The following is a 288358-nucleotide window of genomic DNA, read 5'->3' as shown; positions in this document are numbered from 1 at the left end:
CACAGAGCTCAGCGACCTCTCTCGGCAACTCCAAAAAAGAGAGATGACACTGCCTACAGCAGATAGGCTCTTAACTCGAGAAATACGAGTTTTTGAATCCATGGTCACCATGCCTGGCCCACACATGACTACAGTTCATACAGCTCTAGCTGAGAAGTCCTTCAAGGGTGTTGCCCTGCGTGAGAATGGCAGGCTTGTACAGATTCATGCAGGTCAGTTTTTCCGCAGTATGGTAGAGAATCTGAGACACAGAATGACTTCCACAACCTCCTCTCATGTCAGCACAAGAGAAATCCCATTACATGGCCGGGAGGCCCGGGACAATCAGCTAATCCAGGACATGAAAGTTATCCATCCTGGAAGTTGGCCTGAAGAGGAGTTAGACGTACAGTATGGGGACGTAGAGGTGCTACGTTTGTGCGAAGTACTGAAAGTGGACAGAAGAGAGACTGTTCAGGGCTTTCGCGAATACAAGGAAACCAGGGCATCCCGTACACCTGCTGCCATGGAGCCTCTACTGAAAGCAGTCCGAACCATCGCTGTCTCCACTAGTGAGTGTGAGCGGGCATTCAGCTGCATGAACGATATCCTTACTGCAAAAAGGAATGCTCTCTCTGTCAGCCGACTGTCCAGCCTGGTTTTCATTAAATGTAATGGACCATCACTAGGACAGTTCAATCCGGAACAGTATGTGAGGTCCTGGCTGGCAAAGGGAAGGAGAAGTGCTGATGAAAGAGCCTGTCCAGCTCCAGCCCCTGATACTGATGTCCCCAAGGCCTTCTGGAGCCTTTTCTAACAATGTGAAGTATATTGCAAAGCAGTTCACCCAGTGAGAAGACTTTTGGCATAATGTGCCGATTTGTACAGATCCTGGAGATAGAAGGACTTCAGACCAACCAGGGAGTTATCTGATCAGCTTGGTGTTCAATGTAACTCTTTACCATGGCTCAGACTTTGTTACTTGCAGTTACAGTTTCTCATTTTAGATTGTGCACATTTTGCATTTGTTTTTACATGTTCTTTGTTCATGCTCTTTATCATTTTTCTGAGTTGGAAAGTTAGATTGCATCATAGTTTACTTTATACATATTTGTATTCTTCAGTGGTGAAGTATATTGCAAAGCAGCTCAGCCATGTGAGAAGACTTTTGGCACTTTTTCGTTTTTCGTTTTCTGAGTTGGAAAGTTAGATTGCATTCAAAATGTACAGAAATACTTAATTTTGTTAAAGCTTTTTATAAAAAATGCTTCTGACCAGAGCTTTGTTTCCTTGTCATTAATGTTGAACACCACCAGAGGGGCTCTCACCTGAAAGGTCTCTGCTTCATGTGTCTTCAGCAGAAGATCTAGACTTTGATTGCTATATTTTCAGTTAATATTGACCTTACTGAGCTTTAGCCATATCCGCTGCCTATCATAAACAATGTTAAGTACAGTGAACCTTTCTAAAATATACAGTAGTAAAGAGACAAACCCACCAGCATTATAGTAGCCAAATTCTTGTTTGTGGGCTGTATATATAAAATTGACTTGAAAAAGTTGCTGATTTTAGAGTACTGGCACCTTTTTCATTCCAATTCAAGCACTGCCTGTCGGGGAGAAACATGCCTTGAGCATGTGCAGCATCTACATGAGCTCTCCTTGGTCTCCTGCGGTCTCGCGAGCAATTCCTGCTCTCGCGCGCGGAGAAATTTTAGGAAGTGGGCGTACCGTGTCCCACTAAAGCCAAATCTAATTGGTTACACCCCTCCTCTTTTATGATTGGCCGTTTTCAAATGAATATCGGAGTGGGAAAGCCCCGCAGAAGAAGAATGGCTGACGACAAGGAGGTACGTACAAAAAAACTACCCGTTTAACATAACTATCATTTTATCTGCTTGACGGGCATTTAAGATATTGACATTGCATTATTTACAAGCCACGGTATAAGAAGAAAGTGACACAGCTGTCTGCTTGCAATAATAAAAGTTAGCTAAAGTTAACTGTTAGCAGATCTGGATAAACAAGACGACATGTCTTTGCACTGTGATTGTGAGAATCAATTTGACTATTTCTTGTTTGTGTCTGTTTTAACAGATAGAGTTACAAAATGCTGCCAGGCGTGTTGTTGACTTGCTGAGAAGTGCCTTGGCTGAACCAACTTCTCAAAATCGTAAGTGAAACTAGGGGGAGATCACTTGTCTTCACAGATTCATCTAATGGTCAGTCGTTTACAAAGAATTGCAGCTGCAGTCTTGGCCAGCGGAAGCACGCCGAGGTGTTTCAGTGACAGTTTTACCAACCCATATTAAAACCAGAGTGAAAAACTGAATTTCCCCATGGGGGATAATTAAAGGTTCATCTTCTTGTTCTTCTTCTATTTATTTTCAGGGCTTGTGACTATCTGGGTAATTTTTAATTAATGAAGCCTTTATATATTCTAACTACTTTATGTATTTAGGACTCAGTTTATTTAGATTCTAGGGAATCATAGACATCTTTAAATTGTGTTCACAGATGAAGTACAGGTTCAGGGACAGCAGCAGTCTGCTCTTGGCAACAGGCAGCAGGCAACGTTAGGCAGTCCAGGGGCAGCAGCAACAAAGGACCCCTGGCTTTCCTTCTACAGCAGGAAATACAGTGGATCAAAAATATGGCCAGGTTTGGATCCGTTAGGAAATAAAGATTGTTCTGAACTGAATTGTCATTGTAATAACTCGACAATTGACTATAATTCAGGGTATTTTTTAATAGAAATTAACGCTCTTCAGATTGTTTAGAATGAATATATTGTATAACAGCTTCTTAAATGCCTCTCTTACACATTGTTTTCAACTCCTCAGGGCTTTCCCCGGCCTATTCAAATCCGGTAAAAGCTATACCCCATCTCCCAAAAGAAGGGCTCTTAGGTCAACCCCAATCCAGTTCTTTCTGCTCAATAAGTGCACAGAAAGAACACCAAAGTCATCGGAGGAAATGGTCCTTCTCCAGGCTGGACTTGGCAGGAGGACTCTCAATATCCCCGAAATTGCTGACCACTCCCAGGTAAGATAGAAAAAATAATAAGGAAAGGAGTCAAGATAATATAAGAAGACCTTTATTGATCCCAATTTGGGGCCATTTTGTATGTATTACTGTAGTTTCCCAATCCACTGAAGTACTACTGGTCACAAATCAGCTTCAACAGAGGTGACATGTGTGGAGGGTTATAGTTCTAACTGCACACTTGTTTTGCTCTTCCCACATAGATATCATATATACTTATGGAATCATATTCAAAAATGGTACCATTGGAAGGGGCCTGGATGCTACATAAAGCTGCTGGTAAGATAAAATCTCCCTTATTAAATTCAACTGTGGTCTAGTATTTCTGCAATTAAATCCTAGTTATACTCTCTATCTTCTCCTACAATAGCTGCTCTTATAATAGCTCATCAATGCCCTTGATGGTTAGCATATTTACCTACCCTCTTGTTTTTAGCAATCCATGAGAAAGCCTAACACTGCAAGTGTGCATCTTGTTAAAATCAACTGCCTCCCCTAGAACATTCTGTGCATTAAATAACATCCACTTGTTTGTACACATTCCCACATAGGAGGATCAGGCCAGCGGAAATTAAGTGTTTTGGTACCTGAGGCAGAGGGTTACATGGGGGCCTACCTTGCCAAAGCTTTAGGTGGAAAAGGCTGTCTCTATATAATGCCCATCCAGGACACTTTAGACACCTCCCCCTTGCCCTACTCATCGAAGGAGTTCGAAAATATGCCAAAAGCCAGATGTGCCACGTGTCATCTAAGCATGCCTGTCCAGCTGTTGGCTTTACACACAAGAGAGTGAACCAAGCAGCTGTTCTGACCGCATGGATCTGGAACCGGTAATGTTATTCCACAAATAACTATGCAGGATCATTGTCATACTGAATCGACAGCTTTTTTAACTGGTTACGATTTTCAGGATCTGGACCCAGATTTAGATGAGTCTCCAGCTACAAGCAATCCTGGGAATGTAAGCTCACTAATATTGTAGGTGTTTGTTTCTAAACAATCTTCATTGTATGTGTCATTAATTGGCAGTCTTTCTACATTTTATTATAGGCTTCTCCAAGTGTGCTCCCGTGTAGGACCTCCTGTTCTAAAATCGATATTAAGGTAAAATCAGTGCATTATTTATCAATTACATTATTGCAGATGATGAAGGTTTCTGCGTCTCAGTAATTCACTTGAATATTTGCTCTGCTTTTCTGTATTTTTAAAGGTGGCCTGTCCATTGTGCTCAGAGTTATTTCCAGAGTATTTTGTTGAAATACATGCCAGCACTTGTAGAGAAAAGTTTTTTTTCTCCTATTATGCACATTCTTTATATACTTTTTTCTTGCAGTGTTAGAAATTGTAAACCAGGATTAAGGCATGCCCCATTGAAATATTTTTCCCCTCATCAGTACATTGCAGTCAACACAAATTATCGATTTGGAAGAACATGCCAGTGAAGAACTGACAGGGCCAGAGAAAAGGTAATATGCTTAAAATGTACCTGTAATTGCTTATTTTAAACAAAAACGTCCTGCAGTTATTGTGTTCACTATTTGTGTTAATTGTACCGTTCATCAGTTGCTCTGCATTGTTATTGTTATGCCTTTAATATCATTTAAAAGAGGCCACTTTACATCAGTCAGGGGTCGTCAGTTTACTCAATTATACAAAAGGGGTCTCTTAAGGGAAAACGTTTTGGATCCAGTTGTCTAATCAACTTCTAATTGTTTCCTTCAAGTCTTGCTGAAGCCATCGAAACACTTAGTGGACGAGTGGACACAACGACACTCTTTAATGTTAGTGTCACTAGGGAGGACATCTTTGAAAGGGGTTTAGGGCAGTGGAGACGTCAGAAGAGGTCTTCTCCCAAAAAAACCCTCCGAGTGTCTTTCATTGGAGAGTCTGGAATTGACCATGGGGCTCTCAGGAAAGAATTCCTAACAGGTATATTTTTACCTCCTTATAATAAATGAAAATATTCCTCAGTGTGTGGGGGTTCTCTGGTTACATGCCGTTTCTGTGCTTGCACAGGTTAAGGGCTTTGCATGACGCGTGCTGTTCTTTAACATATACAGTGGTCTAATTGAGATTATCAATGTATTGATCCACTTTTCCTTTCAATTATAGAAATGATGGCAGGTGTTGAAAGGAAGTTTGAAAACCCCCAAGTACTCAATTACTGACTACCACAAAGAGCATTTCAAGTATGTAGAATTGTGTTCTGCAATGTCTTTTCCATGTTTATTTTATTTATTAATAATGTCTATGCATTGATTAAACTTTGTTAATGCAGGACAGCTGGAGAGATTATGGCAGTCAGTATAGTGCAAGGTGGTCCTCCACCTAACTTTTTCAGAGAGTGGTGCTATGGATACATATCCACTGGGGAGATGGATCGAGATTCCATTTCCAAGGAAGATGTGACTGATCCAGAGCTCAGCCAGCTTATGGAAGAGGTCATCTTTTTCTTCTCCTCAGATACTCCTTCATATAACATGTTTGTTTCAGTATGGTTGACACACACACCTCTTTGTAGTGTGAATATTTTCTAATTCTTAAAATAAGCTAAGGCTCCCATGACTTACTGTGTGATACTGTTTTTCCAATTGCAAAGGTTGAGATAGCTGAACCTGAAGCTATGTACGACCTTCTGGATCGGATAACAGCATGCGGGTACAGTGGTCCTGCCACGTGGGAGAGGAAGGAAGAAATAATAAAGTATGTGCATATGCTAAGTGATTTAACCCATAACAACCCATGTTTAAAACCAATCAATTATTATTTTACACTCATACTTCATATTGAGTGTGCAGTCACTCTTTCCCTTTTTTATGTATGGTTTTATATTATATCTGTTACTGAATTATAGGGCAATTATCTTGCACTCATCGGTCCGCATCCTACCAATGCTGCAGCAGATATGCTCAGGCATGAAGCTGTATGGCTTGTGCGAGATGATTGTACAACAACCACACAATTTCAGGGATCTGTTCGTCCCTGGCCTTCATCAAAAGGTCAGTATTATGTCTCTAGCTGATTTTACCACTGAATTTCAACCTTAACCCTTTAACAGCCAGCGCCACCATTTGGTAGAGCACATTTTGTGTCTTGATATCTTGTTGAAAAAAAATGTAAAAGTTTAACTCCAACTGATTCAGCCATCTCTACCATTTGAATGACATGTTATGCACAAAACAACCTCCAGATGTCACTATGGTTTGAACAGAAAGCCCTTCAGCTAGCTTCAACTGAGAAAGTTGGCATGCTAAATATCACTGCTGACGAAATCACTCTTTTTGGTCAACTTTTGTAAGGTAACCATGTCATTTGACATATTTTAATGTCAGAGCACTTACTGAACAGAATTATATAACTTGATGCACAAAAAAAGTTTTAACAAGGGTGTAATAATTTTTGGGAAAATATGCTCAACCAACCGGTCGAATTGGCCTTTTATGGTAAACTAGCAATATGACTTTTTCAGAGTTTCAGAGATGTTTTCCAATAAAATATGGTAAATAAATGGCTAGATTCATGGTAATATTACTACATCTAGTACTGCCTTATGAGTCTCAGAGTGAAAGAGTGATAATCATTTATATAGCCCCTTTCATGCATGGCATTCAGCCCAAAGTTGCACACAGATGAGCAAGTTAGGCCAACACAGGATATAGACATTTGCTGTTAGGCCAGTGGTTTATTCTTAGGCCAATTCAGCATATACAGTAAGATGAGCAAGTCTTTTTTTTTATTGTGAAAAACACTTGACATTACTTTTTATATCAATATTGATACCTTTTAAAAAAAATGTGTTTGGTTATGTGTGGCCCATTTGATAAAAAAATGCAAACAAATAATTTTTCCATAGTTTTTGTCTTGGTCTGGTAATTAAAGGGTTAAGCTCATCCAACTTTGAGCATACATCATTTTGTTTTTTCTTCTCTCCAAGCCGGATGCTGAATTCCTGATGGGAGCCATATCTCCAGTCTTCAGTGAGCTGGGCTCGCTGCGACGCCAGAGGGAATCGAGGATTATAAACTTTTTGCAAGACTTCATCCAAAACATTGAAGATGAAGGTGATACTACTGCCCTGACATTTTATAAACGTATTTGTTCTTGAATTGTACCCCCGATTACGACAGGCAACTCAATGACAGCTTTGTATACCTGTTTTATTCATGTTTACATGTCTCAGTTTAAACACAACTTTGCATCATGATAGTTGCGATGAAACAATGATAACTCAAACAGGACTGGCTAATGAGGTTTTCTTCTTCAAAATATCCACATAAAAAACAATTTAAAAACAATAGCCATATTTATTGACATTGCTTAGGTGAAAATATGCATTTCTTTGTATTCATTTTCAACTTGTTTTAAGAGGAAGAAAAGAGCTTCGTGTTTGAAGAGAGGGGGACCTCTGTGAAGATAACAGAGAGTGATCTTGATGATGGAGACTCAAGAGAGATAGAGTCTACAGGTGAACCGGCGAGAGATGAAGGAAAAATACAAGATCACTGTTAGTTGCTTCCTTCAATGGCTTACGGGGCAGGCACATGTCCCCATCACCTCAACAGAGAGAGAGAGAGAGAGAGAGAGAGATTTAAAATCCTAATTGAATTCGACCACGATTGCAGTGTGCGCTATGGTACACACACTGTATGCTTTCCAGTAGTTAATGCATGCTCCAACTCCATTACCTTTCCGACAAGGCACCTCGGCTCATATCCGGAGTTCCTGAGCATTATAACACAGGCTGTTATGAGTAGCAGGGAATTTAGTCGTTCATAAGATTCATAGAATCAATGTTTTCTGTTTAAACAGTCTTTATTGCACTTTATTTGACAAGGTTTTCATTTGTTCAAGATGAGAATGTTACTGTACAGTCAAACGTTCAAGTGACATCACATACTGTTCCAGTCAAAATGTTTTTTGAAACAAATGGTGAAGTTGGGGAACCATTATACTTTTGAGCTGTATTTTGTGTCTGTTGTTTCAATTTAATGGAATAAAAACATGAATCTCGCTATCTGTACGTTTTCTACACCTTGGTCTCCTCTGACCCTGAAATGTACACAGTTGACCAAAGGACTGTCAAAGAAAATACTCGTCCAAAAGTGTCACAGTATTGATCTAGTTCTCCAAAGAGTGTGCTTTTTTTTCTGTGAATTCACCTTAAAGGCACTCCATGTCTTTGTGTTGCCTCTAGGAAGAAGCCATAGGCTGTTGACGCACGGTTGTTGGTCGAAGCACCCAAGTACATTACCTGCAGAAAAGCAGAGAATATTTAAGAATAGGGCAATTACACACAATAACTAGGCAATATTCTGTTAAACTGTGAATTAAAGAATTCCTGTTGCAATAGAAATAAGCAAACACTACTGACATACAGTATACTGACTCATAATTGTGCAGCAAAAATAGGCAATGCACAAAATCTCCTTTATATCTACTTTGACTTTGCTGCTTCCTTTTTAGTCCATACACTTTCTCCATTTGGACCAAATTCCTTAAGCAAAGTCAGGACACAGCGTTGGGACCTCTTTTGTGGTTTTAAGTAGCTAGCAGTAAACCCGTACAAAAAATACATGTTTGTTTAATGTGTGTCTACTGAAGTAAAATGCAGTCTTACCTTTCTCGAATACCCGTCCACTCCACCAAATAAGACAATGTTGTAACTGGAAAACCAAAGAACAAACTGTTATAGCACTCTGGAATTGAAACACTGATTCTCCAAAACTGGGACATTACAATGAGATTGTTTCTTAATCACTTAGCAAAATATAAATACCACAACCGTATCAATTTGTGGTTGGTATCCACGTGCACAAGTGAGAGAGGCCCTCGCAATGAATATGTTCTCCTCACAACACAGCCCAGACTAGCCAGTCTGGAGAGGATGCCTATGGAATCCACTCTATGCATTGAGGCAGCCATTATTGTCCATTGTACACGTAGACCAATCGATAACAACCGTCCTTTGACCATTCGGTATCCAGCAGTGGGCATGTCATTCTTGATAGATATGACCACGTTATCCAACTCCTCATCACTGATGGAGCTATAAAGTTCTGAAACAGATAAGCCAAACTCTCATCCTTCTAAAGATTGTACTGGAAGAAACACCTAGCAGTTTTGCAATGCAAGGCACCGATAGGTTTGTCCCCAACATCTCAACCAACTGCTGCCTCTCAATTTCAAACTTAGGACGTCCTCTTAGACCAATAACTGATCCCACTGCTGTATTTGGGGCTTCTGAATCTAAATATTGCCTAAGTAGTCCAAACAGCTCTTGAAGAGCTTGGATTATTCCTTGCGGTATGTCAACATGTCTTGAAAGTGCTTGCAGTAGGTACAGCTCCTGGCGACATGCAAACTCCAGGAAATCCAGGTCAAGTGGTGCTCGAATGAGTGCAAGCTCAAACTTCGACAGGAGTCTCTCCAGGATCTGCCTTTTCAGAATATGCTGTGAAGAAAAATAAAGTACACTTTAATTAACTAAACTAATACTTGAGGAAGATTCCTTGAATATATGTGTTTGTAAACCCTAACTAAGGTGTAACAGTCCTTTTTTCAGGTGGAGCTAATATTTCCTTCTGGTCAGTTTGTTAATTCAGTTATGACGCTATACCACCATTATCTATTCACTATTTTATTTGTATTTAATTATATTTTTAAGAAATGTGGTAAATCTTTATTGAAACAATTATGTCAAATACAGAATAAGGCACATAAACATCAATGTTCATCAGAAACATTCCAAAAAATAAGCTGAGGGTATTTGAACATTAAAAAAAAGTGGTCATTCAGAAATTAAAGTGCCAAGAAACTTGCAAAATTCTTGTTTTTTTTACATTTGCATCATTTTATCCTTTTTTTGTATAGTATTATTTATTTGAGAAAGGCAATAAAAACTGGGGACATTTTGAAAAAGCGACATTTGTGAATAAAATATTTTGCTAAAGTAATCAAAATTATTAATTCCAAATTCAGTTTTTGAAAGCTACATTTTATATTATCATATGTCAAGACCGAAAAGGTAATTGGTTCTTATCTTTATAATAGAATAGTTTGAATACTTTTGAAAAATATGTATAAAAATGTATTATCTAAAAAACTCAATCCATTTATAAGTAAGGACGGCTCTTGTGGAATAACCACAGAATACAAAACCATGCCTTTAAAACAATCATTAGTAAAGTAACATACGTGAGACGTTTCCACAGCCATATTTCATCACGTTTGGAGAGGGACAAACAGTACTTCTTGGTTTGAATCCAGACAACGGCCAATCATAAAAGAGGAGGGGTGTAACCAATTAGATTTGGCGTTAGTGGGACACGGTACGCCCACTTCCTAAAATGTCTCCGCGCGCGAGAGCAGGCCAGAGTTTCACGAGCAGAAGAGCAGGAATTGCTCGCGAGAGCGCAGGAGACCAAGGAGAGCTCATGTAGATGCTGCACATGCTCAAGGCATGTTTCTCCCCTGCAGGCTTCAATATTGCTCTCGCGCGAGTGCCGTTTTAGTGCTCGCGAAAATAATATACGTCCGCTGCTGCTTGACTTGTGCTCGCGTGGATCTCATATGCCCTCGCGATTTATGACAGAGATTTGCCGCCATATATATGTCTGAACTCGATCCTGAGAGTAATGTGTTACGGACCCTTCTCTTCAATATTGTTTCCACATAACGAGCATTTTGCGCTGCTCTTTTCCAATGTGGAAGCAGAATGTGTGAAAGCATACAGCACGATGCGGGGTGTGTCTCTAGACATCTTTAGACTGGAATAGCGGGGCCCAGTTCGTGAACTCGCCTCGCAGGTGCACATGCCAGGATAGAGGACATCAGACTCCAGAGAAAATTTGCTCGAGTCCGATTCCAAGTCAGAGCGTCAATGTACAAGTCGAGTCTGAGTCATCGTGGGGGGGGGAAATTCACGAGTCCGAGTCCAAGTCGGCGTACGCGATAATTCACGAATCCGAGTCCAAGTCATCGTGCGGGAGAATTCACGAGTCCAAGTCTGAGTCGCGTCAATCAATGCGCGAGTCGAGTCACGAGTCCCGGAAATCGGCACTCGAGTCCGAGTCCAGGACTCGAGTACTCCATCTCTGCGTCACGTGTTAATGTATCATTGGTGCTCGAGTGAACTAGCCTGAACTAGCTCGCAGGCTTCGCCCCATTAAATAGAGTGGTGCAGTGACGCGTCCTAAAACCCGGAAGTAAGCTGCGCATGGGTTCCCTCGACAAAAAAGCTATGGGATTTCTCCATAGGATTTTGGAAAATAGCTCGAAATAAGGTCTGTGGAGAACGCACCTGTTAGATAAATGCATGTTTTGTTCAGCCGGATAATATCCACATGTCTACCCTGTGATGTAAAAACTTCTTTGCAGCAATGTTGAGCCAATCATGAAATGAGGGAAACTGGATTCGCCTGTCAATACACTGATATTTATTGAGAGACAAACGGCCGGAGGATTAACAAAGCAACTCGCACTGTTTAATGCAAGCTGCCAAAATTAACTCTAAACACAAAAGACAGAAACATCTCTATATATCTTTTAAAGGAGGGGTCTAAACAGCCTGCCTTTTCCCCTAATCGATTACAGATGAACAGACAAAGAAACTCTGTCTGAGCGGGCAGTAAACCCCTCCCCCACGCAGAGAAAGAGTAGTCACTCGTGTGAAGTTTCTCAGGTCAGCTAAGCATCAGACTAAAATATTCCTTTACAGATCCACCCTTTTATCAATTTATGATAATCAATTAACATTAGTCTAAAGAATATTTCAATCAATACTTAAATCAATAAGCGTCTTCAGAGTTGTGTGGGCTCACTCACATTAATTACATCAAAAGTAGAACAAGATTGAAAACACTTCAATCACCATGATCGAACACAGTCAATCATAATAAAAATCATCTCTCTTCAGTGCTTGGCATCATTTGTCAAAAAGCACAATAATAAACACGTGAAATACAACAATATTATAGCAAAATATATGTTTAAAAAATAAGATCTTTTATCATTTACCACTCAGTTAATCTCATTCATCAAACACAAATTCTAAATCAGCTTACATCTCAAAGATTTACTTCAAGGCAATTACTTATTAAAACACAATTAGAATTTAGGATTATAATAAATCCAATTGAAGTATAAATCAGAATCATGAGATATCCAGCTAAGGTTCCTAGTTAAGGTATAAATTCACAGTGATGAATCGATCAATCTGTAATCTGTAAAGTTACAGTGTCCTCAATCTATAACATTACTTTACGTTTACTTCATTACGCTTTATTCAAGAGTAAGGCATGATATTTAATTAATTACATTACTTCAACTATCAATCATTATGTCATTTCAAAATCTGAAGGGAAAACTAAACAATTCTCAAAATGTTTAACAATCGGAAGAATCAGACATTTTATTGTATAACAACCTGAAAAGGAACAAATCAAAACATCTGTTCTTTATTCAGAGTGTCAACTGTAATCAATATCAAAACATCTGTTCTTTATTCAGAGTATCAACTGTAATCAATATTAGAAATATCGTATTGTTCAATACCTTATAAATCTGAAAATATCAATTAATTAATTAGTTTAGTGTGAAAGTGTAATCTGATCTGACAGATATATATTGTAATATATTTACCACCACTATTTAACACATATCTGTTCATTGGGAATACAAAAACAATCATTAATTGTACATCTGTAATCATCTGGTCATTCAATTCAAATGTTATCTTTGTATCAGAGCTAGAAGAACATGTCCTCCTCTCTTTATGTCACAGAATGTCTGGTGTGTAAAGGCATCCTGATACTGTAGATTAGCACTGAGGTGCTGATTGGCTCAAAACTCTTCTTCATCAGAGCGCCATATCTCAATTATCTGTAGATTAGCACTGAGGTGCTGATTGGCTCAAAACTCTTCTTCATCAGAGCGCCATATCTCAATCCCCCCCAATTGCTCTGCTTTTGTGGCTCAATTCAGTGAGCACTTTATGATCTCCCAGTGAAACAGAGGCTCATCTGCCTGTATTCCTTCTGCTATCTGCTTGAGAGCAGTGCACCTGCCTATTCCAAGTGGCACATCCAGATGCCTCTGAAACCATCGCTCGTCCTGTAGAGTTGTCTGCCTGAGCCCACAGAGCAGAAAGATGAAGAAGCATCCCATCTCATCAGAAAGTTGAAGATTAGAATCCTCTCATCTCGAACGACCTCCTTGCCCGTGGATAAGTTGCTCTCTGCAGCTGCAGAGTGTGATTCTCTCTCTGACCCTTGGCCTTCAGAGCTGTTTAACACTTGATAGGGATGTTTTCCTGAGTGCAGATAACTCAAAGTAATGGATTAGCACATTATCATTCAATTACAAAAATAGGATAGGCCCCCTCAGAATGATTTGGGAGCCTTCCTGACACATGCACATTATAAATGTAAGGTTTGTGTTAGTCATTTAACATGCAAGAATCATATACTCATCAGTCCAAAGCAGAGAAATATTATTTTAAGTTAAATGTGAGCTAGTCCCTGTGGAATAACCCTTTCTCAATGATTCTAAATGTTATATTAATTCACCATTTACCGTTTGATCAAGGATTAGTTTATCAGAAGTACATTTCCTCTTCCATAAAACATAGGTTTGAGAAATGAATGTTCCAATATGAAATCAATTGCTCAATTTCTCAATATAATTTGACTCTTCCCTCTCTTTTCTTACATATTGTCACATATGAAATAATAACTTAGGAGTCTATTTAAGCATGGTATTGTCTATATAAGCTATTAATCGAGAAAACTCAGAGTCAGTATGCAACTCGCAAATATCTCTCCTCCTTCCTATCCCTCTCTTCCACATCTCCCTCTCATCTCCCTCTTTACTCACTTCCCCATCTCTTTCTATTGTCTTTCTCATCCCTCTCTCTTCTTCATCTCCCTATTTACTCACTTCCCCATCTCTTTCTCTCTTACTTCTGTTAGATATTGTAAGAGAATATTTTCATCTGATCTGTTTATAGAGTTTCTTATTGTTTTATAGAATCTGTGATACTGCAAACATCTGCTTGTAGTCAGTCAAAGACCCCTGTGTAGGTTGAGGCTTGTCTGGATCTCTTTGAGACAAGTAGACTATTGTCTCAACATCTGCTACTAATTAGGTATACGCGGGCTTTCTGGGAGCCCGCCTCTCCTCGTGTTGGTTAGATGTTTTGTGTCTTTTGGTTCAGAGATTACCTTGGTGGAGCACAAGGACAGTGTGAAACTAGGATGATCTCCCCGGCCGTATGTAATTGTCTGTCTCTCAATAAATATCAGTGGATTGACAGGTGAATCCAGTTTCCCTCATTTGATGATGCGCTCAACATTGCTGCAAAGAAGTTTTTACTTCACAATTGGCGTCGCGAACGGTTACCAACAAATCGTCGAGCTGGTGAGTGTAATTTCAAATCTATATTTTGACATTGCCTCGCCAGACTCTGTGATTGACGGTATAAAATTACCTGTGGAACAGATAGATGCAATATTTTTGGTTTCCTCTGTGTGTGTGCACGGCAAATATTCGGAGAGACCTTAAAGAGGGCATCAGTAATGTGGAACTTCGGTTTAAAAGCAATGTAAAGATTTGTACTGAAACGAATCGCCGAATTCTGGAGAATTCCCCTCCCCCCCCCCCCCCCCCCCCCCTGTGGGGAGCAGCACACGAAACAGAGCACAGTGTCGTATTATTTTTAAATCGCACCATTATGAGTTTTGGAACTAAACAGAACTCTTATTAACGGGAAACGTGATACGAAATATTACGTCACGCTGTGTTTCATAAACTGAGGGGTTGTTGAATTTGGCTGTTGTTAAAATAAAGGGTACTGAATTCATTAAAAGTCTCTGCCTCTCCGGATCGGGGAGGGCAGAGCACCACTAAATTAGCATAGTGGTTGCTGATTGAGAATAATGTGGTTATTACTCTTCAGCAGATTCCGTTCTTAGAATTAATTAAATTAATTAATATCTCTGCTCTCGGTCGGTTGAGCAGTTTTACCACTACATTTGCATAGTGGTTTTGATTGAGAATAAGGTCGTTTATTGCTCATCAACAGAATTAATGTTTAACAACACAGACTTGTATTTTCTGTTAATCACACCATAAGCTCAAGAACTAAATTGAGCTATTAAATGGGAAGGGTGGTGGCAGAATATTACATTCACACTGTGTTTAGTAAACTTACGGATTATTGAATTGGATTTTGTTAAAAAAATAAAAAAATAAATAAATAACAAAAAAACAATAAGTAAAAATAAGTACTGATATTTCCCTACCCCCGCTGAAGTTTCCCTAATTCGGATTAAAATTAAACTGGATGAGTTTAGCTGTCACCTGATATTTGTTGCGGGTTCATGTTTGTTTGTATAATTGTTTCGTGTTTGTTTGTATATGCCGTCTTGTGCATGTTTTTGTAACAACTAATAAAATGAATCAGTCCACAGCCAAGGTAAAATGAATCTAAATTTCCGCAAAAGGAAAATAAATAGCAAAAAAGCCTCTGTTTTACACCCGGGAACCTCAGAGGCATAACTGCGGGTCATCTGTCTGCTCAAATAGGTCAATGTTGTATTATTTGTTTCATTTATTCTTAATCTATGTATTGTATGGTAATAATGAAAATAAAATAACCTAATGTATTGAACACATTCCGAAACAAAGCAGATAAGACAAGACTTAGACACAATGGTGATTGAACCTTTTTGCACGATTGATGCAAAATGAAAACTTTGTCATTATCTGTTTCCAACTGGCCACTGGAATCAGATAATGGATATGAGTTGAAGTTCAATTACAGTTTTAAATATAGTTCAACATCCTTTTCTATACTCTGCTTGGTGCTGCAGAAGAAGAAAATAAAATAAAACGCAAGACACGGGGTCAGAGACAGGCGTGACCTCTGGAAGGAGAAGATAATCTGAAGCAGACCACGGCGCGACCCATTTGGGGTTTTATGACCACAGCACAAAGGAAGATCTAATTTCAGCAGTCAGTTTTTTTGGCAGAACTTTTGAGCATTTTTAAAATGTCTTTTCTTGCCTCTGTGCAAGGCTTAGTCTTTCTATCTGTATAGCCACTGGTGTAAAGTAACTAAGTTCATAAACTTAACAAGTCCTATACTTGGGCACAATTTTGAGATACTGGTACTTTATTTGAGTATCTAAAATGTTTTGCTGCTTTATTTTTCTACTCCACTACAGTTCAGTGGTAAATGGTGTACTTTTACTCCACTACATGTATTTAATACCTTTAGTTACTTTCAGATGTGGATGAATGATGTGAAATATAACCAAGTGTTGAATCAGATTTTAGTTCCACCTGGAGTAAATCCACCAGCTACCCTGCAGTATACAAAGTCATTCAAACTAGCTGCACCTTTACCAGCTTTGAGAACACTTTCATGATCAATCATTATAAAACATATCATATATATTATTCTGAAATAAACCAATCTGCACAACGACTACTTTTACTGTCGCTATTTTCACTATATTTTGATGACAATACTTTTATACTTTTACTTGAGTAACATTTTGAATGCAGTACTTTTACTGTAACTTAGTATTCCTACACTCTGGTACTTCTACTTTTACTCAAGAACAAGATCTGAGTACCTAAGCTAACGTTAGCCAGAAACCTTCCATTTTGACACAAAGAACAATGGGGTAATTTCAAAGTAATTCGAAGTAATTCACACAGCCTCTTCCCTATGGGAGGAGCAGCAGTTTCAGCTTCATTTAAATATGTCGTGCAGTAATAGATGGATTTATTTTTTTCATCTCAAGAGAGAATGTGTATTTTATGTTAGTATTTCAAAAATCTCCTGGGGGAGAATCCCCCCAGACCCCCTGCGGGTGTTGGGTTTTCAGCATGTCAACTCTTTCACTTGTGAGGAAATGGCAGGATTGGCTCCAGGTCGCCTTTTTTTTTATTTACTACAAGACAAATGTTTTTATTTTATTTTAATTTCACACAGTTCAATTTGGATTGAGACAGGGAAATATTCTAAACCTCACGCGTGGCGTTTCACTGACAAGGGGGCGATATAGCGTGTATGTAATTACATTTCAAATACTGATTTGAGCCCCACCACTGTATGGGTTAGCCCTACCATAGATTATCTAACACAAATACTCGGGAGCCGATAAATCAATAAGTTGCTTTTCGCGACAGGCACACAATAAAACAGTGGAAACAAACATGTGTTTGACTTTCATTATTTAATGAAACTGTGTGCCCTTTATAGTCTGTGTCCAATATTGTGTATTTGTATATATATATTATATATATATATCCTAAGTATATGCTAAGGTCCCGCTACGGACACGATAGCAGTCGCTTCGTGCGCATGTGTGTAATTAAACCCATGATATCAAAATCTCACTCCAGCCAGGTACCCAAAGTTAGCAACCCTGTCCATACCCCAATAATATTTTATTGATGACAAGTTTGCATCCCTGCCTGTTATCGTTTTCATCAAGGAGCTAAACAAAAAATGGTGTATTGATTACTGATCTGTGCAAGTCAAATTTGTTAACTGACTTTGGTTCTAATGTTAATGTTAATTTGATTTCAACCCATAAGTAATTATTTAAATTAACTCAACATTCCACATGATGGATTAGTGTTCCACATTTTTCCCACTAATTTGTTTATGATTAGGCCAATGGTAAAGAGAGACATTGATGACCCTGTGTTTTTTTTGTTAGCACGTGGTTCCATTTTGTCTAATGGCGTTGGACAGCTTCACTAAGAGTCACCCAGTTCTACCCTGCTACAGTCCAGCTGAGTGCAGTCACAGAGATGCTATGGCTGCTCTACATGACATTAATGGTTTGGTCCGAGAATGGACACCATTTCCTGCTCCCAGAGAGAATGACGCTCCTCACACTGAACAATACAGCCATTGACACTGTCTCACGTGGGTCTGCTCCCCCCCACCGAGCCATGAACCGGAAGCTGGAATTCTGCTCTCGGAACTGTCACACCAGCACCAACCCTTGGGTCAGTTAGATGAGACTAACGGCTTCACTTAGGGCATATGGGTCAGAAATATGACTCTCGTTACCACGGAGTGGGTTGTTTGTTTTTTTAAGGCTATTCATACTGCTATGCAGAGTGAAGAGCCCCTACTATTTTAACAAATAGACCTGATGTCAGGGGCCTCTTACTGTCTACTTCTGCATGTATTCACATTATATGGACCATGTTTACACCTGTTGAAACTAGGGCTGCACGGAACTCAGGCTACAATACAACCATTTTGTTCTGCTCTAACGATTCAATTTATAAATTCTACATCAAAATAGTTCGTTTTTATTGTTTCCAATGATAACGTCACCTTAAGTGGAGGAATGCAAACCTGTTTTAAAATGTAAGGTTTTGAATTTCTTTGACATTTCTCAGTAATGACACCCTCAGACGCCCACTATCATTTATGCCAGTGGTTCCCAAACTTTGTTGTGCCCAAGGCACACCAAAGGACAAGTAAAAAAAATCTCAAGGCACACCTATTGTGAAAAGATAGCCCTTATAACACGTGTTATCACTCATATTATGTAAAGTATCTGTAAATGTGCATAATTATTTACTAATGCCAAATAAAATGTGACAAAGACAACTATATTACGAAATATTTCCGAAATTAATTTGAAACGTTATCAAATTAGGCTTCATCAAAGCAGCAACACACTCATTTACACCAGACAGGTCACAAAATAGAAAATGAGGCAAAGGAAACTCAGCAGAAATTCAACACAGACAACTGTCAATGCAAGGAAGCTGCATTGTCCATGGTCCTGAACTACAAATTATAAATGTATTACTTTAAAAAAATGTAATATATTACACTACTTCGTTACTATCTACATAAAGTAACTCGGTACTTTACTCGTTACTTTCCTCGCCGAGCACGTACAAACTGCGCATGCGTGAGTGGCAATAACTTTCCTTACCAGCAGGCGGCGGTAGTCAAGCCCCCAGGTAGTGCGCCGGACTCAGATGAAAATATTCGTGCTGGCCAAACGGCGGTACTACACTTCCGGTTTGGTTGCCAGGCCCGAAAACACTTTTCCCATTGACTTACATGGGGAAAGAGTGGTCTGTAACTCGTTGGATAATTTTTTTAACTAAATAAACTACCCAGTATGAACACTTGTATAGCCCTTATTAAAAAACATTCGTTCCTCAAGTTGTAAAAATGTGCTAATAACGTTATTCTGAGAGTTATTTCCCTCTGCATTATGAACGCGCATCTAATCCATGGGACCGCGCAGCCCGGCACGTTCATGTTACGTGTCCCGACCAATCAGAGCACACTGTGCTCACAGGGAGGGTGCTGGAGCCAGGCTCTGGCTGGAGCTTTTGGAGCTACAACGAGCGTTAAAGGCAGAGAGTGAAATTCAGTGAATACACGTAGTTTACAGAGATGCTGTATGAGGAACCAATGTGAGTTGCGTTTATCTTTACCCATGGATGCACAATGGGAACGGATCCATATCGTCTTACTGCCATCACACGGAGCTGTAATAATGGATATATTGCACATGTTTGCTGTAATTCATTGTCATACTACATGGGCTGTATGATTGAATCTTGTACCGTAAATGTTGTATTAAATGGAGTTAATATTATATATAGTATATAGTAAACGTAAAGTAATGTTAAAGATTGAGGACACTGTAACTTTACAGATTACAGATTGATCGATTCATCACTGTGAATTTATACCTTAACTAGGAACCTTAGCTGGATCTCTCATGATTCTGATTTATACCTCAATTGGATTTCTTATAAATCCTAAATTCTAATTGTGTTTTAATAAGTAATTGCCTTGAAGTAAATCTTTGAGATGTAAGCTGATTTAGAATTTGTGTTTGATGAAGGAGATTAACTGAGTGATAAATGATAAAATATCTTATTTTTGAAACATATATTTTGCTATAATATTTTGTATCCCATGTGTTTATTATTGTACCTTTTGACAAAAGATGCCAAGCACTGAAGAGAGATGATTTTTATTATGATTGACTGTGTTCAATCATGGTGATTGAAATGTTTTTCAATCTTGTTCTATTTTTAATGTAATGAATGTATCTGAGCCCACCCAACTCTGAGGACGCTTATTGATTTTAAGTATTGACTGAAATATTCTTAGACTAATGTTAATTGGTTATCAATAGATTGATAAAAAGAGTGAATCTGTAAGAGAATATTTTCATCTGATCTGTTTATAGAGTTTCTTATTGTTTTATAGAATCTGTGATACTGCAAACATCTGCTTGTAGTCAGTCAAAGACCCCTGTGTAGGTTGAGGCTTGTCTGGATCTCTTTGAGACAAGTAGACTATTGTCTCAACATCTGCTACTAATTAGGTATACGCGGGCTTTCTGGGAGCCCGCCTCTCCTCGTGTTGGTTAGATGTTTTGTGTCTTTTGGTTCAGAGATTACCTTGGTGGAGCACAAGGACAGTGTGAAACTAGGATGATCTCCCCGGCCGTATGTAATTGTCTGTCTCTCAATAAATATCAGTGGATTGACAGGTGAATCCAGTTTCCCTCATTTGATGATGCGCTCAACATTGCTGCAAAGAAGTTTTTACTTCACAGATATGAAGTAAAAACATACAAGTCCATGCAGGGCCGTATCCAGGATTTCCTAAATACCGAGGTCCAAATATGCTAGGGGAATTCGGGGGATACCCCCCGAGATTTTTGGGATTTTCATGATCTAGTTATGGTGCTTTTTAAGTCCTATGGGGGGTCACAAATTGGATAATATATCGATTTCAAACCATGTCAGTGGGCTGACAATGTCAGGATCAATTATTTTGAAAGTGTAATACATAATAAGAATCAGTTGATTGTTACTATTAATGATCTGGACATGCAGAAGAGGCTAAAATGATCACAAAACATTGTCAACATCAGTGGCGAGCCGTGACTTTTATACCTAGGCCCTCTGATCCCCACCCCTTCCCTCGAGTTATTACGTCACAGCGTATACGTATACTTCAGCGGAATATCAAAACAACGGCCCAGGGTGCAAAACGCATCAATGAAAGCGACCCTCTACCACACAAAACAACACCTGTAAATAACCCTATTTGTATTCTTTGAAATTGAAAAGGATATTGCATTGTGTTTGTTACTTTCGTTGCAGTTGTATGTCTTAAGTGTAATTTGGCATGCTTTTATTTTGAAGGCGAGTTAACGCTGTTGACAGGAAGTTGTTGTTGCTATGGAAACAAGAAACGTTTCACAGCGGGCAGAACTTGTCATAAAGTCCGCGATAATAACACCCACCCATTTAGCGGGAAGATATGATTGGTCAATTGTACTGTCATTTGACATTACTCTCTCGTTCAGTTACTATAGCGGGGCCCTCTGTGAATTCATAGCTGGACCGCCTGGACGTCCAACAGCTCTTCTCTTCACAGTAACTTGCAGAGACGAGCTTCTTTCATTTAACTCTTCACATTCCAACATAAACTGAATAGGCAGATTCGAAGGATTTATTTCTTTGGAAATGTTATTTTAAATACAATTAAATCAAGTTATTTTGGTAAAACTAATGAAAAATATAACTAAAAAAATATATATAATTTGTTTTAATGTTTTTAAATATTATTTTGTAGAATATTTTAGGCCCTCACAGAGGGCCCTGACGGCTAACCTACAGCCTATCTTCCATCTTCTTGAGTCTCTCTGTCTTCTTCCTGTTCATTACTCTCTCTGTCCTCTACGCTTTCTCTTTGTTCAATCTCTCCCTCGTTGTTCACTTTTTGCTCCTCTTCACTTGTCACTCCTGCCAGTGAATCAAAAGCAATTCAGCAATTTAGTTCATTTCACTTGTTTGTTTGCATTCTTTTTTTATTTAAATCTGTTTTGTTTGATTCTCAAAAGAGAACAAAGATGTAAGCAAATTGTGTTTTATACAATTGTATGTTATTATGACATCATCACAAGACTATTGTTATAGACACATTACATATTTCTCTCTCTCTCTCTCTCTCTCTCTCTCTCTCTCTCTCTCTCTCTCTCTCTCTCTCTCTCTCTCTCTCTCTCTCTCTCTCTCTCACCAAAGCTGAGCTTCGACTGACTGACGTAGTCTTCTCATTATATCTGAGTCAGTGTAAAAAGAAAACAATACAATGTTATATCTTCGATGTTTTACTCAAATTGAAATAAAAGAAAAGCATTACAACGTTTGTTAAAAGGTAATCCTTCTGACATTGGATGAATGTAATTAACTTTAGCTAGTTTATTCATGCAATTTAAACCAAAGTATAGCCTATAGCTGCAATATAAGTTAGTGTGCATGTTGTCGGACGTCCACTGACTAACGTAGAGCGTTCACACAGGATCTGCTGCTCATATGATGTCCTGATGAACAGAAACACAAGTAGCCCGCTGGACTCAGATCTCTAGATACCTCATCACTCCTCCGCTGCTCCGATACAAGTCCGGGCTGCGGTGATTTGTTGATACATGTCGTCTTCTTCTGTTTGCTTTAATCGAGGCTACGTAGTTATGTAGCGCCCCCATGGTCAGTAAATGGAAGTACTACAAAGAACCCCGTTTAGTGTAATTATTTCACAAGTTTTGTTATACACAGCTCGGAAAATATTACCGAGGTCCGGACCTCGGTGACCTCAATGGTAGATACGGCCATGAGTCCATGTAAGCATCTGAGTTAACACTGAAGGCATAGCATAAATCCGTGGTTACCAAACGGTGTGCCATGAGGCAAGTCCGGGTGTGCCGTGGGATTTTGTGACAACCATACATTATTATTGCAATATACAACTACACAAAAATAATTATTTTTTAATTTACTATATCAGTACTTTGTAGGTTTATATGTACGTAATCTGCGCGACTTGCGCGTCCACATCTCCACGTGCAGTGCTGCATAAACATGGCTGAGTCAGCGATAACTCTCGAGGGGTGGAGGTATGCCCATTATTTTGAGTTCGTCCAAAGAATAGACAGGAATGTGACGGTGAGGTGCAAACTGTGTCCAGGCCAGAAGCTGTTATCCACTGCTGGAAACACCACGTCAAACCTCAACAAACACCTGCAAAGAACACATGCTAAGGTGAAGCTAACGCACAGCTATTAGTTGTTTGTTTATATCACGCAGTCTGTTCTTCTTCTCTGTCTTCCGGTTGTTGCCTGTTTTGAATGACAAATACACACTACCGCCATGGATGTACAATAAGAACTGGATACAGCGTGGGAGGCGGGGCCTCATTCATTCCTATGAGAGCTGCTCATTAGCGCATGATGATAAAATGGCCCAACTTTTGAGAGAGTGAAACGTCACAGATTACCCAGCATGCCTGAGAAGTACCCGTATGTGCACTCATAGAGCATGCGCAACTTTAACCAAAATGCTCGTTCACATCAAGCACGTCAATATGCGTACACGTAACAGCACCGCACGTTCATGACAGCGTGGTAATGGATTGTTGTTATCATGGATTTGATATGAACGAGGCGGCAGTTAGCAGCTAGCGGCTAGCTAGTAATGATCTAGTGATATCCAACAGAGCCTCATTTAGCATGAAATTATTACTGCACTGTATATATATATATGTATATACAGTGCAATAAGCTTCCCAGTGCAATACGAAGCTACAGGGACGTTAATAATGTCGGTAATATTAACTCTATTTAATACAACATTTACGGTACACGATTTAATCATACAGCCCATGTAGTATGACAATGAATTACAGCAAACATGTGCAATATATCCACTATTACAGCTCCGTGGGATGGCAGTAAGACAATATGGATCGGTTCCCATTGTGCATCCATGGGTAAAGATAAACGCAACTCACATTGGTTCCTCATACAGCATCTCTGTAAACTACGTATATTCACTGAATTCACTCTCTGCCTTTAACGGCTCGTTGTAGCTCCAATAGCTCCAGCCCCACCCTCCCTGTGAGCACAGTGTGCTCTGATTGGTCGGGACACGTAACATGAACGTGCCGGGCGGCGCGGTCCCGTGGATTAGATGCGCGTTCATAATGCAGAGGGAAATAACTCTCAGAATAACGTTATTAGCAACATTTTTACAACTTGAGGAACGGATGTTTTTAATAAGAGCTATACAAGTGTTCATACTGGGTAGTTTATTTAGTTTAAAAAAATTATCCAACGAGTTACAGACCACTCTTTCCCCATGTAAGTCAATGGGAAAAAGTGTTTCCGGGCCTGGCAACCAAACGGAAGTGTAGTACCGCCGTTTGGCCAGCACGAATATTTTCATCTGAGTCCGGCGCACTTCCTGGGGCCTTGACTACCGCCGCCTGCTGGTAAGGAAAGTTATTGCCACTCACGCATGCACAGTTTGTACGTGCTCGGCGAGTAAAGTAACGAGTAAAGTAACGAGTAACTTTATGTAGATAGTAACGAAGTAGTGTAATATATTACATTTTTAAAGTAATACATTTATAATTTATAATTTGTAGTTCAGGACCATGGACAATGCAGCTTCCTTGCATTGACAGTTGTCTGTGCTGAATTTCTGCTGAGTTTCCTTTGCCTCATTTTCTATTTTGTGACCTGTCTGGTGTAAATGAGTGTGTTGCTGCTTTGATGAAGCCTAATTTGATAAAGTTTCAAATTAATTTCGGAAATATTTCGTAATATAGTTGTCTTTGTCACATTTTATTTGGCATTAGTAAATAATTATGCACATTTACAGATACTTTACATGATATGAGTGATAACACGTGTTATAAGGGCTATTTTTTCACAATAGGTGTGCCTTGAGATTTTTTTACTTGTCCTTTGGTGTGCCTTGGGCACAAAAAAGTTTGGGAACCACTGGCATAAATGATAGTGGGCGTCTGAGGGTGTCATTACTGAGAAATGTCAAAGAAATTCAAAACCTTACATTTTAAAACAGGTTTGCATTCCTCCACTTAAGGTGACGTTATCATTGGAAACAATAAAAACGAACTATTTTGATGTAGAATTTATAAATTGAATCGTTAGAGCAGAACAAAATGGTTGTATTGTAGCCTGAGTTCCGTGCAGCCTCTAGTTTCAACAGGTGGAAACATGGTCCATATAATGTGAATACATGCAGAAGTAGACAGTAAGAGGCCCCTGACATTAGGCCTATTTTTTTAAATAGTAGGGGCTCTTCACTCTGCATAGCAGTATGAATAGCCTTAAAAAACAAACAACCCACTCCGTGGTAACGAGAGTCATATTTCTGACCCATATGCCCTAAGTGAAGCCGTTAGTCTCATCTAACTGACCCAAGGGTTGGTGCTGGTGTGACAGTTCCAAGTGTTCAGAGCAGACGTCAAGCTTTCAGTTCATGGCTCGGTGGGGGGGAGCAGACCCATGTGAGACAGTATCAACGGCTGTAAAGTCCAGTTTGAGGCCCGTCATTCTCTCTGGGAGCAGGAAATGGTGCCCATTCTCGGACCAAACCATTAATGTCATGTAGAGCAGCCATAGCATCTCTGTGACTGCACTCAGCTGGACTGTAGCAGGGTAGAACTGGGTGACTCTTAGTGAAGCTGTCCAACGCCATTAGACAAAATGGAACCACGTGCTAACAAAAAGGACACAGGGTCATCAATGTCTCTCTTTACCATTGGCCTAATCATAAACAAATTAGTGGGAAAAATGTGGAACACTAATCCATCATGTGGAATGTTGAGTTAATTTAAATAATTACTTATGGGTTGAAATCAAATTAACATTAACATTAGAACTAAAGTCAGTTAAAAAAATTGGACATGCACAGATCAGTAATCAATACACCATTTTCCCAGCTCTGTGATGAAAACAATAACAAGCAGGGATGCAAACTTGTCATCTTTTGGCGAAATTTGCCGTTTTGAATCCAAAATAGGTCGTTTGTGTGATTCATGTAGATCTGCAATAAAATATTATTGGGGTATGGGCAGGGTTGCTAACTTTGGGTACCTGGCTGGAGTGAGATTTTGATATCATGGGTTTAATTACACACATGCGCACGAAGTGACTGCTATCGTGTCAGTAGCGGGACCTTAGCATATATTTCGGATATATATAATATATATATACAAATACACAATATTGGACACAGACTATAAAGGGCACACAGATTCATTCACTAATGAAAGTCAAACACATGTTTGTTTCCACTGTTTTATTGTGTGCCTGTCGCGATAAGCAATTAATTGACTTATCGGCTCCCGAGTATTTGTGTTGGGTAATCTATGGTAGGGCTAACCCATACAGTGGTGGGGCTCAAATCAGTATTTGAAATGTAATTACATACACGCTATATCGCCCCCTTGACAGTGAAACGCCACGCGTGAGGTTTAGATTATTTCCCTGTCTCAATCCAAATTGAACTGTATGAAATAAAAAGGCACATTTGTGTTGTAGTAAATAAAAAGGGCGACCTGGAGGCAATCCTGCCATTTCCTCACAAGTGAAAGAGTTGACATGCTGAAAACCCAACCCCCGCTTGGGGTCTGGGGGGATTCTCCCCCAGGAGATTTGTTTGAAATACTAACATAAAATACACATTCTCTCTTTAGAGGAAAAAATAAATCCATCTATTACTACACGACATATTTAAATGAAGCTGAACCTGCTGCTCCTCGGGAAGAGGCTGTGTGAATTACTTTACATTACCCCATTGTTCTGTGTGTCATAATGGAAGGTTTCTGGCTAACGTTAGCTTAGGTACTCAGATCTTGTTCTTGAGTAAAAGTAGAAGTACCAGAGTGTAGGAATACTAAGTTACAGTAAAAGTACTGCATTCAAAATGTTACTCAAGTAAAAGTATAAAAGTATTGTCATCAAAATATAGTGAAAATAGCGACAGTAAAAGTAGTCACTGTGCAGATTGGTTTATTTCAGAATACTATATATGATATGTTTTATAATGATTGATCATGAAAGTGTTCTCAAAGCTGGTAAAGGTGCAGCTAGTTTGAATGACTTTGTATACTGCAGGGTAGCTTGTGGATTTACTCCAGGTGGAACTAAAGTCTGATTCAACACTTGATTATATTTCACATCATTCATCCACATCTGAAAGTAACTAAAAGGTATTAAATACATGTAGTGGAGCAGAAATACACCATGTACCACTGAACTGTAGTGGAGTAGAAGAATAAAGTAGCAAAACATTTAAATACTCAAATAAAGTACCAGTATCTCAAAATTGTGCCCAATTATAGTACTTGTTGAGTTTATGAACTTAGTTACTTAACACCAGTGGCTTTACAGATAGAAAGACTAAGCCTTGCAGAGGCATGAAAATACATTTTCAAAGTGCTCAACAGTTCTGCCAAAAAAAACTGACAGCTGAAATTAGATCTTCCTTTGTGCTCAGGCCATAAAACCCCCAACGCACCGTGCTGTGGTCTGCTTCAGATTATCTTTTCCTTCCAGAGGTCACGCCTGTCTCTGACCCCGTGTCTTGCGTTTTTTTTATTTTTTTTATTCTGCAGCTCCAAGCAGAGTAAAGAAAGGAGGGGATTTTGACTAGAAATAATTTGAAACAGTTTAATAAAGAATGTTGAACTATATTTAAAACTGTAATTGGACTTCAATTTATATCAATTTTCCAATTCCAGTGGCCAGTTGGAAACAGATAATGAAAAAGTTTTCATTTTGCAGCAACCGTGCAAAAAGGTTCAATCACCATTATGTCTGAGTCCTGTTCTTATCTGCTTTGTTTCGGAATGTGTTCAATACATTACGTTTTTATTTTCATTATTACCATACAATACATAGATTAAGAATAAATGAAACAAATAATACAACATTGACCTATTTGAGCAGACAGATGACCCGCAGTGATGCCTCTGAGGTTCCCGGGTGTAAGACAGACGCAGGACATAAAAACACTCTTTTGCTATTTATTTTCCTTTTGCAGAAATGTATATTACAATGTATAATTTTGCTTTACATCCCTACATCATCCATTTTTCTCAAGTCATTTACTTTTGGTGAGATAACTAAAGTTTAGTTCATTTTACCTTGGCTGTGGACTGATTCATTATTAGTTGTTACAAAGCATGCACAAGACGGCGGGTAGACAAACAAACACGAAACAATTATACAAACAAACATGAACCCGCAACAAATATCAGGTGACAGCTAAACTCATCCAGCTTAATTTAATCCGAATTAGGAGGTTTTCAGAGGGGGTAGGGAATTATAGAAATGGAGCACCTTGACTCGCGCATCCACCTTTGTACAAGTGCTAAGATCGTGCCTGAAGACCGTCCAAAAGTGATAACTAGCTTATCCTCTTGCGACAACCACTACTCTGTTCTAGTGGCGCTATGATCCCCCGACCAGGAGAACATTGACTTGTTTTGCTACCCTTTCTCTCCAAGAACAGCCCAGTTAACTGTAGTCAACGACCAGCCTATACATCCGCCATTGAGTTCACCCCAACGGTGAAACACAGTTTTGTTTCTACGCTTGCTTGCCACTGCCCACCTGTGATCAATTAGCCTATAATTTTTATGTATGCACCCCGGACCGCCACCAGCTGCTCCAGCAACGTAGTGAACGCTTTCAAGCAACGTAGGAAATGTTCCTCCAGCAGAGTAGAGAGCTGTGGCGCATCGGGCGATGCACGCACCTCGTGCTGCCCCAGCCTTACCAGCAATGCAGAAGATGGTCACAGGCAACGGGTGCTTTTAGACCATCCCGTTTTTAATTGAGATGGCGGTGGTGTGAGTTAAAGCTTAGACAAAAGGGCTGTGACTTTCTTCCTCTCATCTGCACGGCTGCAGCCACCCAGACAGGGGAAGTATTTACACACACACCCCCGACTGCTGCTGGAGCCGTGCCCACAGAGGCAATGGAGGAAAATATCTTTGGCTGCTTATTTTAAACTGCTGTTTTGGCCTCTGAAATCCCCCAGAATTCGGCGATTTGTTCAATACAAAACTTTACATTGCTTTTAAACAGAAGTTCCACATTACTGATGCCCTCTTTAAGGTCTCTCCGAATATTTGCCGTGCACACACACAGAGGAAACCAAAAAAAATTGCATCTGTCTGTTCCACAGGAAATGTTTGATACCGTCAATCACAGAGTCTGGCGAGGCAATGTCCAAATATAGATTTGAAATTACACTCACCAGCTCGACGATCTGTTGGTAATTGTTCGCGACGCCAATTGTGATGTAATAACTTCTTTGCAGCAATGTTGAGCCAATCATGAAATTAGGGAAACTGGATTCGCCTGTCAATACACTGATATTTATTGAGAGACAAACGGCCGGAGGATTAACAAAGCAACTCGCACTGTTTAATGCAAGCTGCCAAAATTAACTCTAAACACAAAAGACAGAAACATCTCTATATATCTTTTAAAGGAGGGGTCCAAACAGCCCACCTTTTCCCCTAATCGATTACAGATGAACAGACAAAGAAACTCTGTCTGAGCGGGCAGTAAACCCCTCCCCCACGCAGAGAAAGAGTAGTCACTCATGTGAAGTTTCTCAGGTCAGCTAAGCATCAGACTAAAATATTCCTTTACATACCCTACTTGTAAGATGCTAACGTTATGCTATAAACGAACTACAGCAGGGTCGCTGCTTCAACGTCACGCCAATTTAAGATCGATATTCAAAAATACAGATTCAAAATTACAAGTTGAAGCTTTTATTTTAACAGTTTGCAAGAGCGCAGGTACTTGCTTTCAAGCAGAACAGGGGCAAACAAACTTAGCGGGAGTGTTTACGTGTTCGTCGTAATGACGTACAACGGCCTCGAAAACGTCTGTAGTCCTATTCAGCCACTTGTTAACAACCATCGTTTTTCAGACACGTAAACTCTTCAAAAATCACCAGTGGGGTCACTGCTGATGTATTTAATGTCGTAGATCAAAACATGATCCGTCTCTTAAATTTATGTCAACCACAGACCTTATTTCGAGCTATTTTCCAAAATCCTATGGAGAAATCCCATTGACTCTGAGACGAGGGAACGAGGGTTGCGTTCCAATAGTCCATTTAGCTTAGGAACCTTCCTAACGGAGTGAAATGACCCGGAAGTACGTCACTGGCAGCCATGATAAGTGCCGTTCCAATTCTCCAAATGAAAAGAAAGGAGGTTTCAAACTTCCTTTATAACCTCCTTTAGCTTAGGAACCACTGGACCTCCCTAACCGAAAGGAGAGGAGAAAATGCTGCCCCACAATGCATTGCAGCCGCAGCATTTGCCGTCACTCAACAGTCGGCCGTTCACGGAAACAACCGATTATGACCGAGAAATTATGTCATGAAAGTTACGGTGCTTATTAAGCATTTTAAAACGTATGTGGTAAGTTGCCAAAGTGCTTTGTTTTGAACGTTCATCAGTATTATAATCAAAAAGAGAAATATGAACGTTAGTTTTGACTGAAATGATCAAATAAAGTCAACATCTCACAGTCTTTACTGAGCTGTGTGGAGTTTGTTCAACTTTTAAAAGATGTTTGAATGGTGATATACACAGTGATAGATGGTAAGGACTAACGTTTATAATAAATACATTTGTATTGATTTTAAGATATTTTCATACAATCATACGTATTGGGATCATTTGTATTAATGTGGACCGGAGGGAGAGAAAGTTACAGTTAGCTGTCTCAGTGGAGTGGTGAGCACGAAAACCAAACTGCATTGGGTGGAATGGAGCGAAACCTTTGTCTAAATGTTTGGTGATTAGTTTTGACACCCATTTCTCAGATATCTAAGAGACACAGGGGAGGATGCTGATGGGTCTATAATTGGAAATCATTGCCTTATCCCCAGATTTAAAGATCGGTGTCACCTTGGAAATTCCTTCGTGCTGATAGATTGATTCACTAGCATAGTAATTGGTTTTATTAGACCGTCGATATGTGTTTTTATAACGTTGGTGTCTAAATCATCTGCATCCCTAGCCTTAGAACCTCTTAACCCTGAGATTATATGTTTTACCTCAACCTCTGTGATTTCCTCCAGGTCAAAAACGGGGTGTATATCCACAGTCGGGCTAGGTGAGACCTCAGATGGCGGGAAGAGCTTTGTAATATCCAGAGCACTATTTATGAAATACTCATTGAGAGAGTTGGCCAATACAGCCGGGTCTTTTATCAGGGATTCATTGATTTTTAATTCTAAAACATAATTTTCCTGTTTGGTATGTTTACCTAATAGTTTATTTAAGATTTGACAGACTTTTTTATCGTTACCTTTCGCACCTTCAATTATATTGATGAAGAAGCTTGCTTTGGCCTGCCTTATTGTTTGTGTTACCTTGTTACGAGTATGAGTGAATTTCTGTCTATCAGTGGATAGTCCGGATTTCAAGCTCTGCTTTAATAGTTGGTCTCTAGATTTCATTAGATTCCTGCATTGAAGATTCAGCCAGGGAAGATGATGTTCCTTCCTGTCCCTAAGGCACCCTCTCCTTGAGAAGGAAGACATTGTATCATTAATTTAAGATTGTTTGGTTGTAACTACTGTGTTGGGTAAAATAATTGATTGTTTTGGGCAACTCCTGTGTGGAACTGTTGTCCTTATGTTGCAAGCAGAGCCAGCTTGTATGGGGGCTCGTCCGATCCAAGAACCAGGTGATATGTGTTGACTTGATTTGTCTGCCTTGATTATTAGACAGTTTGTTCCTGTGTAGGGCATTAAGGAGTAGCTTTGGAATTACCTTTCCTGATAGGCATAAGCAACATCTCCTTCAGGGGAGCTTGTTGGTTTGTTATTTTTGTTTGTTATTTTTGTGCATAAACATGATTCGACATTTATTTGTCATGGGTACACGTCCGTGGCTGTCTTGGTGAGCAACAGCTTCACTGGGGCTTTACCGGGTCATTGGGTAAGTGTTTAAAACACCTGTCGTGGCATGCATGAAGACTAGGGTGAGACAAGATAGCTAGTATTGAGTAGGCAGTTAGCTAGGGGAGAGGTATTCCAGAGTGAAACAAAAATATATATATATATTTTTAGGTGTCTGTGCACCAGGTTCAAGGGAGTTTGCATAATCATGGCTACATTGACAGATTTTGTTAAGTGTCCCAGTGTGGAACTGCTGGAAAAATGTACTAAAGACCAACTGTTAAAAATTGCAGAGCATTTTGAGGTAGACGTTCCAAAGCAGGGTCGTAAAGACACCATAGTGACTATGTTACAGGCCCAGTTGGTACTGCAAGAAGTTCTATCAGCAGTGGCTGTCGATGATGGTTCCGAGGAGGAGTTGGCTGAGAAGGCAGCTATAAATCCAGAGCGGCAGAGAAGTGCAGGTTTTTCTTTGTTTGTCTTTGGTGAAATGACATTTGAACAGAGAAAGGAAATAATGCTGCTGCAGTACCAACAAGACAGTGAACGTGAGGAACGAGTAAGTGCTCGTGAGGACCGGGCTAGAGCTCGTGAACAGGAAACTGAGATGGAGCGTTTAAGGTTAACTACAGTGGTGCGGGAAGCTGAATTGCAACAAGAGCGTTACAAGTTGGACCTCATCCAAGAGGGTAAGCTTTCTTCTGGGGTGTCCCCAGCTACTTTTGATGTAGCTTATAACTTGAGGTTGTTACCGAAATTCGAGGAGAAGACTGTAGATTCTTTTCTTGGACTTTTTGAGCGACTTAGCCAAAGACGACAGTGGTCTGATTCAGAGAAAACATTGCTGTTACAGTGTGTGTTAACTGGTAGGGCACAAGAAGCATTTTCTGCATTAAGTATGGCTGACAGTGAAGATTACTTAAGGGTGAAGACTGCAGTGCTAAAAGCTTATGAGTTGATGCCTGAGGCCTACCGTCAGCAGTTCAGGAAGCTAAGGAAGTCAGAAGGACAGACCTATGTGGAACTTGTTCGGGAGCTGACGATGACATTTAATCGGTGGGTCACGGCTTCCGAAGTAGTACATCTTAATGATTTAAGGGAACTGTTCCTTCTTGAACAATTAAAAGATATCCTTCCAGAACGCGTTGCTACGTACCTGAATGAGAATAAGGTTAAAAATGTAACAGACGCCGGGGTGTTAGCTGATGAATACACGTTAACACACGAGATTCATTCAGGGGAGAGATTTGACTGGGGGAGCAGAAATAACTGGTCTGGTGACCCCAGATGTAAAGTAGATCTAAGTACTTGCTACTTTTGTTTGGGTAAAGGACACCAGAAAAAGGAATGCCCAGTACTTGCAAAAACCAAGGGACTCCAACATTTTCAGTTTCCCAGGCCTGTTGCCCTTGCAGCTTCTCCCCACAAGGTTGCTAGGGATGACGCTATAGCTGCGGTTAAACTCTATACTACCCCGCAACTAGTTGCTGCTGCGGTTTCTAACTACGGACCAGCCCTGCAAAAGGTGAAGCCTTGCCCCTCCCAGTTGGCAGATGAAATTGAGCAGTACCTTAAGGTGGTTTTGTTCCTGTTTTCACATGTTTTTTCCAGCGTTTTCCTGCTCTTTAATTGCTTCCAGGGTGCCGGGTTGCTGAGTTGGTGAATGTGGAAAGTAGGCAGTGGTAAAATAGGATAACATGTATGTTTCATGTATTAGCTGTAAGTATAAACTCTGTTATTGGGTTGGATGTTTCAGTGTCTTGGGGACACTTCTTTTATGGGGGGGGGTGTGACAACCCCGAATGGTCGTGCCAAGCCTCAGCTAAGAAAGGATCGCTTTTACTCATGTCAGGTTTTGTTGTTTTGTTTATTTTGTAGGCTTAAGTTTCTTTCTTAAGTTCTCTTTTGTTATGCATAGTTTTTTCCTCCTTTTGAGCACTTTTTGATAATTCCAGTACCTACTCTGTTAAAAGGAATTACCTGATCTTTGAAATAAAAGATACATTTGTGTTACATTCAAGACTTTGTCTCTGGGTCGTGCATTTGGGTCCATCAGTTTGTGTCGAGGTCCTGACAGAACGAACTGACCAAAAATGGACCCAGCCGACCCAAAAGCGCTCCAGACTGCATTGTTTACCCAAGGCAGCCTAATTCACCAGCATCAAGAGCAGCTAACAGCTATTGGGCACGGAGTAAGAGGTTTGTCGGACCGTCAGGAGGGTTTTCAGACCGCCGTAACCGCACAGGTCAATCAGCTGGCGACACAGCTTCAACAAATCCTCACCCGTCTAGAGACTCTAGATGTGCCGATGGCGCCACCTCTCGCCGATCCTGCAGCCGGCCAGGCCGAGGTTTGCTCAGCATTTGTTCCATTTCGGTTGGCATCACCAGAGAGGTTTTCCGGGGAGTCTGGAAACTGCAGAACGTTCCTGGTCCAATGTGATATTCATTACAAACACAATCCAGCGGCGTTTGTTTCAGAGGAAGCCAAGATCGCCTTCTTGGTCTCCCTCCTCACCAGCAGAGCCGCGGCATGGACCACAGCTGAATGGGCTCGAGACTCTCCCATATGCAGGTTGTATTCCGCTTTTTACGACACAATGAGCCGGGTGTTCGATCAGACTTCAACCTCCCGGGAGGCCACCCGGACTCTTTTGCAGATGAAACAGCACTCCTACCCTGTTATAGATTACGCCATAACATTTCGGACTGCAGCCTCGGACAGTGACTGGAACACTCCCACGTTGATAGACGCGTTTATGAATGGACTGTCAGATCCTATAAAGGATTGCCTGGCTCCGTTGGAATTACCTCAAGACCTGGAAATATTCATTTCCATGGCCAATCGAGTGGATAATCGCCTCAGAGAGAGGGAGAGAGAGAGGCGTCGAGCCACACCTAGACCTCCAAGCCACCAGGGGCATTTTCCTGGGAATTCTTCCTCATGGATTCCGCCGGTTTCTGCAACTCCAGAAACAGCGCCTCCACAAGCACAGGAGGAACCCATGCAGCTGGGAAGGACCAGGATTTCCGCAGAGGAAAGACAGCGCCGACTATAGGAGGGAAGCTGGTTTTACTGTGGACATCAGGGTCACCAGCATGCCGCATGTCCGGGAAAAGGACAAGCTCATCGGCTATGAGGAGGGCGCTGGTGGGCAAATTCCCCTAGAAATACCCTCCACGCACACCTACTCAGGTAACACTCATAGTTTACAACCAAGAGCACACACTAGAAGCACTGATTGACTCTGGGGCCGACGAGAGTCTTATAGATTGGGAGCTAGCCAAACTACGTAACCTTAAGACTATTCCTTTGGCCCACCTCATCAATGCCAGCACATTAGACGGCAGACTAATGTGTCAAGTCACGGATCATACCAAGCCCGTTCAGGTAGTGATTCAGAATCATTCAGAAATGTTACAATTTCATTTATTCAATTCTCCTCAGCATTCACTTGTATTGGGATTCCCCTGGTTCCACACATTGATTGGTGCTCAGGCCGAGTTAAGGAATAGGGAGGGGAATGTGTGCAAAATTGTAGTGTTCCTAACTCGCCTCGCCCTGCTATAATGCAGACCCCGGCGATCAGACTTCACCCAGTCATCATGTCCGGTAAAGACTCAGAGACTACACCAGTTAATGGTTATGATGAGTATCCTGAATTGTCTAAGATCCCTGCATGTTACCACGATCTGAAAGAAGTTTTTAACAAAACCAAGGCTCTGTCACTACCTCCACATCGCCCTTTTGATTGTGCTATCAATCTGCTACCCGGTGCACCCATTCCTAAGGGACGCCTTTATTCCATATCCGGGCCAGAGCGAGCGGCCATGGATGAATACATCTCGTCTTCCCTGAAAGCGGGAATCATCCCTCCCTCCTCTTCACCGGCAGGAGCAGGACGGGGTTTGATACCCCCAGTGGACATTATGAATACCGGGTCATGCCCTTTGGATTATGTAACACTCCTGCTGTCTTCCAGACCTTCGTCAATGACGTTCTAAGAGACTTCTTGAATGTATTTGTGTATATCTGGATGACATATTAATATTTTCTCCGGACAGCCAAACCCGTGTTCCACAGGTTCGTCAAGTTCTCCAGAAGCTACTGGAAAACCACCTGTACGTCAAAGTCGAGAAGTGTGAGTTTCACGCAGCCACCATTTCTTTTCTGGGACACATTGTAACCGCCAACCAGGTACAGATGGACCCTTCCAAGGTTAGTGCTGTGGCTAATTGGCCCACACTAACCAACAAGAAGAAGGTGCAACAGTTCATAGGGTTTGCAAACTTTTATCGTAAGTTTATCCGGAACTTTAGCTCTGTTGCCACTCCCTTGCATAATCTCACTTCCTCCAAAGTCCCTTTTCAGTGGAGTCCCCAGGCCGAGACCGCCTTCAGGACTCTTAAGGAGAGATTTACCATGGCACCTGTTCTTACCGTCCCAGACCCCCAGCGACGGATTTCTAGGCTTTACCTTGGTGCAGTTGTTGACAGTGGAGCAGACAGAGCTAGCTGTTGGTTTGTGGTTCTCTGTTGCTAGGCTGCTAGCCATCGGCGCGGACCCACAGTCCTCCGGCAGAGCTAGCTGTTCAGCTAGCTTGCCTCGTCTGAAGCCATCCGGCAATGCGTGGATCTCCGCTGCTATGCCTTTAGCCTTCGGTGCGGGCCCCTAGTCCTCTGATTGTGTGCGAGCTATCCGGCCTCTTCTGAAGTTAGATGGTTGTGTGTGGATCTCTGCTACTCGGCTACCAGCCTTCGGCGCGGACCCGCAGTCCCCCGATTGTGTGGGAGCTATCCGGCCTCTTCTGAAGTTAGATGGTTGTGTGTGGATCTCTGCTACTCGGCTACCAGCCTTCGGTGAGGACCCGCAGTCCTCCGACGGTGTGGGTAGAGGTCCTGCTGCTAGGTCGGCAGCCATCAGCGCGAGACCGCAGAGACCCGCTGGTGGTGCTAGCTGTTCAGCTAGCCAGCCTCTTCGGAAACCGGCCGGTGGCGTGTGGAGCTCAGCGGCCGGGCCGCCAGCTGTCAGGTCGATGGAAACAACGCCAGGACCCGGACACGGGTGGACATCTCCCAAGAGCAAGAGACACAGCAGAGCCAATAGCCCAATATTCTCCTTTGATCGTTTGTGTCCCTTTTTGTGTTGGAGAGAGTCTGCCAGGAGTGCCAGATGAATGTACTGTAGATTACATGCCAAACAAGGCCGAAGTGCTTGATATTCAGCCATGTTGCTGGTGCAAATAATGATGTATCCCCCGCGTGTTGTTTTACCAAGGGGGCAAGATGAGTGGTGTAGCCAAACAGAGGCCCGAGATTCAGAACAACCATGCACAGATAGTCCACTGCGCCCGAAGCCCCGAACTGCCCGCCGCCATCTTGGTGCAAGCATGCTTGTTGAGTTTTTGTTGATGTTGGACTTACTTATACTTAATATGTTATTAAGTACACCTAATACTACAATTTATTTTGGGTCAAACCATATTTGCAGCTGACTATAAAGTCCTCGGTGTAATCACTGTCGACCCAAACTACACACTCCAGATATTGACATGAAGACCAAACTGATGGTTGTAGTGGCAAGCTTTATATGTAGTGCAAACTTAATATGTTACCTAATATGGTAAAACCAAATGCAGTAATTCCATGATGATGTATTTCAGTTCATGTCCTTTGTTAGACTTGATTAACCTTAAGAGTGTCTGGGGTTCCTTTTTTTGTGTTCCCTGTTCCACAATAAGTTCCTGCTTTCCTCACTTCCATCTGTCTTTAACAAGTTCCTGTTTTACTATATTAGTTATGGACAGTTTCTGTTCCTCTGGAAAGGCGTAGCTTATCTCTCTTTCCAGCCCAGCAACAGTGACAGGTGATGAAGTGTTGTTGAACTGTCAAGATCCTATAAAACTTACACACACACTTGCCTCTGTGTGCACTCTTGCAGAATACTCTGTAGGTACTCTGTGAGACTTGTACCTTTTAATCGCTTCGAATAAAGAACCAGAAAGACAACTCTGCTTCGTTCACCAGTTTATTGATTGATCATTCTAATTGTATATCTCCACAGTATTGACTAGGTCTAAGATTTCCGTAACATGGTACAGTGCGGTCTTTATTTTAACTTAGACTCTTTACTCAGTGTCAATTAAAGTTTGTGCATATATGTTTCACAGTATGCGTTCATGATACTTGTGTAAGTCATACACATGTACATCCGCCTGGTTTGAGTAAGGAGGGTGTATTGCATCATTATCTTGTCTTATAATTAGCTGCAGGGGAAAAGGTTGTGAGTGGTGTGTGAGTTTCATCAGTGCAGCCAGGATCGATTTAACCATTCAATTTAGACGATTATTGCTTTATCAGTCTTTTAGGTCTCTTAAGCTATTGCATACTAGTAAAACATTTTTGAAAGGGCAAAACAGTTTATCTTTCACAAGAAATGTATTAAGACAATGTGTATTCTTCATCGGATGTACACATTTATTGTGCTGTATTGTTAACTGGAATTTCAAGATGAAGGAAACTTCATACAACTACTTGTTTACTTGGAGTTAAACCTGTAGTTACCATAGAGGAACCTATAGAATTAATGTAAACAGAATATCCATGGTCTACATCAACTTTTGGTTATCAAAAGTGTTTTTTTATCTTGAACACCTGCCATTTTTTAAAAAGCTGGACTGTAAGACATTAGATTCAAGTTGTTGCAACCAGCCAGAGCTAAAAGGGTCAGAAAATAGGGGTACACTTCAGCTGAAGCTAGAAAGATCCTATGAAGTGTCTTAGAACATTTTGTGGAGTAGATTATCCAGATACAAAGGAAACTTGGCATTCAGAGAACGGATACTTGAGTTTTTTTACAGCGGGGGAGATGCGGAAAGCTCATCTGCAGGCATACAGCACATGTTATGCATGAGTCCACAGTGTTCGAGACAAGTGTTGAAACTCCAGCTTTAATTGAAATAACTTCTAGAAGTCGGGAATGTATGTGACAAATAAATCAACTCTTGAGTTAAAATAACTAGAAAAGGGCAGATAGTTGTGTAACGAAGTGACAAATAAAATCTCCCCTGGATCATGTCCTATATTTTTGCAACCACCCATCCCCCTGCCTCCTCCCTACCTGGACTTTTTAGCTTTTTGATCTTTCTAATTCACAGGAAAATAGGATACATTCCAATGCATTTGTGGTATAAATGCAAGTGTTTCACATTACCTTTTTTAGGGAAAGCTATGGACACTGTCTTAGAATACCATGCGCTCCTATTCAAACTGAATAACTGTGTGTTTGTCTGTGAGCGTGGGTGCTGTGTTTCTCTTTTCTATGACTGGGTTGCAATTAAGCAAGAGTCTTTGTCAAACCACAAGGGAGGAGGAGAAGGTCTTTGAAAGGAAGTAGACAACAAAGTGGAGGACAAGGGTTAGTCATATTTACATATAGCATAACCTCTAGGGAGCAGTTGAAAAAACAGAGCATACGGATCTGTTATAAAACACAGAACTCTGCACACTGCCTGGTTAGTCTTCACACAACTACAACCAGGCCAATCAAACCATCCTCAACTGCCCATAATGTTGTAGCATATATAAAACAATGCTTATTAAACATGCAGGGAAAGCATTGCGTAAATAATTAGTCAAGCAAGTCAACTAATGCATATTCTCCATAGCTTTGTTTCAAAGAGCTTACTCTTTCCATACGCAGACCCTAACACAGGGGTGCCCAACCTTTTTTGAACCGAGAGCTACTTTTAAATTTGCCAGTCTGCTGAGATCTACCAGTCCAAATAGAGAGGCATAGCCATTACTACCAGGTAAATACACACTTCTACTTGTATAAAACTGACCTTTGTACGATTATTACTTCATGAAATACTGCAGATCCTTTATCTTACCTCTTTCTAATCTACACACATACAAGTATTTAACTGAAGTTACACAACAGTGTTGTTGATACGGAGTTGGAGTTTATTCACACGTCACATACTACAGTGGGTAATGTTGAAACATTGAACAGTGCTGCCACATGACACAGGAAAAAAAGAAAAGACTCTGAACCCTTTCTTTGCCATTATATAAAAATAGTGTTGCTACAAAAGTATAAATTAGGCTTACTAATAAGACAACTCAGATCTGAAGCTACACAGGAATCTGCTGCCAAATTGCAATAAAAAAGACAAAATTAATAGAATCAAACCCTTTTTTGTTGCATTTTAGTAGAGTATACAAATAAATCCCTTTAAAATAGGATGCAAGCAACACTAGTTTCTTAACCTGAATTGATAATAGACTATAATCAATTTAAGTTTGCATTCTTATACCATTTTGTACAATAATTATAATGAATGAGTTCAAACAAACTAAAACTTACAGCTGATTAATAACGGTATCTAACTTGAGTTTTCATTATATCAAAAACCTGTTGAAATGCTACTGTTATTTTTTTACTGTCCCCAAAAAGCCCGTCGGCAGCCTCCAGGAAAGCTTATTTCACAACTTCGCCGTCTTTGAAAGACTTCATGTGTTTCGCAAGAACGTGACTGACACGATAAGATGCTCTGGTAGCAGCCTTGCTCTTGTTGTTGGGCCTGGTGAAAATGGACTGCTGTGCATTTAGCTGTCCTTTCAGGCCCCTCCCCTTTTGGGAGCGTAGGGCAGAATTAGGAGGGAATTCCGTCTCGTAGCGTTTGTGCACTGTTTTGAAATGCCGCTCCTAAATTACCCTTCTTCGATAAAGCCACGCTCGCATTGCAGATGAGACAGATGGACTTTGAATTGGAATAGATACAAAAATAATCATCCTCCCACTCGGAGTGAAAATTATATATTTTGGGCTGCGGACTGTCACTCCTGTTGACACGAACAACATCAGCGAAATAGTGCCCACTGCCCAACAGCCACGCCCAGACACATTGGGGTCACGCCGGCCAATCACAAAGCTTTGATGCGTTCAAGTACATTATTCTGGCACAGGAATATTATGTTATAGGACATTAACGATAAAACTGAATATTGTTGTTCTATTTTTAGACACATCTCGCGATCGACCGGTCGATCGCGATCGACTGGTTGGGCACCCCTGCCCTAACATATTCTAAGCAAGGAAACCACTTGCAACCTATGATACGCTTGTTGGGCAGTGGCAAGTATGGCTATCCATATTAACCTGTTAAACCCCGAGCCTGTTTTTCAGGTTTCAGGCTCGAAAATAACATGCCCAGAACAAATGACTATAACTTCACTTCTAAAAGGTTTATATGAATAATTGTTGTTATCAAAGCAAGGTTACATCTGTGAGTTGGATGTAGAAGTGTCAGAATCAATATAGATTGTTCTGTGTCAGAGTAAATTCAGATGGAACATAGCAAAAAAATGTAAATTCCTATCTCCGCCTAAAGAAAACCCATTAGTGAAGACCAACCTTGAATGATGGGTTAGTAGCCTAAAAGCTTTAGGAATCCTAAGTATAACATATAATAAGTACCCTGTATCAAGATTGAGGCAAAACAAGTGAAATTTGACCTTTTTAGAGAGGTTTATGTAAATAAAGTTCAGGCGGAATAAGCTTTGGGCACATTTGGGTGCATCTGGTTCCATCAGTGCCATTTGACCTTTTTCCAGGTACCAGACTATAAAAATCATTGTATTACATTGAATCATCACTATAGGTATTCATTCCACCCAAAACAAAATCCAAAAAATATTTAATTGTTTTGTGTGCGAGTGTGTGTAGGTGTGTAAGTGTAGGTGTGTGTAGTTGTGTAGGTGTGTGTGTGGGTATGTGTAAGTGTAGCTGTGTGTGTGTGTGTAGGTGTGTGGGTATGTGTAGGTGTGTAAGTGTAGCTGTGTGGGTATGTGTAGGTGTGCATGTGTGCATGTGCAAGTGTAGCTGTGTGTGTATGTAACTGTACCAACGCACTATACAATAAAACCACACTGTAGGTCAGTGTGTGTAAGTGTACTTGCACAATAAAAAAAACTGAAACATAGGTAACATTTGACTCCAACTGGGGCAGATTTATTTCAAACATTTTACCAACACACTATAGGCATGTAAAAACAAACATTTTACCAACGTACTATACAATAAAACCACACTGTAGGTTTGTAAAAACAACAAATATTTGAACACACTATACTATAAAACCACACAGTAGGTCAGTGTGTGTGTGTGTGTGTGTGTGTGTGTGTGTGTGTGTGTGTGTGTGTGTGTGTGTGTGTGTGTGTGTGTGTGTGTGTGTGTGTGTGTGTATGTGTGTGTGTGTGTGTGTGTGTGTGTGTGTGTGTGTGTGTGTGTGTGTGTGTGTGTGTGTGTGTGTGTGTGTGTGTGTGTGTGTACTTGCACAATACAAATTAGGAAACATTTGACTCCAACTGGGGCTATACAATAAAACCACACTGTAGGTTTGTAAAAACAACAAATATTTTACCAACACACTATATAATAAAATCACACTAGGTATGTAAAAACAGTATTTTTTTAAAAATAATCACTCGCAAAACGTTATACCTACCTGAACTTTATACCTACCTAAATGTTCCAGTATTTAGGTCGTGCCACTCCCTGAAACAGTTATTTTTGACAGTGAAGCACAGAGGGACCTGGCACTTCCTGGCACTTCACCCTTTTAAGTCCAGCATCTAGGCACCTCCTGCAGTTCTTCCTGACCTTGGTGGCATCTTCCCCATAATACTCGGGCATGCATGTGAGTGGTGGATGAGGGGGGGGTGGTGGAGGTGCAGGGCCTTCAGCAAACTCCAACAATTCTGCAGCAAGCTGCTCCCTGAAAGTCTTCTGGGTGTGTGGCTTTGTCCTGCTGGGGTCACTCCTCATCTTGAACAGCTCCTTGTGGAGAAGGAAGCTGTTCACCACTGCAATGTCCATTAAATGGAAAAAAAAAGTCTTGTACCATTTCATGGTTTTGTGGAGAACGCTGTAGTACCCGATCAAAGCGTCGGACACATCCACGCCGCCGATGCTTTGGTTGTAGTCCACCACAGCGTCAGGAACGGGAACGTTCTTGGTTTGCCACACGCCAGCCTGTTTCACTTTCCGCTGGACCGTCTGACCGCTGAAGGCCTCGTGCACGGTGGAACACATGGACACTTCACGGGTGTCCATCCACTTCACAAACAGGAGTTTGCCTTTCCTTATCCACCGCAAATCTCCCCTTTCAGCCTTCTTTGGAAGGGCGTTCAACTGAGTTTGTGGAAAACCAACTCAATTTTTCCGAATGGTCCCACAACAGCCAATGTTTTTAGTGGACAAATCCCCAAAGAGGGTGGGGCTGGCGTAAAAGTTGTCCACAAAGAGTGTGTAGCCCCCACCGAGCAGACGGAGTGGCAGGAGGTCCATCACGGAGGAGTAGCAGAGTCCCTTGCCTTCGGTGAACTCACTCTTCCCCGTGTACACAAATAAATTCCAGGTGTATGCCGTTGAGGAATCCGCCAGCACAAACAGTTTGTATCCCCACTTTGTTGGCTTGTCTTTCATGTACTGCTTCATGCTGATGCGGGCCTTGGAAGCAACCATCTTTTCATCTATGGAAATCTTCTGATAGGGCTGGAAATGTGCTTTGCAGGCAGCAATGATGTCAGTGTACAGGGGGTGGATTTTGAAAAGTCTGTCGTACTCTGCGGTGTTCCTTTTGCGATCGTTTTCCTCGTCTTCTTCAGGGTTGCTCAGGTGCAAAGACCACATGATGGCTTCAAAGCGTTGCCGGGACATCCTATCAGATGGGAATGAGAAGTAGTACGGCCATTTCTTCCTCCAGTAGTCCGATCGTTGGTGAACGTGGACGAGGCCTGTGAAAATGATAATGGCCAGGAAAGTGTAAAAATCCCTCGCAGTCAGCACTTTCCAAAGATATTTCTTTCCTGCCTGTAATCTCCTCACGGTGTTGGTGTTCGTGTTCATAATGATTATATTAACCACGGCAGTGCTAAAGAAAAGCCTGAAAATGGAGAGGGGAGACCATGCTACAGTGCTGTCAACGGTTGGGCCTGGGATCCTGGCTGGTATGAACCTCAATGGCTCTGGTCTTCGGTCTTTCTCCTCTCTGTTGTGCCACCTGAGTTCTTCCTCTGTTGTTCTGGAAGAGGAAGACCCACCTCGGCCACGCTTCCTGGGTTTTAGAGATGTTTTTCCTTTCCTTTTGTATGGCAGCTCTTTGGGTGTCTCAGAATCAGAAGATGATGGCTGAGGAGGGGGAGCAGAAACCCTTCCAGTGGAACGGCCTAGCTGAGTGGAAGCAGACGTTGATGGATGTGAGGGTGGGGATGGCTGAGTGGATGGTCGTAGATTTCTTGAGGCAGGCTGAGTGGAAGTAGACGGCTGTGGATGTGAGGGTGGGGATGGCTGGGTGGATGGTCGTGGCATTGTTGAGACAGGCTGAGTGGCAGATGGGGGTCCAGAAGCCATTTCAAACTCAACTGCATCACTGAAAACAAATGTGGAAAAACAAAGAGATTAGATTAATTCACTGGCTTATACTTATAGGATAATATTGGACTATAAATGAATAATATTACACCAAATAAATAAGTAAACACATGTATATTCATTCACTGGCCATTCATTTAGAAAATGTAACTCCAAAAAGACAAGTAATATACCAAAAGAAAAATGTAAACAACAAAAGAAGCGATCGAAATGTGTATTTCCTGGTTATTCGACAATGGCTCCTCAAAGTACACGCCCCATTCCTACCGTTAGAATGTCACGAGTTCCCCGGCGTAACCAGTTAAACGGCAACACCGGCTACTGGAGTGAAGGGAGTGGCTCGGCCGGACATAGATATATATATAAACACTAGATGGCTCATGGGAGATTTTCCAGCGTAGCTGAACGGCCGCCATCTTGCTACAGTCAACAGTTACTCTGATTCGCGTTATGGTAGCTGTTGTAAGGTGAGTGATCTGCACAAAATTACTCTTAACTCGCTGAAATCTTGACTGATTTACAAACGGTTTGGTTTATTATAAACATTATTAGCATGGCTATGATACAGGATGCTTGGACATGTTGAAATTGCAGCTTTTCTTTGTGTATGTGGTTGTATTTATTAGCTGGCTAATAACAAGAGGCTGTGAGTGAGACCTAGTATTACAAAGTTGACCCAGCAACTTTACACCAGTGGGAGAGGCAGAACTGCTCTTTCTTTTCAACATAACTTAAGTTACACATGATTTCTTCCAAGTGATTTGGCTTGTTAAAAACATCTTGCATTATGATACAGGAATTTGCTGGCTTTGTGTTTACAGAAGTACCTGACTATGCCGGACTTTTGTGCAGCCTACGGATGCTCCAATCGCCGCTGTTTGCAAACAAGAACCCGTGGGATCACCACATATGTTTATGTTTGCTCAGTCTAATAAACCCATAACATGGTTGTGAAAGAATACCAAAGCTGAGGCTGGACGATGATTGATTGTTGGTGTGCCATTTGTCACTGTGTGTCTTATTGGTTTTGTGTTATACTGTATTTTATTGTGTGCAGCTGGTCCTTATCTCCAAGACACATTTAAAACAAATAACCTTGAACCTTGAAGCCCCATCTCTCCCCACCTGCTCCTGCTTCCTACATCCCCTCCACACCACACCAAGTTGTTCTTCTTAATAATAATAATACATTTATGTTGGGGGGCCGCCTTACATAACACCCAAGGACACCTTACAGGGGCATAGGGGCAATATAGGGAACCATTTAAACCAGGGGTGGCAAACTCATTTCAGTTAAGGGGCCACATACTGCCCACTTTGATCTAAAGTGGGCCGGACCAGTAAAATCATAGCATAATAACCCACAGGCCCTATAACGACAATATTTCTGTTTAAGTGCAAATAAGTAGGCTACAAGTACATTCGGAAAATGTCCACATATAATGAGACGCAAAACGTTATGAACAAACTGACATTTATTAAGAAAAAACAAGTGCAATTTCAAGTGCTACACATATGTTCTTTACAACAGATCACAGTTTCCACCTGAACTGACTCACCACAAAATACAAATAAAAACGTGGGAGCTATTAAGTGAGGAGTTTGAGTTACCCCCCTTGCCTTGAAGATATAACATTTCTATATTTTAAAAAGAAGTTGGGCAGTGCCACATCAAATCAAACTATTGTTTGCCTAATGCAGCTGCTGATTGACATTATAATACACAATGTTCTATGACATAATAATATAACATGTTCAAATATTTCAGTAGGTTCTTATTTTCACGTCACTGATTAATTTGCTCCTGAAACTTGACATCTTTTAGCCCTCACAATGGCATCAATATCAGGCTTAAAATCCTGACTAGCAGCCAATTTAATGAGTTCATTCAGGCACTTGTGTGTGAGTCTTGAGCGCAGCTTTGTTTTAGTAATGTTCATTACAGAGAAAACCTGTTCACAAAGGTAGGTGGTCCCAAACATGCTCAAAACTTTTGCTGCCAGGGCTGTCAATTTGGGGTATCCTGGCAAAAGATACCGATAAAATGTGCCCAAGTCCGATGAGGCAAATTTGTCCTTTAAATCCTGATCACATTGTAAGTCGATTATCTCAAGTTGTATGTCGACGGGCAGATCCGCAGCCTTAACTGCAAATGGCGAGCGAAACACTGCAAACTCTGTCTCAAGCTCACCAAAGACCTGAAACCGCCGCTCAAACTCCCGCAGCAATTCCGTAATGTTGTCTTTGTACCGACTCATGTCAGCAGTAACTCCGGTCATATGCACATTTCTTAGATGAGGGAAATGAGCAGGGTCACCACTTGACAGCTGTGTCTCCCACAAAGCCAGCTTCAACTTAAATGCGCGTATGCTGTCATAATATTCTGTGACAACTTTTTTGCGACCTTACATCGTTATATTCAGATTATTCAAGTGCTCTGAAATATCCACCATAAATGCAAGGTCCTGCAGCCATTCTGGGTTTTTTAATTCATGCACTGGCTTACCCTTTTTCTCCATGAACTGTCCAATTTCCTCGCGTAGATCAGAAAAACGCTTCAGCACGGCACCTCGGCTCAACCACCTTACTTCAGTGTGATATGGTAGGCTACAGGTGATGTCTTTATCACTGAGGAGGCTGTCGAACTGACGGTGATTCAGCCCTCTGGCTCGGATGAAATTAACAGTTTGGACAACCACTTTCATGACGTGATCCATTTTTAACGTCTTGCAACACAATGCCTCCTGGTGCAAAATACAGTGGAATGTCCAAAAACGATCTCCTCCATTTGCTGCTTGTACTTTCTCCCTGAATTTCGTGGCAACACCTGCTTTTTTCCCGATCATTGATGGTGCGCCGTCTGTAGCCAGACTGACAGCACGGGTCCAGTCCACTCCGACCCTGTCCAGTGCTTCAACGAGAGCGCTAAAAATGTCATCTGCTTTAGTGGTGTCTGTCATAGGAACCAACTCAAGGAACTCTTCGGTGACCGTCAAAGTCTCATCTACACCACGAATGAATATGGCCAGTTGAGCAACATCTGTAATGTCAGTGCTCTCATCGATTGCAACTGAAAATGCTACGAATGACTTGACTTTTATTTTTTTCTGGCTATCCAAATCTGCTGAAAGATCGGCAATCCTATCCTTCACTGTATTCCTCGTTAGACTAATGTTGGAAAAAGCCTGTCGCTTCTCAGGACACACGATTTCTGCAGCCTTCAGCATGCATGTTTTCACAAACTCACCCTCAGAGTATGGCTTTGAGGCTGATGCTATTTCGTTAGCAATGAGATAGCTGGCTTTCACGGCTGCGTCACTTATATCTCGGCTCCGGGTAAAAACGGCCTGTTGTTTCTTTAGACCTGATAGCAGGTCATTTATCTTTTCTTTTCTCCGTTGTCCTTGCAAGCAGTCGTATTTCTCTCCATGGTGAGTCTCATAATGGCGGCGAATATTATATTCTTTGGGCACAGCAACTTGCTGCGAACACACCAAGCATACAGGTTTTCCATTTACCTCTGTAAAAAAATAGGATGCGGTCCATTTTTCTTGGAAAACTCGGCACTCCGTGTCCACTTTTCTCTTTTTTGACAGAGACATTTGGGGATGAGAGTGTCAGAGGTTATTGACTGCAATCACTACTCTTACTCATCACTTTTTTTACAGTCTGGCTGCGCTCTCACTGGTACCGGTGCGGTAGTGCGCCCACTAGTGGAAGGATTCAAAATAGCAGTTTTTTTTCCCTCCTCTCATACAGTAGCCTACTTAGCAAAATCCTTCAGCTCCGTGGGCCAAGCTGGAATGCCTCCCGGGCCGGATCCGGCCCGCGGGCCGTATGTTTGCCACCCCTGATTTAAACAGTGGATTTTGTGATATATCAGCCGGGGTGAGACAAGACAAACCACAAATGGACTACAGAAGGACACAAAAGGACACATGGTACAGTTTATATTATTCTTGGTCTTTTTTCAATAACATATTTCAAAGGTTCTGGATTTGTTTACAAATCTAGAAACTAAATACAAAACTAGGATGATATGAAGATCTCATGTCAAAAATAATTGTGATAAATTAGACAGAACTGGCCTGTCTGTGAGTGTTACGCCCCTGATAAAAGGGAAGAATTTTTACAAGAGTCAAAGTTAGGTTTAATTCTCCGGTACTTTACTCGAGTGAGTCAACAAATGCAACACCTTTCAATAGCACATACAACTTGGCTATTAACACTGTATTTCAATCATGAAACTTCTTAATTACAACAATATCATTGATAAGATTATATAATTTACAACATATTACATATAACTGTGTGCATACACAATACACAAGATGGCGGCAAATGCGCGCTACGCAGTGTTTGTTCATGTAACCATGTAGACGTTACTACACACATTCTCGGCTATCACACACATCAGCCCAAGCTGATAAAACGTAATAATAACACACTCAATATTTCACACAACCGCTTTAAAACACTCCTTACACATGTTATGTTATAGTTTGGCCCAATTTGTTATGATTTTGTACTATCTACATACCTGATAAAAGGGAAGAATTTTGACAAGAGTCAAAGTTAGGTTTCATTCTCCGGTACTTTACTCGAGTGAGGAAAGTACCGCGAAACACCCCAGATATGTGGGCGGAGACAAGAGCAATCGATCTCCGTCTCCCAGATCAAGGCCATCTAGTCGATCACAGTTTAACAGATCACACGTCTCCAAAACAAACACAAACAAGCGCAGACAGAATACCTTCTCATCCTTTCCAAACATCCTACAATTAAACTACATTAACAAAGGTCAAAGGTAACAGTTAAAATACTGTCAATGTTACAAAACAATCTATTACATGAGCACATTTTATGTTGGTTTGGTTCTTCTGATAAAGGTGTGAATATCTAAATAATATACCAACATATGCTATTGTCATTAGTTGTGTCCCTGTTCTTCAAGCTAAGGCATTGCTAAATTAACAACTCTTGGCTTACAGAGTGGTAACATGAGACCGATTGTTATATATAAAATATAAATGTATTTTAATTTTATAATTTATTTATAATTTATTTTAAATATTAACAATATAATAAAATAAATGGAAATATATACACCGGCAAATATTTAATATAAATACCTTGTGTGTGTGTGTGTGTGTATAGCTATTGCTTTATCTGATTAATGTTATTTTCATATGAAAGTTCATGATTATAAGTATGCAGTATCATAACTACATATTTGATGTTTATAAAAAACCAAATTGGTTGAAAATTGAGCAAGCTATGGTTATTTAAAGGAGACCTATCATGCTATATTTAAATGATATAGTGTATGACCACCATACCTATGTAAGGTATATTTATACATTTTATTTTTCAAAATACCAAACAGATCATTTTTTAGCCATGCCTCGTTTCACTCATTTTCGCTCTATTCCAAGCCTGTCTTTGAAAATTCTGAGCAGCAGCTGACCACGCCCCCCAGCAGAAGAGCGGGGCATGAGCCGGCGAGAGTCACGTTACCATGCTTGCTGTGATTACGAGTGTGGAATAACATGTCATCTCAGAGCAATGCATGTGTTCAAGCATATTATCAATTTGATCCAGAGACTGACCCTGAAGCAGCGGAGGTGTTGGTGGAGGTGCAAACATCTCGGTTGCAGCAGGACGTTTCTGAATGGTTAGCTGACAAGCTGTTGTCCCTATTTATTTTACTCTGTTACGATGCTTGCTACTTATTCCGTTCATATTTTGGCTAATTAGCAAGAATGCAATGTGTACAGTTTATAACTTAGAGCTTGTAACGCAAAAACAGCAATACATATATATATATTTATAAAGGGAGACATTCATATTTTCAGCATATATACAATGGCCTCATTGCGTTTATTAATAGTTTACAGTCCTTTTCTTCCAACATCGTGCAACAACCGTTGGAAAGTTCAATAACTTAGGGTGATAAAAAGTATAACTCCAACAACACCTCAGTTGTCAGCAATGTGTGCAGTTTCATGTGTTTTTAAAGGCTCAGTTATTGACTTCTTTCTACAGGTGTACACATGTGCAAATTGCGCCATGATGCCTTCTGAACGGAGAATGTGTGCTGCATGGAGATACCACAGGTAACATTTTTGATAGCTTCACTAAGTTGTCTGTTTAGAGAATACATTTTTCACATGTCATTCAATATATGTTTATCACACTAGGTGTCAAGACGGATGCAGGAACTTGAGGACTCTGTAACCTGTATGGTGGACCATCCTGGATTGGAGCCTGTGTGCCTGAATGTGTTCTCCCTGCAGAATGCATTGAATATTTACAGAGCTGAACATGGTGGACTATACAGTTGAGGCAAATAGAGCAGTGAGTGGTTTGTTTGTTTTGACTGAAATTGTAAAACGAATGCCAATATTGTTCATGGAAATAAATACTGGTGTATATGGCTTTATGCAATCTTTCATTCTGTCATTGTACATGTACTATTATATACTACACAGCAATGGCATAACACACCCATGTGTACGACAAAAAAAGTCCACACACAACCTTATGCTTTTGAAATCAGAATATTCTTTACCCATCCAAACATAAATAATCACAACACATTTGATATCAACTCGGAACTTTATTGTCAAAATCAACGGTTCTTTGAACCCATAAAAAAAAAACTAAATGTACATGTATTTTGTATAAATGACACTAAATATTTTTTTTAATGATTTCAGGCGTCACAGGTATCTAGCCTACAGAAGCTTTGTGAGCTGGTGCTGGGGCTTCCTTGGACATAGGATCAGAGTGGTGATTCCGGCCTGCGTTGTCCTCAGGGAGGCAGGAGTTTCATGATCCGCAAAATGTCTATGTTGGGTTCAGACAGTCAAATTGAACCGTGTAGCATACCCGGCGATGACCTCCTCCCTGTCAGGTCGCTCATAATGGTGCAGGGTCCACAAAGACTTGGTCGAAGATGAGGTCCATCAAGTTGGCCACGTAGCCTGTGCAATGTTAAAAAAAGAACAACAACAAATGTGGTTTAGATTAGTATATGCATGTAAAAAACTGAAAGTTCTTTCTAATTTTATATTTGTAAATAGTTGTATAATAAATATTTTAATCACTTACGGAATGTGGGGTCAGTCTTCACTGGTTTTGCTCTGCATTCTCCCTTCCTGGCCTTTGGGAACTGTAGTTTATACAGAGGGTTTCCAGTGGATGTAGTGGCTTGTGCACGCTCAGCGTTTTCATTGTAGTGCAGGGCTGCCAGGTACAGTCTTTCATTTCCGCCATGAGAAAAAAAAATGTAAATAATAGCAAAGGATGTACAAATTGTCACTAATTAGTAAGTATGTGAGGTGCTGGCCTGTAAAGAAGAAAACATAGTTAGAACAAAATCATCTCAATTTAGTATTCAGGATGAGAAAATACTATTTGGATAAATATAGTCTGAAATCCCAAAAGATGGGGCTTAAAACTCTGTATTTAGCAAAGCTCTTTGCTTAGCCTTTTCCAATCTGAGTTAGTTTTGAACCGTAACGTGCATGCTGCGTTTCTGACTCAATACAGATGATATGTTGGAGAGGGGCTGAGCTCAGTAGACTGACTGTAATGAGTGCTAGCCACTAATTAGCCTGTTGCTAGAGGTAAGGCCTCGTCAACAACAACAGACCAACGGGGCTTTAGCTCCGTTTTACTCGTGGTGTGTGTCCCCCCTCGATACACAGTGTTGTATCCTAACACACCCCCATTTATATTCATGTGCGCAAACAAGTAAACACACAAAAGCTTTTACATATAACGCTGTAAAAAACGGCATGTCTCATTAGCGTAGCGTAGCTTACAGATCGATGATATCTGATCGTTCTTACAGACTACAATCACAAAAGCTTTTACATATAACGCTGCAAAAAACGGCACTTACCTACAGAAGATTACGTTTATTATTATAACTTACTCAATATGATTTTAGAGGATACAAAATACTAATAAATAGGAGAATAAATACTTGTGTTATCGGCTAGGGCGTGGCTTTACAGCCTTCACACAGATCGCCATTATGGCAGTATGTCTGAACATGTTAGCAAATGCCTGATAATTAAAATAAAAGACAAAGCAAAGACTGCGGAGTGTACAAAATAAAATGTTACAAAAACATATAAACACCTAACCGATTACTATTTGGGTTTGAGGCGACATTGATACGGCGAAGCTACATGCTACATACTACAAGCTAGAGATAGCTTTATCAGGAAAAAAAACGCTAAATAAAAACTTACAGCTTCAAAATTGGATGTGTCCTCACTGGCCTGGTCCCAGATGGTTGGTATTGATCCCGGGTTTAGCATTAGTTTGGAGGCATATCCGTGTTGGACTTGAGAGAAGTTCATAAACATGTCCGTCGTAAAATGTTTGGAACACAGTCACACCAACAGAAATCTGCCGTGGTCTTCTGGCACATGTCCCTTGAAAATGAAGTCTAGCCACAGATTATTTTCTTTTTCCACTGATGGCATTGCATGCAGTCCCCTTTCTCGAGTCTTGCAGCCAACAACAGCACAACGTTTAACTGGCTTAGACATCCTGGCAAGAGCAGGCAAAAACACAGATGTGACTGGGGTTGATTTAGCCTGCCGATAGCCTATATGCGAATGAGAGGTTTGGCAATGCCCGTGGCCGTGGCTCATTCCCCTGATAGGTGGAGAGTTGACCAATAAGCGGAGCACGTCTTTGTGACGTAGAAAATAATTGAAATCTGGATCCGTTTTTTTCAGATCCGTTGCAACCCCTTTTTTAGAGATTTGGCTAAGGAGGAAAATAGAGAGGGTTGTGTTTTCTGACACTTAGTGAGTTCCCTGGAACACCGGGGACACATATTCATGTATAAAAGACGTACAAAGGTGCATTTTGCATGATAGGTCCCCTTTAAATAGTAAACCATAATGTTATGAATGAGAGAACTGCCTGTAGCAAGATGGCGGCCAAGTGGCAACGTCGGTCTCCATTGGCCAGCAGCGCGGGTGAGTCATCTAGTGTTTATATATATCTATGCGGCCGGAGGCCAGACAGCTGATCGGAATCAGGTAATCAGTGCCGGAATAAAAGCATGTCGTAACCTGGTTCTGGGCGGTTTTGCAGTAGGCGGGATCCTGGAAGGTCGCCAAAGGACCTGCGGTTCCCACACGGGCAACGTTGGAGACCCGTGTATACTTTGTTTGGAGCTAATAAACGCCTGTGATAAACCAACCTGCTCTTTCCGTCCCTATTTGAACACTGTGTGAGCGGAGAGGCTCACAGTGGCGCCTGAACAGGGACCTGATGGCGGAAGGAGAAACCCCGCTGGGTCAGGCTCTCCAACGTCTCGCTCACATGCAGGAGACCACCACAGCATTACAGCGACAGCAGAGCAAGGCTCTGCTCGGGATCGCCTCGAGCCAGCGCGAGGACCGGGCTCTCCTACGGGAGCTGCTGCAGCGTCCGGCCGCTCGGGAGACCGATCCCGCTACCAACCCGGCCCGACCGCCTTAAATTGCCCTCCAGAAATTGACGGCAGAGGATGATCTGGAGGCATACCTGGACATCTTTGAGGGCACAGCGGCGGCGTGCGGGTGGCCGGAGGAGGAGTGGGCAGCGCGGCTATTGCCTCTGCTATCTGGGGGTGCGCAGCTAGCCGCCCACAGCCTGCCAGCAGCCTCTCGGCATCTGAGGAAGGCAATACTGGACCGGCTTGGCAGCACGCCAGAGGGACATCGCCGCCGGTTCCGGGCCCTCCCCTTCGAGGACGCTGACCGGCCCTTCTCCTACGCACAGCGGTTCCTGCATATTCATACACACTGGTCATACTGCTCACAGGCTGATATCTAGTGTATTCCTACCCCTCACTGTTTATTCATCATTCAATTCATTCTATATTTTATTCTGTCTATTGTGTACATTACTTTTGACTTTACTGCTTGTTGCACCTGGTTAGAAGCTAAACTGCATTTCGTTGTCTCAGTACCTGTAATATGTACAATAAGAATAAAGTTGAATCTAATCTTGAGCAGGAACAAATGTATTTACTTCGTACATATCTGACATTAACGATTAAACACATGTGTGCATTCTTTATAAATGCAAACCAAGTCAAGCCGACTCCGGAGGTGGCGGTATGCACCTTAAAGTTGTTTGCAATCCGCCAAAAAACCGAGAGAAGAAGAAGCCGAAGCCGACTCCGAGGTTGCGTTCCAATAGTCCATTTAGCTTAGGAACCTTCCTAACGGAGTGAAATGACCCGGAAGTACATCACTGGCAGCCATGATAAGTGCCGTTCCAATTCTCTAAATGAAAGGAAAGGAGGCTTCAAACTTCCTTTATAACCTCCTTTAGCTTAGGAACCACTGGACCTCCCTTACCGAAAGGAGAGGAGAAAATGCTGCCCCACAATGCATTGCAGCCACAGCATTTTGCGTCACTCAACAGTCGGCCGTTCACGGAAACAACCGATTATGACCGAGAAATGATATCATGAAAGTTACGGTGCTTATTAAGCATTTTAAAACGTATGTGGTAAGTTGCCAAAGTGCTTTGTTCTGAACGTTCATCAGTATTATAATCAAAAAGAGAAATATGAACGTTAGTTTTTACTGAAATGATCAAATAAAGTCAACATTTCACAGTCTTTACTGAGCTGTGTGGAGTTTGTTCAACTTTTAAAAGATGTTTGAATGGTGATATCCACAGTGATAGATGTTAAGGACTAACGTTTATAATAAACACACACACACATTGGAGGCAGTCGCAATTTCTACAGGCTCGCACTACCTGTTAGCATCTGGCATTTGTTAGCATCTAGCTCTCCTGCTTACAAACTTTTAGCCATCCCTGCTTATACAAGTAGTAGTTTTAGTTGTCTGCGATCTGCGGAGGCCTACCTGTGAGTACGGCTGTACTGAGGTGTTTTTCCTCCGGAGACGTCGCGAAGAGACGGAGCGGCTGCACCTGTTGCTGCATGCGATCTAAGATTTACGGAGGCCTGCTCGTCGCGAAGAGACGGAGCGGCTCCACCTGTTGCTGCCTGCGATCTGCGATCTACGGAGGCCTGCTCCCACCTGCACGGCTGCACTGGAGAGGTTTTTACCCCGGAGTCGTTGCGGAGAGACGGAGTGGATCCACGCTTCGGGCTTGGCCTGCTTCCACCGGGCGTGTGCTGCTGTACGGAGGAGGATTTTACCACGGCTGTGGCCTGCTTTCCACCTGTCCTGGTTCTGCTGTCGCAGAGGCCTGCTTTCACCCCGGGATACCATGCTGCTGCTTTTGCCTGTCCTTTGCTGCTGTGCTGATTTTTCTCCAGGAACATCGCGGTTCCCTGGTCTGGGAAAATGGCCGATATCGGGATTCTGCTGTGCCTGTTAACTATTTTGGACTATGAGAAGATCTCTAGTCATTCTGAGGAGTCTACTGGATTCAGGTCTGTTCTGCCACCCGCAGTGGGCATCCCCTGCAAAGGTTCTGATGTGTTACACAAACAATTACCGGTTGCCTTGTCACAGTCAATCTGCTCGACAAAATATGTTTGTCTTTTTTGTTTTCCTGCGATGATGGTTCTTCAGGACTGCTTCTTAAGCTCTAATCACACTCTCGCAGACTTTTCCGGTGATTCTAAAGTAGATGACAATGTATGTGTGTCGCTTAAGAGGAAAAGATGCCTGTTTTTTTTTTTGTTATTACTGTCAGGAAATGTACAACCTAACCCTGGTCCGCCCAGTAGTAGTAGTCAGATCACTACTCCTGCTGATTTTAAAGCTAGGTCTGGGTTGGGTTTCATCCACTTGAATGTGCGCAGTCTGTTAGGTAAACTAGATTTTGTATTCTCACCGAGAATAAAACGAAGTTCGGCCATGTTTTTTTTTTCTGCAGGGAGAAATGTGAAGATCACGTGACATAGACGCCAGCCATTGGAATGAATGGTGAAAAAAAACGTAGGGATCTTACAATTTCAGAGGCGTTTTTGTAGAAATACTACGTCCTACGTGTATTTGTTTTCCTCGGCCGCCCCGTAGTTTCAGAGCGCATCGAGTTTCAAATACCATCTACAAGCTAATGCTGACAGCCCCGCTCCTGTCGCCCGCTTGTGGCAGACCACACTTCCACGCTCACCGGCAGGCACCGACTGGCCATCTGGAGGACCGAGAGGGTGTGTGTATGTGTGGCCCGAGCGAGCGAGAGAGAGACCTTACGTGCATTGTTGTTGTTAGCATCTGGTGCTAGCTAGCTGCGCTAACGGATATACGGAGCTGTTTAAATGAAAACAGAGGAACGACATTTCGCCACAACTGCGCCAAGCACTTGACTTTATGCAGGAAGCCAGACAGTGGGACATTGTACGAAAAGTCAGCACACTCAGCACGGATAGTGCGCAACATGATTGCAGCGTCCAGGCAGCTCCGGTTCGAGCATATGCCTTGAGTTGCACATAGCTCCAACGCCCATACCACCGACGACATGTTTGTTTACTGTCCTGGCTTCACGAGTTAGGGAGCGCTGGATTTGTGAAAAACTCCCCTCTTCCTAAACCACTAATACCACAGTACTGGCAAAACGGGAGGAGCTGAGTGAAAAACAAGTGCCCCTCATCCCAATCCACCCACATCACAGTATTTTTTTCTTTTTTTTTACCCAAAAAATATATTGTATATTATCGGGGCTATTAATACTGGTATCGGGTTTATCGGGATGACGTCATAATTCCTAATATCGGACCGATAATTATCGGGCCGATAATTATCGTGCATCCCTAATATATATGTAAAGTACCATGTGTACAAACAATATAACTGATTCTCTTCTGTTGAACATGTTGGATTGTGTATTGTCCGAGTCAGGGTCCTTTTTATTTTACTGTAACTTTGGAAGTTGTGTTACCAATGCTTACTGTTTATTTTATACTCATTTGGTAATGCAATTAATAAAAACAACAAGGTTTGGGTTCGTTCTTCAGATGACTGTGACGTTAACGTGTAAGCTCGATAATGAACTCCAGCTCAACCAACCATATTGTAATATCTAAGTAATCATCTTGAAATATGACATTAATAATTGTAATATACACACATCTTATTGTGAGGTTGATTTCAAATACACTACTTCAACATTAGCTTGTCTACATACTTGAGCATAGCCAATTTAAATTAACTTTAGATGTATACAGTTCCTACCTACATAATAAAATATCTCTAAGTTACAAGGATGTAACCTTATTTTATCAACCTCAAACAGAAGCCGTTTGTTCCACAGTATTATCCCACTTAACGCTTAACACTTGTCTATTTCGTTTTAACCTTTATATACAGTCTATGATTTTAACTTGGAGGCTACGATTAGCATCGTTAACACCGATGTAGCTACCACTAGCTTACATGCTAACCCAAGCCTTACCATTCATTACGTAGCTGATTAAAATCATTAACACATAAATAAAGCACTCAAATTTCACTTACCGCATTCATGCACCGTCTGTTTTAACCGCAGAGCGAGTCACAATAGTCCGATATATAAGCATGAAGAACAAACAACCACGGCCGGCTACAAGTTGTATTTCCTGGATGAGCTGAGCAGGCAGAGTCCCTGTAGCTAGCTTCACGGAGCAGGTAGCAGAGAGACAAGAAGCTAACAGTGGCAGTCACTTCACAGAGCCGTCACTCAATGTGACCACGCCCTAATTTATGCACAAACTTTAAGACTTAATATAAATAAAAGGGTCGCGTTAGAAAACAATTCACTCACAGATCCATAATCATGAAGGTGGATTCTAACTATATCGATAATAAAATGTATGGAGCCAGGGGTAAACATGTTTTTTTCTGCTGTAAAATTGGGCATTTTAACATGGGGGTCTATGGAAATCGCTCCTTTCTGCAGCCATCGCCTATCGGCCAATATATGAACTGCAGTGTGTGGCACTTCCGTATTGGCTTCCCGGCTCTACCCCACAGTTTGCCGCTTGGTCTTAAAGGGAAATGGAAACACTTTTCAAACTGCCTTCCATGCGACAATATTCCCATTAGGAAATGTATTTATCTATTCTATTTCCAATGTAAACGATCGAGATACGCAAATTAATTTTTTTAAATACGCGCCTAATGACCTTGGGCGCTTCCATCGATCCGGGACTTTCCCAGTGACGTCACTGTGTGGGTACGGTTTCCTGGGCCAAAGCTCAATACAGCTGCAAACAACATGGCGTGCAATGCACCAGTGGTTTCCAACAAAATAAAACGGTCGTCGTCAGGAGCGTATTGTACCCTCCCCGGCCAGACCGAAGGATGTCCGGTTGGTCGCTCACCAAGATTCGCGGAGGGATTGGGACCCCGACTCTGAGCGTCAAGCCGGGAGGCATTCACCTGGGCAGCAGCATTTCCCGGCGCAGCCCCGTGGGAAGTCTTGCTGGAAAGGAAGGTAAAGCGGATAAGAGCAAACCGGCGGGCAAATCATCCTCAGCCTCGTCTAAAACAGCCAACGCATTGAAAAGCACCGGGGGTCGGCGTAATTGGTTTCAGACGCCAGCACAGGCTCCGACGATTTATCTAAGGACTCCGGCTGTGCCACTGGGAAGCTCTCCCCGACCGACAGTAGCTCCGAGCTCTCGGACTGCGCCTCCGAGGAAAACAAGCTCTCAGCGGACGCTGTGAGTAGCGACGCCGAGTCGAGAAGCAGCCGAGGCGGGGGGCTAGACGGAGACAAGCCGCTCAGGGATGGCGTGTTGGCAGAAAGAGCTAGCCAACATACCACCGCCAGGACCACCTGCTTCTCCTCGGAGAGGGACTACAAGGACCGGTGTTGCAGTATAACTTGATTCATGACAACTGGCGACATTCTATTATTTTCGTCATAGGAATCCGGGGCGTGTACATTGAAGACCCATTGTTGACTTACCATGTCGATCGCCTCGTTTGTCGTTTACGTTCATCTTTTGCTATATCTGCCTTCCTAAGATCACTTTGATGCACATTCAGTACTCGTATGTGAGGTTGTGGGTGAGAGGTGGATATCGTTCTTATTATACATCCATGATCGTGACGCTTACAGGGAGGTATCGAACATTACAAAGTAGGTGACTGTGTGGATGCCTGTTCAAAATATTGCATACTTGAATAAATCATTTAAATTATATATTTGTGCCCGACTTTCATTTGTACATCGTTCTTAATGTGATGTGTAGTAGCTTTGATAGCTGTCCATACCTTCAGACAGCCTAAAAGTAAAACACAAGTCGTTTATTCACAGCCCGAACGCTCATCGAGATGACTGGATCACTCATGACATGTTGTGATCAGCTCCGATTAAATTGTGATATAAATGCTGTAGCTATTCTCCATGGAGCACGTTTTTTTTATGAAATACCTGTATCCCTCTCATCACAACAAGACTCTACACTGTGCAGGAAAAACAATTACATAGGCTACATGAAAATAACCTTCATGCATGAATGAATCACACAAACTATCTTCCGTGGCTATAGTACTGATGTCACAGTAACGATCAACCACAGAAACGTAAGTCCAGCGGGGCACAAGTTGAATATAACATTTGTACATCGTTCTTAATGTGATGTATAGTAGCTTTGATAGCTGTCCATACCTTCAGACAGCCTAAAAGTAAAACACAAGTTGTTTATTCACAGCCCGAAAGCAGCATCGAGATGACTGGATCATCTGCAGTGTTGGGCAAGTTACTTCCAAAATGTAATACAGTACATTTCTTATTACTGTCTTTGTTAAGTAATAGGCTACGTTACGTTACAATATTACTGTCTCTGAAATGTAATGACTTACACTACTTTTATATTAGCCTACTTTTGATCACAAATACATGGATCCTGAGATTGAAGCTCAAGCCGGTGACCAGTGAGATTGTTCTAACAATTTCCAATAAATGTTATTCTGAAACATAACTATCAATGTTGTCTTTCCTTCTATAAATGAAGCCAAAAATATGTCAAGCTGGCGCTTAGCGCTCCAAGCAGTGCATGGTTGCAACTTAGACAGTTAAGCATTTTATATCAGTGGGTCCTCATGGTGCAACACGGAAGGCAGACAGAATTGCTTAGACACAGGTGTCACATGAACTTTAAATGTTCTGGAAAGTTCCTTATACAGCTTCAGCCTTTTTTATCTCATGAAGTCCCTAAGTGACACACACTGAACAATCTGGTGGGTTATGGTCCTTGTCATTTGCTTTTGTGTTCCCATAACAACATGTCCAAGATGTCCATGTGCCAGGCTAACACATGTGACAGAACTAGCTACATTTGGAAAGGTTTTTTGTTGCTAAAGTTAACATTCAAGCCATTTAAGAATAAAAATGCTTACATGACATTTGTTAAACATTAAGCTGTCTTCGGCTCTTTTCTGATTCTGATTACATTTAACCTGTTGTAGAAACATTTATTGATGAAATTGATATGAAACAAATGCCATAAATATTGCTGTGACACTGATGTCACATCGGGACATTAACCCTAAACATTCACAGTAAACCCGGAGTGACATATATGCACAATTACAAATATGATTATGATCTGCTCAGTTAATTTAGCTGATTCAATTATATTTAGTTAACATATTCTTTATTATTCAATGTTCAATATTCAATATTATGTTAAATGTAAACCAAAAAATCATCCTCATTAATGAAGTTATAAATAAGAGTTACTTTACCATTAAAGCCCAATGTGACATATATGTCACATTTCAGATATTTGACACTAGGGGGCCGGGGTTACTTGTCAGAAATGTGTTCTAGGTGGTCTATTTAGTCTAAATGACGTTCCCCTTAATTTCCCCAAAAGTATAAATGGGTCCGGGTTCTTATGGGTTAAACGTATAGGCTTAAAGGCATAATAGAACTACTGTATTATATGTATTCAACGTGTACTTTTCTGTGGTTTACCGTTACTGTGACATATCAGTATAGCCACGGAAGATAGTTTGTGTGTTTCATTCCCATGCATCAAGGTTATTTTCATGTATGTAATTGTTTTTCCTGCACAGTATAGAGTCTTGTTGTGATGAGAGGGATACAGGTATTTCATTAAAAAAACATGCTCCCTGGAGAATAGGTACATAATTTATATCACAATTTAATCGGAGCTGATCACAACTTGTCATGAGTGATCCAGTCATGTCGATGAGCGTTTCGGGCTGTGAATAAACAACTTGTGTTTTACTTTTAGGCTGTCTGATGGTATGGACAGCTATCAAAGCTACTACACATCACATTAAGAACGATGTACAAATGAAAGTCGGACACAAATATATAATTTAAATGATTTATTCAAGTTAGCAATATTTTGAACAGGCAGCCACACAGTCACCTACTTTGTAATGTCCGATACCTCCCTGTAAGCGTCACGATATCCACCTCTCACCCACAACCTCACATACGAGTACTGAATGTGCATCAAAGTGATCTTAGGAAGGCAGATATAGCAAAAGATGAACGTAAACGACAAACGAGGCGATCGACATGGTAAGTCAACAATGGGTCCTCAATGTACACGCCCCGGATTCCTATGACGAAAATAATAGAATGTCGCCAGTTGTCATGACTCAAGTTATACTGCAACACTGGCTCTCCCTGGCCGTGGAGACTGGGGAAGGGAGCATATCCCCAGGCGAGGAGCGCTCGGTCACCTCGTTTGACAGCAGGGTGCCCCCCAGCGCATCCCTGGCTTTCTCAGACCTCACAGAGGAGTTTATAGACGGCATGCATGAGAAGTTTGTACGGGAAATAGAAGAACTGATATCTGAGAATGATTACCTCAAGGTAAGTCCAATATATTCGACTAAGTGTCAACTATGATTGTGACTAAATGTCCCATGGGTTTTTCAAATGACAAACATAAACAAAAGGCCTAACCGGCCTATTTTATAATTTGGTTTCTTTCATTGTAATGTTGCTTTTTGGCCTATATGCTAAAACTATTTATCATGAGCATGGTGTAATATAAAGTCAGTTCAGTTTGTTCACTATGATTTGCTTCCTAGAGTGTAGAAATGCCTTTGGACTCCATTCAATGCTACTCACTACAGGGATGATGATGTTATGATTAGAGAGCATGCAACACAGACACATGAAACACATGAGCGAAACATGTAGCCTTGCAGCCTCCACATCAATGTCATCTCCCGACGAATAGTCAAATTCATCGTTCAAAACGTCGATTTCATTGCAAAATTCCTCCATCGCTGAAATATCTGCCACGTTGTGTTGACTTCCGGTATGGATACCCGGAGCGAGGACCCACACAGTGACGTCACCATTTGGGACTCCCCTAATGGCAGCGGCCTGGTCCCGGAATTCCCCACCCGGCCGGCGGATAATTAATTTTCTTTTGGCGAGTAATATCATATACAATAAATATTACGATCAATATCCATTGTAAAATGAATAAACTACCGGAATATTATAGCTGTAATGGTGTTTCCTTTCCCCTTTAACACATGCGTCATTTCAACTATGGTGGCAGTCATATAATAAAAAACTTGAGAGGCCCTATCTATGATGGACACCTTGGAAGAAGACCAGCTTTAACACGACCATTTTGTGTTTCATGTGAATACACACCAATGCAAACAATTTTAGGAATATTATATTTAATTTCTGCTAATAGATACCATTAGCCCTTTGAGGCCTGGGGACATAATTACACAGCTTTGCAAAGTGCTGGGCGTTGTGAAAGTGTATTTTTCCAACCAACTCCGTAGAATTCGGAACATGATTCTGACGTTTGACCTGAATAAGAGACCAGGTGTGATCATTACTTTCCATTACTCAGGCTCAATCAAAGGCTCCATCCAACAAACCCTAATCCACCACATTCCAAATGTTGCATATAAATTAGACATTGTGGTTAAATAAGTGGCCAGTCTATGCATCACTATGGATACCAGAGCTCAGATAATTGCCTTCAGTTCTCAAGAAGTGCCTTTTTCACAGGAAACCCATCACCTTCATACTCCCTTTAACTTTAAAGACACCCTGTTGATTACCACTGGATGAAAATAGCTACTAGCTAGAGAAGAACACAGTTATCAATGTACAACAAATTGTGACACAGTTGGGTGGACTATTGGTATGGAAGCATATAACATTTTATGTTATACCAGTCAACTCACCCTGCAGTGAATATCAGGATGTCTTCATACATCTTAGCCTTCTGACAGGCCTCTGCTGCCTTTAAGTAATTAATCTTAACAAAAACCAAGCAGCCTTTTATCTATATTGTAATTGCTTAGGTTACACAACTGTGGCTGTCCCCACTGGCTAGACAGGCATATTGATAAGATAATCAAATAATTACAAGTCTAACAACAGTGTGGCCTAATTCATCTTTAAAAGTGTTTTTGAATCGTACCCTCAACCAAGTAAAAAACAGATACTCCTGACCAATGCGATGTCTTAATTTGGATACTCTCCTTTGTCGTAAACGGTGAACACTTTGGCAGTGTATGAATATTCACTGCGTAGCATCGTCTGAAACCACACAGATGCTGTGCCCTAAACCGGAAGTAACAGTCATTACTGTAATCCAATAATATTAACAATGGCTTCTTTTGGAGCATATTATAGCAGTGCATTTATTTAAACAAATAGAAGACCCACATATATTTGTATAGTGCTTTATACACTGGAACAACCAAAATCATGGCCGGTCACTCCACTTCCGTTATGTAGCCAGTATATGTTTTACTGCTGTGAGAACACTATAAGAATATAGTCATCCGAAATGGCTAACCTGTACCATGCTTGTCTGGTTGTGTTTACTTTGTGTGATAGTTAGTAGAGTAACATTCAGTAAACCGACTTACCGATTTAGTAGCAGTTAGTTAAATCTAGTGATCTGTGAGGTAAAATACAGTTTTTGTACATAGTTTGGTGGCCTTGAAGAGAGGCAACATTGTTTTCAGGTGAATTCTAACAAAATAATGTTTAGTTTTAGTTGACAGTTGATTACAAAAACAAAACGGCACATCAAATAGTTTTTGAAAACATTAAACATTTATATTCAGTTATCAGGGTAGTGGGAATGGAGGAAAATGAGGGAAATTAAAGGGAAGATAAAAACAAATAGCACAGAGAAAAACAGCCTTTATCACATACTGTATATGTGATGTGCATGTACAAAATAAGGCATGTACAATAACGATCATCTTTTTACAACAAGAAAGGCATTCAATGTACTAACAAACACACATGCACAAAGCACACACATCACTTTTAAGAAGCCACCAAATGAAGCCCTTCACAGAAGTCACAATAGTTGATTGCCAAAAAAGTCGTCATTTAAATGCTGCATTATTGTTGCATTTGATGGGCCATATAAACTGTTATCCTATGTTGTTGTGTCCTTGCTTGATGTTTATCTTCAGAAATGTGGGCTGACTTTCCAAGCACGCACATTGGGACACCATGACACTTATTTTTTCCAAAGCAAAAATGCATTGGGATGCATCATGACGGAAACGGTGTTCAGCTGGAATTGTAGTTAAGGCAACCAAAGAGTAATAAACTCCTTTAGATGGCTGTAGATTAAATTGTATAGCGCTTTGTGGAGAAAATGAAACCACTATGATTCAATTCACTGAACATTTGTTGGCAAAAACGAAGGTTTATCATGTCTACACATTCCAGAAGATTACCTTTCTTCTGCAGCTGTCATGCTGCTGCCCTTTTTTTATTTAAAAAACAACATCAACCTTTTTTTACAACTGTTTTCCCAATATATATATATTGTTTCAATGTTTGTTTCTAAAATGTTTGTGTGTTCTTTTGAAATACATTGAAAGGACCAGGAGTGGCTGGATCAAGTTAGCTACCTAGCTAGTAGCAAGCACGTTAGTTAGCATTACAGTCTTAGCCTTGTCATTTGTATTAGCCTTAACATGAAGAAGTAACATCAGGTAACCCAAAATGTTAAACAGTAAGAGTAGTAGTCATATTTCGTGAACCCTTTGAAGAGTACTGTCACACCGGTGTGATCATTCTACAATACACAATTTAAGCCCGGGGGAGAAATGCTAACGCTACATTAGCATCGGCGATCTTTTCTACTTCATGCTATCTGCACAAATGGTTGACATTAAACATTAAAAAGATCAGGCAGAGAGAATCAAAGGAAGGCAGGTAGACAGCTTTGCATGACATTATTCTGGACGCGTTTCATCGTGGTGATAGTGAGGGTAGACAATCCCTTGTTTAGCAAGACAGTAGTGACGGCCATCTTGGTGACGTGTGTTGTTGTGCGAGACCAGAGATGTAGTTCATTAAGCGTTTCACACAAAAAAATGTGTTACTTCACAGTTTGACAACAAAATCCAACAAGCCTAAAATGTCAACGTAGAGACGAGATTGCGGAGTTAAACAGATGTTTTTAGCGTTTCCTCATCTGTGTCAAACGATCAGTCAGCTGATATTTTCTATTTTTGAACCAAGTATACATTTTTCATAAGAAAGCTCTATACATTATTCCATATCATTTACATTCAGTCAAAGTTTCTTTGTCTTTGATAACCCTCTTTATTTTGAGTGACATGGATTGGGTTGCTCTCCAAACAAATGCACTACAAACTGTTTCCTCAGTGTATGCCACTTTTATTGAGGAATGCTACAGTGTTTCCTCCTCATCCTCAGCTGTCGCAGTCGTAATAACAACAGGCAGATTTTCCTTTAGCGAGATATCGTCCACCTGCTTGGGTCCGCTGTCCTCCGGTTCTTCAGGTATGGATGGGTCCGAGTTACTGATCACGTATCCGGGGAGGGTGGCGTGCATGCCGATCACAGCGGGATCCGTGCTCCGATAAACACGGCTTGAAACCAGCGTGGTGGAGCGTGTGGAAAGTCCCGCCCCCGCCAGGTGGGAGTGGCTGCTGGTGCTGTTGTTGTTGATGCCGACAACTACGGAGCCGTAACGATAGCGACCGCAGACCACCGGGCCCTCCCACTCAAATGCAAGGTTCCAGCGTGTCCATGTTTTCTTTATTTCTGCCTGGACCTGTGGGATGGGAAGAAGAACATCTATATCACAAATGGTATTGCAAATGATCAATAGAATACTAGAATGTATGATAGAGCATTATACAGTATGTTGTCATAAACTGGAGCAAGGGTCATATCATGGTTTTTCATACTGTCTGTGCTTATTAGCTTTTATTTGTGCTCATGTATGTGATTTTGTGTCTGTTAATGGGTTTGTAGGCAAGGGCTTTTAACTGGGCGTATGTACTTTATATGTGCTGTGAGTCAATTGTTCTTATGTGTTTTTATTCTACTCATGTGCTTTTGCCTGTGCTTTCTGTTCTTATCTGCTCTTGTAGATACACCATTATTTCTAAACCCCAAAAGCACGAAAAGGGTTGCTTTTCTCAATTATTTAATTTGTTTTACGTTTTCTTTGGTGCAATGTAATCATTTTTGTTCCACTGCTGTTTCCATTGTAGTTTAATTTGAGTTAATTGTGATTTTGTCTGTGATTGCACAGTGATTTTGTCTTAGTTTGTGAAGGAATTAACAAACTAAGACAAAAAAGTAGTTTTGGTGCTATATAAATTAAGTAGTGATTCAAATTAAGTCTTAAATCACTTGCCTTCTAGGTCTTCCCCAACAATTGAAATATTTTGAACTTGTGTTTGTCTTCACACAGAACCATATGTATACAAATGCCACCATTCATATTATAGCAGGTAGCAAACACTAGCTTGATCTTTTTTGCTGGACACAGCTGCCTACTGCTATTTATCCGCAGGTTTATGAAATGCTAACTTTGAACTGTACCCTCTGCATGGGATGAATGACTAACACAATACATTAAAAGAGTAGAGTTGCAGAGTAGGGTGTTATTTGTCAGTATAAGCTGAGACCATTTCACATTACATGAGTCATTTAGTCCAGTGATTATAACAAAATGATATTTTATGGAGCTCAAAACAAAAAAAGACATCTGTTCCATTTTGAATTAAAAACAGAGGGCTTGCCAAAGTGCTTCACAATGAACATAACATTATAACAAAATATAATATTACAAGAATAGATAAAAGGCACACATAAGAATAGATAAATATAATAAAAAACTGAAGTTTTGTGAAGATAAAACCAGCAGTCTATTCTTATTGCAAATTGAAAGCTCTTAATACAAATTTGTTCAGATAGTGGAGCGAGATCAAATGAAAAGAGCTGTCATATTCTCTAAGGCAAGAACTCGGAAGTAAGAAAAAGGAAAAGAAGCTAATGACACTTATACAAAATTTCAGCCAGAAGCTCAATTATGCGTGTCACTTATGTAATTATACCCTTTTTGAATGGCTACGTTTTGTTTAAACTACAGTGTAATCAAAGCACTTGATTCGCTTTAGTTTCTCAGTATTTTGGGTTTTACTTTGTGAGCAGATGCATTTGGAAAAAATCGATTCACTTACCTCTCCGTTGCAGTAGCAATAGATAATGGACACAAAGAAACCCTGAAAGGGAGAGATTGAATTACAAATTGGAAGCGCAGATGTCAGTGGAAGCAAGTGACAAGAAATGTCACATACAGATTATCACTACAGTTGATCAAATGTCATTCTTACAATTCACTATCTATTATCCATCAAAGATGATAAGTAGGGTAAAGGGCACCAACTATGTATTCACTTCAAACAGTGCTTATCTTATTTTAAAAATAAGAAGACAGCATTATTAGCTCCTTTGGCTGTGGCTGTTTTGACCTGTTTCACCTTGTGTTCCTGCCTCCAAGCACGATAAGAAGTTAAAGGAGAGAAATTGTGTCTTTGTGACAATGATGGGTTATGGGAAGGTGTGTGCCCATGTATGTGAGGTTTTACTTTGGTGTGTAACTGCCTTGCTGCATGTCATTGCTGGTTAGAGGCAATCAGGCAGTGGCTTTGAGAACTTAAATCAACACAGTGAACGAAAATGCATCTTAATAATAAGAATATTGCTGTTTTGATCCTCATTTAAAGCTCACCTATTATACTATATTTGAACAATATATTATAGGGCCGTATCTATACAAAACACGTCTCGAAGTGTTTTGCTCAAATTACCAAACAGATCACCCATTGTGGCCATACCCCTCTATTTCAGCTCTGTTACGAAAGTGCTGATTCTGGGTCTGGCCCTTTAAATGTAACCCGAGCTGCTGCTGGCCACGCCCCTTTCCGCATGCAAGCAGTGAGCTATGTGAAGAGAAGGCTGTTTAACGGCAGAAACTCAGCTAAACGCTGTGGTGATTAAACGCCATATTATGTTCCAAACCACATCAAGCATTATTTCTGAAACAGTATGGAGCTCAAACGCATAATAGGTGACCTTTAAGTTTACAACTAGTCAGAAAGTGTAATTTGTTTTTGAAAGTTCTATTACAATTTAATATATATATATACAACAAACAAATATTAATAAATGGTGGCTTTTTTTAGCTGAGGCTTGCAAGAAAAAGATAGGCTTGTGTCACTAATGTATGCACACATAAAAAAAAAATGTCTGATGACATTTCAAAAGCTTATCAGAGAGAACACACTGCCGACTTCCCAACTCTGGGGGAAATTATTTTAAGCTTCCCAAAGGCCAACTTTTTGGTGGAAATGGAGAAATGTGTTACTGTGCTGGCATCCGTCATGACATAATTCTACCAGCACTGTGTCGGTATCATATCACGTTGCCAACAGCAGCTCACAATGTCCAGATTTCCCCAAAGGGGGCACCATGCCAAAAGGAAGCTCAGTTGGTTTGACTGCACAAACACATTCGAGGAAACATCTCTTGTGACACTGAACAAGCAGGTGCGATGTTCACACATGCACCAATGGTGTGTGAATGTGTCTGAATGTTAGCTTCCCTGAGCAATTGGCATCTTGTATGAATGGGTGTGAATGATGAATGTACAGCGGTGTGGGGGTCGGAAACATCTGAAAAACATTATATAAAATGCAATCCATTTACTTTTTAAACAGGACTAGACCCACTGTTAACTCTGTGATGTACTACAACCCCTCACTACAAGCCTTGCACAGCTCAATATCACTGTTTCCCCATGGTATTGACTGCTGAGCAAATCAAATGTAAAGAGTATGAGGTGCTTAAAACTCACCCGATTTAAAGTCAATGTATCCCGTGGCATTAAAGGAGTCATATTAAGGTTGGTTTGTGCTGGTTTTTTTTGCACAATTTGAATTAACAGATTACATAATATACAGTATAGCAAGAGGCATAAAAAAACACTGAGCATAATTGAAGCCTCCAGCTAAATAATGTTAGAATTCACAATCTTATTGAAAATACAAGATCAATACACAAATGAATATGGTTTCATTAGTGATGGAAAACTATCTGAACTACATTGGTCATGCTCAGTGACTTAACTTGCAAACTCCTCTAGGGATCCCTTTGTCTACTTGAAGGCCTTAACTAATGCATTATTGTGCTTAAATATTTACTTCTAAATCAATGTTTTATAATTATCACACAGCAAGGAAATAAAAGAGTGTAGAAGGGACGAAAGGTCAGTAGAGGTGTTTTGCCCCATGGTCTCTTTTCAGGTTAGTCCAGCACTGGGTATTGCTGACTGTGTATCTTTATTTTCTTGCATAGGGTTATAGTTTATAGTAAAGCTTTAACTTCTGATAAAAGTTGACTTCAGTTTTATATAAATATTGGATGTATATGACAAAGGAACACTCTGATCTAGGACTAATCTGAAACTGCAACCAAGGATTAATTCATGTTTTTTAAAAGTCTCAGTCTGGGCACATATGCGAGTGGGAGCGATAATTATAATCTTTTCATCAAGTCACATGCGGTGTTCTTCACTAGGTTATTTGCATCCCTGCAGGATAAAAGACAAATGCGGACAGCAGTCAGACTCTTTCTTTTATGTGGATTAATTTACATTTGGCTGAGATGGGTTACAAATTAAACTGTGAGAAGGTTTGCAAATGTTATAGCCTTGAGAATTCCTGCTCTTACTTGTGTCGTCTTTTCGTCAAAGCTTTCATCATATTTAATAGTGCCTCAGTTCAATCATGTAAATGGTTCTCAATTATTGTTGAGTTTGTCTCCTTAGCTTCCCTTTTACATAACCATGCAAAGTCTCAACACTGGCACAACATTGACATGGCATGCAAGTGAAAAATGATGTATTAATTACCATACTTTGAATACAACCCGTTTGCTATCAACAAATACTCATTCAAAGCATTTCATATATAATTTGCCTGCCTGGTTGATGTTCCGCAACACTGAATTTTCTATAATGTTTGATGAATTCTTCTATTAAACTTGCCATACATATCTGAAGTACCAGTTAGCCTGTTGGCTGCAAATATTGTTATTGATTTGTCAGAATGGCTACAGTTGCTAGGCTACCATCATCCATGTAATCAGAAACTATAAAATATTAGATTATTTATATAAAGCTCTTTGTTGCCAAACATTGTCAGTTAAAACGGGAATTTAATAATTGGGAAATATGCATCAAGACAGTCAGATAATGAATTACTACTTAAGCCACAGCTGCCGAGGAGATGGCAGCTGTGGATATTCTGAGTCATAGAGAAATACTATTAGCCGCATCCCTCTGGAGAAGAGTATAACATTGGAGAATTTGTCCTTACAATTCAATCTGGCTTCGTAAATTTAGCATCATGAGCTGCAACATAGTCGGTCATTGTTGTTATACTAAACTAGAACGGACATCATTTCAGTAGAAAAAGGGTTTCATGTCCTCAAGGGTTCCAAATGGTGCGTAGTATTTGCATCTGATTAAAAGTGTGAGGCTTTTAGTCTTTGGATCCAAACAAAATTAAAATAATTTGAATGTAATCAAGTATTGTCCAATGCAGAAACAAGTAGTTATTCTAGCTATTAAGAGCGTCAAAAAGCAGGTTACATATGGTTCCAAGACATATAATATGTAACCAATCAACAATTTGATTACGATTAGAAATAACAAATATATGTGTAAAATAAACTTTAAATCCATACAATGCAAATGTTTGTTTGATGCAGTTGATAATTTATGTATTATATATTATTTTCACACAGGTGCAAGGCCATTGTCACCGGGCACATCCCATGTCTGTGCAATTAAGTCTGGTTGTTCATGCTGAGATGGATAGATGATGCATCTGAGCATATTTCTGTCACACCAGGCGGCAGAGTGCAATTTAGGCATTACATTTAGCTTCTGTTGTCTTCTGTTGGCCACCATCACAAAGGCTAACAGAATCGTTTTTTGGCTTTAATTAGCAGATACCCACACAGAATTCTCCATCACCACAAATCCTTCTCTGTTCAGTTTCCCTCTGTTGCCCTGACATATCATATTTAAACTAGAACATACCTAAATACAAATAAAGGTTTACATTTTGTTGATTTAAATGCAGCTGTCGAATTTGAGTGTTGATGGAGCACACATAATTCTCGCTAAAATCTAAGGTTAAAATAAAATAACACATACATGACTTTACAGACTAACTTGTATTCTGTTCACATTGGAACCCTTTTAAAAACGGATTAACACTCATCTCATTTAGTCATTAAAGATAGTCAATATGAGTCATGCTTCCTGTTTGTGAAGACACCACTCATTGCTTTTAAGTTCTCTTCAGGATTTTGGCCGATTATCCATTATCCTAACTCCTTTCCTCAAACATAGCAGGTGTACAAATGACTCGTACATTTCACTTCAAGCACTCCTTGTATAGCCCACTACTCTTGCTCCATTAGACAGACCCCTTATCAAATAGCTTGCCTTGATGGACACTGCCAGCATTTTAAGAAACATGTTTCTAATACACTGCAATCTGATTTATCAATATCTGTTCAATCTTATGCCTGCACTTTTATCATGGGCACTGATAATATAAGAATCGTTTTTTTCCATTTTAGTTTTCAATGTATGTGCTGTCACGGGAAAAATGAAGATGGTTGACAGTGAACAGTTTTCAAAAGATTGACACTTTCTGAATATTTATGTATTATGTTGAGAAAAAAGTAATAAGCCATGCAGTTCCCGACCAACAAAATAATGCAAGTAATTTGTATGTTAATGTGATTTTTAGGAGAGGCATAGCAATTTGATGGAGAAACGTCTAGTTATTGGTTTATATTTATATCATCACATACATACAAAATACAGCTTTCCTGATCTTTTTGTTCCGTTTCCATATTTTTCAAGAACGGTATGTGTATGAAAGCTTGTTATTATTTGTCTTATTTGGTTGGTGATGGAACATTTTAAGAGACCCTATTATGCTTGTTGGGTTTTTCTCAATATATAGGTTTTTGTGGAAGTAAATAGTTTGCAGGTTTGCAAGGCTAAAATCCTAAAGTTCCCTCCTGAGGGAGTTTCTCTCCCACACTCTCCCCCCCTGCCTGAAAAGCTTTGACAAAACTATTTTGTTTACTTCTTTAATATGAAGACATCACTATGTAAGAGAATGTATGAGACAAATAAAGCACTTTTTGAACATTAAAGCATGTAAACATGTCAGGATACAGTAGATGCATAACATTCAAATATGGACCTGAAAATGAGCATTTTATGTGCTATTTAACTTTTGATCACAAAAGTTCCGGAAGGTTAAAACAGACGGTATATAAATCAAAATACTCAGATGGATCAAGGCTCTATTTTGTTCCTAGATTCCTTTATGCATTGTGTCTTAAGTATTTTTACAATCCAAACTAAACTTACATTAAAATCAACTGATAATTCCCTTGGCCATGGACAACCAACATTCAGGATTTGAACACCATGAAGATTTGCATTTATATATTGCTTTTGGAAATAAACTTTTCAGCAATTGTTAATTGAATTTACTGTTAATGTATGATAAACACACTTGTGGTCATAATTAATGACACAAATGTAGCTAATTGATGAATGAACAATGTGCAAAAACCAATCATTTGACCTGAAAACATAAGAAGCGCCAACAAGCTTGTTAAAAGTGTGAACAAACTACAGTATCATCTGCAGAATTTAAAATGCAGAAAATGAAGAATACTGTTGACTTTAAACCACAATTTCCTGTGATCTAAGAAAACAAATGTAAGATGGATGGATGTTCTCCATGAACAAGTTTGAATTAAATGAGCAATAGCTAGAATGTGAGAATATTGTTGGCTCCAGTAGTGTCATTTCTATTTAATTTCCCCACGGAATTGCTCTTTTCCTGATTAATTTCATACATTTAAGGCAATTTAAGGTCAAACTGAGATTATGGTCATTACAATATCTCATTACTTTAGGGAAGGAATATAGACTCAACACTGTCAAACATGTTTCATATGTCAAGGTAGAAAATAAAGAAGGATTGGATATGAAGTATAATTAAGTTAATATTTAGAAAAGGTCAAGCCTGAAGGTGTTTTGAAATTGCTCACTTAAAAGTCATTATGAAGCTGCTTCACCGAATAATGAAGTGCAGTCTTGACTCAGACAGCCACATGCAGAAGATTACAATGTTAATGAGCAGTGGGAGACATAGAGTATGGTCTGATACTAAATTGACTCTCAATTAATTGATCAGACACCTTTTTAACAGAAATGATGTGCATATGAAGGGTTTTTAATGAGGGAAACCAACTGTATATTATAAGAGGAAAACTCTATTTACAGTACATGAGTATGACTTGGTATATCATGTCTGATCCTGCTTCCAGTGCTGGTGCATCTGTGACATCAATGTTGTGGTGGCTACCTCTACCTCAAAAAGAGTTGGTGTTCGTATAACAATGAAAAAACGAACAAAGCAGATTTTGAAGTATTAAGAGGGTTTTTTAACATTATCAGCAAGATAAAATAACGGTTTTCTAACTGGAGTCTGGTTACTTTAAGAAGAGAATAATGAGTTTTGAATCAGCCATATCATCGTAGTTTAAAATGACAGCAACACTGATCGAAGTGCTCTGCCCCGTAACTGTCCAAGTCACATTTTATTTTCCATTAACGAGTCTTTAAACACTGAGCCCAAACCACATTGCCTTTAGTGTTTACTTCCTGTCTGTCTTCGTGTGCTGATTTTCTGACATCCAGCTCTTTTACCTATTTCCTTCTCTTAAGCTCATTTCTTGTTCTGGTTTTCTTTTCTTTACTGGTGACACTTTAGCCATAATGAATCCTAAGTTTTGTGCTGTCCAAAAGTGTTAAAATGAATATAAAAAAATGGACCGGACTTCTTTCTGCGGATTGATATGACTGCACATGGTCCTTTGATCAGAGCATCCCTAGTGGTGGTCTGCTATCGGAAAAGACCACTGAATGTCCGTATTGAACATCAGAATCGAGTATTCAACCTAGCTGTATGATAACGAACACTAGTTAAATACATGTAATTTAACTGAAACTTTTATCCAAAGCGACTTAAATACAATTCAATACAGGGGCTGGGTTCGAACCAATGACCCACACAATGCTCCCCATAGTTGCATATTAATTGCATGATTGAAATGTTGATAAACTGTATATTCACAGCAATTGGAGTGGTTACTATACTGATGATGAAATGTGCTTTAAATGACATGAATTCAGTGTACTACCTGATCTTTGAATGTGAGGACCAACCTTGACTTAGCATGCTTGCGTAAGCACTTCCTGAAGGTTAAAGGCAGACTTTTCACATAACTTCAGCCACCAATGAGCAAGTGTTATTAATTAAAAAGAAGAGAGTACCTGAAAGGAGTTGAAGAACAGCTCACAGTACATGCGGACTTCCCAGCTCAGGCCCTCGATTGTATACGGCCCCACAAAGATGATGTAGTGGATGCCAAACACCAGCACTAGTACAAGGGTGGACTTTGCCAGTTTCCTGTAGAGACGTAAACACACAGGTAGTAAACACGTATACAGGGCAGTGCTGACTTGCTTTGGATTTGTGTGGTTTTATTGGTGAGATAGAGACTAAGACCAATGCTTTTTTTTTTTATTATGCTGCTTCCAAAACGTATTCGTTCAGAGAAGACACTGGAGAAAATGTCCAAAATACACATTTAGCTGTTTCTTTGTATGTGCCATTTATACCCATCAGCCAGCGGGTATTATTTACCTTAAGGAAAATGCAGTGATTTTCGTGCTATTGATCTCGCACATAAACATAAACATGACGTGTTGCTATAGCAACGCCTGTTGTTTACTTCGGTTCCTTAGATAGATGATAGATAGATAGATCGATAGAGAGACACTTTTAGCGATATTTTATACTTCATGCTATCTGCACAAACTGCACAAAAGTCCTCCAACTCATACGACCAAATAGGTCGATTGCTCAGCAGCTTATTACGACCTATAGTCACGTTTTAAAGTTTAACACCTCTAGTGGTCGTGTAAGAAACAACAATTTGCGGCAATTGCAAACGCTCCGGAGGGTCGTATATTCACAAATAACCCTCTCTGGAAAATCCTAAATTGTAATATAGTTTGGCCATTAAAATGCTTTTTGATTAGATGTCTAGCGAGAAGTGTATATTGTACTTGCGTCAACCCTCACCGGGTGAAAATAGTATTTCCGGTCTTGAAGTTTCCATAATAAAACCGTATTCCCCTCACTGTCAAATGATTTAACAGTGATATACATGTATGCCGTACTCATCCACTAAAAAACATCAGTTTATCCTTGTTAACCCTGTGTTCTAGTATGATAAATAAAAGAACATTGTACCTTGAAAATCAATGTATTCTAATAGCGGGTACATTTTACCCGTTGTCGGTTTTAGGTATACAGCGACCCCTGGCGGTTCTAGTGTTAAATAATCATTTTTTAACAGTGATATATTTCATTGTTGGACCCTAAGCTGTCAGGCTTCAGAGTTTTTATTTATTTATTTATATTTTATAGGCCAACAAATCGTTTTATGTTGCTTCCATAAAATATATTCTTTCAGAAGATACAGGGGACAATGTCCAAAATACACATTTAGCTTGTATTTATCTACATGTATGTGTTTATCATCCAGATGTCTCCTTAATTCAGAGAATGCCTCATTTTGTAAAAAACAAACAAAAACAAAACAAAAAACCAACAGAAACAGGAAAAACTTTCTAAATAAAAAAAATAAAACACAACAATTAAAGCAAAAATATACGTTACTTAATGTTAGTGATAAACTGGTGAAGTTTGGGTGATATTATTTTATTGTTTTACCCTTTTTAACTTTTAACATCCTGAAAAATACATATTAGTTGTTTTCTGATATGCTGAGGCAGAGTTTGATGCATGTCATAGCCGTCTCTTGCCCCAACGCTTCAAATATGGTCGTACTCTGTCAAATGAAGGTATAAATGCAGAAAAAAAAATTAGTTATAACAATGACAAATCCATGGCATGATTTATTATTAATTATTGAAGATGATGGTAACAGTACATTCAATATCACTGGGAGGAAATTATAAATAACTGAAAAAAACTAATAAGACACTGTAACATATATGATAAAATCTGACGTCAATTATGCGTAATTGTCAGCCAGTTTAAAACATATCCCTGCATAGCAATGCACTGCACTCTTTGGCATATTTTCCAACATGCACCAACAGCACTTGGCATATAATACTGAATCTAATAAAAGTTTAAAATGTATTTGGTACTTTCCTCAGTGACAGACATGACGTGCTTGGTGTGATTTAGCAAAAGTATAAATTTAAATGTGTGAATGTAATTATTAATGAATATTAATTAAATAACAAATGAGTTGTATGGAACTGTGTTGATGGCTTCTAGGACCCTAGATAATCAGATAACTGATGTTTTATTTGTATAGCGAATTAAGCTCACATTCCCTCCACAGGAACATAACTCGTCCTTGAGGGTATATTTTAGAAGTTTCGCTCTGCAAATACTAGACTGGGACAATGAGGTACAGGATATTATTTTAGCATTTGTGGCTTAGCGTTAGGGGAATCTGCATTACAAATCCTGCAAACCAACTCTGCGAGTTTATTTCCCAAAGCCTATCACAGCTTTTCGGTATTTTGCTGATCCAGCAAGCTTATTCACACATCTAATTTAAAAAGTGACAGATGTTCAAATTTGTGTTGTTAAAATCATTTTCTTCTCTAATGACTTTTATCCAGATGCATAGGTAAAACATATTTTTTGTTGAGGTGTTCTACATTATTAGGTAGAACAACTTTGTGTTACTCCACATTTGTGGTACAGCTTTAACAAACAAAAAAGAGAGCATTTGTATTACTGTTTCTAATATTCCAATCATTTCACATCAAAAGGTACTTGCAATCAAATATCTCGAGTACAATATTAACACACTTCAGCAGTAGGGATGGATACCGAAACCTGGTATTAAAGGGCACAAGTGTGTTTAGTAGTGTTTTTGTTTAAGGGTGGCAAACACAAACAATCTGTCCAAACATCTGGCGAGATTGCACCATATTCAGGTAGAGAAATGCACAGTTTTCCGACTTCCAAAACTGGTAGTTCTGTTGCCCCATATCGAGTACCGGTACCACTTTACGTATATTATGTATGCTAGCAGCCTTTAAACCATAAACGGAGTTCAATAAATTACAGAAGCGTGGGTTGATGATTAATGATAACATTTGTTTTTAATTTCCATCATCACATTAGTCTGTTAATATTTTACATGAACCAAAGTAGTTATACACATACCACTTCAATCTCATTAGTATGCATAGAAAGTGACAGGTCACACATCCAAGCCCCGCCCCCTTCCGCCGGAAGTCCCGCCCCCACTTCCGGTTTTTCAAAATAAAATTAAAAAATATTTTAAAAATGATAAAAATAAAAATGCTGCCCCTACCGGTCGCCCCCACTTCCAGTTTTTCAAAAATAAAATTAAAAAATATTTTTAAAATGGCAGTATTGACTGCAACTTACAAATACTTGCAAATAACATGAAATATACAACCATATATTTTAAAAGTAATGTCTCAGCTCTAAAGAGCAAGGTCCCGCCACCTAACCACTTCCTGTGCCCCTGTATACAGCAGTATTGACTGTAACTTACAAATACTTGCAAATAACAAGAAATATACAACCATATATTTGTAAAAGTACTGTCAATCTCACTAACTCTCTCTCTCTCGCTCTCTGCTATTCTCTGCCGTGAAAAGTTTGGTGAACAGTCAAGACAGGTGTGGGGACCATAAAACCCCCAGACATCCTCTGCGGGACAAATGGTGGGGCGATGGGGAGGGGACACACACACACACACACGCGCACACACACACACACACACACACACACCCACACACACACACACACACACCCCCCACCACTCACCCCTCATCTGTTAGGGTTAGATAAATAAGAGCCATTCGTCTTTCTCACTCTTCAATATTTTCTCAAGTCGAGAGAAATGGCCAAGAAACGTCTTGATATGGGTGTAATCTGCGAGACACCGCCACCTAGTCACTTCCTGTGCGCCTGTACACAGCAGTATTGACTGCAACTTACAAATACTTGCAAATAACATGAAATATACAACCATATATTTTAAAAGTAATGTCTCAGCTCTAAAGAGCAAGGTCCCGCCACCTAACCACTTCCTGTGCCCCTGTATACAGCAGTATTGACTGTAACTTACAAATACTTGCAAATAACAAGAAATATACAACCATATATTTTTAAAAGTACTGTCAATCTCACTAACTCTCTCTCTCTCTCTCTCTGCTATTCTCTGCCGTGAAAAGTTTGGTGAAACAGTCTGAAGACAAGCTAGGACACGTCATAAAACCCCCCGACATCCTCTGCAGGCAAATGGTAGGGCGATGGGGAGGGGGGAACACACACACACACACATTTAAATTCAGAGGATGAAAAAGCAGAAAACATAACTTGTTTTGTAAAACGGTCAGCACGTCAGTTTCAAGAAAGACGTTTGCATACATAAAAAAGTGTATCTTACAGTTCCTTTTGTGAGAGAATTACACACAAATCTGCAGAGTGTCACTAAAAAGTTGTAACACAGGGACTGACATTCTGTATGGGGTTTCACACGGACACAAAGTCTACTTCATTATCTACTTTTGTCAGCTTTTATACACAAAAGTGTATCTTTCAGTAACTTTCTCAGAGAATTTAAGCATAAATCTGTCAAAGATTCTTAACGAAATCTACTTCATTATCTACTTTTCAGCTTTTATACACAAAAGTGTATCCTTCAGTAACTTTCTCAGAGAATTTAAGCACGTCAGTTTCAAGAAAGACGACAATAATTAGTAGTTAGACATTTTGGAGAAATGTTCTCTGTCGTTCTTAATGCAAAAACAAATCATCTCTACTCCCTTTGGGTGAAGTCCAGGAATGTTCTCGGGGGGAGTGGACACTTGCTGTTACATGGCATAAAGCTTCTGCAGTGTGCCAATAAATGTATAGTTTCCCTAAAGCTCCATACATTTACACATATTGACTAATGACTCAGCACATGAGGGGTAAATACAAAACAAATCTAAATATCACCAATTATTCCAGAATGTGACTAGAATAGAGTCTAGAGAATGGACCCAGGCTTTGTCTTCAGCCATCAACTAAATAGGGGCGTGCTTTTTTTTTTGAATCACCAGTATGTTACTCACCATTGAAGACAGTGTTGAGGGGGCAAGCAAAGTGTACTCAGCGGCAGATTGCATGGAAGCAGAAAGGCCTGGCTCAGACACCATGTCTCCAAAGGTTGACAGGGAACTTCCAACCAGTTCCATCACCTGTTTAGCTTGAGGGAATTTAAACACCATTAAAAATATGGATTACAGAAAAACAATATATGTAGTAAATCGGGTAATCATTAATAAGGGGAAAATGTGCAAGTCTAACCTGAGTCTGGCATGAGCACTTGATCAATAAGGTGGATGACAATGTCCTTCTTGAGCACCATCTTGATGCCATTGACTGTTAAACTCTCGCCATCACAGCCTTGAAATCAAAGTAACGCTTCTAAAAACATATATTTTAGAAAAGTAATGTTAGTCATGTCAAGTTATCAAGACTGCTGTGTTTCATCGAAACAGTGTACAGAGCAGAAAGGGGAACATTTGTCGCCACATTAACATACCGACTCCTCTATCAGTTTTTGCATACATAAAAAGTGTATCTTACAGTTCCTTTTGTGAGAGAATTACACACAAATCTGCAGAGTGTCACTAAAAAGTTTTACACAGGGACTGACATTCTGTATGAGGGTTTCACACCTGAGCTGCTGGGGGGAGGGCGTTGAAAAGGGGGTGAGTATGTTTTGGCTCTCTGGTGTGTTAAGAGTCACAGTCTTAAAGAAAAATCTGGTCAGAAAAAGTACTTAACTTTCTACCAGTTGTAAATTGTCTTACATATAAAAAAAGTAAGAGACTTGAAACGGACGATTGAAAACAGAACGAGTAGTGACCCCTGTGTAAACAGAATGGCTGAAGTTTGTAAACTAGAAGACATTTTGGCTATCGTGCGTTCTGGCAGTACTATCCCCGGTCATTGGGAAACGATTGTAAACGAAACATTTAAAGTGGTCCTGGAATCTTCATTTTCCGAAACATTCTGTAACATTATCTCAGAAATGAAACAAACATCAAAAGTGTATCATGTGCTCTCAGTGTATGCTCTGTTTGTAGATGTAATGCATCTCTGTGCAGAAAGCAGCATACACATGAATATTCTGACTGAAGTGAAAAAAACTCCATCACGATATCTCCAGTCATATGGGGAATTCTAAGCTGGAGACGGTCCTGCGGATGTTGCAATCAGTATAACTATTTGATTTTGGGTGTGAAAAATAAAAAAGTGTTTTTTACATTTAAAAACTGTTGTCTTCATTATAGCAAGGGGGAGCGTGTCTGATACATGTGTATTACAGTCCTTCTTTTGTGTTTTTCAGTGTTTTTCTGTGTGTCTGTGTGACAAAGCACAAATCATTTCAAACAAACCCTGAATCAAATTTAGAGAGGACCATTAAGAATCAGATTCTTAACAAAATCTACGGACACAAAGTACTTCATTATCTACTTTTCAGCTTTTATACACAAAAGTGTATCCTTCAGTATATTTTTGAGAGAATTTAAGCATAAATCTGCCAAATGTTTCAAAAACTGCCTTGTTTCACTGAAATAGCCTCAAAATCACAAACTGCCATTAAGAGTCAGATGCTTTTACGGAATCTAATAAAACAGAGTATTTTCTACAGATGACTCCTCCCACTCAACGCAATAAGTACCATCCCATTCAGCAAATCATATAAAACTAAGGACCCCCACTAAGACGACCGTTGAAAGTAGCCATGAATCTGAGAAAAACCAAGTCTGATATAGCCTCCCCTTATTATCACCAGGATAACGGATATGGGCTTAATGACTGGATGTTACAAAGTAAGGGGGAGGATGTTCCCGAAGAAGAGCCCTCCTCTATATCATATCCATGTAAGGTCTTTAGGACAAAAGAGGACCACGATAACATGACATATGAAGAATATCTTTCTTTAAAAGAGGGTATTATAGATAACCTTGATAGAAACAGTATATCTCATACCACTCGCCAAGATCGCAAACGACAATTAGCAGAAAAGAAAAGAAAAAGTAAAGAAAAACGAAGAAAAATGAAAAGGAGAAGAAAAAATGAAAAGCAAACGCAGAATGCGAATGAAAAGAAAAGGACGGAAAACCAAAAAGACAAAACGAAGGAAGGTGAAAAGAAAAAGGAACAAAGTGAAGAAATGTAATGGTGTTGTTGAGTCATTACCGGATCATAATAATCTTATAGATCATCTACCGCTAACCGACTGCTGCGAATGTGTTGAACAAATACCAAAAGCAATGGCAGAGCTTTGCTTCAATATAATGAGAGAAAAAGCACGATACTGTGGAATTGCCCAAATTGGTGACAGTGCCAGAACATGCATTAAAAGACTGTTGGAGGATCTCTATTCTAGTATCGGTTGTCATTACATCGAAGGATATGCCAAAACGTGTGACGACATAGACAAAGCTTTTGAAGACAATTATATGGTACCTGTCCTTACAGCTAAACAAATCCTACGCCAGGTATTCAACAGACCACAAGAAGCACAAGAAGCCCCAGAAAGGATTACATTCAGAGCTAATAACGGTGAAACCGAAGAAGAAGCAAAGCAGATTATAATCGTTGCGGGTGAAAGGATAGAGAATTTGCATGTGATGTTAATGCATTTATCTGATATAAAAAATGCATTCGTTTACTTCCAAGAGACCCCTAAACATCTACTTGGGCAATGTGAATTGAACGATAAACCGATCACTGTCAATGAAACGCGGAGAGAAGCAGCAGTGCAAATCGTTAAGTCTATTACCTTGTATGCACTACGGCATTAACTTGGTCAAATGTAATGTGTTTTTATGAAAGTGTGTTGAATGTTGTGTTTTCAATTAAACAACCATTACAAAATGAAAATGTGTTTTTTTTTTTTTTGCTCTCATATATAGTATAGTATTGTAAACGAAACATTTATAATAAATCTTCGACAGGCTGCCACACAGCCTACAGTCCGTCACCCCGACCCTCAGTATGTGCACTAAAGAATGGGCAAAGATTACGGCTTTTTCGGTTTTCTAACCACCATTAGGCGTCTAAAAAAGAGTTGGTTTTACTGAGGCACCATTTTTTTTTTGCACGTAATGGATGTCCTGTGGTGCTGGTCAGTCAGAGTTGAATAGGCCTGCGTCAGGGGTTCACACCAAAAGCCATAAAGGAGTCTTTTGTCATTGATGAGCGAGGTCATCTCTCTCCTCCACTGGCCAATAAACTTTCACATTCTCCACTTTTTTATGATTTTGTTTAGCTCACGGACCCCAAACAAAAGTGCAAAGAATTGAATTAATCACAGGGAAATGAATAAAGGATTAATTTGCATTGATTTTTGCTCCACCACAAATGGAGTCATTTTCTTGACCATAAGGACCTGAGATGTGCACCAACCTGGTGACCAAATACAAGAAGCATCTGACCTCTGTGTTGTCCAACAAGGGTTTCTCCACCAAGTACTAAGACATGTTTTGCAAGGGGATCAAATACTTATTTCCTCCACTATATTTGACTCTTCACTTGCTGTAACAAATATGCATTTCCTCTCTGTGGGACGAATAAGGGTATTCTGATAATTCCTCATACATACTCCTTTAAACCATTTTTTAAAAGTTAAGACATTCAATGGTAACCTTGTTAACAGAAGTGGCAATAACAGAGTGATTTATTTATTATGCACTTTTTTTCCTGCAGGTGTGGCTTGAGGAAGGAACACAACGGCGGAGGAAAATGCCACAATGTCAATGGGGGTACATGAGCCAACCACCTTAGGTATAAAGGCAGGGTTGGGCTTCAGCAACACTCTCGTTTGCCCCGGGGCAAACTGAGTGCACGAAGGATGTACAGGCAATAAGGCTGTAAAACTCCTGAGCTCTGTGAAGTGTTTTTACTTATCTTTTTATGTCTTGAGTATATTGTATGTTGCATTATTGGAGAAGCTTAGGACCCAGGGTGAGGTTTAGGGTTTTCATTGCCTAAACAACGCTGTTGTGCATACATTATGTCAATTCAACATACCAAGTTGTATTGACATAATGTGATGAAAACCCTAAACCTCACCCTGGGTCCTAAGCTTCTCCAATAATGCAACATACAATATACTCAAGACATAAAAAAGATAAGTAAAAACACTTCACAGAGCTCAGGAGTTTTACAGCCTTATTGCCTGTACATCCTTCGTGCACTCAGTTTGCCCCGGGGCAAACGAGAGTGTTGCTGAAGCCCAACCCTGCCTTTATACCTAAGGTGGTTGGCTCATGTACCCCCATTGACATTGTGGCATTTTCCTCCGCCGTTGTGTTCCTTCCTCAAGCCACACCTGCAGGAAAAAAAGTGCATAATAAATAAATCACTCTGTTATTGCCACTTCTGTTAACAAGGTTACCATTGAATGTCTTAACTTTTAAAAAATGGTTTAAAGGAGTATGTATGAGGAATTATCAGAATACCCTTATTCGTCCCACAGAGAGGAAATGCATATTTGTTACAGCAAGTGAAGAGTCAAATATAGTGGAGGAAATAAGTATTTGATCCCCTTGCAAAACATGTCTTAGTACTTGGTGGAGAAACCCTTGTTGGACAGCACAGAGGTCAGATGCTTCTTGTATTTGGTCACCAGGTTGGTGCACATCTCAGGTCCTTATGGTCAAGAAAATGACTCCATTTGTGGTGGAGCAAAAATCAATGCAAATTAATCCTTTATTCATTTCCCTGTGATTAATTCAATTCTTTGCACTTTTGTTTGGGGTCCGTGAGCTAAACAAAATCATAAAAAAGTGGAGAATGTGAAAGTTTATTGGCCAGTGGAGGAGAGAGATGACCTCGCTCATCAATGACAAAAGACTCCTTTATGGCTTTTGGTGTGAACCCCTGACGCAGGCCTATTCAACTCTGACTGACCAGCACCACAGGACATCCATTACGTGCAAAAAAAAAATGGTGCCTCAGTAAAACCAACTCTTTTTTAGACGCCTAATGGTGGTTAGAAAACCGAAAAAGCCGTAATCTTTGCCCATTCTTTAGTGCACATACTGAGGGTCGGGGTGACGGACTGTAGGCTGTGTGGCAGCCTGTCGAAGATTTATTATAAATGTTTCGTTTACAATACTATTACTATATATGAGAGCAAAAAAAAATAAAACACATTTTCATTTTGTAATGGTTGTTTAATTGAAAACACAACATTCAACACACTTTCATAAAAAACACATTACATTTGACCAAGTTAATGCCGTAGTGCATACAAGGTAATAGACTTAACGATTTGCACTGCTGCTTCTCTCCGCGTTTCATTGACAGTGATCGGTTTATCGTTCAATTCACATTGCCCAAGTAGATGTTTAGGGGTCTCTTGGAAGTAAACGAATGTATTTTTTATATCAGATAAATGCATTAACATCACATGCAAATTCTCTATCCTTTCACCCGCAACGATTGTAATCTGCTTTGCTTCTTCTTCGGTTTCACCGTTATTAGCTCTGAATGTAATCCTTTCTGGGGCTTCTTGTGCTTCTTGTGGTCTGTTGAATACCTGGCGTAGGATTTGTTTAGCTGTAAGGACAGGTACCATATAATTGTCTTCAAAAGCTTTGTCTATGTCGTCACACGTTTTGGCATATCCTTCGATGTAATGACAACCGATACTAGAATAGAAATCCTCCAACAGTCTTTTAATGCATGTTCTGGCACTGTCACCAATTTGGGCAATTCCACAGTATCGTGCTTTTTCTCTCATTATATTGAAGCAAAGCTCTGCCATTGCTTTTGGTATTTGTTCAACACATTCGCAGCAGTCGGTTAGCGGTAGATGATCTATAAGATTATTATGATCCGGTAATGACTCAACAACACCATTACATTTCTTCACTTTGTTCCTTTTTCTTTTCACCTTCCTTCGTTTTGTCTTTTTGGTTTTCCGTCCTTTTCTTTTCATTCGCATTCTGCGTTTGCTTTTCATTTTTTCTTCTCCTTTTCATTTTTCTTCGTTTTTCTTTACTTTTTCTTTTCTTTTCTGCTAATTGTCGTTTGCGATCTTGGCGAGTGGTATGAGATATACTGTTTCTATCAAGGTTATCTATAATACCCTCTTTTAAAGAAAGATATTCTTCATATGTCATGTTATCGTGGTCCTCTTTTGTCCTAAAGACCTTACATGGATATGATATAGAGGAGGGCTCTTCTTCGGGAACATCCTCCCCCTTACTTTGTAACATCCAGTCATTAAGCCCATATCCGTTATCCTGTTGATAATAAGGGGAGGCTATATCAGACTTGGTTTTTCTCAGATTCATGGCTACTTTCAACGGTCGTCTTAGTGGGGGTCCTTAGTTTTATATGATTTGCTGAATGGGATGGTACTTATTGCGTTGAGTGGGAGGAGTCATCTGTAGAAAATACTCTGTTTTATTAGATTCCGTAAAAGCATCTGACTCTTAATGGCAGTTTGTGATTTTGAGGCTATTTCAGTGAAACAAGGCAGTTTTTGAAACATTTGGCAGATTTATGCTTAAATTCTCTCAAAAATATACTGAAAGATACACTTTTGTGTATAAAAGCTGAAAAGTAGATAATGAAGTACTTTGTGTCCGTAGATTTTGTTAAGATTCTGATTCTTAATGGTCCTCTCTAAATTTGATTCAGGGTTTGTTTGAAATGATTTGTGCTTTGTCACACAGACACACAGAAAAACACTGAAAAACACAAAAAGAAGGACTGTAATACACATGTATGAGACACGCTCCCCCTTGCTATAATGAAGACAACAGTTTTTAAATGTAAAAAACACTTTTTTATTTTTCACACCCAAAATCAAATAGTTATACTGATTGCAACATCCGCAGGACCGTCTCCAGCTTAGAATTCCCCATATGACTGGAGATATCGTGATGGAGTTTTTTCACTTCAGTCAGAATATTCATGTGTATGCTGCTTTCTGCACAGAGATGCATTACATCTACAAACAGAGCATACACTGATAGCACATGATACACTTTTGATGTTTGTTTCATTTCTGAGATAATGTTACAGAATGTTTCGGAAAATGAAGATTCCAGGACCACTTTAAATGTTTCGTTTACAATCGTTTCCCAATGACCGGGGATAGTACTGCCAGAACGCACGATAGCCAAAATGTCTTCTAGTTTACAAACTTCAGCCATTCTGTTTACACAGGGGTCACTACTCGTTCTGTTTTCAATCGTCCTCATCACCACACTTATTAAAAGGGTATTGACTACATTCTGATCAATATATACAGAGCGTTTTGCATAGTAGTTTCCCATTTTTATTTTACTTTAAAGAAAAAAGTCCCTGGCTTCAGTCAACTGCTGGTTATTAGTCTTCTTCTTCTCCCCCCACTCGGCATGGATCTTTTCAAGTCTCTCCTTGAGGCGTCTGCAGTTTGTGATTTTGAGACTTTTTACAGACACTCTGCAGATTTATGTGTAATTCTCTCACAAAGGAAACAGTAAGTCTCTTACTTTTTTTATATGTAAGACAATTTACAACTGGTAGAAAGTTAAGTACTTTTTCTGACCAGATTTTTCTTTAAGACTGTGACTCTTAACACACCAGAGAGCCAAACATACTCACCCCCTTTTCAACGCCCTCCCCCCAGCAGCTCAGGTGTGAAACCCTCATACAGAATGTCAGTCCCTGTGTAAAACTTTTTAGTGACACTCTGCAGATTTGTGTGTAATTCTCTCACAAAAGGAACTGTAAGATACACTTTTTATGTATGCAAAAACTGATAGAGGAGTCGGTATGTTAATGTGGCGACAAATGTTCCCCTTTCTGCTCTGTACACTGTTTCGATGAAACACAGCAGTCTTGATAACTTGACATGACTAACATTACTTTTCTAAAATATATGTTTTTAGAAGCGTTACTTTGATTTCAAGGCTGTGATGGCGAGAGTTTAACAGTCAATGGCATCAAGATGGTGCTCAAGAAGGACATTGTCATCCACCTTATTGATCAAGTGCTCATGCCAGACTCAGGTTAGACTTGCACATTTTCCCCTTATTAATGATTACCCGATTTACTACATATATTGTTTTTCTGTAATCCATATTTTTAATGGTGTTTAAATTCCCTCAAGCTAAACAGGTGATGGAACTGGTTGGAAGTTCCCCGTCAACCTTTGGAGACATGGTGTCTGAGCCAGGCCTTTCTGCTTCCATGCAATCTGCCGCTGAGTACACTTTGCTTGCCCCCTCAACACTGTCTTCAATGGTGAGTAACATACTGGTGATTCAAAAAAAAAAGCACGCCCCTATTTAGTTGATGGCTGAAGACAAAGCCTGGGTCCATTCTCTAGACTCTATTCTAGTCACATTCTGGAATAATTGGTGATATTTAGATTTGTTTTGTATTTACCCCTCATGTGCTGAGTCATTAGTCAATATGTGTAAATGTATGGAGCTTTAGGGAAACTATACATTTATTAGCACACTGCAGAAGCTTTATGCCATGTAACAGCAAGTGTCCACTCCCCCCGAGAACATTCCTGGACTTCACCCAAAGGGAGTAGAGATGATTTGTTTTTGCATTAAGAACGACAGAGAACATTTCTCCAAAATGTCTAACTACTAATTATTGTCGTCTTTCTTGAAACTGACGTGCTTAAATTCTCTGAGAAAGTTACTGAAGGATACACTTTTGTGTATAAAAGCTGAAAAGTAGATAATGAAGTAGATTTCGTTAAGAATCTTTGACAGATTTATGCTTAAATTCTCTGAGAAAGTTACTGAAAGATACACTTTTGTGTATAAAAGCTGACAAAAGTAGATAATGAAGTAGACTTTGTGTCCGTGTGAAACCCCATACAGAATGTCAGTCCCTGTGTTACAACTTTTTAGTGACACTCTGCAGATTTGTGTGTAATTCTCTCACAAAAGGAACTGTAAGATACACTTTTTTATGTATGCAAACGTCTTTCTTGAAACTGACGTGCTGACCGTTTTACAAAACAAGTTATGTTTTCTGCTTTTTCATCCTCTGAATTTAAATGTGTGTGTGTGTGTGTTCCCCCCTCCCCATCGCCCTACCATTTGCCTGCAGAGGATGTCGGGGGGTTTTATGACGTGTCCTAGCTTGTCTTCAGACTGTTTCACCAAACTTTTCACGGCAGAGAATAGCAGAGAGAGAGAGAGAGAGTTAGTGAGATTGACAGTACTTTTAAAAATATATGGTTGTATATTTCTTGTTATTTGCAAGTATTTGTAAGTTACAGTCAATACTGCTGTATACAGGGGCACAGGAAGTGGTTAGGTGGCGGGACCTTGCTCTTTAGAGCTGAGACATTACTTTTAAAATATATGGTTGTATATTTCATGTTATTTGCAAGTATTTGTAAGTTGCAGTCAATACTGCTGTATACAGGCGCACAGGAAGTGACTAGGTGGCAGGGACATTGATCCTATGCATATGTGATTCATTATAAAATTATTATTTTGTAAAACCGTAGGGGGCAGCATTTTATTTTCTCCTTGTTATTTGCAAGTATTTGTAAGTTACAGTCAATACTGCTGTATACAGGGGCACAGGAAGTGGTTAGGTGGCGGGACCTTGCTCTTTAGAGCTGAGACATTACTTTTAAAATATATGGTTGTATATTTCATGTTATTTGCAAGTATTTGTAAGTTGCAGTCAATACTGCTGTGTACAGGCGCACAGGAAGTGACTAGGTGGCGGTGTCTCGCAGATTACACCCATATCAAGACGTTTCTTGGCCATTTCTCTCGACTTGAGAAAATATTGAAGAGTGAGAAAGACGAATGGCTCTTATTTATCTAACCCTAATGGATGAGGGGTGAGTGGTGGGGGGTGTGTGTGTGTGTGTGTGTGTGTGTGTGTGCACGTGTGTGTGTGTGTGTGTGTCCCCTCCCCATCGCCCCACCATTTGTCCCGCAGAGGATGTCTGGGGGTTTTATGGTCCCCACACCTGTCTTGACTGTTCACCAAACTTTTCACGGCAGAGAATAGCAGAGAGCGAGAGAGAGAGAGTTAGTGAGATTGACAGTACTTTTACAAATATATGGTTGTATATTTCTTGTTATTTGCAAGTATTTGTAAGTTACAGTCAATACTGCTGTATACAGGGGCACAGGAAGTGGTTAGGTGGCGGGACCTTGCTCTTTAGAGCTGAGACATTACTTTTAAAATATATGGTTGTATATTTCATGTTATTTGCAAGTATTTGTAAGTTGCAGTCAATACTGCCATTTTAAAAATATTTTTTAATTTTATTTTTGAAAAACCGGAAGTGGGGGCGACCGGTAGGGGCAGCATTTTTATTTTTATCATTTTTAAAATATTTTTTAATTTTATTTTTGAAAAACCGGAAGTGGGGGCGGGACTTCCGGCGGAAGGGGTGGGGCTTATGTAAGGATGGGACTTCCGCTGGAGGGGCGGGACTTCCGGCGGAAGTGGGCGGGGCTTATGGAGGCGGGACTTCCGGTGGAAGGGGGCGGGGCTTAGAGGTGTGACCTGTCACTTTCTATGCATACTAATGAGATTGAAGTGGTATGTGTATAACTACTAACCAATTTTAATTCTGATGCCAATTTCTTACGTTTTTCCCTATAAATAACAAAAATAACCGATAAAAATACAGTTAAAGTACCGGATCGATAAGCATTATCATTAAGAGTAGTAGTACCGTTAAAATAATAACCGATAACGATAACCCATCCCTATGTGCACAGTGATCCTTTCAAGCAATATCTTTGTAAACCAAAAATTTGTCCAATTTTAAACTTTTTAACTTATTTAAATGATCTTTGTGTCAAAGCCAAACTTCCGTCAATAAGTGAAGCTAAAGCTTGCTCCTCCTGAGGAAAAAAAAATACAGTTCTTAATTTTCTTCTTTTAATTTATGGCGACCATCTGGCTTGTATTTAACAGCAGCTCGGGGCATGCAATCAACCTGACAGGAGTGGACAGTTCTGATTTAAAAAGCAGTGTTTTATTTCAGTTAAAATAATGATTTATCAACTGGGAATAGAGTGCTGGGAATGTAGGGAGTCATGTGTAAAGTCCATGGAAATGTCAACAACTCAAGAAAAAAAAAAAATCCCCTCAAAAAGGTTATCATCTTTTTTGGAGAGCAATTGTGACGAGAATATCTGCATAATGAACTACTACTACTTGAAAGGAGAGTATACGTATGCATTCATTGAACATATCGCTCCCATCCAGCAAGTACTATTCTCACCAGCCCTTTGGACAAGAGCGGGAACCGTCACTTTCAGGTGTGACAGTAATACTCTGTGGGAGCTCAAACTGTCACATGCATGTGAATTTCAATTTACAATTAGCATAATACACACTGTCAGTTCTAATCAAAAAACAATATTTCATCCTCGCTTCTTTTAAAATGCAAAAAACATTTTAATAATACAGAAGAAAAACAAATTACACTAGATAGGATTTGTATTCATGGTCATTTTGGTTTACAGGGCTGAAAAAGCTCAAACCAACAAGGTGATCTGTTTATTTAAACATTACTGGATTAGCTGCTCATTATGAAATAAAGGATAAACAAGGTTCAATTTAGGTCAAATACAAAGTAATATAATGCAATCGGAATGCAATTTTCTATTTGCTAAATTGCTTCTCTTTAGCAATGACAGTTTTGGAAATTGCTTCCGCAGAATCCCTGTAAACAGTGTTGAAGGCTTCTGATTAATATTCATCTGAACGGATTGAGTTTGGGTCACTAAGGTTTTTATCACAGTATGATGGGGTCTAATCTCCAAAATGTATATTACCCCTTGTTCATACTGTCACGATTTTAGTTTTGTCTGTCTAGTCAGGGTTTTTTTTAAAAGTCTGTTCTCCCTGTGTCTGGTCTTCCTTCCTGTGTCTGATTGTCTCATTGTGTTCACCTGTTGCCCTTGTGTTTCTGCCTCCCCTGCCCAGCTGTGTCTTGTCCCGTGATTACCCTTCTGTGTATTTAGACACCATTTACATGGGAACGTTTGCGTTTACGCACCGTATGCGTTTTCAAAAAAGTCTTCCGTTCACACGCATTCGGCTCAATTTACGTGTCCATTCACCAGAGACCGCTCGACCCGCTGGAAACGCTGTAGTACATATGCCTGGCCTGTAAGTGGCGCTGCTGCCGCCACAAAATACACCAAAAGCAGCGAAGAAGACCCCGGCGCATGGTTGCTATGGTTGCGCTTCTGTTTATTCTCCGCGGTGGAAGGCGTGTGCTCCTGCTGTAAATCTCCCCGTTAGTCCACCAGCAGTTGAAAAATACCCACCTCTCTGCCTCTTCCAAGGGACGAGGGAACCATGCGGCAGAGTTTCCGTTAAAAAGGGGTTTCGCCGGTCAACATGTCCGTTAAAGTTTAAATCTTCCGGACAAAATTAGAAAAGTGCTGGTCAGAGATCTTCTTTGTTATTTATTGAGCTTTAAAACAAATTGATAACGACTCTATATAATAATATAAGAATAATAAACGGAGCCTCTCTTTTCCTCCCCCTCTTCTGACAGCCCAGCAGCTGATCTCTGAGCAGGAGACGTGGGGAGAGGGAGATGTGGGGAGAGGGAGGCGGGGCTGTCATCGTTATCAGAAAATGATCTGTCACGCCCTAGCTCAAGGACGGACAAAGGAAGGAGACCACTCATGATTCATCCAATTGAAGTGCATTTATTTAAAGAAACTAAATTAACTATGAAGTCAGTTAATCAGTAATGTGTGGGTGTGTGAACATGCATCAGTATATAAAGAAAGAACAAACAAACCAAGGTCCAGTAGAGCCAAGCAACCCAAGAGGAGAGAAAGACTGACTGCTCAGGCACCCATACTTGTAGCTGAGCAGTCAACCAAAATCAGGTGTCAGCAATCTCTCCTGATTTGGGGGAGTGGCTAACCAGGGACCTGAGTCTAAGGCCTAGGGGCAGTCACACCTCCCCCCTTAAGATTGAGGTAGCACCTCAGATCCTGAAATAAAACAAGAACATTAGACACAACATTTTCTTCCAATTCATAAATCCGAGTAACACGTTTCAGAGCACATACAAACTGCATTATAAGCCTATCAAAAGTGATACTAGGCAAATAAGGAACTATGACAAAAAGTACATGAGGTGACTACCGAAATTTGCAAAAAATCCGCAATCATTACAGCCTAACCCCAGGAAAAACAACTACTGCTGCTTAGTGGACGAAACAGGGAATGCCTGTACGGCCAAGAATGGGACGAAGCGCCCCTTGTCTGCCCCATCTTACCCAAAGAGGTTACTGTAGCTCTCTTTCACATACTTCCGTGTGTTACAAATGTTGCACTCTGACCTTCTAGCCCAATTGACATTGCCACATGTTTTGCACTTCCAATCATTTACACTGAAGAGACCCCTGCTCTTCCCAGCCAGAGTTTTCCAACTATCTGTTCCTCCATCTTTCATCATCATCTGTGCCCTCATGGTTTTCTTCCTGCCACATCTGTAACAACTGCTTCTTCTAGCAAAGTTCATCATTCCACACTTATCCGGACAAAACCAATCCTCGCCTCTAACATGAAAACTCTTTTCTGCAATGTTTATTTTGTTACCCCTGAATGGCTTTGCATGATCTGGCCAAACACTACCACCTGCCAGGTCATTTCCCAAAATGATGTCCACTCCAGTTACGGGGAACTCTGAACGAACACCAACCTCCACTTCTCTCTGGACCAAATCACAGGACAGAAACAGTTTATGCTCAGGCACAGAAATGCTTTGCAGACCAATCCCTCTAACTGGAACACAGCACCCCATGTCTGAATCTGGAGAAAAAGGCAAGATGGCCTCCCTCACAAAGGTATTCAAAGCGCCTGAGTCCCTCAAAATCCTGACTTGAACTTTCTTCTCACTCCCAACTAGAGTTACAAAACTGTCAGACATAAACGAAGCATAACCCGACTCAACCTCTGAGATATCAATTGCCTTACCCTGCATTTGCAATGGAGCCAAGACTTCTGTTTCACGAACTCTGGGATTATGAATAGTTGTAGCCAAACCAACTGATATCACATGAAAATTGTTGCTTTTCCCCTCTAGCAAAGGACATTCTTTTTTCCAATGACCCTGTTGATGGCAATAATGACACATTTGCATTGCTTGTGCCATTAGGATGCTGTGCAAACTTTGGGGACAAAGATCCTGCTTTTTGAGATTCATTCCTTTCATAACGCTCACCAAAGATGCGCCTATGCGTCAACACATACTCATCAGCCAGTACTGCTGCCTCCCAAGGACATGTGACTTTATGTTCATTAATATAGGTTGCAATGTTCTCAGGGACCGACTGTTTCAACTGCTCCAGAATGATTAAATCACATAACTGATCAAAGGTTTTTACCCCAGAAGCAGAGTACCAGGCTTGAAATGCAAGATCAAATCCCATGCAAATTCCACATGTGTTTTGTTACCACTCTTTCGCCAGTCTCTAAAACGTTGGCGGTACGCTTCAGGCACCAACTCATAAGCCTTCAAAACAGACGATTTCACCGTATCATAATCTTTACAGGCGTCAGAAGATAAAGCGGAGTAGGCTTCTTGTGCTTTACCTGTAAACACACACTGCAACATTAAAGTTCTGTCCTCATCAGGCCAGCCCCTTGAATCAGCAACACGCTCAAACAGACAAAAAAAAGTCTCTATATCATTTTCATTAAACTTTGGCAACAGTAAATTACTTGCAACATCAAAGCGTGAACTTACAACTTCCTCATTCAATGCCGATGCAGACATTTTACCTGCCCTAATCAAAGCCCATTTTTGCAGTTCCAAATCCAGTTTCATTTGTTCCTTTTTGTATTTGATTTGTTCCACCTCTTTTTCAAGAATCAACAATTCTTTCTGTTGTTCAAATGTTAAGCCAGACACATAATTAGTGACAATGCTCTTACCTCCCCTGTCCATCAGTACCGCACAGTCTAGCAAATGAGCCTTTATAACACTTTTAAGGGTTTCCTTTGTTTGTTTGGAATCAACATCAACAGAGTAATAATGAGCAATCTTCACCAACTGCTCCTTTGTACATTGCTCCAACAACTCATCCGAGGGACACTGAACACAATCTTCCACAATGTTAGCCATATCAAACCACAAAAATCTAGCAACCTAGATAATCAAATTGAGGTAACATACACCAAACCTTTACACTATGCAACTAGTGGCAACAACAACAACTGGTGACTCCCCATGCTCAACTAACTAATTAGAGTAAGTCCCTTATCTGACTAAACTCGTACCTAGTCTTCGTACAGATACTTGTGGCGGGTATTTATTCACTGAAACCCAGTGGTACTGGAAAGCAACTGTATACACAGCGACCCCACAAGAAACCATGGACGTGATCCCGAGACAACTGCTCTGGCCACTTTCTCTGTCACACTAAACCCAACCCCCGACAACAGACTCTATTAGAACCTGCTGCTTGGCCTCACAGAGGAGAACACCAGTCACATGCAACACCAAACATTTAGCATATTTACCTCAAAGAAAACTGGCCCAAACTAGATTATAATAAAGCTCTCCAAAACAACTACATCCATGTGTGATACTCCAACCTAAATTAGCACAGAAAATAAATTCATACCAACAAAATGTATGTCAATTTTACTTTTGACGAGCCCCCATGTCACGCCCTAGTCCAAGGACGGACAAAGGAAGGAGACCACTCATGATTCATCCAATTGAAGTGCATTTATTTAAAGAAACTAAATTAACTATGAAGTCAGTTAATCAGTAATGTGTGGGTGTGTGAACATGCATCAGTATATAAAGAAAGCACAAACAAACCAAGGTCCAGTAGAGCCAAGCAACCCAAGAGGAGAGAAAGACTGACTGCTCAGGCACTCATACTTGTAGCTGAGCAGTCAACCAAAATCAGGTGTCAGCAATCTCTCCTGATTTGGGGGAGTGGCTAACCAGGGACCTGAGTCTAAGGCCTAGGGGCCTTCACAGATCGTATAGAGGCGATTACACGGAGCTGTTTGGCCCCCCCAGAGCGTTCTGTTTGCAGATCTATCCACCTTGGGACCCGTTATCGTTTGCAGGGTCCGTTTCTATCGTTTTGTTATGGCCTCGTGTACGCAAGAGAAACTATGCGGATACAACCCGTATCGTCCTTGTGTAAACGGGGTCTTAGTCTTGTCTTCCCCTGTGCTCCACGTCGGATCGTTGTCTTTCCTCACCCTCCATGTTTGTCATGTTCCAGGTTGGTTTTTGTCCTCATGCTACGTGTTTTGTCTTGTTTGCCATGTCAACAGCTTTTATTAATTAAAGCTCGCTTTAGTTTGAAACCCGCTTCTTCATAAACTGCATTGAGTCCTGATATTCCCCTTTCCTGACACATACATTACATTACATTGCATGTAGCTGACGCTTTTATCCAAAGCGACTTACAATAAGTGAATTCGACCAACAAGATACAAACTTGAAGAAAATAGAATCATATAAGTACATCAGGTTTCATAGAGCAAAAACATTTCAAGTGCTACTCAACTGGCTATAGATAAGCCAGTCCTTTGTTAGTAAGTGCTTTGTTAGTCATTTTATCGCGACTCAAGTGGAGTCGAAAGAGATGAGTTTTCAGTCTGCGCTGCTGTCCTGATGTCAATGGGGAGCTCATTCCACCATTTTAAATATGTTATCAAACTAACAAACTAAGTCTCTCCTGATTGAATTACATTTACCATCTTAGTCATAAACTCAACATTACTGATGATTATTTACTCCACGATATTTCCCACTTTAGTAAATGCTCTTTTGCATTGTGTCAAAAAAAGCTTTGTCAACTCAACACCTATAATGTGTCACCAAGTGTCTTTCTATGTACATTTAGGTACCCTTACATTGACAGTTTGATTATTCTTTATACATGAAATGTGTTGTATTCATACATACATTCATCTTCCAGCAAGGTTTCCAATTTACTGCACCCGATCACTATAATTGATTCTGACATGTAGTCTGCTCATTTACACAGAGCGACCCTGCATGTGGCATCCAGTATAGTGCTTCTCATAGAAAAAAACTCTGTAATTATAATCTTTTTATCTGACACATCGATGCCAGCATCAGCATGGAGAATAATGGTGATAATTGCAGATTTGAAATGCTAGAACATATTTTGTGTGTTTATATGTGCGCATATTTAACCTATGTTGTGAGGACATGAATTTGATAATACACTGACATTGTGGGGACTTCCTTACTTGCAGGACAAAATGCAAGTTACCACAACATAAATCATTAGGGTTTAGTGCCGGGTTAAGCAAAGTAGTGGATAAGGTTAGGGTTAGTCCGTTTGTGTGTTTATTTACTCATTTTGCATTAGCTCTGCATGTGTACTGTATGCAAAATGTGTATGTGGAGAAAAATGTATAATAATGTTAAAACAAGGTGGTCTGCAAATAAGGTAACGACAAAGTTTGTGCAAGAGTGCAAATTCACTTACATCCCTTTTGTAAATATGAACAGAATACATTTAAAAAACGTATTCTACAAACAAGCAACAATCAAGGGCAATAATCAAGGGCTACAACGTAAACATTAAGACATCGCTAAGCAACTGATATGTGTAACTTTGTCACCCTGGTCCCTGCTCCCCAACAGCATCCCCTTGCACAAATATATGGACATCATCATGCAAAGCCTAAATTAGTGAAAATTAAATGTATGACATGTTAATTTAGCACAAATCAAATGCTACAACTTTGGTAATTGTGGTTAATTAATCTCAACTTAATCTGCATGCTGGTTCCTTTACATACATTCAGTTGAGTGCAAACCTGTACTGTTTCCTGGTGTCGTATCTCCCTGCGTTTGTCTCTCGAATTTTAGTGGCCAAAACCCGTACGATGTTCACAAACAAGATTAAATTGAGCTGAAACAGAAGAACAGATATAGAAAGCTCTTCATTTATACAGCATATGTAAGTTTTCTTAAGTACTATAATCATAGGCGGATTTTGCGGGGGGGCAGGGGGGGCATTACCCCCTAGTGGCTGAAATATGTTACAGCATTACTACTTCTAAAACTGTTCCAATACAAATATTTCGTATATCAATATTTTTAATAGATGTAATATAATGATTGTTACAATACAAATCTGAATAATATCATGTTTTGTTTGAAATAATTTCATTTTTGAGCAGTCGCATGTTGTGACGTGTGTGTGTGTGATGTGTGTGTGACTGACGTATGAGGTTAAGAACACAAGTTCCCTCGCTTTTTTTACATACAAGTGATTCAGCTATTGTATTACAATAAGATATGCGGCGATTTTTAAAACGTCCAATTTCTGGGACGTTTAAGGCGTCTACTTCTGCACTAAGTAGGACACTGGTTAATAATATTGTAGCGTGTTCAAGTAACCAAGGGATATAGTAGTTATCACATAAGTAAGATGTGCACAGTTATGATAAGTTTTACAGATGTAATGCACTGTTGTTGGGGGGAGAGACCGCCCCTTCCATATGAATGTGTGTGTACGGCGGGCATAAGGCGTGCATGAGGCGTGCATGACGAGACGAGTTGTGTTCGTATGTGGAAAAGTCATACTCAGTGCGGTGAACGCTGGTTTTATTGCTTCTGTATCCGTAGCACCCCACGCAATAGTTGAGACTGTGTACTGACGTCAGTAAAAAAGGTTTGCCCCCCCAAGCGCAAATGTCAAACTCCGCCTATGACTATAACTGTTATTCTTGAAAACAAATAATTTGGTATTGTTAATATTAATTTAAGAACATCTACGTTTTCAATCGTAGATCCAAGCATACACAATATATGTATGATTCATTTCATATTCACAAAAACATTATATTACTATAATTGTACGATATTAGATACACAAACATCACACTACATTATCATAATGCTATCAACTTGTGAATAACATAGGTTCACATCTATTTTGGAGATTGTCCAATGATCACTTGTTTGTTAGTATCACGCGACTAGATTGACAACTAGATTAACATATCAATGATTTATATATTTACTTCTGCTTTATATTGCAGTAAAAATAACTATAACTATACTACGGTAAATAACTTTCTAAGAAATAATCACCTATTTTCAAGTCAATTCCAGTCTTAGATGGCTACACTTTGATTTTTGTGAACAATGGTAGCTAACAATCTTATGAGGTGGACCCACGCCCCGAAGTGACCTATTGTGGTTTTTTGTGGAGTCACTTACATTTTCCAAGTACCAAAAACAAACTATTTTATTTTAACAAACTTTATTGAGGCTGAATCAAAGTGATTTTCAATATGCAAATTGAGGCTTCCATTGGCCCCAGAATATATCTATCATAATTTCAATCCTTTGTTGGATGTGAGTATAGTATCAATTACAGCTTCCGATTAAACATGATGCCAGGAACAACAGAATCCAAACCAAAAATAGAATTATTTTATGAATTTGTCTACAATCTACGAAAATGCATTTAGCTCCTTATAGTTTTATAGTCAGTTCTTAAACACTTTCTTCTATATCCTTCATTACATGTACTTTGGTGGTTTTAAATGATTGCCTTATACATTTGAATAAGAAAGTGCTTTTTGAACCTGAAGACCCAGAAAATATTTGAATATGTGTTAGAATGAAACAGTAACACTGTTAACTCACATACAGACTTGCAATTGCTTTCCAAATATATGTCATTGCAGTAGTTGATTACTCTTACTGCAATATGATCACATTTGACAAAATCAAACCATGCACACGACAGACAGAACTTATCTGATGCATGTTCAATTTCTATACATTTGACTATGTGACAGATTCCCGGCATTTCATATACTAATGTATTCATTTATTTTGTATTGCCTGTCTCTCTTGGGTGATGTGAACCAGAAAAAGAGATGTAAACATCACGCTGTCTATCACTTGTAAATTCATGTTTTGTCCTTTCAATGTGTCTCCACATATTTTCTTGCAGGCTATTCACAGAATAGCAACCAAGAACATACTGTTGGTGCTACCAAGCAGTGATGCACAAGCAAAGTTTATACCAGACTTTGTGTGAAAAATAGCATCAATCTCCACCATTGTCCAACTTGCATGGATGTAAAGGTTCTGTGTTGATTAGCTAGGCAGTAAAATATTTAAATCTTCAAACCTCAAACCCATGATTCTTGTCTTCTCTTATCTAAAGAAATACATCAAGTAATGGAAGTCTGAACTGTGAAAGTGAACTTTGGGCCAACCGCTGTCCTTGGTAGGTTCTTATGTTGAATAGTGTTAAATATTTACAAAGATTTGCTTTTTTATTTTTGCTGTGGATAAGCTGATAACACAATTGAGAAAAAACGTGTCTTGCGGTAAAAAGTGTATGGTTTAGTAGTAGATTACTTTTTTACTCAAGACTTTTGATGACTTTGCTTTTAATATATAATTATTGCTAAAGGATCTGCTGGAGAGATATTGCAGTGCAAGCTCCAACAAACTTCTATATCTTATAATCTTTTACCCAGGTTTACAAATAAGGTGCCACATATCTAACAGTGGTTTTCTTCTTCCGCCTTTATACCCCAGATGTGTCCCTATATGGGAAGATCACATCAGATTCCCATTAAACCTGAGGGAGACATGTAAGCTTGAACCTTGTCTGGAGCGTTGATTGTCAATCTAACATTTTTGAAGGGATATTTCAATCTGGAACAAGTGGACCAGCTGAGTAGCTGACTGTGGTTAAAAAAACAATCTGTGGTTATTATCTGGTGGTGAGCTCAATTCCTGAGTTGTTAAATTATTTCAGGATAACAACCGTCAGATATTAGAATTCCATTTCCTACAGTACCTCGTTCTACTTTACACAGACACAGAAATATTTCTGAAATGTAATTGACTGCCTAGGTGTATGAGAATTGTGAATTTAATCTGTGTATAGCATGTGGTCTTATTTATGCAGGTTGACAATTTCTCCGGAGAATATATGCCAGATAAAGAAATGCCATCTCATTAGAATCTGCAGGAGATCTTCTCAAGCATCTTAACTCAATCGCCAGAACATGGCTTTTTTTAAACTCATTTTCAATGGTTTGGTCTTTAATTCACTCTGCATCAACACAGTTTATTTAAGTTTGATTTTCTTTAATTTCAATGCTAATAGAATAAATGCTCTGATACAGGACTGTAATCACTAGCTTCTCAAGATTACAAACCCCCGCTTTAAGGCAAGAGTGTATTGTACATTTTCTGAAATGTGATGTTGAAATGGGCAAATTAGGCAATGTCTTGTTAAATATGTGCTATAATGTTTACAGAATAGAAAGCTGATTATTTGATAAAGCCTGGTTTAAAATGCTTGTTACTTTTGTTGACCTATTAGAGGCAACGGTTTTTACAGAAGGAATGTAAGATATAGACCTCATGAAAGACGAAGACCTCATGAAAGACGACACAGGAAGTGAGGATACCCGGCCCGGAGGAAGCCCGGGGTCCCCTTCTGGAGCCAGGCCCAGAAGGAGGACTCGTCGGCGAGCGTCTGGTGTCCGGGCTTGCCACGGAGCTCGGCCGGGCACAGCCCGAAAAGGCAACGTGGGCAACACCTCCGCTTCTCCGTCCCGTGGGCCCACCACCTACTGTACGGGAAACAGCGATGGGGTCGGATGCGCTGCCAGAAGGGTGGCAGTGAAAGCAGAGGGTCTCGACGGACCAGACCCGGGCGACAGAAGCTGGCTTTGGGGACGTGGAACGTCACTTCTCTGGGGGGGAAGGAGCCGGAGCTTGTGCGGGAGCTGGAGCGTTACCAGTTGGATCTGGTTGGGCACAGCGTCGGCTCTGGAACCTTACTTCTGGATAGGGGTTGGACTCTATTCTTCTCCGGAGTTGCTCAAGGTGTGAGGCGCCGGGCGGGTGTTGGGATACTCACAAGTCCCCGGTTGAGTGCTTCGTTGTTGGAGTTTTCAAAAAGGGGGATCAGAGGGTGTGTGCCAATTACAGAGGCATCATACTACTCAGCCTCCCCGGGAAAGTTTACTCTAAGGTACTCGAAAGGAGGGTCAGGCCGATTGTCGAACCTCAGATTGAGGAGGAACAATGTGGATTCCGTCCTGGTCGTGGAACGACGGATTAGCTTTTTACTGGATCCTGAGTGAACACTTTAATGTGAGGAAATAGTGTGTCGAAGACAAATGGCATTTGAATTTTAAAGATGCTTCACCACTCTTCCATCACATTTCAGTAATGCTGAGTGCAAAAAATCAGGTCAAAACACATTAAGCAACACTACAAATCGTTGCAATACATGAAAGCTGACGGTTAGCAATTTATAGGAAATGAACGGGTCTCAGGTACTTAGGGTTATTATACACAATTAAATATAATCTTTCGATTGAGTATTGTTATCAGCAAAGCAGGCAGCTTTTAACTAGGATATTTCACGCTCCAATAAAATGTTGTAGCATGGAGAAAATTCCAAACAATTCCTAAAACGTGTAGCTGCAGTGATAATGATTAACAACTACTTCTCAATTATCAGAATGCTGTGCCAGGCCTTCTACTGATGCACCTTAATCATTCATACTAGTTATTTAATTGAGTGAGCTTACTTTGATCATTAAACATAAGCTTATACAAGTCATAAAAGGCTGTTATATGGGTTTTTGTGGCAATGTTCTTTTTAGTGTAGGGTTAGGGTTAGTATAACCATGTACATACCTCCATGTTTGCTTAGAATACAGTGTAGTGTTTTTGAGTAAGGAAAGGACTTTTATTTCGAAGTGTGATGTTGTCACAAGCTTTAAACACTTGTATTTTTACTTACTGGGGTCATTAAACATAGGCTAATTCTGGTAATAGACAGCACTGATTCTTCTAAGTTTTGACTGTTACCATTTGTTTATGAAGAATTTGAATGGGATTGGGCAAGGGCTAGGGTTAGGATTAGTACAATCATGTAAATACCTCAACCTTTTCTTTTGAATGAAAAAGGGAGATTTGTTCAAATTGTAATGTTTTCACAAGCTTTTTAAACTAGTATTTGAATGTATGCTTACTGTGGTCATAATCATAAGCCAATACAAGTTGTATTACTTTTTTGACAGTTACCCTTTGTTTATGTTTTAAGTATTGGATATGCAAGGGTAGGTTTAGTATTACCATGTACATACCTCAATCTTTGCTGTATTCCTTAAATTAGACATGCATAAACAAAACGGCCCCAAATGTAGGATCAGTTACATACACAAAGCATGGATAACAACAAAGCTCTTACCCCAATGGCTGTGAGGATGGGAACCTGGTAGATCCACTTAATATGACCAGCGCTGAACTCCCAACACCTGCAAATGATACAGTTACAGAGGAGAGGAGAAGAGAAGGTAGGATATAGTAGGAAAAATAAGAGACGGAAGAACAAAGGACATGCCATACTGGAGGAGCAGAGAAAAAGCAGACAGGCTGAGCAGTGAAATAGTACTAAATAAATAGTAGCAGAGAAGAGGACACAAACAGTGGCAGAAATAGATGGAAATTGAAGATGGGGATCAAAAAACAGGAGTGCCCTTACATAATGGTAAAGAAGACAAATACTGAATGGCAAATGCAAAAGGGATCAGAAAAACATAAATAACGGTAACATTGTATGTTTTGCAGCTAATTGTTGAGGTTCCTGGAAATGTTTTCGTTCTCCCTTTTCATCTTATTTTCCTTTGTTTTCCATAATGAATGTTCATTTTATTTCCCTTTCCATTTATAATTGAACCTTTTATGTGAGTCTTACTGTATATGTACTCTAAGCATTATGGCTTCTTATAATTGCTGTTGCCTCTGTAGTAGAGTAAACATGCTATACCTTTTTCTTTTTTTATCCTTTCTTTATTTAAAATTATTATAAACATTATATCAAATGTGCTTTGCTATAATGTGTTTTACCCTGGCATTCTCTCCATATGCGAACGCGCATCATCACACAAACATATAGCTTCCCACATTGCATCTCTTGCAGGGGATTATGCAAATACAATTATACAGTTGTGCAAATATGTATTGAGCTGAATCCAAGAGTGTGTACTTTGCATGTTGAGCAAACATGGTCTCTAGACATACATTCCCAAGGTCTTGAAGGGGAAATGATAGGAAAGTACAGTTGCAGTGCGTCAAACAGAGAATTGGAAGAGTGAAACAATGTCAACTTTGACTGTTCTTCTATGAAAGGCTAAAAAAAACACATTAAAGACAATTAATCTGTTATTTTGTAACTGCTTTTTTGCTTTTCCATATATACACACAATCATAAGCGTTTCAAAATCAAATGTCCTTTCTTTTTTTAAATGTACTTGTTTGTTGTTGTTTTTATTATATATGTTTTTATCTTGGTTTCTCTATAACATTTTAATATTTTAGACAGATGCTTCATACAAGCCCAGTGGGTTCTTTTGGGGTATTTTTGCACTGAATATTAATTTTGTTATCTGTCATTTTTAAATCATGCAAAACAATAACATAAGAACCATAATAAATAACTTCACCAATGTATTTAGTGGGAATGCTGATACAGCATTCCCACTAAATACGCACGAAATTCTTTATTATTCCGCCGGGTTATTTTGGCTAACTGTTCCTTCATTCTTTCACTCAGAAACCTCATTCCAACTTTACAATGTTACACATCTTTCTGATATTATTCATATTAAACAACTTTTAAATCAGACTCATACTTTTAGAGATATTAAACATTGTTCAGACCTTGGTAAAGAGGCCTTCTTCAGATTTTAACATTAGTGTGTATTGCGCAGCTCGTTAAGGCTAGACTGCGTGATGTCACAGCTAGAGTGGAGGACAGCTTGAAATTCGCCTTCATATATTTTTTTAAACCTGCCATAATTCCCAAACCCTACACACCTGAGACATAATCTTTCATGAGAAACGTAGTAAAACATCTCGTAGCTTGAAAAATGAAAATAAATTAGAAACCTTTGATCTCTGGACACCTCGTTAGCTCAAATATAAAAACCTGTGTCATGGAACACGATGTCATAACTCCAACTGACATGCTCAGAGCAGCAGACTTCCGATTACATTACATGTTACTTGTTAGACGCTTTTATCCAAAGCGACTTACATACTCAATACTGTGGACAATCCCCACAGGAGCAATTTGGGGTGAAGTGTCTTGCCCAGGGACACAATGACATGCTGACTGCAGTGGGACTCGAACTTTCTACCCCCTGATTCGAAGTCAAGCACACTATCCACTGAGCCACAGCCTCCCAACCCCTCAGATAATGGTTAATGGTCTAGCCTTCAACATGTATATGTGCCATTCGTGAGTTTTCCTCAAAAGCTGTTGCAACGCATCCCTCGCCATAAAAGACAATGTCGCTATAACTACTATGAAAATGTTCAAAAAGTGCTCAAACTTCACATGTGTGCTAACAGTCCAGCCGTGAAGACATTTATTTGACAGTTTTAAGATTTCTTCAAATGCCGTTGCCATCGCAAGCAACACAATGCTCACTATGAAACACGGTTTTCTCACAACTTCAGTTAAAATGCTCGAAATGGCCCAAAACTTCACAGGTTAGGTAACGATGCAGCCATCAACACATCTAAGCGTATTATGGGGTGTCATCAAATGCTGTTGCCATGCCATGGTTAACTGTGACTGTCCCTGATTATTTGGTAATAATTTCCCTTTCCACAATTTGCAAAATGAGTTGATTGGAGAGGTATTGAGACCACCTGCTGTGCACAGTGTAGGGATTGGTTCAAATTAATAATTTAACCAATCCCCTTCAGGCCAATCATGATTTGACAACAGCCTTCCCTCAGGGCTTAAGAGAGTTGGGTAATTACACCCCCTGGCAATTAACTTTTTTTTACTTAATGTCTTCTAAAGACTTAGCTTAAAGTAGCCTTTCCAACAGTTCTCAAGCAAGACAAAGTGGGTGATAATTTTCATATGAATTCAGCTGTCATTGTATTGCTCATGTTCAAGTAAAGTGGCTCATGTAGAGAATCAGAGCAAAAATATTTCTTTCAATATTTGAACAAGAGTGAGTGTAGACCCTTTGCAAAACAGTAAGGGCTGTACAAAGTAAAGGGCACATGGAAAGCACACGATAAGTGAATCCACCTCTCTGAGCCAATTGAATTAAATGGGTTGTTGATTGGTGTTTGCTTCACCCTTCCCCCCCCGTTTAATGAAAAGCTGGCCAGTATCTTTTCCAGAATCCTGCTGACAAATGATATGAATAAACCCACAAACAGAACCCAACTTTGCAGAGATAATTCAACGACAAAAATCTAAAAATACCTACATAATCAAAACATAGATACTGTCAGGGTTGGGGAAAAATAGGACCCAAATGCAGAATGAGGAGGGAAGCAGGTTTCAAAATGAAACAAAAGGCGAGCTTTATTTACAAAAGCTGAAAAAACAAGAATCCATGAACAGGTACTGTAGCACGAGGTAGCATCCAAACAAAAGGTGACTGTGACCAACATGAAGGGAGACATGAACGAAAATGAATGAACCAACACCGAACACAGGAAGAGACAAGACTAAATACAGGGAGGGGTAATCACAAGACGAGAAACAGCCGGGCAGGGAAGGAGAAACACAAGGGCAACAGGTGAACACAATCAGACAATCAGACACACCAGGTAAACTAACGACAGGGAGGAAGACAAGATACAGGGAGAACAGAATTGCAAAATAAAACCATGACAAGACAGACCAAACTAAAACCGTGACATAAAACTAAGATCTTGACAGATGCATATATACAAATTCCCACATGAGGAGGCATTAATACAAAATACAAATCTAAAGGCACAACAGTCAATATACAAAAATAACAGTCACTTATAAACGGATGAAGACGAATATATTAAAGTACACTAGTGCAAATGATTGTCCATAGCAGCGTGTTTAAAGTATGTTTATGTTCCTACTTTTGTGTACATTTGGTCTTTATTAAATTATTCAGTTGGACAAGGCCAAATAAGAGAAATCTTAATGCTTCAGAATACAATGACAACTAAGACAATTGGGGTGTGATAACAGTTTGGGTCATTTCCTTTTTCACATGAATGTACCCTGATGAAAAAAGGGATGTCCATGAAGACATGTTTTTTTTTCATTAGCCTATGCTACAACCGTTCAAGCTTTATGAAAATCTGGCCAGTCGATTTTCCATCATCCTGATGACGAACAGACATACAAACCACAGCCAAACTCTGCAGAGGTAATTTAACTATAGCACATAGTCGTGCACTGCTTGTATAGTTTTATATTTTGTGTTTCAAAATATATGACGAAAATAACGTACAGTACAGTGCTTTAGAACACAATGACAACTAAGACAATTTAGTGTGGTCACAAGTTTGAAAACATACTTTTCTGTTTCAGCATGACAGTGCCCACATGTTTTTCATTGACCTATTCTAGACCCTTCAACCGACTTTAATGAACATCTTGCCACTGCATCTTGAGTACATTTGGTCTGTTTTCAAATTCATTGGTCAGTCTATAGGCTATTGTTGGGTCTGGACCAAGCAGCAAACTCTGGGGAAGAGCCGGGATGCCAATACGGAAGTGCCACACACTGCAGTTCATATATTGGCCGATAGGCGATGACTGCAGAAAGGAGCAATTTCCATAGACCCCCATGTTAAAATGCCCAACTTTACAGCATAAAAAAACGTTTCTACCCATGGATGCAATAAATATTATTATGTATATATTTAGATTCCAGCTTCATGATTATGAATCTGTTAATTAATTGTTTTCTAACACGACCCTTTTATTTATATTAGGTCTTAAAGTTTTTGCATAAATTAGGGCGCGGTCACATTGAGTGACAGCTCTGTCAAGTGACTGCTGCTGCTAGCTTCTTGTCTCTCTGCTAGCAGCTCCGTGATGCTACATGGACTCTGCCTGCTTAGTTCATCCAGGGAACACAAGTTGACCCCGGCCGTGTTTGTTTGTTCTTCATGCTTATATATCGGACTATTGTGACTCGCTCTGCGGTTGAAACAGACGGTGCATGAATGCGGTTTTTGCGGTAAGTGAAATTCGAGTACTTATTGATGTGTTTATGATTTGAATCAGCTACATAATGAATGTTAAGGCTAGGGTTAGCATGTAAGCGTGTGGTAGCTACATCGGTGCTAACAGTGCTAATCGTAGTCTCCTAGTTAAAACCATAGACTGTATATATAAAGGTTAAAACGAAATAGACAAGTGTTAAGCGTTAAGTGGGATAATACTGTGGAACAAACGGCTTCTGTTTGAGGTTGATAAAATAAGGTCATCCTTGTAACTTAGAGAGATATTTTATTATGTAGGTAGGAACTGTATGCATCGCTAAGGTTAATTTAAATTGGCTATGCTCAAGTATGTAGACAAGCTAATGTTGAAGTAGTGTATGTGAAATCAACCTCACAATAAGATGTGTGTATATTACAATTATTAATGTCATATTTCAAGATGATTACTTAGATATTACAATATGGTTGGTTGAGCTGGAGTTCATTATTGAGCTTACACTTTAACGTCACAGTCCTCTGAAGAACGAACCCAAACCTTGTTGTTTTTTATTAATTGCATTACCAAATGGGTATCAAATAAACAGTAAGCATTGGTAACACAACTTCCAAAGTTACAGTAAAATAAAAAGGACCTTGACTCGGACAATACACAATTCAACATGTTCAACAGAAGAGAATCAGTTATATTGTTTGTACACATGGTACTTTACATATATATATATCTGTTTGTTTAAGGTGTCCAGGTGATGCAGACAGGCTGGACCAGAGACAGAACTGGACTCCTCACAGCAGTGAACTTCAGCACAGGTACAAAGACTATTTTCTTACTGTACAAAGAATCAAGAAATATATTGGTTTAAATAAATGAAGTATTTACTTTAATACACTGATATACATTCCATTAAACAATACTAAATACTTGATCACCTACACATCAGTTAAGTTGAGGGTTTTTTCCATGCAAAAGGTTACATTTAGATGTTAACAAGCAATATTATTGTGTGAAAATGAGACCTTGTGTCTCAATGAGATCTACACCTGTATAAATAAAGGCTAAAGAAATATGATTTTGTCAGCTTTCTAATTTAATGTATTGAAGGCAAAGATATTTAACACATAGTGAGAACTGCTACTATTTATCTCTCAATATTGTCTGTAAAAAACGTGGTAAAAGTTATTCTTTCAGTGAGACAACAGAGCAAGCTTTTACAGTTGCACTACGTTTTGATAACAGTTAAATATTATTTTGATAATAACATGTATTTCAATGTTGATGAACTTCATACTGTTCATTCATAATCTGATTGTCTTTGTAGCTCACTGTTGAAATAAAAAATAAACATTACAATTACAAAATAATTATATCAACAGCCCCTAAACACACAAACACACCGCTTTCATAAATAACACACTTGTTCTGCAATAATATGTTTTATGTTTCCTGTCATTTTTGTTAGGAAAGGACATGCCTGAAAAACACAACATTTTCTCCTTCTCTGAGGGTCAAGAAGAACATCCAAGAGGAACATTAAAAGCTGATGTTATGAGATGTTAAGACCAGTACAGGACATTCACTAAGAAACTACTTCTATTGTGAAAACACAGTCAGCTGATCGAATGCACCTATTTCCACATCTACACTCCATCAGCTGATTATTTATATTTGCCTCACTTTATGAGCTTCACATCACTTGTGCCTTGTACCGCAGAGTTTGCAACGTCACAAATAAATGGGGCCAATCTTCAGTCAGATGTGAATGTGTAATCTAACATTTTCAGTAAGAATAATGGACGAAAGGAGTGCAAATACAAATACAATTGATTGAAATGTGAACCAAAAGTTAATCAAACAAGTTTTAAATAAAAAGCACATATGGACAGAAGGTGTAAAACCTATTAAATGTATAAGTAAACACATTTAGTCAAATAAAGTGACAGACTAGGCCTGTGCAGGTGGTATCAGCTTTGCCCAGCATGGGCTCCTCCATCAGGCCTGGTCCTCCTCGCTGAGGAAAGACCCTCAGTCCTCACCAAACCAACAGACAGGACGTCCATCACACAGAGGTTTCTCCCTGAAGTCTCTGCAGCTCTCAGGACACCAGGCTGTCTCAATCCGTCCACACTGAATATGAGAGGGGGAAAATGAAAATAATAAATGCTTTAGACAATAAGAAATATAAAGTTGACTGTTGAGTTGCTCAGTTTTTTTAGATTGTCAATACTATTACTGTATAATTAATATATCAGGTTAAGAGGCACATTCAAATAAAGATTGGTCTTTAAATACATGTTGTCTTTTGAATTGTTTGTCTAAAGTCAGGGATCTAGAACTGGTACTTAGTTTTAATGATACAGTCTGGTTATTATGCTGTTTGGAGGAGGCCTCACAGGTAAGAGCACTAACTAGCTACCATCACATGTACCTTAGCTTGACTTAAATGTATTAAACGTATAATTAAGTGATATCAAAATATAAATAACTAATGTCATGCAAACATATTAATATTTGCTTGATTCCAGTGTTGAATTTAGCACAATTGCATACAAACGTTAAGAGATTTTAAGATTCTGAAGTATTATGCTAAAAACTCAATAACTTAGATTATTATTTATAGTTTTGCTGAATAGTTTCATGTCCGCTTACCTTAGAAACGTAAAATGCGACGGCAGTGTGCAGATGGGGAGCATGTTAGCTTAGCTTGGTAGCTTCAGCTAGATCTGGAACTTCCAGCTCGGTGGCAGGAGGTCCCGCCTCGGCTCCGCCTCGGCTCCGCCTCTTTGCCCTTATTTGGAGCAGGCTGGAACCAAGCCCCCAGGAAGTGCGCCGGACTCAGATGAAAATATTCGTGCTGGCCAAACGGCGGTACTACACTTCCGTTTGGTTGCCAGGCCCGGAAACACTTTTTCCCATTGACTTACATGGGGAAAGAGTGGTCTGTAACTCGTTGGATAATTTTTTTTAAAACTAAATAAACTACCCAGTATGAACACTTGTATAGCCCTTATTAAAAACATTTGTTCCTCAAGTTGTAAAAATGTGCTAATAACGTTATTCTGAGAGTTATTTCCCTCTGCATTATGAACTCGCATCTAACCCACGGGACCGCGCCGCCCGGCACGTTCATGTTACGTGTCCCGACCAATCAGAGCACACTGTGCTCACAGGGAGGGTGGGGGCTGAAGCTATTGGAGCTACAACGAGCCGTTAAAGGCAGAGAGTGAAATTCAGTGAATACACGTAGTTTACAGAGATGCTGTATGAGAAACCAATGTGAGTTGCGTTTATCTTTACCCATGGATGCACAATAAGAACGGATCCATATCGTCTTACTGCCATCCCACGGAGCTGTAATAATGGATATATTGCACATGTTTGCTGTAATTCATTATCATACGCTGTATGATTTAATCTTGTACCGTAAATGTTGTATTAAATAAAGTTAATATTACCGACATTATTAACGTCCCTGTAGCTTCGTATTGCACTAAGAAGCTTATTGCACTGTATATAAATATATATATATATACAGTGCAATAATTATTTTATGCTAAATAAAGCTCTGTTGGATATCACTAGATCCTGTTACAGCGTAATATAAGTACATAACGATTGATGTGTACATTAGCATCATTACTAGCTAGCCGCTAGCTGCTAACTGCCGCCTCGTTCATATCAAATCCATGATAACAACGATCCATTACCATGCTGTCATGAACGCGCGGTGCTGTTACGTGTACGCAATTTGACGTGCTTGATGTGAACGAGCATTTTGGTTAAAGTTGCGCATGCTCTATGAGCGCACATACGGGTACTTCTCAGGCATGCTGGGTAATCTGTGACGTTTCACTCTCTCAAAAGGTGGGCCATTTTATCATCATGCACTAATGAGCAGCTCTCAGGAATGAATGAGGCCCCGCCTCCCACGCTGTATCCAGTTCTTATTATACATCCATGGCTGGAACAGGCGGGAGTTGAACTCTGACGTCACTGTCGAGCCGTTAGTGGCCGACTCCGCCTACTAAGGGCTTCTCTGCAACTCTGCAGAATCCTATGGGTGACGTCACGGACCCTACGTCCATTTATATATACAGTCTATGGTCTGGACCAGAGCCCTTAGTATCTATTCTCTAGGGCTCTGGTCTGGACCAAGACGCCGACCTATACGGACCCGGACCTAAATTAAATAAACTAAGGGATTTTCAATTTTGACAGGGCGCTTCTATTTTAACCACCGCAGACTAATTGACAAGTTAGCGGCAGTCGGCAGACAGGGAGATATACAGTGTACTGTACACAGACGAAGAGACGAGTAAGGGGCCATACACTTGAGCCGTGTCCGGCACATACACAGACAACACACACAGAGAGGAGGAAAGCAGAGACAGAATCACCCTGCTACTTTTTCAATTCAAATGGTCTCTGAGAAAGTGGGAGAGAAAAAAAATAATCTTTTTTTTGTATCGTTCCAGGCTAACCAATGAGCTCCTGCAAGAAACTGTCAAACTGTTCAATTGTTAAGAAGTGTTGAGACTGATTTATTCTAAAGTTGGTTGAGACTGTGAAGTAAAGATATGAAACAAAGAAAAAGGAAACTCAAGCTGCTGCTGCTGCTGCTGCTACACTTTTTTATTTAATTTTTCTAAAATCAAGCATTTTATTTTGAGATGCACAATTTTTCAAAAGCTTTCTCATTTTTTTCTATTTTAAATGCAGCCTAAGAAAAACATCAAACATATATACAGCATTATATATTTGTAAAGTTCAATGTTAAGTCACAATAAATATTGTCCAAATGTTTTTTAATTGTACTTTTTTTAATATGATTTTTCAGTCACTTGTTGATTACATGCAGACGTTGATACAGCATCTTGGCTACTTCAATATATATCACACTAATTCATAATGCAAGTTAGACATTATGATGTTCCGGACCTTTCCTCTGACCAGACCTTGTTGAATTGTAGTTGAATACCCCTGGTTTAGGCCAATCAAAGGGATTGCAATGACAACTAAGAGGATGTGGATCAGTTTTGGGAATTGACCTTACCATTTTCTACATTACACATTACCCTTGTGCACAGAGCGATTTCCATTTTTCTAAAAGTTTTGGTGTGGAAAAGCTTGCTTCAGGACCCTGATCCCCCCGCATGAAACCTCTTTGAGGAAGTCGACTATGAGCTGAGCAAACATGGCAATGCGAGCAAATCTCAGCTGCCAGGTTCCAAAATCGTTTGGAAAGCCTTCCCAGGAGAGCGAAGTTTCAATCCAACAAAAGAGTTTATTTTGCAAATTAAATCCTGAATATTTTAATATATTTCACTGTTGATTTGAATGTCAGCACAATTATAAGATAATTCCCAAAGTTGTTTTAGTTGCTCTTGTTTTGTTTGTATATTCAAGCTTATCCATACAACTTGTTGACCTTTTTTCAACCTTGGTATTTTTGGTGTAGAAAGAAGACCTGTATTTAAACATATTGTAATTTGCTCTCTCACCTTACATCTGCTAGCGTTGCCCTGACAATCGCCCACACTGCCACAAAAACAGCTGGAACACCTGAAATGAATGGACAAACAACAGACAATGAGCTGTGCTGTCTGGATGATGTCACATACTTTGTTTACCTGAATCGTTGACACATTACAAATGTCCTGTCATTATCATGCATGATATTGAGGAAGAAGAGTAAAGGTTAGCATAGTTGTATACATTTTTTTAGAGAGGCCCTATTATGCTTTTTGGGGTTTTCCCTTTCCTGCAGTGTGTTATATTGGTTTTAGTGCATGCAAATGGTATACAAAGGCTTAAACCCCAAAGTTCTCCCACACACTCCCCAAAATGATAAGAATTAAGATTGGCACTGACTTTTTTTATGGTATGCAAGGAAAAGACGGTAATGATACGATGTCTTGCTAATATTGTTTTGACGAGTCTTCGAAATGACTCATGTTAAAATAAACACTTGAAGTAAATGGGCTGGCTTCGATTTGATCGTGGTGACATTACCGACACATTTCTTTGTCCTTGTTTTGCCATTGTCAATCATCCTTGACGAAGCTTTAATACAACCATCAGTATTGTAATACATCAGTTTAAAGTCTCCAGCAAACTATTTGTGTTTATCATTGCTTTTATGCTCAAAATATATCATTCAAGTCATATTTACTAATGGTTGATTGTGATGGGAAAAAATGTAGCTTTGCCCTGGACATGGTATACTCACGCAAGTGGGAGAGGAGCTGTAATGCTTTATGTGTACTTCTCCATAACAGCAAAAAGCAGCTCATGTACTGTATCTTGACACATTGCGGCATTTCTGATGTGTTCTTATGAAGTAAAATGGCACAGAATGGCACGGACACTATGCATTGCAATTAACTCTAGAAGAAAGTTGTTATGCTTTGGACAAAGACATCCAAACTTTGAGAAGTCCTCATAAAGTTAACACTAAACTTAACAACAATACTAGCCATTGTTCTGAATTGTGTGGGTTGTTATTGATTTCGCTTTCACTGCACAGTTATTATTATCTTTTTTTCATTTATACAATTCTTTAAAAATAAACACCAAAGATTTAGTGTCATGTGACACTAAATCACCACCTGGTTGTCCACCAGGTGGTGCTGCTGTAACCTGTGTGCTTGTTGTAATCAGCAGTGATTGTAATCGCTTCACTGGCTTCCGGTAACTGCTAGAATCCACTTCAAGACACTGGTACTTGCTTACCATGCTGCGAATGGATCTGGCCCTTCGTACATCCAGGACATGGTTAAACCGTACACCCCAGCGCGTGCACTACGCTCTGCATCAGCCAAACGACTCGCTGCGCCCTCGCTGCGCCCTCGCTGCGCCCTCGCTGCGAGGGGGACCCAAGTTCCCAATGGCGAAAACACGTGGGTTTGCTGTCCTGGCTCCAGGATGGTGGAATGAGCTCCCCATTGACATCAGGACGGCAGATAGCTTGCACATCTTCCGGCGCAAACTGAAAACTCATCTCTTTCGACTCCACTTCGAGCGATAGAACTATTAACGAAGCACTTTTATACTAATAAAGGACTGGCTTTTCTAAAGCCAGTTGAGTAGCACTTGAAATGTTTTTGCTCTATGAAAGCTGATGTACTTATATGATTCTGTTTTCTTCAAGTTGTATTTTGTTGGACGAACGCACTTATTGTAAGTCGCTTTGGATAAAAGCGTCAGCTAAATGCAATGTAATGTAATGTAATGATGGGACCCACCTGTGGGACTTGATTCCAGGATATAAGAGGGCTGCAGAACAGGCTCTCGCTCTCTCTCTCAGCTGCCCTGCTCGGTGCAGCAGGACACCGCACCGCACCGCTCCTTTGTTCTGTTTTATTGTTGGTTGTAACCACTGTGTTGGATAAAATAAATTGTCCTTATGTTACAAGCAGAGCCAGCTTGTAACATATGGGGGCTCGTCCGATCCAAGAACCAGGTGATAGTTGTTTACTTGATTTGTTTGCCTTGATTGTGTATACAGTTTGTTCCTGGTGTGGGGCATTAAGGAGTAGCTTTGGAATTACCTTTCCTGATAGGCATAAGCAACATCTCCTTCAGGGGAGCTTGTTGGTTTGTTGTTTTTGTTTGCTATTTTGTGCATAAACATGATTCAACATTTTTTTGTCATGGGTACACGTCCGTGGCTGTCTTGGTGAGTAACAGCTTCGCTGGGGCTTTACCGGGTCATTGGGTAAGTGTTTAAAACACCTGTCATGGCATGCATGAAGACTAGGGTGAGACAAGATAGCTAGTATTGGGTAGGCAGTTAGCTAGGGGAGAGGTATTCCAGAGTGAAACAAAAATATATATATATATTTGTAGGTGTCTGTGCACCGGGTTCAAGGGAGTTTGCATAATCATGGCTACATTGATTTAGTGAAGTGTCCCAGTGTGGAACTACTGGAAACATTTACTAAAGAACAACTGTTAAAATTTGCAGAGCATTTTGAGGTAGACGTTCCAAAGCAGGTTCGTAAAGACACCATAGTGACTATGTTACAGGCCCAGTTGGTACTGCAAGAAGTTCTGCCAGCAGTGGCTGTCGATGATGGCTCCGAGGAGGAGTTGGCGAAGGTAACTATAAATCCAGAGCGGCAGAGAAGTGCAGGTTTTGCTTTGTTTGACTTTGGTGAAATGACATTTGAACAGAGAAAGGAAATAATGCTGCTGCAGTACCAACAAGACAGTGAACGTGAGGAACGAGCAAGTGCTCGTGAGGACCGGGCTAGAGCTCGTGAACAGGAAACTGAGATGGAGCGTTTAAGGTTAACTACAGTGGTGCGGGAAGCTGAATTGCAACAAGAGCGTTACAAGTTGGACCTCATCCAAGAGGGTAAGCTTTCTTCTGGGGTGTCAACTGCTACTTTTGATGTAGCTTATAACTTGAGATGGTTACCGAAATTCGAGGAGAAGACTGTAGATTCTTTTTTTGGACTTTTTGAGCGACTTAGCCAAAGACGACAGTGGTCTGATTCAGAGAAAACATTGCTGTTACAGTGTGTGTTAACTGGTAGGGCTCAAGAAGCATTTTCTGCATTAAGTATGGCTGACAGTGAAGATTACTTAAGGGTAAAGACTGCAGTGCTAAAAGCTTATGAGTTGGTGCCTGAGGCCTACCGTCAGCAGTTCAGGAAGCTAAGGAAGTCAGAAGGACAGACCTATGTGGAACTTGTTCGGGAGCTGACGATGAAATTTAATCGGTGGGTCACGGCTTCCGAAGTAGTACATCTTAATGATTTGAGGGAATTGTTCCTTCTTGAACAATTCAAAGATATCCTTCCAGAACGCGTTGCTACGTACCTGAATGAGAATAAGGTTAAAAATGTAACAGACGCCGGGGTGTTAGCTGATGAATATACGTTAACACACAAGATTCATTCAGGGGAGAGATTTGACTGGGGGAGCAGAAATAACTGGTCTGGTGACCCCAGATGTAAAGTAGATCTAAGTACTTGCTACTTTTGTTTGGGTAAAGGACACCAGAAAAAGGAATGCCCAGTACTTGCAAAAACCAAGGGACTCCAAAATGTTCAGTTTCCCAGGCCTGTTGCCCTTGCAGCTTTTCCCCACAAGGTTGCTAGGGATGAGGCTATAACTGGCAGTTCCTTTAAACATGGCAGGGTCTCTATCCTTGGTGGAAACCGAGGTCTTATCAGGTCATATCCTACCCTATTTTCAGATGTTCCTTCACGGACGCATCTGGTGGAACATGACATTGACGTGGGAGAGGTTGCGCCCATAAAACAGCGGTTTTACAGAAACTCCCCTGAAAAACGTGAGCAGTTAGAGTCAGAGGTTGCATACATGCTAGATAATGGCATTGCAGAACCCTCACATTATAGCTGGGCCTCACCATGTTTGTTAGTGGCTAAACCTGACAGACCTTTTAGACCCTGTACTGATTTTCACAAGGTAAATTCTGTAATCAAGCCAGATAGTTTTCCCCTACCTCGGATGGAGGATTGTGTGGATCAAGTTGGCGCAGCTAAGTTTGTAAGCAAGTTTGATCTTCTTAAAGGTTACTGGCAAGTACCACTGACCCCACGGGCCAGGGAAATTGCATCCTTTATAACGCCTACAGGGTTATACTCTTACACGGTCATGCCATTTGGTCTTAGAAACGCACCGGCTACATTCCAGCGCTTGATGAACCGCGTGGTTTCTGGGTTACAAGGGTGTGCCGTGTATTTAGATGATTTTGTGGTGTACAGTGACACATGGTCAGGGCACCTACAGCGCATACAGGCCCTGTTTGATCGCCTGGACTGGGCAAATCTCACTGTGAACTTGGCCAAGTGTGAGTTTGCTAAGGCCACAGTGACATATCTGGGTAAGGTCGTTGGTCAGGGTACTGTGCGTCCAGTAAGGGCAAAAGTGGAAGCCGTTGAGAGGTTTCCTCCGCCTACCACCAGGAAGGAGTTGGCTCGTTTTCTTGGCATGGTAGGTTATTACCCTTGTTTTTGTGAAAACTTCTCCTCGGTTGTTGCTCCCTTGACTGACCTGATAAGTCCAAGGATGAAGTTTAACTGGTCAGTTCAGTGTCAGAAGGCTTTCAAGGACGTTAAGGATCTTCTAATTGGCGCTCCAGTGCTGAGAGCCCCCACGTCTTGAGGAACCTTTTACCATCTTAAAGTGGCTGCATGTAATGCGGGTGCCGGTGCCGTGTTATTACAGCAAGATGCCTCTGGTATGGAGCTCCCAGTCAGTTACTTCTCACGCAAGTTTAACTCCTACCACTTGAACTACTCGATTGTAGAGAAGGAGGCACTGGCATTGATCTGGGCATTGCGGCACTTCGAAGTGTATATAGGGAGTGGTTATAGGCCAATAGTGATATACACAGATCACAATCCCCTGACCTTTCTACAGTCTTTGCAGAACCCAAACCAGCGGTTAATGAGATGGTCCCTATTTATACAGCCTTTCCATTTGGACATCCGACATCTCAAAGGTTCCGAAAATGTGATGGCTGATGCTTTGTCAAGAGCAGTACCTTAAGGTGGTTTTGTTCCTGTTTTCACATCTTTTTTCCAGCGTTTTCCTGCTCTTTAATTGCTTCCAGGGTGCCGGGTTGCTGAGTTGGTGAATGTGGAAAGTAGGCAGTGGTAAACTAGGGTAACATTTACACCCGGGTAAGCTTTGTTTCATGTATTAGCTGTAAGTATAAGCTCTGTTATTGGTTTGGATGTTTCAGTGTCTTGGGGACACTTCTTTTATGGGGGGGGGGGGTGTGACAAGCAGAGCCAGCTTGTAACAGTCAATATAGTAAATGATCAAACCTGTTTTCCTGATCAATTCTGAACGTGTGTAGACTAATTTTACGGTTTTTATATCATGCACGGAAACAGCTTAATATGCATTTCAAGAATCAAGAGCAGATAGGGCCGTAAGGCAATTTTAGGGATAAGAATACAAATTGTTATACAGATTTTAAAGATCAAAACTATTTTGTGGAAGGAAAATGGCACTGTGATGACATGCTGTATCTGTTAGAAAAATGTATGACCCACTGTGAGATATATTATAATTTTGTTTAATTTTTAATAAAAATCATCAACAGTATACATTAACAATGAAAAAATGGTATTGGCTACTGTAGCAAGACAAACCAACACTCTAAATCAACAGCAGATTTTGTGGATTTATGGTAGCATGTTGAATTGTAAATCTTGCATATCTAGATGTAAGAATTCATATCTACTACCAGGGATTGTGATGGAGAAATTACTTATTTAGCCTCATGAATACATCTACAATCTTCCCTGAAGTGATTGTACAGTATATGATGAGGATTGTGGTTGAGCGAGATCGACGCCTGAAATGCTAATTGTTCTCACTCTTTCATCTCCTAAAGCATCCAATGGAAATATGGCAGCTTCTTCATAGTCACCATGATTTATTAGTTGAACTTCAACTGCATGATAAGTCCTACCCCGTCTTTCAATATGTTGAAGCAGAGAGTCACATTTGAAATGCATCTTATCTGTAGCTAAAACTTAAAAAAAAAAAAAAAATAACAGAGGCTAAGAGTCTGATGTGTGAGAGCGGAGCAAAGTGCACGGATCTATCCACAATCTCATCGTGATTACTGAGCACTGCCATGCATCAGCAAGGCCTTTAATAACTTGTCATGTTACAGAGAAAATGTGTGCAGCAGAATGAATTTGGTGCCTATGTCTCCTGGGGAAAATGAAGAGCTGGATGTATACATTGACAGAGCCGATTTTGAACCTATCAAGACATCCTATAAGCAGGCTTTAAGAGATTGTTTGTTAGTGCTGGTCTGTCACTTAATGGCGGTCACAGTCCGGTAAACACGGACACGAGTGGAATACACAGCCCTTAGATTGATACGGAACGGAACGTTTTGTCCTGCACCTGCACAAGGGAAAATGAGACAAAGTCTGAATAGTTAATCAAACCAAACAAAAAAAGTGCAAGTGTTTATTAAGGAAATAACAGGTCTGTTGACTAGGATATAGAACTCACAGATTTAACATAATGTAGTGTGTTTTTGACACAAATTCTCCGATCCTTTACCAAAATCCCAAGAACATGTAGAATACTGCGTATTACCGCACATTTAAAGGAATGCTCCACTCATTAGATAATTAATCAAAACTTCAGTATTTAGTGAAACATTATGTTTAAATCATACCCTGAAGAAATCAGCGATATTCCCCGGTAAATAATGATTTTATAGCTCTTTTTTATCAAAACCTGTATATTCCGTCAGGCCGCTGCCATTTTGGCCATTTTCAGTAGTCACGTGATGGTCGTGACGTCATCCATGCGTTCACTTTGTAAACACACGAAAACATGGCGGAGTATTTGAGTTCGGACTCGTCAGCCGAGGAAGAAGTTTTGAGCAATATGAAGAGATTGGATGGGGGAATTCAGCCATACAGGTTCGAGCCAAGTAGTCAGAACCGTCAGGAATCCAGGGACAGTGCCAATGAGGATGAACAGCACGGTGATCTTGCTGGAGACGATCCCTTTACTCGTGCAATACTGACATTCCTGTCTGCTAATGTATTGTCAGGGCCCCAGCAAACATTTTAGAACATTTACTGATTTAAGCTAGAGAATTAAAGCAGTCTGGACAGTCTGAGAAACGTCGCCGGACAATTACAAACACTAGATAATTCCAAAAGATCCCTATCTACAAAACTTCAAATTCAAATATGTTATTAATTAAAAGGCCAACTACAGGCAAACAATACAATTGTGTATATCATGTACTGCCCAAATAATATAAAATAAAGTTTTCTAAAAAGGCAAACAATACAACTCCAATGTAGGCCTACTTAGTAGATACAATGATTTTGATTACTAGATATGTATGCATGTAGTACCACCCTTGCTAGCGATTCCCTCTCTAGTTTAGCATACTCAGCCTCGTTGTCCCTGGCCCTAGAACCACAAACTGGGGGAAAATACCCACTAGCCGGTACTACGCTATATGGAAAGGCCACCAAAAACTGGCCTGGCCTGGACGATAAAGGACGTTTAAACGGGGCTACCCGCTGCAATGGAAATGCGCTATAACATACCTTATTCTTACTCCGAGCACTACTTCTGGTCCTCCGTCGCTTCACACTTGCAGAGGGCGATTTCTCAACTGGCCGAACTGGTGTCCTGGTCGGTGATGACACCAGAAAGACCGATGGTACTGCATCTCCATTAAGTAATGGTTGTTCAATAAATCCCATGTTATGTTTCATCATACTCTCAGAGTAGTCGTCCGGAAACTTGAAATGTTCGCTGCATACATGCGCCTGTGGATCTTTCGGTTCGGGCCGGCCACATTTCGCTAGCCACTGCCTCCGAACGTACTTCCCACGCTTACCTTTTGGCAACAGATGGAACCGAGCATTCCGTGGATTGTTCCTATCAGAATTGTGGCAATGTTTCGCGATACAATGAGGCATATTTGAAGAGAGTAACTACAGTAAATAACATGAACATCAACGTGTCCTCGAAACCAAACGCATGGTTTACGTCACGTCCGGTAAAATGGCGCCGCCTAGTGTTGTTATTTCGGTAATTAATCAGTTTAAAATCACTGATAATGTCATCGGATTAAAAAAAAAAAAAAAAGACTGGCAGAGACTGGTCTGTTTTATCGGATGATAATTATTTAAAAATGAGTGTCATGAGCATACCATTCCTTTAATTATCCATACAATACATTTACATTGTGATCTGTTAGCTTGTGCCCTATCATAGTCTGTATTGTTTTTCAGTCTTTTGAGGTCAGTAAGAGGTTATTTTATCATTGTGTCACAGTGCCTTTTGTTTTGACACAGGAGGGCAGGAGCCAGGATGTGTTTTTCTGTGTGAATAAATTAAATACATCTCCTACTGACAAGTATGCGTTTTCTCCCTGTAGAATCACTTAACCCCCTCAATGTGACTCTGCATTAAATCAATCCCAGTAGTATAATGAGTAGGGGACAGCGACTACAACACCGGGAGAGGAAGGGGGGGGTCCAATGTTTTGCTTACTGGCACCTCAGCAGTGCCCACAAGTTAGAACCTTTATATATACAGTCTATGGTTAGAACTAGCATCTCACCAGGTAGGCTACCAGTTTACGTAAACTTGGTCTGTTTGGGGATTTGAACCCGCGTCCCTCTGGTCAACTGTAGAGTTTCCAAATGTACCAAGAATTGAGAATTCAAATAAAGAATTAAATACTTTATTTTAAAACAGGTCCATTATTTTGAAAATGAACTGTGAAGAATTTAAACTAGCATTTGAGACCTTAAACGCATCAGAAAAATGTTGACCGACTTAATACATCAAGTGAGAACTGGGGTTATTTATTTCATAGATTTCCATACAATTAGTCTATGTCAAAGCTATGTCAAGCAATTATAAAGTAGCACAAACAGATTAAAATCCAAGGAGGTGAAGCTACCCTTTCATATAAGAGCGCTGATACGCTGTCAATATATATTTTCATATAAACAATAAAAAAAGCCCTCCGAACCTTTTTTTATGAAAACGCTCTGCCCTAGGCACTTTGTGGACACAGGCCCTAAGTTGTGCTGCACCATATCATAGGTGTTATGTGTAAAATGGGAATGTATCATTCTTACCCCATCCGATGAGGATGAAGCCCCAGAGGTATTTGGAGTCTGATCGGAAGGCCATGAAGATGAGACTGTGGAGGTAGAGGCCTTCTACCAGCATCCAGTAGTAGTTGGTGGCCAGGAAATAGATGAAGAGCACTACAACGAACTTGCAGCCAATCTGTTAACAAAACATTAACACAGTTATTGAATCCTATTTATACATGACCATTAGTGTGCCTGTGTGTTGACTTCTGAAAGATATCCCTGATCCACAGGCGCTGTAGGAGAGATGATCTGATTACATTTTGTAGCACCTTGCTGTATACATTTGCACATCAATTAGGAAAAGTACACAGTTGTGATACAGAAAATACAAAGTTCAAGTTAAGTGTTGACATACACTACACCATTAACAAACAGACAACATTGGTTTGTATCACTTGTCATTTAAAATCATGATGTATAGAGATCATTTTATTTGCATATCCTCTTAAATAGCGGCTGTTATTCAAACTATCCTTTACAATATGAGGAATTCACACAAATCCTACATTTCATTGATTTGATTTTGATATACTTTATTAATCTCCGTGGGGAAATTGTTTCTCTGCATTTGACCCATCCTGTGTTAGGAGCAGTGTGCTGCCATTTTGAACGGCGCCCGGGAGCAGTGTGGGGTTAGGCTGATAGTGCCCAAGACCAGGCTCAAAACCCGAGGGCACCGAGCCTTCACAGCAGCTGGCCCTAGGCTCTGGAACACTCTGCCCCTGCCTTGCTCAGGGACACCTCGGTAGCACTTGGTCTTGCCGGGACTTGAACTGGTGACCTTCCAGTTGCCAAGCCAAGTCTCTATCGACTTCGCCACTACCGCCCCCATGATCTACTGTATAGTTTTATTTTATCACATAATTTTAAATATATATTGTATAACACATTGAGCATATTCCCACACTCCTTTCAAAGCTTTAACTAGTTTTCAGTGCAATTTTTGTACAGATTTTCAAGGGCAGGGATTAAACTACATGGTTGGGTGCAAATCAAAATAATTGCTGTCGCATTCAGATTTGCAAACTTACTGGTAATTATGTATGACTCATATCCACCTGAATCAAACAAGCGATCCTGAACTTTGATGCCAATTAGAGATCGCTGGAGTTCTCTCTCAAAAGGGAACTTGCGTTCACCATGAATCTGAATTGGAATGCTATTCTTAGAGTATGTTGAGAATTTACCGCCAGAACTATGTCTCGGAGGTGTTTGGTCAGAAGAAAATGTTGCGTTCTATGAATTTGAATAATGAAGGTCTTTTTGCTAAATAGCAGCAAAGGTTTCCTTTGTACTATTCTTCTGCAAATATCAGAGTCCAAGTTGGTAGATACGCAGGAAACTGTTATATCTTTACTGTATGTGTGCAAGTGGATCATTATTTGGTTGCAATTTGGGGTTTTTCCCTTTCCTATATTGTGTTAAATACTATGTTTTAGTAAATGTCTGCAAAGGCTAAAATCCCAAAGTTCCCTCCAGAGGGAGTTTCTCTCCAAGACACTCCCCCCCCCCCCCTGCCTGAAACGCCTCCATTGGACTACCTTGTTTAATTCTGCTACTTAGTGACATCACTCCGACCTCCAGCCTCTCTGGTTGATATTCTGGGCTCCCTCAATAAAAACATCCTCTCCACTGTTATGAACCTTGGAGTGACCTTCAATAGCGCTTTTAAATTTGATAAGCAGGTTAGCACTGTAGTCAAGACCTGCTTTTTCAAAATACGACTATTGGCTAAGACCAAGTCGATTTTATCTTTTAAAGACCTAGAAAGGGTTATTAACGCCTTTGTTACCTCGAGACTGGATTACTGCAACGCTCTGTATGTGGGTATGGACCAGGCCTCAATTATGGCGCGTTTCCACTGCAGCGGGTAGCCCCGTTTAAGCGTCCTTAACCGTCCTCAAGCGGCCAGGCCGGTTTTTGGTGGCGTTTCCATATAGCCTAGTACCGGCCAGCGGGTACTTTTTCCCTCTTTTTCCGACCTCATAAAATCGTGGTTCCCTCAGACCAGGGCCAGGGCTGAACTAGTGACGTCAACACTCTCGACTGCTGATTGTTCAGAGAGAATCGTCACAAGATTGCGCGCGAGTTCATCCCTAGCGTCGCATATATATCTAGAAGCAAGCTTGCAGCATTTTTATACACAGCATTTTGTAAACGGAGGAGCTACAAAAATGGCTACTTCTAAGAAAAGCACACCGTGGTCGACCGAGGAGGTGACGACGTTCCTTCATCTCATTGGGGATGATAAAATCTCCAGCTCGACGGAACAACGAGAAATGTAAAAGTGTTCCAGGATGTCTCTGCACAGATGTCCGAACGCGGATTTTCGAGGACTTTCCTGCAGTGTAGGGAAAAACTGAAAAAGATGAAGAGCGAATATTGGACAATAACAACACGAGTGGTGCGGGTCGCAAACAATGGAAGTGGTTCGATTTGTTGGACCAGATCTACGGCCAAAGACCGGCCCCGCCTACACTGCGTTGCTAGCCCAGGTCCTAAACTGTAATGGAAATGCGCCACGGCCTGGGCCGGCCAGCGAGGCAGCCCGAGGCCAGAGCGAGGACGCTTAGGGACGCTTAAACGGGGCTACCCCGCTGCAGTGGAAACGCGCCATTAGACGCCTGCAGCTAGTGCAGAACGCAGCTGCACATCTTCTAACTGGCCATAAAAAGCGTGACCACATCACCCCAATTCTGGCCTCACTACACTGGCTTCCAATTCGGTTCCGAACTGATTTTAAAATCCTTTTATTTGTTTTTAAAGCACTAAATGGGCTGGCTCATGCCTATGTAGCCGAACTCCTCCAGCGCTACACCCCAGCCAGAGCTTTAAGATCTGCTGACCAGCTGCTGCTGATAGTGCCCAAGACCAGGCTCAAAACCCGAGGGCACCGAGCCTTCGCAGCAGCTGGCCCTAGGCTCTGGAACACTCTGCCCCTCCATGTGAGGTCGGCCCAGACCCTAGGGGTTTTTTAATCAACACTTAAAACTCACTTCTTCTCTCTGGCCTTCTAGCCTTTTCTTATCAAGCTCCACTTTTGTGGAATCAGCTTCCAGTTTGTGTTCGGGCGGCCGACAGCTTATCCGTTTTAAGAGTACGCTTAAGACCTTCCTTTTAATAAAGTTTATAGTTGATAAAATAACCTAATGAGAGTGCTTTGACGCAGATACGCTGTGCCTCTTCACCTACATTTTGGTTCTTGCTCTTTCACTTAAATCCTAAAAACTTGGATCTTATATTTAAAACTAAGGTTATTACTACTCTTTCTATTTTCTCTTTATCCAAAACCTTTTCCCTCCATGACCTCACAAGGTTTTATTGGAGGGAAACCAGTTTGCAGAGGTGTCCTTATCCAAGGCCGCGGAGTGTTATGCCGTAGTCACAGCGTACCTCCTTATCCCTCACCAATTCCAACTAAGCGGGGACCTTGCTCCCTGCGTGTGCCTGTCTGTGTCTGTATATTTGCATGTTCCGATTAACCGAGCCTCCCCCACATTTTATTTTTATTTTGTGTCTATATCTACGCCGGGATCCGGAGTTGAGGCTGATCCTCTTGCTGTGGTCCTGTGTCCTGGATCCTCTATCCCGAGTTCTGGATTAAGTCGTGGACTTCGGGTCGTGGCTGGGCCTGTCTCTGTGGTCCTGCCTGAGTCTCGTCATGCTGCTTCCCTGATGGCTCTCACAGGATTGTTGATATCCTCGTGGATTCATCTTCTTATTATAGACACATGCATTTCCAAACATTCGGTCTACCTACGCTGTAAAATGTATTATCTTTTCAATTTACACACGGCATCTATTGCACGTCTGTCCGTCCTGGGAGAGGAATCCCTCCTCTGTTGCTCTCCCCAAGGTTTCTCCCATTTTTCCCTTTAAACTGTGGGGGGGGGTTTTTCTCCAAAAGTTTTTCCTTGTACGATGTGAGGGTCTAAAGTCAGAGGGTGTTGTTTTCTCATACTGATATTCTGCACAAACTGTGCTGTTGTATTTACTGTATAGTGTCCTTACTGTAAGGTAATTATTATATGTACAGCACTTTGGCTCAACCAAAAATCGTTTTAAAAATGTGCTATATAAATAAAACTTGATTTGATTTGATAGGCTAAGTGGCGGAACAATCACAGCAGAGCCAGCCAGCTAATCAATCAGAACAGACTGGGCTCTGGTTTCAGACAGAGGGTGAAAAGAGGTTCTGCAGCACAGGCAGTATGAGAGAAATAAAGAGCTTTTTGAACATTAAAGCGTATAAACATGTCACAGAAGAGGCACAACATAGAAATCAGTGACGAGCCGTGACTTATAGGCCCTCTGACCCCCCCTTCCCTCGAAAAGAAGAAGAGTTATTACGTCACAGCGTATACTTCAGCAGAATATCAAAACAGTGGCCCGGGGTGCAAAACGCATCAATGACAGCGACCCTCTACCACACAAAACAACACCATTTATATAAACACCTATCATGACAGGTCACCCACAGCCAAGTAACAATTACAAATTAATTAAGTCGGCACGGCGGCCCACATTGAAAATGACTTTGATGATCAAATCACTTAAACACAAAGTCCATCCTCCTGTCATTTTGGATGAAGCACTTGATGGCGGGGTCATGCAGCTGATCCTTTGCCACTCCAGTTTATCATTGTAACTCAATCTTGAAAATGACTCGGTTAATAATTTTGCAAACTATATCATCACTATCACTAAAGTGAGCCATCATGAACGAACTTATGCTAATCATAAATCTATCGATCATAAATCTATCGATTATAGTGCCAGGAAAAGGGAGTCGGAGGCAGTGTATTAGGAACAGAGTTCCAATCTTTATTAGCCATTAATAACAGAGAGGTTATCACATGAACTGCTCTGCTTGATGAGCTAGCAGGAATGGAAGCTAACGCTACAGGTGTTCCCACTAAAGGGTCCGTGTGGCAACACAATATGAGAGGTGAATTATGTCCAATAACGTGTCACCACACAAGCCCCCCCAGAATTCACGTGTAAACAAAATCCGTATGGCGGGGAGGAACAATCCGCCTGCCCCCACGAGACCTGCGCACCGGAGTCGGTACAGCGACCTCCGCCCGTGCGGCCCCTGACAGAGGAGGGACCGGAACAACAGGTCCACACTCCCTGACAGGAATCAAAGCCGGGGGTCGGCCCCGTCTCGGCGGCCGAGCCAGCACCACCGGCCGGTCCACGTCCAAGTGAGCAGCCTTCACCCGGTCAACCAAGACGTGCTCAGCCTTACCGCCCATGTCGACCACCAGGTGTTTTTCACCGTGTTCCAAAACCCGGAAAGGTCCATCGTAAGGGGGCTTGAGACCCTGGCGCACCGTGCTCAGTAGTCGGGACTGGAGCGAAAGCCTCCGCCGCGTCACGCAGAAAAACTCGCTGGGCCGTGACAGACCAGGGAGCTGATGCATTTGGGAGGAAATCCCCCGGAACTCCTTGAGGGCCGCCGGCCTTGTGGGCCGCCCGCCTTGTGGGCTGCCTTGTGGGCCGCCTTGTGGGCCGCCTTGTGGGCCGCCTTCATGGAGCGATGGAAGCGCTCACAGAGGCCGTTAGCCTGAGGGTGGTAAGCGGTAGTCCTGTGCACCTTAACCCCCAAACCGCCTGCCACAGCGTTCCAGAGCTCGGACGTGAACTGAGAGCCCCTGTCTGAGGAAATGTCTGACGGGGTGCCAAAACGACACACCCACGTTGCAATGAAAGCCCGGGCAACGTCTGCGGCAGATGTCGAAACGAGCGGAACCGCCTCCGGCCAACGGGTCGTTCTGTCCACCATGGTGAGGAGGTAGGAAAACCCCTGAGAGGAAGGCAATGGACCAACCAGGTCAATGTTGACGTGATCAAACCTCCTCTCAGGCACCAGGAAACGCTCCAACAGGGCCTTCGTGTGGCGGTGCACCTTAGCGCGTTGACAAGCCACGCACTCACTGGCCCAAGTCCTCACGTCCCTTTTCAGTCCTTGCCAAACGAACTTCGCCGCTACCAAACGTACTGAAGGTTTAACGCCGGGGTGTGACAGGCCGTGCACAGCCTCGAACACAGGACGCCTCCAGCTGGCAGGGACGATAGGCCGCGCCAGGCCCGTAGAGACGTCACACAGGAGAGTAATACCCGCGTCGCCGAACACCACATCCTCCAAGCGCAGCCCCGCGCTCTCCACCTTCAGAGCCTGGACGCCGGGATCTGTGACCTGGTCCGCCACCATGCGAGTATAGTCCAGGCCCAACTGGACGGCACCGATGACGACCCTGGAGAGGCAATCAGCAACCAGGTTCGACTTGCCAGCCACGTGCTTAATGTCCGTAGTGAACTCCGATATGTAGGACAGCTGCCGCTGCTGACGTGCCGACCAAGGCTCCGCCACTTTTGACATGGCGAAGGTGAGCGGCTTGTGGTCGACAAACGCCGTAAATTCACGGCCTTCCAGCATGAAACGGAAGTGCCGCACGGCCAAATAAAGTCAGAGGAGGTCCCGGTCAAAGGCGAGCGGCTGCCAAGCGCCCTCCACCCACTGCTCGTGCACTGCGCCGACCGCGTAGTCCGACGCGTCCGTGGTGATGGAGATGGGAGCCGTAGTGGATGGGTGTGCCAGCAAAGCCGCCTGAGCCAACGCGGTCTTGACCTCAGCAAAAGCGCCGTCCGCCTCTGCTGTCCAGTCGATCTCCTGGACGGGGGTCTTGCCTTTCAACGCTTCCTACAGCGGCCGCATGATGTGTGCGGCCCGGGCGATGAAACGGTGGTAGAAAGTCACCATCCCCAGAAACTCACGAAGCGACCGGGCTGTGAGCGGGCTAGGAAAAGCCGCAACAGCCTCCACCTTCGCTGGCAGAGGTGTCGCACCGCCCTTGGTGACGCGGTGCCCCAGGAAATCGATGTCCGACACCCCGAACTGGCACTTTGCAGGATTGATGATTAATCCGTGTTCGTTGAGCCGTGTGAAAAGGGCTCGGAGGTGGGACAGGTGCTCCTGCACTGAAGCGCTGGCGACGAGTATGTCGTTGAGGTAGACAAACACAAACGGCAGGTCCCGCAGCACCGAATCCATCAGGCGCTGGAACGTCTGAGCGGCATTCTTGAGTCCAAAAGGCATCCGCAGGAACTCAAAAAGTCAAAAAGGCGTTATCACTGCTGTCTTGGGAATGTCCAGGGGGTGCATGGGCACCTGGTGGTATCCACGCACCAGGTCCACCTTGGAAAACACCCCCGTACCGGCCAGATGAGGCGAAAAATCCTGAATGTGCGGCACCGGATAACGGTCAGGCATAGTGGCGTCATTGAGTCGGCGGTAATCCCCGCACGGGCGGAACCCGCCGTTCGGTTTGGGAACGACGTGCAAGGGGGAAGCCCAAGGACTGTCGGAGCGGCGGGCAATGCCCAGGTGCTCCATGGTTGCGAACTCCACCCTCACCACAGCCAGCTTAGAAGGGTTCAACCGCCGGGCCCTGGCGTAGACAGGAGGCCCCCCGGTAGTGACGTGGTGTTCCACACCATGCTTAGTGGTAAGCACAGAGAAGGTGGGTAGCGACAGGTCTGGAAACTCGGCCAACAGTCTGAGAAACGTGTCTGCCCTTGGTACGCTGCGCTGCCAAGTGTGCACACGAGGGAAGAAAACGTTAAGGCATCAACCAAACGCCTATTCTTAACGTCCACTAAAAAATCCGCTCCGAGGAGGGGAAAAGAAATGTCCGCTGTCACGAAATCCCAGCTGAAACGCTGTCCTCCGATGCACAGACACATAGGCCTCACGCCGTACGTGCGAATGGGACCGCCGTTAGCCGTCGTCAATCGCGGTCCGTGCCCCCCACGGGCGACGTCTTCACTCGACGCTGGAACTACGCTCCGTTGAGCGCCCGTGTCACACAGAAACAGGCTCCCCGAAACGCTGTCGCTGACGTAGAGGAGCCTGCACGTGCCGCCGACGCTCAGAGCCACTACTGAGCACCGGCCCCTCCGTTTCCCGGGGGTTTGTAGCTGCACGGAGCGATGCATCTCTTCGCCCTTGTCCCGAAACGTGCGTGGTAAACGAACTCTTCGGCGTCTCCACGCCGGCTCGCCACAGCCGTGTCCGGCCTCCGCCACGCTTTCTTGACTGCAGGTGGGCCGCTGAGCATCGCGGCTAACGTCTCTGCAACGGGCTGTTGTGTAGCCAGGAAAAAACGATCCGCTTCCTCAGCCAAAGCACGAGGCTCTGTGACAGGCGTGTTGGCCAGCGCCGTCTGTACCCGGGGAGGCAAGTGACGCAGGAACATCTCAGTGAATAAAAGCCGGGGATTCTCCCCCCATAGCAGATTTAGCATTTTCTCCATTAGCTGAGATTGCTTGCTGTCTCCTAGGCCTTGAATGTCAAGTAACTGGCGAGCCCTCTCCTTAGCAGATAAGCTAAATGTCTTAAGGAGAAGGGCCTTAATCGCCTCATATTTGCCATGATGTGGGGGGGCTGCGATGAATCCCACCAACCTGGATGACGCAGAGCTGCCCAGCGCTGCTACAACATGGTAGTATTTCAGGGCCCCGTCACCGACCTGTCGGCAGGCGAAGTGCGCCTCCACATGTGCGAACCATGCCTCCGCGGCGTGCTCCCAGAATTCCGGCAGCTTTACGAACACATCGCGTTCAGCCATGCTCGTTAATTTCCCGGAAACTTTCTTGGAAAAGTCGGGTCACCAGTGTAGTGCCAGGAAAAGGGAGTCGGAGGCGGTGTATTAAGAACAGAGTTCCAATCTTTATTAGCCATTAATAACAGAGAGGTTATCACATGAACTGCTCTGCTTGATGAGCTAGCAGGAATGGAAGCTAACGCTACACGTGTTCCCACTAAAGGGTCCGTGTGGCAACACAATACGAGAGGTGAATTATGTCCAATAACGTGTCACCACACGATTAGATTTATGATTCGAAAATAATAAAAGTAGGGTAGACATGTGGATATTATCCGGCTGAACAAAACGTGCATTTATCTAACAGGATCGTTTTCCACAGACCTTATTTCAAGCTATTTTCCAAAATCCTATGGAGAAATCCCATTGGTTTCTGTCGAGGGAATCCGAGCGAAGCTTACTTCCGGATTTTAGGATGCGTCACTGCACCACTTGCATAGACTTCACAGCGGGCGGAACTCGTCATAAAGTCCGCGAAAATAAAGCCTTCCCATTTAGAGGGAAGATATGATTGGTCAATTGTACTGTCATTTGACATTACTCTCTCGTTGAGTTACTATAGCTGGCCCTCTGTGAATGTAGAGAGGGACCAACAAGTTCTCCCGTCTTCACATAACTCGCAGAAACGGCATTTAACCCTTCACATTCCAACAGAAACTGAACAGGCAGATTCGAAATGTTATTTTAAAGGGAGGCAATCCTCATGACACGCATTTTTAAATATTTATCATCCGATAAAACAGACCAGTCTCTGCCAGTCTTTTTTTTTTTTTTTTTAATCCGATGACGTTATCAGTGATTTTAAGCTGATTAATTACCGAAATAACATCAACCCTGTGGGCGGCGCCATTTTGACGAGTCACATGACTTATTTTACCAGAAGTGACGTGAACTATGCGTTTGGTGTCGAGGACAAATTGACGTATGTGCTTTGTTCATGTTGTTTACTCTAGTTACTCTCACAATTCTATTGAAATATGCCTCATTGTATCGCGAAACATTGCTAAGAAGAAAGGGCTGTACCCGTCAAATGTACCCACCTTTCATTTATTGGTTCAACCAAAGAGGTGCGTTTCACATCCTTCATGGCAACCAGTGCTGTTCTCAATACAGCTTTTTCTAACACCACAGTGTCGAATTCCCTGTGTAAACATATGTAATCCAAGTCGTCTGTGAACAGTTTATTTTCAAGCTCTTCAAGCTCAACAACATATGTTCATAAGAGGATTGTCCATGGCTACACACCGATCGCAAGTACACCATTCATGTACAGGTCTCCCTACTCGCCCCCCGAAATCAATTGCCCGAGTAAAGGGATCGTCTCCAGCAAGATCACCGTGCTGTTCATCCTCATCGTCACTGTCCCTGGATTCCTGACGGTTCTGGCCACTTGGCTGTATGGCTGAATTCCCCCATCCAATCTATCCACATTGCTCAAAACTTCTTCCTTGGCTGACGAGTCCGAACTCAAATACTCCGCCATGTTTTCGTCGAATGAGCTGTTCATGTGTTTACAAAGTGAACGCATAGATGACGTCACGACCTAGTTTTTCGGATCATGTGACTACTGAAAATGGCCAAAATGGCAGCTGCCTGACGGAATATACAGGTTTTGATAAAAAAGAGCTATAAAATCATTATTTACCGGGGAATATCGCTGATTTCTTCAGGGTATGGTTTAAACATGTTTCACTAAATACTGACGTTTTTATTAACTATCTACTGACTGGAGCCTTCCTTTAAATACAATTAAATCAAGTTATTTTGGTAAAACTAATGAAAAATGTAACAAAAAATATATATAACAAATTTAAAAAAAAATTTAAATGTTTTTTTTTTAATGTTTTCAAATATTATTTTTTATAATATATAGGCCCTAGAGGGCCCTGACGGCAGGCCACTGATAGAAATATGAAACCTAAAAATGAGCAGAATAGATCAGCAAAATCAATGTGGCTATAATTTGGCAACCCAATGCGTACATGAGAAAAAACCCAAGGGCAACTAGTTGTTCATTTTTGTGCCAAATCTTTATTTTTAAAAGCTAAGACAATTCATTTGATCTCACAGTGCTCGGGAGGATGCTTGCAGCAAAAACAAAGACGGATTCAAATGTCCCTTTTAATCACATTGGTTCAACAAACAAAGTCTCCTGGTAACTCTTTCACTTGCTTTTTAAGTTTTTACTAGTTGTTATCCAATTTACTATCAGTTTTAAGCAACTGGACATGCAGGTAGAAACAGCCTTGAGCTTTCGGTCTATTATGCAAACCTCCATTTTTATTTTATGGGGGGGGTTCAAACACTTCTGCTACAGTGAATCAAAGGTCATATTCATGTTTGTCCTTGAAAATGTCATAGAATTGTGATCGGTGATCAGCAATTAATCTATATACTTAGTTATTTCCAAGGGCTTAGGTGTTTTGACGACAAGATTTTATGCACCAATTTATGATGGAAATTTCATTATTTATGTAACTGCAGACATACAAATTAACATGACAATCCAAAGTAAGAATTATAAAGAAATACAATGCAGTAAGGCTCTCAGGAATAGCATTGCTTAAATACTTATTATTCTGTTAAAGGTGGGGTAGGTAAGTTTGAGAAACCGGCTCGAGATACACTTTTTGTTATATTCCATGGAATGCTCTTAACATCCCGATAGCAATGAATATTTTAAGTGCTTTGACAATAAATACATAAAAAAATGTCATCTGTGGAAGCCGTAGTACTGTAAAAAGCACGACCAATCATTTGAGCCGCCCGGCTAAAATAACTGGATGGCCTACCTGCCTGTCAGCCTTCCATCTGTGCACAAACTTATCTCGTGCCCTCATTGGTCATGTGCGCGTTCGTGTGTGTTGGAGGAGGGGCTCTGTAAGGAAGTGGCAGATTTTTTCCGGTTGTGTATTTTCAAATTCTAGCGCACTCAAGCTGCTTTTTCCAAAATTACCTACCCCACCTTTAATCATCTCTCTCATTTAACATTATGACTGCGAAATCGACACACATGAAAACATAATCTACTCTTGATTCATTATTTTTACAAAATGACATTTGAAAAAGTAACCTCTTCTAGTATCCATGTAGATCTCCGTCAATGATACACATTTATAGCTCATATTTGCTAAGGTTAGGGTTAGGGTTAGTGCCAAAAGCAAGGTGTTTCACTCTTAAAACATAGCAATCATTTCACTTAATATTACAAAGAACACAACAACTTATGTATAGAATGTAAGAAACGGAGGGCTTAACTATTTTGTACTTACAGTACCTAGTGTCTAATACATCACTCACCATTCTAATCACCTGTACAACATAGAAATATCACTTGAACAACTCTTAACCTCCATGTATCTAGCATTAACATGGCACACTATATGTTGGCTTGGTGGAAAAAATCAAAGAAAATATAAAATGTGCTCTGTGCATCCTAATAAGCTTTTTTTTTACTGTGGTTAGTGAGATGGAATATATAAAGAGAGGCAACAACGACAGAAAAGTTAAAGGAGGCTGAGGAAGAACTCAAATCAAGACGTTAAGCTGTTTTATGGTGTTTAACACATCAAATATAGGACCTGTGCTTGTCAGAACCTATATTGATGGCTCCTTGGAACTTTACCTCCAACTGATCTGGAAAATGTGCTCTCTTTTGGCGCGTTTCCACTGCAGGCCTCGCTCGGCCTCGCTCGGTTTGGTTAGGCCTTATTAGGCCCGGCTCATTTTAATGCTGCGCTTCCATTACAGTTTAGGAACTGGGGCAGTTACTATAGTAACGCAGTGTAGGCGGAGCCGTGACGTCATCTTCAATGAGAGCCCCAGAAAAACAACACAGCCGTTAGCTCTTAGCACTCAGAGCTCACAGCTCCTCATATATGTTCAGAAACTTGACAAAAGTTAAACAAGTACAAACCACAGACTGCCTGTGTCATGGCGAATACAGTCACTGGTTTATTTATGTCTGTATAGGCCGTTGTTGTGAGTGTGGACGGTCGGAGCATATAACGTTAGCTTAGCCAAGCTACATTTAGAAAACACGCATTTTAAAAGGGTTTTTCGCCTGCCGTCTATCTGCAGACTTGTCAAAGCATTAATTCATGGTTTTTTACTAACCGGTATCAGTATGTTGTTACTTCGGCATCATTTTGAAACGTGTATTACAATTAAATCACGGTCAAATATGTTCATCTTGTTGTAGTTGTAGCCCCCTTGCCAGCGATTCTCTCTCTAGTTTAGCATACTCAGCCCGACTCAGCCTGGTTGTTCCTGGCCCTAGAACAGGGGTGCCCAACCTTTTTTGAACCGAGAGCTACTTTTAAAGTTGCCAGTCTGCCGAGATCTACCAGTCCAAATAGAGAGGCGTAGCCATTACTGACAGCCTACTACCAGGTAAATACACACTTCTACTTGTATAAAACTGACCTTTGTACAATTAATACTTCATAAAATACTGCAGATCCTTTATCTTACCTCTGTCTAATCTACACACATACCAGTATTTAACTGAAGTTACACAACAGTGTTGTTGATACAGAGTTGGAGTTTATTCACACGTCACATACTACAGTGGGTAATGTTTTCAAGAAACATTGAACAGTGCGGCCACATATGACACAGGAAAAAAAGAAAATACTCTGAACCCTTTCTTTGCCATTATATAAAAATAGTGTTGCTACAAAAGTATAAATTAGGCTTACTAATAAGACAACTCAGATCTGAAGCTACACAGGAATCTGCTGCAACAGTGCAATAAAAAAGACAAAATTAATAGAATCAAACCCTTTTTTGTTGAATTTTAGTAGAGTATAAAAGGAAATGCCTTTAAAATAGGATGCAAGCAACACTAGTTTCTTAACCTGAATTGATATAATCAATTTAAGTTTGCATTCTTATACCATTGTGTACAATAATTATAATGAATAAGTTCAAACAAACTAAAACTTACAGCTGATTAATAACGGTATCCAACTTGAGTTTTTATTATATCAAAAACCTGTTGAAATGCTACTGTTATTTTTACTGTCCCCAAAAAGCGCGTCGGCAGCCTCCATGAATGCTTCTTTCACAACTTCGCCGTCTTTGAAAGACTTCATGTGTTTCACAAGAACGTCCTGACACGTAGCAGCCTTGCTCTTGTTGTTGGGCCTGGTGAAAATGGACTGCTGTGCATTTAGCTGTCCTTTCAGGCCCCTCCCCTTTTGGGAGTGTAGGGCAGAATTAGGAGGGAATTCCGTCTCGTAGCGTTTGTGCACTGTTTTGAATTGTCGCTCCTAAATTACCCTTCTTCGATAAAGCCACGCTCGCATTGCAGATGAGACAGATGGACTTTGAATTGGAATAGATACAAAAATAATCATCCTCCTCGGAGTGAAAATTATATATTTTGGGCTTTTTTGCTTCTGCCATAATTACGGTCTTGTGTGTGTGCGGACTGTCACTCCTTTTAGTTTTGACACGGACAAAGTCAGCGAAATAATGCCCACTGCCCACCAGCCACGCCCCCACACATGTGGTCACGCCGGCCAATCACAAAGCTTTGGTGCGTTCAAGTGCATTATTCTGGCACGGGAAGATTATGTTATAGGACATTAACGATAAAACAGAATATTGTTGTTCTATTTTTAGACACATCTCGCGATCGACTGGGAATCTCCCTGCGATCGACCGGTTGATCGCGATCGACTGGTTAGGCACCCCTGCCCTAGAACCACGATTTAGTCGGGCCAGAAAAAAGGTGAAAAAGTAGCCCCGGGCCAAAACTAGGCCAAGTGGAAACGCAACCAAAAACGGGCCCCGCACGGCTCGGCACGCTTAAAGCGAGCTACCCGCTGCAGTGGAAACGCGCCATTTGAAGTGTTCCTATAGAAACCTTCAGCTCTAAAAACCTTTGGTTTTCTCCTGTCTGAGATTAGATGTTCTTGCCTAACTGAATTTGTATCCAAATCAAATTCTGCCAACTTCTTTTTGTTGATATTCAAAACAGTAAAAAAACGATTATCATGTCATTATCCGCTACAAATTAAGGGCTGAAACAGTGTTCATTTTGATGGATGGACAGAAGGGGAAATGCATTTTTAAAAGATATGGGCCAAACGGGCGTCGCCCCAAATATTGATATTCCCTGGAAATAAATGTCTGGTGATGATAGCTGTGCCAGCCCTGTCCTATAGTCAACACCACTTGATGGACTTGATGGGAAAAATTCCAAAAGATGAATAGGAAAATGTAAAATGTCTCAAATGGAGATTTGAAGAAAGAAGTGGCTGTAAACCATAAGGCTTTTTAGAGAAGGACCGTGGTAGATGAAGTGTAAGTTTTGAAAGTGGTCTTGCCCAATAGTGCACAACAATTTGTTCCTTATGTGCAAGAGAAACATCTGTAAGAAATAACTTGAGCACCACTGAGACATGCTTTCTGTTGCATGCATCCAATCAAAGTTTGAGAGGACAACGAAGCAAAAGCCATACCATGTGAAATACAAAATCAAAGCTAGCACTCTATTCAGCTTAAGGCCACAGTCAATCAGTCTAAAGAACGTATTTTTAGACTGTGCTCAAAGCACTTCAACTTCAGGTCTAACAGCCAAATTTATAGTTGTTGGAACAGGCAGTAAGAACAAAAACAATCAAACAAGTAGAACTGGTACTCACATACTGAGAGGTGTCCAATGGAGGCAGGCTAACTGTCTTAAAGTTGTCCAACAGGGCAGAATCAAAGTCCTGCAGTCCAGTACTGGGATAGACCACTTTGTCCATCACAAAGATGCTGACTGCCCGTAGCATGAAGGAAACAAACAGGTGCATGTGGATGTAGTTTCTGGTGCAGTGAAGACGCCTGCCAGGAGAACAAATATAGTAATCACTGTCAATGACTAAAAGCACAATGAGCTGCAGTCCAAACCAGGGAGACATTTGCTTAGGTGGCAACAAACAAGGAGTTCTAGCCGGATGAATGCCATTTATTTTAGCTCAGCTTTGACTGAAGGGGATGTGTGAGTTGTTAGAAAATAAAAAAACAAGTCCAAGTATAGTCCACCTACTCTGTATTGATGGAAAAAGCAAAAAGAAGAGGCTTTATTAGGGGAACTTTATGTAATAGGAACCATTGTAACACTCAGAGTGCAATTCCGGAAGAGCGGTAAAAGAATGACCCTGACTCACCTCTATTTTCTACTATCAACAGCCTATCAGTGTTGTCACACTTGTCATGATTCTGTTGAAGTCACAAGCCTTACTTGCGGAAAAAATCATCAGCGTATTGAGTGAAATGTCTTGCTTCTGAAGCTTTTTATGGGGTTTTCCAAATGAACTTTCAAAAGTGTCCTGTATTCATATTTTGTGATAAAATTGGCCTAAAAAAACATAAAAATCCTCCAACAAAATCTTCCAACTTCTCATTGGTGTGTAATCACTTGAAACCAAGAATGGTCATTAGGAAATATTTAATTATTTGTATACATGGTTCTCTTCCACGGTGTCTGTGATGTTACAGTAGCCTAGAACGGACAAACAAAACTCTGGCTACCTACATGATTTTTAAAAACTATGGTAAAAGCCAGCCACACCTGAATTGTATAGTCTGTAAAGTAGTGTTATGTTTCAAATTGCCTCTGACAGAGGTGAAGGTTCTTAAATATACCATGTTGTTATTTGATACCGCAAACCCAACGGCAGATCCTGTCAAAGTCTTTTTTTTAAAGATAAACTTCCTTTAATGAATACAACTCATCTGCGTCATCTACAAAAATACAACATCTTGTTATATAAATATAAATAATGGTGCTTCTAAAGTGCTGCTAGCTTTTTGACCGCGGTGAAAAAGTTGTTTTTGAAAAGCTAAACGCCAATAAATATGGATAGAGAAGTAAACAGTTTTTTTGTTAGGTGTTGTGAATTTTGGAAATCTCCTTTTTTTCAATACTTTCTGACATTTAGACTTTACAGTGCTCATGGAAAAAAGAAAAAAATCCCAAGCAGCCACCACCGGATTCTAACTTTACAAATAATACAATAATAATATGAAAAACAGACAGAGCAAAGCATTGAAATGTTCACATATATAATCAAATGTCAACATAGTGAAAGAAGCTTCAACCATTCAATGGAGCCCTAACAAAGCACAAATAATATTTTCATTCGGAGCAGCACTATAGTAATTGTTATTGCTCATATTTACTGTAAATAAAAGGGTTACAACCCCCCCATTCAAGGGTGATAATGGCACCATATTCCGTATTATGGGATTGTTTCATCTTTAATTGGCTCTCAAAGTTAGTTGATTAAGAGTAGAATTAATTATTGTCGAGAGCACTGTGTGGCAGCTGAATTGAAGTCAAGTGCTGTAAACATTAGCATGAGCCTTTCTAATGTGCAATAGGAGTGTTTTTTTTCTTTATAATTGAGATCAAAGCATTCATGCCTATATGGAAACTAATTTGTTGCATTTCTCATTACTGTGCATTACACATCCTTGATAAAGCAGTGTAATTAGAAGTGTGTCTAATGTGGTAAATAAGACTTTAAACTTAAATAATTGCCAACAACAGCACGCAGAAAAAAGCTGAAGATGAGCATTACTCAAGATTAATAAGTCCTGTTTTATGATGTTAAACACATAACAAACATCCAACCTGTGTTTGTAAAAGTCTATCTTAATGGATTTTTAAAATGTAAGCAGCAAATAACCCATTAAATGTGTTCCGTGTAAAGTTTTCCTTCTTAAAAGGGACCTAATATGCAGTTGTTGGGGTTGTTCCCTTTCCTGTAGTGTGTTATATAAGGTTTTTGTGCATGTGGATGGTCTGAAAGGCTAAAATCCCAAAGTTTTCCTCCAGAGAGAATTTTTTCTCCCACACACCCTGGAAATTCTACAAGGTTCTTATTGCGAAAATGTTGGTGAAATCAGGAAAAAAGTTTATATTGACATTGCGTACCTAATACTATGTGTCACATTAGAGGCTTCTCAATACTCAAATTTCCCCTCCTCGACTCCCCTCCTCGGTTCCCCTCCTCGAGACTTAGACCCGCCCACAGGAGATGCGAGCGGAGGACCGAGGAGGGGAACCGAGGAGAGAGGAGGGGAAGCAGCAGACGTTTAAAGAAATGAGAACTCCTCTCCTCTGAGCGGTCATTTTAAAGAGACGTCCGTTCATTATTACGTGGCAACAGCTGCATCAGCTGTTGAGTGTTTTGTCATAGCGCTGTATCTCTGTTAGATCAGCTGAACATTGTTCCCCCACATATTTACTTTGAATTCATTGAGAGTGCAGTATAATGAAACAATAACAGGCTACAGATGCGGACACACACACACAAATATATTTATATAAATATATACAATTTAAAGTATGAGAGCACTCTCATAATAACGTAACACAATCAGAGACTGATAGGCTATATCCCCCCCTCTCTCTGGTCGCTGAAATGGGGAATTGAAATTACGGGCCAAAAGTCGTATTTACAAGTAGGCCTATTAAAAGTAAGCAGAGGACACCAAACCAACTGAGACCCGTCTGTCCGCCGCATTTACGCACTGTACAACACACACCTACACACTGTACCACACACACCTACAGCTCCTAAAGCATAAGCCGTTGTGTATTTTATTATGTGAAGCAATGGTCTTAGAAAAATATCGACTCTTTGTTTGTAGATATCTACTAAACTAAAGCAAATAAAGAGAGTAGGCCTGTTATACTGAGTGATATATTATACACACTGCTCTGCTTTCTGCATGGACCTTACAGCTGTTCTCTCATCGCGACGCGATGAAAGCAGTTTCTAAAATAATATCCAGGGGATGCATGCATAGCTGTCATTGGCTGAGATAAGTCCGGCCGTGCGTCACGCCTCCACCGTTCCCGGAAATGTATCCGTGGAGGAGCCGTGGAGGAACCATCAGTGTATCCTCTGTTAGAGCTCCTCCAGAGAGCCTCCTCGACGCTCGATCCTCGGTCCTCGGTGTGCATTTAGAGAAATTACATGTCCTTCAAAATGGCGCGCTGAAATTCATTTCCGGGTCACTACCGGAGGACCGAGGAGTCGAGGAGGGGAAATTTGAGTATTGAGAAGCCTCTACTGGAAACATCGCGACGCGATGAGAGCAGTTTCTAAAATAATATCCAGGGGATGCATGCATAGCTGTCATTGGCTGAGATAAGTCCGGCCGTGCGTCACGCCTCCACCGTTCCCGGAAATGCATCCGTGGAGGAGCCGTGGAGGAACCATCAGTGTATCCTCGGTTAGAGCTCCTCCAGAGAGCCTCCTCGACGCTCGATCCTCGGTCCTCGGTGTGCATTTAGAGAAATGAGACGTCCTTCAAAATGGCGCGCTGAAATTAATTTCCGGGTCACTACCGGAGGACCGAGGACCGAGGAGTCGAGGAGGGGAAATTTGAGTATTGAGAAGCCTCTATTGTGTACTCGTGTGACACATGGTTTATTATGATGGATGGAAGCTAGGAGAGATGCCTTTCAAAAATGCACTTAACACTGGCGTTGCCCCAAACGTAGATTCGTCCTGAAAATAAATGTCTTTTGATCAATTAAAGTCATTATACTGTGAATATCTGGACACTCACCAGCCCTTCTCTGTAATCGACATGATAATACACTGTCTGTTACCAACTAGGATTTTGCCTAAAACGCTGCTTGTTTATTGCAGTTTCCTGTCCTCCCCTCAATCTGTCTCTTTGTGTTTCTTCTCTTCCCCTCAAAGGCAAAAAATAATAAATCATTACCACTTCAGCCAAATGGGCTTCAACAATTAATCAAGTGGGCTAAGATTTCCAAAAACTTTTTGAAGTGAGATGATTACTGAAACATGGAGAGCCATAACAGTGACAATGAAAGAATAAACACAATAAAAAATCAGTTTCCAGAGAAGATAATTATTTTTGTCCAAAGAAGGCTGTTTGTGGAAAGAAAAATGGTCTTCTCTTACTCTCTCTACAACTATTACATTATATATTATATATATATTTTGTACCATATCTAAATTACACATATCTAGTAAAAGAACTGTACATTTGTATATCGTATTTTCAGACTGTATTGGAATGTTCTTCCTCTACCAAAGATTGTCACTACCGAAACATAGTAAATACACTGTAGTAAAAAAGTATTATATTAACCTGTTAAGATTGTTTTACCTTCCCTTCTGTAAATAGTATTTTAACAAATATTTCTTGAGGGTTTTCACAATTAAATCAATAACATTACATTTGTAATCAAATTTCAAAGTTCAATTTATTCAATTCATAAAAATCATAATGCAATCTTGTTTTGTAAAATGCATAATACTGATCATATTGATTCCAGAGTTGATGTTTGTTGAAATTGAACATACATTAAATTAAACCGGCTAAAATAACTGGATGGCCTACCTGCCTGTCAGCTTTCCATCTTGTGCACAAACTTATCTTGTGCCCTCATTGGTCATGTGCACATTTGTGTGTGTTGGAGGAGGGGCTCTGTAAGGAAGTCTGAAGGAAGAGGCAGATTTGTACTACTAGTACTTTCAAATTCTAGCGCACTCGAGCTGGTTTCTCCATTCTTACCTACCCTACCTTTAAGGTTACACGCCCATTTTCAGATTTTGGAACATATGTATATAAAAAGTATGGGATATAGCTATTTGCCATTCAGCCATGAAGGACAGGGATGCAGTGTCACTGCCTAGTCAAAAATGCAGGGGTGTTGCTAAAAACCAGGCTCAGCCATTGGATTAAAACCCCTTGTGTTTCGGTAGTGACATGAAAACTGGGGACAAGATTTTTTGAGTATAGTTTTTTTATTAAAAAATTAAACCCACAATAAATCTAAATATTCCAACTTCTGTTTGAATGTAATCATAACGGTCTTTAAAGGTGGGGTAGGTAAGTTTCAGAAACCGGCTCGAGTGCACTAAAATTTGAAAGTACTGTACACAGCCGAAAAGAATCCGCCCCTTCCTTCAGACTTCCTTACAGAGCACCTCCTCCAAAACACATGAACGCACATGACGTCAGCAGACTGGTGAAAGTGGCCGCCTGTTGCTGCAATGCACGCCCAATGAGGGCACGAGATACATTTGTGCGTGCACGAGATGGACAGCTGACAGACAGGGAGGCAATCCAATCCGTTTAGCCGGGCCGGCTACTTTTTACAGTATTACGGGTTCCACAGATGACATTTTTGTATGGATTTTTTGTCAAAGCACTTAAGATATTCATTGCTATCGGGATGTTAAGAGCATTCCATGGAATATAACAAAAAGTGTATCTCGAGCCGGTTTCTGAAACTTACCTACCCCACCTTTAAGTGTTATTTACAGAAATTGAAATTTAGATGTCAGGGTTGGGGAAAGCTATTTCCCAATAGAAAGTACCCTATAAATGATGTTTTTGTATAGCGTATCACTATCTAATGTAATGCCTTGTGTTTAAATAGACCATAACATATTCTTGGTAAATATCCATGTCTGAATACTTAATTGTTGTGGGACCGCACTTTGTACCAATTTGGTAGAATGCCCCAAATATGAAAACTCAGTTTTTGCCATAAATTTGACGATGGATTATCAGTAATAATTTCAAAGTGACACAGACACATTAGATTAACCTATGGATTAACCTTCAGCAGCATTTTTATCGTTTTAATGCCATTGAACACAACTTTTGATCAGAACAACAGCTAAAGTAAGACAATGTTGGCCGTTTTTGCTCCATAAAGCTCTGTGTTGTGATGTCTGTGTTTGCTTCCCCTGTAGCGAGTTCTGATCGCTCAGTGATTATACGTATACCCCTAGAATCAGTGGAACCACAGCTTGCTAATCGATATCTTGTTTGTGCAGATCCGGTATGTAATAAGGGTATTTATACCTAGAGTTTTGTGCTAAGTGTGTTAGCCTCCAGGTTTAACAGGTTAAAGAGGATATTGTAGTGCCGAGAGATACTGTAGGAGTCGGAGGCAGTGCATCGAAGGTGCAAAAGGTAACTTTATTGAGGAGCAGAAAAGTACATGTTGCTGGCTTGCAGTCCCAGTAGAGTAGCGAGAGAGAAGGGAAGGACACACAGTAGGTACCCAGTAGGTACAGTCCACAAATGTGTCCGTGCGGAACAATACCCCCAACCTGCAGTTCCATGAATTAATTATGTCATGTAACACTGATCAAGTGAACAAGCCCCCCCAGAATTCAAACATGGCACAATCCTCGCGTCCGGGAGGAAACACCACAGGGGCCGAGGAGGGTGGGGTGGCAGGAGAGGGCCGGGCCACGGAACGGGCCGTCGTAAGGGGGCCTCGGTAGGCGTCATGGCGGACGAAGAAAACATCCGCCAGCCGTAGAAAACTGGATCGCTGTGCTGCGACGTGGGAACGGGCGTGAATATCCCAGTGGCCCCCAGCAGGAAGGAGCGCAGCCCGGCCGCAGGCAAACGCGCAGCGGCAGCGGGCACGAAGTTCCCGGGAGGAATGAGCGGTATTCCCGGGAGGCAGGAGCAGTCTCCCCGGGAGGAAAGAACCGTGGACAGGGGAGAGGCCGGTGTAAAAGTCGGGAGTTTGCTGCTTGGTTCAGATCCACCAACGTCAGCAAGATCTCACCTCTATTAACTCCCTGAAGAACCAGGTTCAATGAACTGCTGTTTCAATTCAGACGACCCTCTTAATCTGTTTAAGCGATCCCGAAGGATTTTGATATCAGTAAATGAGGTGTGGCCCTATACTAAGTGTGAGTGTGGCAGTGTGCAATCTTACCTTTGAAGCAGGAGAGGAGAGGGCAGATGTCTTTTAAGTTGTCCCAATCCAAAAGGTGGGATCAGTTTATTTGAAGAAAAAATAGGTCCAAACTTATACAGGGTTTTTACCTTCTCTCTTTACAACATTATAATCATACTAAACCTATCATGCTGTGATCATGTTCTAATATGAAACTTTAATTCACAGTTTTACATTTATTACTATAATTTGTAACTTCAACTGCCCAATTCAGTTGTGACATTTAAAATCTCCCGATAGAATTTAGAGGCATTTCCTCATAAAAGACCGGTGATAATAAAAAGCACATTCAAACTTTCATTCACCAAATCAATTCACATCAATTCCATACATTTTTTCCGACACAGATGGCGGGTACTAACATTCACAAACACATACCTATATCCCGCATGTATTAGGAGGAAGATCCTCACAGGTGGCAGTTACTAATACTCACAAACACACTCCTATCCGACACAGATGGCGGGTACTAACATTCACAAACACATACCTATATCCCGCATGTATTCGGAGGGAGATCCTTAGTGGTTACTAATACTCAAACACACTACAATTCATTCCACTCATTCAACCCAGAAATTCACTCCACTTTCAACAAAGAAATTTGAGAGATATCTACCAAGTTTGACAGAACCTTACAGAGAGCAAAAACCCAGCTCTCCAGGGAGAGAGCTTTTACCGGGAGAGAGTATACCAGGGGAACCCCGCCTCCCCTCTCTCTCTCTCTCTCTCTTACTCCCTCTCCACCAGTGTCTTTATGCTCAAAACACAGGATAGAAAAACCTAAAGACACCTCCTCCATACCCATATTTGTGGAAACTGGGCATGGCCTCTGATGTACAGGACTGGACATGACCAGACATATTCTATGGCATAAGACACACCTTCCCATGTTTGTGTAAAAAGGACATGACCCCTACTCTGCAGGACTTGAAAAATATTATTCTCGGCTATGACATAACCAGCTTTTTGGGGCCTCAATGTATTTTTCCTTAAGTCAGGAGCCCCCCTCCCTGTGTACTGCTGTGAGGGAAGAGGGAAGAAACTGTCTCTTCTCTTTATCAGTGACACCCATAAACCATTACAGGCCTTACACTCAACTTAACAAACCACTTAGTTTATACTGTAAATATAGAAAATCATAACAATCTCACATTTTCATTGTGGGTTATACAAGAATATAATTGACTATATTTGATTATAACTAACTTTCGTTTTAATTATTCAACCTAATATGAGGATCTCAACACCGGACGAGGTCCAGAAGCGTGCCACCCAGGCGCCGATGACAGCGTGGGCGACGTCCGAAGCCGCCGTCGAGGCGAACCGTGAGCCGCGGCTAGAGGAGAGGCCAGGCAGGGTCCAGTAGTGCGCCATTCAGGCGCCGATGAAAGCGTGGGCAACGTCCAAAGCCGCTGCCGAGGCGAGGGAAGAGGCCAAACAGGGTCCCGGAGCGCGCCACCCATGGGCCGATGAAAGCATGGGTGACGTCCAAAACTGTCGAGGCGAGACGGGGTCCAGAAGTGCGCCACCCAGGCGCCAATGAAAACGTGGGCGACGTCCGAGACCGCTGTCGAGGTGGTGAAAAAGCGAGTGTCCACACAAGGTCAACCGGCTGGTCGAACCTCCTCTCAGGCACAAAAAAAAAAAACTCAAAAGGGTCGTCCTGTCCACGATCAAAAACAGGTAGGGGAAATTGTGAGAGGATCCACACGAGGTCAACCAGGCCTGGTCGAACCTCCTCTCCGGCACCAACAAAAAGGGTTAACAGCAGACCCGGCGCCAGAACAAATCTAAGGGAGGGCATATGATTTTCATGGGAGAGCACACAACACCGTCACGTGCTGCGGCACAATATATATATCAAACAGCATTGCGCAAAGACGCACACTTATCGCAAATACATACACAAATAAAGGGCAACATAGAAACCATTTTTGAAACATTGTGTGCGTGGCAGCACAAACACTGGTAAATCACGAGCAAGGGACACTGGTTAAGGATGGCAGCTTCCTCATCGTTGCACTCGGAGAGAAATAGTAGAGACGGAGACGATGGACTGCTGTTAGCTCTATTATGGCATTTTGCATGTCGTGAGAGGTGTATGTTGCTGTGTGGGGAATGCTTTCCATTATTTTGGCCAACTCTGCATCTTTGTGCAGCAGCGTATACTCAAACAGCGATAGGAAGAGCCCACTGCCTGACTCGGACATGCTGTGGAGTGAATTGTGGTCACCTCTGAGAGGGAGTTGGTTGACAGCTAAAAAAGCTATAATACCAACGACAGCTGACGTAATAACGGTTCCGTGCCAGCTGATCTGCACCAAAGTACTAATTTCCTTATTTGTTTCCTCGCTTATCTGTCTCTCTCTCCACAAACTCTCACATTAAATGTGTTCTTTTGATGCGGCATGCCTTAGCAGTCCTTTATCAGTCTGTAATGCGTGTTTCCAGTCGCAAAAACCTTTGACAGTAAAAGCCACATCAGATGAAGACGTATTTACTTTAAACTGTATACAGGGGAAACAAAAGGCTGCGTCTGCTTTTAACGAATATTCAAGCCATGGTCTGTTGTTGTACCATGCAGCGGCAAAAGTGCGCTTCTTTCCTGAAAACAATCTCCCTGGAAAACGATCCAGTTTCACCTGGTTGGGTTTATTAACCCCAAGATCATCTGGGGCTGTTGGTCTTTGAGCGGTTGCTGGCCCAATAGTACCTGTTGATGTGCTGCAAGGTAGCGTCTGTAGTGGAGGCAACGGCACGGAGGATCAGGAGGAGGATGCTGGCGGGTGTGGTACAGGGTGTGGCAACGCAGGTGGTGATGGTAGGGCCACACGGAGCTGTGCCTCGGAGGACAGCGTTGGTGGCGGCCGCCTTGATGAGTCAAGGCTTCGGCCTCCCACGGCGCCGGGCATGGTTAACAGTCAGATGTTAATATATGGAAGCAGCCAGCCGTTAGTTGCTAGCCGTTAGCTGTCCACGTTAGCCGTTAGTCATCGTTGTTAGCCGTTAGCTGCTAGCCGTTGTTAGCCGTTAGCTGTCGATGTCGTCGGCCCCGGAGCCTCTGATAGGTGCCAGGGAAGGTGCCGCTGCGTGTAGTGGCCAGCACCTCAGGGGTAAATTGCCGGGCGGCCAGGAGAAACCGGTCAGCTTCTTCGGCTAAAGCGCGGGGCTCAACACTAGCCGTGTTAGCTATTCCGGCCTGGACATGCAGCCGCATGTCCCGAAGAAACAGTTCCATGAAAAAGAAGTCGGGTTCTTTCGTACCTAGAAAGTCGTGTATAATTTCCATGTGGCCGGAAGGTTTGCTGTCTCCCAGTGCCGAAACGATGCGGGAATGGCGAGCGACGTACTCAGCCATTCCGTGGGGGGGCGCACAGAGCCTCTGTCCATGTGCACGTGGCAGCCACGGACGTCTCCAAAAATCTCCGGCAGTTTGCGAAAAACGGCCTCTCTAGCCCTGTTCGGTCCAGTCTCGGAAACTTCTGCGAGACTTAAGTCGGGGTCACCAGTGTAGTGCCGAGATATAGGAGTCGGAGGCGGTGCATCGAAGGTGCAAAAGGTAACTTTATTGAGCAGAAAAGCACATGTTGCTGGCTTGCAGTCCCAGTAGAGAAGTGAGAGAGAAAGGAAGGACACACAGTAGGTACAGTCCACAAATGTGTCCGTGCGGAACAATACCCCCAACCTGCAGTTCCATGAGTGAATTATGTCATGTAACAGTGATCACTACAATATATAATGCACATTTTCAGATTCATATTATATTTTGTATCTCTACTGTGACATGTTTTCATGCTTTAATGTTCAGAAAGGTCTTTATTTTTCTCATACTGCCTGTGCTGCAACACCTCTTTTCACCCTCTGTCTGTGTCAATTTCAGGACAGTGTGACAGGGGCTTTACAGCGGTCTGTTCTACTGGATTTACAACATGACACATGTTCTGAATTGACAATCAGAACTTTATTTAGCCTCAGTATGGTTCATGGTTGAATGTGGGCCGCAAAAATATGTTGATTCTTAAGTGGGCCTGAGTTGAAAAAGGCTGGGAACCGCTGTGCTAGCCAATAGAAGCACGAGTGTTATATAGTGATCTCACTATGTTACGGAAGTAAACACAAGACTACAATGGAGGTGTTTCAGGTGGGTGGTGGGAAACTCCAACTTTGGGATTAACGTGCACACAAACCTATATACCATATAACACACTACAGGAAAGGAAAACCCTAAAAAGCATAATAGGGCCTCTTTAACCTTTTTTTCACAAAACAGCACATTGATCTACCAGTATTGCTCTTTATTCCAATTAGGTCATAGGATTCTTCGGAAAAAATGTGCAGAACCTCAAGGCATTTTTTTTTATGAAATCACAGTTCAATTTAATTAAATGTTACATAAAAATTCAGTTTAAAGTCTCAAGTATTTCCAAATGCTGTTTCCAACTTTTTCCATATCAGTCAAGCTGTCGGGTTAAGCATGTCCCACTTCATGCAAGACACGTAGAAAAAATCATCAGCGGCAACAAGGATTTGTAATTTAACTAGTCTTAAACCTTAGCATTGGCAAATACAGTATATTGTCACGACCTTAACACAAACTGGAGAACCCAAATGCACGACCCAGAGACAGTCATGAATGTAGCAAAACATGTCTTTTTAATTTCCAGAAAACTCCTCTTAACAGAGTAGGTACTGTATTAAACAGAAAGCGCTCACAAGGAGGAAAAAACAAGCGTAACAAAATTGAATTTAAGATTAACTTAAAGGGAACCTATCATGCAAAATGCACTTTTGTACGTCTTTTATACATGAATATGTGTCCCCGGTGTGTCGGGGAACTCACCAAGTGTCAGAAAACACAACCCTCTCTCTTTTCCTCCATACCCAAATCTCTAAAGACGGAGCTGCAACGGATCTGATACAGATTTGAAAATTCTCTGACGTCAGGAACGAGGAGCTCCGCCTATATGGCCAACTCTCCACCTATTAGGAGAATGTGGGGTTGGGCCACGGCCGGCCATTGCCGCTCGAAAGCGCTGGAGACGCTGTAGTACATATGCCAGGCCTGTAAGTGGCGCTAGTCTGCCACAAAAACAGCGAAGAAGACTTCCCGTGCATGGTTGCCCTTCTGTTTATTCTCCGCTGTGGCTCTTTTTCTCCCTCCCTGAGGCAAGCGTTTGTGCCTCCTGCTGCTGTAATTCAATGCAATCCGTAGAGGCAAGCACTGTAATTCTCTCCGATTAGTCCACCAGCAGATGACAAACATCCACCTCTCCGCCTCTTCCAAGGAACGAGGGGACCGTGGGGCAGAGTTTCAGTTTTTTTCCGCCGGTCAACATGTTCGTTAAAGTTTCATTTCATTTAATTTCAAACCTTTATTTAACCAGATTGGTCCCATTAAGATCATAGATCTCTTTTTCAAGGGAGACCTGCAGTATATAGGTTCCACATGAAACATAAAACAATAAAGGACATCATACATTATATTTACAGGATACATTTACATACGTAGTTATATACATTTACAAGTGCCCATAGTATCAACGAGCATTTCATTTAGCCTAGCTTTAAAAACATGCAGAGGAATGAGATTGCTCAGTTTAAATTATTGCTGAAGATTGTTCCAAGCAAGTGGAGCTGCGCACATAAAAGCTGTCTTACCTAAGACAGTCCTTGCTCTTGGCACATCTAACAATACTACATAATGCGATCTCAGACAATAGCTGCTTGCAACTCTCTGTGTTATCAGAGAGCAGATATAATACAGGAGTTTACCCAACAAAGCTTTATAAATAAACGTGTACTAATGACTGAGCCTCTTTACAGTAAGTAATGGCAAACCTGCCTTGGCATACAGGGTACAGTGATGTGTAAGTGCTTTACAATTTGTGACAAATCTCAGTGCGCTGTGATAGGCGGCATCTAACTTGTTCAGGCAATAGGCAGGTGCATTCATATACAACAAATCACCATAGTCCAGCACAGGTAAAAAGGTCACAGTGACTAGCCTTTTCCTGGCTTCAAATGAGAAACAGGACTTGTTTCTGAAAAAGAAACCTAGTCTAACCCTCAGCTTTTTAAGCAGGTTATTGACATGAAGTTTAAAAGTAAGACAATCATCAAGCCAGATCCCTAGGTATTTATAACAGGTAACCACTTCAAGTACTTGTCCTTGCATAGTAACAATATCTAAAACAGGCTCTGGTGTCTTTTTAGCTTTTGAAAATAGCATTACCTTGGTTCGTTAAAGTTTAAATCTTCCGGACAAAATTAGAAAAGTGCCGGTCAAAGGTCTTCTTTGTTATTTATTGAGCTTTAAAACAAATGAATAATGACTCTATATAAATCATATAAGAATAAAACACGGAGAACGGAGATCTCTTTTTCTCCCCCTCTTCTGACAGCCCAGCAGCTGATCAGAGCATGCTCCCCTCTCCTGCAGGGGGGCGTGGTCAGCTGCAGCTCATTTGCATTAAAGCTATGTCACAGAATCAGCCCCTGCAAAAACAGGGCTGGAAAGATCAAATAGAGCGAAATGCAGGATCTGTTTGGTATTTTGAAAAAAATACTATATTTATATAGGTATGGCCCTACAATATATTGTTCAAATACAGCATGATAGGTCCACTTTAAGTCTGCAAAAATTAACAAAATAACAAAACCTGACTAGACTGGAAATGATCCTCTCTTGGCTGAAGCCTGGCACGACCATCCATGGAAACAAACAAGACGAACTGACACAGGACAGGGGAAGACAGGATTATTTAAACATGAGGTGAGTGGGAACAGGTGGAAACAATCAGGGGCGGGGCAGATGCTGACGATGGCGGGAAAACACATACAGGGAGGAAGTAACAGGGCCTGAAATGAGAGACAAGAGGTAAGTACAAAATAAAACAGGAAATGGAAAACGAGACATGACATGAAACACGGGGACATGACTAGAGATCAAATGACATAAATAGACAGACATGACATGACGTGAAATAACATGAAAAGACAGACACAACACATAAACATAACTAACACATTTGAGGAGACACAACATATAGTCAATTTGGAGCAGGAAGTGGTTCCAATTTGTTATTGATTAATTCTCCTTTCATTATCTTTTGTGGAGTTGGTTAATTTTGTCCGTGTATAAAATAAGTAATTTGTTTCCATCATATCTCAAACAGACGAATAATTACGCTGACATTTGATGTACCTCTGTTTGAAACTGCTGATGAGACTGTTGGCTCATTCACTGCATTACATAATCTGAATAAGTGAATACATAAAATAGTATAATTAAAACAGTAATACCAGCCAACAATTTAAATATTAAACTATTTCTAAAAAGCTATGAACACTTATTTATGGTGAAAAGGCAAAAAATAAGTTGAAAAGTTGTTGTTAATTTAAAGTCCATGATGCAAACTCCATACCCCATAACTAATTTCCTAAATTGACATTGAAAGTTCGAATGAGAACATCATTCGCAGAGATATTGGAATGCATAATTCATGTTTAGAATTCAGTGACCTCAGTATACAAATGTCTCTGTCGACTGTGCTTTTTATTTCTATTATTTTAGTAGGATAGAGAAACGGGAAGAGGATTCCCATAATCCCTGCAGCAGTGTGGGACAATAGTGTCCATTAATACAATCATTGGCATACTGGCATTTTGGAATATCCATAGTTTTGCAATTTTGTCACTTATCATTGAAAAAAAAGTGTTTGGTAAGTATCATCGCTGTTGTATGGCCAACAAGCTTCAACCATCTGTCTGTGCTATTATATATTTGTTTGGCATTGTTTCTTCACCATGAACACCCACCAGAAGAGTCTTGCTCCTACACTTTATATGAAGTGAGAGATCGTCCTGAGAGCAAAGAGGACGGTCAACGTATAGGGATACAAATCAGAAAGAAAACAGAAGGGAGACAGGCTTTTCATTCTGTGTTATGCTAGTTCCTGCCTGAAAGACAGGGTCAAAACGTCGGGTTACGTATGGTAACCCTTGTTATATTAGCACAGGCGGAGCCCTCTACTGGACTCTATGGGTACTACCTTACCCTGCGAGCATTCTCCCACTGAGACTTCTATAGACGTAGCCGGCCTTGGGCGGGCCTACCTGAATGCGCGCGCATCACACCGTATAAAAGGAGGCCTCATCTCCTGACTACCATCCTACACCTCTCTTCAGCGAGCGGAATAGGACAGACAGTGCTCTGGGTAGAGGGCTCCGCCTGTTCTAATATAACAAGGGTTACCATACGTAACCCGACGTTATATCTCTCACAGGCTCCGCCCTCTACTGGACTCTATGGGTACAGTGGGTGGAGCCGCGATGTATACGCGCACTGTCGTCCAACAACAATATTCCACCCTACTGCCCCTGACCGGCTTTTATGGTCAGCAGCTGCTGCCCCACATTCTCCTTTAACCCGGTTGTAACCGAGGAGAAATCTGGGCTGCCGCCAACCAGCCGCCCCCGGAAGCAGATGGGCCGCCAGGCTCTCATCAAGGGGGGGCACACCCGAACACGCTGTGTCCGCGCGGCCCTCCACCTTGATGATGCCTGCCATAGCGGCTACTGGGGCCTTCGTTTTAAATGGCTGCTGCCATGTCGCCTCCACACACCGCCATATATCAGGCAGCTGGGGCGAAACGAAGGTCGGCTGCGCTGGATGCACCGGGCCGTAATACCCCTGTCTCAGGCGGCTTAGAGGCCTCGGTGGCAGCGGTGGGGGGAGCTGTAGGCCTACACGCTCCGCCGCCAGGGTCATCACCGCTGGGAAATCCCTCCGCGCAGACCTGAGAGTCGGACCTCCAGACACCGAGGCGTCCTCGTCCTCCTCCTCCTGAATCGGGGTTGACTGGCCCCACGGAAGGGAGAACCGGAACGACACTTCCTCCTCTCCTGACTCGCCAATCTCGACGACGTCGAGCTCCGAATCCTCCACCTCCTCCTGCGGGGCCTCCGCCGACAGGAAATGCTGCCCACGATGCTCACGTGTGAGCCGAGGAAGCATCTGGCAGGCTGAGCATGCCGGTGTCGGGCCCATACAGCTCACGGCGTGGTCAGGCCCCATACATAGGAAGCAGAAGGGGTGTGGATCCGCTCCCGCGATCAGGTTAGGACATTTCGGACAGGTCCTGTGGTCAAGAACTGACTCCATAACTCTCTATTCTCTCGTCTTTTTAAGCTCCGTGAAAACACTTCCGCCGCTGAAGAGAAAAGGATGATAGTCAGGAGGTGAGGCCTCCTTTTATACGGTGTGATGCGCGCGCATTCAGGTAGGCCCGCCCAAGGCCGGCTACGTCTATAGAAGTCTCAGTGGGAGAATGCTCGCAGGGTAAGGTAGTACCCATAGAGTCCAGTAGAGGGCGGAGCCTGTGAGAGATATAACAGGCTTCTTCTACACTTTCTACAGTGACGTCACCAGGGTTTTTCTGAAAACTTGAAATATATTCAACTTCAACAGCCACACAAAAAAAGGTGAAGCACTGAGGGAAAAAATATGATTTTTCTAAGGCTGCCATCTGCAACCGCATGCTCTGTTGTGAATGAAATCAAAAAAGAAGCTGGGCAGAGAAACAAATGTGTGACGTTGATGGCTTAACTTCTAAACTAAGCATAGATCTATACTTCTCCAGCATTACAATCCAGCAATTATTCTAAAACGGAAATGTTTAAAAAAAATGCTGCTGATGCTGTTTCAGGTTGAAGAGTCCAGTTTGACTTCAGATGGCACGGTATGCATTTATTACGGCAGCGACGTGCAGTCAGGGGAGGCAGAGCCTCACCTGTCATACTCCAATGTAGGCCTAACGGAAAAACAACTAAAGAAAAACTAAATAGTAATAATAATAATAATATGTCTCCACTGATCTGTGTTGTAAGTGTGATTTCTGTATGATTCCAATCGCTTTTTATAGTCAAAATCAGCAAATTGGCCGAGCTCCGCGACAACTACATGGGAGCGATGAGTGAGGCAGGGACGAGCTCTGCCTCACGTAAGCCCACAGTAACTGGCTGGAGCGCGGGCACTAATGTAGCGCGGGCACTTATTTTGTGAGCGCGCTCAAGCCAGTTACGGCCCGTCCACACTACAGCGTCTGCAGCGTCGACAGCTTCAATCTGCCCATTCACTTTGAATGAGGTGACGTCACGTTGCCGCTTTTTTTCGCCGAACTGAATTGTGGGTAGCAGAGCGGTCTGTCTCCGGCGTCTCAGGCGTCAGAAGTTGAACATTGTTCAACTTCTGACGCCTGAGACGCCGGAGTAGCCAGCGCCAGCCAATCAAATCCCGTTTCGGAAAATCTGACAGCTCAAGCCGTAGCCAATCAAACCGCATCTAAGCTGGGAGAGATATCCCGCCGTTCATTTCTATATTTCAAAAAAAGATGGAGGAGAAACTAATTATCGCCGTAGCAAATCACCCGGTTTTGTATGACCAGACCCTCTTCACCTACCGGGATACAAACCGGAGGAACCAGGCATGGAGGGAGGTGGCAGAGACAGTGGGTGAAACTGGTAGGTTTTCGCCTGTTTGGGGAGTTTATATATATATTGCTCCCATAAAATCCCCGGGGTTTTTTGCTTTGTATGTCGGGGGCGGGAGATTCATGTGATTGGTTGTTGGTCGTGTTGCTTGAATAACATCCCCAAGCTTCAGACACGCCCAGCTCCAAGCTTTTTTTGAAGCTGTAGTGTGGACGCTCCGTTACTGTGGGGTGAGGTGAGCAGGGTGCGAACTGGAGGGGAGCAGGGGGAGCTATAGCTCCCCTAGTGGTGACATGAGCTCCCCTGGGAACATGGTCTGTGAAATTTGGGGGGAGCTCTCTAAAATACTGATACGATGACCAAATAAATTCCATTTTGGGCATGTTTTTTTTTTTCAAAGGTGTAAAATAAGTGAAATAAAATTATATTTAGAGTTTATGATTCATGAAAAAAGTGTTGCCTGCTTGCACGCTGCCCGCAGCTCCAGGCCACTACCCACAAGCTCGTTTAGTTAGCACTGCATGTTTACCAGGCATTGTTCCTGCTGCTGACATGTCGAAAAGAAAAAAACAACGTACCTTGGGCAATTTCTTTAAAAAGACGGCCAAACAACCTGATCAAGAAGACCAACCGAATGTAGCTGGTGGTAGCACATCGTACGTTGTGACTGCTGCTACAACAGAACCGAGAGAGGAGGGAGCTAACGTCAGTGCTAGTGCTAACTTGACAGCTAACGTTAACTTGGGGGCTGAAGATTGATTGATTGATTGAAAAGTGTATTAACAGCTTGTATATTGGGTACAGTACAGTACAGCTCAAAACATACAATTGTTAAGGGGATGCAGACCAGAGAAAGACTTTCGTCTTGTTTACATCCGGGTCCCCCATTTCCAATTCATCATGTCATTTAAGAAATATAAGACATATTTGACATACAGATGGCTTATTTACAATTTACATACAGGTGGTTTTTTTACATACAGATTGCTTTTTTACAATTTTCATTTTAGATTTCGTTCTAATACATCCTAACCGGACATTTAAGACATACCAAGTCTACAGATATACAGTTAGTAACAGAGTCTAAAATGCGAGTATATACATAGATGGGGGGGGGGGGGAAGCTGTCCATTGAACGACAGGTTGAGATTTGTACCATTACCGGGGCCAGTTTTGCAATGCTCTCCCCCGAAGGTGCTCTTTAAGAGAGGTTTTGAAGGTAAGAATAGTTTTACTTTCCTTTACAGTTGCGGGAAGAGCGTTCCACCTTGATGTGGCATAATTGCGAAACGTGTATTCCCCCTTTTTTGTGCCAAATCTGGGTTTCACATGATTTGTGGAGCTCCCTCTGGTGTTATGATCATGGTATTCCTTGACCTTTGGGAACAATTTTGACATGTACATGGGTACCATAGAGGTGTAGTGGATCTTGTAGACCAGGCCCATTGCAAGTAGCTGTACTCTGTCGTCTACTCTAAGCCATCCTAGGTTGTCAAAGTGGGCAGAGGTGAGGTGGGTTCTAGATGAAAGGTCAAGCAGTAGTCTGACCAGTTTATTTTGCGATGTTTGAAGTTTTATTTTTAGCGCCTTGGAGGTGCTATGGTACCATGACGTGCAAGCATAGTCATAGTACCCTTGAATGAGTGCTCCTGCCAGAGTTTTCAGGGTGTTTTTGTTTACCAGAGAGGAGATCCGGTATAGGAATCTAGTTCTTTGATTGACTTTTTTTATTACATTGGATGCCATTTTGTCACAGGAGAGGTTTGCCTCAAGAATAGATCCTAGGCAGGGGCGGCGCCAGGGGGGAGCTAGGGGGTGCTGAAGCACCCCCCAGGATTGCCAAAGCACCCCCTAAGCACCCCCAAGAAATATGTTTTTTTTTTCGAAAATTATTATTATTTTTATTAAATTAAATCAGAAAAATTATTGATTACATCAATGCAAATGTGAAACAAATAAATGTTTGACCAAAAACATAAAGCCAACACAGGTGATATGATTAGGCCAATGGCCAGCACCCATTCGATTTTTGACCTACCCATAGGGTAAATTACTTTGTGATACTTGAGTGACTTCCTGTTAGCTGGAGCCCCAAATGATTTGCTAACAGCAAAGTGACAAATGGATCGTTTTTTAGTCCTTAAACGTCCACGTGTGGACACTCAATCAAAACCACCTGAAAGCGAGAGGGATTCTGCACATAATAGGCCTCGTGAGTACAAGTAGCTTACTTCTGGGTCTGTTTCATTCAAGCTCTGCTCTGTGTGTGTGTGGCTCGAGCCATTTTGTGTGCGTGCGCAAGCGAGCGAGAGAGAGAGCTCGCGCACCGGTGGGTATCTACCGGAGATCGTTGTGGTTAGCATCTGGTGCTAGCTAGCCAAGCTAACGGATATAAAGAGCTTTTTCAACAACAAGGTGGAGGGAGAACTCTCTCCTGTCAGACGGAGAGTCTCAGATAACCTCAGCTCAGGTGAAGTAAAGGACTCTCAATGTTTAGTTAACTTTAGTCTAGTTATCTCAGTGGGTCTCAAACGGTTTGTTTTAAAAGGGGAGTGATTTGTAAAATATCTATAAAGAAATAGAAAATCTGTTTACAGTTCTGTTTCATATGTATGTTGAGAGATACTGTATATCCATAGATCTCTTCATGTTGGCTCTCAAAGTGCACCAAATTGATGCTTTTAACTTCAATATTTAAAAATAAACTAGAGGAGGTGAGGACCCTCCTAGAGGAGGTGAGGTCCACTCCCCACTTGTAAAAATAGCACTTTACCCCTGCTTACACCTATATGCCGTGAGCTGATTACCGAGCCTTCATTGTAACAGTCGCGGGCACACTGTGTGTGTGTGTGGGGAGTGTTGCAGTAGAAAATTCAACTGTAGCGCTGGTTCATTAATGGGAAACCCTTAATGTTTGAGCACCCTCTATGAAACGTCAAGCTACCCCACAGCACCCCCTAGAGCAAATCTCTGGCGCCGCCACTGATCCTAGGTATGTAATTTCCTTCTTACTTGTGACAATAATGTCGCCCACTGCAACTGAGAAGTCGTCGGATTTGCTGAGATTATGTTTCGAACCGAAGAGAATGGACTCTGTTTTACCCAGGTGTAATGATAATTTATTAGAGACACACGAAGACGAGCCGTTGTGTTGTGTGTGTGGCGTCGCGTCTCTCCAGGCAGTGAGAGGGTTATGTTGTGCTATAGCTGTATTATTAATATTAATATTGTTCATGGTTGGTGCCGCTGGCTGCTCTTATCGCGTGTGTTCGGCTCTGTGTAGGCTACAGCCATAATAGGCTATAGCCCATGTGAAACAATGTAGCCTGTTTTTGAGTCATTTTAAGTTGATTTAATTAACCCTCTGGAGTCGGTGGACGCGACGGCGCATAGAAATATGATTCAGATATCTGCGGAATCGCTAGAATCGTAGCTTTTCAAGAGTATCTCCTGTGAGACTGTACCCAGGGCACAGCAGCCAATATTGCCGCTCAAAGCAGCTTGATTCGCTGTTACACTGTGTGTGATTGGTGGATTTGTGTGTCAGTCAAGGACATCTCGGCCGGCCGGCAGCCATGTCGGTCTGAAATGACCAATGGACACTCTAGAAATCTAAGGACCTACCAATACAAAAACATATAACAGGTGTCTCCCATCAGTTTCAATCTTTTAGTCTGTGAAGAAGATAGAGAAAATGGCTCGAAGGAACTTTACCGTTGCGGACGCGCTGGATTTCATTTTCGCGAGCGGCAGTGAAGAAGATGGCTCATCAGAACCTGAAGGCTTCGACTCTTCTGAGGAAGAAGAATGCAGGGATCCATTTGAGGATGGGTAAGTGTAAATATAACTTGTAGTGCATTTGCCATTTTGTGAGGAGTACCGCGAAAATGAACAATGGATTTATCAACCTTTTTATTTTCCCCTCATGAACTTTTTCTCGGGACAAAATAGACTCTTGATTAGTAAACGTTTACTCTGTGTAAATGTTATTTATGTGTAAACGTTATTTTGGCATGTATAAGTAAGGTTACATGTGTAGATGAATAAAAATAATCCTTTATTCGTCCCACAACGGAGACATTTATAGACATGTATTTTATTTGATCATACTGTTCTGGACAGATGAGACTTTGTCATAGACTTATTTACATGTGTGTCTGTGATAAACTTTATTTATGTGTAAACGTTATTTTGGTGTGTATAAGTAAGGTTACATGTGTAGATGCATGAGATAATCCTTTATTTGTCCCACAACGGAGACATTTAATTTATGTATGTATGTATGTATGTATGTATGTATGTATGTGTGTGTGTGTGTGTGTGTGTGTGTGTGTGTGTGTGTGTGTGTGTGTGTGTGTGTGTGTGTGTGTGTGTGTGTGTGTGCGTGTGTGTGTGTGTGTGTGTGTGTGTGTGTGTGTGTGTGTGTGTGTGTGTGTGTGTGTGGAGAGGTTTCACAGCTGCCTGGGCCTAGCGGCCCACAGATGACATTTATCCAGGAGCCTCCAGCTGTGCCTGCCACCATGTTGAGATCTACCGTGGATCAAGGGCCTTCACCACTGCCATCCCCACCAAGCACTAGCGGACCAGCATCACGACAGCTGCCTCCATCTCTGCCTGCGACGAGGTCAAGATACACCTCAGCTCCACAGCCATCACCATCAACCCGGACAGCAAAGAGGTCTCGTAGAGCACACGTACCTCCCACACAGCCACCAGCTGCCCATGCACCATCACCCCCACCTGCACAGCAGCCAGCTCCACTGTCTTGGAAGACAGGCGAAGACCCTGACACTGCTCCCCCTGTCTCCAGGTTTCAACCTGCTCGCACACCCGGGCCACAGCTCAGCTCAACAGTATCAAACAAACCCCTTGACCTGTTCAAGCTGTTCTTCAGTGCAATAATGGCGCGTTTCCACTGCAGCGGGTAGCCCCGTTTAAGCGTCCTTAACCGTCCTCAAGCGGCCAGGCCGGTTTTTGGTGGCGTTTCCATATAGCCTAGTACCGGCCAGCGGGTACTTTTTCCCTCTTTTTCCGGCCTCATAAAATCGTGGTTCCCTCAGACCAGGGCCAGGGCTGAACTAGTGACGTCAACACTCTCCACTGCTGATTGGTCAGAGAGAATCGTCACAAGATTGCGCGCGAGTTCATCCCTAGCGTCGCATATATATCTAGAAGCAAGCTTGCAGCATTTTTATACACAGCATTTTGTAAACGGAGGAGCTACAAAAATGGCTACTTCTAAGAAAAGCACACCGTGGTCGACCGAGGAGGTGACGCACGATCACTTTCATATCCTCCATTGTTGTGTGTGAGTTGTGTCGCATTGAAGATGACGCCACTGCAGTTTTATCTCAGCGTCGCTCCGCCCAAAAAGCCCGCCAAAAAGCTGATCGCCCCGCCTACACTGCGTTGCTAGCCCAGGTCCTAAACTGTAATGGAAATGCGCCACGGCCTGGGCCGGCCAGCGAGGCAGCCCGAGGCCAGAGCGAGGACGCTTAGGGACGCTTAAACGGGGCTACCCCGCTGCAGTGGAAACGCGCCATAACAGTACAGACACTCTGTACCAACACAAACAAGCGGGCTGCACAGGAGATGGGAAAGGGTAAAACCTACAAATGGACTGACTTGACTGTAGAGGATTTCTATAAATACATGGGGCTGCTGAAACTGGACAATGTATTGGACTATTGGAGGAAGGATCATTTTGTCAGTGTATAATGAATAGTTGGTTGAAGGAAAAAAAGTTCTGATGTTCAATATTGTAAATGGTGAGATTTTGCGGTTATATTTATATACATTGTTGGTATTATAATAAATTGTTGGTTGAAAAAAAAAGTTCTAATGCTCAATTCTTTTTTTTTTTACACATCACATGAACCTTGTTATGTAATATGAAGTCATTATTCAGTCCTGATATATCTCAGTCCTTGCTGTGGTGAAAGTAGAGTGATTGACAGCTGTTTTACTCAGAATTCGAATTTATAAAATTTCATTTTAGACATGAATAACACATTTATATACAGTGTAATTCAAATATTTCACTACTTTTGTAATCCTAAGACTTTGGTAACCAAATCTAAAACACCAAAACAATTCGATCACATGAGTAAATGTGTGTTTTCACAAGAGTTTTGAAGATTTTCCGAAAATCGGATGTCAAATTTTAAGCTTTTGAGCTACTTATCTCATCAAACAGTGCTCTAAGGTGAGTAATTTGCATATATAGCAATACTAGAGATTGTCCTGAACATTTTGATATGTAACACATGGGTGCCATTTTAGAAGAAATACATTTAAAAGGTGATTTAAGAAAATCGAGAAAATACCCTTAGACTCCAGAGGGTTAAACAGTCAAACGTTACATTGGTGGTCCGTGGATTATTTATTATCAAGTTGATTGAAGTTTGCGTAGCCCATACACAGGGCCGCCTTAATGCACGGGCTGACTTGGGCTGAAGCCCAGGGGCCTACGGAGATCAGGGGCCTATCATGAGCCAATAAAAAAGTTAAAACAAAAAAGTAAATTTAAAAAAAAAAGTTTTTTATTTCGGATGTTTTTAAAAAACATTTAAATAAACAGTCTTGGCTTTCAGAATATGAAACTTTTATTTCCAAAATCACACGATAAATACATTTTTGAAGCTTGTAAAGGGAAGATGACAGCTCTCACTCGCCACTCACTCCCCCTCCCTCCGGCTGAAATTATGAAAGAGTATAGTAATCATAGATAACACGGCAGGGTCCGTTACAGTTTGTTTTAATCTGGTTTCAAATAAACAAAGTCTTGGCTTTCAGAATATGAAACTTGTTTCGGCAAATTCAGATGATAAATACAACTTTGAAGCTTGTAACGGCATAATTACAAGCGGAGAACGGAGTAACTTGACGTCACAGCAGGCCAACAACAGCCGGTGTTTCTCGTGAGTGTTTTCCCCGGGAAACAAACACAATACACACAAATGCAAAAACACACACACACACACTGTAGAGTTATATTTGTATTTGTTCATGTTAGCAAACTATGGATAAGCTTAAAATGGGAATAATTTGGGTAAAACTGTGAGCTGGATTTGGGGCCTGTTGACATGTGTTTTTGAGGACAAAGGAAGATGGGGGAAGGTGAGAGCATGTCCTGATTTGCATTCAACTTAGATCTAGCTACAGTGGTTTGTGATATTAAGAGAGGTCCCTTGGGTTTCTCTGGTGCTTATCAATAGTAGCAGTTAAGTGAATACTGTTCAAACAATACCTGTGTTTGTGTTTTATATTGATTTCTCTGTTTTATCCTTTCATAAATGTAAGGACTACAAATGGCTATAAACATTCTGGGCTGGTTGGAGTAAACAGGGTTTTATTGCTCTGTGGGGGAGGTGTAGGTATGCAGGCCTTGAGACCTTTTGTTGGAAAGTGAGCCTGTTTGGTTTCCTGCTGCGTTTCCTGCTGCGTTGCGTCTCCCAATGAGATGACCTGAAAAGATGACCAGCTGACCTAACACCAAACCCCTCCTTCTTACTCTGGTATATATCCGGTGGATCCCTGGCGTTCGGCCTCTTCTTCACATGCTGCCCTCGGGTGAAAGTAGCTCTGCAGTATGCGAACCAGGGCAGGAGTAAGCCGGTATTACTCCTTAAGCATTACAATATAACTAATATATCATGTTGTATTGTAATGATTGTATTGCATTGTCATATTGCCATTAAAGTAGATTATTGTTAACGTTTACTTTGTAGATATGGATTCCTTCCTGTATTATAACTGGGATGGGTATCGTTTGAAATGTATCGATTCCGATTCCGATTCCGGTTCTGCTTATCAATTCCGGTTCTTATCGATTCCCCGTTTCGATTCCAAAATTGTAAAAGAAAGAGGTCAAACGTTTAGATAACAAAAATATCTTTATTCTTTTCAGCTTTAACTGAAATTGTTACAAATAAAAAATATACATGCAATACAAATGTATTGCACAATAGCTGTGCTTTATTTTAACTGAGCTATGCCTGTGGCAAGCTATTAACACTGTGCCCAATTGTCTTTTTATTTTTTAGTGTAGTGGAGCCTCACTTCAGAGCGTTTACCGCGACCCATCTTTGGTGTTATGAAGTGACTGAGCTCGTGAACTGTCTACGGGAGGGCGGGGGGAGCCTCGCTGCGGGGCAACTGTGGACCTCTGTCGCCTGTCAGCGCAACTTACATGATGCCGTTTAAAAAAATTAAGGGCGGTGCCGGCCATCAGCGTACCGAGCCGGCCGTCAACGGCCCGCTGACGACCGGCCGTTCTGTGATTCTCCAGGTCCGCCCTGTATTCCACCGGGTCGCCGCGGTACAGACGGACCCGCTGGAATACAGGGTCTACCGCGTTTAGGAACCGTTAAGCAGAACCGAAAAGGTGTATTTTGTACGGGTACCCGGTACCCGGCATTTTCTTATCGGTTCTCATCTGGAACCGAGTTTCGGTTCCCAACCCTAATTATAACCAGCTTCATAGGAACGCGCGGAGATTTGAAAAGCGGATCAGATATCCCTTTTAATCTCCAACAACACACACACACACACTAGGGGTTTCACAACTACCAATATTTACTAGTCGACACGTTTTTCAAAATAGCAGTCTACTAGTCGTTACGTCATAATAAAGACACAAAGAGAGGTGTACAACTGTATTTTATATCGGAACTCATACAGTTACATTAAACACTGCATTTTAATTTGTGTTACATGGCTGAGTAAATAACAAACAGTAACTGGACTTAGTAAATAACAAACAGTAACTGGACTTAGTAAATAACAAACAGTAACTGGACTCACCTAAATCGACAGCAAAAAACTCTGTTTACTGAAATGCCACGTAAATCCAGTGCGCAACAGCGCATTGCGCAACACTTTACTCGCTGTCCTCCACGATAACGTCCACCTTTCCAGATTTTTGGTTTGCGTTGAGGAACACCAACGCATCGACATGTGAGGGAAGGAGGCTTGACCGCTTTCGGGTGACAGTGTTGCCTGCCAGGGAAAAAAACCCTCTCACTCGGGGTGCCTGTGGCTGGAATAGCTCCTCGAAAGCTTGGCTAAACGGGGGACGCGGTGCACGTTTTCTGCCCACCACTCCAGTGGGTTATCCATTGTGGGGATATGCAGTGTCCGCTGGCAGTAAACCCTAGCTCATCATCCGCATCACTGTTGACCTGTTTTTTCTTGCTGCTCGTATGCCTCTGTCCTGTGCTGACGCCGGTCCGTTGCTCACTGGTGCTAGCATTACTGCTAGTGCTGTCGGCAGCGGGTGTCTCATCTTCAGATGGTTGCGCATAGCAGATGTATTTTTGTTGTACTTCAGTACAGCTGTACACAACTGACACTTCACTGTGGAGTTGGTTACATATTTGTTGAAGTACTGCCATACATAAGAATGTCGGACGTGTTTTGAAGCATTTTGCAGCACCTCGTTTACCTCCATTTTTTTTCACGACTAGTTGACTAGGGCCTACAGCGCCGACTAGTGGTAAAGGTAGTCGACTAGTCGATTAGTTGGTGAAACCCCTAACACACACACACACACACACACACACACACACACACACACACACACACACACACACACACACACACACACACGAGCTTCCCCCAGACCAGTAATCCCAACGAAAATATCTTCCCTCCGTAGTATTTTGATCATTTGCTCCGCTAATCAATCAGATCGATGGATTCCAGAGATTTTTCTCAAAAATGATGACTCCGAAACAGTCAGTGGGCACCACTTAACAGCCAATCAGAATGAGAATATGTTTCACATGTGACTTATTCAAATTGCGAGTGATTGAGTGACAGATGAAGGTTGTTTAGGAGAAAAAGTTTGAGAGTGGCGCTCGGAAAAGGAAATTGTTGAGGGAAAAGTAGTTTTGAGACATGCAGCTATTACAAAAAATGCCGAAGCTTACAGGTTATTTTAAACCTGTAGGCCAGGATGAGGAGGAAGGACAGATTAGTTCTGTACCGAGCGATGGAGTGGCGGGAGAGGAAAAACAGACAGGAGGGATGTTGGAGGAGATGGAGAGGACGACGAGGACTTGCTACGTGGAGGGGAGCCAACGGCAACCGGACAAATACATGAGGGAGGCCCGATACGTCACTCATCTGGAGGAGAGGACCAGGCGCGCATAGAGCAGAGTGGAGAAGTGCGATCACAGAGCCTGCCGAGGCTATAAATGACTTTGATTTGTTGTTTAAATAGGGGGCCTACAAAACCATCAGCCCCAGGGCCTGATGGCAGGTTAAGGCGGGCCTGCCCATACATGCTCGGGAAATCTGTTGACATGAACATGATCCATCGGGACGTTTCATGTAAATGTAGACCTGTGGCACCACCTCGTGTGCAACAGATTTTCTCTTTATAATAGGCCTATGTCTGTGCTGTTGCTATTAATGCACGGATCAGCATTTACCCACTCCCGCAAAAAAAAAAAAAATCCCGACTCCCCCGGAGACCGTGGTATAGTTCGCACACTGGAGGTGAGGCACAGATGAGCTCTGCCTCACCTCAGAATGCGTCACCCCACAGAAACTGGCTGGAAAGCGGGCCCTAAGCGCATGCCTGTTACCATCTCACTGTATGTCACCAATGTAATGTTTGTAGATCCCTTTATTACATTTATCCTCGCCATCCATAGTCTCTAAATAACTTATTTCACGTATGATATTTAGGCCCGCTGGTCTCATCATACAACGGCAATGAAAAAAGCACCAGGAGAGGCATCCATAACCTCTGCCGCACTGAAGGGGGCGCACGTGAGCCCACATGTTCTTGTTGCTACTGTTATTCTACGCAGAGACGGTAGACGCAAACAACAAGCTAGACTTTTGAAACTAGAGGAAGATAAGGAGGACTTTTACAAAAATGTAATGGAGATTGTTGTCCAGAAGGATAGCATGGACTTCATCTTCAAGTCAAGGTAAGACCCCAATTGTAATGAACATGGGATCTTACTAAGAAAGAACAATCCAATATTTAGATTTTGGGTATCCTTTTGTTGAACAGTCTGTTTAAAATGAATCGAAGCATCAGACTAAAAAACGTTTTGAAAATAACCGAACATTTTGATTAAGGTCAAAATATATTATTTGTAAATCTGACTCTGAAAGAGTCAGTGCCTCACCAGCCATGAACCTCACCGCACGTCACTGTATTACGGCACCCTATCTCATGATACTTTTCGGGGGTACCATCAGCCTTGACTACCAGTAACCATTGGATGATAAATTAAATGTGTTGCTAATGCATCTTTTCATTGATTATACCTTGATATTTCTTTTGCATTTCTTGCAGTTGATACTTTTCAGGACACAAGTTAGAAGCTCCATTCTGGGACAAACACATACCTGGGAGCCAAAGCCTCCTGTAGTTATTCCCCCCGATGTGTCTGTTTGTCACAAAAATAACCCATCAGAAAAGCTCTTTTCTCACCTGAAATATCCGATGATAAAGATGGCCACCAGCAGAGAGCTAAAGGACACAGCATAGCCAATGGTGTACATGACACACAGCCGCTCAAAGAAGTCTTGCTGGAACAGAGAGACATATTTTCCATTCAGTGAACTCTTTAAGGTGAGATAGAGTTGCAGAAGAAACACATACAGCTGCTGGGATAAAAGATGTCATAACATAGAAGCCAAAAAAAACCCAGAGGGATAATCCTTCTCTATTAGCATTTTGACAGGGAGATATACTAGAATACCAGGTGCACGAAAACTGGATTCATATACAACGTAAATGCTGCTATATTAATTACACTTAAACATTCTAATATGATTATTTTGTATTGGTGCCTATGTCCTCTGTTCAATAAAATAATATTGGACTGTCTTTATTCTTTTTGTATTCTGCAAGCATTTTATTGTGTTTTAATGGCATATGGAATGATTCAGTGCATTTGTTCTTTGCCAGATTATTCATAGTCAGCCTCCACATGAGCTTTTCCTGTGAGATTGACAGTTTAGACTCTTACATATGCTGACACTCTTTGTCATAAATGAATATTCTTGTGTATGGGACTAATACCCAGGGGGCAAAGTCATTTTACAGACATGGAATGTTGTAAAAGGTTGTCCACCAGAAATGATATCTAGGACCTTCAAGGATCACAACCTGGGTGGACAACCCGGTCAACTAGCTACTGGAAAGCTACAGTGAGGATCCAAACAATGCAACCCCTATATGAAAAAAAGTCAAAAATTCTGTCTGGATCAGATGCCATCATTCTCTTTCTGAATGAATATCTCGGTGACAGTTCATGGTAAAGACAAACTGAGCCAACCTATTGAAAGAGCAGAAAATAAGCTTTCAGGTGATGCCTTGGTTAAGCCTGTTCTCAATAAGGCCACTAGATGGCGCTATGGCTTTTTTGTCTCTCCAAAGCTAAATCCATTTCAAGCAATGCACTTGTGGTCCTCTGGAATGTTTGCTGTGTTCAAAATGGGTAAATATACTTAAAAGATTATTTCTATATAACATATTAAAGGGTTTACATTAATATACACAAGGTTTGCTGCCGATGCTAAGTTGAATTGATTCAATATTTACAGATTTTCCAGCAAGTGAGAGGATTTTAAGCTAGCTAGCTAGCTGTTACTGTAAGCTAAAATTCTTTAATAATTTGTAAATCAGTTTTACAGTATTATTCATTTAATCAATATATATATATATATATATATATTTATTATCATTTGATTAAGTGTTTCATGTGTGTGATCTTTTTGTGTGTGCAGTGCTGTATGGATCAATACCATGCCACCTTGACATGCACACTTTAAAACCTCTTGAGCCCGAATGCTCCCGGTACCGGGGGCAGACGCAGCATCTTGTAAGAAACACCATCCCAGGGCTTGTTAATATTTAACAACCTATTAATGTGGCATACCCACTTAACGGGAAGAAACTCAGCTAACAGAGGATAATAACCATTTTACCTAATGGAAAACAATTCCAACACCAAGCGTCTAAATCAGCATGCTACATTAGCGTTACATTAGCATCTTGCGTATCAACACCTTTGGGCATAGTCACTACCTACCACTTATTCAACCAGACACGTACTAAATCACTCATTATGATGAACAACAGATTGGGGCTTGGGATCAGTTATGAACGTATGCAGCGTCAGCTAACAGCACAAAGTTAGAAGGTCATGCAGCAGGTTGAACCTGATGGTGTTTACATCCCAGAGACCATGATGAAAAACAGCGAGATCCCCCATGTGTTTGCCATGGACAATCTGGACTGGAAGAAGAAGACACTGGAGGGTGGGAGTTTTAATGCCACCACTGTAATCATAATTGAAAACCAAAAGATTGTGCGGGTCCAGGAGGGTGCCAGACTCCCCACTTCTACCTCGGATAGAAAGAAGACTCTCTCAGATGTTACTGACCTACCTGCTCCCATGTGACACGTCTCAGCTAAAGACAGGCAGAGATCCAGGTCACTTGAGCATATTGAGAAGCTAGAGAGTCTGGATACTTCCTCAGATGGCACAGCTGAAGACCTGTTACTTACTGTATGCGGCATCTAGCAAGAATGGTTACAACTTCAGAATTGCTGGATGCTCCTCCAGATGCAGAAGCAGGACTGCCTGGCTTTTCTGCCTTCTGTGCAGACCTCCACCCACACAGACCGGCCAGTATCATTGGCTATCTTCCTCTCATCCCAGCATCTCTAACTGATCCTGCTGTCCTGAAAGAAGAAAATGAAACGGCTGATCAAGACATCGCATGCACTGGGAGACAAGTATACCATTATCATTGGAGATCAGGCTACATATGAACTCGCAGTTGCCATCAGAGACAAGCACAGAGATGAGTTCTGGAATGTAGTCCTGCTGCTGGGGGGATTTCACCAAGCTCATAACTACATGAAGGCTGTTTGCAAGATCATCAGGGATGCAGGTGCAGAGGATATTCTTGTTGCAGCTGGTCTGTTTCAGGAAGAGACTGCCAAGAAGATGTTTGGTGAGAAGGCTGACCACTACCAAACCATGCATGCTCTCAGGATCCTCAGTGAGGCCATGTGGCGCTTGTACTGGCAAGCATTTGAGGGATGTGCAGCAGACAGAGAAACCCAACACTGGCAGTCACAAGTAGAACATGTTGTGAAGATGTTGTTTGAGAAAGACACCACTGCTACTGAGAAGTTGGTGATCATCCAGATGTCACGTCCACAGATATAAATCCTACAAGAACAGATGTTACTTTTCCAGGAATCTCTGCAGTTTTCTGGTTAATCTTTCTGGAGATGTCAGACATTATCCACAGGTTCATCTACTACCAGTGGGAAGGTTACTGGGCAGGAGAACTCTGTGAATCAGCATGGATGCTACCTTACCTCACTGCAGCAGGACACTACAAATATGGGCAGCAGTCTTTGCGTCTGTATTTGTCTGAGATGAAGAAACTGCCAGAGACAGCCCCTAAGGCACATGAAGCACTGATGGCAGGTGCATTTGTTGGAAGAAGAGCAGATGGCAACCACAATGGTGTCTCTCCTGCTATGCTTCTGGAGCAGACATATAATGCAGATGCCAAGGAGGCAAGTGGTCTGGATGGCATTACACTCAATCGTGCTGCCAGGATGAAGTGGGTCTACACAAAACCACTCACTGCAGCTATCTCTGCAGAGCTCAAGTCAACGCTGCACCTCCATTCCTCCAGCCCCCACCATGAATCTGGTTGGAGTCGTGTCAACAGGGATGCAGAGATGGTAGTCAAGGTAATGGCAGCAGTAGAGACCACCCCATTCACGACAGCCACACCATCCCTGAACAATATATCTACTGGTGAGTGTGCAGATCCCACAGTCAAGGACAACCTGAGTGTGAAAGCAGTTGGTTTGAAGGCATTGTCAGAGTCACTGTCCAGTGACCAGAAGAAGACAAGTGTTGTAAAGCTAAACACCTTCCATACACAAAACAGGAGAACTCAGCATTGTTGACTTCCCCCATCCCTCTTCCAGGAAGATGGCAGAATGAGAACAGGGACCAAGGCGGGCCTTGTGAAGATCTTGAAAGAGAAAAACAAAGAAAGCAGCATCCCTGATCTGCCCAAAGACTGCCTCAAGACCGCAGTAGTCGTAGATGCCATGTCCGCCATACAACACTGGTCTTTTCACAGAGGAAAAGGATTTGGAGTGATCGCTGAGCGATACAGGCACCTGCTGCTGATTGATGTGCCTCCTGGCACTGACATCATACACTTCTGTTGTGACAAATACAGTACAACCAGCCTCAAGTCAGCTGAGCAGGAACAGAGATATGCCAGATCCAAACCAGCGAAAGTGTATGAAGTCAGTGAGCAGTACACAGCTCGGGATCCAAAGAAGTTTGTTTCAGTGTCTGCTAACAAAGCAAACCTGCTGAGCTTCCTTTGTGAGAAGTGGTGTGAGGATGAACAACTTGAACCTGGTCTTGGCCCCACTCATCTCTACCTGGGTGGTGGATTCAAAGAAGAGACGAAGAGTGTGGTGCTCACAGCATGGTCTGTTATGGATGTTCCTGCTCTTGAATCAACACAGCAGGAGGCTGACACTAGGATCTTCCTCCACACTCTCTACAGCAGTGGTTTCCAACTTTTTTTTTACCAAGGCACCCCTGAAAATATTTCTCGACCCCAAGGCACCCCAACTTTTTGTAGATTTAAAAACCACTTCAGAGCTTAAACTAAAAACAATAAATACACCATAAATTGGTTTTCAAATGTGTATTTAATTGAATAGAACATTTTATAGAACAAATAATTTATTCACACATAATAACAAGAACCAGACTAAAAATGTCAACACCATTTCTATGATGAATTCAATATTATAAACAGGCCTACTAAGTAGGCTCTTTTGTTTTGGCTGAAAATAGTAGGCCTACCTGTGTAAAAACACGAATACATATCAATACAGTTATTATTTTACATTTGGATTTCAAAAGAGGCAGGCTTATGATCACTTAGATGAAATAATAGAATTGGAGGGATGAAACAATGCCCTCTGACCTGACTGTGGTCATGTGACTCATCAACCACATCCCAAATATGAAACATTCTGCATTTCGCTATCCAGATAATACTGATTGACAAAATCATAAATCATACATTTATAAGAAAGGCACACAAATTAACATCCAAACATAAACATTTCTCAGACCGTTACATGGTGCTAGTGCGACACTTGTGCCTGCTTTTTTGAGCAGAGTCTCTTGCGTGGGGGGATAATGGACAGCGCAACGCGGAGGTCCTGCTCCACTGACAGCCAGGTGCGGGTCTTGTTTTTGACATATGCGAGTGAGGAAAACGCCAGCTCGCACAAGTAGGAGGTTGGAAACTGTAAAAGCACCTTGATGGCACTCTCTGAGAGGGATGGATACTCGTGTCCCAGAAGCAGCCAAAATATATCCAGACGTAGTTCCCCGTGCTTCAGTTTCAGGGAGCGGTCCATAGATAGCTCTGCGAGTTCATCCTGAGCTCTGCTGTTTAAACTTGTGGCTGATATTAATGACAGGATTAAACGGATCCCGGAGCCAATCGAAGTCTTCATTCATAGGAGGGAAATATGACTCAAACCTCTCCTCCAGCACTCTCAGGTGAGCAGCTACAACTTAGAAAAAATGCTGTCTTGTGCGCTGGGTCACTGGATGTCAGCGGAAACATTTCAATGTTTTCTTGGCGACTTTATTTTGCCACAGTCTTAACTTGGATCGGAAACCATTGAGTTTGTCTGTAGCTGTCAGGATATTCTCATTCTTCCCTTGCATTCTGATGTTGAGGTCATTGAGGTGGCTAAATATATCTGCCAGATATGCAAGCTTAACCCACCACGATTCATCATCCATGTGTTCTTTGTAGGGTAAGTCGTGCTCATTTGCAAATGCAACAAGTTCGTTGCGGAGCTCGTGGACACTAGTGCTGTAGCGACTTCAAAATATCGTCGACGACATATTTCCGCGTCGACGCGTCGCTATACACACGTGGGTCACCCAAAGCAACAAGCAGTTCGCAATCGCACTTCAAACACAATGGAGACTGAAACGGCTACCACCTCCTCCTCACAGGATTGCGCACGAAGCCCCCAAACGAAAACATCTCGCCCTAGGTCTTCAAAAGCATGGGAATATTTTAAAGTTAGTCCAAAACGCAAAGATATTTATATATTTATATCTCACTTAGACTGCTGCATAGCCTAGCAGAAGCAGCAGCTAGCTGTGGTGGCTACCATTAGCAGCTAGCATTTGCTCTCCGATTTTTACATCAAATGGAATTATGGATTATAAATTCAATCATTTTTTTATACATAGACGTTAAAAACCTATGGATTAACCGATTCAGCCGCGTTTTTTCTCATTTTAATGCCATTGAACACGTCTTTTGATCAGATTGACAGCTACGGCGGTGAGACGATCTCCCTAGAAGCTCTGTGAAGGTACGTGTTGTGATGACTGTATTTGCTTCCCCTGTCGCAAGTCCGGATCACTCAGTGATGATACTATATACCTACATAATCTGTGGGAGTCTCAGCTTTAATCGGATATATTGTATGTGCAGCTACGATAAGTAATAAGGGTACTTTTATCTTGAGTTCTGTGCCAATGTCCGTTAGCATTTTTTGCTCAGGGGTCATTTAGATGCTTCTTATGAGACTTTCAATTCAATTCAATTCAAAACCTTTATTTATCCAGGTAAAATCCCATTGAGATCAATGATCTCTTTTTCAAGGGAGACCTGCAGCAGTAGGTTCCACAAGAAGACATAAACAACAGAACAACAAAAGGACATCATACAGCAAAATGTACAGGGATTACAATTTACATATTTAACCACAAGTACAGGTACCAACAGCATCTGATTTTGTAGCATCCAACCGAGCTTTAAAAAACATGTAGTGGTACTAGCTTGGTAATTTTCCATTATTTTTGCAGACTGTTCCATGTTAGTGGAGCTGCACATCTAAAAGCTTTCTTCCCTAAGACAGTCCTAGCACTTGGCACATTTAATAAAACCACAGCATGCGATCTCAGGCAATAAGTACTTTCAATTCGCAGAGAGATCAGGGAGCAGATATAAGATGGTAGTTTATCCAATATGGCTTTGTAAATGAAAAAGTACCAGTGACTGAGCCTCCGTACAGTAGTGATGGCATAACCGCCTTGGGTATACAGGGTACAGTGATGCGTAAGTGCTTTACAATTTGTCAAAAATCTCAGTGCACTGTGATACGCAGCATCTAACTTGCTCAGGTAATTGGCAGGTGCATTCATATATAACAAATCACCATAATCCAGCACAGGTAAAAAGGTCACAGTGACTAGCCTTTTCCTGGCCTCAAGCAAGAAACAGGACTTATTTCTGTAAAAGAAACCTAGCCTAACCCTCAGCTTTTTAAGCAGGTTATTGACATGAAGTTTAAAAAGTGAGACAGTCATCAAGCCAGATACCCAAGTATTTGTAACAGGTAACCACTTCAAGTTGTATTTCTTGCGTAGTTACAATATCCAAAGCAGTCTCTGGTGTATTTTTAGCTTTAGCTTTAGAAAAGAGCATTACCTTGGTTTTAATCCACATTTAAAAGAAGCTTAAGCTCAGAGAGCTGAGCCTGAATAATGTTAAAAACAGCCTGTAATTTAACAACAGCCTCGTTAATCGAGGGGACCTGCACAGTACATAACGGTATCGTCCGCATAAAATGTAAGGTTGCTCCTTCGACATTTTCACCTAAACTATTAATATAGATAGAGATAATAGCGGACCTAAAACTGAACCTTGTGGTACACCATTAGTGATGTTTAACCACTCAGAAGACAGCCCATCAAACTGAACACATTGGATCTTTCAGAGAGGTACAAACCACCCTACTGCATGGCTGGACATGCCTATACTGACCAGCCTTTGCTTCAAAATGCAATGATCGACAGTATCAAAAGCTTTGGATAGGTCAACAAATAGAGCTGCACAACTCTGCTTATTATCTAAAATACTCGTAATATCATTTACCACTTTCATTGTGGCAGTGATGGTGCTGTGTTGCTTTCTGAAGCCTGACTGATGTTTAGACAGGATGTCATTGTTACATAAAAACTCCTTTACCTGTTCACTCACTAAGCGTTCAAGAACCTTGGCCAGAACTGACAACTTAGAGATGGGTCTATAATTGTTTAATTGACTTGTGTTTTGTGTTGGTAAACATGGTTTGTATCGTCAATTAGCTGAGATTATTTCCGTTAATCTGGTATAACACATTAATAGGTTCTTAAATATTAAGATCCCCTGAGACACAGTATCGTGAAACAAATTTGTTTTACATTACTTTTTTTTACATTACGTTTTTTATAAATTGAACAACAGAAAAATAATCGTTAGATTAGTCGACTAATCGATCAAATAATCGCCCGATTAATCGTTTTCAAAATAATCGTTTCCCCCCAGCACTAGTGGACACGGGACAGCACCTTGCCCCGTGACAGCTAGCGGACCTCCGTGTGCAGTAAAAGGCCATGGTGCTCAGCCCCCATCTCATTGCACAATGTGCTGAACAACCGCGACTTCAGCGGACGGGACTTGATGTAGTTCACTATTTTCACAGCTTGTTCTAATACTGCAGTGAGGTCTGGTGGCATAGCTTTGGCGACAAGGGCTTCTCGGTGTAACATGCATTGGGTTATCTGTACATCGGGATTGACCTGTCTCACTTTATTTACAAAGCCTTTCAACCTCCCCGTCATTGAGGCAGCCCCGTCAGTGCAAATGCTGTGGCACATCCCCCAGTTTAGACCCTGTTCTGTCAGGTAATCAGCTGTGGTCTTGTACATTTCCTCTCCGGTTGCATGTGTGTGTAACTCTTTGCAAAAAAAGAAGTTCTCCTCAATGGATTCTCCGTCAACATATCTCACGTTGGCAATGAGTTGACAGTAGCCACTTATGTCTGTTGAATCATCAACTTGCAGAGCGAATTTGCCACTTCTCTGTATTTTTTCAGTTAGGACAGTTTCTATGTCTACTGACATGTCATCAATGCGACGTTTGATTGTATTGTTGGTTAATGGAATTTTATCGATTTCTTTAGTAGCATCTGGCCCTATCATTACCCTGACAATTTCCTTACATGGTAGAATGAGGTTTTCCGTGATAGTGTGGGCCTTTTTTGCCTTGGCGATTAACTCAGCAACCAAATAGCTGGCCTCTTGTGCTTTGTCAGAGACACGTAGAGATGAAAGCATACGTTGACTCTGCTTCTCATTTTGTGATTTCAGTCTCTGGAAATACTCAATGTCCTTGGAATTATAAGAAGGCTGTTTTGTGCTAAAGTGTCTTGCTAGTTTACTTGGCATCATTCCTTCGTTGGATAATTTTTCTCTGCAGATTAGGCATTCTGGCGTCGGGCAGTCAGCATCCCCAGTCCAGGAGAAACCATACCGAAAGTAGCTTTCGCTGTACTGTCTGCTTTTAGACTTCTTTTGCACTGCTGTTCCATCATGTTCTGTCATCCCTGCCTGTGTTGTTGAGGGCTGGGGTGCTTCTTTATTTATTGTCACTACGTAACGATCCATCTTGTAATTATTTGGCGCGAGGATAAAAAGCTGCTCTGCACACCGTAAACAATGACGGCTGACGTAAATCAGGAGAATTTAAGCAGTTTAATAAATTTTCTAAATCTGAGCAATATATGTTTTATTAGCTTATGAACTCCATTGTACATGTAATAAAATAAAGTGTATATGAAGTGAAGTTTATTAAGTGAGAAAAAAATTTGGGACATAAAAATAAGTTTTTTTGCGGCACACTTGGACAGTGCTCGCGGCACCCCAGTGTGCCGCGAGCACTGTTGGGAACCGGTTGGGAACCACTGCTCTACATTGCCCAGAATGAGGGAGTTGACAGAGTTGTCGTATGCCAATGACACCGACATCATTACCACATGCCTGTACTGTGGTGCAACGCACCTCAGTGATCTAACAGAGCTGTGGGTGAGAACAGGCCATAATGCATATACCTGCCTATACATTAAATGGTTGTGGCACTGGGACCTTCACAGTGTTGTGCCATGCCCTTCATCCACAGTCTGAGTGGTAGAGATACCACTAGTTATCCATATTTCACTGGCAAGAGGGCATGGTTCAAGAGCAGCATCAGTCTGGACATACCTGCACTTGAAGAGTTTGGTGAGAACCCCGCCGATGCCATAACAGATGACCTCCTCAATCAGGCACGAGACCTCACCATCACTGTATATACATCCAAAGCTGATCACTTTGAGGGTTCTGATCTGGGCAAACTGAGAGCATACAAGTTCCTGAACAACAAATCAACGCTCTTAAAGCTATCACTTAATGTCCATGTGTGCTGCGAGTCTAAACCTCTGGTTAGGGATTTTTTAAACCTCCTCGACTCTTTCGGTCTCATTCGGTCCGTGGCTGGCCCAACACACGATAAAGGACACACCTTAGATTTAGTATTATCGTTTGGATTGTCTATGTCTGTGGATGAAATCTGTGCAGGAACGCGTATCTCAATCCATTTACCGGTTCTCTTTACAACCTCGATCCCTTCTGTAGGAGTCGAATCACGTGCTTCTGCGCGTTGTCTGCGTTTAATTAATTCCCTCACTGTGACTCACTGTGACTGTGACTGCCTCACAGTTTTCAGATGCTTTTAATACTTATCCAATTTGTAAATTAGAGGTGAACTGTGCTTTTAGTGCGGATGAGCTTATCTCTTTGTTTGATTCGACATGCACACTAATACTGGATTCCGTTGCTTCCTTTACGCTTAGACGCAACAAAGTTCTCTCAGAGCCGTGGCTCAATGATTGTACTCATGCTTTTAGACGCGCTTGCAGGCGTGCAGAGAGAAAATGGAAAAAAGGATAAACTTCATGTCTCCTTAGAAATTCTTCGTGCTTGCCTTTCCGATTATCAGACGGTAGTCAAAGCAGCCAAAACAGAGTATATTTCTCTGTTAATCTCCAAAAACAGCCATAAACCTCAAGTTATTTTTAATGTCCTTAATTCGATCATTAATCCTTGTGATGCTTCTCCAATTGTGCCATCAACTACTCTCTGCGATACATTTCTTACATTTTTTATCGAAAAAGTATCTGTTCTTAGGCTAGCCTATACTAGTGCTACCCCAGATCCTGCTCCCTTTCTGTGCCCTGCTGTCCTCGACCATTTTGAGCCTGTATCCCTCTCTTCTCTCTCGGATGTAGTCAAGCACCTGCGGCCGACAAACTGCACCTCAGACAGCATTCCCTCTCGCCTTCTCAGAGATGTTTTCGAATCAGTTGGAGCAAGTGTTTTATTGCTTGTAAACACCTCTCTTAGCTCAGGATGTGTCCCAGCTGCCTTCAAAACATGCCGTGGTTAAGCCACTACTTAAAAAGAAAAATCTCGATCCCTCCATTCTCACAAATTTCAGGCCCATCTCCCAGCTACCCTTTTTATCTAAAGCACTGGAGTGAGTAGTCTACGCCCAGCTGCAGTCATTTTTAAACATGCATGGTATCCATGAAAAATTTCAGTCTGGCTTTAAACCTATGCATAGCACTGAAACAGCCCTTTTAAGAGTTTTTAATGATCTGCTCTTAGCCGCCGACTCAGGCAGCCCAGCTGTCTTGGTGCTGTTAGATTTAACTGCTGCCTTTGACACTGTGGATCATAGTATCCTGTTGTCACGGCTTGCACAGTCCACATGCATTACAGGCTCTGCCCTTGCATAGTTTAGGTCTTATTTGACGGACCGTAGCTTCTCAGTGCAGTTAGGTGTTTTCTCCTCTGCCAAAGCCCCTCTTACCTGTGGGGTTCCCCAAGGCTCGATTCTGGGCCCCATCCTTTTTCTATTGTACATACTACCCCTAGGTTAAATTCTCACAAAACATAATATCCCCCTTCCATTGTTACGCTGATGATGTACAGATTTATCTGCCTCTCAATCAAAATGCCAACTCACTACAGCAGTTGAAGGACTGCTTAACAGAGATTAAATCCTGGCTGAGCCCAAACTTCCTCACCCTCAATGAGAGCAAGACCGAGGTCATCTTTTTTGGACCCCAACCAATAGTCTCCCCGGTTGATATTCTGGGCTCCCTCAATAAAAATATCCTCCCCTCTGTTATGAACCTTGGAGTGACCTTCAACAGCACCTTTACATTTGATAAGCAGGTTAGCACTGTAGTCAAAACCTGCTTTTTCAAAATATGACTACTGGCTAAGACCAAGTCATTTTTATCTTTTAAAGACCTAGAAAGGGTTATTAACGCCTTTGTTACCTCGAGACGGGATTACTGCAATGCTCTGTATGTGGGTATGGACCAGGCCTCAATTAGACGCCTCCAGCTAGTTCAGAATGCAGCTGCACGTCTTCTCACTGGCCATAAAAAGTGCGACCATATCACCCCAATTCTGGCTTCATTGCACTGGCTTCCAGTTCGGTTCAGAATAGATTTTAAACTCCTTTTATTTGTTTTTAAAGCCCTAAATGGGCTGGCTCCTGCCTATATAGCCGAACTCCTCCATCGCTATACCCCAGGCAGAGCCTTAAGGTCGGCTGATCAGCTGTTGTTGATAGTGCCTAAGACCAGACTTAAAACCCGAGGGCATCGAGCTTTTGCAGCGGCTGGCCCTAGGCTCTGGAATACTTTGCCCCTCCATGTGAGGTCGGCCCAGACCCTGGGGGTTTTTTAATCAACACTTAAAACTCACTTTTTCTCTCTGGCTTTTGTTTAATTATCTATTTATTCATTTATTTTTTTATTTATTTATTCATTTAGTTCTTTATTTTAATATTTATAACATAACATAGGATTTCATAAAGTATTTTTAAAATAGTTTATACATTATTTGAATATAGGAATAGTAGATAGGATTACTTAAAATATAGTACCTTATATTTCATATTTTTTCCCTTTAGACCCTTGCGGTTTATTCTTAAAAACCCTTACCCTTACCCACCCCCCATTTTCCCTCTGCTGGTCTATGGCCTTGTAGAGGGTAACGGGGTACAGAGTCGATTAGATAAGCGGGGGAGTGCACCTGACGAAGAGGTTTTTGTGCTCCCTATCTCTGTTTCTTATCCTATATCTAATAGAACTGCTCGGGTCTTGATAGATTGAGTGGGGAAGTTCATGAGATCTTTCTAGAGGGATATCAAGAATAACTTTTATCCAATGACCTTTTCCCTCTCTGTCTGTGTCTGTGTTGTATTCTCTTGTTCGGATTAACCCAGCCAAATCTTTTTTCTTGTTTTGTATCTATATCTACGCCGGGATCCGGAGTCGAGGCTGATCCTCTTGCTGTAGTCTTGTGTCTTGGATCCTCTATCCTGAGTTCTGGATTAAGTCGTGGACTTCGGGTCGTGGCTGAACCTGTCTCTGCGGTCCTGCCTTGGGTCTCGTCATGCTGCTTCCCTGATGGCTTCCACAGGATTGTAGCTGACATCCTCGTGGATTCATCTTCTTATTACAGACACATGCATTTCCTAACATTCGGTCTATATGCTGTAAAATGTATTATCTCTTCGATTTACACACGGCATCTATTGCACGTCTGTCCGTCCTGGGAGAGGGATTCCTCCTCTGTTGCTCTCCCTGAGGTTTCTCCCATTTTTTCCCTTTAAACTGTGGGTTTTCTCTGGAAGTTTTTCCTTGTACGATGTGAGGGTCTAAGGATAGAGGGTGTCATTTTTCTCATACTGATATTCTGAACAATCTGTGCTGTTGTATTTGCTGTAAAGTGTCTCTACTGTAGGCTATTTTTATTATATGTACAACACTTTGGCTCGACCAAAAATCGTTTATAAATGTGCTATATAAATAAAACTTGATTTGATTTGATTTGATTTCCCCCAACAGAGAATGCACTTTTGCTGCACCTGAAAAGAACGCACACATCGCCAAGCCATAAATCCCCCCCATGCACAGAATTTGGATGGTCTCTGGACAATGGATAGTTCCGGTACCATCTACAAAGCCAGCTTGGCCTGTATCGATGAACAAGACAATCTCATGTGGCTGTCAGAATAAGGCAGTTCCATGCTACATAGGGTGCCGTTGCCAAGGACTGGCAACCAAATGCAGAAGGATACACACTGCCACACTTGAGAGCAGTGACAGCAGCTGTGACTCAGAAAATGAATAGAAAGCAAAAAGCTTTCTGGGACACTACCATGAATACCACCATGTGTTCATTGAAAACATTTGTACTGTATATTCAGTGTAGGTTACTTTTCTCCCTTTTCTTCTTAAATAATTAAAACAATTCTAGTTCTGGGCCATGTGAAGGATTATTTTGTGTTCAACTTCTGATCATATCTGTTGATTTTTAGTTAATAACTAAGAAGAGAGTATGTGAAATAAATGTTTTGCCACCAGGAATTTTGTTTATTTCATGATCAAAATAGGATATTTTTCACAAAAACAAAGACATTGATTTGAACAAATAATAAAAGGGTATTGATTTGACATTAAGTTGAACTTAATGTCAACTTCCAGATAAGTTGAACTCAGTTTTCCCTGTCCTGTAACACAGAAAACCTTCAATTAAAGGGTTTTGCAAAGAAAGTGGCGGCCATTTTGAATTTCGCTGCCTTTAGCTTTCCAGTCTGTAAACTGAAAAATCTGTAAACATTGAATCAATTCAACTTAGCATCGGCAGCAAACCTTGTGTATATTAATGTAAACCCTTCAATATGTTATATAGAAATAATTTTTAAGTATATTTATCCATTTTGACCATAGCAAGTGCATTGCTTGAAATGGTTTTCGCTTTGGAGACAAAAAAGGCACAGCGCCATCTAGTGGCCTTATTGAGAACAGGATTAACCAAGGCATCACCTGAAAGCTTATTTTCTGCTCTTTCAATAGTTTGGCTCAGTTTGTCTTTACCATGAACTGTCACAGAGATATTCAATCAGAAAGAGAATGATGGCATCTGATCCAGACAGAATCTTTGACTTTTTTTCATATAGGGGTTGCATTGTTTGGACCCTCACTGTAGCTTTCCAGTAAATAGTTGACCACCCAGGTTGTGATCCTTGAAGGTCCTAGATATCATTTCTGATGGACAACCTTTTACAACATTCCAGGTCTGTAAAATGACTTTGCACCCTGGGTATAAGCAGCATGCTCTCACCTCCAACGATAGGTTGGATAACCCATTATTATTCCTAATGGTGTGTAGGAATAATAACAGCTGCAGCTGGTTAACATAATCAGCTCCTCCTTTAATGTTTTACAGTCATACTTACTCTCCCTTTCTCATCAGTGGGCTGAAGGAAGCACTCCGAGTAGTTGGTCCATGTTTTGTTCAAGCGGTGCGCAAACACCCAAGAACCGTTGACATCACATGTCCTGTAAGCGTGTCCTGAAAAACATACTTTTTAAATCATTTCGGACATTTCCAATAGAAACCAAAATCTGGATTTCTTGATGATTAGCGCCATTCATGCAGCTTGCAGTGCACTATAGGACCTGGAGGGTGAACTTATAGTGGTCATTAGGCTGGGTGTGGACACTTAGCACTTTACACCATCTTTGCTAGTAACGGAAGTTGCATAAACAGCCGTGATTGCAGTTGCTTAACGATGGACTATAGAAACCAAAGTTATACATTTGTTTCAGTATTAGCATTGAATAAGATGCTAACATTAATTTAATTGGGTTAATTGAGTAGTCTGCAATGTTTGTTATGGCAAACTAAAAAGTTGTGATCTAGCTGGCGATTTTCACGTTCTCACTCCCAACCCGTCACATGTTGACGATGGGTCAGGGCCCCTCCCTGTCACCATATTACGCACAGGGTGTGTAATAGGTACCCCTTGAGCGTTAGTTTTCAACGGGCAGGGCGTCCCATAGACCTTCATAGACCTCCCATAGCGTTGATAATAGACGCCATGAGAACGCTCCCCGCTGCATCGAAATTCAAGCGCATTCCGTTCTCAGCTGAAGCGTATGGTGCGAGACGTCATTGCAACACATTATGCTCTTTATATATAGTTTATAACAAATGTAATTTTCATACTCAGTGATAGGCAACCCGGTATCACGGCAAGACGTGAACATGTGACGATTTACCATGCTGGGTGACGTGAAGATGTCACGATTTCGTCCCTTCAAAGGTGACAGTTACACGGTATTGTTAACATGGCCCAACCAGTGGAGAAATACCCGGAAATGCCAAGCAAATGCTCTACCCCGACAGTCGGTTGTTATTGTCAATATTAATATAATAATAATTTATTTTGTAATAGTCACACTCGATTTCGCAGATTTTCTTGTTGCCCCAGCTGGTTGACACCTCTTTCAGCAGTAACAAAGGCTACATTAATGTATGAAATCGATGTTAATCCATGTGTGTGGTTGTGGAATTAACGGACGTGATGTTGTGCGATTGTGTTGCCAGGCAACAGCTTGGGTTCATGTTAATTTACAAACTCTTCAACTACAACCCTAGTTATATTTAAAAACATTTTAGAAGGCCTCACGAAATACTTCAATGTAAATTAAAATTAAAATGTGAAGGAATGTGTGTATAACAAAATACATCCGTCATAAACAATACCGGAAACAGACGTAGGCAAGATTCTCAGCTCGGTGATTGGATGTTTTAGCTGCAATGCATGTTGGGATGTGTTGTTTATGCGATGTGAAATCCCAAAACATTTTTTTAAAATAAAATAATACTTTATTCCGAGTGTGCTTGCTTTTCTCTTTGGAAGTCATCACATAACGGCATTTTAATACACGGTTCGGCTGCATTAAATATTACACATCTGCCGTAGTTCTTTATTTATAGAGCCCTGATGAGAAGACTTCTGGACAAACAGGAAGAACTGCCGCCGAAATTGAATATGTAAATAAATGGCTCAGTTCTAGCGGTGGTATATCTGCAAATAAATAAAAATAACTGCCAACCTTTGTGGTTAAAGTCGAAGATATAAGTCGGACAGGGGACCTTGGTAGCAAGCCCGGGCCAACAGATAAGCCCGTCCCAGTCTGGAGGGCACACCTCATCTGCAGGGAGAAGAGTATTAGTTAGAGGAAATCAACAAACTATACACATCGGACATATACTGTAAACCACAGAGTAAAAAACCTGAAAAGAAGGGTTTCCATTATTTAAAATCAATAAATCAAGAGTGGGGTAAATAGATGGGCTGAACAAAAAAAGAAACAGCTTACAGTGTCTCTGGTGCAAAGCTCGTTGAAATATAATTCACAAAACCCAATTGTATCTGAAATTGCATTTTGGAAACTTGAAATTAATGCCCACACTATCCGTTAATCCGTTACTATCAGAGTTGAAAATCAGTTTTTGGTCCTTAAAATCACTTGAGGACCTGGAAACATGTACAAAATGTAATCATTTACATCATTTGAATACAAATGTGTCATTAAAATGATCTATTCATGCCATTGTTATTTGGTTATTCTAAGGCTTTACTCATTGGGAACTCTGTATGAGGTACAGCACACTATTGAGATGTCAAATCTGCCTGTTTTACACACTTTGATCAACAGGGGGGTTTGTGTTCAGATGAAGCCCATGATGAAGTCTCATGTCGTGTCCACCACTCTCTGTACATGTTCACCCTTCTCTGTACATGTTCACCCTTTTCTCTCCGACTGAAGACTGGCTCATTTATAGATTATCCTCACAATTGGGAGAAACCATTCACAGGTGAAAATAATAAATACACATCATCACAATTGCCATAAAGAACATCCACAATATTATGTTCATAGCATCATTAGCTGTCCATAGCCATCTGCTAAGTTAACCCCAAAACAAACATTACAACTGACCAGAATAAAATATAAATGCACTCCCAACCAGCGTTTCTGCCAGGGGGGCGCTGTCATTCTTACACAATCATAAACACTTTCGGCGCTCTCGCTAACACCCTCTCTTTTCAGGTGGAGCCGAGGACCCGACCAGCATGCCAGACGACATTCTAATTAATACGGTTTAATCATTTAAAGGGGACCTATCATGCAAAGTGCACTTTTTTATGTCTTTTAAACATAAATATGTGTCCCCGGTAGGGATGGGTATCGTTAAGGTTTTAACGGTACTACTACTTTTATCGATACCGCTTATCGATCCGGTCTTTTAACGGTACTTTTATTGGTTCTTCTGGAAGAAAAAAAAAAGGTAAACTAACTAAAGAAATTGTGAACAAAACTAACATTGCCTTTTATTTAAATTAAATACATTATATTTGTGACCCGCTCTATCGAAATCAGTCGGAAGTCGCAACGGCTCATTTCAAAATAAACGTGGATTTGCGTAAAAAACAATTTTTTTCGGGGTTCGGGTGTTTTGTTTGATTTTAAACAAACAAAGTCTTGGCTTTCAGAATATGAAACTTTTATTTCCAAAATCACACGATAAATACATGTTTGAAGCTTGTAAAGGGACGAAGACAGGCACCTCTCATTCGCAATCTGCTCTTCCGCAGCGCCGCCCGCCCTCCCTCCGGCTGACATTATGAATGCGTATAGTAATCATAAATAACACGGCAGGGTCCGTTACAGTTTGTTTTCATCTGATTTCAATTAAACAAAGTCTTGGCTTTCAGAATATTGAACTTGTTTCGGCAAATTCAGATGATAAATACAACTTTGAAGCTTGTAACGGCATAATTACAAGCGGAGAACAACAGCCGGTGTTTCTCGTGAGGGTTTTCCCTGGGAAACAAACACAATACACACACAAAATTACACAAACACACACGTACAGTATACACACACACACACACACACACTCGCAAGCTTCCCCAGACCAGTAATCCAAACGAAAATATCTACCCTCCGTAGTATTTTGATAATTTGCTCCGCTAATAATCAATCAGATCGATGGATTCCAGAGAAGAGAAAACTTTGAAGGCCTTTTTCTCAAAATGATGACTCTGTGACAGTCATTATATAATGTGACATATTTCGCTTAATATTTGGAGTAGAACAACAATCCTGATATCCAGTGGCGTTTCTAGGTGTACAAAACTGGGGGGGCAGAAAGAGGTCGGGAGAGAGAGAGAGGGGGGGGGGGGGGGACAGAGAGAGGGAGGAGAGAGAGGGGGGACAGAGAGAGGGGGGGAGGAGAGAGAGAGGGGTAGTGTCAAATTACATACTGAAGACCACAGGAGCAACACTGAGCGCATACATTTACGTACACAGCGTGGGGATGTCATAGTAATGCACCTTCATACATGGAGTAAAGGTCACCATCACAAAGTAATTCTTAAAAATAACAACAACCGTAATGCTTTAGCATTAAAACACCATAAACTGTAAATATAAGGAAAACACAGACACTCATCATCGAGGTCACAATATCAATCGATCCAGCAGAGGCAAAACACAGAAGATCAATAAAATATATGACATAAATTAACTTACCAAAGCTGAAGGCTCACTTGTAAAGAAAAGCATGTGTCTATCACTTTGGGGATGAAGTCCTGTAGTTGCTGGATCAACTGGCTTTCAATTGAAAGCATGGCCAATGCGTTAAGTCGCGGCTGTCCCATGGTGTTGCGAGTGAAAGTCTTTATCCTTTTGAGGGTGGAAAAGTTCCTCTGACTCGGATGTCGTCATCGGAGTTGTCACTATTATTTTGACCAAAATAACAGTCTCAGCAAACGTTTCCTCCAAGTTGTTCTCGTGAATGGATTTCAACAGAGACAGGGCAGTGTTTCCAGTGTGAAGCTCACTGTGGCGGTAGAGCGTGGTCAGCTCAGACTTCAACTTCTCCTTGTTTCCCAACGCAGGCCACAGTTTCACGGCGCAGTCAAGCTCAGGTGTAGGAAATGACAGGACATGCTGTGGGAAGAATGAGCTGTCAACAAGCTTTGCAGCGATCAAATGGTCACTCTGTGAGAACCTCTGTTCCACCTGTGAGATGACTGTGTCACAAGCCTCCTTCATCACCGGCGCTGTGCTGCTGACTCGTCGGCCTGGCTCGTCTGTTCCATCATGAGCAGTGGCGGCTAATGCATCAGTTTTCTGCCTCATTTTCTGAACATTTTCCTTGAAACGGCAGAGCGCGCTGTTGATCCCAGGTGCATCGATGCTTCGTTTTTGCAGAGTGTTGTATAGAACATCCACTTCTGGCATAAGCAACGAAAAAAACTCCAGGAGCTGCATAAATGCTCGGTCCCGCAGTTTCTTTGACAGGCCGTATGCCTCACTTATGGTGACCGCATCCCATCCTGGTTGTGCGCGTATATGCTTCATACACTGAAGTAGTGCATCTCGGGTCTCCCAAACCGCGTTCACAGTTCTGCTTTTACAGTTCCATCTCACAGCCGGTGGCCGTGGGATGCGTCTCTGTGTTGCCTCTGCAAGAGCTGCAACACGTTTTGGAGCACCGGAGAAAAAAGTGGAAAAAGCAGTTAGATCTGCAAAAAACACCTTCAGGATGCTCATCCTTGCTGAACACAGTTGCTGCAGGGTCAGGTTCAGTTGGTGGGCGTAGCAGTGAACAAACTGAGCGTTTGGGTACGTCTCCTTCATCACCGTCTGTACCCCGCGCACGTTACCGCTCATGACGGCCGCCCCGTCATAGGTCTGAGCGATTAGCTTTTCTTTCAGCTTCAGGGGTTCCAGAACAGCCTTGATGCTGTTAGAGAGACCTACACCAGTTTTGTCCTTTACTTCCACAAACTCCAAAAAACGCTCTGTAACTGTGAGGTCAGGCATAATGTATCGCAGCACAATCACCATTTGCGATTTACAGGAGACATCGGTTGTCTCGTCGGCCTGAACGGCAACAAATGATGTGTTGTCCACTTGCTTGGCTATTTCCTCCCTGTACACATCATACATGCAGTCCAAGAGTTCATTCTGTATGGTGCTTGATGTTCCTTTGAAAACAAGCTGAGCTTCGTAGTGCCGTTGAAGCCTGGAATCGCCCTCACACATTGTCTCGAAAATTGACCTGAATATCCCTGGATTCAGAGAGTACGCCGACTCGTTGTGGCCCCGCAGTGCTGTCTCACATTTCCCACACAGTTTAATACAGGTGATGATCCGACCAAGCACGTACCTGTTTTCTTCCACCTTCCTATTATGAGAATCAATGCCGCGTCTGTAGGCGCTGTCAATCTGAGCTGCAACATTCACCCTTCCAAGTAATCCCAATTTTACGGCATTTTCCAAATGACTGTTGCTGCTCTCATGCTTCATTGTCCTCTCCGAAAGATGCTTTAAGTCCTTGTAACCTGTCCTCGACCAAGTACCTTGATCTTCACCAAAAAGCAGGCAAGGAAAGCAAAAGAGGGAATTCTTCTGGATGCTCGCCGTTAGCCATTTCTTTTTAGCAAACCACTCAGCGTTAAACCCACGTTTAACTTTGCCCGCAGTCTGGACCATTTGGAAATCCGGTGGATGGTGGGCACCGAGGCGCTTTACCTCCAGTTTCTCTCCGAGACTAAGTGTCTCAAATGTGTGCTCCAGTAAATGGTCAACTTCATTCATTTTCTTTCAGTTTTTTTACTTCTTTTAATCGCTGGTGATGTTAGCTATATGCTGCTCTCTCGTCTCCTCTTCAAACTACACGTGACGTTTCGCAGCACTGCACACGTGAGTACTTACAGCCAATCAATTCTGAATTATGTGAGATGACGTATGGTGGGGATGGGAGCACTATGCCCCTACGGTCATTATTTTTTTGCCACACACATTAAATAGAAAAATACTCTGAGCATGCGCAGTGTAGTTTTTACAATCACCGTTCACTTAGACTGTGAGAGGGAGGGGCAGGATCGAGTTTTGTCCCACATGGCTCTAAACAGCTCAAAACGGCACTCTAGACACTAATTAGAAGAACACAGACTAAAACAGAAATGTACAGACGAATCAGATTATTAAACATGACCTTAAAATATATTTTATATGTTTTTTTATTTATTTTTTTGTAATCATTATTTGTAATACTTTCTTCTGACACTAGGTGGGGCTGTGCCCCACCTGCCCCTAATGACCCGCCGCCACTGCTGATATCATTAGAAAGCTAGGAATATCCTCTTTCCAACAGTGTATACAACTCAAAATGTGTCTTCGGGTCAATGCGACTGATTTCGATAGAGCAGGTCACATTTCACATCAAAAGAAACAACAATGTTTTAACAAACCGTATTCATAATCTGATGAAAGAATTGTAAACAGAATAGCTGAAACTTTAACAAAATAAATAACTGAGTCACCTCTAATCATTAACCCATGTTTGTATAATTGAGTTAACTCCTTGTGTTGCTGCTGGCATACATAACACCTGACGTGGTGTCAGGTGACCGTTACTCGTGGATGGGGCTACAGAGCTACTACAAAGACAGTCGAAAACTATAGGTTACTTACGTAACCCCAGTTCTCAGAGTAATATGAAGTGAGATGTCTCACTATGGGATGCGCCTCAACGCGTATGCAAACAGAAGCATCTCATTACGCCAATCCTGATTGGCTGGTGATCTTGACGTCAACGTCAGGGAATCCACCCACCCTTTAAGTAGCATGCGCTACGACGCAGCGTCATTCAAAATAAGCTCCTCTTCTCGCTTCACCTTAGCAAGAAGGGCCGTCTGGTGAGACATCTCACTTCATGTTACTCTGAGAACTGGGGTTACGTAAGTAACCTATAGTTCTCATTCATAACACTCCGTTCGATGTCTCACTATGGGATATTGAAACTCCCTTATTGCTAGACATGCTTATCTCGAAAATCACCAAAACAACCAGAACTTAACAGGTAGAACCCTGTCTCAACACGGGGCCCAGCACTGCGCGGGCCACACTTGGAGCAGAGACATCTAGCCTGTAAAAGCGGACAAAAGTGAGCGGCGAGGACCAGCTCGCTGCTGCACAAATGTCTTGGATGGAAACACCCTTGAACAAAGCCCAGGATGTAGCGAGTCCACGAGTAGAATGAGCATGCAGGCCCGTTGGTGCCTGCAAACCCTGACTCGTATAAGCCAGAGCAATCGCTTCCACAATCCAGTCGGAGAGCCGTTGCCTGGTAACGGGCTTGCCCTTCTGAGGGTTAGCCCAGGATATAAAGAGTTTGTCATTACAACGAAACTCTTTTGACATCCCATATAGATGCGTAAAGCACGAACTGGACACAGCAAATTTGTCCGCTGTTCCTCAGAGGAACACAGCGGCGGAGGAAATGCCACAATGTGAATGGGGGTACATGAGCCAACCACCTTAGGTATAAAGGCAGGGTTGGGCTTCAGCAACACTCTCGTTTGCCCCGGGGCAAACTGAGTGCATGAAGGATGTACAGAGAGCGCATGAATGTCACTGACTCGCTTGGCAGATGCCAGAGCCAGTAACAACACTGTCTTCAGTGACAGGTGTTTCATGTCAGCTTCTTCCAGGGGTTCAAATGGAGGTCGAGTGAGCCCATCTAAAACCACTGCCAAGTCCCATAAGGGCACCAGTGACCTGGAAACAGGGAGGAGCCTACGAGCCCCTTTCATACAACGGCAGACCAAAGGATGTTGGCTAGCCGTCTTTCCCTCAAAGCCCACATGGCATGCAGCAATAGCAGCCAGGTACACTTTGATCGTAGAGAAAGCTCTGTGTTTATCAATTAAGTCCTGTAGAAATGATACAATCACCCCGACAGGACATTGAAAAGAGATGTGTCCTTTTTGAAGGCACCACTCCTCAAACACCCTCCACTTACAGTCATAGAGAGACTTGGTGGAGGAAGCTCTTGCACTCTGAATAGTGTTTATCACCTTCTGAGGGAGCCCCACTGTATTCAGATTGTACCACTCACGGGCCAGGCCCATAGTGCCAAGCGCTCTGGGTGTGGGTGAAAGATCGTCCCCCCCGCCTGAGACAGTATGTCCCTGCGTAGTGGGAGCTGCCATGGCTGCCCGCACAGCAGCTGATATATCTCCGCCAGACAGTACATTGCAGGCCATTGCGGAGCTATCAGGATAAGTGTGTGGCGTTGTTCTCTCACTCTGGCCAGAGTTGGGGGTATCAGAGCCAGGGGTGGGAACGCGTACAGAAGGACCGGAGGCCAAACGTGTGTGAGCGCGTCCACGCCTAACGGTGCGTTTAAATTGCGCATTGAAAAGAACAGCTGACATTGAGCATTTTCTTTTGATGCGAACAGATCTACCGCGGCTCGGCCGTAACACAACCACAGCTGACTCACAATTATTGGATGTAGAGTCCAGTCTGCATATAGTGGTGCACCTCTGGACAGCAGATCTGCTCCGAGGTTCATCACTCCTGGTACGTGCGTCGCTCTCAGAGAGAGGAGACGTCCGCAGCTCCATAAGATCAGTTTGCGTGCCAGCATGTGTAACTGGAGAGAACGCAAACCCCCTTGGCGGTTTATATACGATATTGTGGTCGTGTTGTCTGTCCTCACGAGGACATGATGTCCTCTGAGAAAAGGCAGAAAGCTCCAGATAATTTATGTGTGACCGTTGGAGGTCTCTGCTCCAGAGACCCCTCACAGGTCGACCTTCGTATATACCCCCCCAGCCCGTCAGACATGCGTCTGTGGTGACCACCTTCCGCGATAGGACAGCAACCATAGGCACGCCCCGTACTAGAAAAGTTGGGTGTAGCCAGTGGCGCAGTGCCATTACGCATTTCATAGTGACCATCACTCTCCGCGCGCCATGACGCGCGGGGTCCAATCTGAGGGCAGCTACCCAGCGCTGAAACTCCCTCATGTGTAAGCGTCCCAGTCGTACCACCAGAATGGCTGACGCCATGAGCCCCAGCAACCGCAGACATAACCTGAAGAGAACATATTTGCGTGGCTGGAAATGAGCGAGGCAAGCCCTGAAGGCTTTCATTCTCTCTGCTGACAAGCGGGCTGTAAAGGGCACCGAATTCAGGCGTAGGCCCAGGAAGAGTACAGTCTGGGCTGGGGACAACATGCTCTTTTCTGTGTTTATTACGAAACCCAGGTCGAGCAGGTGTTTTACGAGGATATTCGTCTGCGTAATAGCCTCTTGCTCCGACTGTGCGAGAAGGAGCCAATCGTCCAGATAAGTTGCCAGGCGAATACCCTGTTGTCTTAACGGGGCTATCGCGGCTTCCGTATACCGTACAAACACTCGCGGGCTGAGAGACAGACCGAAGGGAAGTACTCTGTACTCGTAACAGACACCCTGAAAGGCGAACCTCAGATATTTCCTGTGTGGGTAATATACTGGGATGTGGAAATACGCATCTTTCAGGTCGACTGATGTGAACCAGTCGTTTTGGCGCATGAGACGCAACAGAAATGTGTGAGGGAGCATTCTGAATTTGTATCTTTTGAGATATTTGTTCAGAGCTCTCAAATCTAGTATAGGCCGAATTCCGTTCCCTCCCCGTTTGGGAACGAGGAAATACTTGGAATAAAAGCCGCTCTGACTCTGTTCGGAGGGTATTATAGATATAGCCTTCTTAGTAGCGAGAGGATCTCTTGCTCTAGAATATGGGCCGACTCTCCCCGGGCCTGTGAATACAGAATGCCCGAGAAGTGAGGGGGGGTGACAGCAAATTGGAGCCTGTGGCCCCGTGTTACTGTCTTGAAAACCCAAGCAGAATCTGTGAAATCTCTTGAAAAAGAGATCAATGATCTCAATGGGATTTATCTGTATAAATAAAGGTTTGTGAGCATCCTCCACTTTTCGATTCTCAAAGCGAGCGGAAATGTCACAGCTCTGTCGTCTGCCCTCAGTGTCTCTATTTGTTGTGTTATGGGGCCCTCTAGTGTCTGAACACGGTGGTACCCCAGGTTGACAACCCCGGCCGACACTGCGCATGCGCGTGGCGGTGGTGCCTTCACAATCCCGTCTATTGTCCGCCATTTGAGAGAGGCCGTAGCCGCTCTCAAAAAAGGGGCAGACGACAGACTGTTTATTGTTTTATTGTTTTTATTTTCATTTTTATTGACTGTGCCCTTGGCTTCAAGCCTGGAAACGACAGTGGAAAATGATTTATTTTGAAACAACAATGATGACATGTGTTTGTGTGACTTAAACAGGCAGCGGAACTTGCTGTCTTCGATGTTAAGTCCATTTCCCTGATGGCGCATGGTGGCACCCCGAGAACACATGAGCATCTAACACTGGAACGTGCTCTGGAGCTGGGGAACAGGGAACTTCCAGCTCCTTCATCGAGGAGAGGAGAGGAGGCTGTCAGGCCGACCGCTTCTTCTTCCTCGCCTGGTGGCTAAAAACCTGGGTCGGCTGCGCCTGAACGGCAGCTGCCGGAACCGGAGATTTTCTTGGCCAGCTCTCCCTTGTCTCGTGCCTGTGCTGGGGACCCGGGACGGGCTGCGGTCTCTGCTGCTTCGGTATCTTGAACCGGGCAGGACGTGAGACAGCTTGAGTGAAGGCCTGCCGCGGGACCATTGAAGGTGGCGGCTGGACCCTTCGGGGGAGACAGAGCTGGAGAGCCTCGTCTCCCTTCCTTTTTGACTCGCATCTCAGCTACATTGAAGCTAGAGCGGAGCCAAATATGCCCTCGGGAACAATAGGCATGTCCAGAACATCCTCTTTTTCCCGGTCTGGAAGGTTCGTCAGGTTGAGCCACCTGGCTCTCTCCTGTACCACCATCATTCCCAGTGCTTTGCCCGTGGCTTGGACTGCAGAGCGCTGCACACGGAGGCAAATGTCCGTGATCGCTGCGATCTCGTCCCACACGGCAGGCTCAGGTTTGCTCGACATGTCTTCGCAGAGCTCCGCCTGGTAGGCGGTCAACAGCGAGGAGACGTTGAGTGCCCTGGCGGACAAAGCTGCGGCTTTATAGGCCCGTTCGGTCATCGCAGACTGGAACCGGTCTGCCTTTGCCGGTAGCATGGGGTTCCTGCTCGGTGTCGAAGCCAGCCTCGGTTGGAGGTGGGCTGCCACCAGTGGTTCCATGGGCGGCATGCAGAGCAGGCCGAGCCTCTCCATACCGTCACAGTCCAGGGAGGAGGCACCCTGGATTGGGGCCTTGTTGCTAAAGGGGCGGTCTCTCCACGAGACCGACACCTCGTCCAGCATCTCCGGAAAGACTGGAAGGAGCTGCCTCTTCGTCCTCGCTGCTTGGGGCAAGTTCGTCCCCTCGTAGCGAGATCTGGAGGTCTCCTTGGCCACTTCAGGCCATGGGATGTCCAGCCTGGACGCAGCGCGTTGACACACGGCCTGCAAGTCCATACTTAGGACGGGCGAAGCTGGTGTGCTCTCGCCCGGGGGAGCGGACATCGCTCCCGGCTTTGCAGCCTGAGCCGATGAAACGAAGATGTCATCCTCATCCGAGTCAGACAGGAGGAACTCAGAGGTATCCTCTTCGTCCTCCATATAGTCCAACTCCAGGACATCCTCCGCGGGTGGAACCATGGTGAGGTCAAGTTGGGAGCCCCAGCTTGACACAGCGCGGGGCTCCGCTCTCGCGGCTCTTGCCGCCACCGGGTCCCAGCCTGACACGGCGTGGGGCTCCGGTTCAGCGGCTGTCGCTGTTGTTGAGCCCCAGTCTGATACAGCGCAGGGCTCAATCTCTGCGGCGGACGCCACCATGTCTTGATTGCCGGCCGGCGAATCAGCGGACATGAGGGGGTCCCGTCCCTACAAGCTAGCTTGGCGTGCTAACCGTCGGCGGAGGCTCTTAATGGTGAAGCGGGTACAATGCCCGCACGAGCCGGGGTTATCGATAGCCTCTCGGGCGTGTTCCAGCCCGAGGCAGGACGAGCAAACCTGGTGTGAGTCTGTGCCTGAAATCTTAAACCCGCAGCCGCATAGCCGAGCCTCCGAGTCCCTGACTCCTCTGGTGTGAGGGAGAGAAGGGTCCATCTTCGTTCGCCGGGGTGTCGGCGTGGAGTGGACGCGCTAGTAACAGGTACGTTACTGAGAAAAAAATCCAACCTTGCCGTTAGTCCAAAAGGAAAAAAGGCGACGGTGTAGATTTGATTCTTTAAAGAATATTAACTGGTGTGTTAATACCTTTTTTTATCTCTGTCTCCTCTGGTGTGAGAGAGAAAAGAGAACGTCCTCTTTACCGTGGTGTCGGTGTGGAGGGAAGAAAAAACTAGCAACAGGTAAGTTACTAGCTTGAAGAAAAAAATCAAACCTTACCGTTATTTCGACAGAAAGAAATGGCGAGGCTGATTACAATATTAACTGGTGTGTTAATATTGTTCAGTCTTCTTGCAAAGCAAAAAAAGTAACCGGCAAGCGCCCGTCGACCGAATGTTAGCTTTGGGTTCAGTCTGTGGACCATTAAGCTAGCCCGGTTATTGATAATTCGAGATGTGCTCTGAAGCGAGAAGAGGTGTTTGAATGACGCTGCGTCGTAGCGCAAGCTACTTAAAGGGTGGGTGGATTCCCTGACGTTGACGTCAAGATCACCAGCCAATCAGGATTGGCGTAATGAGATTGATGCTTCTGTTTGCATACGCGTTGAGGCGCATCCCATAGTGAGACATCGAACGGAGTGTTATGAATGAGAACTCTGCATTTCTCCGTCTGAATGTGGTACACTTTTGCTAAATGTTTCGACAAATTGCTCATGTTACCGCCCTTACATGCTCAACTCTTATTGCACTTTTGGCAATGAGCATTGTCCACATCGAGACGGGTGAAGTTTAACCACACCTCGGAGAGCGCGTTCTCTCCGCCATCTCCTCCATGTGTGTGTGTTACTGGTGTGTTACAACTTTCTGAGGAGATGGGATGCTTCTTCATCTTTCTGCTCGGTGGGCTCAAGCAGACAACCCTGCAGGACGAGCGAGGGCTTCAGAGGCTTCTATAATACAAGGTTCCATGTTTCTTGGAGGAGTTTGATGTCTTCCTAACCTCTCCCATCACGGGGCGACACCTGGATGCGCCACTTGGAATACGCAGTTGCACTGCTCTCAGGCAGATAGCAGAAGGAATGCAGGCAGATGAGCCTCCATTTCACTGGGGGGATCAACTACAGTGCTCACTGGATGAGCCACACAAAAGCAGAGCAATTGGGGGGGGGTTGAAATGTGGCGCTCTGATGAAGAAGTGTTTGAGCCAATCAGCACCTCAGTGCTAATCTACAGTATCAGGATGCCTTTACACATGCTTTTTAAAAAAAAAAAAAAAGTTAATTAGTGAACTTTGAGCCATCATTTATTTTGCAGGCAGCTCTCTGCCTCTCTCACGTTATTATGGCGCGCGCCGGAACCAACAATCCGTTTTTACCGTAAATGAGTTAAATGTGCTCTACAAATAAAACTTGATTTGATTTGATTTGACAAAGCACATACAACATTAATTAAACTCGATATTTGTTCACTTGAATTTCACTTTGAATTCTTGGATATTCTCAATGGGTGAATACATTTTTTATAATAATAATAAAAAAATTTAAAATTAAAAAAATTAAATAACACCGAAGCTTTCTCAGGGTGGGCCAATGAGTAAACTGGGTGGGCCTGGGCCCACCCTGGCCCTATGGTGGCTACGCCCCTGCTACAAGCTGATGCTGACAGCCCCGCTCCTGCTGCCCGCTTGCAGCAGACCACACTTCCACGCTCACCGGCAGGCACCGACTGGCTATTGGGAGGACCGGGAGGGTGTGTGTATGTGTGGCCCGAGCGAGCGAGAGAGAGACCTTACGTGTATTGTTGTTGTTAGCATCTGGTGCTAGCTAGCTGCGCTAACGGATATAAGGAGCCAGAGGCGCGGGAAGGTATTGTTTGTAGATGTATGTGCATTAATAAACAAGGCAAGTCAGGCTGTGTCTCAACGCCGTGTATTCACACTGAGCAGGCAATCATACAACGGAGGGATATTACGTGAGGCAGATATATATAACACAGGCACAATACGTCCACAGGGTGGAGCTGCAACCTAGCCTAAACCACCCTGTAACATCTCCCTTCCTTTTGTTAAGTAACAACACAGGATCAATACTGCCATTAAACTGTTGACCTTCAATCAAAACATTAATCAAATGATTTCAACAACAAATAGTGCACATAGCAGAGACACTTCAATAATAGCCGGATCCGAACACATCAGCAATAAACTCAGAACAATCAATCACATTTGTTTTACAATCTCTCCACTTCCTTTTTTTTTTTTTTTACATCTTTATCGTCCATGTGTGTTTGAGTGCGCAGAGTCCAAGTGTGTGTGTGTGTGTGTGTGTGTGTGTGTGTGTGTGTGTGTGTGTGTGTGTGTGTGTGTGTGTGTGTGTGTGTGTGTGTGTGTGTGTGTGTGTGTGTGTGTGTGTGTGTGTGTGTGTGTGTGTGTGTGTGTGTGACCTAGAGGTCAAGTCTGTCAGGAGGTCTAATCAGCCGTCCGCTCCGGGAGAAAGCCCGGCCCTGTAACTCAAGGCATGGTGTATCCCCAGTCTGCGGGGAAGACTGTGACAACCCCGGGGGTGATGGCCTTGGAGACTCCTTGGGGACGCCGACGACCTCTCTGGCGCTCCCCCCACTCGCAGGCTGCTCCGGGGCCGATTCTGGGAGAACTGACGGCTGGAGAAGGGCCGCCTCTGCTGGTCGAAGATCAACCCTGTTGCACCGATACGTGGTCCTCTCCACACCGACCAGATAGGACCGCAGTCCCAACTGCTGAAGGCACACACCTCTCCTCCATCGGCCCGTCCTGTCTCCTGGGAGTGGCTTCATCCGTATGGGCTGGCCGACGTTCAGCTCCGGCAGATCCTTGGCAGATCTGTCATATGTCAGCTTTGCTGCTTGATGTTTCATTTTCAGCTTGTCAGGAACACCCATGACGACCTGAGGCACCAGTAGCTGGTCGGCCACAGGGAGAAGGGTTCTCAGTCTCCGCGACATAAGCCGCTGTGCTGGGCTGCAATGCATACCCTCAGTGGGCGTATTTCTCCAATGCAATATGGCCCTCCAGGGGTCGTCTTTGGCACGGTCTGCCCTTCTGCACAGGCTCTTTACAATTTTCACTGCTGACTCTGCTTTGCCGTTAGCCTTTGGGTGCCTTGGTGAGGACATGACATGCTCAAAACCCCACTCTCTCGCAAACGCCCGGAACTCTCCACCGGCAAACTGGCCTCCACCATCAGAAATGGCCCTGTCTGGGACACCGTAGCGTGCAAACTGTGCCTTGCATCTACGGATCGTGGTGTCTGCTGATAGGTCAGGGAGCAGGTCGATCTCCCAAAAGTCAGAATAATGGTCCACCACGAGCAAGAAGTTCTGTGCTGCGTAGCTGTACAGATCCATGCTTACTAGCTGACAGGGACGTGTGGGGAGCGGGTGTGACATCATAGTCTCTTTCTGTTTTTCGTGTGCATACTCATTGCACACAGAGCACTTTTGCACATAATCCTTGACTTCCCCTTGCATACCGGGCCAGTAAAGTGTATCACGGGCCTGCCTGTAGCACGCCTCGACCCCACCTGGTTGTAGTGGATCCGTCTCAGCATTTCCGGGCGCATAGCTTTTGGAATGATGACCCGCTGACTCCTGAAGAGCACGCCATCCTGTGCACTTATCTAATCTCTGATGGCCCAGTAGTCCCTGACGGCTACAGGGGTCTCCTCTTTGTGTCCTGGCCATCCCTCCAGCACGACAGACTGAAGTGTTTGAAGACACACATCCTCCTCAGTGTGTGTCCGAATCTGTGCCAGGCGTTGGCTGCTGACATTTAAATAGTCTGCCTGCTGAATGGCCGCCGTGTCACCCTGCTCCTGCTGCATGCTGCAGACCATTTCACATTGGTACAGTGTGTCTGTTCTCTGTGGCGGGGTGGTGGCTCTGCTGAGCATGTCACTTATGTACATCTCAGGGCCTGGCTTGTATACCACCGCAAGGCAGTAGTTCTAAAGTGTGAGGAGCATGCTCTGAAGGCGCTTTGGCGCACTGAGGAGTGGCTTGGTGAAGATGGACACCAGCGGGCGGTGGTCGGTCTCTGCAGTCACATCACCCCTCCCATATAGGTAGTAGTGGAAGCGTTGGCAGGCGAATACGATGCTCAGGCACTCCTTTTCAATCTGTGCGTAATTTTGCTCTGTTTGGGTCAATGCCCGGGAGGCGAATGCGACAGGCTGTCCCCCTTGAAGCAAGCAGCAACCCAGACCCGCCTGACTGGAGTCGCTCTGTACGGTGACTGGCTTGCGGACGTCATAGTACCTTAGGACTGGCACCGCCGTGACCAGTGCCTTGATTTCCTTCATGGCGGCATCATGTTTGGACAGCCAGTGCCACATCACATCCTTGTCCAGCAGTCTCCTCAGCGGCTCACATACCGCTGACAAGTGTGGCATGAATCTGGACAGATAGTTCACAAATCCGACACACCGCTGGACCCCTTTTGCGTCTGTGGGGTTTGGCATGTCCAGAACCGCCCTGACTTTTTCAGGGTCAGCCTTGAGGCCCTCCGCGGACAGTATGTGGCCGTGGAAGCGGACCTCCTTCACTCGGAACTGCAGCTTTTTCAGGCCCAGTCTCAGCTTTACTTCCCTGCATCTGTCCATCAGAGTGATGAGGTTTGTGTCATGGTCGCGATTGGCCTCATCCTCTGTGTCCCCACAGCCGACTATAAGGATATCATCGGCTATGGGCTCAATCCCTGTCAAGCCAGCCAGCAGCTCATGCTGCTTCCTTTGATACAGCTCCGGGGCAACTGACACACCGAAAGGGAGTTTCAGCCAGCGTTTCCTACCCCACGGTGTCCAGAATGTTGTCATAAGGCTGCTTTCTTCATCCAAGCGGCACTGCAGGAATGCATCACGTGCATCCACCAGGGTGAATATACGTGCCTTCGGCAGCTTATACAACACGTCATCTAAAGTGGGCATAAGGTAGTGGGACCGTTTCAGAGCACGGTTGAGAGGCTTCGGGTCAATGCATAGTCTCAATTTGTCTGGCTTTTTCACTATGACTAGATTGCTAATCCAGTCCGTGGGTTGAGTGACTGTGGTCAAGTGTCCCTCCTCTTCATATCGATCAAGCTGAGCCTTAACAGCTGCCTTGAGGGCCACTGGAACGTTCCTGGGAGCACACTGCACCGGTGCCACAGTGCTGTCCAGCTCAAAGTGAATAACACCGGGCAGAGACTCAACAGGGCTGGTGAACACGTCGTGGTAGGTGCTGACCAGACACTCCTTGGTCAGGTCTCCCTTTCTGCAGTGCTCCACCTTATTCAGCTCCTCAGGAATGGTGAAGCGTATCAGACCAAGTCTCTCACATGTCTCACCCGAAAGCAAGGGCCTCTGGCCAGTATGCACAATCTCAAAGTCCAGTCTGTGCGTCTTACCCCTAATGACGCATTGTGTGCTGTACACACCTAATGAGCTCATCCACTCACTGTTGTATAGTTTTAATCTGGTGAGACTCTTCAGAAGAGGTGTTCTAGGCGCCAGTCTCGTCTTGTCCTTGATGCTCATCACATTGCAAGTGGCTCCAGAGTCGAGCTGGCACCTCTGAACCCCACTTTACAGTGGCAGGTTGACAAACCACTTTTTACCCTCGAGTGTTCACAGCCCCCACGCTCTCCGCTGTGTACACGTCTCTCTCATCGCTGTCCTCCAGATCCCCTGGCAACGGGTCATCCACAGCATTCAACTGGCGTGCCTGCTGGCCTCTTTTCATGCATACTTTTGCAAAATGGTTAGCAGTGCCACACGAGTGGCACGATTTACCAAAAGCAGGGCACAGGTCCCGCCCACGCTTGTGCCGTGTGCCACAGTACTTGCATTCGCCAGCGTCTCTCATGCTCTGTGGTTGTGCAGATGTGTTGGTGGACTCGGATGGCCTGCTGGCAGACCTCCGTCCATATCGCTGTCCTTGTGTGGCATTAACGCTGTCCCCAGATCCAGAGCTGCCCAGTGACATGGTTTTTAACTTGCTGTCCATGACTTCGGCTGCACGGCAAATTGTAATGGCCTCGTGCAATTTAAGGTCCTTTTCCCTTAGTAAGCGACGTCTAGCACCCTCGTCAGTTATCCCGAGAACAAGCCTGTCCCTTATGAGTTCATCTTTTATAGCTCCATATTCACAAGAGGTAGCCTTTTCCCTCAGCCTGGTAGCAAACGCATCCAAGAGCTCTCCATCCTCTTGTTTAAGGTTGCCAAAAACGTACCTCTCAAAGATTACGTTCTTTGCGGGTGTGAAGTATTGCTCCAGTGCCACCAGTATAGCACCCGCATCTTTTTGTTGGTCCGCGGTGAGTCCCAGGTTGTGTTTGTAAACATGTCGGCAGTCGTTCCCCATTAGCCTCCTGAGCGCAGCTGCTTGTACCGGCTTTACTTTCTCGCTGAGCCCGGTCGCAAGCAGATAATCCTCAAATTCTGCTCGAAAGCTCACCCAGTTGCCGTGGATGTCCCCCGCCATCTTCATAGGCTCCGGAGGTGGGATGCTGGATGCCATTGTTCCAACGTGACGCTAATGCTAACAGGCTAACTGAAACTGCTAAACCTCACCAAAACAAATAAACGCACTCTGTCTCAGCGACGGACAGTAGCATGCAATCCACAGCTGGGTCCTATTTGAGCTTCTGACACCATGTTTGTAGATGTGCATTAATAAACAAGGCAAGTCAGGCTGTGTCTCAACGCCGTGTATTCACACTGAGCAGGCAAGAATACAACGGAGGGATATTACATGAGGCAGATATATATAACACAGGCACAATACGTCCACAGGGTGGAGCTGCAACCTAGCCTAAACCACCCTGTAACAGGTATTTTGAGTGGGGATGCTGAGGTGCTGGACTCCAGTGAACACTATTACGGGCACTATAGAGCACGCACAAAAGCACTCCCCACACGCAAACACACAGTACACCCGCGACTGTTACAATGAAGGCTCGATAATCAGCTCACGGCATATGGGGTAAAGTGCTATTTTTTACGAGTGGGGAGCGGACCTGACCTCCTCTAGGGGGGTCCGGGGGGATGCTCCCCCGGGAAGATTTTTTTTAAATATTGAAGTTAAAAGCATCAATCTGGTGCACTTTGAGAGCAACATTAAGAGATCTATGGATACATCTCTCAACACCCAGATGAAACACAACTGTAAGCAGATGTTCTTTTTCTTTATGGATATTTTACAAATCATTCCCCTTTCAAACTGTATTCTTGTTTTACTGCCATATAGTATTTCATAACTGTTTTTCCTTTATTCTCTTATTTTTTTTTATAACGATAATGATCATATGAAGGTGTGCCGCGGAAATAATCTTTTGAATAATTTGTGACCAAACCGTTTGAGACCCACTGAGATAACTTAGACTAAAGTTAACTATATAAACACTCACCTCACCTGAGCCTCTCAGTCTGAGAGGAGAGCTCTCCTCCAGTTTGTTGTGGAACCAACAGCTCCGTATGTCCGTTAGTACAGCTAGCTAACCAGATGCTAACAACACGGTCCCTGCTGCTGGCACCGGTCCCTCTCTCTCTCTCTCTCTCTCTCTCTCTCTCTCTCTCTCTCTCTCTCTCTCTCTCTCTCTCTCTCTCTCTCTCCCTCTCTCACACACACACACTAAATGCGCTATTTCCGCACACACACAAAGCCGAGCTTGAATGACACAAGCACACTTTTATTTCCATGCAACTCTCTGATTGGTCTGGTGTCTTGCCTCTGTTGCATTCACTGAACACGGGAAATTACAGTTCTGTCGTCCTCTAGTGTCTTGATGAGGTTCACGTAAAGCACGGTTAATGTATTATATTATGGAGGTAGAATTGTCCGGGGCTACAGAAACAACATTCGGGGCAGGCCAAAATATTATTTTACCAACAATGTGGAATTTATTGGCTACATATTACACAGATTATGCACAGCGGGAGCAGCAATAACCATCAAATAATAATTCAGACAGGGGAGCTCCGCACCCCCTGCCTGCCGCTAGGGGGTGCTGCAGTGCCCTCAGCACCCCCCTTCCCGCGCCCATGTAAGGAGCTGTTTCAATGAAAACAGAGGAGTGACATTTCGCCGACAACTGCGCCGAGCACTTGACTTTATGCAGGAAGCCAGACAGTGGGACATTGTACGAAAAGTCAGCACACTCAGCACGGATAGTGCGCGCAACATGATTGCAGCGTCCAGGCAGCTCCCGTTCGAGCATATGCCTTGAGTTGCACATAGCTCCAACGAGCCAGTCACACACACACACACACACACACACACACACACACACACACCACACACACACACACACACACACACACACACACACACACACACACACACACACACACACACACACACACACACACCACACACACACACACACACACACACACACACACACACACACACACACACACACACACACACACACACACACACACACACACACACACACACACACACACACACACACACACACACACACACACACACACACACACACACACACACACCACACACACACACACACACACACACACACACACACACACACACACACACACACACACACACACACACACACACACACACACACACACACACACACACACCACACACACACACACACACACACACACACACACACACACACACACACACACACACACACACACACACACACTTTGTATTGTATTATTGTATGAGAGAGGTTCCAGGTTGAATTGAGGCGAATATTTGTAATGTTCAGAGGTTGTTGTGTTTAATATTCATGAGAATATGTGTCATTGTTCAAATGATAATAAACATTAGAATAAAGCATATTTGTCCACTCATATGTTGATAAGAGTATTAAAAACTTGAAAAATATTCCTTAGGTACATTTAGAACAGATAAAAAATGTGCGATTAATTTGCGATTAATCGCGATTAATATGGACAATCATGCGATTAATCGCGATTAAATATTTTAATCGACTGACAGCCCTATAAACAACGTAATTAATTTAAAAAAAACATGAAGTTACTGATACCGTCCACTACATTACATTACATTACATTGCATTTAGCTGACGCTTTTATCCAAAGCGACTTACAATAAGTACATTCGACCAGGAAGACACAACCTTGAAGAAAACAGAATCATATAAGTACATCAGGTTTCATAGAGCCAAACATTTCAAGTGCTACTCAACTGGCTTTAGGTAAGCCAGTCCTTTATTAGTATAAAAGTGCTTCGTTAATAGTTCTAACGCTCGAAGTGGACTCTAGTAGACTCCTAGTTACGTCGCGAGCTGCGTACATGATTTCAAATACCGCAAAATAATCTGTGACGCGTGTGTATTGTGTTTGTTTCCCGGGGAAACAAACAAGAAACACCGGCTGTTGTTATGCCTGCTGTGACGTTAAATTACCGCTTGTAATTATGCCTTTACAAGCTTAAAAGTTGTATTTATCATCTGAATTTGGCGAAACAAGTTTAATATTCTAAAAACCAAGACTTTGTTTATTTTAAATCAGATGAAAACAAACTGTCACGGACCCTGCCGTGTTATCTATGATTACTATACGCTTTTCATTCATAATTTCAGCGGGAGGGAGGGGGAGCGGCGCTGAGTGCGGGTTGACAGGTGTCTGTGTTGACATTCCCCTTATTGTGGAATAAGGGGAATGCAGAGACAGGCTACAAGTGTCTTAGGTTCAAGTTAGACAACTAATGTCTGGGTTAGTGTTCATGACTTCATGTTTATGTCATCTTAATGGTTAATCTCAATGCACACACATTTTCCGTGCTTTCCAATAGTTTAAAATAGTTTTATTCCACTGTTAAATAAGCTGTTCAATACAAACATGCCACTTTTAAAAATGTAATAAAATTTCTGTGAACTGATATTTGTTTAGTGAGCTTATTAGAGGAGGTTCCCTGAAAGATTGTAAAATATCAATGAAGATGTCAGACTTAGTATATTTGTTAATAATTACATACAACACATCAAATGTGTGTGTGTATGTGTGTGAGTGTGTGTGTTCCAAGTGAATCTGCATAAATTATGTGGCCCCCACCACCATCGAAGTTGCCCATCCCTGCCAACCGATATGAAAAGATTTGTTTTTTATTGAATGTACAGACAACGGCCTTGTTTGACCAGAGTGTAATGACAGCAGAGTCATGGTTTGTCTGCATTTTCATTCATAAGCCACAATCAAACCACAAAGTATGCTTATAAGGTTGACTGACAACAGAGAAATAATTAAATGAGAGCATCTAAACAGAGAGTGGGTAGTTGATGAAGGGTAGGAAAGCACTTGATGGAGGTTTCATTTGGCAGCTATCAACCTTTATTGTTAGCTGAACTAAAGTGGAAGAAAGAAAATTGAATACTAGAATTTCAAAAGCTCCTGTCAGAACTGTATTGACAGCTTTTACCAATAAAAGAGCAGCTTAACAATACTTCACTATTTATAATGAAGAAACACAACTGAAAGGCATTCACCTTTTTGCATTTCACATTGTGTTTCCATGTCATATTTTAGATTTATGCTAATTTTGGGTTGCCCTTTTTGTTGATTAGTTTGCAATTTCCCATATTCCTTTGAGATTGATTAACATACAAAAATAACCAAATGTAAGCTTTTCTTGTAGACAGTAGCCTTCTCAACTGGGTAGTTGAGTTGTTTAGGAACCTTTGAAGATTCTGACATAACATGCAGCCTAAAAACATATTTGAATGTTCTTGCATGTAAGTTTGCACTGAGAGGAAAAAGACACCAAGTTGTGGATAATAAATGAGGTAAACAATCTTTGACTCATTAGGTAACATTATTTTACCAAGTCACAGGTTTCAAATAAAAATGCCTTCTTTAAAAAATAGTACATTGTATATTATTAATCCAGTGTGAGCAAGCCGATCCTTGAAGCTAGCAGCTTTTAAGCTAACGTTAGCCCCTTTGTCTTTTTCTTTTATGGTTTTTGTAAGCATTGTATTTGTCTTACCACATCTGTCAAGCCTTTGAAATCATGGAACCATTAACAAAAAAACAAAAAAAACTGAAATGATCCACATAACAGACAAAAAACCAAGGGCTTTAAAAGTTTGACCTGCCATGTTTCGCATTTGAAACAGCATCGCATTCACATAAACATAACAATATTTCCCAAAAAATGTTAACCAAATAATCCAAAGAGTGCAGAATTGTTTAGCATCAAAGCAACTTTCTGTGCATTGTATGTACCTGTGGCCCCGGGATCAATGTTGGAGAGGTTCTGGTAGCACTGCTGTTTGATTTCATAAAGGATGTACATCTGCTCGTGTGCAGTGAGAGGGACATCGAACCCCGTCTGTGGAGCAAAACAAACAAGATAATTTCTGTCACTGTCTTCGTATGCAAATTATAATCTGCCTTATTTATTTCGGTAGCCATCTGCTGGGTGCGAGGTCAACTTTTTTGGCAAGCACGTACAGGGAAGATGTGAAAACGTTTACAAGTGAAAACAGTAGAGAGAAACAAAATGTGATCATATCCAAGGTTGTTTTAATATAACACTTTTGTTATGTTCATGAGAGATTATTTTTGCATCTGTTTATTTCTTCTCATCTAATGTGTATAATATAATGTATTTTACATCAAGTTGTGTTGGTAACACTGCTAGATACACAGCTAAAGCCTCAAATAATTGATCTAAAGACTTAAGCCCTTCTTATAACAAACTAACATCATTACTTCAACTTTTAAATCCGTTCACATACAGTATCCACTCACATTTTTTCCTGAGGATTGTTCCTGACTATTTCCTGGTAATGTAGTATTTTTTTCTTTTTCTTAAAGAAACATGATTTCTAACAGTAGAAGACTGAAGTCAAAGGTTACTGGACTTGCTGCTCAATTCCCTGATTGTTTCCGTTCAATCATGGGTTGGTGGGGGCGTCTGCACCATGTAACTATGTTTTTGTCAGAGTTTAGAGTCATTACTGGGGCTATTTGGTTAGTCACATCATTTGAACATTTTATTTCCCATGACAGTGCCTGAGGCATCTGTGCCAAAAACGACTCAATCTGTCAAACATATGACAGACGAATTGAAGAGGAGCCTTGAGACACTGTTTTGTGCAAGTTCCCATTCCCAAGAAGAGTATACTGGGAGAGTCTGTGCTGCTGTACTGTATGTGAAACAGTGGTTCTGTAGGAGCATTAAAACCCATTTAAACATCCCAATTTGTAACTTTGGTGAATTATAATATATGATTTACCAGCTGAAAACCCATATGCAAAAGAGGGACGATTCGAGAAGAGTGAATTCCCAAAAAGTTGGTCAAATGTAAACATCCTTATTTAGTCAATTACATCATAACATTGTAGGCTGAACCTTCAAGCCTCATTTAAACGAGTTATTTAACGGTGCAAAGAGAACATTCAAGGTGAAGTCTAACTAAAGGGCTCTAATGCTAGAAACATGTGGGCAGGACTAAGAAAAATAACAGATGATAAAAGGACTACTAACGATGCTGAGGAATTGTCTGCATCTAAGATAAACTGTACTCCTTTTATTAACGTTTTCAGAGCTCCCAGGCTGTGGAGGTATAGAAGGCCTAGGACCTCTGCCTTCTGGATTTAAACAAGGCAGATGTGCCCGGCTGTGCTCTCACTATGTGTGCAGTTTGGCTGGCAGAGATCTTCACAGACATTTTCAAACGGTCAGTGCTCCAGTCTGTAGTTCCTAAAAAAATAGTCCACTGTTGTTTCTGTAACCAAAAAAACTAAAACCATATGCCTCAACTAATGCCCAGTTGCACTCACTTCCATCATCATGAGGTGCTTTGAGTGGTTGGTCAAAATCTTCATCAACTCCTCCCTCCCTTATTCTCTGGACCGCCTTCAGTTATTCTACAGAGCAAACAGGTCCACAGACTACGTGATTGCCCTCTCCCATCTGGTTCAGTGGAACACTTAATGTATGTGAGAATGCTTTTCATTGACTACAGTTCAGCATTCAACAACATTGTACCCTTCAGGCCTATTATGCCCCTTTCACACCAACGTGGTTCCAGGGCCGCTTCGGAGCTTGAGCCTGATAAGCACCGTTTTTTCCTGTTCACACCGCAGAGGAGCCGGCTCTTTTTCCTTACCAAGCTCTAAAAAATGGTCCGTCTAGAAGCAAGAACCGCATACGTCACGCTTACGTCGGAGGCGGGATTAATCTGATCAACAACAACAAAATGCCGCAAATTCTGTTCAGCAACACACAAAACTACAAACCAGGATATATGCCAGTAAATGTAAGCAGCAGTGGACCGCTGAAGAAACAAATTACCTCCTCAGGCTTTGGTCAACGCAAAAGGTACAGAGGAAGTTGGACGGCACAATGCGGTCCAAAGCTATTTTCCAGCAGCTGCAGCGGCAGTTGGCCACTGCTGGATACCACCGGACTCTGGAGCAAATAAGCAACAGGCTAAAAAAACTCAAGAAAGACTACCGGGATCATTGTTGTTGTTGTCGATATGAGGGATTTCCGCGAGGTTTGGCTTTATGAAGCAGGCACGTTAACGGTTACGTCATGACGCAAACAATGACGCAGCACCACTCGGGCTCTGGGCGGTGTGAACAAAACCGGGGCTGAAAAGAAAAACCGGTTCCGAACCAGAAGAGCGCAAGCACGGAGCTAGAACGGGAGCTGCGTTGGTGTGAAAGGGGCATTATTAAGCTCAGGGACCTTGGGCTCTCTTCCTAACAGGCAGTTCGGGTGGGAAACATCACATCCTTCCACCTCCCCCTCAACACTGGAGCCCCTCAGGGCTGCGTGCTTAGCCCTCTCATCTACTCCCTTTTCACACACCAATGCGTGCACTGACGTACACAACTCCAGCACCATTGTTTGGTGAAGACACACCTGTCAGAGCCCTGGCATCTCGCTGCCAGGAAAACAAACTTCCATCTAAACATCAGCAAAAATAAGATGGTTGTGGATTACAGGAAGCAACACAGAGAGGGACACGCCCCCATCAACATCAATGGAATACGTTGAAGAGAGTCAGCAGCTTCAGGTTTCTCGAGGTTCACTTCACTGAGGACCTTACATTGACCCATCGCAAAAACACTATCACCAAAGACAGCTTGACAGCGGCTCTTCTTCCTCCACAGGTTGCAGAGGTTCAACATGAACTCAAGTATCCTAACCAGCTGCTACACGGCCTGGTACAGCAGTTGCACCGCCCTCAACCATAAGACTCTAGAGAGGGTGGTGAAAACTGCACAGCACATCACCAGGACTGAGCTACCATCTACAGTATAGAGGACCTTTTTCACTCAGCATCTCAGGAAGAAGGCCCACAGGGTTATTAAAGGCCCACATCGCCACAGCAACACACACTTCTGTCTGCAATCATCTGGAAGAAGAAACAGCACGCAAAAGCCAACAGACTCAGGGACAGTTTTAACCAACAGGCTATCAGACTGTTGAACTCCTGAGCTCTCTGAAATGCCTTCACATTTTGTGCATTCATAATACACTCTTCATTTGTACATAATGTGTATAGTCCTCATTTCCATTGTATTATTACAGTATACAGTATTTATTCTCCTCTACCTTATTTATTTTCCATTCTGTTTTATCTTATACTATTGTATACTACTATTTGTAGATATGTTTTTATTCTTGCACTGACTTGAACCACTTCATCTATACTATTATGATTCTATGTTCCTGCCTGTTGGCGTCAGCTGATAGAGGTGTTATGATTCTATGTTCCTGCCTGTTGGTGTCTGCTGATAGAGGTGTTATGATTTTATCTTGTTATGCAGCATGTTGATGATGCTCTCTGAACTAGCTAAATACAGGGGTCTGGGGGAGAGTTCTTCAGATATGACGTGGCAACTCTACCGTGCAGTCAGATCGTGGCTGCTGTGACTTGTGATGTGAATTCTCCGGCCGAAGCTCCAAATAAACCATCAGTGTTTGACATCAAAGCTCCTGCTCTTCCCGTGTCTCTTTCCTGAGTCGGTGACTCCCACTGCATTGCTACATAGAAGTTTCCCTTACACCTTTCATATTCAGTATTTTCAGTTTTGCGTTGTTGGAAGAGGCTGAGACTCAAGATTGTGATTGCCATAACTATGTTGTAGCTATTGTGCATATGACAAATAAAGCCTTTGAATCCTTTAAAGTAGAATAATGTATTTCAAGGAAATACATGCCTGTAAAATGCTTATACTCAACATGTGATGACCCTACACATACAACTATACAGTATATATACTATATATAGCACTGACGCTTTTATCTGAAGGACCTAGCTGTAAGAGGTTACATGTTTTCCAAATCAAAAGTAGGTTTAAAGTCGATAAAACTTGCTTTAAAGTGACCATACTATTTTTAAATTACAGGTAAAAATATTGTAATATAATAAATGTTTTTTTGATCCGTTTGCTGTGTGTGAACATTATAACTGCATCCATAACAAATACGTTTTTCAGAGCAGTGGTAAGGAAATAACAGACTATCAATTCTGCAATTGACTAATCAGAAAGGAGTATTTAACAATTCAGATTTTTCCTTTAAGGATATCCTGAAAAACTTAAAATGTGAAATACCCTTGGACTGGATTGGCGGGATACAAAGCTTATTATCTAAAGAAGCCAATTAGTCCCTAAAGATTTGTTTTATAGTAACTGTACAATATGTTCATTCATTTTATTATCTGGTTTCCAAATCACACTTGCAAAATTACAATAGCATAAAAAAAGCAATACGTCTTATTGTGGCAACCCTGTACTGTCAGGACAATTAACTCGAGTGAACAAACAAGGTATTTTTGTATTGAGAACCACATTAAGACACAGATTTAGTCTTGTGTCTTATTTTTTTTTTTAAATAAGACTATTGGCCAAGACCAAGTCGTTTTTATCTTTTAAAGACCTAGAAAGGGTTATTAATGTCTTTGTTACCTCGAGACTGGGCTATTGCAACGCTCTGTATGTGGGTATGGACCAGGCCTCAATTAAACGCCTGCAGCTAGTCCAAAACACAGCTGCACGTCTTCTGACTGGCCACAAAAAGCGTGACCACATCACCCCAATTTCAATTTGGTTCCGAATTTAATTTTAAATCCTATTATTTATTTTCAAAGCCCCAAATGGGCTGGCTCCGGCCTATATAGCCAAACTCCTCCATCGCTACACCCCAGCCAGAGCTTTAAGGTCTGCTGACCAGCTGTTGCTGATAGTGCCCAAGACCAGGCTCAAAACCAGAGGGGGCCGAGCCTTCGCAGCAGCTGGCCCTAGGCTCTGGAATACTCTGCCCTTCCATGTGTTGTACGTAGACGGCTCTGCTAAAGATTATTCCCTCGTTTAGGTTTTATGTTCTGTGATTAGATAGGTGCCTGTTTTATTTTGATAGTCTTGTCTACTCTCATGTGTCTAAAGTATGTTTCCTGCCTTGTCTGTTTTCCCGCTGTTGTGATTGTCTAAATTGTCTTCACCTGGTGTTGTCTGTCTAGTATTAGCAGACCAATCAGGCATACTGATTGTCTCACCATAGTTAAGAAATCTCAGAATCATGGTCATCACAAGGTTAGAGGCTGAATATTTTTAAAGATATAGAAGTTTGCTGATTATAAATGGCCACGCTTGTATTTTTCAATAGGAAGGAAGAAAGTTAAAACATCTTCCGTCGTAGACTGAAAACCCACCTGTTTCAACAACGCCTTGATCAGTAGGAACATTCTCTCTTATGTATCCAATACAATTATATTTACGATGATTTGGCTTATTCATAGCTATTGTGCCTGCAGGATTCTTGCTTTTGTTTTTGTTTATTTCTCTATGGTTCAATGCACTTGTTGTAAGTTACTCCGGAACACAATTACTATAATATAATATTTACAAAAACAGCCGCAGATGTTCAGCTAAGCTCTATCTTTGCCTGACCGTTTTGTAGCCCACTCCTAACCATACGTGAGACAAATGCACAGCTCAGCCTCTGGAATCAAAGGCTTGTGATCTGTACGCCCACCACCTTCCAAACCTAACTCCCTGTGGCTCATGTGCAGCACAAGAGCGCAGCACTTCATCAACTTGGAGGAAAAAATAAGGTAAATGTTAAACAGAGAGAAAGATGAGAAGTATAAGCGCAAACAATCAGTTTTAATTTCAGAGATGAAAGGCAAGCTGTGGTTTCCTTACAGTAATCAATGGTTGGTAATCACAGGCAACAATGCCGCATGTCTCATTTAAGCAGCAATTCATTCGTTTTCCACACATATTGATCTGGCTGTTTAAATCACCCTCCAAGTCAATATCGGAAAGCTACAGAAATGATGAAGGGTCCACTTCGTTTGAACTTTTTACTTATAATAAAGAGACAGTGTCCAATTGGGTCGACATATTTCAGGCAATGATTGCTGTGACACTTCTTCCGGGAAAATCTTGGCACTTTCTTCGTAAAGAACCTTCTAGCTCTGGTTTGTAATTGATGATGCACAGTAGGTTTTGTTACGTCCTGATCCAACCTTAAACATGTACCACACTATCGAAATAAGTCAACAAAACCAACAAGTCCTTGAGGCTTTTGTCTTATTAAACATGACTTTATAATGGGAAGCCAAAAAACCTGGTAGCTCCGGTTTGTAATCTAAAATTGCACATTGAGTCTTAAAAATAAAAGTTCCACTACTCGACACAGCCAGTCAATGAATAGTACATTTCACACATTGACAAAACAACAACCATTTTGCATGCTACACTCTTCTCTGAAGAAACTGGATTATTCATAGGTCAATGACTAATTAAGTCTGACTCAGTTGCCAACACTTTAATCACCCACAAGCCTCGCAGAATGAGAAATATTGTCAGATGATGATTATTTAACTCCCTCAAATTAGGGAGGAGTCTATTAGTTATAAACGCAGAAAGACTTCCTGCAGTGCTGGTGTTGCAGAGATTTGTGTGACCATCTATAAAAAGATACCCGCCTGATACAGAGTTGCAAATACACTAAACACTGTGGAAAAAAAGACAGTTTATGACTCATACTGGTCCCTGGCTGACCGCTTATGTATATGTGTTTGTATCTGTAAGGGTATTTGTAAGGGAAACCCCTCAGCAACACAGTTATATTGAGGGAAGATCAATTAAAATTATCGGTGTATTATCAGAGGTAAAGCGCGTTCCTGCATTTTATGGCAATAAATCCAGTGCAGCTTTTATGCCGGTGAATTTCAAAAATAATATTAGGCTAACATTTGTATTCATCTTTGATTAACAAGCTGAAGATGGGATTATTATAAGGCAATACATATGAATTTAGTTCTAAAAAAACATACTTTTATTATAGGGTGAAAGCATTTTTGCTGAAAACAAAGGATACATAATTACCTGTGCGTCAACTGAGGTCCAGCACAAGAAAAAGTTTAGGACTAATATCCACACGAACAAATGCATCGTTCTTCTTTCTGCTTTCATCTCCTGTAGTGTAAACATGTATACACCATACAGCTTATGCTCGATATCTCCTCTGTTCATCATTGAGAAGCAGCTTCACGTAAAGTTGTATCGCAAGTTGTGGTCCAAAAGTGAGCTTCCCAAACGCATATTAAGAATAGACTTCACCAAAGCAAACATTCCGAGTATTTCTCCAATAGTATAAACTCAACAAGCGTCTGTTAAATGGTCATCGTGACATCGCTGCCCCCGCAGAGGAAGAGTTTCGGACGCACGCTGGCACTGGAGATTTCCGCTGGTTTTGGACATGGATTGCGAGGGGAGAATCCTTATTAAAGTGAGCCCCCCGTCCATTTTCGGCCAAATGCATTGATGGAATTTATCATTTCTGTTCTGAATTCCTTATGTGTGAGAAATCCTCTCAGCCTGCTCTGCCACACCACACAGTTGGAAAGCGCACCCTGCCTCCATGTGTCGTAGTATTACGCCAGCATGTGACCATTGTGGTTATTGTCTTCTCTTGCATTTATTCACCTCACGGGCTGCTGGGGACGGGGGCAATCACCGGTGCGTGCGTCACTTTTGACTGCATTGTTATTGACCCACAGACATTATGCTCTAAAATATATGGTAAAATGTGTATTAATATTTATATTTATTTATCTGACCAATTACAATGTAGGCCTACAACTGTTAAATATTGTCTATAGTGACTTATCATTGGAATGATGGGTTATAATAGAATATCGTTATTACTTGGGGGGGAGTGGTGCAGTAAACATTTAATGAGATTAGTTGTAAAGATGAATGGAGTAGCTAACTTTGTCTGTTTCTCTTTGTTACAGAGCAGGTATCATGTACACTGGGTTTTTAGAGCCTTTATGCTAAAAAAGCGTTTAAGACAAAAACGAGGCGGTGAAAGTTCATTATCTGCTGAGAAAAAATTATATTTATTATCAGAATATCAGAATAAAAAAAACCACTATTAACCAGAACTATGTGTCATTATCTTATTGAAGACCAACCAAAGAAAAAGTTCAAGACTTATTCCACAATATCTTAAAATAATACTGTATATAATTGATCATTAGAATTATTGTAGAATAAGGACCAATAGTAACCACCATCAGGTTTGTGATTCAATTCAAACACATGCTTCACTCAGCCATGGTATTTTTCTGTAAAACTGTGTTTCATTTGCTATTTCTGAAGAAGACGATGTCTCATTTGCAACAAGTCCTCCAACTCATACGACCAAATGGGTCGATTGTTTAAGCCCTTATTACGACCAAATATGTCGTTTGTTCAAGCGCTTAATACGACCTATAATTACGTTTTAAAGTTGTCGGCCTCTAGTGCTCCTGTTGAATGCAAACGTTACAGATGGTCGTTTATTCACAAATAACCCTCTCTGTAAAATCCTAAATTGTAGGATAGTTTGGCCATTAAAACGCTTTATGATTAGATTTCTAGCGAGAAGTATATATTGTACTTTTAGAATCCACGTCCAGTCGTTATGTAGGATCTATAGTTTGATAGATATTACGAAGATGATTTGAGGTTTCGTCAGGAGAACGTGTGTATGCGGCAAGCTTCCATGTAAAGTTACGGGTTGAAAACAGTATTTCCAGTCTCGACGTTTTCATAATAAAACCAATGATCAAATGATTTAACAGTGATATCTGCAGTACTCATCCACTAAAAAACATCAGTTTATCCTAGTTAATTATACGACATTAATTGGTTTAAATAGTGTACAATGCTTTTGTGTTTTTCCCATAGGGTTTTCTCTTTCGATTCTGAGAGACACATTTCTTTTTTCAGAGGTTTTGATAGGCTAAAATCACGCCGCAATGCACGTTGGGATATGGTGTTTATGTGATATGAAATCGGAAAACATTTTTTTTTTTTTAAATAATACTTTATTCCGAGTGTTCTTGCTTTTCTCTTTGAAAGTCATCACATAACGGCATTGTAATACACGGTTCGGCTGCATTAAATATTACATATCTGCCGTAGATATGTATTTATAGAGCCCTGATCAGAAGACCTTTTGACAAACTGGAAGAGATGCCGCCAAAACTGAATACGTGACGTGAACCATAAAATATCAACAATTAAACAACATCTTCCATTTATTTTCACACAATACGTCTCCTTGCAGTATCAACACTAATTCGGCTGACTTTTATATTTGATCCAATAAGTAGATAGTCTGTATTTACACCATAACGGTGCACAGCTGATAGAAAGGGATTTTTTTGTAGTTTTTAAAGATATTACTGATTTTCTGAACTACCTTTCCAACTCCTCATGCAGTTGACTGTTATAGGTCTATAAAAGTTGATGGTACAATGCATAAGCTTCACATTGAGAGACTGAAACTGTATTTTCCTTTACCGTTCTGTTTTAATTTCACAATAAAGTGAATAGTCATATTATGTTTGATATTATGTTTTATTAACTAGACCACTGGTCTAAACCGTACCTCCTAGTGGTTAAAGCACGTTATTGAATTTAGTTGTTGAATAAGTTTAATTTTTATGAAAACATTTAAATATTAAGAGTAGCCTACATACAAAATAGGGGTCAATGATAGAAATATAGAATTGAAAATATCAAGAAGATACTGTAGTGATCTCTACAATAAAACAATTTAGTGCAGGACGTCCAAAGATATTAACAGGAGGATGTGCAAAACAGACAAACTGATAAGGCTGAATTTTACTCAGGTGTAACAAAAGTCTGATTTAAGGGTTGTTTATATTTCACATCATTAATCAGAATCTGCAAAGTAACAAAAATAAATGTAGTAGAGTAAAAATACCAGGTTGACCTCTGAATTGTAGTGGAGTAGAACAAAGTAGTACATGCTGCTGTAACAAAAACATTTCCCAACTTGGGATCAATAAAGTATCTTATCTTAAGATGATCGATGGCTACTGCCATATTTGCTAAATGTGCATCTGAACCTTGACAAGTGCATGTTTCAGGCTTATCCATTAACAACAGGAGGGGTCACAGACATAAGACCAGCTGTTAAATAAAGATCTTCTGACCTTAGCTGTCATGTGGGTATATTAATGCTGCCCATTATGGGCACAAGCCATTTTCACCCATGTATTAATTATGTTTTAAATTTGATAACACCAATGTGTTTCGTATCCCCTAAACCTCCAGGGATGTATACAGTTTAATACTGGCAACTTCTAATTGTGGGAAATACGAAAACGTCTTATAAAACTACAATTCCCAGTAGAGACGTGCCATAGAACATATTGCGAAACACACAATAGCCAGCATGTGTAATTCTGGGGGGGGGGGGGGGGCTGGGCTGGACCCGTCCAAGTCCAGTTTTGGATAGTCTGGCGTGGTTCCATTCCATTTCAAAGAGCTGTTTGACATTCGGCGTAACCTTGTCGCACTGCCACTCCAACATCCAATCACAGAGCTTGAGGGCTAATCACGGGGTTTGTAAAGCAAGGCAGATGTTGTAGTCCCAAACGATAGCTAGGGATTCTGGGTAGTGTAGTGTCTTCGGAAACTCTGTAGTGTCTAAACTCCGAAAAAACTATTTGTTTCTCCGAATCGAAGGTTAAAAACACAAAAGCATTGTACACAATTTAAACCAATCAATATTGTGTAATTAACAAGGATAAACTGATGTTTTTTAGTGGATGAGTAAAGGAGATCATTTGACAGTGTGGGGAATACTTCCGGTTTTATTATGAAAACTTCGACACCGGAAATACTGTTTTCACCCATGCTAACTTTACATGGAAGCTGCCCCATATACAGTACACGTTCTCCTGGCGAGACCTCAAATTATCTTCGTATATCTATCAAACTGTAGATCCTACACATCCACTGGACGTAGATTATAAAAGTACAATATACACTTCTCGCTAGAAATCTAATAAAAAAGCATTTTAATGGCCAAACTATTCCACAATTTAGGATTTTCCAGAGGGTAATTTGTGAATAAACGACCCTCCGGAGCGTTTGCAATCGACAGGAGCATGTTGTTTCTTACACGGCCACTAGAGGTGCTACACTTTAAAACGTGACTCTGGGTCGTATTTAGCTGCTGAACAATCGACCTATATGGTCGTTTTTTGTAGGAGGACAGGCTGCTCATTAAATGTTCAAACGAGAAACAGGGGCCACAGAGTTCTAATGAATGACGTGATAACTATTATGCTTAATAGACGGAGACACACCAAGATAATGATTAACAGCCAGAATCGCTCAAGGCTTTGATCCAATCATTCCTAACATGTCATTCAATTTGCAGTTTATTAGCATCCTAACCATTCCTGTTGAGCTTATAGTCACCTTTTTTGTTTGGAATTATTTGATTATGTTTTGCTCACTTGCTCTGTTTTATATTTTAGCATTATACTCAAACTCTTGGTGTACCAGCATGATGCAAAAAGCCATTACAAATCTGTCAGTGCAGTTGCAGTCATTTTCGGACTCTCAGTTATCTTTTTCTTTAGCCCTTGTGAATTTCTCCACTGTGAGACTAATACAGGAATTCTGATCATTAATTCTCCTTCACTTTTTTCTTTTGACCTAACAAAGTCTCCGATAAAGGTCAAAAGAAAAGTGATTAGCAAGATACAAAGGACATATTTGTTGCGAGTGTTAGACTTGGGTTGAGGTTGAATAGTCTTTGCTTTTGTTGAGTTAAATGACCAAAATAAGTAAGTAAGTGACAGCCATGACAGGGCTGTAGATTTATCTAAATGATCAAATGTTCCCTTATGTCCTTTAAGATATGATACACTGGATCATCCTTTAAGAAAGGAAAGGGAATGCAATATCGTCCCACAATTCCTTGCAGTGCCAACATTTCGAGTGATTCAGTGGCTCACAGAAACAGCCAATAGTGACCGACAAACACAGATCATGTACACTGCTTATTTAAGTATTAAATAATAAAGTGCTTTTATTTCACTGTGTTTAATAAGTTGTCTTGCATTTTTAATGTTTCAAATTTGATATACATAGTATTAGATTTTTAGGCCTAATAAGTTATGCATATATTGCATGAAGTATAATTTGTTTTTATACAATCATTCGAAGTGAGATTCAAGTCGTTTGAAACAAGTGGACAGAGGGGTGAAAGCGGTGAAAGTGACCACAAGCAACAATGTTTTACGTTAGAGACATTTCTTTTTTACTTTCATTTTTTTTTAATGTTACAACCTTGTCATAGAAGTGTTTTACTGTTGCCCATGTTTATATAGCCCGCATAAAACAACAAAAGCGCATGATATGTACGTAGATGCGCTTTAAGTAGTCCAAGTACAGAACATTTTAGTTTCGGTATGGCCTTCAGATTTTCTTAGCACTGTGGTCATCATTTCCTTGATTAATTTCCCCTCACATCTTTCCTAAACCCCATCACAATTTTCCTTGAGGTTAAGGAACAGTGGTTATTAAATGACATAGGACCTAATTTGTGTGACTGCAGCCTTGGATTCAAGGATGAAATAAATATTTGGTGGTCAAACATCAAGATCACTATGACCTCACTTCTATGCTATTTTGTGAACACATTGAGGGATTTTAACTACAGGCAGACAAGTCCACTTAGATTGAAGGATGAACTGATGAGAATTTGGTGTTCAACGCTTGAATGTTACCATGATTTCTCAAGACACTTTTTTGGCCACATTTCAAGATTTAAAATGCCAATTACTGAACATTTCACACAAATTGTGGCAGATACTTCTAGTACTTGGTGTCATTTACATTTGTTCTGTTCATTTTAACTGAATGTCACGGTCCCCCTGAGTTGATTGGAGGTTACTCAGATCACCTGTTCAATCAGGAGAGACGGTTTTGATGTAATAATACATATTTAATGCGCAGATACACAAATTAATGTGACAGTAGTTTTGGCGATTAGGCCCCGTTGTGCAGGAAGTATCATTCGGGAGGGTAGAACCGATTCGATGAAAACCCCCCAAAACAAATAGTATTGTGGAATGAAATGTAAGGGTTTCTTACCATACAGGCTGGATGCAGAGATCTGTGGGATATGAATGAGAGATATACAGAGGGAGAGAAGAAGAGTTAATTGCATAGCGTAGAATTAAGAGTGATGTTACTCAGAGGGAGCTTGTTAGAGCCGAACGATGACACATGTATTAGCGACTGGCTCGACACCGAGCCAGGCCCTGGTAGGGGATAAAGCATGAGAGACACATGAGCGTATGAGATGGCTGAGATGCGTGGAAGCATGTGGGGTTGTAGCAGGGGAAGGAGTCTCGAAATATATAGGGCTTAGAGTGCATGGAATGCACGTGGTGTTTTACGGGGGCTGGTGACATGAGTATGGTCGGCTAAGAGAGCATGAAAGCACGGGGGTTAACATGAATGGGCTGGGACGTACTATGATGCATGGATGATCATATCCTGGCTTGACACAAAGCCCAGACCCTTCCGGTCGAATGCATGGGGTTTTAGCAGGGGATGGTGACATGAATATTAATCGGCTATGAGTGCATGATTTGCACAAGAGTTAACATGAATGGGCTGGGGCAAAATGAGTTGCGTGGATGATCATATCCTGACTTAACACAAGCCCAGACCCTTCCGGTCAATGCATGAAATACACAGGGGTTATAGCATGAGATGGGAAGAGGATGAGTATACAGATGAAATGCACATGTTAATTAGCATGGTATTAAGACATGAAATGTCGCACGTGTTTATGTGCAGATAGTGACATGATGAGTGATATGCCAATATGCTATAAGACACCACCACCAGTTATATGCATATCTACCCGGGCTTGAGAGATTTTTGGATTGCCAGAACAGAGCTGATGTCAGGGCAGATGTAGGAGGAGAAGGCAGCGGAGGACCACCGCCCGAGTTATTGCAGGGATGAGGATGATATGCCTTGATTAGCCGCAGAAGTAGCTGCGCCTATTCTAAAAGAGTGCCCTGAATAAAATTGGGGTGATAGACCACTTTTGATGACTACTTGCTTTAAGTAGTATTTGAACCGGAATTGTGACAGGGGAGTATTCCCTGAAATGGGAAATAATGGTGAGAGGGGGCTAGAGGAAGATCTGAAGCGCAGGTAATTGATCATAGATTTGGGGGGGCAGAACGGGGAATCGATGTGAGCCGCAATGACGGAGCAAGCACCTCCGGACTTGGAGTGACTGGCGTAAAAAGACAAATCGGAAAAGCAAATGTCTCGATGGGGGTCGAACACGAGGGAAGCTGTGGAGAAGGAGCACGTAAAAAGCTAAAAGAAATAGAGCATCAAGTAGAGCATCTATATATGGAGTGAATATTCCTTCTCTAAGTTTGGAAAGTATGAGGCGCAGAATGGAGAGGGTAATAGGTCGTCTGCGGTCTGGAACAGGAGGGGAAGTGTTACGGTGTGCAGGAAGCAGGACCCAAATGCAGATTTTAGTGACAAACGTATCACCAAGCCACCAGGGTGGGTGGAGGGGGACCGGAGGAGGGACACAAAACTAGGGCCAACAGGGTGGGTGGAGGGGGTCTGGAGGACGGGCTTGGGCTGACAGCCCAGGGGCAAGTCAGAGCTTGAAAAGGGGGTTATGGAGGGGCGAAGGCAGTGGCAGGAAGAGTCAGGGGGCAGGGCTCGAGGGCGAAGACCGCGGCTCTCAGGGGGCCGGGCTCGAGGGCGAAGACCGCGGCTCTCAGGGGGCCGGGCTCGAGGGCGAAGACCGCGGCTCTCAGGAGGCCGGGCAGAACCCGGTGTCGGCCGGACAGGAACCGGCACTGGTGGGACAGGCCTAAGCAGGATCCCCCACGGAAGAGGACCAGGAGTTGGCAGGACCCCCGCCAGGAGGGCAGACGGCGGGACCCCCAACGGGACAGGACACAGGATTGGCAGGACCCCCGGCAGGAGAGCAGTCGGTGGAACCTCCAACAGGACAGGACACAGGGTTGACAGGACCCCCGGCAGAAGGGCAGTCGGCGGGACCCCCAACGGGACAGTACACAGGGTTGTCAGGACCCCCGGCAGAAGGGCAGTCGGCGGGACCCCCAACGGGACAGTACACAGGGTTGGCAGGACCCCCGGCAGGAGAGAAGTTCGCGGGACCTCCAACAGGACAGGACACAGGGTTGGCAGGACCCCCGGCAGAAGGGCAGTCGGCGGGACCCCCAACGGGACAGCACACAGGGCTGGCAGGACCCCCGGCAGGAGAGTAGTTCGCGGGACCTCCAACGGGACTGGACATGGAGACGGAAGGACCCCCAGCGGAACCTCCATCGGCATAGGACATGGGATTGGCAGGACCCCCGGCAGGAGAGTAGACGGCGGGACCCCCAACGGGACAGGACATGGGATTGGCAGGACCCCCGGCAGGAGAGTAGACGGCGGGACCTCCAACGAGACAGACATGGAGTTGGCAGGACCCCCAGCGGAACCTCCAACGGACCAGGACATTGGGTAGGGACTTGAGACGTGACTCAAGTAGGGACTCGAGAGGAGAACCAAGGGGGAACTCGAGAGGGGACTCGAGAGGAGACTCGAGAGGGGAACTAGAGAGGGGACTCCAGAGGGGACTAGAGGAGAGAGGAGTGACTAGAGGAGGGACTAGAGGAGGGACTAGAGGAGGGACTAGAGAAGGGAACTCGAGAGGGGACTTGAGAGGGGAACTAGAGAGGGGACTAGAGGAGGGACTAGAGGAGGGACTAGAGGAGGGACTAGAGGAGGGACTCGAGAAGGGACTCGAGAGGGGACTCGAGGGGGAACTGGAGAGGGGACTGTGGCAGCTGGGGCCGGGACTGGGGCCGGGACCATGGCTGCTCGGGCCAGAACTGGGGCTGAAACCATGGCTGCTGGGGACTGTACTAGGTCTGGAACCATGGCCGTAAATATGGCTGTATGATCCAGTTCTGAAGCCGGAAACATGGCTGTATGGGCCGGCTCTGGAGCCGGAATTGAAGCCAGAATCATGGCTGTAAGGTCCGGTTCTGAAGCCAGAAACATGGCTGTAAGGTCCGGTTCTGATGCCAGAAACATGGCTGTAAGATCCCGTTCTGAAGCCGGAAACATGGCTGTATGGGCCGGCTCTGGAGCCGGAACCATGGCTGCTAGGACCGGTACCTGAGTACGAGCTGGCTTCCTGACCTTGCGTCTTTTGGAGGCTCCGTGGACCTCCAAACGCCAGGCGGGATCCCAAGAAAGGGTCAGAGAATGGAGACTGGCACTCAGGGCTGCGTGAGAAAACTCTGAGAAACTCAGGCAATGAGTCTCTCAACCATGGCATGTTGTCCACCTCCATTTGTGCCTTTTTGAGGACAGCCTCTTTGTCCCTTTTAGCCAAGGTTCTACTCCATTCAGCATAATGACACTGAAGAGTGTACTCTAGGGATAACAAGTCCAAATCAAAATTAAAATCCGCTGGGTCCATTGTGGGTCGGTTCGTAATGTTACGGTGTGCAGGAAGCAGGACCCAAATGCAGATTTAAGTGACAAAATAATTCCTTTATTTCAAGGCTACAATATTCAGAGACAGAACAGAACACTCACCACAGTTTACTCACAACACAAGACGAACCGACACTGAACACAGGAAGAGACAAGACTAAATACAGGAAGGGGTAATCACAAGACGAGACACAGCCGGGCAGGGGAGGAGAAACACAAGGGCCACAGGTGAAAACAATCAGACAACTAGACACACCAGGGAAACTAACGACGGGAGGAAAAACACAGGAAGAAGGACCAGACAATATACAAGGATGAAAATACCCATAACCAGACATACAAAACTACAACACAGACAGATCCTAACAGGAAGCTTTAGTTAGTCCTTTGAGAATGAGCTTAACTGCCTGGTTAGAAAATAAACTAGGAAAGCTGGGATCATAGCATTGAACGTTGAACTGAACGCTATCAAGCCCCGAATGTATTGGGGTTTGAGGTGACGGTCGGCGAAGCAGTAGCTCATGAAGGCGCACACAGTGTGGATGAGAACAGGTTTGAGGGGGATGCCTAACGAAAAGCAAAACATGGCAAAGGTTCTCCAAGCGAAATCATACGTTTTAAGTGTGGAAGCGGCTAAGCCCTTCCTCATGAAGAACCTGGCGGACTCGAGGTGTCTACCTAAGGGACTTGTGTTTAGAAGAGGGAGGGGAGATGGAGATCATAAGTTCACCTGGTTGGGTTCGCTAGCTCCGTTAGCTGCTAACCACTAACTGCTAGCCTGACATTGCAGTTCTCAATATCCACACATTACTGCAAAAAACAGCCGATTATAAACCATGCACTTTATCACAATACACTCGCAACACTTGTATCCCTTATACTGGGGCACATTGGTCTTATTTAAAGAACTTTAAACCCACCTGTATATGAACTCACAAGAGGCAAAAATGTGCTTGTGTGTAGCTCAACTGCAGGATTTATAGCTCTGTTGTACCCACGTTTTTTTAGAGATGTGGGTAAGGAGGAGGGTTGTATTTTCTGACACTTTGGGTGTTTCTCAATGTCGAGTACGCTTGCTTGGTAGCACGTGTCTTCCGAGTCACTTGCTTCAGAAGCGAGGCAAGAATACTTCCTGGCATTCGGAAAACGAAGAGTGGAACAGGCGAGCAAGTGTGCAGGTGCAAGGGCTTAGCCAGCATGTTGATGTTTTTGTTATTGTTCCTGTTTTCATTGTTGTTTCTCTCATTTCAGTCTCAGCTTTCCTGCCCTTGATTGAACCCCACCTGCTTCCCTTCCCTAATTAGCCTCACCTGTGCCCCATTATCATCTCTCCCTCTGTCTACTTAGTCTGCATCCACATTCCCTTCAGTGCCAGTTCGTCTTAGTTATTCCTAGCGTTCCAGCAGTGTTTTTCTTAGTATCTGATTCCACGTGTACCTGACCCAGCTTCGTGTCCTGACCCGGTCCCTGTCTACTCCTCGTCTGTTTTGTTAGCCTTATTGACTGATCTCCCGTGTACCGAATCTTGGATATAAAGACCTTTTTTGCATCCTAATCCTCTGTCTCTGAGTCGTGCTATTGAGTCCTCCACTTGTGTTCATTCAGTCGTTACAGTACGAACTGGCCAGAACCATGGACTCAGCCGACTCTGAGATTTTGCGGTCCGCTATTCGATCCCAGGGGGCTCGTCTTAACCTGCTATAGATGAACAACTTACCGCTGTCTGCCAGGGAGTAAGAGAATTGTCAGAGCGTCATGAGGGTTTCCAGTCCTCCATCGGCAGCCGGGTTTGCCAGCTGGCAGATCAGATCCAGCAGCTGGTGGCACATCTCAATCCACAACGCTCTGCTACTCCGCTTCTTGCGTCGGATCCGGCTACAGCTCCCGGTCCTGTTCCTGCCACTGTGCCGACACCGCTGCCTTCGGTTCCTCACCTCTCCAGACCAGAGCGTTTTTCCGGAGACTCGGATAACTGTCGTGCGTTCCTGGTCCAGTGTGGGTTACACTTCGAGCTGCAAGCATCTTCCTTCCAGTCTGAACGGGCTAAGGTAGCCTACATCGTTTCCCACCTCACCGGCAGAGCGGAGGCGTGGGCTACGGCGGAGTGGGCTCGAGATTCCCCAGTCTGTAATTCCCTGAGAGGTTATACAGAGACTTTAAGCAAAGTATTTGATCACACAACTCCAGGCAGGGAAGCAGCGAGAGCTCTAATGGATTTACACCAGAGAGGGAGGCGTGTCTCCGACTACGCCGTGGAGTTCCGCACTTTGGCTGCAGACAGCGGCTGGAATGATTCATCCCTCTTCGACGCTTTTCGCCATGGGCTGTCTGGCCCCATCAAGGACCACTTGGCTCCTCTAGAGCTTCCCTCTGACCTGGATAGTTTCATTGCTATGGCAATAAGAATTGACACTCGCCTCGTAGAGAGAGAAAGGGAGAAGTCGAGAGCTGTGTTTTCTCCGCCCGGCCAGAGGGGGCAGTCTCAGGCCAGTCCTTTTTTCCCCAAGCAGCGTTTCCAGACGACCGACTCTCCAGCGCCGCCTACTGCCCAGGAGGAACCCATGCAGTTGGGAAGAGCAAGGCTGACTCCTGAGGAGCGCCAGCGCCGCCTACGGGAGGGGAGGTGCATTTACTGCTCACAGAGGGGTCACTTTGTAGCCAGATGCCCAGTAAAAGACCAGGCTCATCAGTAAGTAGGAGGGTCCTGGTGAGCCGAACTGTTTCTTTTTGTCGCTCTCGTACTCTCACCTCTGCTCAGCTAATTACTCCTACTCAGACTTTGTCGCATGCTGCTCTAATTGACTCCGGAGCAGATGAGAGTTTCATTGATTGGAGATTAGCCAAGAGACTTGGACTTAATGTTGTTCTCCTGTTGAGGCCTCTTGTAGCAAAGGCTCTGGATGGACGTTTATTGTGCCGAGTCACTCACCGTACTCGGCCCCTTCAACTAATCATCACTAACGGCCACACTGAATCCCTGAGTTTTCATCTTTTTAACTCCCCTTCACACCCTCTTATTTTGGGCTACCCATGGCTGGTAAAACACAATCCCCACATGGACTGGTCCACCGGGAGAGTTTTGGGTTGGCATAAGGATTGTTTGGCCACATGTTTCCCTTCTGCCCCTGCTCCAGAGAGACCTCTGCCCTCCACCCATGTGACTGTTGCCCTGACTACTGCTATCTCTACCCCTCTCCAAGCTGCAGCAGACTCTGATTTTCCGGATCTTAGCAGGGTGCCCACCTGTTACCGGGACCTGAAGGAGGTTTTCAATAAGACTCGTGCTTCCACCCTGCCTCCCCATCGACCCTATGACTGCTCCATTGACTTGTTCCCTGGGACCTCTCCCTCTAAGGGACATCTCTATTCCTTGTCTGGCCCCGAAAGGGAAACAATGAAGAGATACATTGACTCCTCCCTTGCTGCCGGGATAATTCGGCCTTCCTCCTCTCCGGCTGTAGCAGGCTTCTTCTTCGTCGACAAGAAGGATAAGACTCTTCGTCCATGTGTTGACTACAGAGGGCTAAATGACATCACCATAAAGAACAGGTACCCCCTTCCTCTTATCTCTTCAGCATTTGAACTATTACAGGATGCAAAGATTTTTACTAAACTTGATCTTCGAAATGCTTATCATTTGGTAAGGATAAGGGAGGGGGATGAATGGAAGACTGCTTTCAACACCCCTTGTGGCCATTACGAATACCTCGTAATGCCATTTGGGTTAACCAATGCTCCAGCTGTTTTCCAGGCTCTGGTTAATGATGTTCTCCGTGACATGCTCAACCAGTTTGTTTTTGTCTACCTCGACGGCATTCTCATCTTTTCTCCGGATGAGACGACCCACATTCAATATGTCCGCCAAGTGTTGCAGCGTCTCTTGGGTAATCTACTCTTTGTGAAGGCAAAGAAGTGCGAGTTCCACGTCTCCACCGTCTCTTTCCTGGGATTTGTCATTTCGGAAAACAGCATTCAGATGGACCCATCAAAGGTCAGTGCAGTCACTGAGTGGCCTACACCTTCCAATCAGAAACTCATGCAACGATTTTTGGGCTTTGCTAATTTCTACAGACGTTTCATCAGAAACTATAGTTCTGTGGCTGCCCCACTGCATGCTTTAACCTCTCCCAAGGTGAAGTTCCAGTGGTCCCCCCTAGCAGAACAGGCTTTCCGGAGGCTTAAGAGGAGCTTCACTTCGGCCCCAATTCTCACGCTTCCTGACCCACTTCAGCAGTTTGTGGTAGAGGTGGACGTTTCAGATGTGGGCGTTGGGGCAGTCATCTCTCAAAGGTCGAAGAAAGACAACAAGCTCCACCCCTGTGCTTTCCTGTCTCGGAAACTCTCCCCCGCCGAGAGAATGATGTGGGTAACAGGGAGCTGTTGGCAATTAAGGTGGCTTTGGAGGAGTGGCGCCACTGGCTGGAGGGAACCGAACACCCTTTCCTAGTCTGGACCGATCATAAGAACCTTCAGTACATCAGATCTGCAAAACGCCTCAACTCCAGACAAGCCAGGTGGGCCCTATTCTTTACCCGATTCAACTTCACCCTGTCATACCGTCCCGGTTCTAAGAACGCTAAAGCTGATGCTCTATCCCGCCTGTTTGATTCCGATCCAGCTCCTCGCACTCCTTCGCTAATCATTCCCCCCTCTTGTGTAGTGGGGGCAGTCACATGGGACATTGAGGAGAGGGTCAGGCAGGCGAGTGCTAATGTTTTGGTTCCCGACGGTTGCCCACAGAACCGGTTGTTTGTTCCTGACCCTCTTCTCTCACAGGTCATCCACTGGGCACATACTTCCCTCCTCTCCTGCCATCCTGGCGTTCGCCGCACCATGTTCTTCATTAAGCAGCGGTTCTGGTGGCCCTCCATGGAGAGGTCGGTCAAGGAGTACGTGGCAGCCTATTCAGTCTGTGCCCGAAACAAGACTTCCCGTCAGCCCCCTTCTGGTCTTCTGCGCCCGCTCCCAGTGCCACATCGCCCCTGGTCTGACATCTCGTTGGACTTCGTCACAGGGTTGCCGCCGTCTCAAGGTAACACCACTATTTTGACAATTGTGGATAGATTTTCGAAGATGGTCCACTTTGTCCCGCTGCCTAAGTTGCCATCTGCCAGAGAGACAACAGAGGCAGTGTTGTTCCATGTTTTCCGTCTCCATGGTTTCCCTAGGGATGTTGTGTCAGACCGGGGCCCACAGTTTACCTCACAGTTTTGGAAGGCTTTCTGCTCACTCATTGGTGCCACAGTCAGTCTCTCTTCTGGATATCATCCGCAGTCTAACGGCCAGACGGAGCAGCTGAATCAGGAGCTTGAGACCTGTCTACGCTGCCTGGTGTCTCAGAACCCTGCCACGTGGAGCACGCATCTTATTTGGGTGGAGTACGCACACAACACTTTGCCTAGTTCTGCTACTGGTATCTCACCTTTTCATTGTGCCTATGGATACCAACCACCGTTGTTCCCCGACCTGGAGAAGGAGGTCAGTGTTCCATCTGCCCATGCCCTCATCCGCTGATGTCATCGCACCTGGAGCCGGGCCCGCCAGGTGCTACTACGGAGTTCAGCCCGTTATAAAAGGATGGGCGATCGCCGACGTATCTCTGCTCCTGCCTACCAACCTGGACAAAGTGTGTGGCTCTCTACTCGAGACCTGCCCCTTCGAGTGGAGTCTAGCAAACTGGCTCCTCGTTTTGTGGGTCCCTTCCAGGTATCCAAGGTCATCAATCCTGTGGCAGTGCGGCTTCGACTACCTCGATCCTTGAGAGCCTATCCTACATTCCATGTGTCACGCATCAAACCGGTTAAAGTGAGTCCACTGGTTCCCACCTCCAGAACTCCTCCCCCCCCGGTTTATTGATGGTGGACCTGTATATACTGTGAAACGCCTCTTGGCAGTTCGACCTAGATGCCGGGGACGTCAGTACCTGGTTGACTGGGAGGGCTACGGTCCTGAGGAGAGGTCATGGGTCTCCACCAGTAATGTCAGTAAGGTAATGTCAGTAAGGACCTCATCCAAGACTTTCAACGCCAACATCCTGAACTACCTGGGACGTCAGGTGCCGTCCCTAGAGGGGGGGGGGGGTACTGCAAGGGCTTAGCCAGCATGTTGATGTTTTTGTTATTGTTCCTGTTTTCATTGTTGTTTCTCTCATTTCAGTCTCAGCTTTCCTGCCCTTGATTGAACCCCACCTGCTTCCCTTCCCTAATTAGCCTCACCTGTACCCCATTATCATCTCTCCCTCTGTCTACTTAGTCTGCATCCACATTCCCTTCAGTGCCAGTTCGTCTTAGTTATTCCTAGCGTTCCAGCAGTGTTTTTCTTAGTATCTGATTCCACGTGTACCTGACCCAGCTTCGTGTCCTGACCCGGTCCCTGTCTACTCATCGTCTGTTTTGTTAGCCTTATTGACTGATCTCCCGTGTACCGAATCTTGGATATAAAGACCTTTTTTGCATCCTAATCCTCTGTCTCTGAGTCGTGCTATTGAGTCCTCCACTTGTGTTCATTCAGTCGTTACAGCAGGTGTGCGTCATATGAGAGGCCCCGCCTTACATTTTCCGCCACAGATTTGGGGAAATTGGTCCATGCGCAAAGCATTGTGGGGATTTTAAGACCGTGGAGTCTACACATGTGCAGCTTCTAAATGTTTCGCTACGAAGTACGCCGGACTCGGTAGAATTCCAAGTATGCTGGATATTGGAACAGTCCTTCGGCGGCACTCGATGATGTAGTATGCTTGAAATAGTGGCTCTGGAGCAGCTTTACTCGACATTGAGAAACACCCTTTGCAATTCTCCTGACACACCGAGGACACATATCTATAAAATACATAAAAAAGTGCATTTTGCATAATAGAGGACTTTTAAAAGGTCAACTGTAAACAAAGTCAAATTTGAAAAAATGTGTAGCATTGCGCAGCGCTGGGTGACAATTTGGAGCGATACGCTTCCACCGAGGGTAGCGCCTCCCTCAGTCGGACGGCACCTCCATAGAAACACAACAGCAAAGTCAGCTCAAAGCTGGGCTTTTTCACTGTTGTCCCTCTTCACTAGTATCCCATGTCCCCTCTTTATAATTTGGGTCTTCATAATTTCCACCCTATTCTAAGGGGAAGCATGATGGTGCCTTTTCTTTTCAATTTCTGGCTTTGTGTTTCTTCACCTCTTACTCGTTTAATATTTAGGAGAGTGCATTTACGTAGTCACGTTCTGCCTCTCTTCCTCTGTTTCTGGCTATTCTTTTCATACCCTTGTTTCTCTGAGAAGAGAAGAAATTCTATTCTAAAAGGAGCTGACACATGGTGTCTCTTCACTTGTACACTTGAGGGGTCAGAGTTCATATGGTGAGGGATTCCATGAGCGATATGCGCCGGCCTGTGCCTTTACCTTGGACTTCTAATATAACTTCTCGGGTCTTGATAGATTGAGTGGGGAAGTTCATCAGATCTTTCTAGAGGGTTATCAAGAATAACTTTTATCCAATGACCTTTTCCCTCTCTGTCTGTCTGTGTATTATCTTGTTCCGATTAACCCAGCCAAATCTTTTTTCTTGTTTTGTATCTATATCTACGCCGGGATCCGGAGTCGAGGCTGATCCTCTTGCTGTAGTCCTGTGTCTTGGATCCTCTATCCCGAGTTCTGGATTAAGTCGTGGACGTTTCGGGTCGTGGCTGAACCTGTCTCTGCGGTCCTGCCTTGGGTCTCGCCAGGCTGCTTCCCTGATGGCTTCCTCAGGATTGTAGCTGACATCCTCGTGGATTCATCTTCTTATTACAGACACATGCATTTCCTAACATTCGGTCTATATGCTGTAAAATGTATTATCTCTTCGATTTACACACGGCATCTATTGCACGTCTGTCCGTCCTGGGAGAGGGATCCCTCCTCTGTTGCTCTCCCTGAGGTTTCTCCCATTTTTTCCCCTCAAACTGTGGGTTTTCTCTGGAAGTTTTTCCTTGTACGATGTGAGGGTCTATGGACAGAGGGTGTCGTTTTTCTCATACTGATATTCTGAACAATCTGTGTTGTTGTATTTGCTGTAAAGTGTCTCTACTGTAGGCTAATTTTATAATATGTACAGCACTTTGGCTCGACCAAAAATCGTTTATAAATGTGCTATATAAATAAAACTTGATTTGATTTGTTTTACTGCTTATCATGTGAAGACAGCTTAAGAAGAAGTTTTGAAACCCCAGAAATATAGGATGTTTCCCCCAGAAGCTAAGTGGTCATTAGGCTGATAACCCATGCATTGCAAGTTTGTCAACAGCACTTTTCAGTATTATCCCAGAGTTCACTGTTTTAAAATCGAAATAGGGAAAAGCTAATGTTTCCTCTATTGTGGTAAATCTCATGTAGCAACATTAAGAACTAAAACTACAATTTGGTAATTGGGTTGGTGTTAAGCAGGGTTGCGTGTCAGGTCTTGTCTCTTTGGTATTGCACCACTGAAGCGCATCAACATGAAATGATTAGGGGATTAAGACAGGCATGATGTATACCAAAGGAATGTGTTAAATCAAATGTCAACAGTCACTGGTTGGTTTCAGAAACATAAAGCCTAATTATGTAGCGATAGGATGCTTATACAAAGCCCAGGACTGGGTTCAACAGGGGGTCAGTGGGGGGCAACAGGTTATTTTCTACTTGTAAATTAATCTGCTTATTATTCTACACTTCACCGGTACATTGTGGTTGCTTGCTGGTCTGCCTTTGTGCTTTTTAGAACAGTGTCACACTTTCTCTCTCTGTCTCCCTCCATCCTCTCCAGCTAGATTTCTATTTCCTCAAATTACACTGCAGCAATTTTCCACCCTTCTCTTACATTACCCGATAACCTGGACATGTATCTGCCTGACCTTCTACCTGATTCAAGAATGTATTATTCTCTACCCTATTTGGATTTGGTTGCTTCTATAGACGGCCTTCCTGGTTTGGACTCTTCACTGCTTATGGTCCTTTGAATTCTTGTACCTCACTGTTTTTACCAATAGAGCCAGAAAACTGTATATGTCTGCCTATAAGTTTGCATTTTGGTCCTTAACCTTGATACCATGCAAATTCTCCTTGCTGACAGTTAAATGAAAAGGTTTTTTTATCATTATATTATCATGAAATGTCGCATTCAGTTTTTTTACCTCATCATAGATGACAGCCATGGTAGATCCAGAGTTTACCCATCTACACACACAATTGCATCACATAATATCAGACAGTATACAAAGATAAGTAATATCTATAAATGTGTTTCTGCAACAGGATATATTCCAATGAACTGAGTAAATAGTGTGAAAATAACTCAAAAATGAACTTTTTAATAGTCTCTGAAAACCACACACACATCTGTAAACACTACACTGACATAACCACAACTAAACAAGTTTGTTAAAGTGCAGTGAGTTTTTCCTTTTTATTATTCATGTGACAGCTATTTCAGTATGATGAGTGAAAGTTGCACCAGTATAATCCAGTCAAATCCATCCCTTGAAGGAGAAGTTGGTTAATTATAAACAATCGTTTTCTTCGTGGCTACGAGTGAGCAACTTTCTTCCTTCACACTTGCACTTTGATCATGTACAGCACCTTCTCTGACACTGCTGTGCGTTCCTCCTTTCTCTCATCAACGATTATGGCAAGTGCCATTAGCTTTTGAACCCAGAACTCAAATATTGAAGACGGGAACTCAAACTGAGTATTCTACACCCGGCAAGTATGGTAAAAAAAACAAATGAAAAATGCATTTGATTTGCTAGCTGCAGAAAAACCTGTGACAGAATGAAGAACGTGCTGAATAAATGCAAAGAAAATAAAAATATCTGGATGCCATAATTAGGCTGTCAAGAGAGTTCATATTAATTAATTAATTAAATTCATATACATATTTATATTTAAGAGACACTCAGTGAGAATTCATATTCTGTCTTAGCCATTAATGAGACAATTAACGTGACAGATATGATAAGGATGACGGGATATAAATCTAATTTTTAAGTTTAAGGCGAGGACTTTTCATTCTAATTGGTATTTTTAAATTATATGTCAAACTGCAGCATCTAAAATATCTTTATTTATTTTATTATTTAACGTAGTGTAAAGATCTCAAATAACGTTCATCTTTAATCAACAGTCTTTGAACCTTTGCACATTTTTAATTACACCCGGTATTCACGCAGGTGACTCATTCTTTCAATTTGTCTGCAGTGTCTCATTTTAGACACCCTTAAATATCAGTATCAGTTGTCAGATATTATACTGTAAGTTATAATAGACTTCAGGCAAAAAGGCAATACGTTTGTGTCTTAAATTGAATATCAGACCTCAGCTACCTTCCTAAATGTTATAAAATGGACACCACAATGCTGCTGCTTTATTTATTTTACCACAGTTTGAAGTTTCCAGTTATGCAAAAAAAATAGTAGACCCAAGATTTGTCGATCAATTCACAGTCACAGAGATAATTGCCATTTAGAACCACTTTTCCAGAGCACATTTTGCTTAAAGTTTAGCTTTGTGCTTACCATAGCCAAAGGCTCAGCTGTGACTAACGGCAGATGACTGCTACGGTGATGAGAAAACTAAACTAAGTAAAAATGTATTTTAAAAAAAAAGATTTCTCTTGGTCTCTAAATAGCTTTACAGATATTGTGCTGTAGTTAACTAGAGCCTAGAATCACATTATGAAACTAGTACTCACACAGGTTACTGGATAAAGCACATATAGTATACATGAGAGGAGGTGAATAGAGGAAAGAGAGAGGGAAGAGCTGCAGAATTAGAAAAATTCAAGCTTTCCCTTGAATTACAAAATGCTGAAAGGTTGTTTGTTTTAGGTTTTACAATTATGCCAACAAATAAACTGCCTAGATCTTTTCAAGGCCCAGCATTTTAAAATTCTCCAAAAAAAGGAAACAAGGACATCGCATAATGTGTGAGCTAACCACGCCCCGTTCATTTGCAAATAAGGAATGGAAATGTGTCATTATGAAATACAAGTCCCCTGAAATAAATAAATGTGTCATTATGAAATAAAAGTCCCATTAAATAAATAACTGTGTATTTAAATGTACATGTATACATATGTATTGCCTCATTTATTTCAGAATTTATTTCATAGGCATATTTATATATATATATATATGTATTTATTTATTTATTTAATTTTGGCTTAAATGGCATTCCATAATTTCCTGATTTTGCTCCATTTATTATTCTGGAATTTGTGGAATCTCAGCTTGCTAGCTAATATCTTGATTGTACAGATCCGATAAGTAATAAAGTATTTATACCTAGAGTTATGTGCTAAGTGCGTTAGCATTTTTTTGCTCAGGGCTCATTTAGACGCTTCTTGTGAGACTTGTGTTTTGTTTCGGTAAAAATGGTTCGTATCGTCAGTTAGCTGAGTTTCTTCCCGTTAGGTGGGTATGACATATTAATAGTTTATTAAATGTTAAGAAGCCCTGAGACACTGTTTCGTGAAAAAAATGATGCTTAACAGGTTTTTAAGCATGTCATTAAATTATGCCGGTTGCCTTAACTCCATTGCTGCCTGTGTTTCGCCGTCAGTTCGGCAACTAACATTGGAATAATTTCAAACCGTCTTACTTCAGAACGATAATGTGTAGCCCAGCAATAAAAGCGTTATAAACAACCACTATAACTATTATTGATTTAGTCACCTTAATTTAGCAAACACCTCAAAGGTATTTGTACTGACAAGTTCTTTCTGTAATTTTCAATACTGGAGGCTTAATTAAAAGACATCTGTAATATAGGCGTACAGTACCGATATGTTGTATAAAATAAACCGAATAAAATCGGTAAGAGCACAGTCGTGGCCTGATTCTGAGCCGCTAGGAGGGACAAGAGGGTGGTATCGTCAGAGAATTTAACCAGGTAGCTGTTGTCTTGCATGCTCCTGCATTTATCAGTGTACATTATAAAAAGTAGGGGCAAAAGAACCCATCCTTGAGGCGAGCTCGTGGAAGTGATGACAGAGTCAGAGAGGCGTCCATTGACAGACACCTTCTGCTCTCTATTAGTTAGAAAGTTTCAAATCCATAAAACAAGTTGATGGGGTAGTTTAAAATGACATAATAGGCCCTCTACCAGGAGATGCGGCTGCATTGTATTAAATGCTGAAGAAAAGTCAGCAAACAAAAGCCTAGCGTGGGCTTGTGGATGTTCAAGGTGTTTGTGGAGAGTGTGCAGTATAAAAAGCGTTGCATCCTCTACGCCAGTGGTTCGCAGGGGGGGGGCGTCAGGCCTCAGATGATTTGAGACCAAATATCATATTTAGACTTTTTTTTTTTTACTTTTTTTTTTTTACATATAATTGTAAGGTAATACATGATTGTCACTAAAAGCCTCTTCTCTACATTACAATACAATCTAAAAAAATAATTGACTAATTAATTTTAATAAAAATTCAAGTTAGCATAAAAAGACAGAAATGTATAATTCTTTCTTTAATATAAATGTTTCTTCTGCCCATAAAGTGTCCAAACCAGGCTTGTCTGGATAAGCGCATTTTTAAAACATAGTCATTGTCCATGCCAGTTTCAGTTGGATTATTTGTCACAGTTGCTCCAATCAGATCGGTCTCCTCCATTTTGTAGATTATTTACGATTTTTGAATCCACATAAACACATCGGCAAAATCCGGCTTACTTTGAGCATGTGTTTTAAACAGTTTAATCCCTTTGTGAATTGTTTCCACTTGCGCCGTCCTTTAATTTCTTCATACAGCGGGAATCCAAATAAATTAATCCTGAGTCCAATAACCATCAAAGTCACTGAAGAATGATGAGGGCGCGAGTTCAGATATACAGCCAGCCTCCTGCGTTCATGATGAGGGACAGAGTTGAGCTGGTGGAAGAACCAGCTCAACTGGCACATACAAGTGCAGGGCAAGAGCAAGAGGTGGGTGAGAATTATCCCTTAAACTCAGTGGCGTTTTCTCCTGGAGGCCAAGGGAAGCCAGGCTTCCCCTGTTTTTTTGAATTGGAGTTATCATTTTAATAAATAAATAAAAACACTTCGTTTAGTTTCGGTAATTATTCTGTGCTATGTGTTGCTGCCGGCCCATCTCTCCCCCATTCTCATTGAGTATTTTACAAAGAGTGAAACAGCGCCCCTCTAGATGTTATGGTGAAACAGTAGATTGCACTCTCTGTTGCGAGAGGAGGCTAGCCGAAATTGGCTTTCCTTGGTGAAAAAAAGGAGAGATTGACCAATCAGATGAGGCTCACGTCATGGCCCTGCCAACCTGTGATTGGTCAGAGCCATGCCAAGACCAATCCAGAGACGGCTGGCTTCCCTTTTCTCACAATCCAATCAAATCGCATCAACTTCAGTTCGTACTGTAACTGTCATCACCGCCCTTAGAAAGTAGCAAGCAACTGAAGCAAGTGCAATTATGGAGGGTGGAGATTTGTAGTATTTCATCAAACATAATTTTACTAAACTTTCGCTACAGCAGCAACTAAAAATGAAATCTGATGACAGGCCAATGCCCAAACTGGAGCTGTGTACAGAGAGGAAAAAAGAAGCGAATCGGACGTAAAACTTTAAATAATAAACAGCGGATTTCTAACATTTGACATTTCATGTGACCGGACTGGGTCAGTTTTGTGCCCCATGGCGGTGTGACTTTCCAGCCGCTCACTGTCTCAAAATCTGATTCTAAATGTATAATGTTCTCTATAAAGATAGAACTAATACACAATTATGAATGTATAATATTTACTGTTTTGTGTATTTAATCATGCATTGGTCTACAATTTAATTTTTCACATAAACAGACAATGACAAAATGTGTCCTTCATGCTGATAACTAGTGTATGCATCTGCCAATTAGTATTCTAAACAGAGTAGTGTGTTGAATCTTTATTTCTTGCATTTGAAACAGATACAATAAAAAAAAGTGAACTTACTGTTGTGTTCAACTTCTGCCAAAAACTGTACATTTTTGCCACAGGAGCCACAGAACACTTGAACTGTCCCCAGATGTTGGCCACAGAAAGGACAAAACATGGCGGCCTGAAAAGACATACATTGATGTAGTAAATCAATTTAATCAAGTCAATCAAAAACACAGTCTAAATAGTGGTTAGCTAAATAAATAGAAAGATACATCATGTTTACCGTTGAATCTGTGTTTTGTCTCTCTCTCTCCTTGAATGTCTTCTCTATATTTGTTCTTGAGCATGTCTAATGCACACTACTATCCTGTCATTACTTTGTCCCTCCTGACATTTTGTCACTTCTCTCTCTCTCTCTCTGTATGTGTTTTGTATGTGCTTTGGACTTTGCATATCGTTTTGGTATTTGCAGCGTTTTTTTGTTGCGTTTTTTTCGGGGTTTGTGTGTTGTATTTAGTCTGCATCATTTCTGTAAATGCAGCGTTTTTCTGTTGTAATTGTTTTCAGGGTTTGTTTGTTTTTCATTTCATTATTTGCAGGTGTTTCCTGCTTATGTATGCGTTTTGGGCCGTTGTTCCGCGTTTGCACCTGCCGGCCACCGTAGACGGAGGTGGTGTGAGTTAAAGATATAGACAAAAAGCTGTGACTTTCTCCCTCTCAGCTGCACCCCTCCAGCCACCCAAACACGGGGGGATATTTACACACACACCCGCGGCTGCTGCTTTAGCCGTGCTCACATAGGCAATGGGGGGAATATCTCTGGCTGCTTATTTTTAACTGCTGTGTTGGCCGCTGAAACCCCCAGAATTCGGCGATTTGTCCAATACAAATCTTTACATTGCTTTCATACAGAAGTTCCACTTTACTGATGCCTTTCTTTAAGGTTTCTCTAAACATGAGCTGTGCATGCTTGTATGGCACTTTCGTCCCGAGCAGCATACACAGAGAAAATCAGCCAGGACAGAGTCCCCAGACACTGATCCCCTGGGTTTTTATCCCCAAATGTTCATTAACCAAAATAAACGAAACACAACCGCTCAGTTTCACAGGTAATTTTAGGATACCGTCAATCACAAATTCTGGTAAGGCAATGTCCAAATGTGGATTTGAAATTACACTTACCAGTTCTGAAGATGTATTGGTATCCTGCCGACAACGCCAATGTGTAAGGGAAACTTCTGCAGCAATGGAGAGACACGAGGAGAGTTGGAGCTTTGATGTCAAACACTGGTGTTTTATTACAAGTATCGGCCGGAGAATTTCACATCACAAGTCACAGCAGCCAGAGGTTCTGACTGCACGGGTGGGTTGCCACATCAATTCTGCCCAGCCTCTCTCTCGATAGACCTTTTAACTAGTTTACAAATAGTTAATCAACAGCTGGGAACACTGGAGATATCCTCAACATCTGGAGACACTGAATCCCTTGCCTGACTCTTAGGCTCTGTGAGCGAGAGTTGACCGGTCATAAAACTGAGAATAAGTGCAGCAGCATATTCTTTAAAGGAGATAACAGAGTCAGGGTTGGTTATTAACGTCAACAGGCAATAAGGTTAAATATCTTAGGAGTAAGGAAGAATTATTCTCTGACATTTTCAACCCGTAACTTTACATGGAGGCTGCCGCATACCTCAAATCATCTTTGTAATATCTATCAAACTATAGATCCTACATATCGACTGGACGTGGATTCTAAAAGTACAGTATACACTTCTTGCTAGAAATCTAATCAAAAAGCATTTTAAGGGCCAAACTATCCTACAATTTAGGATTTTACAGAGAGGGTTATTTGTGAATAAACGACTCTTTGTAACGTTTTCAATCAACGGGAGCACTAGAGGTCGAAAACTTTAAAACGTGATTATAGGTCGTATTAAGCGCTTGAACAAACAACATATTTGGTCGTAATAAGGGCTTGAACAATCAACCTATTTGGTCGTATGAGTTGGAGGACTTGTTGGTCCTTTCCCTGATTACTATGATCACACAAGTGTTTTTTCTTATTCTGGCCTTGTGTATCTACATCTCATAATTTGTCCATTCGCCTACATCGCATCCCACACCAGATGCAGGGTTCGTACGGGTGCTGGAAATCCTTGAAAATGCTTGAAATTGTATGAGGTGTTTTCAAGGTTTGAAAATTGCTTGAATTTTGGGAATGGTGCTTGAATTTGGGATAAAGTGCTTGAAATTCTACATGCTTTACTTCGCTTTTTAGATTAAAAGAAAATAAAGAAGTCGGAGCGCGCTTAATTGCTTCGCTTTCACATAAAACAGCTCTGCTCCGGCCTTCCCGCGCCATGCGCGTGACCGGCAAGTGTTTTTGTTACGTGTGACCTATAGGCGCGTTCACACCACAGTACTTTTCCCACTTTAGTTCCGATATAGTTCCGAAATGTCGCGTTCACACCAAAAAGAGCTGGAACTAAAATTAGTTAATCAGAACCTTTTTTACCCCCTTTTCCGTCCCTGCTAGTGAGCAGGTACTTTCGTGGGAGAAAAAGGTTCCTATGTCTGATTGGCTGGGCGGAATGCAAACCATGGCCCGTAAAACTCCCAAAAAGTTTTGTGAAGCCGCCATTTTATTATCCTCGCATTAGCATTATTAGCATTAGCCCAGCGCAGAAACGCAGAGAGACTAACTTATGGCAACACAAAAGAAAACATGGGAGCGGTGGAGATGAGGAGGTGTCGGCGTTCTGGCGATTTACTCGGAAGGCTTCAGTAGAAGCTGCTGGGAGTCCCAGCAGCTTCTACTGAAGCCAGTCCCCAACTCCAGGGACTTCCGGCCGGGGACTTTGGGTGGCAGTATACGCGTGAAGTTGTTTGCAAAAAATAACGATGGGAGAGTATGCGCTGACGAGCCACATTAAGGTACGCCGTAGTAGAGCATTTTAGATTAGGCTAACGTTGCAGGCTGTTGTAATTCAACCCAGTCTCACGGCATTTCGTGTTATAGTCACTAAATATAATCTATTGATTCGACAAAGAGCAATTTTAAAAGCAATGTATTTCTACTGACCCGAAGACACATTTTCGTTTGTATTACTGGTCTGGGGGAAGCTCGCGAGTGTGTGTGTGTTTGTGTATTTTTGTGTTTGCGCAAGAAACACTGGCTGTTGTTATGCTTGCTGTGACGTTAAATTACTCCGTTCTCCGCTTTTAAGTATGCCGTTAAAAGCTTCAAAGTTGTATTTATCATCTGAATTTGCCGAAACAAGTTTAATATTCTGAAAGCCAATACTTTGTTGATTTGAAAACAAATCAAATCAAATCAAGTTTTATTTTTATATAGCACATTTATAAATCATTTTTGGTCGTGCCAAAGTGCTGTACATATAATAAAAATAGCCCACAGTAGAGACACTTTACAGCAAATACAACAGCACAGATTGTTCAGAATATCAGTATGAGAAAAACGACACCCTCTATCCTTAGAAAAAAAAACAGATGAAAACGAACACGAATCAATAGATTACATTTATTTCGTGACTATAACACGAAATGCCGTGAGATTGGGTTGCGTAATTAGACCTTAGCTTGTTAGTATGTTGTTATAAATTATAAACTGAGGATTTGACTGCGTCGCTATGGTTGACACTTTTAGAAACAGGCTTTTATATAAAATCTTGAAGTATTATACAAGTAAAACTACATTTTCCTTTAATCCCATCATGTAATTGTAGAATGAACACAGTCTTCCTTTGAAGATGTATAAGTCAGGTGTCTTGGGTAGTCAAAATTACCTACAAATCATTGTACACGTTTGTAAATATTAGTTACCTTTGTGAGTCTATTTCTATGCAGCTCTGTGTGATTTTGTGGCTACAATTCAGGCTAATACGCTACCAGAGGTGGTATAAGTACTCAGATCTTGTAGTGAAAGTAGAAGTATTCAGATGTTGTACTTGAGTAAAAGTAGAAGTACTCAGATATTGTACTTGAGTAAAAGTAGAAGTACTCTGTCACAGTCTGCTCCATCTTTCACCAGTAGTTTTCCATTCACCTGTCTCACCTGTTAACCACACCCACGTTTTTGCTCACTCTCTTTCTCTTCTGCACCCATTAGCTTCACTGCCAGTATTTAAACCCTCACCAGACACACACCCGTTGCCAGATCGTACTTTGCCTTCATGCTAGTCTTTCACACGTTTGTCATCAGATTGCCTACCCGGTTCCGACCCTGCCTGCTCTGCCTGATCCCTGATCCTGCCTGTCCTTGGACTATCCTGCCTTGCCTGCTGTCTGACCCTGCCTGTATCTACGCTGACCGCCTCGCCTGCTCCCTGACCCTCTGCCCGGCCCTGACTCACCTTCTGCCCGCTGTCCTCCGGTTCGTTTGCCTGTACATCATTCGGTATTCCTCTGCTCCGGTATTATTACCAATAAAGTACATTACCAATAGTGGTTTCTCGAGTGCTGCATTTGGGTCATTCATAAGATTGTGACATACTCAGATCTTGTACTGTACTTGAGTAAAAGTAGAAGTACTCAGATCTTCTTGTACTTCATTAAAAGTAGAAGTACCAGAGTGTAGGAATACTTAGTTACAGTAAAAGTCCTGTATTCAAAATGTTCCTCAAGTAAAAGTAGAAAAGTAATATCATCAAAATATAGTTAAAGTAGCGACAGTAAAAGTAGTCATTGTGCAGATTGTTCCATTTCAGAATAATATATATGATATGTTTTATAATGATTGATCATTAAAGTGTTCTCAAAGCTGGTAAAGGTGCAACTAGTTGTAATGACTTTGTATACTGCAGGGTAGCTTGTGGATTTACTCCAGGTGGAACTAAAATCTGATTTAAGAGTTGATTAGATTTCACATCATTCATCCACATCTGTGAAGTAACTAAAGGTATTAAATACATGTGGAGTAAAAATGTACCTCTGAATTATGTTTACTGCCAACCTAAAATGACCTAAAAAATAGTAATCAATAGTGTATTGAAAAGTTATTTGGCTCAGCCAGGTTATATGGGATGGGATGCTCAGTCTACATACAGATGGGTCACTCATTTTGAAATATTAAACTTAGTTTTCTTTTCTTTAATTTGTCATCCTCATGTAGAATGCTATTATGAAACACACATTTGGTTGTTTATAGCATAAAGAACATCTGATTTAATGTGAGGTAGGGAAATAATCATTTGAGTATAAGTATGTGTATATAAATATGTAATTTACAACAGCTGTAAGATGCTTGAAAATGCTTGAAAAGTGCTTGAATTTGACTTGAAAAGGTGTAAGAACCCTGCAGATGGCTTTGCTCCATACTGTTTTATACTTTCCTTACCTCTCCTCTATTCCTGTTCAGAAAATCACTTCTATCTTGCAATATTTTAAAGCCACACGTCATGTTTTTTGCCATATGTTATTAGTGTTTTCGTATTGATACAAAAAAAGTTGTTATTTATTTTTGACAGCCTGATCATTTAGAATGGAACTAACAGCAGGTTGGGAATTATTCATCTTTTGTCTAAGTAGCAGCAGTCACTTTTTGATATATTTATATTAGGGCCGGGACTCGATTAAAAAAATTAATCTAATTAATTAGAGGCTTTGTAATTAATTAATCGAAATTAATCGCATTTTTAATCGCATATACATATTTGACCTAAGAACAGTGAGAAGCAATTTTTTTTCACATGGATTTTAGTATACCATTAGGCGCATTCACACCGCAGTACTTTTCCCACAAAGGTTCATGAGAATTTAGTTCATGAGAACTCTTTGAACCTGGGGGTGGATTAGGCAAATGAAGCCGCTGACGTCACTTCTTCTTCTTCTGCTTTGGGTTTACTGGCAGGCCGCAAACCACTTCACGGCGTATACTGCCGCCCAAAGTCCCCGGCCGGAAGTCCCCGGAGTTGGGGACTGGCTTCAGTAGAAGCTGCTGGGAGTCCCAGCAGCCTTCCGAGTAAATCGCCAGAACGCCGACACCTCCTCATCTCCACCGCTCCCATGTTTTATTTTGTGTTGCCATAAGTTAGTCTCTCTGCGTTTCTGCGCTGGGCTAATGCTAATAATGCTAATGCGAGGATAATAAAATGGCGGCTTCACAAAAGTTTTTGGGAGTTTTACGGGGCGTGGTTTGCAATCCGCCCAGCCAATCAGAAATATAGCTCTTTTCTCACAAGAGAGCCGTACGAAAGTCCCTGCTCTCTAGCAGCTCTCTGCTCTCTAGCAGGGACTTTCGTGGGGGTAAAAAGGTTCTCATGAACTAATTTTAGTACCGGCTCTTTTTGGTGTGAACGCGATAAAAGAGGCTAACGTCCACGCTAGCTTCCACGCTAGCTGCTATATGTTTTGCATTGAGGTGATACTTGAGGCTTGATGTGCTGCGGTGATATGCGAATTCCTTTTTGCATAATTTGCACACAACCGTGCTCTTATCGACGCTTCCATCCGTCCGTTTTTTAAAACAACATTTCCCACTGTTGTTCACTGTGGTTTGTTGTTGTCTGAAGTCATGAACGTTAGTTGGTGCTCCAGTATAATCGGTACGCCTGAAACTCATCCAGTGAGAAACGTTCCGCGGTGCAAAAATAAGTGCGATTAAAATGCGTTAATTTTTTTAACGCGTTAATTTTTGTGTAATTAATTAATCTTAATTAACGCGTTAAAGTCCCGGCCCTAATTTATATATTCACATTCAAACCGTCAAATCTGAAGGAAACTTTGTCTGCCGTGCTGTTTCAATCTGCCGTCATTATCTGCACATAAATTCAAGTTCACTGCGGTATAAGTTTTTACCCTATAGAACTTGCCTCTTTTTCAATTTAAATGTGAGGTCAAGCTTTTCTCTCCCTCAGTGGACTTCCGCTCCAACAAATCCTTAATCCATATAATTACACATGCACACGGACTTTAGCAAAGAGGCTGATGAATCCACTGTGGAGCTGCACAAATGCTCACAAAAACTAAATCAACTGGTCGTAGAATAAATGTAAAGTAAATGACTCAGTGTTGAGGCGCTGCTCCTGAACATGCTTTCAAAATGAACCCGGGCAGCTTGTCAGAGATTGTGCAACCGTATAATACAAATAAGTATACAGACCAGACCCTTGCTGCTGCATTTTACGATGGCTGTCAACGGTCATTTACAAGGTGTTAAGGAAGTATGAGTAATGTGATCTGGTTTGCTGGGGATCATTTGAAATGGGTGAGCAGGTATGGTAGTGTGGAGGCAGAGATTACATTACATTACATTGCATTTAGCTGACGCTTTTATCCAAAGCGACTTACAATAAGTGCATTCGACCAGGAAGACACAAACTTGAAGAAAACAGAATCATATAAGTACATCAGGTTTCATAGAGCCAAAACATTTCAAGTGCTACTCAACTGGCTATAGATAAGCCAGTCCTTTATTAGTATAAGTGCTTTGTTAGTAATTCTATCGCTCGAAGTGGAGTCGAAAGAGATGAGTTTTCAGTCTGCGCCGGAAGATGTGCAAGTTATATGCTGTCCTGATTTCAATGGGGAGCTCATTCCACCATTTTGGAGCCAGGATAGCAAACCCACATGTTTTTGCTGATGGGAACTTGGGTCCCCCTCGCAGTGTGGGTGCAGCAAGCCGTTTGGCTGATGCAGAGCGGAGTGCACGTGCTGGGGTGTACAGTTTAACCATGTCCTGGATGTAGGAAGGGCCAGATCCATTCGCAGCATGGTACGCAAGTACCAGTGTCTTGAAGTGGATTCTAGCAGTTACTGGAAGCCAGTGAAGGGAGCGGAGGAGCGGCGTGGTGTGGGAACATTTTGAAGAGATTAAGTGTTTGCCACGTGTGAGATGAATACTCTAAGAACCATGTAATTAAATGTGTTGCCAGGTAGGTGTTATGAGCCTCTGATTTCACAAGATGTATTGGAACGGTGATGTGTTGAGCGCCAGCGGCAAGGTACACCGTTTTATTAATATAAAATCCTTGTAGCTTTAATAACCCTTTACCACCAAGGAAAGGAGCCAGTGCCGGATGCAAACCAGTTCTTCGTGTTTTCAAATTCAGCTCTTGGTCCTGAAAAATATATCTAACTGGAGCACCAACTATTTGCTCAACTGGCGCCAAGAACTGGGACTCAGGCGTTTATTTTAGCAGGAAAAAAGTTAGCAACAACCGTTCATGGCGAGTACAACAAGGAGTGGAAAGTTGTTGCGGAAGCGTTAGCGTTGAGTGGCTAGAACACGATTACACACTATGAAGCCATACATTTGCAGAGCATTAACCAGGCATACCTCTGACATATTATTAATAACTCATCGTCCTTTGAATGACTACCTGTTGCTATCGTTGTAGCATTAGCCGTTTTGAACAGCAGCATACCACTCTGTTAGGGCCTAGAGAATATTGGACCCCAAAGCAAAAGACTGGAGAGAGATGGTCAAAAACAAAAAGCTTTATTCAAGCAGAGGAACAGAAAATACGGCAGTGGAGGCAGGAAGCTGGCTGTCACGAAGACGTCAGGGACAGGAGGCAAAAATTAGTGATGTTACGTATTGCGCCGAGGCTTCGGAGCGTGTGTCGAGTAATCCCCGAAGCTTTTTGTGAAGCATGTGTCGAGGCTTGTATCGTTTTGGGCCAGTGACGTCATCGATGACAAACGAAGCCTCGCTGCCTGTCGATACCACGTGACTGCTTCAGGAAGCGATTCTGATCGGTTGAACCACAACGCTCATAATACCCATGGATGTATAATAAGAACGATATTACCCCTCCTGTACCCGGGGCCGCTGGTGTCACGATGGAATTAAAAGAGCTCAAAACCTCACCTATATAGAGGTCGGAACATGTCATAAGTATAAATAGATACAAGCATAAATAAATGTAGTAAAAAAAACATGAATGAATAAATACAGGAATACATATGTTACAGTATTTTCAGGGAGATTCAGCGTGTGTGCTGTGGCTCAGCTGGAAAGCAGTTGACTCACGACCGCAGGGTCCCTGGTTCAATGACTCGTCAATACGTCTTTTTTGTTGTTTATAAAAGCTACAGCTAAATGAGATAATGTAGTTAATAAATGTATTCTTTGATATGGTTTAGCCTTTCTCAGGCTACAACATGGTTACATTTATGAATATTAGTAAGGAATACAAATCCCTCTTTGCAATGTTTACCAGCCTCCTTAGGCTTTTCAATCACAATCATTCAACTGGAATAAAAACAATATTGTTAACATGAAAATATGATTTAATGTTCGTTGTTTAGAGTTATTCTAAGGCTTTACTCATTGGGAACTCGGTATGAGATAGAGCACACTGTTGAGATGTCCAATCTGCCTGTTTCACACACTTTGACCAGCAGGGGGGTTTGTGTTCAAATGAAGCCCATGATGAAGCCTCATGAGATGAACCCTTTTGCGAATCAATTGGCTGGAAAGCTTCAAAGCTTCATAAGGCTTCATCTCGCCATCACTAGCAAAAATCCAAGCAACAGATCATAGGGACGAGGAGAGCAGCAAGACACACCGGCGGGTCGAAACACAAAGGAATTATCTGGCAGGGAAGTGGCATGAGGACCAGGCTTTTATATCCACAGGTGAAGAGGTGAGTGGAAACAGGTGTGCCTCGTCTGCTACTGGGAGGAGCCAGCCAACCCTGCAGAGGGAAAACAGAGAAGGGAGGGGGGAGACAGGAAAAAACACAAAAAAAGCACACAACAAAACCAAAACTAAACAGAATCATAACACACTGCTTCTTCAGTGTCATAATTGTTTTTATACCATTACCATTACCATGTCAGAAGATAGACCGTAGTGAGGAATAATCTATTTATCAAAATGCCAGTAGTATACGGCTAACACCTTCAAAGAACTCTAAAGCAGTGCTTCTCAAATGAGGGTACTAATCCCCTTAGGGGTACATTGTAGTAGTGCAGTACTTATGAATAGCTCCTAAAGAAATTCTACCTCCATAAATTCAGGAAAGAACATGTTGACATTTGTTTGAAAACCTGGATTTTATATTAAATATTTAAATTGTCAGTGCAACCCTGAAATAAGCTGTTGCAACAAATGCCATAACAGTTACAATTACATTGAATTACGTTTTAATATGCAATCGATTTGGTTTTTAAATGAAGCACAAAGCTGAAATTAGGTAGATTTAAAAAAGTGAGTAGGAAGCATATGTTTCTCACAAAATCTGAAATGCAACTTATCAATAAGAGTTTTAATGCATGATAAAAAACTGGTTTGCCTTAAATTTAATGATTTATTTCAAACATTTGAAATGCTGCATTTAAATGTTTTTTTTGTAACAAGGTTATTTTTTGATAAATTAGAGACCAATGGCACAGTACTGCTTTCAGGCGATTTAAAGTTTTTTTTTGAGAGACACTGGCCTATAGCATGATTACTTAAGATTATTTTTCCTTTAACAGCAGCTGTGGTTATGTTGTCAAAATGTATTTAGTATGCTTCATATTTCTAAGAAGGTCTTACTTCCCTTCTGCTTATTTCCATGTATACGAGCTGCTCGCAATAACAACAAACTATTGCAGGAGACCTGCTGAATATTTAGTTTAGTTTAACAGGCAATATTGTGGCAACATTTTTCTGAAAATGGGTTGTATTAAGCATGCGTTAGGGCGTGTGAAGCAACTTTGGTACATCTCTGATGTTTTATGCTTCTTCTCTTAGGGCTTGACAGCACAGTTATAGTTGGTGATTTCAACATCCATGTGACAACCCCCAAGACAGTAGTGCTAATGGAATATATTTCATTCTGGACAGCTATGGACAAATTGACAGAGCCCATACATTAAAAAGGCTCACACTATTGACCTAGTTTCCACAAAAGGTCTCAATATTGCCAGAGTCATTCTCTTTGATCACTCTTGTGTTTGCACTTTGGAACACCAGTTGGTGTTCGGGAGGCAAACACCTTCTCCATATTTTAGAGAGGGCTTAACACTATCCTTTTTAATAAAGCTTTTTAATAAAGCTTATAGCTATGGCCCCCGTCCACACGATATCAGTTGAATCCGCTAATGTTCTCTATTGTATAGAAGACGGTTCGTCCACATGAGGCCGAAACGGATACCCTGTGATAACGGCTCCCAAGGTGGGTAGGTCTGAGGACGAAACACTTGCAGCTCTGTGTGTACGCCCTATACGATCATTTCCTGAAAACGATGAAACCATAGCCCCGCCTCTCCCCACCTCTCCTGCTCACCCCCGCGTCACCCGCGTCATTGCTGATGCGTTCCGCCAACAACACCAACAACAATGGCGGATCAGGGTTGCGTTCGTGCTCCAGACGCTACTGATCATGCTACAGATTTTAGTGCAAAATGTACAGCTCCTCTACCACAACCATCAGCAACAATAACACTAGAACCGCCAATGGGTACATTTTACCCGCAGCTGTTTTTTGATTGTATGTAACTTTTTTTCAATAAAATATTAAGGTCTCCCAGTCCGTGACTTTTTCTGAAAGTGTGTTATGTAGCACCCTCTGTTGTTAAAGATGGTCAATATCAAGTCAGATTGAAAAAATTGCCAAGAAAATGGCCATTTATACCTATATCCGCCAGCGGGTAATATTTACCTCATAGAAAATGCAGCGTAAACATGACGTGTTGCTATAGCAACGCCTTTTGTCTACTGCGGTTCCTTATAAATAGAGAGATAGATTGAGAGAGAGATAGATAGATAGATATATTGATAGATAGAGAGAGAGAGATAGACAGATAGATACACTGTAGTTATAGATAGTGTAACATCTTGGAGAATACAAGATCTTGGATGACTGAGCTCACGTTGAGGACGTAATAGAGTGGCGAAGTCACGCCCATCTACTTCTGCCCCACGGGACCTTATTTCTGAAAAATTATGTATTGAAGTCAATGGAGAGACAAAACGTATCTTTCGATCCCGTTTGAATTGTGCCATGAATTACACATATGATGATTGTCAATCTTAAAAAACCATTTCCATGTCAAAAAATGTCACAGTTTGTCTTAAAACTGTTGAAATATAAGACTATGAAAATTACGCAACTAGAAAGACTACAAATCCCAGAGTCGCGTACATTAAAGTTACACATTACACTCGTGTTACTCACTGAAACCTTGTATAGCCGGTCCCGCATGCTGGCTCTTACGGAACCGACTAACTCCCCTTTTGTGTATGTAGTTCTCAACATGGCCAGACTTGTAGTGATTTTCACCTCTTTTAATACTTTTCACTTCATTCTGAAAAAAAGAGGTGGAATATTGGTGTTGGTGACGTATGCAAGACCAGAGATGTAGTTCATTGAGCGCTTCACACAAAAAAAAGTGTTACTTCACAGTTTTACGACACATTTTAATTTTTTTGACTTGCAAAATTATCTTTTAAATTGACAAACATCATATGTGTAATTCGTTGCACAATTCAAACGGGATCAAAAGATAATCTTTCTCTCTCCTACTTCAATACATGATTTTTCCGAAATAAGGTCCCATGGAGGTCCCCCGGAAGGGGAGGGACTTCGCCACTCTATGCATGTGTGCAGGTTACGTGCCAGTTGAATAAAGATGGACACTCGGAATCAGATAAGTAGTCCTGTCCACGTCGTCTGTTTATGTAGACAATTATATGTCCATAGAACAGAACATTACAGATAGATCGATAGATAGATATAGATAGATAGAGAGAGAGATAGAGAGATGTTTACCTAAACAAAACACAAGTCTAACACCAAGCGTTTAAATCCGCACTGGTAGCGATATGTTATACTTCATGCTATCTGCACAAACTATATCATATGAAAAGCTGAGAGTCCACATATTCTATTGGTATAAATGTCATCCCTGTGCGATCAAAACTCACTGTTCTCTGTATGATAAATAAAATAACATTGTACCTTGAAAATCAATAGCGGATACATTTTACCCGTTGGCGGTTTTAGGTATACAACGACCTCTGGCGGTTCTAGTGATAATAATATAATATAATAATAATAATCATCGGTCTTATTCGCCGCTTTTGGTGTATTTTGTGGCGGATGTACAGCACCACTTACAGGCCCGGCATATGTACTACAGCGTCTCCAGCGGGTCGAGCGGTCTTGTGTGGACAGACACGTTTCTTGAGCCGATTCAGTGTGGAAAAAATACTTTTGTTATATCGAATTCGGGTCGTTTTCGTCTCCATGTGGACGGGGCCTAAGGCCCATCTCAGGCTTTCGGGGGACTTTAACCTTTTATCTCTTATCTCCTGCTTTCTCTTTATCTGAATGGACTCATGTCCGAAAACCGTATGGTGTCAACTCAGCATCTGGGAAATCAACTCCAGAGTTTGTGTCTCTCACCTGGCAGGTTGGATCATGAGTCGTGGCTGCATCTGTTGCTCTGGTCCTGCCTTGTTATTTTGTTTTCCTTATATTTTTCTTTGGGGGTTCTTCTAAATGTAATTTGTAATATTGAACTTTATCATTAAAATTTGATTTTACTATGGTATGCAGAATTGTTCACAAGTTCTTCTCCACTCGTTTAACTCTGTTGATAATATGGTGGATTAATTCAGTTTTAAAACAACAAATCTCATTGATGCCCTTTTCCGCAACTACAGTCAAATTGTCCCTTATAAAAACCCACCATAGAGAGATGCCACACTGGTGAAGCTCCAAAAAAGAGAATGTTGAAAAATGAAATGCAGGTGGCGAACAACACATCTCAAAAGATAACATGTTTTAATTTAAAAAATGGTGTTCATCGCCAAAAATAGCAATACAAATGACTTATTTTTTGACAGTCTGACATCCCTCTCGATAACAGCAGCCAGTGAACGCCTCTTTATCACTTCATGCAACAACTCCTTCTTTACAAACAAAGGTCAAAAACTCGGAATAGCTGCAGTACCTCCATATCAAGCAGAGGGACCATGCCATCCATGCTTTATCATGAAATCCAATTATATCCACATGACACAATTTGATCCCATCAGGCACACCCCTGGAGGGGATTGTGTCACGTTCTGCTGCCTTAATATTCTTCCCACAAGCTTCATGTAGAAGCAGCTTTCAGTTTCTATGCTCTGTCCATTTGAGTCCTGATTTCTTTCAGATTGAAGCCTAATTAGGGCCCGAGCACGGAGCGCTAGGACCCAACGGCGTCCTAGCACGAAGTGCGAGGAACCTATTGTTCTTTGTGGTATTATTATTATACCACGCCATCTTTCCTGTTTTTGAGGGCTTTAGACGCTCAAAATGTTGTATAATGGTGGTGGTGGGGTTATGGTATGGGCAGGCGTATGTTATGGACGGCGGCAGGCACACCTGTGCAATAATCATGCTGTCTAATCAGCATTTTGATATGCCACACCTGTGAGGTGGGATGGATTATCTCGGCAAAGGAGAAGTGCTCACGATCACAGATTCTTTCAGATTTGTGAACAATATTTGAGAGAAATGGTTATTTTGTGTATATAGAAAATGTTTTAGATCTTTGAGTTCATCTCATGAAAAATGGAAGCAAAAACAAAAGTGTTGCGTTTATATTTTTGTTCAGTGTATATGTCAGATAACCTACTGACACCTGCCTGTCTGCCTGCCACATCAACTCTCACACATACACACACACACACACACACACACACACACACACACACACACACACACACACACACACACACACACACACACATACAAACACACACACATTGTACAACAAACACAAACAGCTCCTAAAGCATATACTACATATCAGGCTACAGCCCTTGTATATTTTATTATGTGAAGCACTATATGGTTTCTTGAAAAATATCTATTGTTTATTTGTAGATATCTCCTAAAGCCAACAAATAAAGTGAAATGTAGGCCTGTTGCATATATTATTGAGCGATATATATTATACACACACTGTTCAGTCAGACAACTCACGTGTTTCTCTAACATGTTTATGAAAAGCAGCATATAGTTAAGTTTGGCGACTAGGCTCGGGCATCATCACTCCATAGATATACATAGCACGATGAGTGATGATCAAATAACTAACCCCCAAAACTGCGTGGAGATTAGATACTATCCCCCAAAACTGCATAGCCCGAGCCTGACGCTGGTGATGTAAATCTGATAAGTAGAGGGCCTGGCGAGCTGCCATGTGGCCATTCCCGCTAAGCACAGCGGCTTTAAGGGGAATATACTACTTAGTGAGACTGCTATGTGTAGGCCTGAGGAATAGCCTAGAGCCGATTCTTCCCCGAGCACAGCGGCTATGAGAGGAATATACTACCTATATACACTACCTAGTGAAACTGCTATGTGAAGGCCCGGGAACAGCCTGAAAAGCCATCCCCCTTAAGCACCGCGACTTTAAGGGGAATATACTAGTGACTGCTATGTGAAGGCCCGGGAACACCCCGAAAGCCATCCTCCCCCAGCACAGCGGCTTTGAGGGGAATATACTACCTATATATGCTACCTAATGAAACTGCTATGTGAAGCCCCGGGAACAGCCCGAAAAGCCATCCCCCTTAAGCACCGCGGCTTTGAGGGGAATCATCATCATCATTATCATCATCATCTTTTATTTAAAGAGACTCTTGGTCCATTATTACAAAAACATACAACACTCAAATATAAATTAAAAAAGGCAGTTATACCAATGTTTCCACAGAGGTGACTGGTATCGTACAGCACTGAAACACGGATTTGAAAGCAGCATAATGACAGAGTTATGAGAAACATTCAATCGACAGATGAATTTGTACATTCGATTTCTCAAAAGAGCATGGAACGTGTTGACTCGTGCGTTACAGAACATTTCACTTGCACTGCACCACCTTGGTTTTCTAAGCATAATATACTACCTAGAGAGACTGCTATGTGTAGGCCTGGAAGTGACCAGTGCCGACCCCCCCCCAGCACCGCGGCTTTGAGGGGAATATACTACCTATCAAGACTGCTGTGTCTAGGTCTTTGAGGCAGCAACAATGAGCTTTCCCCCCCAAGCATGCAGCTATGAGGGGAATATACTATAATGAAATAAATATAATCTAACCCAGCAACCACCTGGTATGCAATAACAGAATTCTACAGATATACATCTTTGAACGTTACTCATCATCAAGTAGTGCAAGAGCTCATGGTTGTTTGTGCTGAAAGGATCTCATTCATGTGAGGCATGATATAGCGCTGGTGGGCAGAAGATGACCGACGGCCCAGGATACTCAGGGTTGAGGTAGGTGGATATAGAGCTGCGGTTGTGGCTGTGCAGATTCTTAAACAGTGGGAATAGCGATCTGGGGGCAGATCGCAGCTTAGGCAGAGATCACGCAGCTTGGAGGAGAACCCTCGTCGTTGGGTTTGCAGCCATCGAATAAACATGGGTGCTGACCCATGTGTCAGAGGGCAATGATGCGAGAAGTTCAGCATGGAAGATAAAGGACAAAGAAAACAGTGTTAGTTTTAGCAATGATTATTCGGGGTTCCTTGACTCCCCAGACAGAACTGTCAGACATTGAATGTTTCAAAACAGTGTGTATATTTGATCTCCAAAGTTAATTCAGTAAGGGAGAGATTATGCTGAGGATTAAAAGGTGAGAGGTCTGTGTATATTCGCCACCTGAGAAACCAATAGAAAGCTGTAACAACTGCATCTGACGTTTATCAATGTATAGTGAAACCCCTTTGCCTGAACTTATACATTAACCTTTGCACGGGTGCAAAGTTAAGAGGCACTCTTTATCATTGCGTGGAGGACGTGCCTGCTTAAGGCCCTTGAGGAGCAAATTAATTAACTCTAGCGTGGCTTAATACTTAGCACTTGAAGATTGCAGGATTTGAATGAAAATACAATTAATGCATGAACAACTATTATATCTATTGCATAAGTACACAGAGGAGGTTGGGAAAGAAGAAGATAAAGTACCAAGCTGAATTGTATGCTTTGAATCATGCTCTTGGTTGGAGGCAGACTATGGGAAATCCTTGAGGGGCTTGACGTGTAGATCCAGAGTCATTTGGTTGCACGAAGGGCATGGCAAGCTGGTGGGGCAACCACTCATTGTGAAATCCCCCGAACCAGCAGAAGGCACAGCATCTGTAAGTAACTAGAGAGGATCTGAAGACATCGCAAGGTCATTTATAAAAGAATGAACATAACATTCATGGAGAGAGAGAAGGAAAATAGGATGGGGTGAGCTGCGCTCCCTGTGATACTGACTATTGCATGGAGCAAGACTTCTGATGGCTCAGGCAGTCTGCTGGCTATTGCGAGACTTCTGATGCTCAGGCAGTCTGCTGGCTATTGCGAGACTTCTGACCTCTCAGGCAGTCTGCTGGCATCCTGGTCACTGACCTGCCAGTGTGCAACTCGATTTTGACAGGATAACAACTGGTGACTTCTAGAATTGTAACAACCTTCTGGATCCGCACCAGTCTGGTTTCAAGGCAGGTCACTCCACAGAAATTGCCCTCCTTGCTGTCTCTGAGGAACTGCACATGGCTAAAGCAGCATCCCTCTCCTCTGTCATCATCCATCTGGACCTGTCTGCTGCATTCGACACGGTGAATCATCAGATCCTCCTTCGCGCTCTCCAAGAACTTGGAGTTTCAGGCTCTGCACTTTCCCTCATCACCTCATACCTCAAAGACCGCACCTACAGGGTAACTTGGAGAGGGTCGGAGTCCGACCCTTGACAATTAACTACAGGGGTCCCTCAGGGCTCTGTTCTTGGTCCCCTCCTCTTCTCCTTGTACACAAACTCGCTCGGATCTGTCATTAGCCCGCATGGTTTTTCATACCACGGCTACGATGACGACACCCAATTAATTCTGTCCTTTCCCCGCTCAGAGACCCAGGTCGTCGCACGCATCTCTGCTTGTCTAGCTGACATCTCTCAGTGGATGTCTGCTCACCACCTCAAGCTCAACCTTGACAAGACTGAACTGCTTTTCCTTCCGGGAAAAGATTGTCCCACTCTTGACCTAACAATCAACATCGGCACCTCAGTTGTTTCCCGACTCAGACTGCAAGGAATCTGGGTGTGATCCTAGATAACAAACTGTCCTTCACTGCAAACATCGCTGCTACAACCCGCTGCTGCAGATACACGCTTTACAACATCAGGAGGAGACGTCCCCAGCTGACCCAGAAAGCCACGCAGGTTCTGGTCCAGACTCTCGTCATCTCACGCCTAGACTACTGCAACTCCCTCCTGGCTGGTCTACCTGCATGTGCCATCCGACCTCTGCAGCTCATCCAGAATGCAGCTGCTCGTCTGGTCTTCAACCTTTCTAAATTCTCCCACACCACGCCGCTCCTCCGCTCCCTTCACTGGCTTCTGGTAACTGCTAGAATCCACTTCAAGACAATGGTACTTGCGTACCATGCTGCGAATGAATCTGGCCCTTCCTACATCCAGGACATGGTTAAACTGTACACCCCAGCACGTGCACTCCGCTCTGCATCAGCCAAACGGCTCGCTGCACCCGCACTGCGAGGGGGACCGAAGTTCCCATCAGCAAAAACACGTGGGTTTGCTATCCTGGCTCCAAAATGGTGGAATGAGCTCCCCATTGAAGTCAGGACAGCAGATAGCTTACACACCTTCCGGCGCAGACTGAAAACTCATCTCTTTCGACTCCAATTCGAGCGATAGAACTATTAACAAAGCACATGTATACTAATAAAGGACTGGCTTATCTAAAGCCAGTTGAGTAGCACTTGAAATGTTTTTGCTCTATGAAACCTGATGTACTTGTATGATTCCGTTTTCTTCAAGTTTGTATTTTGTTGGTCGAACGCACTTATTGTAAGTCGCTTTGGATAAAAGCGTCAGCTAAATGCAATGTAATGTATTGTGATACTTCTGACCTCTCAGGCAGTCTGCTGGCTATTGTGAGACTTCTAATGCTCAGGCAGTCTGCTGGCGATTGCGAGACTTCTGATAGCTCAGGCAGTCTGCTGGCTATTGCAAGACTTCTGATGCTCAGGCAGTCTGCTGGCTATTGCAAGACTTCTGATGCTCAGGCAGTCTGCTGGCTATTGCAAGACTTCTGATGCTCAGGCAGTCTGCTGGCTATTGCAAGACTTCTGATGCTCAGGCAGTCTGCTGGCTATTGCAAGACTTCTTATCGCTCAGGCAGTCTGCTGGAATAAGTGAGAGAGGCATAGCATGTGGTAAAACATTATCTTAGAATGATGTGATACACCAGCACCACCAGTTATATGCATAGCTTACCGTAGGAGTTTAACAGTTTTTGATTAGCCAGTACGGTGCGGATATCAGGTCGGATAGGGCATACGTGTGGTTACACGCACAAGGGCAGAATAAGCAATCATTATAAAACAGAGAATGACAGGACAGGGATGCAATTAGATGAAACCATTCTGGAGAAGTGCTGATTAATGAATAATGTAATGCAATGAAGGTATTCTGCAGATGATTAAAACGTGAGCCGAGTGAGTGACTCATTGCTGTGAGAGACATACGCTGCAAGACTACATTGAGCATGAGTTGTTTATATTGCATCCATTCCTTATGCTTGACGTGTGCACTGAGACATTAGCTGAGGTATGCTATTGAGGTACCAGATAGAGGGGATCGTACGATCATTAAAGCAAGCACGGTTTGCACCACCGCAGTTATATGCATGAAAGTATGAAGGAGCACCTGTGCATTCTTTCTTTCTTTTATATTATTCATTTTTAAATATATAATTATTTTATCCGGACTCCCCCAACCCAAAGGCGTGCCGAGATACGAATTTGATGAGACACGGAGGCGATCATGCCTAAACGTGCTGTGAACACGGATAAACGTCATTTATCTGCTTGTTGAATTTCCTGGGAGGGATTGAATGCGGTGTAGAGGGCCTGCACGCGGTCGGCTTGTGCGTAATGCGACTTCCGTGTTCACGGATCAGCTGATCGAGGGGCCTCGACTCGGTTCTGATGCCGCATCGGCTTGTTCGCTTATGCCGAGACGGCCGGACGTACCCGTGTTTCCGCGGATGGAGGTCTTCTCCTCTCGCTCTTGCTTGATAGCTACGAGAATCTAAAACGGGTATGTCGGCAGCATGAACACCTGAAGTCACAGCTGATTGAAGTCTAAAATGATGGTCAAAAATGTATCGCGCTTCCCTTCATATTCACGTAACGGAAATGATTAATTTATTTCCATGTATAGTAGTATACTTGTACACTTAATAATAATGGGTTCCATTTATAAAGCACTTCATATTTGATTTCAAATCCCGAAGTGCTACAAGTAGTGAGCATAAACAATATAAATAAACATTACACAACACGGTAGAATTAATTTAAAAATAAATAAAAGGGTGATAAAAAGGTCTAGGCAAAGGCTCTTTTGAAGAGATGGGTTTTGAGGCCTTTTTTATAAGCCTCCACGGTCTGTGGTGCTTGTAGAGGAAACTTCTGTGTAGCTATGCTGTGGGAGTCACCGACTCAGGAAGGAGACACGGTAGGAGCAGTAGCTTTGATGTCAAACACTGATGGTTTATTTGGAGTTACGGCCAGAGGATTCACATCACAAGTCCAAGAGCCAGAGGTTCTGACTTCACGGTAGAGTTGCCACGTCAATTCTGGAGAGCCTCTCTCTTGCCAGCCCATTTAACTGGTTCCACAGAGAGTCATCAACATGTTTTGATAAGATAGCTTTAGATAGTTTGGGCACACTAAGTTACCAGCTTCCGCCACTTATGGCCTTGGATATGTCATGCCCTGGAGTCCTCAGACAACAGAGAAGGAAGTGTCCCAGTGTACCCACAATACAGACCATCTGTGACCCAGTATTGACCGGTCACAGAATGGGAACAATAACATTATTGGCTGAAACAGCCTGTGTCCTTAAAGGAGGTAAACAGACGTCAGGGTTTGTCCTGTATGTCACATCTTGGCGTCTATGATAATTATTTCCATAACAGTGCTCTCATTTGTTTGGTTACAACTTCTGTATAATTGCCTCAAATATGACTTACTGCAGGCCAAATATTTTCATAATAAAACATTGCTTATGCAGAATAGTATTATATACCTGCCAAGATGCGATTCCTAATGCTGCGTTCGCACAAGGAATTGCTGCTGCAGGGGGCAGGAAGCTAGAACTTGTGACTGGATCTGGGACTCCAATTCCCAGAATCCTCGGGGGTGTGACGTCAGCGGCACAACGTGGTTGAACGCGGAAGTGGAAACATTTGTTTACATTGCAGGCAGAGGAAATCGAGTTTGTTCACGGGAATATCGTGGAATTAAAGGCTTCAAGCGCTGATTTTACTTCGAGAAGGTAGGACAGGATGGCAGGGAATGCCGGAGTCAGCTTGCTCCTGCCTTTTGTTGTTTAAATACCCGCCGACCGAGAGACAGTACGACTCTTAGCTGACACACAAGAGAGGGGTTGTTACCGGAGCTGGCGTAGAACTCGGGACTTCCTCTGGCCCAAAGGATATTAAAAGCTACTCCAGATGAGGACGGAAGGGAGTGGGACACCTGAATGTGTGTCGTGCGGGAGCTGTGGGTCGTTCCAGCGGCGTCTGAACCATGCTCTGAGCAAGCCTGTGTTTCGGGAATGAGGCATTTCTTACGGCTTCTTGCGTATGATGATTCGGTTCCAGAGTCGGAGATTGCAATAGACATTTGCAAGGACAGCACCGGCAGGCAAGCAGCAGCAACATGAAACACAGCAGCAGGAACATAATAATAATAATAATAATAATTTCAATTTATATAGCGCCTTTCACGAAACCCAAGGACGCTTTACAATGAGAAGTAACAAAACAAAAAGTAATAATAAAGAGACATAGGCTGAAGAAAACAGGAACAGGTTGCTGAGTACTGTATATTAGTTGAGGCCAAAGGCCTGAGTGAACAGATGGTGTTTGAGGTGTTTTTTGAAGGTGTCCAGAGTGTCTGCATTCCTGATTGCACAGGGGAGAGAATTCCAGAGGGTGGGGGCTGCGACACTGAAGGCTCTGTTGCCAAATGTTTTCAGCTTGGAGCGCTGGATGGAGAGCAGCCCTTTGTCAGAGGACCGCAGGTGACGAGAGGGGGTGTAGGGCTGAAGGAGGTCAGAGATGTATGGAGGGGCTAGGGAGTGGAGAGATTTGTAAGTTAGCAGGAGGAGTTTGTACTGGATGCGTGACTTGACCGGGAGCCAGTGAAGGTGGATGAGGGTAGGGGTGATGTGTTGCCAGGGCTTAGTGTGGGTGAGGAGCCTGGCTGCAGAGTTACATGAACGCAGCAATAGCAAGTGAACGCAGCAATAGCAAGTGAACACAGCAGTGGCAGCAGGCAAGCAGCAGCGAGGTAGCTGCAGCAATAGCAGCAGCAAGCAATGCATGGAGAGAGATCTGGCAGGTTAAATAGAGCGGCAGGAGACTCTGTTTGGTTGGTTGTAGAGTGGCAAGGGGGCGTTATGTATGAATGCAGCATAAGTGCTCGAGTTGACTGCCTGAACTAGCTCGCAGGCTTCGCCCCATTTCTGCTTTATGCACTGACCTCAGTAGCTGTTCTCACTGTAAACATCGCGTCACAATGAAAGCAGTTGTATTAAAAAAAGAAATAGCCTAACATCCAGAGGAGATGTGATTAGTGAGTAAACAAATGGCAAAGGGCAGAAAGTCTGATGCACATTTGATCATCTTAAATAACTTATAATCAGAACGGGAACAGTTTGCAGAGCTGTGCTTCGTTGACATAAGTCCAGCCAAGCGTCACACCTCTTTCAAACATCACTGTTGGCTGAAATCGACTCCGGAGAATACATCAGTGTACCCTCGGTTCTAGATCCTCCAGAGAGACTCCTCTCTCCTCTACATTAGTGTACCCTCGGTTATAGCTCCTCCAAAGAGACTCCTCTCTCCTCTAAATCAGTGTATCCTGTATAATCTGTGTAATATGTAGCCAATAAATTCCACATTGTTGGTAAAATAATATTTTGGCCTGCCCCGAATGTTTGTTCTGTAGCCCCGGACAATTCTACCTCAATAATATAATACATTAACCGTGCTTTACGTGAACCTCATCAAGACACTAGAGAGGACGGCAGGACTGTAATTTCCCGTGTGAATGCAACAGAGGCAAGACACCAGACCAATCAGAGAGTTGCATGGAAATAAAAGTGTGCTTGTGTCATTCAAGCTCGTGTGTGTGTGTGTGTGTGTGTGTGTGTGTGTGTGTGTGTGTGTGTGTGTGTGTGTGTGTGTGTGTGTGTGTGTGTGTGTGTGTGTGTGTGTGTGTGTGTGTGTGTGTGTGTGTGTGTTGTGTGTGTGTGTGTGTGTGTGTGTTGTGTGTGTGTGTGTGTGTGTGTGTGTGTGTGTGTGTGTGTGTGTGTGTGTGTGTGTGTGTGTGTGTGTGTGTGTGTGTGTGTGTGTGTGTGTGTGTGTGTGTGTGTGTGTGTGTGTGTGTGTGTGTGTGTGTGTGTGTGTGTGTGTGTGTGTGTGTGTGTGTGTGCCTCCCTCACTCACTCACTCACTCACTCACTCACTCACTCACTCACTCACAAGCTGTGGGAGGGAGGGACCGGTGCCAGCAGCAGGGACCGTGTTATTAGCATCTGGTTAGCTAGCTACACTAACGGACATACGGAGCTGTTTGTTCCACAACAAACTGGAGGAGAGCTCTCCTCTCAGACTGAGAGGCTCAGGTGAGCTAAAGGACTCTCTGAGTGTTTAGATAGTTAACTTTAGTCTATGTTATCTTAGTGGGTCTCAAACGGTTTGGTCACAAATTATTTAAAAGATTATTTCCGCGGCACACCTTCATATGATCACTATAGTTATAAAAAAAATAAGAGAATAAAGGAAAAACAGTTATGAAATACTATATGACAGTAAAACAAGAATACAGTTTGAAAGGGGAGTGATTTGTAAAATATCCATAAAGAAAAAGAACATCTGATTACAGTTGTGTTTCATATGGATGTTGAGAGATGTATCCATAGATCTCTTCATGCTGCTCTCAAAGTGCACCAGATTGATGCTTTTAACTTCAATATTTAAAAAGAATCGACATCTCCGTTCACTCCAATGGACCAGTTTTTTACAGCAATGGCGGATCGCGGAGCCTCTCAATAGTTCCCCGGAAGTTAGTGATCTGCGGCTAGATGTCTATGGTTGAAGCATAATAGATCGTTCGTGATGGACTTTTGAAGGTAAGAAGACGTTTAAAGATGTATATTGCGGATATTATCAGAACATCTGAATCAAATTAACTACACTGTATTAAAGGATGTTAGTGGATTATCCCTTCAATCAGTATATTTAACGTTTACAGATAACAGATTAGGCTAGAATGTCGGATAAAGTTAGCAACACACGTTAACCACGAACAGCCTATTAATCCGTTCTCCTAATGTTATTTCCTCCAACGTTGTGGAATTAGAGAAAAGGGGCTTCTTAACGTGCTTTTATCCGGGGTGGAGGGAGTTACATATTAGTTAAATATAACATTTGGGCGTGTGATTGTAGTGGGTGGAGGTGGTGTAATGAGGATATCCATTTTGGAGTTCAAGCTAGTATAATATAGTTAACGTTACACAATAATAAGGAAGAGAGCTATTTTTGTGATACATCGCTATTGATATGGATTTAGAGTGGATATTTGAGACTTCTAAACAGTAAACAAAAACATAACTTATGGGTGAGTGTTTTTAGCAGAGTCATATTATGTCTTTGTGATTCTGTTGATTATTACCTGTCTGTATTATGTTGCAGCTCAGCTGATGTTGGATTGATGGCAAAGGGAGAGGGACTTAAGTGAGAGTGAAAACACAAGGTACGTTTAAAATAGGTCAGCAATTTCCCATCCTATAGGTTGCTCGATGTATCTAACCCTTTCTCCTGTCTCCCTCTTTCAGTACAAGAACCCCAGGGGGATTCAATGGAGCCTGAAGACCTGCAATGAGACCCTCACCCTGCACCTGAGTCTCAACTCCCAGAGCTTTGCAAGCCTCTCCCTGTTCCTTATTTTTATTAAACAGACGTTAAGCTTCCCAATGGTGTGGTCTTCGTTTTGTGAAAAATATGATTACCTCACATATGTTGTTGCTGTTGTTGTCTTTTGTGATAGTTAAATTGCTCCTGCTGACTTGAGCCAGCCATTCTTTCCTCCTCTCTGTGTCAGTGGGGAAACTTTACATGTGTACTCCTTTCTCTGAGCGATTGGAGCATCCCCAGGCAGCACAGCAAACCATGGGGGAGACTATATGCCGGACAACATGGAGGAAAAGGCACAGACAAACTGCATGCATGCTATTCAATGTTTATTGAATTTCATTTATTTACTGTCAGTTGACAATCATTGATAGGCACCTGCCGGTCTCCTGTCCTTTCTGAAAGTCATAAAGAAGACATTACTCATTTAGATTACTTATTTATTTAATTACCAGGGGATTACTGAAACCACCATGAATTAAAGAAATTGTAGAAATGAATCTAAATCTGAATTTTGAAACCTTCCTTCCCTCCCTCTAAATATATCAAACATTAGGAAGTGATGCTCCTGACTACCATTCAAGTTTAAGAAGATAATATTTGTTTTAAACAATTCAAAGCAATAAACAACAGCAACAGGCTCTTTAACCAAGGCAACGTTAGCCTAACATGTATATGTTAACAGGTAAGATAGCTGTTCACACTATGTATATTTTCTGCTATTTTATTTCTATTTGAGATGTTTACATTTTCGATTGTTTAATTCTAGTCTTTTAACTGTCTTATGTACAATGCCTTGTCTTTTGCTGCTGCAAAGCAAACATTTCCCAAATTGGTATCAATAAAGTACTTCTTATTTTATCTTAATCCTCAAATATTATCAAATTTAATTTATTTTTCAAATATTGATGTAAATACATACACATCGATATGTTGTATAAATATTGCAAATCAAAACCTTTATTCACTACTTATTACCAAAAATCGTAGTTCTATCTCCAGTAAGCATGCATTCAAATGTCCCACCACGAACTTCCGGGGAACTATTGAGTCTCCCTGAACCACGTGACGATCAAGCATTTTGGTCCTCCGCTGTCGTAACTCTTCTCTCTATATAGCGCTGTGCCGAGCCTTCATTGTAACAGTCGCGGGTGTACTGTGTGTTTCCAACCCAGTTTCATGCCATTTCGTGTTCACCAACACGATTTTTCCCTTTTTTTCGTGTTGCACAGCACGATTTTAAAAGCAATGTATTTCTACGGGTAATGTTTTTTGTGCCTGTAGCACGTCTTTTTCTCGGGTCGGGTCGTGGAAGACCGGAAGCTGTGTGGTTCATAAAAACATGTTCTTACACAATATCAAGCCACAATTATTGCTTTTATTTTAAATCGTATAATTTCGGACTTTTGTTGCCGTCTGTGAGGAAAATAAATGGGGCTCAGAGCCTCAGGATACTGAAATCTGTATTTTTAAAATCTTTTTTTCCTTCTGGTGCATCCGGTTTCGCAAATGCATCCGGTTTCGCTATGAGTGGTCGCATTTCCGAGAGCTCCCGCTTTGGAGGTTATTCCTCACGATTTTTTACATATTTCATCCTCCTGACAATATGGATTATGGACTCCTACCTCAACTCATCAATGCAACATCACTTAGAGAAGGAGAGTAATGAAAGCGGGGATAAAATGAACCACACCTTCTCAACGGCTGGGAAAGGAAACACCTCGCTTTTGGAAGTGCAAGCATTCATGCATTATTAACTGCAAACCCGACGCGAAAGTACTTACCCCCGTCAGGCAAACTAGACCGAAGAAGTATGATCGTCTTGGTCTTATTGTTAGCGGGAGACATCCATCTGAATCCGGGCCCGGTGCAGACAAGAAGCCAGTCCTGCATGCTCGAGGAGCTAGCATCACAACTAGCATCTCTTCCGCTGCAGCAACAACTACGCGACGACAACAGAGACCGTGGAGACAGCGGAGACCGAGGAATAAACGGAGACTTCGACATTCCCCCGGGGACGCCTCGGCAGACAGACACGCATGAGGCAGTGACGAGAGGAAGAGAACCGAGATCCGAGGGAACAAATATCCGCCATGTTGTTAGCCATGTTGTTAGCCACCCTGCTAGCATATCAATGGCTAAAGCTACAACGGAGCCTCCCTCCCCCCACCACCACCCCACCGCTCCAAACACCACGGCAGGCCGCAAGCCGGTTGCTGTAACGGACAAAGACAAATATCTGCAAGCTGACGACATTGTGCATTTAAGCAACAAAAATGGACTACATATTTTTCATCTGAACACTAATAGCCTGAGAATATATTCTATATTTCTATCATTGACCTACTTTCCCCCTATGAAAGTATGTACTCTTATTATTTTTTTAATCAAATATAACACATAAAAACAATAATTCAATAACGTGCTTTAACCACTAGGCGGTGCACACAAGGTGTATGTATGGGTGTAGGACACTATCTTTAAAAACTACAAGTCCTTTTATATCAGCTGTGCACCGTTATGGTGTAAATATAACCTATCTACGAATTAGATCAAATGTAAAAGTCAGCCGAATTAGTGTTGATACTGCAAGGAGACGTATTGTGTGAAGAGAAATTGAAGATGTTGTTTAATTGTTGATATATTTATGATCCACGTCAAGTATTCAGTTTCGGCGGCATTTCTTCCAGTTTTTCCAAAGGTCTTCTCATCAGGGCTCTATAAATAAAGAACTACGGCAGATCTGTAATATTTAATGCAGCCGAACCGTGTATTACAATGCCGTTATGTGATGACTTTCAAAGAGAAAAGCAAGAACACTCGGAATTAAGTATTATTGTATTCTTTTAAAATGTTTTACGGATTTCATATCATAAAAACACCAAATCCCAGCATGCATTGCGGCTAATACATCCAATCAGCGAGCTTAAACCATAGCTGAGGATCTTGGGTAATCGCTCGAAATGCCTACGTCTGTTTTCGGTTATTTTTATTTTGAAATTCAGTTCCTGACGGACGCCAAAAAAGCATGAGATTATGAAATTAAAGCAATAAATACAAGCAAGGATAATTGTGTGTTATTGGTGAGTAAATAACAGTGTGTTATTTTGAAAATAATAACAAATGAGAAGGAAAAAAAGATTTTAAAAATACAGATTTCAGTATCCTGAGGCTCTGAGCCCCATTTATTTTCCTCACAGACGGCAACAAAAGTCAGAAATTATACGATCTAAAATAAAAGCAATAATTGTGGCTTGATATTGAGTAAGAACATTTTATGAACCACACAGCTTCCGGTCTTCCACGACCCGACCGGAGAAAAAGACATGCTGCAGGCACGAAACACATTACCCGTAGAAATACATTGCTTTTAAAATCGTGCTGTGCAACACGAAAAAAAATGGGGAAATCGTGTTGGTGAACACGAATCAATAGATTAAAAATCGTGTTGGTGAACATGAAATGCCATGAGACTGGGTTGGTGTTTGCGTGTGGGGAGTGTTGCAGTAGAACATTCCACTGTAGCGCCCCTGGTGCTCGCGCTTTTGTGCACGTGCTCTAGATAGTGCCCGTAATAGTGTTCACTGGAGTCCAGCACCTCAGCACCCCCACTCAAAATACCTTCCCGCGCCTCTGATTAAACGTACCTTACCTTACTTTGTTGTGCAAACATGTGTGTGTCCAAGAGAGGATAAGTAACCAACAAAGGGCTGACCCCTAGTGGTAACATCCATGAATAGCACTCAGAGATAGCACAGACACTTTAAGGTTCAGTATGGGCAATATGTGTTACATTTTTTTGTACTTCCTGGTTCCTCTAATGATATAAATTCCACAGTTTTTCAGAAGGACTTTGGTTTTAATCTGCTGGCCCCTTAGCATCTTTAGTGATGCTACCTTGGCCACATTATTGCTGAGTATACTAATGTGTCAGCAATGTTCCTTATCAACCACTCAAGTAAAATGATATCTATACTTTTTGTATAAGTCTGAACACTTTCTTGCATCTCGTCGTCTCGTCTCATGTTCGGTAGTACCGCTCCTTACCAATTTCACTGAAAGAACATGAATGAAAATCAATAAAATCCTACCTGCCTCATGTCCCCCAGGGGGATTAAATCAATGAGGCAAAATTGGGCTTTCAGCCTCAGGGTGTTGGAATCAATGTACCCTGACAACACTAAAGATTAATGAGGTGAGCTTCTGCTGAACAAGCAAGATTCCTCTCAGTCACATGTGAGGCTGTGTTCAGCAAGGCTGTAGTTCACAGGCGTTCAGCAGCCAGTTAGAGCGTTGTTTGGCATTTTAATAAAACAGAGACCAGTCAAGCATGCAAAGTCACAATACTTGTATTTCTTTATTGAAATATAATCGACCCCTGAGGCTAGATAAAAAGGCCACAGTTTGTTTGTGCCTCGTCTAGCTCCTCAGTCTGACACAGCCAGTTAGAACACAACAGACCTGTCCAAAAACACAGATTACACAACTGGTGTAACACCATAGCCTACATGTTTTGTTTTTTTGTTATCCAGACCTAACAAGGCCTTTACTGCCAAATACTGACAAAGTTCCAGGACATACACGAATCAAATCAATTGCATAACTCCAACAATACTTGGTGTCTTTTTTGAAAACAAATGCAACCCCTCCATTTAATGAAACAAATGTGCTCAATTTAACTCACATATAATCCAGGGGTCGAATAATCAATAGGACGCTATATTCACTTTCAGCATTTTGTATTTGGTCTGCCTGAAATGTGAAGTAATCAGTAGGTTTCTTTGTACCAGCCACAATGATTCACTCAAGAAAGGTAACTTTCACATTGTGCACTGTATTTTGGACCTCAAAACTAAAAGTTAAATTAGCCTAGAACTGAGACAAAAAGTTAAATTAGCCTAGAACTGAGACAAAAAGTTAAATTAGCCTACAACAAGTCCAGTCCGCTTCAAGGAACTGTGCGACATTGTTGGAAATCATTTATTAACTTTTCTGCTGAGAATTAGACGAGAAGATAGCAACTGCTCGTGTCTACTCTGAACACTAAACAAGAAGTTAGCCCGCATGACGGTTAGCATAGCTTAGCTCTTAGCAGAAAGACTTAAAACAGCTAGCCTAAAAAGAAAGAAAGAAATCCACAACTTGTAGATACAGTATAACAAACTAAAAGTAACACACTCACTGATCTTGGGAAATGTTGGTTGGCTGATTTTCTTACTTTAAGAAGGAGCCAGATAAGCTTTTTCCATCTCGTTACAGTTAGGCTAAGCTAACAACTGCAGGCTGTATCTTAAAATGTAATCTATTTCAGCAAGAAAGTCAATAAGGGTGATTCCCAAAATGTAAATCTGAACCTTCAAGAAATTTCACATTTAAAAAATGCACATTTATAGTTACAAATTGGTCGACAAACTTTCCGTGTTTTGACGCTTGTGTGAAAACATTTTATCTTGCGGGACCATCCACATGAGCTCCAGTAAAGAAGAGGTCCTTTTGTTTTTCCAGGACCAAACGGGGTTCCTTCATCTTTATTGGTCCACGACACATTACAAGTCTCTTCATATGGGGGCTCAAAGGTCAAAAGGCCTACGACCCATTGAGAGCCCCAAAGAAAACAAAAAAGGGGCGAGGGGGTGAGTTTAGCTTTCTGTCCAGGTCTGGGACACGCTGAGGTAACAGACAGTAATAAATTATTCAGTTGTTTAAAAAACACTTTGCAAGAATCATATCAATAATTCATATCAATAATACAAAATGGTATCAAACATACATGATGCAACATTTTTCATCAAACACATTCAGGTTTTTTTTGTTTTTTCCCTCCCCCACAATCCAGAGTCTGTTGCTTCATTGCTCAATGTTCGACACTTGAAAGTCTTCGGAGTCCCTTTAACAGTAGATGTTGATTTATACTGATGTCCTTCTTTTGCTGAGGTTGATTTTCCACTTTCATGCTGAGGTGAATTTGTATAACATTCAATAACTGAGTTTTATTCATACTCTACCTCCTTATTTTCAAAGTAACATAAACGTTTCCTTCAATATCTTTCCAATGATTAAATCCCGATGGATTTAATCTGTCACAATCAACACAAAGGCATACACACAGGCACACAGCTCTACAACACTAATAGCCTATTTGCTTGTTTTGTTATTCCATTTTACATTCAAATTTTTTTTTTTTTTTTTTTTTTTTTTTTTTACAGTGCCTTTCATTTCACTTACAGGTTTTTGAACAGAAAAACAACATGCAAATAGGAAAGTCTGAAATTGTATTAAAAGTGCAAAAATGTATTTCCTTAAAGAGACGGTATTCATCCAGACAAAAAAGTTGTCCACCGAAACTTTTAGTGCGTTAACAGTACAAGCCATTTCATAGGTTATTCAATTGTACATTTCTATCCACCTCACGGCGACATACATGGATATACTCAATGTCTTGTTGCTTGGAGTGTGTGTCTTCTCCTACAATTAGCTAGGTTTTATTGGCTTTAAGCCCCCGGAGCCTCACACACAGCCTGATGTATTCCCAGGGCTACAGTATGAATGTTTCCAAAAGGAGTGTTCTCCTTTGCTGAGCATGATTCATTGTCCTGAATTCAGCGGTGCGGTCTGAAAAAAGCCCCCTAGATTGAAATAAAGTGACATCACATTATTTTGGTTAGTGGCCAGTGCAAATCAGCTTCTCCAGCCGGCTTCAGATCTGAAACACGCCACTCACTTTATCCCTTTTCTATTATATTTTGTTAATATTCGCCTACAGATCTCTTTGTAAAACAGCATTGAATTTGTTTACATTGCCACGTATGATTATATGTTTTAATATCACAAATATAACTGTATTTTTTCTATATTATTTGATACAAAAACATGGAAAATAACTTGTTTTAAGACTTTAAAAAAAGAGACAAATAGGGATATTGTCCGTACAGTACTGATAAAGACTGCACTCGTGCCATTGCTGATGGCTGAAGAGGCAACCTAAATAATTATTTCAAACACTTAAAAATGGCTCTGATATATTGTGTGTGTTTTTATGCTGAGGAAATAATTCATTAATAAGTCTGTAAACATGGCCGCTGATACATCAGTGTTGGTATAAACCCTGTTATGTTGACGTTATATTGTAACCACATAAACCCATCTCACTCTCCTTTACAATTACAATATTTAAACACTTACTCCACGCGCTTATATGACCACAGAGCTCACCTGTGGACCGATATGAAACACGTTATCTAATCACGTCCCCTTCTTTCGCTTGCTTTGACACATCCTTCCGTCCCTCTCTGAACTGACATTCCCCAAACCGGAGCATCGCATGACGGCAAAGTGTCCCGCCACACTCACTGTTTGCCAGCCGACAACGCCTAATGACTCCCTAAAATTGACCTCTCATGTTCTTCCACTATGCCCTTATGATAACATATTTAAAAATCACACAGGTGCTTTTTTTCCAGATATCGTAGGAGTGTGAGGATATAAAAGGTGAGAACCATTTGTCAGGAGTTACTTCGTAAAAAAAGAACGAGGCGCTAATGAGCCGGGTCCTCCCTATTTCTTCCTTTTTCAAGAAGACAAAAGTTCCAATATCATTTCCCCCCAGATTCCGTCATCTAGTGGCTCAGTTGAAATGAACAAAGAAATGACACCTCATTGTGAAACTGTTCTGTGTGGAATAGAGGATGGGAGGGATTTATAGACCTTAAAAAAAGGGACCATAAATTGAGGAGAGAGGGCACAGCGCTCATTCAAAGGCTTTGTGAAGAGTCCCACATTTTGAGATTCACTCCTCCTTCCAGGCATCCCCCTCCCTTTTGTGCTCCAGTAGTTAACCACTGCTGGGGAGTTCCCTGACATCCAAAGGTACGTGGGCGTGCGTGTGGATGTGTGTGTGGGTGTTACGAATGGTAAACAGGAGGTCACAATATGGCGCAGTGGAACCTGTGGGTACCCGCTGAACGCTCTGCTCTCCATTTCATCTTCTTTTTCTTCTTCTGGTTTCGCTCTGGAACCTGTTGTCTGTGGACAAAGAGAAGACATACAAGAAAAGGTGTTACAAATCATCTAAACTCAGGATTTGGTTCACCTTACGATGCAGTAATCTAATCATAGTTTTAAAATAGGCAATGGAAGGCAAGTTTATTTATAAAGCACCTTTCAACACCAGGCAATTCAAAGTGCTTTACAAATAGGAAAAACATTAACATTAGATACAAAAAAGTTAATCATGATCATTAAGGATGCTCATTCAACTTATTGGTTATAAGTTGAGGTGGAAGTCAGTAACAAAGGAATCATTTAACACAAATAAGGGCTGTAACTAAAGATAAATCCGACAAATATCTTCTAGATGAATCGAAAAAGAGTTTTACAAAGTTCAGTGACTTGTTTCGTGAGTCCAGAACCCAAAGGTATTAACTTTAAAATGATAAAAACTCATATATTAATACATTTCCATATTTGAGAGGCATTTTGACATTTTTGCTTAAGAAATGACTCGACTAATAATAAAAACAATTACCAAAATCCTAATTATACCTCATCTGTCACCTAAAAGATGCAGCTTGAAGGAAATGTGCTTATTTGACTCCTGATAGTTAGACAATAAAGATAGATTCATACTGAGAGTGGGTTGTATGTTTTTCATTAAACATACAACCCACTTTAATGTATTTTTCCTTAAATTCGTAAGCATCATTTTTCCGTTTTAACAGCATGTTTTTGCTGCGACAGTGATTTGCACTAATATATCCAGCTCAGATTATGATTGGGGCTGTGAATGAGTCATCCTAAACCTAGAGCCAATCAATACTATGAGTCTCCTCTTTGGGTTTTACATTAACATTTTATAGAGGGGGGTTCAAAGCAGCCTATGGAGGGTACATAGAGGATGGAAACACTTTCTGCCTGATCTGCTCTGATCAGTCAGAAAATACACAACCATTTGTTTTACTTTATCCTACCACTGTATCACTGACTTTCTACAGTCTGACCACTAGAGGGCAATGTTTATCCATCATTAAACCATAATGTGCCAAAACAGCTGCCATGAGGACAATCAGGACTCTCAAAAGTGAAATACAGCGTGTTTATCCGGGCTCTTAAACATGACAAAACCCTTTGCAGGATATGACCACATTGAAAACATGGACATAAATCGTATTATTCTGAAGATACATGTGTGTCACACAGGAAATACCAACGGCACTTTTACTTTTCCACAAAAATCTCATAAAGACATCCACAAATCTCTAAAGAAGGGAAATACACACTGGGGACAAAGGGTGAGTCTGAATGGCCAATCACTAGTGTTCTCAAGCTGTTTTAAGGGTCCTTATTAGAGAATAGAGAATAACGGAAAGTAAATGAAGTTACCTTATAACACGGACCAGCTCATGAAAGGCTTTGTCCACATTCATTGGAGGATCCTTGGCACTGGTTTCAATATAAGTTATCTGGAGGAAAGAAAGCAGAAATATCTCAAAAATATCTCAATATACGTTTTATTCTTAATGTCACAATCTGTCTGCGTTTTCCTGCTTTATTTTAAAAAGTGTTCACCCCCTGTATTAGGTCTGTTTTGACTTCCTGTTTCTGTGATTTCCCTCCAGTTTGATTATGCCCCTGTGTTTTTCTTTCCTCCCCACCTGTGGCTTGTCCTTGTGATTAGTCTTGCATGTATTTAAGTTCTGGGTTTCTTTCAGTTGTTGTCAGATTCTTGATGTTTGACGTTAAAGAGAGAGTTCTGTTTCTTTTCCCTTTCTTTTTGCCTTGCTTTGCCCAGCTCTTTTATTTCCTGGACAACCTGCAATAAAGGATTTTCTTGATAATCACTTTGGCATCCTCTCTGCTCAGCTCTAAACCCTGACAAATTCAATCATAAGGGCCATTCGGGTGATATCACTGAAATATGGAATTACTACTAGAACTCTACTAAATGTATTTTTTTAACACTTCTACAGACGTTTTAGATGTCTGTTGTCATATTTATTTACGTCATCATACTTAAAATGAAAAAAAAGTATTGTTTAATAGTGGTCATGTACTGTAAATGTTATTTATAGAGTACATGTTTATTAAAAGGTGTGTGGCAAACTGGAGTTATTTTACCGCATTGAACATGTTTTATTTTAAAGGCTTAAAGTGGGATGTTTATTGAGATAAATTGGGCAATTATTTTGTACTTAAAAGTTATTTTTGGGAAATATAAAGTTCATATGAATTTGAAACAGTCCTACGCAGCCATCACTAGAAGCTCTTGATGAAGCCAAGTCTATATCTGCAACGCTGTAGAAATACCAGCTTTAACAGAATCAATAAGGTTGGGCTATGAATGGAGTTTACCTACATGAATATAAAGTAGAGGGAGACATAATATGATTTGGTAAAGGAACATAAGCCTCAGCCTTTGAAAAACATCACAGGCTAATCACCGTACTGATTCAACTGGCAGATGATAGTCAGTTTGGAAACAGCCCCAAGTGTTTTCACTGATTCGCTGCATATGATCACTTCAATACATCAAAAGTTTGAAAAGAGGCCTTTGATTTCAAGAGAGAAAGTGTGACTTTGAAAAGCCCCAAGATGTCAAATCCCTGGAATTACAGAATACTGTATGTGAGTTAAATGTGTGAATGCTGTATGGGATCCTTTGTGCACATGATAGGATCACAGCTTGTGGCTTTATTCAAAGTTATTTTTGCCTGCTTCTGTCTCTTTTAATGGTGGTGGTGCGTTTACTGAGAGTACGCCAATTATTTTGATGAGGGCCAAGAAGAAGCACATGACATGATGTTCAGGTGTTTCAGTGTGGATAGAGCTCTCTACAAAAATGGCGGGAATACGATAATGTGAACCAAATTGTTGTTTACACAGAGACGGCTCCATTTAGAAATAGTTTCTTTACATCTTGTTTTTGTTTGGTTCAAGAATGGTCTACTGTGCAGCTGTGGAAACAACATTAACCTTTTGATGTTGATTTCAGTTTGACTGATTTAAATCCTTCACATACAAGGACGTTGCTCTCACTGTTTCTTTCAAAAATCCTTACATGTGCACTTGTAAGAAACTCCAGTTAGAAACGTTGTTATAGGGATCAGTTTAGGGCAAACGGGCTGAAACAAATTCACTGCTTACGTTGTGTTTGGCAGCCATCTCTTGGCCCTGGTCGGTGGTGATCTTTCTCAGATGGACCAAGTCAACTTTGTTTGCCACAAGCACCATGGGGAATGCCTCCCTGAAAGCAAAAGAACACACACACACAAAGTCAGGTATCCCTTTATAACTACATTCAATCATTTCAGAAGCAATTGGAGAGTGTCTCATGGTCTTAGGCCAATGTTGATATGCCTACATTTTGAATAGAAAGATCAAAGGCTTTGCAAATTGTCTGAGAGGTGTCAGATTCCTGCAATACTTAAATCTTGTGGAAAAATAAGCTAGAGAGGAACTCTAAATGTGGACACACAGCAACTAGCTTAGTTCCCGTTTCTATTTTTGTTCTATCTCAAGCCGTTTCATTGGCTACAGTCAGTCATTGTCAGAGAACAGATGCAAATCTTCTCTCGGATTGTACCATGTCTGCCGATTCAGCAGAACTCAAACAGGCCTGAGGGGGGTCAAAGATGGCCTTATATGAGGATACAATTCTTTGATGTGACACTGCTAGACACATTGTGTATTTCCCTACATCAGAGGATAGTGTGATAGAGCTCACTTTGTATCTTTTTTTAGGTTTTAAGGCCAACATTTCTACTGGTTACAACATTTTGGACAAAAACTTGATAGGTGCAGCCCAATCACAGACATGGTATTCAAAACCCACACAACATCAGTGGTGGTAAGAAATCATCTGACAGAGCAACTTCCTTTTTTTGTAATTCTGTGTTCCTGGTATGGTAGCTTACTTTATTTACAAAACAGATTTTCAATGTACTGGTTGTTTTGAACTTCTGGGTGCATTGTCTTCTTGTCTTCTTGTCTAAATGATTAGGGTAGATAAACTGCACAACAACTATTTAGATTCAACAAGTCCTAGGATTGACTTTCCCAAAAAGACTTTATTTAGACAAAGCCATTCGAATTGTTTTTATTAGTTCATAAGAAACAGGGGATGCTAAGCAGACGTCATAGCATATTTGAAATATGTTTGGGGTAATCAAACAAGGACTTCATTGTAGGTTTATTTACAGTTTAAAGACTACTAAATGTGAGGCTGGTTGGACAGATATGTCACATTTCTTACATGTGGAAACATTTGCTGCTGTTTTGTTCACACCTATGTCTTTGGGCTGGAGTTCTCTATAAGAAATGTCAAGGTACCATCAACCTTTAAATTCAACATACTGCAAATAAAGACAACTAGCTTGAATAGACACAATGCAAGTAAATGAAGAAACATCTTAACCAACCTATATATTATACATATATGAAAGTATTTCAATCATGCCGTCACAATGATGGTTAGCAAAATGTGATCACAACAACCAGAGTGGATCAGGTGTGTGCATCAGTTTTTAATATCCCCTGGAAACAGTAATGTTCTGTTGTGAGCTTCTCTATTTGCAGTGCTTTCTCTAAATGCTTCACGTGCTATGTTAAAACTGTTAAGGGTATTTCTTTATTTTCTCGTGTTGTGTCCATTTGATATTTTGTTGAGCCCTCAGGGCCCCCAGTATTCTTTGATTTTCTGCATTAGTAAAAATAAGTAGTTGACATAAAAGTCAATAAACAGGAGTTTTGTATACACGATAAGAATCATACCTTAATATTCATTGGTTGTGTGAATGGAGAAAAGAGGTTTCTGCTGTTACCTGTCTTTGACCCGCAGTATGAGTTGATGGAACCGGTCGACGTGTTCAAAGCTGGCCTTGTCCGTCACAGAGAAGACGATGAGGAATCCGTCTCCTGTCCTCATGTATTGCTCCCTCATCGCACTGAACTCTTCCTGGCCCGCTGTGTCCAGCACTGCCAGGATGGAGGGACACAAATGTATGACTTTGCATGGAAGGGTTTCTCTTTTACAGCCCTTTTCATTCAAAATCCAAACAGAGGATTTATAGCTTTGAGCATACAGTACTTTATGTCTTGTATGAGCATGTAGTATACTATGTGGTCAGCTTTTCCTATACCATGGCTCCTGCCGTCCCATTTGGTGTTTCATTTTTTTGTTCTTTGTTAAAAACCCAAATGTCTGTTTTGACTCAATGAATGGAACCCATACAAAATGCCAAAACCTTCAAACAAAAGCATTGGTACATTTATTTTCTAATGCAACTCATCCAGTTTGCAGTATTCATTAAACAAGGACAGTGTGCAGTTTTGTGAATGTGACCTGTTTAAAAACGGATTGTTTCTATTCGTATTATAATTCCTAGCAGCTGATGTTATTTTCTCTTTCTACTATGCCTTCCAGTGCGATCCACTGTCCGCCTATCTCTACCAGCTTCACACATTCACCAGTGGGCTGTTTATTGGCATATTTAATGTTGTAAAAAACAGAGGCATGACTGTTCTCCACTTTCAAAATGAATGTCCCCTTGACATGCTGCTCCACTCACCATCCAGTATGGCCCACTGCCCGTCTATCTCTGTGTGTTTCAGATACGAGTCCTCTATCGTGGGATCGTAGTCCGGCACAAAGATCTTCTGGAAAAACTGGATGGTCAGAGCACTCTTCCCGACACCACCATCCCCCACCACCACCAGCTTGTACGTTGGCAGGTTGTCACTTGGCAGTGCGCTGGTCGCCATGGCTACCTCGACAGTGGTGGGAAAGGTGAGAAGAATAAGGCTAGGAGGTAGCTGAGGAGACACACCTGGCTGAAATGGAGGAGAGAGGGGGGGGGAAGAAAGAATAAAGGGATTAACAATAGCAGGGGACAACAGACAGAGGGAGCGAGGTTGTTGCAGCTGCTTTTTTATCGCCATGGAGACCACAGATAGGAGTTATGGATCAAGGCAGAGATGTGGGGCAAAATACAGACAAAATAAAGCAGTTACAGTGTTGCACGGCACCCACAGGAGAAATACAACAAACTGGATGACAGTTGTACATCATTTGAAAACATGGCGGAAAGATGTAAGAAGAACACGTATTTTACAAAGAAGCTGATAAGGAGTGGCTTGGACTAATATATTGACTGAAGTTCAGTGACACTGGATTGGTTATATGGCTTGTTTTACCAATACCAGTCAGCATGCGCAATCTGATAATGTCGCACATGCATATAGGAACAATCCAAAATGAAGGGTAACTTCTCATATAATAGTATGCGTTATATATTGTAATATACTATAGTGCAATATGCAAATGTTCACTTTAACTTGTGATTTTATAAATATTTGTATTCTACTTTTTCTTTTACTGGTCATTTTTCTTTATCTTCTTATGTTTTTATAAATATCTTGAATGTATTTTTGTTTTATCTTTTTATTGAAAATTGTTACTCTAAATCCTCATGTTCTCTTTTAAAAATTGTATTTGACATTTGACTTTAACTTCTTATGTTAATTAAATATTTGTATTCTATCGTTTCATTTAATTGCACAATGTTGCTTTAATTTCTTATATCATTTAAATCGTTTTATTCTATTTTATACTATTTATCTTTGAATTTGACTTTAACTTCTTATGTTTATGAAAATAGAATTATTCTATTTTCTTTTAGACATTTAACTTCTGAAGTTTTTATAGCTGTCTTTATTGTATTTATGTTATGCCCTTCTTGCGCATTTCTTTCTTTAACTTTAGTGTAAGAACTTTGAGTACATTTTTGTTGCACTTTTTTAATTTCATTCAAAAAGTGCAACAAAAAGCCAAATGTTTGATGAGAAATCAAAAGTAGCTTCCATGCTTGTTAGAGCTGAAGTGTGTTGTGTGGCTGCTGCCTCATATTACAAGCTTTTCACTGGTAAACCACAAACAGCTTGTATTGACAGGCAGCTACAGGATATGCAGCTGCATTCGCCATAAAGATTAGCGCCTTCCTTCTATGGAGAGCATTATCGTCATATTTTCTGTACACTGACATTTCTTGTAAAGACACAAGAGCAGCAGCCACGATCAAACTGCTTTGAGAAGAGGGTTTAGGCAACCAGCTTGATATAAAACCACTTATACTGTTCTGGCGTGATTGGCTCTAATCAAAGCCACTCACAGAATAAATACATCACAACTGTGAGGAGAAGCAGCTGAGGAAAGCCACAGAAAGCCTGGTTTGGCCTCGGAGCAGAAACCACGCTAATGACGTCTACTTCCAGAAAATAAGTATAACCGCAGAACCATCAGAGTAATACGATGGCTAACTGTAGTTTGTAATGATGGCCTTATGAAAACATCCATCTTACTAGAGGATGAGAGGTTTAACAGAAGAGGGTTTTTCTTTTTTACGTAAGGGAAGTACAGTAGTGCATTCAAACCAAATCTATTTTAAAATGAGCAAATGATTCAGCTGCATTCACACCTCAGGGGAGCAGTGTGCACAGTACTTTAGAAACATATCATTCCGCATTTAAACTGTACTGTATGGTTCAAAGCAATATGGGAAATGACATGCACGCTTTATGTATACTGTAGAATTGAATGCAATCTCATGCTCTTATGGCATATGTGCGAGAGAAACTCCCTGTGGAGGGAACTTTGGAATTGTATTCTTTGTAGACCATTTCAATGCACGATAACACACTACAGGAAAGGGAGGAAACCCCAAAACGCATAATAACGGCCCTTTAAAATGATCTTATAAGGACAATTATTAAAAAGCTTAAACAACAACCTTAGGGTGGGTTTGTCTCAACTGAAACAGTCATTTTGCAACACAAAATCTGAGTTGAAGCAGGTTCAAGTTGAACTGTCAATCAAATCAAGTTTTATTTATAAAGCACATTTAAAAGCGATTTTTGGTCGAGCCAAAGTGCTGTACATGTAATAAAAACACATTACAACAATCACAATCATTTACAACAGAAATATAATTAAATAAAGCTAGCTTAAAGGTATCCTGTACAGTTATTGACCGTAGTGCTACTGAACCGACAAAGAGTCTTGCTGCTTCTTTCACACTATTATGCTAAAAGACTGTAAGCTAGCAAACAGGGATGTAATGTTTTAATAATCTCAATTATTCATAAACATCTTTTTTTGTTTATGTTTTTGAGGAATAAAATGCATTCAACCCTTTCATAAGGCCTTGTGTTGCAATGTTTTGGTGGGAAAAAACGGAATATAAATGTCATTTACTCGTCAAGCCAATAAAAGTTTTAAAAATGTTGCAATAAAACTAATCTATTCCTTCAGATGTGTAGTTCTCATGAAACTGTACCAACAGTCACAAGCAGAAAAAAAGCCCATTCACGCACTACTAGCACAACACCAACAGCAGCCACCCGCCCATCCACCCACGCACCCATTCCTCCTTCATCCACCAGGAAACAGCTGTCAGCTGGCTGCAGTCCATCTTTTCCTGCCCAGCACAATGGAGGGAAGGAAGATGTTTCCTTCCTTTCCAAAGCCAGTCGGTCATTTTGAAGCCGTCAGTCAGCCAGGTTGGGCAAAGAATTTCCGAGCCAAATTCCTGGCGTTAAAATGCCTCGGGTTGGCTGGCTGTCATAAAGCCACAAAGTATATGTCTACGCCGCTATACCATTTCGCAAGACACCGCCTTAGATTTTCAACGCCGTGCAGAAAAGCAAAAACAGGACAGCTTGAGAAGCACTGGGAAGTCACAGTACCTGCTACCAGTGGGGCTTTCACACCATGCCTGTAGCTAGGTCATAACCTTGACGTATGGTGTGTCAGCGTTTCCTTCTGTGAGTCTACGTGTTGGAGGGCACAGCTCTGAAACACCACTCACTGTTTGGGAAACTCAAATAATCCACAGACACTGGCTCAAACCAAATTCCTTTCAGAGTGGAAGCTTGCTAGAGGAAAATATGTGCCCAACTAAAGTTAGTCATCAGACCAATGTGGCTGTATGGCTTTCCAAATGTGCTTTTTTAAGAGGGACAACCAAGGGTGCATGAGGACAAGCTTTAAGTATCGTACACACAACACTCTGTGTTTACAATGATGCCATTGAGTCTAGAACCTTTACTCTTGTATTTGGCCTTTTATTCACACTAAACTGGCATTTACCACCCCTGGGAATTCAGACATTCTAAAAAAAAATGTAAAATCCCTCTTAAAAGTGCAGTTTTGTGCATAACGAACAAGACAAATGGAACTCCAGTTTTGCCCTTTTTGTTACTGATTATGATATGTTATGATGTATTGGAAGTGTGGTTATTAACATGTGTATTTTGGTTACTTGTTTCAGAGACATTGCATTTGTATACAACTTATATTTGCAAAAACATAATTGTTTTAAGGAAACATTTACACCTGGTCAGAGAAATACTAAGGTTTTAATTTAATACAAAGAACAACCCACATTTACTTGAAGCACGAGATACAACATATGTATACAAATGTACCCAAAACCATGATCTTTACAGTAGAGGCCGGGGTGTGCACTAACAACAGCTTTGGGGTTTGCACTACCAACTCTGGAGTCAAATTCATGCACTTTATCAACAGAATCACGCTGATTCTATTTTGCATCACAACATAAATGGTCAAACAATTCAGAACTCTAAAACTACATTTCTGTAGAAGAAGCCAAGCTAATCACTGCGACTCTTATTTATATCGGTTAACCCAGCGCCATATAGACTGAGAGTTACGACATCTCCGTTCACTCCAATGGACCACTTTTTTACAGCAATGGCGGATCGTGGAGCCTCTCAATCGTTCCCCGGAAGTTAGCGCCAAGGCTAGCAGAGCTGTAGAGTTGCAGCATAATAGACCGTTCGTGACGGACTTTTAAAGGTAAGAAGAAGTTTAAAGATTTATATTGCGGATATGATCAGTACATCTGATTCAAATTAACATGTGTATTAAAGGATGTCAGTGGATTATCCCTAAATTAGTAGATTTAGGGAACGTTTACAGATAACAGATTAAGCTAGGATACCGAAGCAAGTTAGCAACAGACGTTGAACAGCCTTTTCATTGTAAATTCCATTCTCTTAATGTCATTTGGTCCAACGTTGTTGAATTAGAGAAGAGGGGCTTCTAAACGGGATTGTATGCGGGGGTGGAGGGAGTTAAATATTAGATAAATATAACTTTGGTGCGTGTAAGAGTGAGTGTTTTTAGCAGAGCCATATTGTGTCCTTGTGATTATGTTGATTATTACCTGTGTGTATAATGTTGCAGCTCAGCTGATTTTGGATTGATGGCAAAGGGAGAGGGACTTAAGTGAGAGTGAACACACAAGGTAAGTTTAATACTACTGTTTTATATAAGTAAACACCTTATCTCCCCAAGGCAATTTCCCATCCAATAGGTGTGCTATATAGGTGTGTATAACCCTTTCTCCTGTCTGTTACTCCCTCTTTCAGCACAAGAACCAGAGGGGGATTCAATGGAGCCTGAATACCTGCACTGAGACCCTCACCCTGCACCCTGAGTCTCAACTCTCAGTGTTTTTCAAGCCTTTCCCTGTTTTTTAGTATTAAACAAAACATTAAGCTTTCCCAATGGTGTGGTTTTCGTTTTGTGAAAAAGTGCAAATGCAGTGTTTGTATATAATTACATCACATATTTTTTTGCTGTTGGTCGTGAAATTGCTCCTGCTGACTTGAGCCAGACATGTTTTCCTCCGCTCTGTGTCAGTGGAGAAGCCGTACATTAGTACTCCTTTCTCGGAGCCATTTGAGCATCCCCAGGCAGCACAGCAAACCAAGGTGGCGACTAGGAGGCAGCACAGCAAACCAGGACAACACGGAGGAAAAGGCACAGACAAACTGCATGATATGCTATTCAATGTTTATTGAATTCCATGTATTTGCAATGGATGTTCCTAAAACAACACATTTAACATCATCATCATCATGCTGCTGCTGCTAGTCCTTTGATAGTCACCTGTCGGTCTCCTGTCCTTTCTGAAAGCCATAAAGATGACATTAGTCATTTAGATAACTTGTGTCCTCAATGACCATGGGATTACTGAAACTACCATGAATTTAAGAAAATGGTAGACATTAATCTAATCTGAATTTTAAAGCATTACTTTAGATCCCCTCCCTCTAAATAGATCAATAAACATTAGAAAGTGATGCTCCTGACTACCATACAAGTTTAAGAAGATAATATTGGTTTTAAAGAATTCAAAGCTATAAATAAACAGCAACAGGCTCTTTAACCAAGGCACTGTTAGCCTAACATGTAAACTAGTTGTTCATACTAATCCTAATATTATCACTTAATATTAGCAAATTCTATTTTATTTTTTAAACATATTGATGTAAATACATACACATATCGATTTGTTGTATAAATATTGCAAATCAAAACCTTTATTCACTAATAATTACCAAAAATCGTAGTTCTATCTCCTGTTATCAGTGCATTCACATTGGCCGCCATGAACTTCCGGGGAACGATCCTCGTCTACATGAACCACGTGACGATAACCGTTTTGGGACTTCCGTTGTCCTAACTCTTCCATCTATATGGCGCTGGGTTAACCACAATTACATATCTATCCTAATGTTTTGGACGTCTTGTTGCACACACGCAGCAGTGTGGCATATCTATGGGACCACAACACATGTAAATCATTAAATATACTACTGCTTGTGTATGTTGTTTCACTTGCTATAGGACTAGTGACATATTGTTTCGATCATCACATCACCTAACTAACATGGACATGACTATGTAGGGTTTGACATATTCATCTGGTGTGGTTTTGTATTTTGTCCTCACCATGACTCCATAAAGCCACTCTGGACTCTTGAGAAGTAGTGAGTTGTTTCCTTGGGAAAGGATAAAGGGACTTCCCTCTTCACACGGGAACAAAGCAGCAAAACATCTCACAGAAAAGGAATAAGGAGGAACCCAGCGGTGCACGCCCCGGCCTCTACTGTAGCGCTGATAGGAACACTCATCGATCATTCAAAGGATGTGTTAAGACTCAGTCCATTGAGTTCAAAATGTATTGAAGCTGCCGACAAACGCTTTTTTTGGGGGGGGGGGGCTTTTACCAGCTTTTATTTCAAATGGATAGTTTAATTGTATGAAATGGTTGATCAAAATCTATATTTTCCTAAATATTCAATGACTGACTTTTAGGCTAATCTGGGTTTTGTACCTGGGAGTAGGGGGTTTCTGGTTCCTAGCTGTAAGGGGCTATCTGTGTCTGCCAAAATAAAGACAAAGGAACCTGCCATTTCTCTACCAGCATCAATATTGGCAATATTTTTCAATTATTCATGTAGTAAAGAATAATCATATGTGCACTTTATACAGAATAACTCAAACAGTCACCCTGCTTGCCAACATGGCAATACAATTACTAAATAGATGTAACCTTCACAAAAAACAATGTCTCTTTTGTTGAAAGTGTACATCTCTAGCGTCTCCTACACAAGTTCGATACAACTTGAATGTGCAGTAAGATTAGGGTTGCAAAGGGGCGGAACATTTCCCGTAAATCTCTTAATTTACCGGAAATGCATGTGCATGTGATGGAGGAATGCACAGTGTGGTCTCAATAGCCATGCAGTAAGCAGTGTGCTATGTGCATGGGATTGAGGAATGGCATGGATATGCAAGAGTACTTGAATGGCATCCATTTGTTTTAGTCAAGATTACGCTAAAATATACTTTCCCCAACTATATGAACTATATATCCCTATGAAGAGCCAACCTTCAATTTAGAAAATTCCCAGTTTATTCCCATGGAAAGTTTCCATCTTCAGGGCTCGACATTAACGACTGCCCGATGGCCCGAGGCAATATAGTATTTAGCTCGGGCAATGAAGCCTCACCTGCTGGCTGCCCGATCGGGCAATCTATTATGGCAATTGTGGATACACAAATCGGTTGGAAAACGATGAAAAAGTTGCCAAAAGTCGGTCAACCCGTCTTTCTTCATGGATGTCGCCATTTTGTGTGCTTCGCGGATGTGCTCGGGCTCCTCTCGACTGCTGCTCGGGTCTGATCGGTCAGCTTCCGGATGAGGAGGCATTCGTTCGACCAACTTCGCGATGTTCGGGCTGGCCCGGTCAATACGATTTCTATACAATGAATACTACCCGGACAATGAATCGAATGCAACCACATTTTCGCGGGAATTTCAATTTGTTACGGATTCTGATGCTGAATACCTAACGATCAAATCATTTAAAGTCAGTGTATTACAATGTTTCTTAGTCCACCAAAGCAAGGTGAACAACCTGGAAAGAAGAAGAGAAAGACTGAGCTGCAGTCCCCCCCCAAAAAAGAGAATCAAAAAGAGAATCCCAGTCAGAAGAAGAGAGAATCCAGAAGGCCAGAGACTATGAGGAGAAGGAGAGGGCAACCATTCATCCCAGCTTGGCTGGACCATGGCTCAGGGCCATCTCCCAAAATCCTTAATGTCATGCACTGATCTTTGAAAATTCCCAGAAGTTTGCAACCCTAAGTAAGAAGCAAACTTCCTTACCAAGAAGTGTTTCAAACTGATGGTTATTTTAGCAGCAGTAGGCTATGATACTGTGTGATAACATGTCGTGCTTTCACCAAATATTTCACTCACTGCAATTTGGATATTGCACTAGTCCATTTTGTGATATTGATACAATTCTGATTCATTATAAGTGTTAATTGTTCTGGTTTTAACGGCTGCATTACAGTAAAGTTATGTCATTTTTCTGGATTTACGAGACTGTTCTAGCTGTTCTCTTATTTGCCTTTGTACGCTTTGTCATTAAATCCATATTACTGATTTATTATTTATCATTTATATAACTATTTTGTGAAAGCATCGATGGTAAACCCAACACTGTTGTCAAATTGACATCAGGGTATTTGGTCTATAATGTTAGAATTGATTTTTCACCCAGCCTTATTTCAGGTCTAATTTGAACAACTTATTTGCTCAGAACTGAATGATGTGGTCTATTTCAGACAATGAGATAAGCTATATTAGCTTGCCCCCTCATCCTATTTTCTCCCATAGTGACAGACATTATAGTGGTGTAGATATGACTTGTTTTTGTAGAGCCGTCCAGACGTTAGCATGGCAATGGCTCGTCTGACTAAAAGCGATGGGATTTTTCCATTAGATTTTGGAATATTGCAGAAATGAGGATCTGTGTTGAACACACACTTATGATTATGATACTTACACGTTTTGTTCAGCAGGATAATCTCCAGATATTGACACCACTTATATGATCATTCAAGTGGAAATGCTAGCTAATGTTAGGCTAGAAACGTATAACATCAGAGTCGCATGGCTTCACGTCAACACCGCTAAGCTAAAGACGGCTAACGTACGGAGTGATGACGTTTAGAAGTCTCATTTAGTGTGACAGTAACCGCAGTTTTTAAAGACACACAAAAGCTCCACATGTTCATCAGGGTGGTATTTTCTGATGTATTTTATGTCATAACAAAATGTGAAAATCTCGTAAACTTGTATTAACCACCACCTTATTTTAGGAATCCAACCCAAAAGAAATGACTGAGATTAGAGCCTGGTAGTGCTAATGCTAACCCATTCACGTGTTTAGGTCTCATTCCTCAACCACTCCCCGATCGGTAAGACCCTTTGCAACATTCAGAGAGAACAAAGTGCACGCAGCCTAACAGAGGTCTGTGCAGCTGATCACATGACTGTGGGTCATCACCAATGACTAACTTGACTCTCTCAGCATTATTTGAGAACTCATTGAGCCATAAATTACTTTTATGTCTTTTTTCATAACACTATGCCATTTTTGAACATTCCCTGTAGATAAGGCTGCCATTCATACACACAACCCAAATAACTCCCTTATGTAATGTGACTGGCTGGGGGCAGTTCCTACTCTGACCTTTCCATTTATCCACTCTAATTATTCACTCTTTTTCTGGATGTTTGGACATTTCAACAAGGATACAGGATGTGAATGAATGGTGGAGTACTTCTTACTGTAATTGGACCGATCTGTATTTTAACTGCAAAACACTTTTCAATCATTCAATCTTTATCAATTCAAATGAAAACAATCACATACTAGGAGTCTACTATATTTCTCATACACATTAGACACCACTGTCAAGCAGGGCTCAAGAACTAAATAACATTATCAATATACTAATTAGAGCGGTAGTGTAGGTATATAAATCAACACAGTGGCCTTTATGTTTTCTATAATATTGCCATGCAAGGAAATAAGTTGTTGTGTTTTTTGGGCCGTCAGTAAATCAATACCGAGATTAAATGAACATCACGTTATTATTTTACAAATAATTGTTTTCTGTATGATTTTTAACAAACTCTGATTGAAATTGTAAGAACTAATGATGTCTCTGTTTTACTTATAGATGAATACTGTCTTACATAATGAAACAATCTATTGTTTTGAATAAATGAGCTGACACTAGGACACCAGTGAGTCCAAAAAGAGATGAAATCATCAGGGTGATTTTGAGGCAGACTACAGATGCACAAAATAAGACATCAATTGGCTAGAAAGCTAAATGACATAAAGGATACCTGCGTCAAAACTTAAGGCAAACTCCAAACCTAAATGTCTACGTTACAAAGCAAAAGAGACCATGTCAAGTGGATTTCTTTGGATAGAAAAATGAGGAATATAGAACCTAACCAACTGTGAAACTAGGACATATCCAATCTGTTGAAAACATATATATATTAGGGCCGAATCAGAAACAGTAAAGACAGTTTGCTTAACATGTTTTGTGATATAGGTTTTCTGAAATTAGATTTGACAAAGACTGACCTTGAATACAATTTGAACATGTAGTGAAACTTGAACGCAAGAGAAATAAACACTTTATCTTAGCTGTCCTTCGGCTGTCCTTTGTCTCCATCTGAAAGGGTAGGCTATCCCTATACCCACAAAAACCATTTGGACAAATTAGGATTGGAATATTATGGAATAAAAGTACCTTATCATTCCATTCCTTGTTAACACTCATATTTTAAATAACCTATGGTCAGACAAGTCTGATTCACAACACTTTATATGCCAAACGTTTGCCAAGAAACCTCAAAAGGTGTCATAGAACCCCATAAACATGCATCTCATAAGAATCATTCAATCATGTGTGACACAAGCCTTGCATACACTGAATGGCATATCTGGGAAACTTCGCTCCACCAATCATCCAGAGGGTAATTCCCTGGTCAAAGGTCAAAATGAAGCTTTGGGGAAATGTTCTACAGCTACCATCATCATCATCATCATCATCATCATCATCATCATCATCATCATCATCATCACCAGCAAAGATTAAGATCTCTATGAAGTTATGATGAAAGCCAAATTATCTAGTGATTTCACTTTGCTATAAATAGTGATTAAAGTGTGTGTGTGTGTGTGTGTGTGTGTGTGTGTGTGTGTGTGTGTGTGTGTGTGTGGTGTGTGTGTGTGTGTGTGTGTGTGTGTGTGTGTGTGTGTGTTGTGTGTGTGTGTGTGTGTGTGTGTGTGTGTGTGTGTGTGTGTGTGTCTGAGGTGCTTCTGAATGATCTCATCCTATGATTTGATACATGAAGAATCCCTCTGTTCTCTGTGTGTCCAGCGGTTACATCTGCACACGTTTCTCCCTCAGAGCTGACACCGATGTGTATATATGTTGCTGTTTGAAAAAAAACACCGAGGGGTTAAAAAAATACAATGGAAGCTTTCATGAATATCCCTCACCTAAGGTAAGAGACAGTGTGTTTTTGTTTCGGGGAACATTTTTGACACACAGAGGCAAGGCCCGTGTCCTGAGTGTGAGCGGCGGTCTGGAGAACCCACAATAGCCGCCCATGAATAACGGATTTTGGTTGCTTCATCTTTTTTCGTGAAGTTTGCAGCAAAAAGGAATTTCCGCAAACTGAATTCAGTCGTTCAGACTCTCAATTAACACAAGCTAACTTCCCTTGACTGTTTTCCTCGCTGTCATTAGTCAAAAACCCCGGTGACAGTTAGCTAGCCGAGAGTAAATTGTTGATACACAGAGAGGAGTTTTACATTAACGCTAGGTGTTGCCTTCACTGTCCCTGAATACAAACGCCCGCATTCACGACCTTCTCTCTGTCAGCAGGAAAGCTACTTACCGATATGAGTTTCGCTGTCGTGAGCACAAAGAGACGTCCTCACACCGACATATTCCTCCTCATCTCCCTCTTTCTCGGCTTCAAACCACCGCCGCCCTTTCGCCACAGACGGGAGTGTGCTCCCCACATCTGCGAAACAATACGTTGAATAGCTAATCTTTGTATTGCAACAGCTGATGCTATTAATAGAAAAGCCCTAAAGGGGGGAACGTCTTTTTTGTGAAAACATTAAACCATTAAATGTTTTTTTTCAGAGTGTGAGACATTCAAGCGTTATAGTAATTTGAAAGTTAATGGTTCTTTTTTCTTTATAATGTAGGTGTTTGTGTTTAAATGTCTAAATCTCACGAAGCAGTGACTGACTCCCCCATTTTTTGTGAAATGGACTGTTCCTTTATAGGACTTCTTTAAAGGGCTAGTCCTGTTAAATTAGCCATGTCTAATGTAAGGGGAGTTAAATGGATTAATGAAGGGAAAATGTTTTTGCTTTTTGTTAGTTAAGACATTGAAAACTAATCGTGTTAATTAAAGAATGGAAAAATCATGTATGAAACAGTAATTACCTAAATCAGGTTTGTTATACTTTTCAGATGATTTTATTTTCTGCTTGCAAAAAACACTATGTTATCTCTGCATTTAGCACAAAGGGTTATGAAATAGAGACACACAGCTCTTTTGTATGTGCTTGAAGACTCAGCAACAGATGAAAGTCATACAACTTAAAGAAGTGTCGTTTGATACATTTTTCATCCATTCTTTTAATTTGTAGATTGTTTTATTCTACACGTGTTTCTTTTAGTTTAAAGAAGACCTCAACAGCTGAAATGCAACTATGTTTATCCCGTGACATCGCACTTTTATTAAAAAAATGGGAATTTATATAAAAAGTAGGCAACCAAAAAGACAAAAAATAAAAGACAACAGGCATTTTTTAAAGACATGTTGACTTGTTTGACTAGTAGGAAATGCACCAGTGTTAGTTATAACGTAAAAAATGTCTCTGTTCTATTTGAGTGTCCCAGTAAACCATGAAAGTGAGACAGTGGTGGTCACGATTATTAATACCAGGATCATGAAACAGCTCAATGGAATTCAACCATCATTCATTTTACACGTGTGCATGATGAATGTTTCACTCTCGAATACATTTAACACTTGTATTACACGTGGAACAATCATTTTATTTGTATTTCATTTCAGTCGAGATATTTCAATCTGCCTCCTCTTTGACTTTGTGGAATTCATCTGCTGTAAGCACAATACATAGACAACTGAAGATCATGTGTTTTTTTAAGGAGCTACATCATTTATCAGAAAATAAATCAATTGGAGACCTTCACAGACAATCATCTTGTGTATTTCTTTATTACACATTTTTGTATCTTATAAATGTGACTCAAAACTGACTGTGATGATTATAAGATGATACATTTTATTGTTATTATGAATCTTTTTCACTTAATTTTGAGACAAGCTACATCATCTTGTAATCATGCGATGATAACAAGACTACAATGATAACCCTAACCGTTATTTACTGAACAACATCTATTTTTTTCATTTTGAATGAATTGCACCTTTGTAGATGTTATTGCATTTCAAGGGGTAAAAGCATGACACAGACATACAAGGTAATCATTTACCATAAAGTATGTTAATTATTTTTGCTTAAAAAATATGGATATAACACTGCACCCTTGGTTTGTTTTAGCTAGAGGTCAAAAAGATAGATAACGATAAGGTGTGTGTGTGTGTGTGTGTGTGTGTGTGTGTGTGTGTGTGTGTGTGTGTGTGTGTGTGTGTGTGTGTGTGTGTGTGGTGTGTGTGTGTGTGTGTGTGTGTGTGTGTGTGTGTGTGTGTGTGTGTGTGTGTGTGTGTGTGTGTGTGTGTGTGTGTGTGTGTGTGTGTGTGTGTGTGTGTGTGTGTGTGTGTGTGTGTGTGGGACATAAGCTGATCGAGAGCCAAAGGGCTTGGTGATATTGAGAACAACAGGGCAAAAGCTTTAAGATACAATTTAATTGTAGTAAATCCACATGGATCATACTGCATTCCAACATATTTGTGCAGAAAGAATATAAACAATCTTAAATGTTTTACAGATTAAAAACTGATTATAAATCACTGCGCAATCACATTTCCTATTTAACCACTTACTTGATAAGGTCCATAAATAATTTAAATACATGTTCATGGGTCCATGAAGTATGTACACATTCTGACTGACGTGTTCATTTGTCACACTATACTACTTTACTATCAATATGCAATATGTATACTTAAAATAACTGCTTACCAGAAGCCTTACTATGAGGTTGTTAGTCCATTCTGGATATGA

At 41.9% G+C, this 288358-nt stretch overlaps 2 protein-coding genes across 3 annotated transcripts; both read right to left on the bottom strand.

Annotated features, from left to right (window-relative positions):
* Window positions 1–65515: 65515 nt before the first annotated feature.
* pth2ra (parathyroid hormone 2 receptor a) lies at window positions 65516–213068 on the bottom strand. Its single transcript, XM_034215067.1, has 13 exons — window positions 212582–213068; window positions 205448–205553; window positions 183323–183421; window positions 181657–181772; window positions 166856–166953; window positions 137804–137987; window positions 122461–122614; window positions 113332–113392; window positions 103055–103121; window positions 97620–97714; window positions 74993–75128; window positions 67731–67772; window positions 65516–66310 (listed from the first exon to the last, which is right to left on the bottom strand). Exons 1-13 carry the CDS (start codon window positions 212729–212731, stop codon window positions 65924–65926), a joined length of 1695 nt encoding a protein of 564 aa, XP_034070958.1. The 5' UTR covers window positions 212732–213068; the 3' UTR covers window positions 65516–65923.
* A 52148-nt stretch (window positions 213069–265216) lies between these two features.
* si:ch73-116o1.2 (ras-related protein M-Ras) lies at window positions 265217–286181 on the bottom strand. 2 transcript variants are annotated; one of them, XM_034215083.1, is made up of 7 exons: window positions 286024–286181; window positions 274441–274702; window positions 273694–273847; window positions 272018–272117; window positions 270257–270336; window positions 268833–268900; window positions 265217–267504 (listed from the first exon to the last, which is right to left on the bottom strand). In XM_034215083.1, exons 2-7 carry the CDS (start codon window positions 274631–274633, stop codon window positions 267464–267466), a joined length of 636 nt encoding a protein of 211 aa, XP_034070974.1. In that variant the 5' UTR covers window positions 274634–274702; window positions 286024–286181; the 3' UTR covers window positions 265217–267463. The 2 variants fall into 2 exon arrangements, with proteins under 2 accessions (XP_034070974.1, XP_034070975.1); XM_034215084.1 differs by having other exon boundaries at window positions 265217–268900.
* Window positions 286182–288358: the final 2177 nt, after the last annotated feature.

The sequence above is a fragment of the Gymnodraco acuticeps genome, unplaced genomic scaffold, assembly GCF_902827175.1.
Source record: "Gymnodraco acuticeps unplaced genomic scaffold, fGymAcu1.1, whole genome shotgun sequence".
Taxonomy (NCBI): domain Eukaryota; kingdom Metazoa; phylum Chordata; class Actinopteri; order Perciformes; family Bathydraconidae; genus Gymnodraco; species Gymnodraco acuticeps.
Note: the sequence above shows the minus strand (reverse complement) of the source record. Positions and strands in the feature narration are given on the sequence as shown.

What these genes read in the sequence shown, in the direction of transcription:
- pth2ra (XM_034215067.1), bottom strand. Translation starts at nt 212,731, where the DNA reads ATGATGAACAGAGGAGATATCGAGCATAAGCTGTATGGTGTATACATG. An exon ending in CCATCCTCACAGCCATTGGG is followed by an intron (nt 97,715 to 103,054) that starts GTAAGAGCTTTG and finishes CTTCTGTTTCAG; the next exon opens with CTCAATTTAATCTTGTTTGT. An exon ending in GACACCAGGAAACAGTACAG is followed by an intron (nt 75,129 to 97,619) that starts GTTTGCACTCAA and finishes ACGTCTCTACAG; the next exon opens with GAAACTGGCAAAGTCCACCC.
- si:ch73-116o1.2 (XM_034215083.1), bottom strand. Translation starts at nt 274,633, where the DNA reads ATGGCGACCAGCGCACTGCCAAGTGACAACCTGCCAACGTACAAGCTG. An exon ending in GCAGTGGGCCATACTGGATG is followed by an intron (nt 273,848 to 274,440) that starts GTGAGTGGAGCA and finishes CCATCCTGGCAG; the next exon opens with TGCTGGACACAGCGGGCCAG. An exon ending in ATACTGCGGGTCAAAGACAG is followed by an intron (nt 272,118 to 273,693) that starts GTAACAGCAGAA and finishes TTTTGCTTTCAG; the next exon opens with GGAGGCATTCCCCATGGTGC.